Source organism: Cyrtonyx montezumae, unplaced genomic scaffold (genome assembly GCF_038088225.1).
Source record: "Cyrtonyx montezumae isolate F1298 unplaced genomic scaffold, pur_monq_1.0 scaffold_8, whole genome shotgun sequence".
NCBI lineage: Eukaryota > Metazoa > Chordata > Aves > Galliformes > Odontophoridae > Cyrtonyx > Cyrtonyx montezumae.
This window is the reverse complement of record NW_027072089.1, coordinates 25,863,879-26,152,236: the sequence shown is the minus strand read 5'-3', so window position 1 is coordinate 26,152,236 and position 288,358 is coordinate 25,863,879.

Genomic DNA, 288,358 nt, shown 5'->3' with positions numbered 1-288,358 from the left:
ATTTTGGAAACTGCATTGCTGAACCTGGTACGCTCAGTATTTCACTGTTACTTACTTAAAACTTTGACCACCCAAGATGAAAATATCCTCTAACTTAGAGCACTGGAAGAAGCTGCTAGAAAACAAGAAAATTCTAACTTCCACTTGCTCAGAACACTTTCTTTTCTATAGCAGTCAATCTTACTGAGCTTTAGAATACTTGTTTATATTTTATTAGTTAATTATTTTCATCATATTTATTTTTAAAGCGTGATACCTTTAGCATGATATTTCTTAAAAACAAATTGATTTTTTTTTCTCTGTAATAGTTTAATTTATATTTGATTTTTTTTAGTGTGCTACCTTTACAGCTTGTGGCATACAAGTTAACAGCCCCCAGGGTAATACTGAGGTCTGTTTTCCTTATGGCCCTCTTGATCATGCAAGAGACCTGTCCCAAATCCTTTGAAGAGGATGGGGTATTTTTCATCACGGTGAGTAGGTGTCGGAAGGAGTGAGGCTGCATTTCTCTGTCCATTCGGAAATTCCACGGAAGTCAGTGGTATTTCTGGCTGCTGAGGAATGCGGGCTCGGCGCCTTTGCGTCACAGGACTCTGCAGAGTCATCAGCGATGACTGCTGCTTCACTGGGGTGAGAGAAACTATGCACGATCAAGGTGAATTAAAATGAGATCTGTTTCTTTTCTGCTTTTCTCAGCAGTACTTCCCGCGTGCTGTGGCTAGAGCAGCGCAGCGCAGAAAAGCTGTGGCTTTCATTGCAGCTAGACAGCCACCATGTGGCAATACCGCGCATTTCGCTTTAGAGAGAGCTGCTAAACGAGTTACTAAAAGCCTAAGAGCCTGGAAAGTATTTGCTGGACTGCTCTGGAGTTGATTTTTTCCTTCACATATTGGTAGGAAATTCCACCCATACTCTGCCTCCATCCCCTAGGTTGACTGGTTCTCCGGAAGACTGGTTGTAGACCCAATCAAAATCTTTTAGGCCATTTATTCCACTGTGCTGAAGACATGAAGTTGCTAATACTGGGTGCTTAGATAGCTTAATTTAACCTTGTTTAGGGGACATGCAACCTCTGTGAACTTCCCAGCATTTTCTCTGTTGTAGAATGCAGGAACTGCTAAATTGTGTAACATCAGCAATTCTACTTTCTGTTCTCAAAACATATGAATAATGGTAACAACTCTGGGATAATCTGTTATTGAACTACATGGAGCTTCTGTGCAGTGTATTTTCAAAGTCCCACCTGATCTCATAATCCCTTGAAACAATGGGAGTGGACTATCAATGATGTTATGAGATTTTGGCGTATCTCGTTATATTTTAATCATATGCAGGCACTCAAATTCCATTGTATTTTAAACAAGCTCTTGCATTTGGACCCATTGTATTTCATTGGGATTTGGGTCTTGTCTCTCTCAATATAAAACATACAGTTAAGGTATATATATTTTATGATAAAGAAGCCATTTTTTGTTCTCAGCTGTAGAACCTTCAATGCTAGAACTAAAGGAATTTCTCTTAAAGGCATTTTTTTTTCTGTAATTCTTTACAGTTTAAAAAGCTACAAAATCCTAATGAAGTAAACCTGTATGTTCTGAAATGACACTAAAAATCTCATGAAATACGGGCATCCAAATACTGAGTTGTGATGCTGAAATACCATTGCCAACTCATTCTGACGCATCTTCGCCTTATATACAATACATCAGTGCATGTGGATGTGTTGCAGTTTAATACCTTCTGTGTTTCTGAGATGCTACTTCAGCACTTGTTCAGATGGACCTTGACTTTTAGAATGCTGAAGAAATTGACAATTTATGCACAATTTGAGAGCTCTTTGGAGACTGTACACAGTTTCAGATGTCCAGTGGTTAAAAAGGATGAGGGAAAGGTGAGAGATGGGATTTAAACTCAATTGCTGTCTGGCTCTTTGCATGTTTGTTCTGTCTTTCTCTTATTTGGTGCTCTGTCTGGCTGTGTTCAAGCCCACTTTGAAATCAACTTGAAGCATCAATGTCAAATGGAGTTCTGGAAGCCCACACTCCTCAATCAGAGCTTGAATGTGTTCAGGGTTAGGCTCAGTTCTTTGTTATCTCGAGAACTTTTATGTTTTCTAGGACTTTTGTTAGAGCTCAGCTTCTGAATTTCAGACTTGTTTCAGGTATGGGATGCTTATTGCCCCTTTGTCTCATAACTGGTTTCTATAGACCTGGTGAGATCAATATATTATCTTCTAATATCTACTATAGAACTTACGATGCAGTTTTACATCTAAATCCTTACTTGTGTTCTACATCAAAATTGTTTTCGCAGTGGAATCCCAATAATAGACTGTTTACATAATAATAACAGTGACTTAATGGATTTTTTTTTCACAGTATATCAGATTTACAGGTATAGTTCAGCTGGCATGCATTATTCTGGCAATTCACTGAGTTACAAATTAGGTTTACACATTGCTTTCTGTTCAGTTATGCCCATTGTGTTTTTCTCTTAGACTGAAATCCTCAGAGAAGGAAACAGAAGCAGCAGCCTTTAGAGTTAAGAGTAGGCCTGACTCTAGGGTAGGTCTACTTTGACTTGCAGGAAATTTTTCTCTTTTAGGAATTGATTTTGGGCAGAGAAGCTTGTAGACTTTATGGCTAGTATTTTCAGTTGAATCAACTCTGAATGGATTTTTACATAATAAAAGTTATAACATTTGCTTCTTTTCTGTAGAAGGTATTGAGACCTCAAACAAATGATGTCCGTCTTTCTCTTCCTTCCTTTTTATCCTCACAGACAGCTTCATCAGCACCTATTGTAACAGAGTATATCTTGCTTTCACTCTAACATACACAAGTAACAGTTATCACTGGTTACTAATCATGATGTATCATTAGTAAGAAGTAATATGAATAAATGATTATGTTAGTGCTTGGATTAATTATCTTATAAATTGACAACTAAAAATTCATTGACATCTGTCTGCACTTCTATAAAAAGAGCAAATAATGTGTTTGAGCAACTAATGTGTTTTTAACAATAGATAGATGTTATGATATTCCATCAGAGTCCTGCTTTCTCTACCAACTTTTGTCTTTACTGGTAAAATTGATTTTCATGGCAGTCAGTCCCTTGAGATCAATGGAAAAATCTGGAACAATGTCAAGTTACACTTGGTGGAAGGTGATCAATTTAGGGAACATTTAAACAAATATGACATCCAGAAATCCAGCAACCTGTCAGGATGCACAAACACATGCTGAGTGAGCAACTCAATTTCACAGAAAGCAACTCCTGATTGTCTTTGAAAGGTCATAGAGTTTGTGGGTGTTTCCTAAGTAATGGTAGAAAGAAAGTGTCTTTCCTATTGTCAGTAAGGCCAAGAGAGCAGATCTGGGGAGCTACAGACCTAATGTTAATACTTAATAAGGTGATGAAAGGCATCATGCAGAAAAGCATTTCTGAGCATAAGGGACACGAGGGTGAACAAGATTAATCAGCATGGATTTATGAAGGGAAAATTGTCTTATCAACCTGATAGCCTGCTGTAATACAATGACTAGCTTGGTGGGTAAGGAAAGAGCAGTGGAAGTTGTTTAGCTTGACCTAAATAAGGCTTCTGACATTGTGTCACACTGTCATAGATAAACTCATAAAGTATGGGCTAGGCAAGTGAACAAAAAGATGAAGTGAAAACTGGTTGAAAAGCTAGGCCTGAAGGCTTGTGTTCAGTGACACAATGTCAAGTTGGAAGCCAGTTACTAATTGTGAATTCCAGGGCTGATACTCGGTCCAATCCTATTTAAAATCTTTATTTGTGGCCTTGTGATGGTACAGAGTACACCTTCATGTTTGTAGATAATAGAAATCTATGAAAAATGGTTGATATACCAGGTAGTTACGCTGCCATTCAGAAGAACCTCAACAGGTTGAAGAAATGAGCTGACAGGAATTTCATGAAAGGAAATGGAAAGTCCTGATCCTGGGAATGATAGTCTCATGGGGAAAAAATATAGACTGTGAAAAAAACAGCTGGAAAGCAATTTTGTCTCCTGGTTGACAACATGTTGAAAAGGAGCAAGGAATGTGCCCCTGCTGCAAAGAAGCCCAAAAGTTATCTTGGGCTGTACTAGAAAGAGTGTTGTCAGCAGGTTGGGGGATATGATGCTTACCCTCTGCTTAGCACCGGTGAGAGATCTGTGATTGTTGAGCCTAGAGAATCATAGAATGGCCTGTGTTGAAGAGGATTATCAAAGATCATCGAGTTTCAACCCCCATGCAGTGGGCAGAGTTGCCGACCACTAGACCAGGCTGCTCAGAGCCATATCCAGCCTTGACTTGAATGCCTCCATGGATGGGGCATCCAAAAGAAGAGAAGGCTCAGAAGTTATGGCAGGGAGTTGGAACTAGATGATCTATAAGATCCCTTCTAACCCAAACCATTTTATAATCCTATGATTCTATCTAATCCATGTGAATAAATATCTGATAGGAAGATGTAAAAAAGATGGAGCCAGGCTTTTCTCAGTGATGTCCAGTGGAATGACAGGAATTAGTGGTCATAAACTGAAACAAAGAGAATTCCATTTGTCTGTTAGTCAATACACTTTACTGTTAAGGTGATAAAACACTGGAACAGGTATCCCACAGAAGTTGTTGCTTGGACATAGTTAATATCCATCTGGACACAGCCATGAGCACCCTGCTCTAGCTGACTGTGGTATGAGCAGTGGCTGGACTCAACAATCATGAGGTGCCCCCTTACAAAGAATTGTAGAATATCCTGAGTTGGAGGGGACCTGCAAAGAGCATTGAGTCCAACTACTGGCTCCACACAGCATCACCCATCATTCAAGCCCTACGTCTGAGAATGCTGTCCAAATACTCCTTGAACTCCGACACTTGGGGCCATGCCCACTGCCCTGATCACCCTGTTCAATGCCCACCTCCCTGTGGTGCAGCCCCTGTCCCTCACCCCCACTCCCCCCTCCCCTGACACAGCTCCATGCCGTTCCCTCGGGCCCTGTCGCTGTCACACAGAGCAGAGCTCAGCGCTGCCCTCCGCTCCCTGTGAGAGCTGCAGCCGCCATCAGGGCTCCGCTCAGCTCCTCTGCTCTGGGCATCTAGAAGTGTTAGTCTTCAGAGTGTAAGGGAGCACAGGGTTTTTTTTTTCTTTGTATTTGGTGTTGTGTGATAAAATGCAACTTGTTGCAAAGAGACATGTAATCTCCAAACATACTTTCTGATGCTTTTTTTTCTGAATAAGTTTTTTTGTTTGTTTGTTTCTTCACCATAATCAATGTGAAAAGAAAATTGTAAGAAAAACCCACGGAGTATAGAATAAAGAATTGTTAGTTGAATTTTAGACTGCATGGTTTCTTTTCAATCTCAATAAAACTATTATGGCAGAGATTTCAGGCATTTTGACTGAGGAGTCATATTTGTGTGCAATAATGGCTTCATTATATTCATTAGAAACTTCAAGTTTAAAAATGATTACTTTGCTTTTAGCTAGAAGAAGTGATGTTAAATTACATCATTGACGCATTCCCCCACTTTTCTTTTCAGTTCACTATGAAATGCGTATGGAGGAGGTTGTTCTTTTACATTGATAACCTTTTGGACAGATACAATTCAGATATGCTGAACTGTAAACTGGTCTGGCAAAGCTTTGATCCTTTGGTACTGCCTTTGTAGAAGGTCCTGGTTTTCTCTCATAAAGCTCTGCAACTTATTATTATTATTATTATTTTTTCTGAAGAATACCATGTATTTTAGCATTGATATGTGACAGGTCTCAAAAGTATTTCTTTTCTGTGAGGTGAAGAAACATGTTAAAACTTGAGTCTTGTTAAAACTTAAGTGGGGCTTGACTTCTTAATTCCTAACTATTGTTCTATGTTTTTTTTTTTGTGTGTGTGTGTGTGTGATATTGGACAAATTTCTTTAACTTCACTTTACTGTAAATTCCCATTTTTTTCTGTAGGTTTACTAAGCAAGCTAAGAAAGATACAGTGAATATAATTTCCTTCTAAATCTGGTGGTATGCATCACTGTTACTTGTGTTCTGAGTTTGAAGTGATGTGCAGCGCAGCTGTTACAATCTGCTGCTGCACACAATCACTGACACAGCCCTATAAAGGCTGATGAACTGTATCCCATGCTCAAAAGATGTGAGTTTCATTGTTTAAACAATAATGCAGAAACCTTTCCATTTGTTTACAAAGTTCAAATAGCAGCAGTGGTGTGAAACAGCTTTGTCTTGGAGAAACATGTGGCATGTTGATATGGAAATGAGCACAGCCGTCCTTCAGTAAGTGCCAGAATGGTTATGTGCTGTGCTGACATGCTAAACTGAACTTCTGCATTGTGCTAAGCCTTGTGTTCAGCTAGCCAAAATTCTAGCAATGTTTCCTTCCCATATTAGAGGTAGAATCTGGCATCTTTGCAGGCTCATAATTCTATCTTTTTCTTATGAATTACCATGATGTAGCTGGTTGCTTTTAGGTGAATATCATGCAATAATTTCATTAAAAAAAGCCCACAAAACAGCAACCAGAAATAACAAATAAAATGACAAACAAGCACTAGATAATTCTTACACTTGGCTTTGAAGAAGAAAACAAAATCTCTGTCCTTCAGAGGGACCTTGTATTGTAATGCTTTTGGTTTCTTTAACCTTTTAGTCTTTTCCTATTTCAGCTCTACCTTGTGAATTGCAATTCAAGAGTAAACTGCACTTAGGCATGTTAATTTCACATTAACATTTGCAGGCAATTCCAGGGCTGGAGGCTACTGTTTAGTGATTATTATTATTACTACCTTGCAGAGTCAAGAAGTGTGCTAAATATTTGCAGACCTGGACAGAAGAGCATCATAATTTTCAGGATGAATTTGTAATTTTATATAGAAGAGTATGAGAGAAGATATAACATATAAGGTAACAAATAATTCAGGCAGGTATTGATAAGAGGGAGCAGAGTTTATCATATGAAAATCAACCACTTGTTTTAGACCTTTGCCGTATAATATTTTTATTATCAAACAGTATCTATCGTGACGGATGATTACATGGAACAAAGGCTCTTTTACAAGAGAGGAGCTCTGGTGGGAATGTCTCAGAAGATCTCAGCCGTGACAAATTTCGTTGGGTGGTGTGGTATGAAGCTCTCCAGATTCATACTGGAGATGTTATTTATTAAAAAAATCAACAAGCATAGTTAAACATTTGAAGCATATGTTATTAAGTGAAGTTTTGAAATAGAATTTTAAAAAATAAAAGCTGGGACTATAAAATTACTTAACAGAATGAAAAGTATGAAGTTTTTATTTCACCCACGCTCTCTACTTGCTTTTCTCTCTGTATAAACCATTTGAAAAGAAACTTCATCTCCCTGTTAAAGTGTATTATATTCTTAAAAAAATTATTGAATGTCTTTCTGGAAAAACAAACAAGGAAAAAAATAATTCCAAACAAATCCACCTTTTATCTGAGGTGAGTTCATACTATTGTACTTCCTAGCTGTTGTGCTCTGATATAGTTTTGCTGGGAATAAAGCAAGACAAATAGACACAGAAGGGAAGAGAACAACAAAAGTTTTTATTGTTGATGCTGATTTTTAGCTTACAGCTCTGCTAGTTGAAATGACAGGCATACTGTACATCTTAGCAGATAACCCAAGACCCAGTAGACCTGCATTAACCACCTTTCGGGTCATGTGTTGACAACGAAAAGATATACTGTCTTGGTTGGGTAAATCAGACTTCTTTCATACAAAACCAGAAAAGAGATATAGGAAAGAACAAAAATAAACCAGACCAAGAAAGACAGACATAGAAGAACTGTTACATGTAGAATCCAAATAATGTTTTCTGGGTGATATTACAAACTAATCTAAAGAATATTGAATTATTATGTTACAAAGGAGCCTGGACTTCTCTTACTCTGTACAATATAGAATAGAATATAGACCTTTGCACTACAAAACTCAATGTATGAATTCTTCCTGCCTGATATTAAATAGAGTTTTGTTGCTGTGAAGTGAATTGTATACTGTATGCTTTGAGTGGCAGCAGTCTGACTTCTGTGTAAGAAATGCAGTTCAGAGAAAGCATAAAAAACACTTGACCATTTCTTTCTAATGTGTAAGATTGTGCTGTGCCTTAGATGATGAAGATATTTTTGTCCTTTGATATCCAGTGTTCTCACAACAATTTATTATACATCAAATACATGAACTCTGAATCAAAATGATAGTAAAAATGATGAGCTAATAGGTAATGTAAAGAGCCGGTACCTAAGAAATTACTACACATGTCCAAAGAAACAGGGCAAAAGAAATTGCCCACAAAGTTGTTCAAGTGTCTTAAGCTGCTGCCTGGAGTATAAATAATTAGGGGTATGACTATTACAAATGAATTGAGGTTACAAGATGACGTTTTTGATGAACAGCAGACAATGCAAAACAAAATTACTGTGTTAGAAGCCATTTTTTCTTAACCTCTTTTCCTTATTACAGTGTTAGAAAGTTTGTAGCTGAAAAAATTGAGGGCAAAAAGACTACCACTGTCATAAAGACTCTTTCTTAACTGTTTTAAGTCCTTGCTTTTGCCAAAAGGCTTACCTAGCAGTCCATGTAAAATGGCTTGATTGTTTCATTTTCATTCCTTTTAGATGTTTACACTGATTTTTTTTTCCCTAGAACTGATATCCAATGGATACCAGGGAATAAGCAGACTGTGAGGATTCATTGCAGGGACAAAATTGTAGGAATATGATAGATTATCCTTTTTGGAAAGGGTTAAAGGGAGTGATGTGCTCTAGTAGGGAAAATTGTTTTGCTGACTAAATTCTTGTGCAGTCTGGTCTAGTTTCACTTCAATGCAGCATCTTCCAACACCCACTTATGAAAAAGACTTCTTCTTATCTATGTTTAGCTATCCAAATTTATGTTTGAAGTCGTTGCCTCTGATATCTCATACCCCATACATACACAGAGACAAAAGCGATTTGAAATGATATTAATTACTCTGAGATATCCATTTGGGAGAATTTTTGGATCAGTTGGCACAGATTGTCCATGAAGTACCTTTCAGAAATCTTGAATTCTTGTTTATCCCCTAATGGATCTCAGTTTTATTCCTACGTTCAGAGGGGAAGTCCCTGTAAAATCTAAGTAAAATTACATATAGGTTAAACTTTTATGAGATTAAGAGCAGAGTAGATCAGAAGAAAAAAATTATATATTCCTAGAAACTATTCCTATTGCAAAACAAAAACAAAAACAAAGTAGGATAATGTAACATTTTAGTGCATGTTAAATATTCACACAGAGAACATTAGTGATGAAACTTACTTTGATGGACTATAGGAAGAAGTGTTTTCTGTTATTCAGAACACAAATTTTCCACAAGTTCATCTTGTCTTTCATAGCTCTTCCTTCTGGATCCCCAAATTAATTACTTATCTCTATTTCAGTTTCTAAGTATATAATACGGGTTAACTGTACTTTCTAACTCCCTCAAAAAATGTTACTGAAGAACAGAAGGAGATCATTAGGAATTATGTGCTGTTTTGTACACAATGTCCTGGACTTGCACCAGGATCTCTTGCAGCGGATCATAGAATCACAGAATCATTAAGATTGGAAAAAGCCACTAAGATCATCTAGTCCAAGCATCAATGATGATACAGACTTAACTTCAATTTGTGACTATCAGATTTCTACCAGCAAATAGTTATGTTACCCATACGCTTTTCAGCTGTAGCTTTGGAGCCTTGCCTTGCTCTCACTGCTTGTATTGTTAAATATATATATAAATTCTTTTTTTCTTTCTTTCTCAAAGGGAAAACACAGAGCAGAAAGGTTAATATAAGCTGTGTTTTTGGTGATATATTTTGATGTTATGGAAAATTGAAAAACAAATTATTGCCATGTATTATTAAAGATCCATGTGTCTGGGCCAGATGTTTGCTCTACAGCCAGTTCTGCTAATGAGGGAAAGGGTAACTAACCATAACATGATTGATTTCTGGGTAAAGGTCCATCTTTGCCTCTAACCCTAGCAGGTGTATGTATAAAACAATTTATTTCTTGCAGATAATATTACATAGCTTGTCTCCTGTCAGTCATCTACAAAAGAGCATAAGTTAGCAAAGACCAACAGATCAGCAGTTTTCCTTTTGAAAAAAAAAAAAAAAGCACAAACCAAACAACAAATCAATCCAACGTATTATTCATCAGAAATATCCAGACAAGTGGCAAGCGAGTTTTCTTTGATTATACATATTGTACTGCATCTGTTGCCTTGAATTGCAATTGGTTGGATAAATGCACTGAAGATCTAACTCTTGGCCTCCAGAAGTACCTCTTCATGTGGTACCGTTTCGTAATTTACAGCATTAGTTGCATTGTGTGAATCTCTATGGATATCTCAGCAACCTTTTCAAGGACTAGCAGTGTATGATATTCCTTTGCTTCCAACAGTGAAAGGATAATACTCTCACAAAACTGCTAAATTGGAAGGGTAGCTTTTTTTGAGCTAACTCTCTATTGCTATGGTATGATTTTAGTCAGCATAGCTGAAGAAAATGATGAAGCTTCCCAGCTTTTTGGGTAGTCTAAAAGTCCTGTCATTTCCACTCAGTTTGTCATAAATGTGGTTTTGCTTTCCTTTACATCTCATGTCTGAATTTGAGAATCACCATAAAGGAAAGAAAGCTTTAATTAATTTCCAAGCGTAACTTTTAAGAGTTGGAAATAAGACTAGTGAAATGTCAGTTTGGGTCCCTGACAAATAATTTAGTGGCAGGCACTGAATAGAGCATGCTGCATGAATTGCTGATGAATCCTGTGGGATTTCCTTAGATGAAGGATCAACTATGTTGAGAGCAGAACAATAATAATTCAAGCACTTCTCCTTCATGACAAAATTGCTGTCTTTCCATTAGCTGAGTTAGTGCTGAAAGGTGCAACAAGCTAGCTCATATATTTTCAATAGAACTTCTAAAATAAAAGTCAATAAATTTAAAGCACCCATCTGTTCTAGAAAGGTATCATGAAAAGGGGACGTTGTGTAATAAATTACCCTTCATTTATTTTTTTTTTGTTAAAGTGTTTCTAATGAAAACTTAGCACTAATTGGTTCTAATCACATGGGAAATATTTGGCTTATTTCCAAGACATTGAGATTCTGTTTTTAGCTATTCCACTATAACACCTTCCAGATTTCTGTCTTATCTGCCATATGTCCAGTGTTTTTCAAAAGTTTTTTTTTCCCTAGAGACCAGAAACTGTGTCTCCCATTATGAACTACATAGATAAGCAGAATTTGAATCTTAACTAGTCACATTTACAGAGCTAATTTTTTCCTTTCACAACAAAAATACATGTAATCATATTAGCTGCTAGCAATTTACATTTACTCTCAGGTAGTCCTTAATCTCTTCCCCCATATTTTCTTAGCTTAATTGTTACTTCATCTGTCCAACAGAAAATGTTTTGATGTTTTTTTTTTTTTTCTTTCCCCATCAGTCTCATTCTAAATTTATCCCCATTTAACTGCACACACAGTCTGCATGCCTTGGGATTTAGTGTAAATCTCCTCTATACTTGATTGCATTCTTCATCATCATTTGCTATGCTTCCAATTAAGTGTCATCTGAAGATTTGGCCATTTCCCAAGATATTTAATCAATTTATATTTTATTCTTGCCTACTTTCTTTTTCGTTTCTTTAAAAACCCATTAAAACTAAAGCAAAGCAAAATTAACCTTCTCTTTTGATATGTTAACATCCCAAAAAGGGAAGGGGACTTGTTAAATAAATAGAGCCACATTTGCTCTATAAGAAGTCTCTTCTTTACCTGTTTAACTTACTTCATCATGTTTAAGTCTATTCAATGATTTCTATTAAAGAATATGAAAAATGTCTAGTTTAATGGAGAATAAAGATACTGATACCTTTATTTTTGCATTTAATACAATCCTCTGTGCAAAAAGAGGATGATTTAAAAGGGAATGAAAACAGGGAATGAATACATGGAATGTGACTGGTTTCTTCTCTAATGGTTTTGGAAGATTTTTTAGATATTTATCCTCGTGTAGTCTGTAGACTGAAAAAGTAGCTTCTCCCCTCAGAAACTCTCTGTAATGAGTTAAGACATCAGTGCTTCTTAGCGCTCATAAAGCAATGCCCTGACAAATATTTGGGTATGGAGAACTGATTGCTCAGATGACAAGTCACATTCTCAATATCAGGGTAGAAGCAAAACTTGCATTCATCCATTGTTTCCCTCACCTCAGATGAGGGACGTGCTGAAAAGTCAGGTGAGGTGAAGTAGGTCTTTTTAGGAGAAAAGCTTACCTGAAGCTACTTTTACATTTCTACGTTATATTTGGTTCATGTACAGAATTTAATTTGTTTCCCTTCATCAAAGTGAAATAACATTGCATATAATTGGTAGAAAATTACTTCAGTTTACCTCAGAGCTAATTTTACCAGGTGATGCTTCTTTTTTTTATTTCTTTAGTGACACTCCTCTCTTACTGATTTTTGAACCATAGTTCTTTGGACCACCGTCATGTCTCAACAGTTGTGACAGATAACACTTCTTAGGAAATTTATAGTAGAAAACATTATGAAAGCATCTGTGACCTCAGGGGAACTGGTAGTCTGAGGGCTGCAGTTACAACTGCTGCTGGGGCATGGTATTTGTCTTTCTTCCTTTTCTATGTAACAATCTATGGTTGGAACTCTGATGAATAAGCAGACCACTGGCAGTTATATTTAGCTTTATTTGTTCACTTACATCCAGTCAGTCCCTCGTGTTTGTCTTCTGTATGCTGGTATGTTGCCCTCCTCCATTCACACTATGAGTTTTGCACACCTCCTGGCCTTTCAGACCACGCATCTCTTTGCAGCACGCATACACAGAAATGTGTGTGGGTTGGGCCTGATTTTTATCTAACATTCATATTTGTACCCTGCTCAGGGTCCTTTTGTGCCACCAGAGCAGCTTAAACAGGCAGTACTAATGTGTACTGAGAATTAAGGCATTTTTAAACAGAAAGGCCTCAGTTCGGTCATCCTGACTCAATTTCGCATTATACCTTACTGTACAAGTAGTATTACCAGATTGACTGGATCTGTGTTTGCTGCAAAATACCATTTATGTGAGAAAGGGCAGCAAAATTGGGCTGCTGGCACTGAAGCCCAATGGGAAATAGGATATTAACTGCTGTTACTGGAGAAGAGCTGTTGTAAAAGAACTATTTGACACTGAGAAAGAAAGAACAGGTCAGCGGGATAACCTGCACTGAAGAACACAAACAATGATTATATGTCAGTAGTTGTCAGTGTTCTTCCGTAATATAGAGCTGTGTTGGCAGTTAGCTGCTAAGCTCTGGAGTAACTCTAATGGCATACCTGAATGGCTTAAGTAATGTGAACTGATTGTGCTATACCTTTATCAGCAGGAAGCACACAGAAAGTTGTTCAAAATTCCTTCTGTTATGCTTTCAAGGATGTTCTCTGTAAAAGAAAATACTGTTTTGAAATATATTTGTTTTGAAACACTTATATCCGCATTGCTCATAACACCTCTGAGAGCTGAAGAATAAAGTTTTGAGAAGTGATTTTCCTGGACTGCATAAATTTTAAATGCCATATTAAACTATGGCAACTACTAAAGGCATTTGAAGAGTTGAGCATTGGGGGGTGCTTCAGTATTAGTTGTGAGGAACAGCTGCTCAATTTAGAACAGGAACATGAAAGTCACACTGTCTCTTCAGAAGTACAGTTTGGAAGCAGAGTAACAGATCAGTGCCACTGTAGGAAATCGTAGGGCCTGGGGGGCCTGGTGTACAGCAGGTCGGCCATGAGCCAGTAGTGTGCCTTTGTGGCCAAGAAGGCTGATGGTATCCTGGTATACATTAAGAACAGAATGTCCAGCAGGTGGAGGGAGGTGATCCTCCCCCTCTACTCTGCCCTGTCAGTTCACATTTAGGCTTCTGTGGGCAGTTCTGAGCTCCCGTGTTCAAAAGAGACAGGGATCTCCTAGGAGTCATGGAGGGCCACTGAGATGATTAAGGTCCTGGAGCATCTCCTGTATGAGGAAAGGCTGAGTAACCTGGGTCTGTTTAGCCTGGGGAGGAGAAGATACAGAGGGGATCTGATAAAAGTTTATAAATATCTGAAGGGAGGTGGGAGGCAAATGGGTGGGGCCAGGCTCTTCTTGGTGGTGTGTAGCAAAAGGACAAGGAGTAATGTTCTAAAACTTGAACATAAGAAGTTCCGTACTAACATGCAGAAGCATTTTATGATAAGGGTGGGAGAACACTGGAATAAGTTGCCCAGAGGGGGTTGTGGAGTCTCCTATGGAGATATCTGAGACTTGCCTGGACACTTACCTGTGTGCTCTGCTTATAATTAGCAGGACTCATAATCTAGATACTCAGATGTTAGAAACAGTTTCTTTGCACATAAAATTTAAAAGAACAATTTTCATGGTGTAATATATATTTTCCTTGGAAGTAGTGAAGATTTCACAATAAAATCTTTTTAAATGGTAACAGAAAGCAGTACTGACATCCAAAAAGTTATTACTATGCAAGACACAAAATAAATTCTTTATTGTCACCTCATGAATGAAGGAGAACATGATTTTTTTCACATGCCGAATGAGTTCATTTCTCCCCTGTGGTTTATTTGAACTTTTCCAAAGAAGAATGATTTGCCTGGCCACATTTTATTACTTACAGTACAGATTAGAAGGAATCTTGCTTCCTGCCTGAGACATATTGCGGGTCTCTGCCAGTGTCAGAACACCCTTATCAGGAATCTTTTGCAAGTGTCTTTCTGCAAAAATGGCAAAGGTGACTCCATGTAGAATGCAACAAAAAACCTTAAGCATCATTAGCTATGGAGATCACACTGTTTTAGGCAAACTACCAAAGATGGGTGAGCAGTCTGCTGGAATGTTCAATGTACTCTTACCAAATGTAAGTGTGATTTAGGAATGTGCCTATGAGAAAGGGACCATTGCAGGATCAGCATGAATGCATACCATGCATACTAATTCAAAATGCCTTTCTAAATTCATAAAAAAGCACCTTTCTCATTTGTTTATCTGAAAAAAACTGCTCTGTACAGACAATAAGTGATATTGAGAACTTTCCTGGGACCGTACATTCTACATATTATGTAAATGATAGAATTCATAACTTTTCTCCACCTGAAATGTAATTATAACTCTTCTTTGTGATATAGCAACAGACAATTCCCTGCAAGGAAGGAAGCAATCCTAATCAGGCTAACCTGAAATATGACACAGATTTGCATAGGAAAAATATGAGATCCCTGACTACTTTTGCATGAAGCAGCAATTATCTCCCTCTAAAATATTTCACAAAGTCACAGAATTGCAGAGGTTGGAAGAGACTTCAAGACATCACCAGGTCCAAACCCCTGATAAAGCAGGTTCCCTACAACAGGTCTCTCACAAATACGGGAAAATATTGTAAATGTGGGATTTCTTTGGATGATGTAGTGGCTTACTAAGTGTAACAGAGTACATCAGTTTCAAGATTTTCATAAATTGTGTCTAATTAAAAAGAAGTATATTTTGAAGTGAGATTGGTTTAGTAGGATGCATTAATCAAATATAGGAGCATTCAGTACTCTTGGTGAATAAATTTAAAGCCAGTTCACCCTATTTACTTGAGTTACATCATTCTCCCACCACAAACAGTGATTCTCCTATTTCCAGAATATTAACTAGTATCTAATAGCACCAGTGTTAATCCTTAGCTTACAAATCCAAGCATAAATGCAAATTTTTGGTCATTACAAATATGTTTTTCTGTATGTGCCCTTTCAAAGTCATTTCTTTGCTCCTTTGTTCCAACTCTGCTTTCTGTTTGTTACAAACTGATTTTATTTAAGGTATCTAGAGAAAAATAAATGTGCTGCCGTTTGGTTTATTGCTTGCGTTATTTTGGGATCAAAATAGAATTGTTGTGCTGCGGTGTTCTACTGAGTATTTACAGTGATATGCATCCTCCATTATTAGGGTGAGAAGCAAATTTTTTGTCAGGATATAAAAGGAAGGAGAAACAGAAGAATGCCCTAACTTTGAACATATGGATTCCTATTATTATGTCTTGAATATAACCACATTCATTAAACAGTAAGGCTCATGCTAATTGTAAGAAAAGAATAGCTGTATTTTAGAGCTGGTCTAAATTTAATGAGCCTAAAGTTAGATTTGGTTTTGTGCTCTTGGCAGTTCTGACTGCTGTTTCTTCTTATCTCCTGCCTTAGATTTCAAGCAAAGCACAATATGTGTACTTAAAATTCAGAAAAAAAACCCCAAAAAACAACAAAAAAAAAGAATTGCAATATGCAGTTTAACTCCACTATGGGACAGTAGATGTTGCTTACAAAAAAAAACCTACTGTGTTATTCCTGGACTACTTTTTGTATAATTCCTGTATTAAGTCTCATAAGCTTTCTAAGAAGGTTTGTAGGAAAGATTTAAGAGTGGAAATGTTAAGAGAAATGTTTTATTTATAAAACAAACACTCTGACTCTCAATCATCTTTTAGAGATCTTGAGAGATGACTGAAGATTGGAAGATAGCCAGTGTCACTCTGTTCTTTAAAAAGAGCAAGAAGGAGGATCTGGGGAACTAGAGGCCAGTCAGCCTCACCTCCATTCCTGGAAAGGTGATGGAACAGTTTGTTCTGGGTGCTGTCTCCAGGCAGTTGGAAGAGAGTTATCAGGAGTAGTCAGCATGGGTTCAACCATGGGGAGGTCGTGCTTGACCAGCCTGGTAGCCTTCTATGATGTCATTGCTGGCTAGGTAGATAGCAGTGGATGAAAGTCTACATTGATTTGTGCAAAGCATTTGACACTGTCTCCCACAGCATCCTTATAACAAAGTTGAGGAAGAGTGGAATATATGAGGTAGGTTGAAAACTGGCTGACTGGCAGAGCTCAGAGGGTTGTGATCGGTGGTGCTGAGTCCATTTGGAGGCCTGTACATAGCAGTGTTCCTCAGGAGTTGGTGCTTGGTTCAGTCCTGTGCAACATATTCATCAATGATCTTAATGAGGGGATAGAGTCCACCCTCAGCAAGTTTGCTGATGATTCAAAGCTGGGAGGAATGGCTGACACGCCGGAAGGCTGTGCTGCCATTCAGTGAGACCTGGACAGGCTGGAGAGTAGGGCTGAGAGGAACCAGATCAGGTTTAACAAGAGCAAGTGTAAAGTCTTGCACCTAGGGAGGAATAACCGCATGCACCGGTACAGGTTGGGGGATGAGCTGCTGGAGAGGAGCTCTGAGGAGAGGGACATGGGTGTCCTAGTGGACGACAGGCTGGCCATGAGCCAGCAGTGTGCCATGGTGGCCAAGAAGGCCAATGGCATCATGAGGTGCATTAAAAAGGGCATGGCCAGGTGATCCTCCCCTCTACTCTGCCCTGGTGAGGCTGCACCTGAAGTATTGTGTCCAGTTGTGGTCTCCTCTGTACTAAAAAGACAGGGATCTCCTCAAAAAGAGTCCAGCAGAGGGCCACAAAGATGATAAAGGGCATGGAACACCTCTCTTATGAGGAAAGGCTGAGAGACCTGGGTCTGTTCTGATCCATTTCTATAAATATCTAAGGAGCAGGAGGCAAAGGGATGAGGCTGGAATCTTCTCAGCAGTTTGTAGCAAAAGGATGAGGGGAAATGGCCACAAACTGAAGCATAGGAAGTTCTGCACAAATGTGTGTGGGAACTTCTTCACAGTGAGGGTGATGAAGCAGTGGCACAGCTGCACAGAGAGGTGGTGGAGTCTCCTTCTCTGGAGACGTTCCAGACCCGCCTGGACGCCTACCTGTGCAACCTGGGCTAGGGAGCTGCTGTGGCAGGGGGTTGGACTCCATGATCTCTGGAGGTCCCTTCCAACCACTACAATTCTGTGATTCTGTGACTACACTCCAGGGATGTGCTGCTATTATCTCTGTCTTCTTTTTTGATAACTTGAAGAAAGATGAAACTGCTCAAGCATACTGTAAATTATACTTTTAGTTATGCTTATTCTCCTATAGAGAGCTAAGAATATTCCGAAGGGCTGGAATCTAAAATAATTTTTTTTAATTCTTTTTTCCTTCTTAATTGAATGCAATCTAAGTACAGTGAAGATTCCTTTCTGAGAATAGGGTTGTGATTTTTTTTTTCTATCATTCCAAAAACCTGGAAACAATAGGAACCTCTTGAATTTGGTGCAGTTGAATGTACTTGGAAAAAGTCTAATTCTAAATAGGACAGCACTGTATCATTTTAAAGCAATGAAGAGTAAGTAATATAAAATCAACCAAGAGGATAATCTCTGACATTTACAAACATGTATAATGGCATTAGTTCCAAGTAAGTTAGCTGAGGCAATTCTAACCTATAGAGCTGAACAAATAAATAAGCATGGCTTGCCATCAGCTATTTCAGAAATGTACCAGTGTAGATGTGGAGCTTTATGCATCCAAATAAGCAGAGAGATCACCTAGATTTCTCTGGGGCTTCCAGACAAGACATTGTCTACTTTACTAGGAAGTATTTCATAAACAAGTAAAAAATGCTAGATTGCAGACATTTCCAGGATTTCTTAAATTTCTATTGCTGTATTTTAGAGCTGATCTTAAATTAATGAGTTTATGAAGGGCTCAGTGGGCTTAAAGGTAAAATTAGTTTTGATGAAATAACCCTAATATGCAGCTGTGGCAGTAGTTTCCTTTTTAAGCCTCAAATTTTACATAGTTATGCGCACGACTTTGTCGTGTAGCTGTTTGCAGTGGTTAGGCTGTTTTTCCAGTTCAGGTCTTAGCTTGGATTTGATCCCAAACTGACTTGTTCAAATTCTCTGAACCCAAGCCAATGCTGAATCAGCTTTCTGCAAACCCTGAAGAATAGAGGAGAATAATAACTTGGCACATCTTTAGCACTGGCAGAGCATTGGCAGTACCAAACAGAAGAGTGAAGTATGGGTATTCCTGCTCTTGCCTAGGTTCAGACCCCCTGCAGTTACATAATATAGTTGTATGCAAACCAGAAACACTGGTATTACAGTTTAAAAAGTCATTGTTGAATAAGTGATCTAGGTGGTATTACCATACCGGCTTTGGCTCTGGGATTACACTGTACACAATACTCTGACCTGCTCCTTGATTCCTTGAGGCTGTACCTCAAGTACTGTGTTCAGTTTTGGGCCCCCCACTGAATGAAAGACACTGAAGCCCTGGAGTGTGTCCAGAGAGGGGCAACAAAGCTGTGAGGGGTCTGGAGCACAGGCCTTATGAGGAACGCCTTAGGGAGCTGGGATTGTTCAGTCTGGAGAAGAGGAGGCTCAGGGGAGACCTTATTGCTGTCTGTAACTACATGAAGTGGGGTTGTAGTGAGCTGGGGTCGGCCTCTTCTCTCTTCTAACTAGTGACAGGACAAGAGGGAATGGCTTCAAGTTGCATCAGGGGAGATTCAGGCTGGATGTTGGGGAATACTTCTTCTCCAAAAGAGTGGCCAGGCTCAGGAATGGGCTGCCCAGGGAAGTGGTGGAGTCACTGACCCTGGAGGTGTTCAAGGAACATTTTGACATCATGTTGAGGGACATGGTTTAGTGAGAAATATCAGTGATAGGTGGACGGTTGGACTGGATGATCTTTTAGGTCTTTTCCAACCTTGATGATTCTGTGATTTACCATGTGCTTGGCCATGTAAGCGTGGCTGCAGGGCTTCATGGTGCTGCCTCACCACCAAGCATGCATTTCAAGACTGGGAACAGAACCACTGTGTTTGTCTCTTAGGATTGAAAAGATAATTCACGTCCCCATTGGCTCAATTCCTTTTTTCAGAGGAATTTGTATTTATTAAATAAATAAATTAATTAAATCCAAACTAGTCCTCGGGGAATAATATAAGGAGGAAGAGAAAGAGTTGTGTGAGCCAGCAGTTTGAGGGTCAGAGCAGTTTAGAGATTATTAAGAAACATCCCAGCAAGTTCTGGTTAGTGTGCAGAGTGGCGCTGACCGGTGTCAGAGACCAATAGTTAAGACAATATTCATCATCCTGAGTCCTTGCATTGGTGGTGCTCAGATATACCTCTGTGTCTCCAGTCTCAGCTCCAACAACTTTAAGTATTTGCACTGAAAACCATTTAAAACAATTAACCTTGATGTTAATTTTTTAAATTGTAAATTGTTTAACCATTTAAAACAATTAACCATTCAAAACTAAAAGCTTGTTTGAAAGCGGGAAATTTGCAGTACAACTGAGTTTTAAATTTGGCTGGTGAAGTCTTTATTTCTGATACTAAAGTTTAAGATGGAAACAGCTCAGCTTGACTTTCCAACTCCCCAGAGTGAATTTGTAGCCCAAAGATTTAGAAGAAAAAGTCCTTTTGCTGGTACATTGAGATATTTGATCTCCAAATCTATGAGAAAACAAAAACACAATTCTCACAAAGCTTTGAATGCAATCTGTTTAGGGGCAAACCCCATTTAAAAACTGGAATCAATGCTAAATACATTTGTGAGATGCACCCTTTAATAATAAATTCCTATCATCTGTTCTCTAAGGCAGTCAGTCAGTCTCTTAGTTTCTGGGTCAGAAACAAGGCTCTGGCAGTAACTTTGTACTTCTTGGAGGATGTCATGTGCTTTAAACCAATTCACTCCTGTGGTGTTGTGCAGTGGGAGATCATCTGAAAAGTTTAAGATAACCCAGGACAATTTAAATCACAATTCTAGCAAGGACCTGTTAGCTTCAATTACTAGTGCAGTTTGTCCAAGGACTGTGTAGATTCTTCAAAGCTGAGTGCACATCTAAGTAAGACCTGGAGGCTTGCTGCAAATGGTTTTATGTTTATGTTTTTTAAGAGTTCCTTTATAAAGTTTCTAGCTTGGTAGCACTTTCTAGTTTATAGCAAACTTTTGTAGTGGTGAAGACAAGGTGATTGTCTTGCCTGTAACTGCAATTGCAGCTTCACAGAATATGAATCTGCTGTCCTGTTCTCTACATTTATTTTTTATTTTTATTTACTTTTGGCAAAGATTTGACAGAAATTACCCAAACTGGCTATGATCAGTCTTTATTTATATCAGTTCATTTTATAAAGGATCAGTAATTTAATCATCGCTGTTACAGCATATCATAACCAGTGGCTATTTAGTGCCTTAATAACACACTGCACTCTGTCTATAACAAATCATTAGGGTGCTGATTTCTGGGCTCAGGGCCAGCTCAGGGTTGGCACAGCAGAAAGCTGTCCCATCCTTTGACAGCGATGGAAAGTGGTTCGTAGGCAGCCTGGTGGCCTGTCCTGTCCTCATCCTGTCTACATCCCTGCGGGTGCCTGATGTCAGGCCTGGGGATGCCTCGGGCTGCCCTGTCCCTGTCTGAGGACTGGGGGAGAGATAGGCAGCAATGCCTTGCGGAGCCCTTGCTACTCCTTGCTCCTGACACCAATGACAGTGACTGTTTTTCATCCTTATCTTTTTAAATGCCAACTGTAACATCCATTGGGCTGTCCAGATGCAGTAAGAAAGGTGCAGGCCCTGCACGTGCACCTGGGGCATCTGAGAAAGGGGAGGATAAGCAATTTGCAGGAGAGAAAGAACCTGTTCTCCAGAAAAAAAGACTTCTTTTTTCCATGTGGAGAGACTCATTTTAATATATCTGAGGTCATTCGATTGAACCAATGAAGGAATAAAGAGAATTTTAACAGACCTACTAGACAGGATCCCTCTATGCTCTTCTCGTAGTAGATATCATATTTGTACCCATGCCATAGAACAGAAATGTGGCATCACAAAGTACATATATTTTCTTTAAATTGTATTTATTCCTTCTCTTAAGAAAGGAAGTGAAAAAAAAACAAACAAATTTCATATTATCTTCAAGAATGGTGAATCTCTGCAGACAAAAGAGATGTAGGCAAGTATTTGGTGAGGATCTAATCTTCCTAATTTAAATGTCTTCCTCACTCCACTGCAGCATGAGACATGCAGCACTTTCAGAGCATGCTGGAGTTCAGTTCAACTGAGACCATTGGGACTATGGTTCAGCTGGGAATGTAGGAAACCAGAAGGACCTCTGGCCTTCCCTGTGTAGGAAGAACAAGCAGTGAGGAAATCCCACTGTTTAGAACCAGGGCTCTGCCTGCCTGGGGCAGCCATGTCCTGATCCACAGCCCAGACTCTGGGCACCAGGGGTCTCTTCCCTCCCATGCCAATGGTAGAAAGGGGAATTTTTCTTAGTCTGCAGTCTTTCTTTCCTGTCTTGTTTTGCCTTGCTCCGGATCTTCAAGCACCTTCAGGCTTAGTACTTTTCCAATAAATTTAGCAGCCTACAGTATTGGTAGATCACTTAATTATAGTGTTAGAAAGTAACAGCTTGGATTGCAGTCATGGACATTCAGAATGTTTTCTAGCACTTTCCAAACTTTTTCTCATTCTCTTTCTTGCTCTGTTAACCTAGAAATGCTCATAAAAGAAATCCCCTCCTTAGTTAGAGAAATGTGGGCAGTGGTCCAGCGTATCACACACTTATCACAGACACTTGTAAATGTAACTCGTCCTTAACATGAGTTGAGGACAGAATTCAAATGGAGAGATTAGAGTTAATCCTTGGAAATAAGATGAAGCTCACAAATTGTTTATTTGACAACTTAGTTTATTTATCTATCTGGACTGCTGTTGTCAATACAGTCCACCTTACTCTTCTTGATAAGGCAATCATTTATCGTTTAGAATCGTGGGCTCAGTTTTTTCTGTGCTGATGCACACAACTAATGCATGTCATTAATGCAGTCCAGAGGGAACAGTTCAGAAGATGAGAGGATAATTTACTCACCATGGGCATTCAGTTTTCAGCTTCCTTGCTGAGATTCCCCTGCTGTTTTGGATTCTGTTTCCTGCCATAAACCTGCCCTACCTTTAATAACCAGAAATGAAGTAAGCCTACCATTTTAATCCAAGGATAGAAAGGTACAAATTCTCTTTGCAATCCTGTGAATTCAGAAAGCTTGATCCTGTTTTAATTTACAATCTGGCATTGATGCCTCTGTATGAATTGAAAGATGTTAGGAAAGTTTATAAGATAATTACAATTAGTAAAATATTAATAAATTGTTCATATTCATTACAGGGGAAATAGGTCTGGTTTGTCTCTACAGGAGAAAGAAAATTCAGGTCGGAAAGGAATAACTTTGACTTTCAAAATGTGCTGTGCTGCAGGGGCATTGCATGGTGCTGTAAGTACTGAAGTGCCTTGGCCTAATGATGCAGCTCTGCATCTCCCTGAAAACACTGAGTGGGTGGGGTGTTTGCTGTAAGCCTCCGTGGAAATGTTTTTCTGTTATTGTTCTCATGCTGCTGTTCTTATACTGCTTGGACTTGCAGCTGACTGTTTTTTCAGCTGCCTTTCACAGAAGCAGCTAGCACTGACATGAGAATCACCCCAGCACTGCCCAGCTGCACAGTGGCTGCTTGTCCTGGCTGGCTGCTCGGGAGTTTTCACTCCTCTCCCTTGTCCACTTTTCCTCTGCCTGTCCTCTGTCTTCTTTTTCTTGTTCTTTACCCCCAGATTGCATTATATGTTACAGTCAACACATGTCATTAGCAGTGAACCCTGTTAGGTGTTTATGCCTCTTACACTGCCCAAACACCCTTTGTGCAACATGGGGATTGATGATTCATCTGAAGTATAAAGCTATGAGAGAAAGTATGAGAAGACAGGTAAAACTGAAGAGGAAAGGTGTAGAGCAACAGGACCTTAGGCCAGATGGAGTGCTGGTATGGATATGCTGGCATGGCTGTGGTGATCAAAGTGTTCTTGCTGAGGGCACTGGCTGGAACAGGAAAATTATGGGATGTTTTCAGCTCTCTCCAGAGGTGGAGCTTTTCTGGGATAAATATGTGTATGAAAGTACTTCACTATCACTAATAAGGCAGTCACAAAGACTCTTATCATTCAGCTGTGCCAAAAGAAGTCTGTAGGACACCAGAGTGTGTTTGTGCATATTTCTGAGTGTGAAGGTGTATGTATGTGTCTCTGTCTCTGCTTCCTGTCTCCAGCAGAGCTTCAAGCTTATCAGAACCTGTCTGCAGATATCTGGGGCTGGTCTATATCTCTGGGTAGCATGTGAAGTGACCTATTTTCTATTCCTTCTGCTCACAAAAGCAAATTTATCTTGGTCCTTATTTTTGTTTTGATTCTAATGTGGATATACTAATTTTATATTGCATGGAAACTAGCTGTGTTATTCAAAAAGAGAAACAGTATCAAATACAGAGTTATTTTTCTTTCTTTTCATAAGTAATGGATAGAAAACAGCAGGTGTTATGTATTTTTTTTTTCTTGAAGTAGATAACATTCAGGAAAGAACAAAAGAAAACTTCTCATTTTCCCACAGGTAGGGGACCAATAAATTATTCCATGGTAGATAAAGATAGGACTCACACAGGTAACAGAGCTTTTGAAAAACATGCACATAATAGAAATATTGATAGTAATAACAATAATAAAAGAAGAACGTATGCTTACACTGCTAAAAAAAGTGCTTGGAAGCTGAGTTCCAAAGGTTGCCATATTATTGAGTCTAGAAGAAAAGCTTTTTATTGCTTTTACCTTAAAAAAAAAGCAGGTACAAGATACAGTGGATTTGAGGGTTTGACTGACAACAGATAACACTCAACTTTTCTTTAACAAAAAAAAAAAATATTGTTTTTTAACATTTGTATGTTGCACAAAACTGAAATTCCACTGTAAGTAGAATCTGTAACTCTAGCAAAGTTTTCAACTGTCTTTGCACCTGTCAAATAGGAAGAATAAATACATAGAAAGTTTTTGAAACTCAAAGAAATTCTCCTGGGAGGAAGTTATAATAAGGAGAAAGAAGATAAACAGGACTTAGCTTTCCTTTTCTTGGCAATCCTATTGACTTCTTTTTAGTTTCTGCTGGCTTCTTTTTCTTTACCGGGAATATTCTTTCAGCACTTGTTTCTCCCATTGCTCTTGAGTAGCTGTTAATTTTTAATAATATGATTATACTTACTGTATGTTATATATTACATATAATTAGCTATCAAGATTCAATCAAGTTTCTTTGCCTCTTACATGAAATCTGTGTGAGTGCTCTCAGAACACAGAGGTTAGGACCACAATTTCCACTCTGTTCAGTCATACTGATATCTCCTCACTTTGGTGATCTTCAGCATGCTTTCAGTGACCTGCTCAGTAGTTTTGCCTAGGTCTGCTCCATGCAAAACATCCAAAATCAAATTTCCAATAATTTGGATGTTGTCTGGTGTCTGTCCTTTGAATAGGTCTGCCAAGAATAGAGCAAGAACATTTACTTACTATTATGGGCTTAAAACATAGTCTCTGTGTACAGAGTAATCCTTCTGAAAAAGCTTTATCTTTCTTCACACTTATATTATTCATTAATATGGAAAAAAAAAAAGAAGTGATTTAAAGTTACTTCTAATAAAATACAAGAGATTTTACTCTGCAAATGTGTCTACTTCCTTAATTTTCATTCAGTCCCCTACTTATTACATGTTTTATTGATATCTGTCTGGTTAGGTGATGAATCTCTTCTCTATATTTTTTACTCCTCTGGTGTAATTGAGAGGCATAGATAACTAACTGGCAGTGGTGCTGTGTAATTTGCTTTAAATTGATTCTGAATAGTGGAGCAATTATTTGTGGTACAAAGTAGTTTAGAGATGAGGATCAAATCAGTCCTTGTGAAAATGGACACAAAACTGCAAGTCAATGGAGTTGTAAACTCATGCCAGTGCCACCAGATGGGTTTCTTAAGCTGTCTGGTACAAAATAGACACCTGAAAAGAACTTTTCTTTTAGGTCTTGGTCTGATGTAGGGAAAATTTCCAATACTTTCTAATTTTATAGAAAATGAGGAGATCTGATATCTTGGAACACTAATTCAGTTATGTAGGATAATATGTGGATAACTTAATGGCAAATAAAGGCCTGAAGCTCTGCTTTCTCTGGCTAGAAACAAGGACGATAGGATTTTCCATTTGTCTGTGATCAGCCTCCTGTTAAGTCTCTCTTCACCCTTCTTCTGAAATGACAAACAGAATTGAGATGTGTTTCCAACAAAAAAAATATGCAAATGTCTCAATTACATGAAATGAACTTTTGTCAGAAATGAGGTATAACCTGACATCTTTTTTCATGTAGCTCCTTAATAGATCCTTTTACCTAAGGCCTGGCCTGATTTTCAGCCACCTATCTGATCTGTTGACTTCAAATCAACTAAATTTGTGTTAGGCACCTGCTTACTCTTGGGATGTGAAATACAGTTGTTACTTGAGATTTAAAAAGTTGTTAAGTTTTAGTATGGATGACAACATAGATTTCTAGACTTATTGATGAGGCAAGTAGGAGCACATTCTTGCTTCCTCAGCTTTGTTAAAAACTTTTAATTGCATTACACTGAGAAATGTTAGCCTCTCCAGTTATGTCTATAGTTAAATGACATGAATGAGTTTATTTTGAACTTAGCCTATTATATATTAAAAAGACCAAACAGGAACAAATCCTTTTCTTGAGCTGATGATCAGAGCTGAATCAGAGATTTTGTATCCTGTTGCCATTCATTAAGTAAACTGAAGTAAAAGAATGGGTTGAAGGTCTGACTTGCTTGGCATGCAGCAAGAACTCCTGAGCTTGCTGTTCAGTTTAAAACTGTTGAATGCATCTGATGAAATGGAACATCCTTCCTGTCCGTTTTAATTCTTTCCGAAACTTTTGTAGACCGACTTTCCACAACAAGTTGTGAAGATTTTTCTGCTTCTCTGGACATGTCCTAGAAGATGCCTAATGCTCCCAGCTTCCTTTTAACTAATTGATCTGCTCCTCACGTAGCAGGCCTCTCAGTTTTGTCAGTTGTTCTAGTTTGAACTTGTCCAGCAAGTGGGAAGTGAAAGAAAAGTATCAGAGCCAGAACTACATGTTTTGAGGGAAATGTATGAAATAAATGAATGTCCTTTTACTGATTCTAGATGAAGAGAAAGTTATATTATAGCTGGAAAGGACTTTTTGCTGAAACCATTCTTGTCTATTTTTCGTGAAATGAAAGGGTGGAGACAAGTTCTGAAGAGATTTATTTTATAATCAGAAATTTTCTCTCAGGTTACAGGAAATAAAAATGCATGTCTGTGGATTAACTTTGGACTTTGAAAGTTTTGTCAATTATTTCCTATGACATGGATTTCTGTTTATTTGAGATGCTGCATAGAAGTGTGTTTCAGAGTCTTCAAATAACGTTGATAGAAATTGTTAATATCATACTTCAGAATACTTTAACAATATTTTTTGTAATATTTTACAAAGCCTAATGATGATGTCTTACTTTATAGTGATTTTTTTTCCATTTGATGATGTGAAGTGACAACAAAACATTTAGACTACTTTCAGTAGTCTACTTTTTTTTCAGGGATGGGCCATGATTTCTTGTTTTTAGAACATGACACACCTGTGATTTAGCTGATGTCCTTTCTATCCAATTACATACTAAGTAATCTATGTTACTTTTTTGTTAGTCTTCTAATAGAAAAAATATTCTGGGTTTACAATTCCAAATTGGTTAACATCAGTTTAATGTTAGCAACCAGACCTTCCTTGACAGGTTTTCTCTTTCTGAGTTGACCTTTCCTGTCTGTTAAAGGATAGAGAGGCACTGATGGTTCATCCTTTTTCTCTTTCTTCTAGAAGAAAGTGGAAAGTGTTTATACAATTACTTAAATGCCTCTGTATCACTGGAGCTGAGGTACCCTTTTTAAATCTTTGCTTAGCTAAGCGTAGACTAATGCCTTAAATCCTTTCTTGCATTAAGATTATGGACTGAAAGCTGTTCAGGTTAAGAAACACCCTTGAGAGCCTGCCTGTGTTTATACACTATGTATATACAAGACCACTTGCATAATCACTATCAGTGAGAGTACTTTATTTTTGCCTGGGCTCTATTCAGAGAAAGGTCATCTCATCATGTCTACAAACACTTTCACATATGGATGTCAATATGAATATTGCTCCCTTGCATCCTGGACTTGTATCAGCTCTGTTCCCAGAGGAGAGTGGGTTAAGGTTGGTACTTCTCATACCAGAGCGTTTACTTATGGCCTATTTGTTTGATTTCAGCACTATTGTACGAGGACTGCATTGTGAAACTGCTCTGCAATGACTACTAAAATGGGAAAGACTTTGTCTCCTTGTCCAGCAACAGAGGAATTGACAGCTACTGTCAGGCTGTCTGAGAATTAAGGACAGCAAGTTCTTTGCCGTTTCAGCCTTGCTGAGCTAATGCAAAGCAGAACAGCCTGGTTAAAAGTCAGGTCTGGTCTGGTTTCTTTGCCAGTCAGTACTGATCTGAATATTGTGTGAGCTAAAATTCTCAGTGTTAGAAAAATCAGTGCTGAAAGGAGATTTTTGCTATATTCACCAATGAAATGGAAAATATTTTTAATCTGTATTGGGTATGATGTCTTACTTATTGCAACACATGGTGTGAAGATCTGTAAATGCAGCCCTGGCATGCATTATTGGAAACAGTGGTAATTGGTGTGAAAGGAGGACACTTGGTCTTTTGCAGAATTGGACTGTTTATGATGGATGTTGGTGAAAGAGATGCTAGACTGTAATTTTATTGAATTAATCCCATGCTTGGACATTAATTCTAAACTTTTCTTTTTCCTGTGAGGAAGATTATCTATTTGTTTAGCTTAACATTCAGTGACATTTACACTAGATCTGAAAGGCTCACATCATTTCATTTTTAAGCCTGAAACTCATTTGGCATTTCCAATCCCTGTTCTCCCTCCAGTGCACAGAAGGGAGCTGGAGATTGTTTTAGTTGTCTCATCACCTATGAGCAGTTGCAGTATGTCTGGTTTTAATCAAATTGTGTATAAACAAAGTGCTTGCTCCCAGGCATTCCTTCTGAATGCTGAGGAGCTAGCATACATAGAATTTTATTATAAATAAATTGATAAGATTTAAATCTATTCACTATAAATAATTAAATCTATTCATTTAAATCTATTTAGATGGCAATATATTTTTTCCTTAATATATGATTGGTAGGAGCCATATGAGAATAGCAAAGATTAGAATTATCTAAATAGAATGGAATTACAAAAATAATCTGCAAATGTATTAGTTATACAGGGAAGCATCTAAAAAATGATGTGTCCTTTCTGAAAAATGTTATTAGCATTTGCATTTAAAAAAATCTAAGTTATAGATGGTGCAGCTGAGTGGCTGCTTCAGGGCCTGTGTGTGTTGAACAGGAATTGGTTCCACTCTGGTATCCTTCTGCGAGACGGCGCACAAGCCTATTTCATATCCATCTTAATGAGAGCCATCTCTTCCACAGTCCCACCCCAAACTGGCTAGAAAGGTAGTGAAGCTCCCTATCATTTCTTTATAGTTACACCTATTTATTTTTCACCTGTGCTAGCTGCTATTTCTTTTCTGGTTAAATTGTGTATGATTGATTCTTCCATGCTATTAAAATTAAAGCTCAATGTAATTAACTCTAACTGCACTTCTATTTGTACATCAAGCTGTTCTCTCCTTATGCCCCATGAGTCCAAGATGTGGTACCAACTGTGATGCCTGCTTCTACTAGACATTTAAGATAAGGCAAAGAAATTACTGTGTGTAATCGTAAATTAAAAACAAGTGTTTCTCTCACAGCCTGAATTCATATCTTCATACCTTTTTTTTTTTCCCAGACTCATGCAGTATTTCACCATTTAGAAAGTGTTTTGTTCTAGGTGAAAGGGTAAGTGAAAGGATATGCTGTCCCTTTAGACTATTTGATTCAGATTTGAGTGCAAATGAAAGAATGTGTGACACTTATTTCCAGGGCTATTTTAGGAAAGAGGGTAATTCTATTCAGAGACTGGATTTTGTGTCCATGCTGAGAAGTGACAAGATGCTAATAATCAGCAGAATCCTTTCTTATGTGTCCTTAATAAGTGCTATGGATTTCGCCGGGTCCTGTCAGGTTTCAGCAAGGTATATTTAGCTAAAGGCTTGAATGTCAGTGAGCAGACTAAAATATTTGTTGTGATAGTGGATAAGGAAAGTTTTAGTATTTGTTTGTAGAACTGCTTTGTTCAGAAGCTGATGGACCCATTCTGGTTCTTTTTTCTATCTATCATACCAAATCATATTAAGAATACAAAACTCAAATTAATTTTACTGATGTAACTTCAGTGAATCATTAGAAGCCCACATCTACCTGTACTAAATTTTTTTACTGTACCTGGTAGACCAAACATTTCGGGTACATATTCTCTTCTGCTATGGGAAAAGGGGAGAGGCCTGAATTGCTCGAATACCCCTATTAGTGCTGGCACGATACAAAGGTTAGAAAGCTGGATGAGCTTTTTACTGATTTACAGTTGTTTCTGTACCAGCTAGAGACTGCCAGAGAGAGCTGTGCTCCTGTTGGTTCTCATCACTGCTTCAGACATTTTTGGAAAGGTGATGCTGAGGGCCTGTTTCTGATGAGAATGCCCTTTGCCTGGGGAGTTACCAGAAAGGGAATGGAGAGCTCATTTCTGCAGACTATGAACAACCTTTAGGAAGTCTTAGATCAGTCTCAGATCAACTCTTAGAAAGAGCATTTGGTCTTATGTGCTCTGGCTGTATTAAGCTGCTCCTTGCCCTCAGATAACTGCCGAAGTGCATATATCAAAGCTAAGTTTCACATCATTCTAATGTCTGCCCATTATTACCCCCCCAAAAAGTCATTGTACCATTGACTTTCAGTACAAAATGTGAGTCATGAGTCTCCCGAGTGACTCTGCCTTTGCTGCTAATGATTTTATGGTAATAATGTCACTTGGAGACAGTAGACATACAGAAAGACTGACTCTCACTCCCAAACAATGTACGAAAGAAAATGATGAAGATCTGTGCGAAAGGCATGCAGCAGACAGGTTGATGATTGACATGCACTCTTCGTTGTTATTGCTTGGATATAAATTGCTTAAAACTTCCCAGTCTTCAGAGCTGAGGAAACAAAATGGCAGCTAATTTCAATCAGTTTTTCAATGTCTGTGTAATGCATTTCTCCGTTGCTGCTTTGTGCCTGAAAATTCTTTTTTGCCCGACCTCCCGCTGAGGCTTTCAGCTATTTGCAGTTTGTTCTGGATGCAGCTGCTGTCATTTCAAAGTGCTGCTGTGGCAGAGGTGTGAGTCTGGTGTTCGTGTCTTGTTTTAAGACCGATATTCCAAGTTATGTAATGTGAAAAAGCACCTGAAAGGCTTAGTGTGAATTTGCAGCTCTCTCAGGCCTTAATCCTGCAGGGAGGCCATGGCCGAGTGCCCTCCTGTGCATGAATGAGTAGGCCACAGCTTCAAGGAAAACACACAGAAGGAATCAAAGAAGAAACATTATTTTCAGCAGGTTACCTTCTGCTTTAATCTCAGGACCAAAGGATAAAATAAAGGTGCTGAGGTACCTGCAGGCAGATGGTGTTTTTACAGAGTTGAAGTATAATCTTCCAGCCATAAGCAGTCAAGCTCTCACATATGATGGATCAGACTTTGCTTGCCACTGATTTTCAGATGAAACATTAGCTGATTTTATTATTTACACGGCTTTTTAGAAGAAATCATAGTACATAAGTACACCATAGGACAGACAAATTCTGGTAACTCTTTTCCCTTTTAGTATTCACAGTTTTGCAGGAGTAGAAAGGGACACTTGCTTTCCATCTCACCTTCATACATTTCTCCGAGCTTGTTAGCAGGCTGGCATTGTGAAGCTGAGCAGGAGCTGTGTGTGTTCCTGGCTACCTGCATATTTTTATTTGCTGTGGTTTGATAGTCTGCCTCTTGTGGCTCGAGGCTCGTCCTTGTACAAGGTTTCTCCCTTGTCTCAACTAAGCCTTACAATATTTATGTTGCAAAGACAATTTGCAAATTGCAAACCAGTAAAGTCTGCATGAGTTTGCAAGCATTCTGGCTATGCTGAAAATGAGGATATAACCAAGCTGGCTGTGAACCATGTAGCTTGCATATAATAAGGACCATGTGCTGAATTAAAGTAGCTAATTAGCTATGATGAGAATCTGATTCACAGGGCTGGGTCAAGGAAGATATGTTGCTTCTAGACGAGCTTGTTCCAAGGAGCCCCTGGGATTTCCCTGCAGCACCACACCTTGATGAGTGTGCACATCTCCAGCAGTGCAAGTTTGTACAGCTGTAAGCTGCCATTACTAATCTTATCAAGGTGCTGTCTTAGGCTCCATCCCGGCTCTTAATCAGGTTGTGACCCTGGAGTGCACGGTGTTGCTTCCCATTGCATTCTATTGCTCTGATTCTCACAGAAAGGAAAGCCAAGCAAGCCTCAGCAGCATCCCAGCTGGCAGTCAGAATACTGGGGCATACTGTGTGTTTTCTTGGTAATTAGGTGCTACCTTATGTGGGATTCATCTCATTTAACTGGAAGTGTTGGAAAGTTAGCTGTCAGTTCCGAGCTGGTGAAATAGATTGCCTCAAAAGCAGAGAGACAGGTGCCTCTGGATGCTTTATCTTATCCTGGCATAGATGAGATGAATCACATTCTGGAGGTGCCCATCTTTCACATTAACTGCATAGAAGTACTGATGATTACTTTGAACTTGATGCTTATCTCTTAGACAGCTAACGTTTGGTGAGTTACATCTTTCAGCATCCAAGTCACATGTTTGAGCATCTGCTGTTCAGGGAATAGTAGGAGACGTGATCCTAGTCAGAGCATCTGAACTACCTAGTATAAAGCTTTATGAGTAAGGAGATCTTACATGAGTTACTACTTTGACTATTTAAGAAAAAGATAATCTCAAAAATCCTACAAAGCATAGGAGTTCAACCAGATAACTGTATGAACCTACCTGGTGCAATTGCTGAATAGCTAAAACTAGACTTTGACTTGATCAAGCTTGCAGGATGTGTTTTCAGGATGTGTTTTATGGAGAGTGCTCAAGGTTTGCACTGCTTTCCTTGGTATGACTTCTAGACTAACCTACATATGTAACAAATGCTTTCTTGTTTCACTTTATGGTAGGTAGCAGCAGCAGTCCACAAATAATACATATATATAATACGTATATATATTTCTTATATTAGTTTTGGTGAATCAAAAAGAGACAAAAACCATTCATTCAAGAAGTTTGGCATAGTTATAATGCATCCTGCCACAGTATCTAATACTGAAGAATACTACTGAAGGGTTGAATTAGTCTTGAGACTGAGCCAATTATGGACACTTTTATTCCCATCACCAATGATGGAAAATAAAAGTCAAAAACAGAACTTGGTCTTTATTTTATAGATTGAAGTTCATTATTGCAAAGAAGTGTGTTTTTCTTTAGAAGCTTGATTAAAGTCAACTTTAAGGTTGTTTTAGAAGCTAGACATATTTAAGATTTGAAATACAACTACAGACCATGACCAGGAATTTTTAGTTGTTCCCAAGTCTGGTACATGCACTGGCTATGACAGAGTGAGACTTTCAGACTGCAGAACTGAGGTGACACGTAGTCATGTGTCTGCTTGGTTTCTCCTAAAGCAACTCAGTGTGTATGGGGGCCAGGTTGGAGCCATGGTGTACCATTCAGCTACCAAATGGAACATTTTCAAACATTTTTTTAGCAGATTGAGAGTGGACATTTGGTAAATCCTAGGAAAAAATGACAGCATTACCAGAGGAGAGATATCCCAGAGGAGAGATATCCCAGAGGTCAGAAAAAACAGACTGCAGAACAGGAAAGTGAGTATTATCATCCTTATGTCACACTGTATTTTTATTTAATCTACAGTTCTAATTATATTTAACAGATTTTGACATGAATAATTGCTTTAGTCTTGGCTTTGGAACAAGTCATTTTATCTTCTGTAAGTCTGTCAGTATGCTCAGAATTAAAATTGCTACTCACTTAAAAGTGTCTGAGACTCTTGCAGAGCATCTTTTTTCTGTAAGATCAGCCACAGCTCACTTTGGCAGGGATGGCATGCTGTGTGCAAGAAGCCCGCTAACAATAACCAAAGGCAGTTGTGTAGATTTTCTTTCATATCTATAGAACAATTATGTGAATCTTCATCTGAAAGAGCACATGATATTCAGTAGCATAATATAAGATGAAAAGATATTAAATAAAGGTCAATTTCTTAACATTGCAGTTATTTTGATAAGTTCAGCTATTGTTACAATTCTTTTAAGTGAATTGAAAGCTGAGATGTATTTGTGGCTTGACAGTTTATGTTCTTTTTGTCTTCAGACAAAGTAGATGGGTTGTGTTGAGAAAGATTCTGCTGCTTCATATGATGAAGCCCTTTACTTGACAAGCACTGAAATAAAGAGTGACAAAATCTGAGTTGAAATTGAGTTATGCTTGAATTGTGCTAAATGGACAATTGCTGAAATTCAGTACAGGAGTCTGATAATTGACTGAAATCTACATTTCTGCTGCCTGACCTTAAGCTGTCTGAAGGACAAAGGAAAAAAACTGCTTAATTTGTTGCATGCTTAGGATTGAGTCTGGTCTCAAGACTCAAGGTTCAGTATTTGGAGATAAAAGAGACTTCTGAGGGCCATCTAGTCCAACACTCCTGCAAAGAACAGGGACACCACATCTAGATTAGGTTGCCCACAGCCTTATCCAGCCTTGCCTTGGAAGTCTCCAGGGACAGGGCATCAACCACATCTCTGGACAGCCCCTTCCAGCACCTCACCACCCTCCCTATAGAAGATTCTTTTCCTCATATCCAACCTTAATCTACCCTCTTTGAGCTTGAAACCATTTCCCCTTGTCCTACCACCACAGATCCTGATAAAGAGTCTGTCCCCTTCTTTCCTGTAGCTCTCCTTTAGATACTGAAAGGGGAAGTTTGTCAAATATCTGCCTTAAGGAAGAAAACGGAAATTGAGAGCTAAACTGGTATGATATTATCTAGGTGCTGAAGTCACAGTAACTCAGTTCTTGAAATTCAATTGGCCAGCTACCACCACACTGTAAAACCAACCATTACTTGTGCAGGTATCTCAGCCCTTTGGATTGGTGTATATACCTGTGGCTTTTCTTCTGCTCTGATTAAAACTAGCTAGAGAAAAAACGTGAGACAGCTGAAAAGCTCTGAATTGGGTGATGTGTTTCTTGGCTATGTTTATCACAGCTTAAATACAATTTTTTGATCAAAAAGAAGAAAAAATAATCAATTGTACATCTGGTAGCTATAAAACTTCTAGATGGATAACATTTGGTGGTAGTGTAACTTAATGACTGAACTAGTCTTGTCCCTGCTTCTTAAAACACATAACTCCATATATAAACAGCAGATAAGTTACAAGAAACACTTATAGATTATCTCGGAGAACCCTTTTGTACAGTTCTATAGTAGCTGGGCCATATAAAGTGGTTTATTCTTAAGTTGCATTCCAAGGTATTTAAACAAGAAGATCTCAGTATAACATAGAATCATAGAATGGTTTGGGTTGGAAGGGACCTTTCAGGTCATCTTGTTCCAAACCCCCTGCTATAGGAGCAAACACCTCCCAGTAGACATTATTAGAGTATATAGTTTAACTATGGTAGGACTACAGTTTGCTTGATTACTATTTATTTTAAGTAGATTTTGTAATTGGGACACTTCAAAACATGGGTAGCATCAAGTTAGATACATTCAATAGTCTGGTGAAAAGCTTGATCTACTAGTTACATTTTGCTAATGTTGGATAAATAGACTAAATGAAAAAAGAACAGGAAAAGATTGAATTGGGTTAATGTTTAGAACAGCATTCTGCTATCAATTCTGTCAAAATCCAATTCATGTGGAACATGGAGCTTTAAAAATCTAGAAGAGAATAAAGCCCTGATACGGTCATTTCTTCTCATGTTCTCTGCCCATGGAAATTAATAAAGTTTGTCTGTTAAGATAGGAGAGTCTTAAAATCATGAGCATTATATACTTGCATTTGGTATTGACTTTTTATGTTGAGTTTGTACACATCCCTATAAAAAAGGATATTAGTCTCTATTATTAGCAGTGACAGCTTCCATATATTTAAATTTCTTGAATTCCTCACAGATAGACTTTTAATGATTATTTTGGTCAGCAGCAGCACTTAGTGAGATGGCTCAGTGGTATGGGTAATTCAATGCTTACTCACCAAATGAGGAAAAATAGAAGTCCTCAGCATACTGGGTAATGAATGTAACTGACTTCAATGGCTACAAAGGGCAAATGGTGAATTGTCTTCCTGCAAGCCTGAACATTGCTTCTTTTTTCCCCCAATATTTTGTCATTTTTCATACGCAGAATGCGTAATTTTTTATCCAGCTTAGCTTTAACAGAGCAAGTTATTCTGAACAAATCAGTCTTTTACTTCAGGTCCACTGTTAAATAGTTTATTATTCTTTCAGAATAAGATGAAAATTATTATTAATCATCACTAATCATAGCAATTATTATTACCAAATGCACAGTTTTGCCTATATTCACTTATATAATCATATTTCATTGTTTCAAAGGAGTGTTTGATTGTAAAAGACTTACAAAATACTAGAGACTCGATATAATCTCAGAAACTAGAATACCAGCTTCTTTCAGAGTCAGGCATGAGAGAATATTTCTTTTCCCCTGGTAACTTCATATTTTTCAAGAGTAAAGAGTACTAATTTCTTACTTCAGCTACTGTGGGCTGGTTTTGCTTTCTCTGTGTAGATTCCTTTATGACCAGATGACCTGTCCTTCAGCAAAATCAAAGCTATTCACTTACACTGCCCTATTTTGTATTAAAACTGATAGCTTCACATTTGAATTTTGACAAATCTTTTAGCATATGTCATGCAGTAAATACACAGCTAATTATTCTCCTTAGTAAGTCACTTGACTGGAGAAGCCACTCAGAAGTCTGTCATGTTCATGGAATCATAGAATGGTTTGAGTTGGAAGGGACCTATGAGATCATCTAGTTTTGAGCCCTTGCTATAGATAGGGACACCACCTACTAGACCTGGTTGCTCAAAGTCCCATCCAGCCTGGCCTTGAATGCTTCTAGGGAGGGAGCATCCACAACCTCACTGGGCTTCCAGTGTCTTACCACCCTCACAGTGAAGAGTTTCTTCCTAATATCTATTATCTTCCAGTTTAAAGTAATTTCTCCTTGTCCTGCCTCTACATGCGCTTATAAAAAGTCCCTCCCCAGCTTTGCTGTTGATGTCCTTCAGGTACAAGTTGCAAATGATGTAGTCTGTTTTCTTTCATTGTATTCTTTTTTTCTTTCCTCTTTTTTCCCCCCCCCCCCAGTATACTTTCTTTTGTTGTAGGTGTGGAAGCCGGCACTGTAGAACTGAAAGTTACCCTTTTTCTTCACCTAATTTTCAAGGTGTATGCTGCAGAAATGTCTCTTGAGAAAATTTTGGAACAATGCCTGCTTGCAGAACTGCTCCCTCTAATGTCATGGAAGGGTCTTGGTCCATGTTTGTGCTCTCTCCAAACTTAGCCTCTCCATTTCTTGAGAAGATCCTTTTTTTCCTCCCCTCTCACTCTTTATACTTCCATAACACTGCAAGTTGTTCAGTCATACCCCAGCTGTTGTTGACTCAGCTATTGGGCAGCACAACTAACAGATTGAATACTGTAGTACTTGGACTACTGGACTACCAGTACAGGACTGTTATGTGGACTGTCACAAATCAGGTGGCAGCTTTATAAAACATTTTCCTGTATAATAGCATAAAAAAACGTAATTGTATCATTGTTTGTTCCAAGTTGTCCAGATAATTGCATTATTAACTGTATTTCTTGTTATTCTTGCCTATGTGGGATAGTCCTTTTAGTCTGATGAGTTATAAGATCCCAGAGGATGGCAGAAAAAGCAAAGGAAAACATCCTGAACTTCACTATCATTACATTTTCCAGTAGCAAACATTCTTTGTCAACCTGGCAAAAGTAAACATATAAGTACATAATCTCTTGATTATCTCAAGAGACCTGTCAGTCCCAAGCTGCTGAGATGGAATTTGACCTGCTGATACTCTTGTGTAGAAATTGTCTGTGTTAAAAAGAGAACAGATGATGTTTTCATGCATTGTCTTAGTAATGGGATGAGGCAGGAACTAATTGGACACCCATGCCACAGGGCTGAACTGAGGATGCTAATCTTTATGATCATCTGAGGTACCTTCAGTGCCCCTGACTTTGAAAGTGTTCCAAGAGGGCACAGATCTCAACAAAATACAGCTCAACAGGATTTTAAAGATAGGGCTGTCAACTTAATGAGAAATTGCTTGCAGACAGATATATCTATTTTCCCTAATGAATATTGATATTTATTGATCACTTAATTTGCAGAAGGAAAAAAGGCTTCACAAAAGTCCTTTCAACAAGGGACCAAGTGAAATGACTGTGTTCCTTTCTGGAATCTAAACTAAACCCTTTCTTCTCTACCCAAAAGCAAGGTTTCCCCATATGGTTTCACTTTTAGCAGTAGAAATTTGTGGTTGAGATTTAATTTTCTTCTGATTTCTAATTTAGAAATAAATTATTTTATTGTCATTATAGAAACGAGTGGATCAGTTAATGAGCTCTTCAACAGTTACCAAAAACAAATTAAGACAAAGGAGCTTACTAAAGAACAAAAAACCTGACTTGGGGGAAAAATTTTTTATTTATTACCAAATTTTAAGACAAATATCAAGTATTTTGATATTTGATGGCAGAACTGAGCGTCTAAAGAACTTTATTACAGTGCTTTATTTATTTAAACAGTTATAATATGAATTAAAAAACTATTTTTTTAACTTTTAAAGACTATTTTAGCTAACACTTAATGTAATGAAGGATAACATGAAGTAACATTGGATCAGAAGTATGGACTTAAATATTTTTTTAGTTTGGGATTGATCAAAATAGGAGCAGAATATGCTGACCTTCCTTTCTAAACCCCTCTACTGAGGAAATCTGTGTTGCAATACATGAACAGTTACTTAAAACCATATAACACCTTTGAACAATTGGAATTTTAAACTCAAAAGACTGGAAATATATTGAGACTTGAATTTTGTCCTAGGAATATATTGGCTGATAACATAGCCTTTATGAAGTCTTTCTAGCTGCAGTGTGTTGTAGTGGAGCTGAGTCAGCTGCACTCTGCAGAGATCACAGGTATTTTATCACCTGCCAAAAGTTAATCTAGCAGTACTAGGAGTCTTGGTTTTGTCTCATCACCCTAGAAAACAGACCTAGGAATGACAATTTTGGTAGCTCTGTTGCCAAGGTTTAGCTATCTATTTTTAACTATTCTCCCCTGTACTCATATTAGAAATGATGTCATTGGTTATACAACTGGTGGTTTCATTATTTTTCTGTAACCCATCCTGCCAATATAAAATAACCAAATGATGAGTTGGGGGGCTGGAGTGATCCTTCTCTTTTCTCTGTCCTGTTTCTGCCACTCAGGGCATGATAGGTTTATTCTTGATTCCTTCTTGGCACCTGCACAGATTATTCCTCTCTCCTTCATGCTGATAAATACTTTTTGTCTCTTGTTGACCTTCAGGAAAACTCTTTTAAGGTGACTGAGCTTAAGGCGAACTGAATGTGAGAATATTCTCTAAATAAACAGAAGGTGGTGTCTAAGGAAGAAGAAAGGCCAAAGAGAGAAAGGAATCTAGCAGAAAAAAAAAAATCTGTGTGTTTCTACAACATAATATGATTCTTATTTTTTCTTTCACAAACTGTTTTTAGAGATGTTGTAGGGCAAATAACCTAAAAGAACAGTATCCACAGAAAATAACAGAGATGAATGGCTTATTTTTTACAGCTTACCTAGATGGCAAATAGGCAACCTGTAAATAAAGAAAAGCGTACCTGTTACTGATGGCTGAGGCTCACCCAGGACTCCAAAGAAGAGAGATCTCCAACAAAAAATCCTTCCCCAGTGCTGGTCAGCCCTTTAAATGGGGTCTGGGAGAGGTGGAGCCAGACTCCACCCCTTCTGGTCACACAGGTACATTGCCTGCACCTGTGCTCCTGCGGATGACTTAGTGCTGGCCTCAGGTGATCAATCAGTGGTTCAGGCCATGATTCAACAGTTCCCATACAGATGTCCAGAAGAGTATAAAATGCTTTGAACTAGGGACACTACACTATTATTTCCCATTTGGAGAAATTTTTCCTGAGTGACCTCCATGGGCTCTTTTCTTCAATGTGGTTGTGCAACTTTTCTTTGAAATTTTAAAGATGATAATTTCTTTACATAATGAATTAATATCATATAAATTTTGTAGCCACGTATGAGCATATAACCAGACATGCTTGCAGCAAGACAAGATTGGTGCTGGCAGAAAACAGGTAGTTAGAAGGGAGGCTGTAAATATCTACAATCATTGTTTGAAAGATATCAATTTTTGTTCCCAAGTTTGACTGTTGCACTGAATATTTACCCTGCAAACTGAGAAACAGCAGCCAATCTAAGGGAATCATTTGGTTTTCAGTATTAGCTTCACTTCTTGTGCCAGACTCTGTAAATGTTTCCTCATACATCATTGTCACAGTGCCATACATTTGAAATGTCATATTATGCAGTGTCTGGTGTCATAAGAATAACTCTAGCAACAGGGAGGAACAAAAAATACTATGCAGAGAATAAATACTTGTTTTCTCTTGCTTCCTTACTTGGTACTGCAGTTCCACAGACAAGAGAGCTGTTTGGGTGTATAGAATATTGAGTAACCCTTTGAGGGATACCATTTCAGCTGCTGTATTCCTTTCCCTAGGCTTTTGTACCCAAAGCAAACATGCCAGAAAAGGGGATAAATGCCATTCTTTTTAGTCGTCATTTTTCAATAATTGTTAATTCCCAACACTTTGCTATAGCAAAGTAAGAGGCAAACTTTCAGTTGACTATGCATTGTATATATGAAGCAAGGGCTCTATTCTGTTGTTTTGCCCTGAATTTACCTTCAGATTTATACACATAGATTTATAGCACAGCAGCTGAAGCAGGGATTAACCTTTCTGGTTATCTGCAATTTCTCACACTATTTGTAAAAATAATATAATTTACCACTGGGTTATTATTTTCCATATGGAGCGATACTGCTAGAGGTTAGAGAATTCAGGGTTTTGTAATAACCTATTTATGATAATAAGTGAAAGGCAATCGCATTATTATTCTCAAGAGGCTTCACAGAAGGAGGTCCATGTTGCATTGTATTTTGTCATTCAGACCATGTATTTCTACCCAAAGCAAGAGAATCTGTGCTGCTTATCCCTGGAGCCAAGCAATGTTGTTTCCCATTGCTGTCTTTTTTTATGCCTCTTTGTGCTCTATCAGATTTAACAAGGAAATACAATGTTATTTATGTCAGCATCTCCTCTTATGGTTTACACATTTTTAGACTGGTGGATGAGAGGGCTGAAGACCAAGTTTAGTATCCTTGGGCTTGATTCATTTCCTTATGAATGAATACCTAGGCCAATCTCTGGTATCTCTCTTGTAGCCTCCTGAAGGGAATGGGTCTCATAGAGGTCTTGTGAAATATGTACCAGCTCTGTGGGTATTTTTTGGATACTCCAGGATACCTCAAGTGGCACTAAGATGCTGAAGTATGTGTTGTTATATTTGGTCCTAAATAATGAGTTTGTAAATCAGAAATGCACCTTCCATTTTATGAATGCCAAGTCCTGTAGGATAGAGTTGAACAGACTGTGATGCTCCTTAAGGGACAGTGATTGCCCGACTGCCTGTCTAAATGCTCCACACCATTGTTAATTTCTAGGAAGCAAAGACAGAAAATTCTTGGCATTTCAACCAATAGTATGTGTAGGGGCAGGGATGAGCTGAAACTCCTATCATTTTGGGCTAATAAAGAAGATATCTGTGAGTTACTGGACACAATTCATAATTCATCATGGTGAATTGTGGTTTCTAGTTTGGTTCCTTCACTGGCCCAATGTTTCATCTTGTGAGCAGCTATATGAATTTTATACAAAGTAGAAGTCATAGAATGAGCTTCACCTTCGTGAAATGTGAAACAGACTTAAAGCACTCTGCAATAAAGTCATGGCTTTTTAGTTTACTAATGACTAAATAAATATAATAATATGGTAACGAATAATAGATTTGATAAATAAATAAAATATAATAATAAATAAGCAAGATTAATGTATTATATCATTGAATCTCTATAGCTGGCCATTCCAAATGATTAGAGTATAAATAATGCTACATATTTGTTCTTAAGAACCTCTGAAAAAAGGATTTTATAATTTCCAGGACTTCACTCTCCCTATAAACGGACAGATTTTCCCTACATGTCACCTTAGTCTTTTTCACTGATGTTGCCAATTTCTTCTATAACGTGGGTGCGCAGAAAACAATTAATCATTGCCATGTTTATGACAATATTTCAAGTACCCTCATTATGCTTCTTCTCTGTTTGAACCTAAGCCAACCCCATTGCTTGATGCTCTCTCCTCATATATTGTGTTTACCAGTCTTGTTGATTTCTCCTGAACTTAATTTCCTAAATTGCCACCTGTGTCTGATGAACATCACTTAAAGCTGTGCATCTGAGATATGCATTTTCCTTATTTTCATCAGCATTGCACAAGTGGCTCCACTGCAGCTTATGGCTGCCTGGTCCTCTTTTGCTCGATTGTTTACACCGGTTGATGTCGGTGACAGTGGGTGTATGAGCAGATCTGCCTCCAGACAGACCCTGCTGCCTCCCCCAACCTCAAAAGAGAGGCTATTCCTTGCAGTACAGAATTCATGACTTGTTCAGCTTAGCTGACTGTGTCTCATGTCTTCCTCATTTGGATGGATTGTACCAAACTTCAGTCTGTTTCCAGTAGTTCACCATACTTAGTGGAAAGCAGCAGTTCTCTGGAGAATATACGGCAGGAAATTCCTCCTCCTTCTAAGAAGGAGACAGCTGCTATTTTCATTCAGCACGTATGCAGAAAGTCATACTTTCAGCCTGTGTGCTGTGTGAAACTGTTGTCAGTGCTTTGTGCAATATTTGATTTTGCCCTTGACATTTATAAAGACTTATTTAGAAAAAAATCTTACATAGTCTTTGCGTCTAAACTGGAGATGTATCAGGATATGGATCACTGCAATCTTTGCCGTGGTAATCAGTAGGGCCAGGGTTCCACATGTCATGACAACAGCTACAGTTCTGTATGCACTAGTTCTGCATTCCCCTTTCTTTAGCAAGCGTGGAAAAATTTCTGCTATTTCCAGATGACTTGAAGCTGATTGGTGGAGTTAATGAAGACATCCTGGAGGATTAGTCTTTTTGAAAGCCACCTTATGTGGTACTGCCTTTAAATATGTCTCAACCTCTAAACACAAGTACCTCATCTTCTTCTCCACAGAATCACAAGATCACAGAATCACAGAATTGTAGTGGTTGGAAGGGACCTCCAGAGATCATGGAGTCCAACCTCCTGCCACAGCAGCTCCCTAGCCCAGGTTGCACAGGTAGGCGTCCAGGCGGGTCTGGAACGTCTCCAGAGAAGGAGACTCCACCACCTCTCTGTGCAGCTGTGCCACTGCTCTGTCACCCTCACTGTGAAGAAGTTCTTATGCACATTTGAGCAGAACTTCCTATGCTTCAGTTTCTGGCCATTCCCCCTTGTCCTATCACCACACACTGCTGAGAAGAGTCCAGCCTCATTCCTTTGCCTCCTGCTCCTTAGATATTTATAGACTTGGATCAGATATCCTCTGAGACTCTCAGAGAATTAAATGAAAGTGATGATCTTAATTGACAAAAGTGTTTATTTGCCTAACTTTGCCTGAGACTTCATCAACAGCAGCAATTTCACAGGCAGAAGCCGTACTGACCAATGGTTTGCCCTGTGTGGATATTTGGAGTGGGAGATAACTGTGCTGGCTGTTGCCCAGGCTCCTTCCAGAAGCACAGCACACCTATACAGGCAGAGGAACATATGTGCGTTTGACCTCTTGATTTTTAACTGCTTTATGATAGCTGAGAGCCGTGAGGAGGGCAGCTGCTGTGCCTTGCTGAGCTGTTCTCCTGCAGGTGGCAATGCATGGCAAGAAGAGCTCAGCCCAGGCAGTGCAATGCTAACATTAGCTCCACAAATGCGTATCAGAATGCCTCCCTTTTGTGCCTCTGACTGGTATGCCCGGCTTTTTCTGGTGCTAGTAATAAATCTGAGTACTTGTGAAAACAAATGCTGGAATCATTATGGAAGTCACTGTGTTTTTGCAGTTGTCTCTCTGGACTTGCTCTGTAACAGACATTTAGAGATTTACAGTCCTGTTCCCTCCCTTTCTCTGTTTGTCATCTTTTCTCCCTTTGTTTGTGCTACATACAGAAATCATTGCTTTAGAAGAAAGGCTATAAACTACCGGCAAGCAAGTTTATCCCTTCTGGTTTTCTAGACACACCAGAGGGCTTCTTCATGTGTTGTACCTTTCCAGCTAGTTCTGATGGGCACTGCTGCCAAACCATCTCAGCTGCTTCACTACAAACCCCAGTGCTGGCCACATCTTGCAGTCCTGTTAACCCAGTATTTCATCTTCAGATGTTCCCTTCACCTCTGGTATGTTTGGTGCTGTAAGAATATTATGCAATGCTCCTTTGTGAAATGTGAGTGCTTTAAATTGTTACTGTCATTATTTTTCTCCCATATTTTTTTCTAACTGAGTTACTTCTGCGCTTAATGTTGAGATTTAAAACAGAGAACACAGAGAAGCTGTAGCAAACCACTCACTGAAATATGGCAGTTTTGATCACAGACTTCATTACACTTCATGTAATTTTATTCTGCTCATGTTTGACTTGATTAGAAATATTTCCAGTGCAGCATGTTTCAGTAGTTGAAGTGTTTGATCTTTTTCAAGCCTTCTTCAAGGTTTAAAAAAATGCAGAAAAATCTTGGATTTTTTAGTCAATTTTGTTTATTTTCTGCTTGTGTGTGTGTGTGCAACTGGTCAGTGGCCCTTTGAAGCCTTCTTGTGGCAACAGATGGCAGTGAGTATGCATTGCAGTAATGGATATGCATGGCTTTCATAGTGCAAAGTTTCTAAACTGCAGTACCAGTTATATACACAAATAAAAAAGCTACATGTCTAAGACTACTATTTCCAAAGAGAAACTGGTACAGATAAGACTCAGTGATCCTGAAGGTCTTTTCCAACGTGAGCAATTCTATGGTTCTATGATTCTAAGGCAGGTTTGCTTCTAAGGATGCTGCAATTTGCTTGTCTGAGTGGAAAGCTGTGAGTGGGGCTTACATTTTGCAGATGTAAGTAGAAGATTCAAATGGCTTTTGATAAAGTTGGCATCAGTTCTGATTTATTGGTTATTATTTTCCTCCAAATGTGTGTACATTTATTCCTATTGTTACCTTTAAAGCATCCAAAAGATGTTACCCTGCAAATTTTACTGTTCTTTAAATAGGGTTTTATGTTATATTACACTTAGAATAGTGAAACCAGAAGCTGAGGCATCCTCCAAACTACATGTATGCTCTATTTCAAGTTTTTTGAAACCTTTGGTCTCTGTCTTCAGTTCTTAGTACAAAGCTTTGTTTATTGGCTTTTACTTCGTAAAATGTCACCTATTTTAGCTTCTGTCAACTTACTTTTGATCTGATTTGTGCTCTTATTTTCTCTTTCTCTTTTTAAAATATGTATTTACTTTTTTGAGTAGCAGAAAGAAGTTCATATTAATCAATGGTAGCCTATAAATAATTTAACCAAACCAGTTCATCACAGAGTGTATTTCTATTACCTGTTTTGGGTGTCCCTCTCAGACCTGAGTTCTTCTGCTCTTTTACCATAGTTTGTTAATCTGACAAAGGTAATTGATGAGTACCCACAGTAGCACTGAGGAAAGACTTTCAGCAAGGTTCATTCAATTTCAGTTCTCTGAATTTAGAAAAGCAGTTCCACCTGAGAATTATAGCTTTGGTGATTTATTACTTTACAGCACTGACTCTGTGACCCATTACTGCTTTGTGATCTGTCTAGGATTTCCAAACATTTCAGGGCACATCATTTCACCACTGGAAAAAGAGCAATGTAAAGATGAGCAACCCTGAGTTTCATGGGTCCTTGCCCTTGGGCAAGACACTGAATGAGAAGGTTCCTGCATTGCAAGAGAGAAGTATTTCTCTTCTTTGAGGGGCACCCAAGCATTCAGTAGGGACAATATTGGTGTGCAAAGACAAAACAGAGTTGGGAAACCCATGAGATCCTTTTGATTAAGTGCCCTGACCAAAGCCAGGAATAAAATGTGGCACGAGACCAATGGTGTCCAGCAGTAGTGGTATTATGACAAATAGTTTTGCTACAAACCAGACAACTCTTACTTGGAGAAATCCTTCAGAGCAAAACAGCTCAGAAAAGCAATTTTGACAACCTTTTTTTCTAATTCAGTTTCCATTCAGAATCTATTATTACTGTTGTTATTATTATTACTATTGCTACCACTAATTATTAATAATGTTGTAGTTGATGATGATGGTGTACCAGATTTCCTTTGAACTTTCTACTTTTCTCCCTCCCCTTGCAGAATTAAGCTACATTTGGAAGTCTTTTAATGGAATACTTCTACCATCTGCTATCTGCAGCAATTATTCAAATTATTTGCAACCCCCTGTGCCAGCAGAGGTGAAAATAATGCAGTCCTTTAAAGCTACAGATTTCCCAACTGGCATAGTTCTATCCTGGAATATGCCACAGCTGGTACTGACCCATAATTCCCTGGAGTGGAGTGAGGGCAAGAGGTTGTGTTTATATTTCCAATGACTTCACTGTCTGAGTCTAAGGAAACAATTATCTACAGCACAAATCAAGACAGAGATGGTACATTCTTTTGTCCCAGTGTTTGCTGGTTGTGAAGGTTTGCCTTCCCTTACAGTCTCAGCCTATTGCCTATTCTACAGTCCTCCAAATTCTGAATCCTGTAATTTGTTTGCAGTACTGAACACAGTATATGTTTGCATTGTTTATTCTATCTGTGATTCAGAATACACATCCCTCTCTGTTTTGCTCTGGTTGTTGTTGCAGTAGTCTCTCCTGTATTTGTTCTGCCTCTTGTGATATTCACCTGCTATAATAAGAGGAATGATTTTCCTGCTTCATGTCCTGTATTACTGCTTCATAGCAAATCAGGGTTGTTTCCAAAACACAAACCCAAGCTCGAGATAGTAGTGGATCTACCTAAACACTTCATGGCCTTAATTTTTGGTAGAAATTAAAATGAAGACAGGAAAAGTAATGTGCATGTTACTGTGAAAAGAAGAAAACTAAACTGCATTAGAAGCTGTCAGAATATTATAAAGAGATAACTAAACGCCCTCCATGCCAATGTGCATGCATGCCAGCTGAGAGTTATAGTTCTGGTCCATTTGAAGCTTCCTCAGTTAAGAAGGTTTTAACAACAGTATCTAAGTAACTCTGTAGCCAGCAAAAATCTTTTTAGCTTTCAGCGAGTATATAATCATTATATGGACATACATACTTTATAACAGGAGAGGAACATGCAGCCTCCCCCCACCCTGTGTTTCCAAAGCATTGATTATGCTTGAGTTTTGGGCAGCAATTATTGCTGGCATCTAAGACTGACAATTCCTTGTTTTGGGCGCTAAAGTAATACAATATAATACGATCCCTAAGCACCACAGGTAATGATGCATTTTAAAATATGTGTCTCTCAGTCTTTATTTAGAGATATAGTAAGATTTTTGTGATTCTCTAAGTAAGTCACTCATTCCTGTAGCTGCAGAAATATAAAGCACAGCAAAGGAAAGATGTTTGGTGTGGTGTTTTCCTGAGGACATGAGTGATTTCTAGTAAAGTTCCTGCTTTGCAGCTATTAATAGTAGATTCTGTCCATGCTGTCCTTCACTGTCATCAGTCTGCTTTTTGGCCAAAGGCTGCTGTCAGCTTTCACTTAGCTGCCACATCCTTTCTGTTTTGCTTTTTACCAAGTGCTGTGAGAGGGGCTGCAGGTCACTGTCGTTGCTCCTCTTTTTCTTATGGTGATTATTTATAGCCACACTCCTAAGGAAACATTGCTTTCTTATGAGCAACCCACCTCTGTCTATCTTAAAGAATACTGACCTTTTTGTATATTGTGTGATGCTATACATATATGTATAAAATATCTGTCATAACCACTAGCAATGCTCAAACAGTACTGCTGCTGGCTTTGTAATCAGACCAGCCGAAGCCAAGTTTTTTATGCTACTGATTTATGGACAGATAATCTCCTGTTCTGCACATTGGTTCTACTCAGCTGCCTCACTTCAGAGAAATTCAACTGCCTTTTGAACATTCAGACTTCAAGTCTGGTTAGGCAGCACCAATAGAGACAATTGAGGTGGAGGAAAGATCAGGAAAGGTGGAGACTGGCACCATATGAAGGGCTTACTTCCCAGAACAGAAAACCAGTCTGAAAACAAATGGAAGTATGAAGAGCTCTTGCTGTTTGGCATGACGTTCAATTGCATTCTGTAGACTGTTGGAAAAGATGTCAATTCTTCAGATTCGTGGTTTTATCTTGTGAGTCGTCCTTTGCATGTCCTGTGCAATTCCATGGCCGAAGGGTTCAGGCATTCAAGCTTGCTTATGTCTGTGTTCATCGTCAAAGGGAATCTCTGTTGTGGGTGGCATACAAATTTTGTATTTAAACAAAATCTCTCTGTGTTGGAGGATCCTTAGATTACTGAAGGAGTTATTTTTTCCCTTAACTTCAGTATTCACCATCTATGTGTTTATTTTATTGCCTAAACCTTTGTTTTCTTTCACAGGAAATTTTTAATATTTCAGGAAAAGCAATGTTTGGATAATGTCAGATAGAGAGAGCTATTTTTTCCCTTCTTTTTATTGTCTATGAGCTTTGCACAGTGTCCATGGAGAAAACAGCTTCCTTCTCCTGGGATGAGCACCTTCTAGCTAGTGAATGAGCATGATCTCTTACTCCATCTTCAGTCAGTACTTAGCCCATAGGCTGAGATTGTAAACAATGCTTCCAATTACTCATACTGTTGCTCATACTGGTCTCTTTTGTTGTATTAAAACCACTAAGGAATTTAGGAACTGGTCTGCTGGGAGGGTAGGTCTGAAAGCAAGCAATAAAAAATAATTGAAACCAATGAAAAATACAGGAAAGAGATGGTGATAAAGCTCAGCCTAATTGGGACATCTATGGCTTACACAATTTTTTAAGTTATGTGATCTAATGGTAAAATTTCTGAAACCCTGGATAAAACGTCTCCCTGAAGAATTTCATTTCTGTGTAGGATTCTTTGTACAGATATTGGTGAAAATGTTTCTGTCTGAGCATACTGGAGTGTTCGCAGACTTAATCAAAACGTTTTAAATAACATTGCTGCCTCCTGGAATTTTTCTGAGTGGAACAGTAAGCTTCACTGGCTGAGTTCAAATTTGGCTTAAACTTGAGCTCCAAATAGAGCTGGATAGCAACAGTTTTCTTATCCCACCACACTTTTTGAGTTTATCTAACTGTATTTCTACCTCACATCAGAGTGAAACTAAGACTTTTCCAAGTGGTTAAGGGAAAATAAAAAGAAATTCTGCATCTTATTAAGTGATTTGATAATGCTATACAAGAGACCAAATATTAGGTTTCCATTGTGATTTGAAATAACGGCTAACTATATGCTTTAGAGATCACAGTTGAATGTTTGTCACTGGTAATTCAAATGTCCACTGCCTCCTTAGTTTTTGTTTTTAGCAGAAACTCAGTGCTGAAGCAAAGCAGTTTTCATTATTATTAGTATTACTATTTTCTTACATCTGCTTTTATTCTCTCTGAAATCTACATTTTGAAAAAACAGCAAAACAAAACACTACTATTTCTCTACTTCTCTACCCTTTTCTCTTATCATGTACATTTGCAGCATGCATTTTCCCTTTTCATTTGTCTCCTTTTGCTTCTCCTCCCTTGTACTTACTAGGTCTCTCCTCTCATGATCTGAAAACACAGCTGAATACAGATGAGTGAATAGTTAGTCCAATCCCAGACGGTCTTTTGTTCAGGTAATTACTTGGAACCACAGCAGCTCTTAAGTGCCCTGACTTTCCTGACTGAGATTGACTGATTGAAAGATTAGGCAAGGCAGACATTTATAGCCAGCCTGGTAAGAAGAAAGAAAAAATGTAGGCTCATTTCAATAAGTTTTCTTTTTCTTTCTCCCTCTCAGTCCCCATCATACTGAAGTGGGCTGAATGTTATACATATATATGATGTATGTAGGTCATATCCAGGCACATTTTGTTGAAGCAGAGGAGAGCATTCCTCCAGCTACTTCTGGGTGGGGCTGGAGCTATGCTGGTATCACCTCTGCAGCACATAACACATCCTGCAGGAGGGCTGAATTCTTCAAGAAGAAATTCTACCACGTTTCTTGGAGAAAATAATGCAATTCTCCTTAAAATAAAGCAAATTTAGATTTATACCTGATTTATTTGCTTTGACTTCTCACTTGCTAAAGACATTTACCAGTATATACCAGATGACACAACCCATTTATAACAGAAGAAATTGGCTTTGAAACGTTTATGCCCATCTTATTACTATGGCCATGGCAGTTTCTCAGCAAGTGATAGTAGCATTTTGCAAAACATACAACACAGTCTCATTTCTGTATTGAAACAAGTAAACTCATTGTAATTCCTGCTATAGTGTTAGTAACTTTTATAAAAATTTTACCAGTCTATATATAAGACACATATTCATAAGCAAATACATAAAATCAAGTCCATAAACATGAAGAAATATCCCAGTGCTCACCAGTGAATCAAAGTAAATGTGCTTGTAATACTGAAAGTTTTGTTCTTAATGAACCACTAACAAAGGAGAAACAATGCTCTGTTTTGGGTTCTTTTTAAGAAATATTAGAATCTACTAAAGCTTGGCACCTTTATGTAGTCTGAAGTAGCTTCTATTTGTGTATTTAATGTAAGTTGCATTATCTAATCTTTTCTGAATTATCGTCAGTATTACAGCTGCACAGCTCCAAGATCAAACTTCTCACCCCAGAGCAAACCAGTATCAGGAATCTTTTCCTCCATGGAGCACACTTATAGATAAGCTGTGCTGATATTTGTGAGAATTAACCCAAACTCCCCGATTTTCTCATCCTTAGGTCATATTTTTTTGTGAGCAAGAGGGCACAGGATAAAAATGCTTAGATGTTGCTGCTTTCTCTCGTGGCGTCTGTGGTGACCTTGCAACATTCATTCACCATCATTTGGAAATTACAGCTTGGGAGGTTCCAATTGTGCTTTTCCTGGCATTGCAGTTCATTGCCTAGAACAAACGACTTGTGTTGGCCATCCCATATCATTCTGGCTCATGAAATCACAGAGGGAAAAAAAAAAACCACAACAATATATTTTCAGTACAAACTTTTGGTTTCTATGTTGTATAGGGCTAATCATAGTGCTCTGGTGCTATTAAGATCAATTCTAAGATTTTTAAAACTGAAGCATTATCATTTAATCCATGATCCTCAGAAGCTAATGTCTCAGAAGCATATTTCCTTTAAATCGGTAAGCTATTTGCTAATGATCTTGATGCACAAACAAATGGGCCCTTTGAGAGATGGAAAGATACAGAACAGAGAAGGAAAAAACTTTAAAGATTAATATACTCAGATGACTCTATTATGTATTTCCAAATTTACCCCAAATTATTTCTAATTTCTATTAAAAATATAAAAACACTGGGTAGTAAACATCCCAAAATGTTCATTTTATTTCATTCTAAGAAAAATGGTAGAAATTCATTCACTCGCTTCATCTTCCAATTTCAGCTCAAAATGGAACTTTGGGTACAGTAACAAGAAGAAATCAGCCTTTCTTGGATCCTTCATTTTCATGGAATTAAATGCCTCTTGCTCTGAGAAAAATGTTTCAGCTTGCAGGTTGGATAATACCTTTACTTTTCACTCTTTAACTGGTTAAAAAATGCATAGAATTCTAATCTTCATTCCTTTCTACAACTTTATCCTCTAAGCACTATGCAAAGTACAGCTACTGTCCAAGGGCAATTCACAATAAGGATTTTATTTAAGGCAAAAGTGGGATAAAAAGCAGCTCTGTGAAGATTTATATCTGGATAAGATACCTGAAACTACTTTCAAAACTGGACCACTAATAGCTTATTATCTCGATAGGCTGCATGTTGATAATGTATACATTAAAATAAATTCTTTTAATTTCATCAGACATTCTCTAGGAACAAAGAGTAAATTCCAAGGACTACTTCAGCCATCCTTGTTTATTGGAATATTAGCTTTTTAAAATTTCTTTTTTTTCTTCTACTTTTTTTTTTTCCCTGGGAATGTGTTGTGCCATGACCAAACTCAGACCCATTGGAGGGAGTGTAGAATTAGGAGCTGAGAATGATTACTTAGCACCACTCTATCTCCACAGGCTAAGACAAGACCTCAGATTTGAAAGTTCCTGAAATTTTGAGGCCACAGTTTGAGCTGTTGGCAGTGCTGAAATGGGAAACTGAGCTTTTAGAGATTTAGTCTGAGATATTTATTAGGAAAAAAAAAATAATAATAAAATGTCCCAGCTGCCAGGATACATGACAGTTTCTGAATCTCTGCTTTGCCAGCTGAATATTGCAGATTTCAATAATAGTTCTTGCTCTTTCTTTAAACCAGTTCTTTTCCCTTAATCTGAGTAAACCATTAAGGACTATACTGAATAACTGAGTTTGAAAAAAAGATGAAATACATTTCAGGCCAAAAATATTGTTTGAATTCTGTAAGGAAGGGTCAGTAGAGTGTTGCAAACATGCAACCTACCGGTCTGTAGATATGGCTACTCACACACACTTAATCTGTGTGTCCCTGTAGAGGACTGGAGAGAAGCAGGCAGAAAGCCCCATATTTGGTGGAAAACTGTTCTGTTCATAGTATGGTGAACGTATGTACCCTGGTCTTAACATCTACTAGCCTCAAATTGCTTACAATTTGAGAGAAAATTTACAGAGTAAACAAAGCAGAACTAGGGGAGTACGTAGAATTTTTTACTCACACGATGCCTCCCATGAAGAAATGAAGCAGGATTCATATGCTTGTAGTATTATTTAAAGCTGAAAGCCTGTTTTTCCAATTAGATGTGTGTATTTGCATTTGTGGTGTGCCAGTGGCAAGGAAAATGGGATCAACAGTAAAAGTTACTGAGAGCTGCAGCTGGTTGACAGTCGCAGTTTTACAAACTCCTTTTTTTTTCCCCTCAGAGTCTGTATAGATATGAGTTTCAGCAATACTTGCCTCCAGCCTCTTTCAACTTTCTTTTTAATTAAAAAGCTTAATTGAGAGTAATAAAAACTTCCAATTAAGCTTTTTAAATAAAAACCAAAAGCTCAAAGTGGCTGCAGTTGCAGATAACTGCTACTGCAACCCGTGACTAGCAGTTCTCTTCAAAAAGGGCTTTTTTTCACAATAATAAATATTTACTGCACATCTTTCAAAAGTACTGTACCTTTAAGTCTCGCAGAGACAGCGTTTGCATGTGAAATGTGGGCATCTCAGTGCGTTTTTCTAAGTGCAGCACAGGGACTCAAGTCTCTGCAGGTCGCCATGAATATTTGCCTCTCAGCATCACACTGCATGTTATATCTGTAAGCAGAAATAACATCAGTAACAATTTGTGATCAACAAATTCTCTCGTGAATTTGTGTTTTTTTTTTTAGATGAGTGAAAAGAGAAATCACCAGATTCCAATGGGTTTTTCTAGCCAAACATCATTACTTAATCGATTGTTTTTAATTATTTTGGCCTATGTGGTGGCTCTATTTATTGTAACAATTTATGGATTTATATATGTGCGTATGCATTCTGCCTCAGACAGGCCAATGAGGTAAACATTAATTAATGGATTCACAGAATCACAGAATTGTACAGGTTGGAAGGGACCTCTAGAGATTATCTGGTCCAATTCAATCTCATACATCATGATATTTGACTTCAGGGATTGTCCACAGAAGTAATAAAGCATATGTGTAAAAAGTATTAAAGTATCTGATACAATTAATGTTCCCTGGAGGAACCACTGAAATTTGTACTGTTCTGCTTTTGGAGCAGAACTTGATAGAAAGTAGCACTTACTTCCAGTGGCATATCAGCTGCATGACCGTGGTTACAGCAGAATCGTTCTACAGTTTGCTGCATGATAAGTGCCTTTTTTTTTTTTTTTTTGCTGAATTCAACAGAATATGGCAGAAGGTAGCTGCAAAACTACACGTTTCGTTAAATCATGATGAACCTGAAAGAAAATAAAGAAGTATCTGCTTGATAGTGCTGAAGTTTTTAAAAGGGAAAAAATTTACAAAGTGCTGTTGGGGATTTAGTGGTGCTGCACAACTAATTCTAAGGAGAAGGAAATTTAATTTTATGTGGCTATCAGACTCTTTTCAAATAATGCTCTATGAGAGTTTGTGGAATATTTAAAGGAATAGAAAAACCATCCTGCATTGTGAGGTGAGGGAAGATGGTCTTAGACTTTTCGTTTTTCTTTAATTGTATAATTCCATGAAAATATTAGGTCAAATAGACCTTATCTGTTAGGACCATCACTTGTAAGTCTGGTCCCAGATGAACTCCATGGCTTTTTGCTTGACTGGCCATTTTTCTCTTTACCTTTGTATTTAGTTCAGTATTTCATGGTGCTATGTATTAAATTCCCTACAGATTCATAGATTTTCTTTTTCTCATTTACTATTGACTAATTTCTAGATCTTCTTGTTTTGAAAGCATGTTTGTGTTGGATTAAGATACCACTGGCATTAGCTTCACAATCTTTTATCATCAGCTTTATGGACCCAGGTGGCCTTGTCTTTCACCGCTGTTGTTGCTTTCATTTTCTCAGCCATCTGTTTCTGACAAGAATAAATTACAGTCCTAGTTTCCAAGAAGTAAATTGATAGCTATAGATAAAAAAAGCAACAATGACAACAACAACAACAACAACAAAAAAGCCTCCAAAGAGCAACCTAACAAAAACCCCACACAACAAAAACCCAGAATGGCTTGGTAAGCAAAATATTCATGAAGAAAATGTAAAAGCATCTAAGCACTTGATAGATTTCAAGAAGATAAAAATGATAATCTTCTGGTTAGCTAGTATTTAATTTAACAGTGTTGAACTTATCTAGTTAAATGATTGACAGAGTTGTATAGACAGTGGCTCTATTGCAACATGAAACTGGCCTTTACTCCCTGGGATAGGGAATTTCTGAATTATACCAAGATTTTTATAGCTCATGATGAAAATTATGACAACAATAACTATTTTGGCCAAGAACTAAAAAAAAAAATCCTTGTTTGCCCCACCTCTGAAGGCATTCAAGACCAGGCTTAGTGGGTTCACGGGCAGCCTGATCTAGCAGTTTGCAACCCTACCCATGGCAGAGGGATTGGAACTGAGGTCTCTGAGATTCCTCCCAACAAATAACATACTATGATTTTAGGTTGGTATGATTGTCCTTAGAGTGGATCACTTTTTCACTGAAACCTGTTTTACTGGAAATATTTCTTCCGACGCCATGGTCTAATAATGTAATAATGTGACAGTTTAAACTGAGTGATGTTCTGACAGATATACTGCTCTGTGTCATCAAGTTGCAAATACGTTCAGCAAACACACTGCTACCATTGGTCAAAGGAACTGAGAGACCCCCTGTTATAGGATGAGCTTGCTTGGCTAGTCCTTACTTCCTCTGAATTGTGCTTTTATGTCCAGGATCGGGGCTCTGGCTAACAGCTGTATTTGTCAATTGGCAGACTGAATTACAGGAAAGTAGGAAAGATTATGTTTCAAATACAGAGCTTTCTTATTTCTTTTCTTTCATATTTTTTTATTTTTTTTCCCCAAGCTTCCTTTAAAAACTTTTTCTGGAATAAATCACAATATATAATAACCCAGTAAGGCTTTTTAAGTTGAGTTTTAAGAGTGTACCAAGGACTTATTGAATCATGTTATCTACCATTTCAAATCCTCTTGAAGCTAGATATGAAGAATAATAGCCATATTTTCAGTCTGAGGTGTCTGAAGATTTTACTGACTTTGGATTAACAGAAAGATTTCCAACTATCAGAGTTTAAGCTTCACCTCTCTGTCAGTCATTCTTGACAAGGGCAGAATAAGGCACTAATGGCAGTGACTTTAGAAAGGGTGGTTTTTCATTAGTTTAAGCAGAATGTCAATTAAAAAGGAATTGAGATAACGAACCAGCAACTAGATTAAGTTTACACTTCTTCACAGATGATAAGAAAAATCCATTTACAGGTTCTATTTCATTCTGAATATACTTCCTAAGGTAAAGGCGTGTTATATTATGGTTTAAAAGTCTACTGACAATTTCTGAAAAGATTTAATAACTATTGTGACATAAATGTGGGAGATTTTTTTACCACTGGAAATAATTAATTCTTAACTAAGATGAATATACTAAAACTAATTTAAATTTAATTTCATACATTTTATTAGGGAATGTTATCATCTGCCATCATTTCTGCTCCTCCTGACTATTATTTGCATTCTCTGTGAACTGACAAAACCCATTTAAATAAGAAGAGAAATCTATCTTTCTGGGATCTCTGGATGGGGGAGGAGAATCTGGGGCTAATTTCGAGCTAAGGAGTGCTAGACATCATGGAAGACTATATGTTCAACTTTTTTATATTTCTGTGGACCATTTGTAAGATTTTGAGCAACTTAGGAGGAGTTACGCATTCAGGTTTTAGCAAACTCTGCAGGGGTGTGACAGCATTGGTCTTTCTTCAGGTTTAAGGCAAAAGAAGTGCCTACAGCAATGCCTCCTTCTTTACATCTTTGTTACTGCTTTGGACACTACTATTGTTCAGAGTTCAGATGCAAATTATTGTTTCAGATGAACTCACACAAGTATTTCTTATTCTGGGATCATATATTCAATAGTTTATTTTTGCCTTTATGCAGGCTAGAAATTTCTTCTCTGGAAAGATGGAAATAGAGGCTGTGATTTAATGTTAGTGTGTTCAGAACGGGGATGGTCATGGACTTCCTACTTTGCCATCAAGTGCAGGCTAATACTTTGAGTGATGCTTCCTGGTGAAAAGTGCTGGCCACAGCATATGACAGGGGGTGGAAGGGCAGCTCAGATTGTTTGGGATGACTGAGCATGAGCTACTGGTTTTGTAAACAACACCTGCAGGTCTACAGAGACTTTGCCTTAATCCAGTTCTGCTCACTTCCAAAAAGGCAGTTACTCTACATTTCAAATGTGGTCTGATTAAAATGCAGTTTCAGAGCAAATGATATGTAAAAAATTGCACCTATGCCTGAAATTGGGTAAATCATTCATTCTGAATATTATTGGAGGAATTCAGTCCTCTTTACTGTTCTTGTGACTAAATCTTGATCAGATTAGTCTGTTTTTTTTCTCTAATAATATTTTTATTTTAATTAGAGTTTTTGAGTTTGGTCCCTCTGTTAAGAAATAGCAAAATGCTGTCTAAAAGAAGGAAAAATTCCTATCACTAGCAAAAGACAGGTATTTTCCTGTATAAGTAACTAAGGAACAGGGAGCAAGATATCCTCCTAGCCTACAGGGGAAGAGCTACCATTCAGCTATATCTGAAATCATGAGATGCCAACAAGCTCTCTGATTCTCCTACGTTATTTATACTGGCTGACAGAATGAGTCACATTATGCTACTTTTTAATAGCTTTCTCACCTTCCTGAAATGAATTACATGCTTGCAGGGCAGTGATGGTAAATGAGGATTCATAGCTATCATTATTAGCTTTGCAACATCCTTAACATCAGCAGAGCTATTTGTATTCAGTATCCATGAATCAGCTGTAATATATTGTGATAAATAATCTGTCCAGAGGGACATCAGCATTGCATCTAAAGAATAGCACTGACTAATCCTCTGAAATCTGCTTTGATGCAGTCTGTGAAGTTATGTCTCGTTACATCTCCCTGAATCAGGGAGGTGGCTATTATTGGTCGATTTGTTCTGATAAAGGAATTATTGAACAGCTCTTTCAGAAGTACTTAAATGTCTCGGTATGCATGATTTAAAGCTGACATTTCCAGCAACAGTGTGTGACCCCACTCTCTACTCACTACATATGCCTTATTGCATTAAAAAACCTCTCCTAAACAAAAATAACATATCTGGATGTGACACAGAATGTACGTTTTGTTTGTTGGTTTTGGTTTTTTTTTGGACTTTACACTCCAAGATATCCCTTATGCTTTGAATTTTTAATCTAAATCAATTTTCCTGTCACCAGGTTATGCAGTAGATTCTGTCTCCATTTCCAAAAAGCTGTGATGTTGAAAGAAGCATGTGAAGATGCGAAGGCTTGTGGCAGTACTGAGCTGAATCTGTAAGGCAAGAGCCTGAAACACTCACAGGCTGCAGAAAATGGGCCCAGAAGGGGCTCAGATGGGCCACCTACATGGTCTGCACTCTGACGGCTGATCAATCCTTCCTGAATCATTTTGAGAAATGTTTGTTTATTCTTCTCCTACAAACTTCCCACAGCAGTGAGAAGACTGTGCCAATGAAGGCTAGAAATGGTAAAGGTGAGATTCTGGCTTCATTGGTAGTGGCCAGAGAGCATTCTTTTGTGCAGTCTCTCAAAGTGCTAGACTATGGGATAGGGAAAGGAAGCACCATTTCCTCTTTCTTTCGGTGCCAAAACCATGCTGCAAGCTGAGAACTTGTCAGGTCACACCAGCAAGACAGGAAATCAGACACAGGAAATTAATGAACCTCAGTACAAAGCAGCCATGGTACAATCATAAAATTGCCAGCACCGTTAGGATTTCAGCTGCCAAGGAACAGTGCTGGTAGAAATGCAAAGTCCCCAGATCAGGCAATGACTGAAAAAAGCTTTTGAAGAACTAGCTTTGAGACTATAACAATCAGTGTAGCACTTAACCAATAAATGTATCACTATTTTAATGTATAAGTGCCAGAGATGGTGGGCCAAAGAGAACATTTATGATTTGATGTATTGGAGTTCCTACAGAACTGTAAAGCTGGCCAATTAGATGAGAGTATTTGAAAATCGTTTTCCACATTTTCAAATAAATGCAGCACAGATGCACAGCTTTTTTTCTTCCTGCAGTCATTTGTTTGAGGATGGCTAACCAATCTACAACAAAGTCTGAAAATCAGGAACCGTATCAGAGCGCTGTACAAGGGACTCAATTGATCTAAGCTAACCCTGGGGGTAAACTGATTTTTCTCTAATTTACATCAGCAACCTCAAAGGAGAGTTAGATTTCCAGAATATATGTGTTAACCTCATATGCACATTAGCCATAAGAAGTAGAACACTGTAATAAGTAATTTTGAAGGAAAAAAGAACATTTCTCCAGGCAGTATGCTGATAGACTGTGGAATTCATTTCTGCAGGGATTTCAGTGTCTTATGCTGGAGTTTGAAAGCAAGTGATCATCTTCAGAAAAAAATTTAAATTTCATTTCTGATGGGACAATTGTGGGTAATGTAGCTTCATACTTTTGGGCAGAAGCCTATGCTATAGGATTAAAAATCAAATTTTGTCTTACGGAAACCTTCATACTTTTGGCAAGCTGTCTTATGTCTATCCTCTCCCTTCCACTGAAGCATTAGGAAAAGCAACTGTTTGTAGAAGAATAACAGACCTTAAGAATCTAAAACCCAATCTGGTGGAGCAGATTGTGTTTTTGTATTCTGTCTATTTAACAAACCAAACTGTGAACCGAGTCTGTAAAATCTGTACCTTGACAACCTTCAAACGGGATTTTATATCGGCCAGATGTATCACAGCATAGTCAATACTGAGGTCTCATTCTGTTGGGTAATAAGTAAACAAGAGAAAGAAAGGTTGGGAGGGAAAACAAAGGCACTTAGAGTGTGCTATTAAACACAGTGCCGAAGCACCTGAATGAGCAGAGAAGGAATCATCCCTACAACTTGAACCAGAACAACTACCTATGCAAACCAATGAGAACTTGCTGCTTCCATAGTAGCATTGTTTCTACAGATCTTTCAGCATCTCTTGTGCTTTTAGTTCACTGTCAAAATATGTAAGAATGCCAACAAATGCAACAGATTAGCAGAGATCATGTATTTGCTTAGCTAGCTCCTGAGCACTAACTACAGACAGTTTTAGCACTACTTTCACATCCCTTGCTTCATCAGGCATTTAATGTTCTTCCAAAGCCTTTCCTGAGCAGTCTTCCTGGCATACCCAGCCAAATGCTCTGTTAGCCCTGGCCAACAACTTACAGGTCCATGTGTAATATGACTGCTTTTTCTTTGTTCTTTTGGATGGAGATATTGCTAAAATTCCTGCCTTGTTGCTTGCTGCAGCCAACACATTCTAACAAAAGCTATTGAGTAGAATATTAAAAGGATTCGTCAATGTAATCGTAAAAACCAGCATAATAAAATATGAATAGCATTTTGAATCAGAGTAAAGAAAGAAACTTTGGCAATAAAAATTAACAGTATATCGGTTTACTGCCTTATGGTCCATTGCTTATTGAGTTAGTTCAGCTTCCTTTTCAATGGAATCATAAAATCTTTCAGTAGGAAATTAACTTGAGAGACGTATTTGTTTATGATCTTTCACTAGCAAGAGAGAGATCAAGCCCATGTTTTTGAAACCACCTTTCAGAAAAAAGTGCATTGTGGAGAAAAAGCTGCCTTCACTCAGCAGGCTGTGCTGAGTGTATAGGAGTGTTGTGAATAAGCTCTTCTGAATATGAAATATTTCAAGGTGAAAGAAAATCCTTGTCAAATTGTAGCAGTCAAAGAAAATGAGAAAATATGATTAATAGCAGCTTTGAAAGTAACAAAATAAACCATGAAAGCCAAACATTCTACAGGATGCCTATGAAGATGAAGAATCTATATAATTTATGTACATTTTAGTGGTTTGCTACGTTTCTAAATTCTAAAGACATGCAAATGCATTTCCATATTGACTGCACAGTTTCCAAAACTGGAATACACAGACATCTCCTATCTCCCTTTACATTCCTACTTGTGTAAATAGAATGTTCCACAACTGTTTCAGAGTTGTCTGTGTTGCTCAGAGATTTGGGTGTTGTGGGGTTTCAACTCCAGTTTGTGAATATGAACAATGCTGATTTCAGTCTCCTGGAAGAAATATACATTAGTTTAGAGAAAAGAAATCCAAAATATAAACTTGCTTTCTTTTATTTAACTCAAACTAGCTGTTTCTTCTATCATTTTCTTTTAGAAATGGTAGCATACAGGTTTACATAGACAATCTAATGACAGAACCCTTAAATAATGGTTTTATACCCTGATACAAATAAATAATAGAATGAGACCTTTTTTTCTTTTTCCTGAAACTGTGAACAGATATGTTCAATATTTTCCGTATTAAATATTTATTTCATTTTGACTGCTTGAATTGCTACTGATGAAATCGGGACAAAGAAAACTCAGCAGAACCTATGTATTACACTGATTTGCAAATTTGGAAAAAGACACATAAAGGATACTCAAAGTGATATATCTGGGTAAACAACTCCAAGAGCATTATGGAGAGCTACATAACTGCTTGATCAATGAATCTTCATTCTCCAGCAACAACCAGTATTTCTGAGCTTCTAGTTGAAATATTATATACCTATAACCAAACTCCTACAAATACATGCTCCTCTTGCTCTGCCTCAGATTCATTTTCCCACCATAAAATTCTTATTTGAAATTTATTTGAACTTATAAAACATGAAAGTAGATTCAAGTGTAAGAAACTTTCTGGTTCCAAAAGAAATAGGTCCAGACAACCTATTAACAACCCAACTGCATGTTTGTTCCACAGGAGAATAGTGTGAATATGTCCTGAGGGCAGTGTTCAACGTGTTCAAAAATATTTGCAAGAAAATTATAGTTAAATCCTCAAGGAAGGCTGAAAAACAAATTGGTGATAATACATATTTGTCTTTCATCATCAGGTAACTTCTAATTTAAACTTCTTCTATGCCCACCTGGCTGATATAGCAGTAGTATCCCTAGGTCACCAAAATCAGTAACGTGAATAAACCTCTCACAGGCAGCTCTGATCCCTTTGATGCTGGCACTTTTTGTCTCTGCTACCTCTAGCAGAAAGAGCATCCGTCAAATGAAGATCCTGTTCTAACCTTAGAATTCATTTCCCAACAGAAATTCTTGTTAGTTGTTACCCTCAGCTACTTCTGTGGATAGAATGCTTGACAACATATTGGCTGCACTACAAGATGGATCTTCTAATGCAGAGAAGGCCAGACATCCCACAGACATCCTTCATTTAAATTTCACACCTTTTTCATTTCCTGTTACTGATAATATCACAGAATTTCCCTTCCTACTAACTCATAAGTCACTAGTTTCTGTCATTATGCTGTTGTGACTAATCTCACTTTCCTCTACCTAATAACCACAGTCAATCTTTCTCTCTCCACCTCCAATTCTTTTTCATCTTTTTTTCCTGCTTTGTTTTTTACTAATTCCTGGGAAATTATTGCTTTCTTAAAGCATCTATTCTTACCTTTGACTGGCATTATCAGAATTCATAAATGTCTATTTTATAATTCATGATGAAAGAGGAAAAAAAAATCTAAAAACATAAATTCCAGACTTTAATAACTCAGTTTAGCAACCATATTGTTTCAGAATGGAAAAGCGACTCTGAGCATGTTTTTTTTTTTTTCACATCTGCATGTCTAACTTCTATGCTATTGCTTTTATCTCAGAGGCAGATTGACTCTCTACCATCTACATGGTGGTTGTATAAGATGATCAGATTCTGTTCCCCACTAGGTCAACAGATTGAATAGTTGGAGGAATCCAAATACACTTGACTAGAACAACGAAGAGAGCATGTTATCAACACAACTGTGTGCTCTTTAATACTTTGAAGTACTACTATGATGAAATTTCTTTTATCAGTTAGGTCTTAACTTGATGTAAATTAGCAATGATTAACTGATATGACTTAGAGCATTTCAAGTGTAAATGAACAGATCTTGTCCAAGCTGGAGGCTTACTTGACTGTCAGAACTAAGGAGCTAATCATAACTGGCACAATTTCCTTGGGGTTTTATTGTTGCTTTTAACATTTTGCAATAAGAACTTGGAGGAAATTGGACCTTCTAACTATAAACTTGTGCTGCATATCAAAAGTGTTGTATTTGAAAGGCTGTTTTTCAGTCTATGAACTAGACTCAAATCCCTGCAGTTAACCAGCTGCAGAGTCTCTCATGTAGCGTATTCTGAGTTTATCTCTATGAAATGACATAATTTTACAGATAAGTATCACATCTGAAACATACCTTGGAAAAGGTGATAGTAAAGTACTGATAAGGAGGTTGGTTCATATACCTTACATTCCTGTAAAGGTCAGTTTTGTATTAGTTTGAAAATATGAAGGTTGCTAGAGGGTACAGTATATAAACCAAATGCTCATCAGTCTCAGAGCATTGTATTCTGACACTAAGGATGCCTATCTTTTTTCCCTTAATAAAAGCTTCAACAGTAATTTTAATACTCTGAAGCTGAAAATTAATGGCTCATGTTTGTCCTTATGATATCTACCCTGTGAGACTAGAGAGTATAATTAAGATGTACAAGATTATTACACACACGAAAAGAAAAAAGAAACTGCATCGAGGCTGGCAGGATTAAAAATAATCATACCTGCTTGGCTGTTGTGAGTGATGATGTTTCCTTACCCTACCACTCTGCCTAGGAGCAATACTCTAGGAATCAGCAAGGCACAGAAATGTGAATCGTACATTAGACTCTGTCTTAAAAATTTATAAAAGGCAGGCAAAATTACAAATCCTTACAATCCTATTAAGATTAGGATAATATTTCAGTAATAACTCCTGATAAATCACTTCTGATATACTTATGATATGTAAAATGAAAATCAGCTTTTTCATTTAAATGTTATGAAGTCCTTCATGACAGGTTGAGTACACAGTCTGTCTTTCATGATTTTCCATAACTTACCTCCAGGACACCTCAGCTTGACTTCTACTAAATTTTATGGGAATTTGATTGTGAAATTCCCATGAGAGTGACATTAGCTGGCTGCCCATGAATACTATAAATAATCCTACCTTTAGCTTCTATAAGTAAAAAGGGTATTAACTGTGCTCCTAAACCTATGGTTAATGCCTTACAGTAGATATTTAGATAGTTTCAGACTTTGCTGGCAGGATAGTGTACTTTGCTGGTGTCACATCCTGACAATGGAAGGTACTGCATAGGGCGAAAGCCTCATCAACTATCCCAGAGCAAAGGAACTCACTATTCCTGCACCTAAACCTGCAAACAGGGTTTCACACAGTGTCTTCTGTGTTGATTTCACTGAGAAAGTGCCACATCTGTATTCAACTAGCTTATCCCCCATCTTAAACTACTCCCCTTTAGTTCCACTATATAAAGCTTTTATTTTTGCATATTGACCCTTTTCCCAATTAATGGCCCATTTGTGGAAGGTGTACACTGTTATATCTGCATGATATGGCTCATTAGAGAGGTACTGGAAGTTCCTTTGGTCTAAAATGCTTTAACTCATTAAACACACTATGAAATTGACCATCAAGGTCATTTCCTAACATCTAGAGAATAATAGAAACCAATCTATAAATATTTATTTTATTATAAAATAAATGGGTACTTTTTTTCATAACAAGAACTCTGAACTGCTTTTTTATAGTAGAAATTTGAATTTAAGAATTGTACCAAGCACTTGAATCTGTGTTTGACACAAATTGCTAAATGTAATTTTCAATGTGTGAGATTCCTGTACTGACAAATTGTATTGACATGTTAAGTGCTGGTAAAACAAAATATACATTTTAAGCTGTTAAAATATGGAATCTATACCAGTAATGCATAAAATCTGAAAATCATAATTAGGCAATAGATAAAAACTCAGGTAATGGAAGAAAACATCCCACTGCATTCAGCATCACTGATGACATCCAAATGAAAGTTTTAAATGCATGTCATTTTTAAGGCTCAGAGCATTGTTTTGCTAAGTTAGATCACATCGACGTCTACTTCAGCAATAAATATAAATGTACCTTAAATATAACAGCTCTTTTGTAGAGTTTGTATTTGATGGCTACAAGCTTTCCTTATTTAGGTCTTTCTTCATTGATAGGTCAACCCTAGAATTTTTTTTAAAAAGGGTACATTAATAATGTGTTCTTATTTCTAAAAAAATTGGCAGCACATAGTATTCAGGCAAGATACAAGCCCTTAGCATGAAATAATAGGAATGCTTACACAGGGAACAATTGTGCATGGCACCTGGATAAAGGTGAACTTACCATTTGGAGAAAAGAGAATTCTTGCTCCCTGCATAGAATGAGCAAAGCACAGCAACTCTATCAGCCCAGCAAATGGGTTCCTCAGACCCTTGAGCTGGTGTCCACCTAAGCAGGAACATTTGCACTCAGTATTGAAGAAAATACAAAGATTTATGCAAGTTACAGCCCCTACGACCTCTACAGTGCCTTGGTTGGCTTAGAGTAAATTAGTTTTACTGAAAGGAGTGAAAACTTGGCTCCAGTGTGGACTGTGCTTATGCAACCAATCTGCTCAACAGTACAGCTTCCAGCCTTCCAGCCACATGGGTCACCAGGGTCATTCAGAACCCTCTGCATCACTTCATTCTGTTGTTTTAATGCCTGCACAGAATATACTCTTAGTATCCACCTAGACAATGGAAGGGCAAAAGAACCAGCAACATTTAGGGATGAAGGGGCTGAAGATTACTAGCAGAGTCAGCAACAGACCCCTAAGCCATGGAGAGAGTCAGGACAATTACTCACTTGTGCACATGACCTTAACTGCTAAACCAGCTATCATCAGAACATTTATTTTTCTTTATAGGGTTATTTACGTCATGTCATCATACCTGGGCTCCTTTAATGTGATCTGATCCAACATGTTTTTGGATTATTTTTATCCATTCTATTAAGGCTGGAAAAGATTTTTAAGATCATCATGTCTAACTGGCAATCCATCACCATCACACCCACTAAACCATATCGCTCAGTGCCATGTCTATGTAGTTCTTGAACCCCTCCAGAGATGGTGACTCCAAAGCTTCCCTGGGCAACCTGTTCCCATAACTCACCACTCTTTCAGAGAAAAAAATTTTTCCTGCTATCCATCTGAACCCTGACATAACTTAAGGCCATTGCATCTCATCCTATCACTAGTTATCTGGGTGAAGAGGCCAATCCCTCTCTCATTATAACCTCATTTCTAATTCTGATTAATTGTGGGACACAGGCACTTCTTTCCTTTTCTTGGCCTTCAACATTGAATAGGCTGCTTGGATGCTTTACATGGGACTGTATGTGCCAAGATGCCTTAGCTGGGTATATTACAAAACTGAGTTTGTGGCATTTGCGTACTTGTGGGCATCTCATCATAAAAAAGAAACATTTAATATGTTCACAGGAATTATACTGAGTGGCTCTCTTATGACTTTTAAATGGTCTACTCAGGTCATAAGATAGCAATGTGATAGTACTGGTCTCAAGACAGCACTTACCTTTGCTTAGAAGTAAAACTGAGACTGGGAGGTAATTCATTTTAAGTTCTGTGGGACTCAGTAGCTTGTTAGCTTTCATTTGGTCCCTGCTTTAACAAGACCTTCAGCAGTAAATATGTGATCAGTGACAGACTTTACATAATGTTAACCTCTTTTCCCAGATGTTTGTAGGGAAAATGACAATCCTATTATTGACTGAATCTCAGCATACTGCTTTGCCAAATTCATGATGGAACGTTTCCAAGGCTTTTTTGATATTATCTTACAGTCAGTGCTGAGATTATAATGTTACTGCTGCATCTTCCACATTGTATAGACTTAGAAACACCCAACAGGCTCAAAAATGATAAATGCTACCTGACTCAAATAACAAAATTACATAAATGTTTCTACAATGTCTACAAATTCATTTTTATTTCCTTATTGTGTACATGCAGTGAAACTTTTTGTCAGTCCATTAAAACCTTATTGCTAAAAGTTTTAAGTTTGCAATATATTTCTCATAATTTATGAGCTCATATAGCCCTAAAAACTCTTAGAATATTTGAAGTTGTACTGAACCAGAATAATAAATACCTAATGGATGGATGTTTTCAGTTAAAATAGCTATTTTAAAAAAAGGCATACTTGTGCTTTTCGAGTTAGTTTATCAGTAGGAGTGCAAAGGACAAGTACTTCATAATGTGAGCTTATTAAATGATCCTGATGGTGAGAATCGAAATATCTTCGATCTACCTTGATAATGTAGCTTGGAATGTATTAAAAATATTATACAATGAGTTATCAAATCAAGAACTTGAAACAATATCAGGAAAGCTGGAATTTGGGTGAGAGACTAGGAATACTAAGGAAATGTTTTTATTCACACCTGGTATTCAGAGAAGGGAGCTCAGCTGTAAAAGGTGGAGGCTGTCAGATTAATTTGTTTAACTGTGAGGAGTAAAGAATAACCTATGCAAATTTTGATTTGTTGACCTTCAAGAAAGGTAGCTCAGTGTTCCATTACCATTTCCATAAACCACCTATAAACACTTAAAATTTTTATAACTTAATTTGATGAGAAATATGAATGAAGTCAGTACAATACCAAGAGTAAGTAATATTGGGATCTATTCTGTATCTGACAGGCTTTGCTGAGCAGCTTCTACTATACTTAAAACTTAACTAACTAGGCCTGCTTTTTGGCTTTCATGCAGCAGAAGACAGCAGTCAAAATCCAAAATCTCTAGTTTCAAGTTTTATTGACATTCAGTGTCAGTAGTGAAAGATTCACATAACAATGCCAGTAAATCCACACATCCATTTTAAACCTTGCCACCTATCATATTACATGGAATTTCAGCTCCTGAAAGAAGAAATGAAATGGGAAGAAGTGAAATGGGAGCTGTCTGTTGTACATTTGGGAGGCATCCACTGATTGAGGGAGCTGATCACCTTTCTCTTAAGGAACTGATGGAATAGCACTCAAGCAGATGAGACCTGGAATCAGTAGCTTGAATTTGTATTCCTGTCTCTATTCCTATCCCCTTTCAAGAAAGATAAGAGACTGTGCCCTTCAAAAATGAAGCTGGAAGTTGTTTTTAGTCAGTGTGTATGATGTTTAACTAGCAAACAAAGCAAGAGGTTTTCTTGAATCTTCAAAAGGTCCAAGCTCGCAAATTCATTTGCCCTTTAACATAAAACTACTTAATTTCAGGTTACTCCCAACACTCAGATGACAATAGAAGAACACATACAAACAAAATGAGCTTGGTAATGATAGCTGGTGTAAAATGAGCTATACCATGTCTCCAGATTTATAAACAATAATGGCTTAATATATATTCTTTCTGCAGATGGCTAAATTAATCCTCTCAGCACAAGCAAAACAAATTTAGACCATGTTTTCCAGATGATTTTGGTACCCTTCTAGTACATAATGTTCTTTAAGAAAATTAATGTTTGCAAGTGTATATGTTTATATGAGTCAGCAAAGCTGGCATAAAGTTGATGACACCTTGTATGCCTAAAGGAGCTGACATTCACTGCTTAATGGAAAAAAAAATAATAATCTGATCTTCAGGCTGCTATACTGCTATAGATAAATGCACCAATGAGTCTATTTGAAAACATTATCTTGTGCTTACATAGCAATTTATGTAACTCAGATTGCACGAAAGAACAAACGTGAACACAACCCATTACAGGCATAAGTCAAGGATAATACAACTGAATTCAAAATACTGCAGTTTCAGCTAGTATTAGCTGATCTGCTTTAATCTTTGCTACCTCTCTTAGACAGCAGTTTCCTCATGCTGAACTTGGTCTTCATGTGAATAAGATGTTTCTACAGTGAATCTGTGAGGTGCTCTCATTGTCCTCATTATTTTATTTCTTCATCTTGAAAATTTTCCATTACAAAGCAAGCACACTCTATGATTTCATACTATGCTGAAGCATTGCAGTTCTCTGTTAGTTTGTTTTTTTTTCACCTGGGAAACTGCAGATCCCAAAACAGAAATTAAGGAATAGTAATGAACAAAGAAAAAAAAAATTCCTCCTCTTAGAGAGCATCTTTAGATGCATTTCTTCCGTGGTTGTCAGTGGGAGTCCTTCGTTTTACCCTTGGTGCAGATGTTGAAACATGAAAGATTCAAATTAAAGGTATTTATCAAATTAAAGCATTATTTTTGGAATGAGTGTAATTAAGGAATAACTCTGGAAACTGCTGTGCTCTGAGTAACTGACTCGACCTTACAAAGAAAAAAATGGAATCTTTTAAATATTTCTAAGGTAGAAACAGCAGAAATCAGCCTGACTGTAAGCATGATAAAGGAAAGGAAAATGAACCAGAGATTCAGGGGTGGAGAGACAGATAATATCTAAACAGCACTGCGGACTGCTGCATATGGGGGTGCCCATTTTTTCATACAATTTTTGCAGCCTTAAGTTGAGCATTTTTGACTCAGATGATTTTTTCAGGGAAAAAGGAGTCATGCTTAATAACACAAAGAAATCCCATCAAGTCAAAAAAAAAAAAAAAAAAAAAGATTTGCTTTCAGCAAATGTATTCCACATAAAAAAGCCTAGATAAAATTGTTTTCAGATTTCAAAAAATGAAGAGAAATAATTTCCTTGCTGTTTGTCTTGGTATTTAACTGGGCCTCTAATGGTTCTATTAAACTCTCACATAGCCTTTACTCAACCACCTCTTGAGGAGAAACTGGCTCTTTATATCAGATGTGATGCTGTAAGAAGACAGTGAATGTCAGGGCTACAGTCCTGTAAGGATGATGTCTTACTGGACAGCTTAGATGACAGAGCATTTTGGGGAATTCAGCTTACCTAGAGACATCATAGTAAAAGAAGTGGAACTACAAGCTGTCTCATAATGGAAAGCTTAGATTCTGATAAGTGGTATAAGGAAGTTCAGTTTGTCTTGGCTGAGAACTTCTGTATTCAACTTTTCAAATGATAAAAAAGAGATTGATTTTGGAGGAAAACTTCAGCTTCAGATCATGACATTTTTGTTGTTCATTTTGTTTTGTTTTATTTAATTTTGCTTCAGAGGTTATAGTCTTTTACTGTGATCTGCTTAGAATGAGGTATTAATTACAAATCCATGGGTGTTCTTGAGCAAAAGCTTAATTTAAGCTGGACTTGATATTTTCCCCTAGTCATAATAGTCTATGCACAAAATCCAGGATGTAGATGGAGATAATTACTAGTGAGTATATCTGAGGGAAAAAAAAAAAAGCTTTGGGCACACAACTGTTTTCTTGGATCTTAAAAGGAAAGTGAGCAGAGGATGAGTGAGTTTGTAATGTTTATGTCATAGAAGAGCATGCTGGTGACAGTGAAGTTGGTGATGAAGTTCTTTAACAGAAAGAAGAAATCAAATCTCAAGCCTTGTCGACATGTGGATAGCAGCAGTCTGCTTGCCCCCTTTGTGGCTGCTGCACATGAGCAGCAGTAGAAGCTTTCAGGCTTGCTTTATCTGCAGAGGTCAGGGAGCTTTTGTATTTTCAGCCTGTTTTTAAACTCTTAAACAAAAGAGAAGTGGGAGTTATTTCAAATGCAAACACTGATCTATTGACCATTTAAACTGTTCCACTGGACACGCACTGAATGTTCCAAACACGCTTTGTCCAATGTTGCAGTTTCAAAGGTGTTTTTCTGTGTATTGCTTGGAGGGACAATGGAGAAACTATGGCCAAGGGCAGTAGTGTAAGTTAAATTGTGCTGGCTTTGGCCATGACTGTTTCTTAGCAGTTTTTGCCTTTCCAAATTGCTCACATGTCTCCATGACACACTGCTAGGCATGCCTCTTAAGTTTCATGCTAGGAAGCACACCTTTGATTGACTACAACACATGCATTATTTCAGACACTGTGGAATGAGAAAGCTTCTCTGCCCCTATATCAGGTGCACCTCAGGGCCAAGAGGATACTAAATAGGACTGCAGCCCTGTTTTATTTTGCACTACACTGTGTCTTTAATGTCAGCTCAAATGTACACACAGAGGAGCAGCAGGAGTAGCAAATGTGCTGCAGATTTTGGCTCTTTCTGCTGCACTCTTGAATCTCTTGATAGGGAAACCTTTTCCATGGCAGCATTTAAGTTGTGGCTACAAAAGAGTCCTGAAATTTTCCAACAAACTTGTCTTTGGAAACAAATACAATGTTTGAGTGAATAATTTTTGTTCTGTGAGCTGTGCAGAAATTGCTTGCTGCTCTATTTATTCAGTGTTTTATGCTCCCTATTGAAGTCACCTACAGATGCCTTCCCCTTGCTTGAATGACATAAAAATCTGAAACAGTTTAGTAGTTACTTCTGTGGTCAAATTTTGAAGAATAATCTAGGAAATAATTAAATTATTTTCAGTATTTTCTGTGAAAATGAGAACGTAAACTACATTCTTTAAAACTTTATCTTGCAAATGTCTACTGTGAAAATATTTAAAGTCAGATCTTTACTGCTCAACAAGCTTTAATAAGAAGGGCTGTACTGGTCAGGGAACTTTCACTTCATGCACTAGATATGCTATCAAATACAAGATACATGCTTTCAGGTCTGAAAGATTGCAATAAACATGTTGCTCTGATCAACAAAAAACAATTTACATAACTTAATTTAATCCTAGTCAGAAATACAAATGTTATTATTTTTTTTCCAAGCACCAGAGAAACTGGCTTATTCTAAGGAGATGCATTGCTTTGGGATACCAACAATATATGTCTAGTCTGTCAGAGGCCCAGAAAATTTTAAACAATTTGACATTAACACAACTGTATTAAGCTATGTTTGGTTTTATCATGTCATGTTCTTTGACATTCTACTTTTCCTGTGTGTGTTACCTGTCAGTCGGAGAGTCAGAACGTCACAAGGGGATTTTACTACAGAAACAGTGCTACTCAGAGAATTCAAATGAGCCTAAAGGAAAGGAGCAAGAAACATTTGACAGCTAGAAGGGAACTTTCTGAGGTGAATCATACACTGAGTGTGTGGTTAAAATCATGAATGGGAATGGGATGACAGAAGAAAAGGATTTGACATTCTTCTAAGATTCCCTATACTGGAAAGGATTTATTTTATTTTTTTTTTAACATCTCTTCAGTGAGAAACTTAGTGAAACTGGTGAGCTGGTAAGCATAATAATTTCTTTTCAATGCCGAAAAGACTGTTCCTGAATTATTTAAAGGATGGTGGTATATCAGTATAATTTACACTGAATTTTGGAAAAAAAACCCAATACAAGACAAATTAATCTGTTTCCTATTGTGGATTATTTACGATGAATTTATCCAGTTATCAATTGGACATTGGAAATTATTCAAGTCCATAACTTGGCTGTGGACCAGTACTAGAGTAATTGCTCCATAGAATCATAGACTCCTTACAGTCAGAAGAGGCCTTTAAGGGTCATCTAGTCCAACTCCCCTGCAGGGACATGAACAGGGACATCCACGGGTAGATCAGGTTGCTCAGAGTCTCGTTCAACCTGGCCTTGAATGCCTCCAGGGGTGAGGCTTCCACCACCTCTCTGGGTAACCATTTTCTGTGCCTTGTCACTCTTACTGTAAAAGACTTTTTCCATATCCAGTCTATATCTACCCTCTTTGAAACCATTTCCCACTTTTTTTATCACCACAGACCCTGTGAAAGAGTCTGTTCTCTTCTTGCCTGTAGGTCCACTGTACGTATTGACAGGCCACTATCAGGTCACCTCGCAGCCTTTTCTTCTCCAGGTTGAACAGTCCCATCTTTCTCAGCTTGTCCTCACAGGAGACGTGTTCCTTCCATCAGATCACTTTCGTGGCCCTCCTCTGGACATGCTCCAACATATCTATGTCTCTCCTCTGCTGCAGACTCCATGTCTGGATGCATTATTCCAGGTGAGGTCTCACCAGTGCAGAGTAGATGGGCAGGATCACCTCCCTTGACCTGCTGGCTACGCTTCTTGTGATACAGCCCAGAATACAGCTGGCTTTCTGGACTGTGAGGGCACACTGCTGGCTCATGTCCAGCTTCCCATCCACTATTACTCCCAAGAGCTTTTAGTCAGGGCTGTTCTCAATCCTTTCATCCCTCAGCTAGTACTGGAAGTGGGAATAACCTTGACCAAGGTGAAAGATCTTGCATGCTGATATGCTGAATCTCATGTGGTTCTCCTAAGCCCACTGTTCAAACCTGTTTAGGTCTTTCTGGATGGCATCCTGTCTCTTGGATTTGTCAAGTACACCACACAGCTAGGTATCATCCACAAACTTACTGAAGGTGTACTTGATCCTCATCCTGGCAGCAAAATAGTTACTTCAGATAACTGAAAGCAGAATGGAGCTGAAGAGCTATTCATTTTAATCAGACTAGTGTTGCTTTAACAATGCATACTGAATCTTTGCTGGTTTGTGATGTTTGATTACATTTGGGAGGTTAGATAGAAAAAGTATGTTTTCCAATTAACCTTTACCTCATTTAAATTTTATTCTAAGTTGTAAGCATTTCTTTAGGGTATATGCTGTTAAGAGCTCCTTGGTCATTTTATTTCCTGTTGTACATGCTACTTATCTGAACCTAAACCAGTAAACTGTTAAACTCTCAGTCTGAAAACATGTATTGGTATGCACAGATCTCCACTGATTTTCCTAAGATAATATATTCAGTGCATTCAGAATTGGATTGAAAGTGATTTTAAAAGAATGCTTTTGAAGAACACAACTGCAAAGCCAAAACACTAGCTCTGCTTCTGCCTGGTAGAAATCCCTGTGAGGAGAGACTAAGGACACTTGGGCTATCCACACTGGAGTTGTGGAGGCTGCTTTGACTTCACTGTTCTCTGTAGCTCCCTGAGGAGGGGAAGTAGAGGGAGGTGCCAGAATCTGCTCCTGGAACTGATGACAGACTGGGAATAGCACAAAGCTGTGCTGGGGAACCTGAGACCACACATTAGGAAAAATTTTTTTACTGTGAGAGTTGTCAAACACTGGAACAGGCTTCTTTCTAGTGAGACGTTTGATGCCCCATGCATGTCACTGTTCAAGAGACATTTCATTAATGCCCTTATTAATATGCTTGAAATTGTGGTTAGCACTGAAATGTTTGGGAGTTGTTAGGTTTCTTCCAACTCAACTATTCTATTCTAATTAGATAAATATGCAGTATCTAACAAAGAGATAAAAATGTAGACCAAGACGCTGTAAAGTTGTTACTGAAGGTATTAATGTTTGGTGAATGTTCATTTTTGTGTGCTCTATATGTAAGCCAATAAACTCTTTTAAAAGAGTGTAAGATCAACAGTTTCTGAAAAACAAAACTTTGCTAAAACTGGGGGAATCAATGATCAGGTAGCCATTCTGGTCAAAATATCTTTTTAAAAAAATATTACGCTTCTTCTAAATGTCATCATGATATAATATCCAATTCCTTTCCTATTTTTCCTCTTCCCATGCTGTATTGATTCTTCTTTTCTGTGTTTTCTTTGAAAGCCTATACTCTTGAGCATGGGCTCAACACCGAAGACAAAAGTCAAAATGATAGCTATTTGATGAAAGTTCTCATATTGCTGGGGGACATCAGATGAAGAACAGAGACCTATTTAATATAGTCCAAAAACATGGAATGAAAGATGCTGCTTCAGACCAGTCTTGTGAGATCAGTGGGGCTTCTCTAAAATAGTTTTGTTCATTCAAAGCTTATTTTGTTTCAGACATAAATCCTTTGCAGATACAATTGCAGATACTCATTTAAACTCAAGTCTTAGTGCTTGTTCACTGTGCTTACTTTAAGCTGAATTTGTTTTCAGGTAATTACCAGAACTGCACTGTTCTCTGTGAGAGCACGTGCAAACCTGAATGAAAACTAACATGACAAAATTTATTAAGTATCTCATTTGCCACAAAGCAGAAAGGTTTCTTTTGGAAAATGTCATATGTTTCCAAAAAAATCAGAAAGAAATCAAGCTTGTTCTTGTAAACAAATACTGGAACAACAATATACTATAATATTGCATTATACTATACTATAGTTCTCAGTACTATGCTAGTACAAGGAGTAGCCATCACAAATATTTGACTTGGCAGAAAGGTAATAAAGGAAAGGCAATTAATAGGTTATGTACAAGGGCAAGGTAGCCATCATTATTCTAAGATGGATATCTTAGCCATCTTCATCCTTCATTTCCTAAAATCATCTTCCTGTATTGAGAAGAAAAAAATTGTTTAAATTTACTCATACTGCAAGCAGTTATAATTATTATTAATACTGATGAGAAATGTACTGAACTTGCAAGGGATAAAGTTACTTAATTCTCCAAAGCAGCTTATATTTCTTTTTCATGGGTGTGATCACTCTTTTCCTCTACTATAATAGTATTCCATGCTATATACATTTTATTTTGGAGTTACCCCCCAGAAACATTTCTTCAAAGATTTCTTTGATCCGATCCAAAAATTTCAATTAATTTGGAACATGGGAAAGAAAGAAAAAATCTTTTAAATGAAAAATCTCAGCAACTCTATATTTTCTCTGTTAGTATCATCTATCTGTTTTAAATCTTGAAAAATACTATTTCGTATTCCTTACTGGCTCTATTATGCTCTCAGTTGACTATCATACGTAATTTTAATATTTTGGAGAGCAGTTCTCTAACAGGAATTTCACAATAAAATGTTTCAGCCAAAACAGTACTATAAACACCAGCAATTGCAAAACAGCATAGTTTTGTTGACTTGAGTCCAAAGTACTTATAGTCAACCTACTACTGAGTTTCCTATAATATAATAAAAATTTTAGTGTTACAAATGCCTGATTTTCTTTTTAACTGTTTTTACATCAAAGTACCTTTACAATTTTAATGTGCTTAAAGTTATTCAAAAGCCTATAACAGCATTTCTTTTATGCTCCTCTTGAAGCTCAGGCAATATTTAGGCATTTGTACAGGGCTGCAGAAAGTGTAGAGCACAGTACTATGCCCAGTCCTTGTGAGAGGCCTGAGCTGGCAGCTCTGGCTATGGAAGGCCTGGACACAACCCTGGCAGTCATTGAGACCTTTCTGCTTTCTTCAGCTGCCAGAAGAGATTTTGTGGGTGGGGAGTACTGCCATCTTCTCCAACCTTGCAGTGATAGGACAAGAGGTTATGGCCTCAAGTTGTGCCAGGGGAGGTTCAGGTTGAATATTTGGAAAAAATTTTTCACAGGAGTGGTAAGGTATTATGGGCTGTCCAGGGAGGTGGTGAAGTCACTATTCCTAGAGGTGTTCAAGAAAAGGGCAGATATGGCACATGGTTAATGAGCACGGTGGTGATGGGTTAATGGTTGGACTTGATGATCCTAGTGGTCTTTCCAACTTTAACAATTCTGTGATTCTGTGATTCTAAAAAGCCCTGTCATGCTGACATTGGCCCAGACCTTCCTTTGTTATGCCAGTCTCCATTTTGGGATCTCGGATGGTCACAGCCTCACGGCTGAGTGTCAGAACACCCTTCCTACTGCTCCAATGGCTCCCCTGTGTGGTGAAGGATAGGGGTTGTGCTGTCCCCGTAGCTGAACCAGCAGAAAATCTATCTGTATGGAAAACATGACAGAATGAAGGGCAAGCACTTAGCCACGCTGCTCTTTTTCCTTGCCATTCAGACTGCAACATCTATAACCTTCAAGACTGTTATAGCATCTGACATTTTTAGGCAGAAATGGATCTCAAGGAATCCTGTGGCATGGAAGAAATCAAGCTTCCACCAAAAACTAAACAGAAAGCAGAAAAAAAAGATATCAAAACTTTGTATATACATATATATTCCTACAAAATAGAATGTAAAGATAACAGTTCCATAGGTTTGAAATCCATTGGGCAAATAAACTTAGGCTCAGTATGTTATTTTAAGACTCAGTGGTTTTTAAACCACAGTTTTTTTAGGATTGACTCATCACCTTCGAAAGATAAGTGTTAGCAGATAGTCAGATAACAGGACCATTACAGCAGCAGGCAAAATTAGGGTGTACTAGTCTATTCTAATAACTGAGTACATTTTCTTTGACTTCCTCAGCCTGACCCAGCATCCTGAAGGATCCAACTAGAAGTGAAAAGTCTATAATTAGCCCAGGTTCTTATTAAGCTTTTGTAAAATAAAACTGGGTAAAATAAGAGTAACAAAGTGATTGATCAGGCCCATAGTTAGATTCTGGAGGCAAAACAGTACTCCAGGCATCATCATATGAATATCTACAGAAGATCTCAGAATATGTGATGTGGAACTGATGGTAGGTGGCCTGCCTAAAACACCCCAGATGGAAAGGCTGTTCACCTGTCAGATGAATAAACGTGCTGCTGCTGATGCACAGAATGTTTTACAGCCAAGAGAAGACCAGCTGATTTAGAGAAGATTGCTCTTCTGAAGATGAGTTTACTGGGCTATACACACATAATGTTGCTACTTTCACTACCTAGTCATCAGGTCAGGTCAAGAAGCAAAACGGTGTTGAGACCTCTCATGACTTCAGATTTTGTTGTTGTTGCTTGTTTCTGTTTCCTTCCTACATAAATCCAGCAAGGAATTTTTTTTTGTTTGTTTTGCTTTTCTTTAAATGCTGGTACATTTCATCTGTATGGAGACCTAATCCTGCCTCAGGTCACTGAAAGTTGCAGTAATGTACATATTGGTGTATCTGCAAACTTGCATAACATTGTTTTAAAGCAAAATTATTCTAGAGGTCTCCAGTGTTGACTAAGGGTTCTAGAAAGCATAAAATTATATATTCTTTTCTATTTAGTAGTCTGAAGAGATTTCTTGAAAATTTAAAGTTAAATGTGTCGGAGATGATTTCTTCAGTAAACACTGATTTTACTTTGGAATTGAAATTAGTTTCTTGGAAACTATAATATTAACATGATAGTATTGACACTGAAAATTAAGATAAGTGACAGAAATTAAATGAAAAGAATTGCTATGATGTTCTTCAAAATTATTACATAATCATTTCTTTTCATTCTTTATATCCATTACATTGCATATTTTTCCAGAGGTGCTACCTAATTATGTTGTAATTAAATGTGATTCATCAAATAGAACTAGAGACAAAACTAGTAATCAGCGATTTGTTTCCATTCAAAAAACTGTAAAAAAGGTGTATCTTGTAATTGGTTTAAAGATGTTTACTTTAGAAGAAGTAAATCAAAATTACAATAATTTTTCTTCTCATCATCTGGTAGACTATTTTAGTGTACATTTACGGTGCATAACATTGGCTTGTATGAGTTGGGCAGAGGAACCTAATGAGATTTAACAAGAGCAAGTGTAGAGTCTTGAACCTAGGGAGGAATAACTGCATACAACAGTACAGGTTAGGGATGATCAGCTGGAGACAAGCTCCATGGAGAAGGATCTGGGGGTCCTGGTGGACAACAGGTTGGCCATGAACCAGCAATGTGCCCTGGCAGCCAAGAAGACCAATGGTATCCTGGGGTGCATTAAAAAGGGCATGGCCAGCAGGTCAAGGGAGGTGATCCTCCCCCCCTACTCTGCCCTGGTCAGTTCACATTTAGACTTCTGTGTCCAGTTCTGGGTTCTTCTGTTCAAAAGAGACAGGGATCTCCTAGAAGGACTCTAGTGGAGGGCCGCAAAGATGATCAAGGGCCTGGAGACTTCTGTATGAGGAAAGGCTGAGTAACCTAGGTCTGTTCAGCCTAGGAAAAAGAAGACAGAGGGGATCTGATAAATGTTTATAAATATTTATACCGATGTGGGAAGCAAATGGATGAGGCCAGACTCTTCTCAGTGATGTATAGCAATATGACAAGGAGTAATGGCCTAAATCTTGAACATAGATTCATAAATTCATAGATTCATTAGGTTGGAAATGACCTACAAGATCATCTAGTCCAACCATCCTCCTATCACCATCCCTACCCACTAAACTAGTAAATCAAATCCCTTAGCACCTCATCTAAACACTTCTTGAACAGCGCTAGGGATGGTGCCTCAACCACCTCCCAGACTTTTCTCCAGATTAAACAATCCCAGCTCCCTCAGCTGCTTCTCATAAGACTTGTGCTCCAGACCCCTCACCAGTTTTGTTGCCCTTCTCTGAACACGCTCCAGGGCCTCAATGTCCTTCTTGTAGTGAGGGACCCAAAACTGAACACAGTACTCGAGGTGTGGCCGCACCAGAGCTGAGTACAGGGGGATGATCACCTCCCTGCTCCTGCTGGCTACACTATTTCTAATACAGGCCAGGATGCCATTGGCCTTTTTGGCCACCTGAGCACAATGCTGGCTCATGTTTAAGCCGAGCATCTACCAACACACCCAGGTCCTTTTCCTCTCTACATATGTCTCTGGCGGGACGCCAGCTGAACTTAACTCCATTAACCACTACCCGCTGGGCACAGCCCTCAAGCCAGTTCTCCACCCAGAGAAGAGTGAACCTGTCCACACCACAGGCTGCCAGTTTCCCCAGGAGAATACTGTGGGAGACCGTGTCAAAGGCCTTGCTGAAGTCCAGGTAGACTACGTCAACAGCCTTTCCCTCATCTACCAGCCCAGTCACCTTGTGATTCTGTGAGTACAGGGCATTACCAGAAATTATCAGAATAGCCATAGAAATAATAACTATTCAGACAGTAAAAAGGAAACCTCTTACTAAATATAATGAATATTGTATTTCAGTATAAGTTGTAACTTCACTGAGTAGACTCTTAGCAGAAAGATGTAGTTTATTTCTCCTCTGATATTGCAAAAATCTGGATAGATTTATTGTTTGTGTGTTGCAAACACTGAGCTCTAGTTTTGGCCTGTTGCTCTGCTCATGCAGTACGTAACAAAGAGTGACTGTTGCTGCTGTTTTGTTTAGCACTAGATACTTGGTAGGTTATGGGCTGAACCCATAGGAGGCTGAACCCTAGCTATCTGGCATGTCCTGCTGTCAGAATAACCGTGGGATTTACAGCACCCATGGAAATTGCTGCTACATTTATCTCCCAATCACCCTGGACCAGAGGCAGTTCTGGGATCTGGCCACTCTCTTCTTCACACCTAGTTCAAATTGAGTGCAGCAGAGCCTTGTCAGAGGAAAAGAAAACTTAATTCAATTTTTTTTCTTCTTTTTTTTTTGATTGCTGGAAGCATATATAGCCTAATCACGCTTAAAGCAGGTAATGATGAGCCATCCTGTTTATTTATGGAAATTGCCTTCTGCTGGAAAATAAATCTGTTTTCCTTCTGAGTACAGACCTAAGCCCATCCTGTTTCTATCACTCAGTACACTCCCCTGTGCTTATCCACCCACACAGTTACAATAGAAGTTACAATAATTTCTAGCACTCTTCTTATTCTACCAGACATTGCAAAGACTCTTTGGAGAAACAAAACAACTTAAGTGAACTGTGCTTATGATTTCCTCTGTTCCTATTAATTTATTTAAAGAATATTTGGCTGAAATCTAACTTTTACTCTATTACAGATGCTTTTGCTCTTTCAGTAGCAATGAATCTTACATTTTGTGACAGCTATTTCCAGGACAACCAGTTTTACAGCCTCTTTTTTTCCTCTTTTATAGAGGAAAGAGAATAAGCAGATGATATCTCATATCCCTGCAAACAAATCCTGTTGTCATGATAAGTTTTCCTGTTAATAGACAAAAAAGATGAAGAAAACATGTTTGATTTACAATTTTAAAAGGGCAGTTGCTAATCTGAAGATTTCCCAAAGGACTTTGGGCTGCTTTTTGATTATGATAAACCACTATCAGTTCTGAAACATGCAGAGCAATAGCACTACACATAGAGATACAGCATAGGCAGACAGGGAACGCTCTTGAAGCTTAATAACATGTAAATCTGAGATTTATAAATTACGACAGAATTCAGAGAATGTGAGGAATATAAGTCTCCATATGTCTGTTTTATACATGTATTCTCCATATTTCTGTTAGCCAAACATCTATTTCCAGAGCTAGAATATATTTGTTCATAAAACACTCTTCATCACTGGTAAATGTATTAATGGATTTTTCTTTTCCATCAAGAAAGTCCATTTATTTTTAAGTTTTCAAAAATAACTTTGGGCTAGTTCCAGAAATCCAGAATTTCTGGATTTGTCAAAAGGATATATACTTATTTATAAGTGATTATCACTAAATTGTTTTTCACATTGTCTGTATGGAGCTATGTCTTCTATGTGAGGAAATTGTGATTGTTCTGTATTTTTTATACAATATGAATGCAACAGGTAGAATATATGCACATTCCTGAATAGAAAGTATAACTAAAATAGCCATCCACAGGAGTCTGTCAGCTGGATACAGAATACAGCATTCATTTTTGTAAACAGTTTGATAATTTGTCAACTTCTAGTCTAACATGGAAAGAACTAAAAAGCATTTCCCCCCTAAAAAACCTTATCCCCTTGAATGAAATATTGGACAAAACGTTATGTGAGTGTTGTGTCAATAGGAAAGGAAGATAACCCCCTTTAGGAGGTTACTCCCAGTCGTTATTTACTACCAGAAGCTGCTGCAGGAGAAAATATCTATTGAAAGCTAAAATGGCACTGTGGCACAATATGCACTTCCTTCAGTATATAAAAAGATAGCTTAAGATGCGTATTTTAAAATACGCTTCCTTGACAAAGAAATAAGTGTGTGGAATTAAATAGACCTGCATTTTTTCCTCAGATATTACAAACAGAAATAGTAAATATATGCAATTATCTTTTTATTGCAAGCAGAGATTTGGGATATGTGAGGAGCAAAAGAGTTGAGAACTGATACAGCACTTAGATTCTTTAAGGAATGACCAGAACACTAGAAAAGAGATTGATAGGACCAAGTCCTACACTGATGCAAACTGACAGAGCTCTACTGAAATAAATGGAGCCATTATGATTCATGCCAGCAGAGAAGCTGGTCAATAAATGTGTTGCTTTGAGACTTGAGCTTTTCTAAGATTATGGTAATTATGCTACGGATATTTTATTTTTCTTCAGAACTATGTATAAATCTATATCTTCTGAAACCCAATTGGCAACTTATAAAATAATTAGAACTAATCATAATGCTTTCTAATCTGTCAGTCCTTGAGCACTTTTTAGGCAAAGCTGTCAGCAGTCAGTGGGCATTCAGCCTCATTACAAACACAGACTCTGTGTGGAAATTACATTTGCTGTGTGTGCAAATGTACACTGAAGCTGATCACTCCTTCCAGTGGGCTGCACCAGGTCTACAGTTTGCGTGAACTACCATGGCTGAGCACCAGCATCTTTTCCTTGAAGTGAACCTATATTTAGATCCAGGGCTGCAGAGGCATGCTGAGGTCACAGACTTGAATTTAAGTGGAATTTAGATAGCTAAGTCAAACCCTCTCAAAAAACATTAAATGCCCATATATGTGCTTATACATGGCAGTAGCAAGCTGGTCTCACCTCTCTGCAAACTCACTTTCATGTAAAGTAATTTGCCTAATGACCCCTGCTGACCTGGGGTTATTGTTTTACAAACCTACTGTACTTCAACAGTGCCGATTCTCCAAGAAAATGTATAACAGAATCCAATATTTAAGAATTCTTGTACCTTAGTTGTAAGCGCTTGAATTTCTTCTCTGGATCTTGTCTCTTTTCAACAAAAAGACTGCAAAATTGTATCTGGAGCCAAAACATTTCCCAGAGAGCCTTTTCTATTACAGCTGTCAGTGACAGGACATAACAGTTTCAAAATAGCCTCCATGATATTCCAATGAATGTTAATCAGTGTAAGGGCATGTGGTGACAGGTTTAAAAAAAGTTTAGATGCATTCCTTGCATACCTATAAATACTTCTAAAATTCACAGAGGTGCAAATAATGAAAGCTATCAAAATCCCGACTGTATGGAACTGTCGAATCGTGGCCTGAACCACTGACTGATCACCTGAGGCCAGAACTGAGTCAGCCACAAAGTGAAGGCAATTCATCTGTGTGACCAGAAGGGGTGGAGTCTGGCTCCACCTCACCCAAACCTTATTTAAGGACTGACCACCACTAGAGGAGGGTCTCTTGTTGGAGATCCCTCCTGTGCAGAGTTCCAGGTAAGCCTTGACCTTTGGTGACAGGTGAGCCTTTCCTAATTTATTGTGTGTCTTTGTATCGTCTGGATAATCCATCCAAAAATATGCTGTCCATCTGCATTATATTGTGTGGATACTCTTCTTTCCGGGTATTCACCCTACACCTGAGCATCTTGGATTTTGAACATATAGTCATGTATAATGAATGCTCCTGATTAGGCTTTTGTGCCTCTGGATGTCACTGTTGTTTTGCAATAATATAATCAATGTTACGTTATGGAGGAATAAATGAAACAGGTATAGTCCTCACCATCTTGTATTTCATAAAAAAGTACATGAACTAACACACTGACAACCTAAGAGATCCCTTTAGGTGTAGGGGAAGGATCAGCTGGATATATAAAATAACATTTACTTGTGTTTAATATTAGGTGAAAAGGAAAATAGTGTATATCTTGTTAGATAAAAATCAACTTTTCAGGTTTCTCAGAGTGTGTTCCTTTGAAAGGGCTTTAAAGGGATTATGATTACTTCTTCATCCTAACATGAGCATGCTGGATGGTGTTAAGGATGAATATTGGTTTATCTCAGTCAGGTGCAATGGTGCAATGTGTGAGGAGGAGGTGGGTCAGTGACAAGTGCTGGGACTGCTGCAGTCATTGTGCATGACTGCTTGGGAGAGATGTGGAGCTTGCATTTTCTCTGTAAATCTGTTTTACATTTGTTACATAGTTAAAAGAAAAAAAGAAGGAAGAATCATGCTTTTCTTCTTTTACAGTTTTTCATAACAGAAAGCAGTTTTATGCTTTGAAAATACATATAAAAGTTATGCAGATTTATTGGTTAGGAAGGGTAGTTTCAGAATCAGAATTTACTGCACTTGCCTCAGTTAATTTACAGTAAAGTGGAAAATCTGCGTGGTGCCTCTTGGAAATGCTTCTTGGAAAAAGGAAGATTTGTTAGAAAGTAGTAGGGCTAGCAAAGTGAAAAACAAAAGTAATCAAGAAGGTTAATGATTTTCTAAATGTCTCTGTTCTTTAGCTTTTTATTGACATTTCAGTGGATTAGAGGGTCAGCCATTGGTTGGAGATACCAAATGTTAAATGAATATGGAAATAGAGCATTTCCATGAAAAATTAAAATGCATTTTAATTAATAGAATCCTTAAGTTTTGTTTGATCTTGGTCTGAGTAGAAATTTTTCTGAAGAAATTCTAGTACTTAGTGAGTAGGAAACACACTGGCATCTTGTCTTTTTTATCTTTAGTTTATCTGGCATTGGATAGTTTTCTTATGTTCTGATCTCACTTTCTAAGTCCCATTGACTTCTAGGAGCAATGAATTAAGCCAGTCAATCTCCTTTAGAAGTAGATTAATGTGTCTGGGTATGTCTGAAGCACTCTTTGCTATGATTTCTAAGCTAGATCTGAGCAAATGTATTAAATCTTTCATATACTGTAAAGAAGATGCTGTTCTTAGACTCTATCTTCCTTTTCCCAGCAGCAGGGTGTTACTATCACATCATGCTGTGTGGGTGGCTTTTCATTCTTTTTTTCTATTTTAAGCCTGCAGACAAATATCTTACCCATTTCTTTTGTGGTTTCAAACTGCTACCATTACAAGCCTGATTAATAAGGCTTTATGAACTAATTAACATGCCTTTATCTATATGAGCTTTTATCTTTATGTGCCTGATTGCTACAGTAATTCTATAACATTACAGGAAGCTATTTATTTTCAAATTAGCAATAGATGTCTTCATGACCTTTTACCACATGGGTAAGTCAAGGATTTGGCCTGTCGGGTACAGAGAGTAGCTCAGACTGTTCAGTGCTGGCTGTAAATTAGAGGTTGATGAGAGGGTGTGATGATCTCTGTCTCTTGATGTGTATGCAGCAGCCTATTCTCCCAAACATAAATGATGATGGAGTTCTCAGTCATCACAAAGAAGAGTGAAACAAGCAATTTCTAAAGAAGTAATGTCAGTAGGAACATTACTAGGTGTGTTTACTGGGGAGTGAGTGTCCATGGGTCAGCACCTTATGATGCCTGTGGCTGGGATATTTATAATACTGTAGAATGAGGTAGCAGTAGTATATATATATTTTTTTGCCACTTGGTAGTTCTTATAATAGAAACTTCTACTTTCAAAATACTTTAAGCTTTTTTTTAGTACTGAGATTTTGAGTACAAAATGATTCTGTTTTGCCATAACTGTGACTTCATCATTTTCTGTCATTCAAATGTGTATTTAAGAACACTTATGAAGGTAATTATTTAGAAGTATTTATTTTCTGGTAGTGAAATCATCTGTCTCCTGTGATCCCTCTTTTCTTTGAAAAGGCTGGATGTAATAATAGCAAGATAGTAATGAAAATATTTGGTCTTTAAGAAAACACCTTCCTATGTTGAAAGAATAACATCTCTAGTAAATACATGTAAAAGAATTGAAATATTTGGAAAGCTATTGGAAAACCAGAATTAGTCTTCCAAGGTTTAGTCCAAAAACTAATTTTCCGATTAAGATGTTTTCCATTCAAAATTTTCACTTCTCAATTCAACAGTTCACACATACATGACTGATTTTATTTTGTAACTTCTTGCTTCACCCATACGAAATTGAAAGACTGCTGCTTTCCTGACCACATTTGAGATAGTTTCTCTGAAAAAAAAGTCAAATTCAAAAAATTTAAACTTTTATTGATAACCCAGACAATACAACATACAAATAGTATTAGTTTGAAATAGTAAGTATTAACATATATAAGAAAAACATTTTTATTGTATTTTCACATTATAGTTAAATAACTTTAAAGAAAATAATTACAATTGTTTCACAGCAATTTTGCTTTAGATTCTTCAAAAGCATGTGGAGACTGATTCCTTTTAGAATTGATCAGTCTTCTACTACTGTTAAAATGTCAGGTTCTGGACTGTTACACAAAGGGATTAAAAACTGTAGTGTGTCTGGGGGAAAACATTCACAAAAGGATAAAAATGAATTTATATGGTATTTGTGTGACTATCATGCATACTTTCAAAGGATTTCTATTGTAATTCAAGATTAGCTGAGCATAAGTTAATGGACTCTTAAAGTATTACCCAAAGCTTATTATGATAGACTATGGGAGACTCCTTTTAAAATGTTTTTTAATAATATCAACTACAAGGTCCCTGGAGACATGATATTTCTAGGCTTAGTACTTCTTCATCAAATATTAAAATAGGTCAAGCAATTATATTTCAGTTTCCTTTCTGCTCATTCTATTGCTGTAGTGTGCATACTAAGTATTTCATGTAGATAATACCAACAGTTCAGTTCCCTGTTTTGTTTCATTATGTTTATTTTTTAATCCATATAGAGAGTGGAAGAGCTACAATTACATGCTGAAGAAATCAGATATTTACTAATTCTGTCTAGTTAAGGTCATGTTCTGTAGCAAAGGGAGAATAAATTCAGTGATCTAAAACACAATCTTGGAGACATAGGTAAGCAGTAATTGAAAGACTGACATGAGGATAGATGACTCAACACAGTTCACAGTTGCATGATTAAACTATTAATAACTTATATTATGAATAACAGTATAACTGAGGATCAGCTTGTGTGTTTACCAGGGAATATTTGGCCTCGTCAAATTCTGGTTCAATTATAGGCCTCAAAAATTTCTTTGAATTTAGTAGTCAAAGAAAACCTCAACAATGCTAATTCTCCTGCCATACTTTTCATGCTCCTTGAGTAGTCTGCTTAAAGTTTAATCCCACTAGCAAGAAAAACTTTCTGCAGAAAGTATCACAAACGTTATTAGGGATTAAACAAAATAGGTCCACATAAAAAGAGTAGATTATCAATTATAAAATAAGTGTTAGTGAATTATAAAGGAGTGTAACTCTCCAGAGCTCTTTCATTTTAAAACTGACAGTAGTGATTTATATTAAATTGACAAATTTGAGGTGGAAACTTAGACTAGATCTGAAATCTGTTGATGTTTCACACAGGAAGATGCACATTAATTTCGTAATAGCTTGCATGAAGAAGAGATTCCTGCAGCATAAATTGCACGGAAGACTTGAAAATGAATTTATTTTGAAGTTTATAGTTAATCAGTAAAATCAATAAATGAGTTTTCTTAACTTTTGTTCTGCTGTAGCAAGAGTGCAGTCACTGCACCAAAAGCAAGGTCGGGCAGCAGTATGGTTGAGCATTTGGCAAGTTGACTTCAGATTTTAGGCAAGCTAGTCTTCAACAATTCTGCAGCTTAAGAAGCTGACTTTTTTTTTACTTGAAAAACGTTGTAGGGCTTAAGCAGAGTAGGAACCATGAAAGAGAATGTCAAGCATAGTTAAAAGTACACAGACTAAAATTATCCATGTGTCTGATTTATTTTTGATACCAAATAAAATCTTTAATCTTATGTCTAAGCCAGAGTTTGTCAAGTAGAAGGAAAGTCATGTGATTGAGCATGACCCTTTTGGAAGAGCTGGTGTATGATTATCTTGGTTTACCTGTCATCTTTGTATATGACTGCTTCTAGCGACTTAAAATACTTCTTATGATTTTAAAGGCATCTTAATGTTAATAATGCATTTCAAGATTAGATGCTGGCTATTCTGATTGAATTTCTCAGGGTACTGCTTTAACTAAACTTAGGTTTATTGTTAGAAACTTGCTGAGGAATAAATTTCAAGATAATCCTCTTGTCATTTAAATCACTCTGAGTTATTTCCACTTAAAGCCTCATGAAAAATGAGACAAAATAATGCTCATTTTTCTGAACAATGATTGTGAGCAGCAGAAAACATAGTCCTTACTTAGGAAAGGACTAGATCCAACTTTCCTGGAAGTGTATCTTTGATTTAGGGAATTTTGCATTGTGATGTGACTGTACAGACTCAAGGACCTAACAATTTCATAAAATCATAGAATCATTAAGATTAAAAAGGACCTCTAGGATCATCTGGTTCGACCACCAACCCACTCCTACCATGGCCACTGAACCATGTATTTCAATGCCATGAAGCTGGTGGAGGGTTTGGAGCACAGGCCGTATGAGGAATGGCTGGAGATTATGAGGGAGCTGGATTATTCAGTCTGGAGAAGAGGAGGCTCAGGGGAGACCTTATTGCTCTCTGTAACCACCTGAGGGCAGGTTGTACTGAGCTAGGGGTCAGCCTCTTCTTTCTTGTAACTCATGAGAGGACTAGAGGGAATGGCTTCAAGTTGCATCAGGGGAGATTCAGGCTGGATGTTAGGAAATACTTCTCTGAAAGAGTGGTCAGGCACTGGAATGGGCTGCCCAGGGAAGTGGTAGAGTCACTGACCCTGGTGGTGTTCAAGGAATGTTTCAACCCTGTGTTGAGGGACATGGTTTAGTGAGAACTATTGGTGACTGGTGGACAGTTGGACTGAATGATCTTGTAGGTCTTTTCTGACCTTGGTTATTCAGCGATTCTATATTTGTCCCTTGAACACCTCCAGGGATAGTGACTCCACCACCTCCTTGGGAAACCTGTTCCAATGGGCTGTCCAGATCTAGTAGTACTACATTTCAGAGGCTGGGATATAGAAAGCACAAGCGTTTGAGGTCAGGATAAACAATTCACGGGGGCTGTGTGTGTATGTATGCCATTCTCTTCTCCCTATTTTCTTCTTCCTGTATTGTCTAATGCCCCATGGTCCTTTCCACTTCCAATTTCTATAATTTCCTGTCTTTCTACTACCTGCCCCTTTTCCTCTTTTTTGCAAATTGTGGTAAAGACTAGGAAATCAAGAGGTTTTGTTTTTGTTTTTTTTTTTAAAGGATCATAGTTTCTGTTATATGTGAAGCAATTTGCAAATTTCTGGTTGCTTTAAAATAATTAATGATTGTTAGATAGAGAAGTGAATAACCTGAATGTCAGTAATTGAAATATTGTCCTTTGATCAGATTTTAAATATTAGAAACTTGCAAAACTACTTGAGTGGAATTGCCCCATGTCACTTGCTATAATAATCCTGCTCAATTCTGCTGCTGCTGAAACGTCCATATTTATCAAATTTAAATTCTTCCAAGGCAATGTGTAATTGCTTGCTGATTTGCCATCAGCTGTACTTGTCTTTGTGATAGTATCTCTACTTTGTACATTTTCATGTACTAATTCTATGGTAATTGTTTGTGATTTTTATCTGTGAGATTTTTTTATGCAATGATTTTGAACAGCAATTGTCTGATTGTATCTTTACTAGAAATTTTAGTACTACTTTTTCCCAGAATGTACTTGCTAGCAAACAATTTACATAGAGCAATATACACTGGACTGAAAATTCTCTAAATAATATAGAGGGCATTTGCACAAAGATAATAACATTGTGAATTGTAAAAGTGAGTACTTCAGTTTTTTTAATGATCAGCAAAACCTTGTACATATATAGGGAGCTTCACTATGGAGGTTACATTGAGTTTATTTGCGAAGAATATATGTTGTGAATATGCTTGCATTTTATATCACATTTATTCTCCATTAATTGTTTTTGTGTCATCATATTATGTTTTATTATATTAGTAGCCTCATAACCAATAGATATAAAACTCTCCTCTTGCCAAGACTGTGAACAGGCAATTGCAATAGGAGAGGGATGTCTTTCAAGAGTTGCCAGAGCATTCATTACTTTTGCTTTATTTGTCAGCTTCTATGTATACCAGCAGTTTCCCTGGAGCTGTAAAGATAGACTGTTTTTCTCTTTAATATCTTTTTGTCAAAAAAGTGAGGGGGTACTCATCTTCCAGAGGCTGAGTGATGAATTTGTGAGTAATGAACTGCAAACTTGTGGTACACAGTGTTTGTTCCTGTAGCATTGGGGTTTTTCCTGGAAACCATCAGGATTGTCTGGCTCCATAGGACAAAACAGCATTTCATGTCTCACCCACTTTTTAGATTACCAAATGTTGGGTGTATTTGTATCATATTTAAAATAGTTTTGGTCTTCCCGAAGCTTTGTTTTATCAAGAACTGATTGAACTGGAAAAAAAAATTGCTCAGATCTATTCAGATTTTTTTTTGTTTGCTGGATATCTGTAATTTATTATATTCAATCAACATCGTAATTTTTCTTGTAAGGTAGTAAGACCATGTAGAGCTCAGTGATAACAGCCATAAATCATAGAGACAATTCACAAATGAAGAGTGCTTACCTTAATCATCCAGTACTGACCAGAGTAAATGTCACTGGTAGAAAAGGTGTATTTTATTTCTGTGGTCATTAGAATGTGTAAGAGAATTGACGTTTTCTCACTGTGAGATTGCTGGACTATTCTCTTGAATTGGTGGATAACTTTTCACAGTTGTTCATTGTGAGTTATTTATAAAATAAATTATTTCTGTACGTCCACAGATCCAAAGAAGGAAAAAATCACTGCAGTAACACAGATTATGCCTCCACAGAACAGCCTGTTTTCTCTGCTATGACTAGGGTAAAAATTCTCAATTTATATTTAATGATGTCAATTAAGAAGGAATCTACCACAGCTGTCTGTAATTTATTTCGTTTCACAGAGGTTATTTACCCACAGTTAAATCGTATACCCTATTTCTTCCTTGAATTTGCCCAGCTTAAGTCTCCATTTGGTTACGATATTCCTTCATCTGTTGGATAAAAGGGCTCAGTGCTATATTACTTTTTTTTCTTTCCATGTGAGATTTTAACTCATTTATTAAATGCTATTTGTTTTAAAAACAAAAATATAATAACAACTGGAAACTATTGCTTGCTATCTGCAGCTCTTGGGAAGATAATCTGACAAAACAGTAGATGCAAATTTTATTTTTCATAAAGTTTTTAATACTAATTCTTAATGAAAATTTATCATTCCTCCATTGTCTTATAAATGCAGTAGCTTTCTAATAAATTATCTGAGTATTACAAATTCTAATCAAGTTTCTTCCCCCATCTAAGCATCACTTAGTGGCTTAAATCCCTCAGAACAAGGCATATCTTTTTTCTCATGGTGTTAGCGACATTTTTCAAATGTAGACACTCTGAATACTTTAGCCATTACATTAAAAGAAATAACTTTATTTTTTCAGATCCAACAAATGTTACTCCTGGAGACTGAAGCTGGTCTGATGAGGACCAGTAGGAGAATGACTTGTCTTGATGTTATTAAATTCTTTAATAATTAGTATGATGCACATGCTTGTGTCCAATGTTCTTAAGTAAATTTTGGAAATTCTCTTTGTTGGTGACAAATAACAGTTTTTGTCAGCTGGTACACACATTGTCCCATGTGTACTTTGCATGGCTATGCATGCAAAACTGCCTGGACAGGATTGTATATGTGCCACAAAGCACATTTCAGAAAATCATGTTAAGATGATCTTTCAATTTCTACAAATCAGTATCTTTGGGTTTTTTTTTACATTCTCTGATTATTCCTCTGTGCAGTTTATCATGAGCATTCTAAGGAACAATATAATCTTTTACAAAGTCATCGGATACTGCTGATATTTGTTTTCAAGGCAGAAATGTAGGTTACAAGCAGAGTTGGAGACAGCTGTGGTGAGCAGGTTCCAATTAGCAGCAGGGGCTTTGTTCTTTTGGGAACATCAACCCCCTTCTGATTCTGTTAATTGTAGCCAGGAGAGACTTGTGTCATGGTTATATGAATTTTGTTATCAGTATTCCACATCAAAACATTATGTAGTGCCCTGGGAGTTAAAGAGTTAATGCTGCAATTCTGTGGATAGTCGATAGTTCCAGGTATACCTGCCTCAGAAAAGAACTATGTACCCCAGAGGACTGAGTATTACTTTGCATTTTTCCATTTCCCATTCAGAGGGAAAGATAAAACTGTTGGCAGGTCATGAGAGCCCTCTCTTTTCTGTTTTCTGCTTAACCCAGCAGTGGGTGCTCACTAGCCATCTTGCCTTCAGCATTAGAGTAAGGCCCCTGGGTTTTGGACACTCTCTCATTTTATTTGATTTGTTAGATTTTATTTGATTTATTCCAATTATATTGTATTGTGTTATTTTGCATTTTGATATCTTTAGTAAATTAGCTTTCCTCCTCAAATTGTTGCCACTGTTTTGACTTAGGTCCACCTCCCTGCCCTTTCTCTTTTTCCTTTTCCCTTTCTTGGGCCGTGGTTCCATGGGTCCCCTCACCCCATTCATCATGGAACCAGGCTGAACCAGCCTGTAAACCGCTGACACCCTGCTATGAGCCTGTTCCACATTGATAATCTTTGTAGAAAGCATTCTAAATTGCGGATATTAGGGTCTGAGTCAATTGGGCAGGGAAGCACGACAGGACTCAATATATGAGTGATCAGGCTTCAGTTTATTGCCTGGACAGCCTTATTCTTATAGTGTTTAAGATAGGGGCTTATAAAAAATATCACACAACCATTGGTTGAGAGCCTTGAGAAAAACAACTTTAAAACAACTCCCAACAATTAACAGCAGTGAGAAACACATTCTGGAGGAGGCAACTTTTGATATCATCCTAATCCTAAGAAACCAGGCAGGAATGCATCAGCAGCAGATGTGAAAGGGAGCGCTGGCAGGGCGTCCCCTGCTTCAAAGTGCACTTTTCCTCTCCCACTCACCACAGACCATCTCCTGCTTTTATTTTTCTCAAGGTTCACACAGTGTAGTTTCCTTTGAGCACTGTATTCGTATACACCAAACCTGCCCGTAAACCGTTGACATCCCCAAAGTTTCTCAAAATGGATGACAAAGATGGGTGCAAGCAAATTTTGAAAGCTGTCGCCATGAAAACTTAGATCTACTCAATGTCAGAAATTCAGCAATAAAACAACAAAGAGGGATTTCACTGCAGGACATTAATGTTGACAAATGCAGTACAGGAGAACCACCAATATCCTGTCAGATAGGACCAGATGCACTATTTAAATGCATTAGGCGGGCCAGTTAACTGCTATTAGAAGCCATTGCAATTCATAAGTTCATAAGTTCATAAGGTTGGAAAGGACCTATAAGATCATCTAGTCCAACCATCCTCCTATCACTATCTCTACCCAACTACTAAATTAAGTCCTTAAGCACCTCATCTAAACGCTTCTTGAACAGCGCTAGGGATGGTGCCTCAACCACCTCCCTAGGCAGGCCATTCCAGTGCCTGACCACTCTTTCAGAAAAAAAATGCTTCCTGAGGTCTAATCTAAATCTTCCCTGGCGCAACTTGTGGCCATTCCCTCTCGTCGAAATGACGAGAATTAAATGAAATAATTCATTTAATTGAATCTGTTCTTTTTGGCAGTGATCCCAATAAACAGCCATTTAATTGCCCAGAATGCCTGTGCTAGACAAACCATTTCAGAATAAATATAATCTACTGCTTACATGTTCTACGGTTCCTTTTAGCAGCATAAACATAAAAAAATATGGTATGAATAACTTGAAAGCACTAGTATTGCTGCTTTTGTCAAACCTTTAAAGTGCAGCAGGCTTGCCTGAGTATGAGGAGTAAGGCAGCACATAAGAAAAGGTGTGTAACCTTTTCAGGGCAAACTTCAGTATTGGATTAAAATAATAAACTCTTCTGTAGTGAGTCGTGCCTGAATGGAAATGTCTCAAAATATCTAATCCGCAATACCAGGTTTTATATCTCTTCACAAGACTCAACAGTCTGAAGAAATTCTAAACTGATGTTTACTATCACTACCAATTGGAAAGGCATGGACTTCCTGTGCTTTATGGATGGAAGAAATTAAAGGAAAGAATTAAACATTTGTGGTTAAAACACTTGAACGAGAGAAAGGGGTGCGCAGTTTAAAACTGTGTGCTTTCTGAAATATTAATACATTTTGCTTTTAAGAAGTTAAAAAATGCTAACAGCATGAAGCACCTCAAAAGTTGAAGTCTTTCTGGAGTTCCCTGCAGGCTTCATGAGATCATTAGCCAGGGTTTGTATGGGGGCCACGTTTCTTCCCTGCTGCTTGTAGCCATCCCATTGTGGTGTGGGAGATTTAGAGGCTCAAATAAGAATCAACAGAATAAGCACAAGCAAGGAAGCATCACTGGAGTGTGGAGGTTAGTGTGCCAATGTGCTGCCTTCTAGGAGAAAAAGGATTTTGAGTTTTGGTGTGTGCTTTCAGGTCTGGGTCTATATTTCACACTCAGCTGGCATTACCTGCAGACTAGAATGCCTTCTACAGAAGTAATCTGCATCTGTCCTCTCTGAGCTGGATGAAATAATTGCTTTCTACTTCTTAGCCTTCAGAATCTGCTATTCTTTTACACAGCTTCAGAACCAGAGATAGCCTACCCTGTTTTCTAGCAAAATATTCTTTGTTATAGTTTCTGGGCCTTGAGTATTTGAGGAATATAAGATAAATAAGAAAATAAGATTTCTATATAGAAGATGAGTGAGAGTTGTTATATGGCCATGAGCATTAAAAGGAATCTGAGAAAATACTGATGTGCTGGAAGTTTTGAATATCTACTTCATTTCCACTTTTGGACTTCCTTTCAGATCACCAAACCTCCAAGAATTTTTTTCCTTGATTGTGCAGATAAGGGGTTAGTATTTTCCATCTAAACTGATTTTGAAGCTTTTAGTGTTCCTTCACCTAAGACCTGAAAATGATCAGGCACAGCATTCCTGACACAAAAGTAGCTCATGTTCACTGGTTTGAAAGCCTGAAACTCCACAGAAATTGATTCTGTGTGAGGTAAAATTCGCTCTTTTTTCAACAAAAGGGACTTCTCAAGGTCTGTTGTGTGCAGCTGCCCAAGACTCCCACCGTGTCTGCATTCATGGGTTTCAAGAGAAGCAGACAATTTCCAAGCCAAAAGTAACTTTGCTTCTACTTTAAACTTCACAGCTGGCTGTGCTAACAAGCCCATGTTCAAAGCATAAGTAAGCACCTGCTTGAAGAGTGCGTATGTGGTTCATAACAGAAATAGAGGAAAGCAAAATGTAGGTTAAGAGCTAAGCCAATCTGAAACTCAATTTGAACATTTGTTTCTCTGAATCTAGACAGAGTTAGTGCAGATGGAAGTCAGTCAAAGTAATAAACCTTTCCAAGGAAACTATGCTAACTCTCATAGTTTGCTAGCAATCGCTTGTACATATTTACTGAGAATAATAAAGAATTGGGCCATTTTAAGTGGCAACAGTAAATTATATATGTTCACTGACACTTGATTACTTTTTACTAATTGGTCTAGTAAGTACCAATTATAGTTCTTAATGGTTTTCTGAATGTCAATGGATCAGCTACATTCCTCATTTTCCTATGTATTTTGTAGTTATAAAATGAAGCATTTAAGATTCCTCTTTCATATCTATTAGTCATCATTATGTTCTATAATGAAATGGTATTTGAGATGTAATGATATTTGCAAATATGTTTAGACTGAAGTTCTCAACATTCATAGCAAATATTAACCTGTTACATTTCTCGAAGTAGAAGCACGAAGAGAAAAACTATGAAGAAAATCGGTGAGAATATATGAAGGTAAGAAGAGAAGAAATTGTATTAATTTTTCTGACATCCATAAAAACATTGGCTGACTAATTAGCCAAATTGTAAAGTCTCTGTAATGACCCTGGCTAATCAACTACAGAGCTGTTTATTAATGTGTTACCGTGGTGGTTCATTAGATCAGTAGCAGTTCACTGATGTCACTGTAGATATTTGGTTGGTCTTTTGTGCTGAAGATTTTTCTATTGAAGTATATCTTGCTGAAATGAAAAGTTTTGCAGGAGTGGGTTGGACTTGATGAACTCTAGATGTCCCTTCCAACCCTTATAACTCTGTAATTGTGTGAATGTAAAATCCAATGAAAACATAGATTGTCTCAACATGAAATAACAAAACAAATCATTTGGTTTTGAATTGGCATTTGGAAATGAAATGGCAATCTTCATTTCATTTTGACATGGAACACTGCCTCATTTTAGATAAAAATGCAGCAAAACATAAATGATACTTTGTGTAAAAATGTTGTATGAAATGCCAATGATGAAGTCTAGATCACCCCGTGCCTATATTCTGTTTAAATTAAAGGACTAAAATGTTCGTTTTGGAAAATACCATACATTTTCATTGTACATTTCATCATACCCAAACAACTGAAAAGGAACTGTTTTGCTTGTGCAATTAAGTGTGGAAAAATATGTATTTCAATAAATAATGTCCGTATTCTGTGTGATGGAGGCTGTAAGTGAACTTGCAATCCCACAGCAGACTAAGCACAGTAGAACTGAGCATCATGATGTTTCAGGCTGCTTGGCTGCTTTTGGCACTCGCACACTGATATTTATGGCTGGCCTGAGGACATACACCCTGCATGGCGGAATGCAGCAAAGGAATATCCTTATTTAATGTCTGAGCATGGGAGTAGTTGTTACTCTGAGATGTCATCTGGTTATTTCTTATTGAAGCTGTCATGGGGATTGCGTGCTGTGGAATTTATATTACTACCTTAAAAAGCTATATAGTTTCTTTAGATTAAAGAACAATGTCAGTTAAATCAAATGCACATTTTATACTTGTCAACTTCCCTCTGTTCTTAATGTGTTTTTGAATCTAATAATTTGAATTTGCTTTCAATTTGCATTATTCTCTCTGCTACAACATTTTGCTTTTTGTGCAAATCTCTGGTCCTTTGCCTGTAAAAATGCGATTTATTTTTGCTTTAAAATAAATACGTTTTAAATTTCTGAGTAAACAGTTGACATAATAACACAAGCTAAAAGTGTTTGATAGGTAGAATGTCATCTCATGTCAAAAATCTCAAGAAAGTATCATTACATTTTTTTTTCCAATCAAAATCTGATGTTGCAACTCAGTGTAATCATAAAGTCTTGCTGCCTATTGTTATTGTTCATTACTTGTATGATTAAAGAACCTGAACTACCAGTCTGAACTGAGACCTCCATCATGCTTGGTGCAAAGCCTCCACTGACTTATTTCCAGCCTGTGAAGAATGCAGAAAATGATTAAATGCTGAACAGCAGGTATAAGTACTAACGGGAGAGTTTGATTATTAAGACAGACTACATATGGCTGTGATATAAAATTGTGAAAAGAGAAGAAGTAATTTCCTTATGTATGTGCATATGATATGATGCTAAAAGCAAACTTATTTGTGTAACTGCCAGATCCAAGAATCTCACGGAGCACATATATACAAAACAACATCATGCAAATGCACATTAAATACTTTCTTAGGTACCATAATATCTCCTTGTAGGCACGTTATCACTGCACGATGGCCAGGTTGAAGAACTATGCTAGTATAAATCTGTTAAGAGTTAGATTGGATAGATGCACATGGAGCAGCATTGCAGAGTGGACCTGATCTAGCTTGCTGCTGTATTTGGTGAAGAAGTTGAGGAAAGATCAATGAGGAAAATGTCATAGCATATTTACAGCAGAATGGAAAGTGTTTAAACTGATTTGTGCCCCTTCCTTGTTGAACAACTCCAACATTTGGAACTGTAGCTAAGTCAAAATCCAATATCAATTAAGTACATATGCCTCTCACTTTCCTTAAAAAAAAATAGTCTTTTATGAGACTTTGATGATTCTGATAGATCACTACTGCTGTAATAGTCCCTGCACTACTTAAAAGTCCTCCTGTGAATTTTCTTTGGCTTTGGTCTTCGAAGCTGCTAAAAAATGCATCAGTGCAGTAATAATCTCTTTTCCACTGTTTCAAAAACGTTGGTGTAACTGAAATTACTGGAACTGAAAGGGAGAGAAATTGATATCTTCAAAGAAAAAATAAAAGTGCAACAAAGTCTAAAATTAAAATGTACTGAAGCAGATTTGATATAGCACATAGCAGGCATGAGCTAAATGAACTGTTGCCAAAGCTGAAGTACTTTTTTTAGAAGAATCTATTTGGAATTTTGTGATCAAACTGGCAAAAGCAGAACTTATCATAATGTTGAAAGAAAAAATAACAAGCTTAGTGCAAGCAGCTGCTGATGCTTACTAATATGTTCTCATCAGAGATGGTCTGTTTAGTAAACTGTGTATTGAGTGTTTGCAAAACCTAGACTCTGCGATGAACTCAGTTATTCACTGTATTGATGATCTTCAGCCCAATGGTCCTTGACTGCTCTTCCTGCCTATTTTTATCTTAATTGTATAGACTGGAAGACTTTGGAGCAGTACTGTTTCTTATTTCACCGCATGCTTTGTGAAACCCTTGGTTTGTCCTCAGCCTTTATATATTCACTTTTCCAAAACCTATACTGACATTTCCCCCTGCTTCCCAAACCTGTTTGCGACTTCCAAGCTCCTTAGGGTTTTTTCTTTCCCATCTGTTCTCTCTTGCTTCAACAGCTGCAGTGGTCTCTTAGACCCAGTAGTATCAGGACCATGTTTCTGATCTGGAAAAGTTTGTGCTGCACCAGTCAGGCTTGTGTCATTGCCTTGGTGTGCCACATACTTTGATGTTTCACTCACACACTGTGATGATTCTCTTGAATACATATTTTTTTTTCAGAACTGAATTAGTTAGAGTTTCTCTCAGTCACACCAATCAAGAAATTAATGAAAGTCTGTGAACAGATTGCTCAGGTCTGGCCATGCAGTCTCCAGTTTTCTCAGAGTGAATATTTTATATCTGAACTGTAAAGCTGAGCAACTGATTCAAAATGTGACAGTTTCCAAGGAAGTCATTAGTTAAGCAGTATTTAATGAAGTAAGAGGCTCTCAGACATATTAAAGTTCTGGAAAATTCTAATTCAGTCTCATTGCAGTGTTACAGGAAGGCTAACCATTTCTATTACTTTTCTCTTACATTCTACACTTTTTATTTCAAGTATATCTTAGTAAACATCACTCGATAAAAATGGTTTGTAAGAAATTCATGGTTTCCTAATTGAAAAACTCAAATATACTTCTTCCACTTTATTAGCTAAGCTTTTGTTTTCCAATTATAGTCAATAGAACATTTTAAAAAATGTTCTTTTCCAGCAGACATTGGGGTTAAGTAACTTTTTATTACAATGACCGTCATATGCCTACCATATTGCATATCTACCACCAACATTCTGTTTAAGCGGAATGTAGAGCGTTTTGTTTGTTAATTTAGGGAAAAAGGGGATTAATGATAAATTAATAGTAGATGTCAAAGAAGGGAAAAATGAATTATTTATAAGAGACCTTTTGCTGAGTGCTGATACTACAGACCTTATTTTAAAGGATTTGTATTAAAAGGATTTCATATGCAGTGAGGAATAAGCCACATGCTTAATATAGTTAAAAGCATAGAAATAAAATATAGGAAGGACTAGATGAAGCTTGCAATTACTTTATTTCTGGGCAACTACGTTTTTTAAAGTGCTTGAGGAAAATAAAAATGGATCATAAGGATTTAGAGTAGCTACAGTTAAATGCAATTGAGACTTTTCAGTTTCAGCAATTTTTAAAAGTGTATTTGTGTTTGTCTTACGCATAGAGAGACATACGTGTGGACTCTTTAATGATTCAAAACTGAAAATACATACAGAACAAAAAATAGGCCACTTTAAAAATATATTATTTACATTCACTATACTTGCTATTTACAGAATTATAACACAGTGTAACAACACAATAACATCACATTATAGATTTTAGGAAATAACAAACTGGAACTAAAATAAATTTATAATTTACTCAGAACTGTATATTAATTCATGTGTTTTGTTGGCAGATCTCCAAATATTTCTCTGCCTGTATGACACACACAGTGTAATGAACCAAAATGAAGACCTTCTAAAATGACACAGTAAGAAAATGAATGTTTTTAAAGAAAGAGCTTAGACAACCTTTCACTCCATAATAAGCATAACAATATTTAGAAAGGTCAAACTTTCATACTAATGAAGACAAATTCATCCAAGTATTTTTTTCCATTATCTGTCATATCGGTACACTGACACGAATTTAGATTGAAAGTGTAAAAAAATTCCTATATTTAGTGAAAGACCACACATATCCAATATACACATATTTATATAGTTGGAAAAGATTTTAGTTTGGCTTTGGTCAAAACTGTACACTCAAAATCATTTATCAAATTGAAATTATCCTGCATTCAAACTCTTGTGAAAATTGTAAATTTTTCATCTGCTTTTAATTCTGCTCTTGATATCGTGCTAGTTAATTCCTCAATGTTACCCTAGAATTAAAAGTGTCAAGGAACAACTGCTAACATTGTATAGTGCAATGGACTTTAAAAATATGCAATTTTACTCCTCTGTTTATGTAAGGAAAATTGTAACTGTGGCTTGATTAATTACATTTGCCCTAACTTTATTTCCCTTGGAGTTTACTACATTATTCATTCCTTTAATCCAATATATAATGTGAAACACTCTAAAAAGAACTGAAACATGCACCTATAGATGTAATGTATTTTAAATACTTTCCTGCAATTTTGCATTTTATTTTGTGGCTGCACAAATAAGAGGTGCACACTGCACCTCTTATTGTATGGGCTAGTGTATTAGGTATAATATAATAATCAGTATATACAGTATCTGTGCCTTCTCTTCAAGTTTTAGTCCGGTCTGTAGGTTTCAGAGATATTCAGGACAGAGACCTTTTTTTTTATTGTGCTATTACTTCTTTTGTCCTTTGATCCTTTCCACTTTTCCAGTTGTCCTTTCTGTTTACAATAAGTTGACTTGGCTTGTAAATTCAATATAAAGTACACTATAAAAACATCATACCATCTTATGTTTGCAATTTCATGTCAAAGAGCATTAGATTTGCTCTTGCTTACAGAGGAGGTTTTACAGATCTTGTTATGGGTTTCCTGAAATGTGGATTCCCAGCTATGTCCTCAGATGCACAGTTTTGCTACTTTGGAAATCTGAAAGTGTAAAGCTGAGCTGTTTTCATCATGTTGGAACACTTTGGAAGGAAGGTTTCATAAAGCCTGTGGCGCACGGGAATATTTTATTTTTCATTCTCTGTATGTTGTGTAAATTTATTCACTATCACCAGATAAAACTGTAATCCTTTGAGGGCATTTTGGAGATGCAAATCGCTATCCAGTATTTCTGCTTCTTTCCAAAGATGTAAAAGAGTAGGTACATTCAATGTGCACTTATACAAAAATTCCTTGGAATTATTTTAAGTATTTAGGAAAGCTGACAAACTTAAATAGGAAACCTTTTTCAGGCTTCTTATAAAGCACTGAAATCTTGTACTTTGTAGGACGAGTGTGTGAATATACTCAAGAGTTTTGACAGCACTAGAAAGTTGACTGCTGCTTAGGTATGTTCTACATGCAGTAGAACGGTGTCTCAGTGGTGTAGATACCAATACCACATTCCTTTCAGTGAAGATGAGCTTGAATGTTACAGACTTTGTAGACATAATCAAAGAAGCTCCTGTTGCCCCTGACTCTACCTGTACGTCAACAGGTGTTACCTGTCAGGTGGGAATTAGATGTAAGACTTCAAGACAAAATAGACAAATACAAGATAACTCTTTTTTACAGCTCCAAGAATGAGTGAAATCACTTGAAGGCAGCATCTGCTTGCTATATCAGTGACTCAAATGACCCCTCCATTTTCTAATAATTAATATCATTTCTGCAGGCTGCAGTAGAAATTCATCATAAGAACAACTTCATCCTAAGCAGATGATTGTCATCCTTTTTAACTGGGGAATTTTCAGTGATATGAGATTTTCAAAAGCTTGAAAGATGTTCAAGATGTTAAAATATCCAATCCAAAAAAAAAAAAAAATCATCACAGTATAGCTTGCTGGGATAATCCCTCTGCAGAAAACTTACATCAACTCTATGTGCTCATCTGATTTTCACTTGTATGTGAAAGAGTAATGGTAGTTTGGTGCCAAGGGTAATGTAGTCTAAATTATAGAGGGTGTCTTTGAGTCGTAATCTTTGTTTTCCTAATAGAGAACGTTCCCTATTTCCCTACATTTCCTTATTCTGCTTGTTGGGGTGTAAAAGGGCATAACAACACAAATGATATTCAGATTATTATCTTCTTTTCTTCCTTTTGGAAAAAAACTGTAATGAAAATAAAATATAAGACCTTCTGGACTGACTCAAGTAATGGACATTTTCCTAACTGGTGATTTCATTTCAAAGTCAGCATATATATTTCATTAACAAAAAGAATACGTATTGTAAGATGTCATAGTGGAATGTCACAAAATTGCATTTTCAGCAAGGAATAAGTAGAAATAAGTAATAAGTAGGCTTCTTCTGCATGACTAAATTTTTCCAAGCAATAATGAAACCCCATTTTCACAAATGACATCATTATTAGTGTTATGTAGAACCTATGTGAATTAAACTTTGCTCTTGAGTACTTAGAATTCCTTACAGAATTTTGGAGATCATACAAAAGTGTTTGTTTTAAAATGGGCTGAAACCGTTCATTCTTATAGACTAAGGATCTATATTTTTCAGTAGGTAGGCTTTGTGTTGGTGTTTGTTGGGATTGGGTATGATAAAGTGTAAAATAGCAATGGGATCAAAACTCCTACCTGCTTTTCTAATACATTATAGCATATAAATATTTTGACACAAGGAGCTGAGATTTTAAAATGCTAAGCACTACAGCAAAATGGATTAGCCTTTAGTAAGGGGAGCTTCAAATTGCCAGTGCCAGGGGGTTAATGGAAAGCAGTGTGTCGTATTTCCTGATTTACCCTTTCACTATCTTGTCCAAAACACCTGGGTAATATGTTACTCAGAAATTGTAATTCAATAAGCATACTTTGAGTTTCAGCCCTTACTCTTTTCACAAGTTTCAAGTAAACTGCATTGAGATGCTGGCTATGTGAAAAAGTATTCCACTTTGGTTTGTGTCATGAAAATATCCTATGGGCAGAGTAAACATAAGGTAGAATAGATCAGCTTTTTAGATCTAGTACTCGGACCCTGAGACACTGAAGATCTAGATATATCTTAATGTTCTCACAAATCTACAGATACTTTAACTGTGTGCTCATGGGGACACAGTTAATTTTAAATGAGTTCTTCATCAATATCTGTTACAGTTTGCCGGGAACACAGAAACATTTTGTCTGTGATTGTAAATTTGAAAAATACAGTAAAGGTTGTTATTTTCATCAACACTTTTGAGTTTACAATAACATATGTGGCATATTCCTAGGTGATGTATGTCTAACTGCAGTTGCACCCTTTCTTCCTAGCACTCTAACATTGACACTGACAGCACACGAGCCAAGACAGATGCTTAGCTTGCAGTAGCTTTACCTAACCTACAGTCTGCTTTGCAGCTAGCAGTAAATTCCATGCTGTCCCGGCTGAGCCACTACCTGGATGTTATCTTGACCAGGCCATTACAAAGAAGCTGAAGCAGGTAATATGACCATGCTGCCCCAAACTCTGTGCCACTTCTGAGTATGTTGCCCACTCTGGCTAATGGCACAAAGCTATCATTTATTATCTTGCAACAATTGAGATTTTGCAAGAAGATTTAAGATTCTTCAATGTTTCCATCTTCAGAGAAGTATACAAAAGAGCAGTTCAAAGTATCAGTTACTGCTTGCAAAAAATGCCTAAATCCAAAGGTTTGTTATACCGTGAATATTTTGCTTCAAAATATAGTTTATTTTTGTATTTTATTTTCCTACAGACAATGATGTTGATTTTTTCTATTTTTCATTACTGTCATATCATGCAATGTATCAATCAACATCATGTTATTAATGCATTCTAACAGCAGACACACTACAATATTAGTTCTCAAACAGTACTATTTTACATTCTGGCTACTCTCCTGCTGTAATTCTTCCTCTTGTACATCAGTTTGAAAGCTCTGCAGCTCACTTATGCATGAAGTTTGCTGAGCTAATGGAAAAGGATGAAATATGGGAACATGGGTTGAAAGGAAAGCTGGAATGCCCTAAGTACCTGTGACTCTAACCTGCCCAACCTTTAATATTTAGCAATACAATAGTTGCATAGTATGATGGCTCTAGTTAGCTTGTTAAATTTAAATGTGTTTTATCATGATGAGACATTAACCTTTTCTCTATGTCCTAAAACAAATCTTTTACTTTGTGCCACAGATACATAAAGATATTAAGCAGAATGTTAATGGATTATGCATTTTATTTTTACCACTGATCTAGTTGCTCTGTTATTTTGCTAATAGGAAACAAATTATATCTTAGCTTTTACTCTTTCTATCAAATGTACAGTAATGATACTGAAATCTCAATCAGATACTGTGCAAAATCCTTTTGTAGTTCTTCATATTAAAATAGGGCACATGTTTTCTCAGTTATCTTTCTTTGTAGAGCAAAGAAATCAAGTAGCTTTGTTTTGTATTCTTTTAATTTTTTTTTTTAATTTTCGTTCATCTTTTTCTGCCTCTGGAACATTTCATTATGTAAAATTTAAAGTGAACACTGTGTTTACTCTAGAGTGTACATCAGCTTTAATTGAGTTTCTTATGCCTACGATATTTTCATTGATGCTATGGTAGAAATTCTTGTTTATTTTTAAAACACTTTTACAAATTTTCTATTTCATGCCCTATCAGATTTTTAAGTACATTTTAAATAAAAATAATATGTCTCATACTTCTTTAACTTTTCCCCTCACTTCTGACAAGCCTGAGGATATTAAAAAAAATAGTGAATAGATTGAGGGTATGAGTGGGAAATCTTCACCCTCCTCTTGTGGAGATACAACAAACTCCACCAGGTCACTGATCTTTTTTCTACAACATTGGTGAAAAAAGTTTCTGACTCTGGAGGGAAATATGTAATTCAGTACAAAGAGGTACAAGTTGGTGACTGCTGTTTTGTTTAGAAATTCTCAGAACTAAGATATATATCAAGATATTTCTTTGAGCTTCAGACTTAAAAAGAAAGCATGGTCACTTATTATTCTTAAAATTATTCATTTCCTTTCTTTTTGACAAACTGTGCTTCCACAATCACCAACAATATATATAGGCTGCTGACTAATGGAAACCCTGCTTCCCTTAAGTCTCAGCATATGTATTGAGAAGCACCACACTACCATTCCTCCGCTGTTCTCTGATTCATCTTCCTTTTGCACTTGGTAGTATTCATGGAGAATGTTAATACTGAAATAATTCACATCCCATGTAGATGTTTCTAATGGCCTAGGCCTAGGATTAGTATAGGCTACCTCTTATCCAGTAACATTAGGGACTAACAAAAATGCTACCTTCAAGACCTGCAGAAAGACTCTTCCTTGGTAAACCAATATCTGAAGCCTGATTCAGTGTTCAGCAACACTGAATCCTAAGGGTGATAGAAGTGACAAGACAGACTAGCTAGCCCAGGATAATATGAATATTATTTTAAGAAGAAGCTGTTATTTCCCTGAAATCACATGTGACCTGTGCCAGTGCTTAAAGGAAAGCAGATATTGTAGAAATTGAGTTAATAGAATGTTTTTCAGAGTGCTCATCAAAGAGGTCGTGATGATTTATGTAAAACACAAAGTTTCATTATGATCTGTCATCATGATGCAAATGATTGTGCTGACCACATTATTCAGACTTCCATTGTGCAGGCAGATATTCAGGAAATATGTTATGTTATAACCATGTAGAAATCAAACTTATCATGAAAAATAATCACAGATTAGAACATTATTTATTGGTAGTCTGCATGTGGTTTTAAATAAAAAAAACACATTATAGACGTAAAATGCTGGGCCCAACGGCCTTGGTGTTAAGTATAGCAGAAACAACAATCTCAGACTCAGGTACCTGTGTGTGAATAAATAGAAGAATGCAACTGTTCATTCTGAAGAACATGACAAGAAGGAATGATAAATATTTTCAAAATGTAGCTGGGGAACAAATGAAAGTGAAAAAAATTGTTTTCCATATACTAGAGTTTTGGACATGTAGTAGTTTCAATTTGATGCAAACAAACTATAGGTTATGCCCTAAGAAATGGTAAATACTAATGTATTTAATTTAAATAAATTTAAGTGATTTAAATACATAAATACTAATATACTAAATACTAAACAAATGCATATACTGAAATAAATTCTTTGAAAAGGTTGTGGTATCTTGGTATCTTCTGCCATTTAATCTTTTTAAAAGAGAAGCTGGATAGATGTTTCTCAAGAGTGTGCTATATACAATTTTAGAAAAGAATTTATAGAATTCTCCTTCCTCAAATGACGTATAGGTACAGCTGAAAAGCTGTGTGAATTTGTGCCAGACCTGGCTTTGGCAGATTTAGCTCTTTCTGGCTAGGTTAAATGATGCTGGAGTAATACTTGAAGGAGAGGGAATGCAGAGACAATGGAGAATGCAAGGGATAGGCAGAGAGCCTGGTGGTGTGACACCGCAGTTGATGTAAGCTTTGTATAAGAAGCAAAATAAGCAGCAGTGACTTCTGGCAAGAAACAATGAGGAGCTGTTGGATGAAGTCATCACCTGTGGTCAAATCTACTCCTCTGGTGCCTGCACATATTCCATGAAAAAAGAAAAACGTTGAGAAATTCAATTTACTGTGCCAGTGAAACGTTAATACCATGTTTCCTTTGATTTGAAACTGTCAAGAAATGCAGCTTTTATAGAATACTGCTATTTCTGATGGGTTTGTTTCAAATTAATATACTAAAAGTGAAAAACCAGGATGCTAAGTCTGAAAAATTGCACAGGAAACTTATTAAAATTCCCAGATATTTTCTTTTCCCCACATTCTCAGAAAAGTAAGTTCTACTGAGAAATAGGCTAGGTAAATAAATTCTTCCAAGAAATAATACTGGTGAAAATTTATGCTGGCTTCATTTTTAAATTGAAGTTGTTGATTCCCTACAGATATGTCCAGAAGTACTGATAAAAAGGGCAAGACACATTAAGTAGGTTGTTGGAGTAGTTTGCCAAAGTAATTTTGAATTAGTCTGGCCCAAAGCCAAACTGAAATTTATTAAAGAGATTAAATGTTAAAGCTAACAGCAGTATTTCAGACCTCAGTCCTAAATGGGAAATAAAAGTTCCACAGAAAATTGGAAAAGTCGTCTATAAATGGTGACTGTTCAACTATGCAGTATGCCTGTAGGCAACCTTTAATATAGTTATAATTAAAATATGTGTAAAAAAACCGTATGCTCACTCTTTCAGTGGCAATTGGATTAATATTCAGTTGACATTTTCAATAAATAACATTGGTCAGTGTCAATGAGTAAGCAGCAGATAGATCTCATTAAAAGTAATAAAAGATGGTCTTCCAAAGGATTGTGAGATCAGCTACTCAAATTTTGATTTTCTTCCCCCCGAAATCTTCAAACTGTGTGTCTGATCTTAACAGGAAAAACTGAAGTGATGGAAGGAAAATCTGAGAGATTGAAGCAATCTCAGTACAAAGTTATTAGAAAATACTGAGAATTAGTGAAAAATATTGAGATGGCATACTGAAAATATGACCGAGTGATGACAAAGTTTGCCAGAAATTTGTTTGGGACTCAGCTACTACTGAAATTGATTTTTCTCTGGTGGAAACTGGGATAGACCATTTTTAACTCTACCACAGAAAAATAATGAGAGATTTGGTAGAAAACCACATATGTTGTAATTCTTTCAGCAATGCTAATAATGGGTTTAGTCCCATCTCCATTAACAAAACCATTTTCAGATTCATCTGGGTTCACTCAAAATGATTATCAACCAAGTTTTAGAAATTTTCATCTTTGTTAAGACATTCTACTGTAATCTATCACTTTTCTTTAGACAAATATAAAGGAATAGAATATTGTCTCTGAATGATTCCAAAAGTGGCTTGTTAAAGAAGGGTTTACACCTAGTTCAATATTTAGGTTTCAGATATATTTTAAGCAAACATCCACATAGCTATTTGGGTCCCTTCCAGCTCAGGATATTCTTTGATTCTATGATTTAATTCCATTCCACAAATAATATTTTATGTTCTGCTACATCCTTTTATCCTTGCACTAAGTTACTTTGACTTTCTAGATGATGCTTTGCTGTTGTAGTCCTTTGCAGTTATTTAGCAGAGGCAGCAAAGGAATTTGTCTAAAGCAATGTCACTGTTATTATCATGGCTGCTGTCAATGCTTGCATTTGGAAAAGCTTTATCTTGTGTCTCATTTACATATCTACAATGATATATCATGAAGTGTCAGTGATATATTAATACACACCTGCATTGTCTGCTGAAAAATGCCCTGCACTTAAGATATTTCTTCTTTATCATAAAGAGGCTGATTTCAGAAACAATAAAAAGCCCATAAACATTCTCACAGAAGTATCTCTGAGAGGCTGCTTTATTTTCATGTTCTGATTCATATGAAGCAGAAACTTAGGTTTCCTTTTCTCTTTTCTGCTTGCATTGTGATCTGTCATTGATATTATGCTATGAATTAGGATGTATGTTATATAACACCAGTCAGAATGTAGTATGTTAATAAAAGAAGTGAAATGCAAGTTTGCAGTTCGGGGAGCAGTTTCTTTGAAATAGAGGCTTGCAGTTAATTGACAAAGGCAGTGAATTCTGAAAGCAAGTTTTGTGCTGAAGTATATGGAAAAAAGGAGAAGGCTAGTGATGTTACAAATGCAGACCATTTGTGGCATGTATATTATATAAATACAGTAGGAGAATAATTACAAATTATTTAAATGATGGGAGAGAATTTGATCAGTACAGAAAAAGAAAAATGAAGACTCAAGCCCTCAGCTGCTGTGAAATGTCTTGTCTTTACTGACATTTGAAAGAATGCCCTTTGGATAGCATTGAACGACTATTTCAGAGAGATTTTAATTTCATTCTTTAGACTCATTCTGCCATCGCATGTGTGTTATTGGACTGATACTGGAACTGTAAACATTCAGGAAGTGAATCTCATACATAATACATAACAAGAATTCTTGCACCACAGGCAAGTGGAGTTTGAGGGGGAGTCACCATAATAATTCTGTAAATTTCATTGTAGTCCTCCTTGTCTTTTCTTTTTGCAGTAAAAATGGTGAGGTTTTATCCAGACCTACAATCTGGTCTAGTAAGAGAGCTGGGATGAATAATTGTTTGACAAAAGTTTTGCATTCAGGGGCTTTTGTCTTAGCTGATATCTCTACAATGCTTTGCCACAGGTCAGAAGAAAATGTGGAATGATTGTGCCATCAGTGAAAAAAAATATTCTTGGTTGGCTGGCAGTTAATATGGCTTAGAAAATAGCAGTAATTTAGATGGAGCTCAGTGGAAGAAAAGTTCAGCGAGATTTAAGTCCTTAAATTCCTGGTCTAGGAGAAAGAGACATCACTTAGAGGGTGTATTCATGCCCTTGCATAATGAATAGTGTACCTACAGTACTCATGGACAAATGTTAAGAGATACATGAGGAATTTCTGGTTATATCTAAGTATGTCAACTTAATTTGTCAAGGAATTAAATAAATATAGATGTTAAACAGCAATGGCTTTTGGAAACTGGCAGATTTTGATTCCATAATTATAACATTGCTGTTGCAGCAATGCAGAGGAATTTGTAACATGAGTCATTGGATCAGCTGGATAGCCTGAGTTATTTTAGCTACACTTTTTCCTGTGGAATTTGTTGAAGACCTAATGTCAATATTTTTTTTTTAATGCAGAAGGAAGTCCAATTACTCCTCTAAAAGTGGGTGTGCAGAGAATGCACAGTCAGACCTATATAATATACAGTGTTGAATCTTGAGACTGATTTCAGTGGTATGAATTGACTGTTGATTTAATTTAACCTGGAAACATCATTCTGTGGCTGAATTGATTAGCTCTGCATTTTTCTAGACTTCTTCATCAATATGTTCTCTCTCTTTCGGTCAGTTCAAATAACACAATGCAGTTTTTTCAAGGTTTCCATAGGATCAAGTTAATAAATGCTGGTAGGAACAAGAAGTGAATACTTGAATAACCATAAAATTGTGTGTCATGACCATAATTTATGTGAATATTTTAAATTTTCCTGTATCAGTCAAATATTTTATAAGGAATCATTTCCTAAAGTTATATTTTTGATTTCTTGTTTACATGACTGCTTTTCTATAAACCTTCCTCCTCAGAGAAGATTTTTTTTCACAATTTTATCTCACACAGAGAAATTCTGTGCAGTTTATAAGAACAAAGCAGATATTTTCAGATAAAGAACATAATAAAGATTGAATTAGTGAACTGCTATGCTAAGCATCACTACCCTGTGTAAAGGGCCTGGTGTCTGTTCACTGGCCAAGTCATCAGTAATGTAAGGAAGAGCTGATGCTGAATTACCTTTTTTTTTCACATACTGAATGATCTCTGTGCCAACTGCACTTTTTCTGTTCTATTTTTGTTTTTTTTCTTTTCCCCCCACTGTTTTATATCTTGAGACCTTGGGCTTGTTATAAGACCTGGAGTGGCATGGCCATGCAGGGTGGCCGAGCAGGGCACTGACAACCTCCCTACATGGGGGACAAGATGAACTGAAGCTGTGCCCAGAGCCAAGCACTATGGATGCTGCTGAATTTGGCTCCCCTGAGAAGAAGGGCCACCACCCCCAAAGACTTCGACATTGCTTTCCTGGCCTACCCTGGAGGAAATGTCTGAGTATGTCCTAAACCCCTTCCAGCCTCCCTTGCTTTGGAAGCAGGAACTTGGCAAGAGAATTTCTGCATACAGCATCCTGTCCTGATCTGGAGAGAGATATCTGAAGCTGAATATTTGGGGGCATGTTTGACACCCTCACAATAGCTGTCACTCTCTGCTAGCCTGTCCAAACACACACATCAGTCCAACATGTAGGCTTGCTGGTAACCACACTGTAGAGCTGTGGGGACAGATTTTTTTTCTTCTGTTCACCTAGCATTGTAAAATGGATTGCCATAATAATGTACAGCAATAACTGATTTCAATCTCTCCTCTCCTCTGTATTTGTATGCCAAGTGTTTTAGAATCTGCAATTTATCTTTTACCATTTTCCCCATTGTTGGTGTTATTCTAGGTAAAGAAAGTAGCATTTTCTTCTACTGAGGTTGGCAGATATTCTCCTTGCTTCATGCCTTTTTTCAGTTACTTTTAGCTCAGGCAGACTCTAGACATTTGTGATGAGGTTTTTTTTCTGTGCCCATTCCTGCCTCCAGCTGAATCTTTGCAATTTTTCAAGCATTTCTGAGAATGATGCTATGGGAAAAATAGTTTTTTGTCCATATGATTCAGAAGCTGTCATTTGAAATATTCAGATACATTTTCTTTGGTGGAGGAGGAAGAGTTAGGGAAGAATCAAAAATAAAGATTACAAATAGTGATCTAGTCGTTGATCTTCCATATCAAGAAATGAGGACAAGGACTTGGATTTTGGTATTTAAAGTCTCAGGAAGGTGCATTGGGCTGGCAGGAAGATGGCTAAAAAATGTATGTATGAAAATGGATCAAAGAAAGACGATGGTGAAAATGTGACAGGTTGAGCAAACTGGAACAAATAGAATTACCTGAGTGAGTACCCTGGAACAGGTAACTGGGAAAATCAGGGTGTCTAGGCAAGGACACTGAAATGAGAACAATATGATGAGTTCAAGGAGAAATGGGGCTGGGATCATGGCAGCTGGGATTCATCACTGTCCTATGGGGTTTCTCTGTGGCCATGCAGTACTTTTTTCACACCAGCCAGTGTAATTCTTTGTGCAGAAAGAACTTTCCATGAAATTCCTCAATTCTGTTTAGTGGAAGGAAGCATTGTTTGCAGGATGCTAATGTTTCACTTTATTTATTTATTTACTTTGAATAGTAATTTTGGAAATAGTCCCAAACAGGACAAATTGTGTAGAATATTACAATCCAAGAGCTCTGAAGTACAGAGTAGCAAACAGTGAAAAAAAAACAACACTATTCCTCTTGATGTCATGCAGAGCCAGAGGTAACATTACAACTGGGTGGGGCTTGAAATCAATCTATTATAATTATAAGATTGTAATTAGACTTAATTATGAATGATAACAACACAAAGGGGATTTTTTTTCTTTTTGAGATCCTCCCATGATTCCTTTTCCTTCTCTTGCTGTTTTCCGCTATTTTATTCTTTTGCCTACTGTTTAAAAACAGAGGCTAATTTAGCCAAAGATTTTATCATTTCTAACAGTGCAGTGCCCTATGACCAGAAGGGCATCTAACAGCACTGACTGGAAGAACCCTACTCTGGCATTAGCCAGGTCTTGAAGAGGCTGATGAGACTGTGTGATGTGTTTGCTCTCTCCAGCAGTGAGCTTGCAAGTAGGAGTTTGCAGTTCCTACTGAAAACGTTTCTTTTCCATCTAGGATTAATAGAATTTGATTTCTTTTTTCTCCCAGTCATTAAGAATCTTTCTGTGAATTAATCAAAAGGAACTTTAAAAATAAAAACTCTACAGTAAAAATAAGGGAATAAGAGATGCTATGAAATTAAAACCCTTAAAAATGTTTTAGATGTCAAATAAATTCAATGCCAAATTCACATAATGACATCTATGTTGATAAATAAGTGGGCTGAAGTCTCTGTAGTCTTCATTAGAACATTATTCAATTTTCTAATTCAGTGCAGTCATATGGTCATTTTGCATCTTTGACTTTTTAGGCCCAATTAGTTCTTCAAGATTAGAAAACACACAGCAGGAAGAGATGCAATAGTAATTTCTGTTTTGTACACAGATTTTTCAACTGACGCTTTCAATTAACTGTGTGATTTAGAATCAAACTTCTACTGCATAACCTTTGGTTTCTAGGTACTTGATTCAGTATCCCAAGGGCTGATCTGCATGAGTATGGATTGTCTCCTGGGTAATTAAATGTACAGTGAATCACAATTTGAACATTTAAACATCCTATATAGTATTAAATTGCTTTGAAAAATTATGTCCTAATTCACTATTCAGATTCTATTCTATGTTACAATGTCTCATTGGTAAGAATGAAACTAATATTATTTCCCCTATCTCAGATTCATTTTTATTGATAATGACTGATAACAATGACAATGATTGTTCTGACCCAGTAGTCATATTTTTTTCCTGAAAATGAGATGGAAGAGTGTGTTCAGTCTTTTCCTCGGAGGAACAATGCATACCTTTATGGTAGACACCAGCATCACTGTTCTTGATCTTACCAGCAGCCAGGTGACTTACTATATTGTCCTATAGCAAATCTTGTTTTTTTTTATTTTCTAGATTTTCAGACCCCTAAGATTTTTGAATGAAAGCCTTTTGACAAGATCACTTTTTCTCTTCTTTGCTTACCCTTCATGAACCCATTAAAATTGTTCAGTTTGGTATAGGTCTATGGGCCACAGGCGAAAAACAACTTCATAGACACTTAACTTTATGCCTCTTCTCTCTGCAGACAAGAATTTTTCACTTATCTGATCTACACTGTACAATCTGGAGATAAAAAGGAGATTTCTATGTACAGTCCTTCCTTCTGGACATTAAATTTACTTAAATATCTCCATCTTTCAACTGCATTTTCAATAAGATGGGTGACTTTTATGTTCATTTAGTGCATCTAGTTGTCCCATTAAAAAGAGAAGCATATAAAATGAGTGGTGGGAATTCTACACAGGATAGAAAATCAACGTGCATAAATATAATTTGATTTATATAGTGGGGCAGCACTCATTCAGATAGAGTCTCTGATGACCATCCTGCTGACTACACACATCAAAAGATGGACTGCTAGGAAGAAATGCTAATACTGCATTAGCTGAAATTGCAGTCTCATTTGGCCACCACCTGCAAACCTACCTGGACAACCACAAATGTGCTTTAAATAATGCTAGAAGGGAAATAAAAAGAAATGAAAAAGCTATCAATGGTACTAATTTAAGAAAGGATTTAAAGGCTGGTTAAACAGCTCTATTTTGAAGCCTCATTTTAAGTTATTCATTGTGCTGGACATCTCTCTACCACTTCCTGAAGGGGGGTTGTGGTGAGGAGGGGGTAGGCCTCTTCTCCCTGATAAGTAATGACAGGACGAGAGGGAATGGCCACAAGTTGCGCCAGGGAAGATTTAGATTAGACCTCAGGAAGCATTTCTTTTCTGAAAGAGTGGTCAGGCACTGGAATGGCCTGCCTAGGGAGGTGGTTGAGGCACCATCCCTAGCGCTGTTCAAGAAGCGTTTAGATGAGGTGCTAAAGGACTTAATTTAGTAGTTGGGTAGAGATAGTGATAGGAGGATGGTTGGACTAGATGATCTTATAGGTCCTTTCCAACCTTATGAACTTATGAACTTATAAGAAAAAAATGACAAAGCACTAGGGATATGGTTTAATTAGCCTAAAACTTTATTAACTTAATTCATCTGGGAGCTATCTGGCAAATAACTCATGCAGTATAGGTTATCATGTCCCTTTCATCCTTTACCACCTGTTTAAGGAAGGTTTTCTTCAGACTTATCCCCTTTATCACTAACTGCTACTGGCCCATTGCAATTGTATACAAGTTCAGTTGTCTTAGTCCGCATGTGTTATTTCTACCAATATTCCTCACCCCACTGCCCGCTGCAATTTTCACAGTTCAGTGCAGACTCTTCCTTCTGCCCTGGAAAACAACACTGATACTCTAAAATGTGACATTTTCTTCAGATTTATGCTAACCCCACACAAGCTCTCAGTCTCTTAAGATGCATAGTAAGCAGTACATTGGACTGTCCTCAGTTGCCAGATGGTAGCAATGGCATAGAAAGTATTTTAGCTGTGTCTAGTACCTTGGTCACACTTACACAGTAATTCCCAGGCATCTGCACAGGGTACAAGTGATACTGATAATTTACTTTACTCAGTTTTCTTCTCTAATGCTGTGGAAAGTAAACTGGTAAACTGCCCTATCCACATTTGTTTCTCAATTGTATAACATACAGCTTTGCTTCTGTTCTGAACAAAAATGCACAAGCAGTAGTGTGAGACTGCCCAGAATTACAATTAATGGTGAGGAATCAGCCTCTTCCAGCTAAATTCCCAAATACCCCTGCTAGTATAAAGCCTTTAGCAGAAACCTCTCGTAATACTTTGTTTACCTTCCATATCTCAAGGTCAAAAGCCCATCCTGTTCCTCTAAGTCTCTGAATTTTCATGTGCCTTGACAAGGTAGTTACCTACTGACTTCCATGAACTGATCAAAAAAGGCCACCCGGATTGTGGCAGAGTGCAAAGAAAACACATTATTACTTTAGCATCTCTAAAATAACCAGAGACAGCAGATGTTCCGTAAAGAATACTAGGAAAATTATACTACCTGGCTCTACTACCTATCAATTTTAAAGTGGCTCTGTTTTGTCATTCCCATTTTAACTCTGTTCATACTGATTTCTAATTGAGCCTTGGCTTCACTTGAGCTTTTCTTTATGTTCAAGTAATTGGAACGATCTGCCCAAACTGAAAACTTTTTACACGTTTTCCCCTGAAGTTCTGATACTGAATTGTGAAGATTTTCTACAGTATACAACAAAGCTCCTCTGTATAGTCAGTGCTGACCTGAAAGAGGGGTGAGAAAATTTGTATTCACTGGAGAGATGGAAATCACTCAAAGTGCAGACAACCCAAAAGCATCAGGCAGCCTGAATATCATTTGAGTTTTGTCCCTCTTATATAATAAGTCTCATTTCCCTTTGACTCGTTGAACTGAAACTCATGTACAAACTGGCTACAGATGAGGGAACATAAACGTTCAGTTTGCTTTTCCCTGTCTGTTGGGAAGCTTTTCATAAGTTCTTCACATTTTCTCAATTGTACTCACATATTGTCAAATATTTTCCATGTATGGTGGAATGCAAACACTGGAAGTTTTTTTTTATTTCATTTTTGAACTGCATGTTTTTTTTACTTGACTATGATGAATTTACCATGAATAGTAGAAGGTTTTTCTTAGCCTACTAACAACAACAACAACAAAATCGAAACAATAAATGGCTTCTAGCACTATATCTTATGAATTATTAGATTTTCGGTAGTTACATGAAGGCAAAAAAAAAGAAAAAAAATCTGAAAATTTCTCTGACAGGTAAAATTTGGGGAAAAAAGCCTTGACAGTGCCTGTAAGGGGACACAAAACATAGCTTTAATGCTGGTAAACTCTCTAAATGGACTCTTAAATGCCAGGAATCTAATGATGTCTTATTTGAAGCAGTTAACTCATCTAACAGGTGAGTGCTCTGATTGTAAGAGAATTCAGGTGATTTTAGACATGGATTTTTAATAAAAATTTTGAGTATTTGTGAGCAAGCATCAATGACACATGGATCACTGTTGCATTTCTACTGGGAGTCAAGAACCTCAAAGAATGCCTGCAGCTGTCCTAAATCATGTATACAATTTCATGAAATGTGAATTAGTGACTGGCTACCCCATTCTGAAATACTTAGCACATCTGAGATGAAGAAACTGCAAAGCTTTTGAATACAAATAGGGAGAAATATTTTACTGACTAGCAAGCCTTATGCATTTGCCTTCAGGGCATTTCAGTAGAACAAAACTGTGTTCATGTAACCTTCCTTTTTCAGCACTAGCTTTGACTTAGAGCTCACATGGACAACAAATCTGTCAAATCTGGTTTCAAAATGTATTTGTTATGGGTTTTAAATAAACCAGGCTGTTGAAAATCCCAAAACATCACTTGTCTGTAAATTCAAATGAGACTATATGGTTCGTGGCAGTCACTGTGTCTAGAGAAGTAGTGCTGCTGCGTATGAAATCAGTGTGCAGCAGCAAGGAAAGTGCAAAATACTTGAATATATCAGGCAGAATTATTTTGATATAGAAAGACAAACAAACAGACACACCCAGACTTACTGCAAGGATTAGAAGTAAAGAAACAGAAAGGAAGATTTGCAACTTAGTATTCATGAATGTAGTTGTGCAAATAACAGACCTTTGGTTCAGTGGCCTTTCAGACGTGTATACACACAAAAAGTCACGGGGACTACTGAACATGCTCAATCCTTATTTCCACTTTAAAATGCACTTACATATTTCTTTTTGTCAAAACTGAAGTGGTGTATTTTGTTTATTTCACTGCATTTTCTGATTGAGACTATTAATAGTATCAACACTGATGTTGCTTAAAAATTGTTTTCAACTTTTTTTTTTTTTGTGTCTATCTCTGGAGATAGTTGAAACCTGCCTGGATGCATATCTGTGCATCCTGCTGTAGGGAACTTTGTAGGGGAGTTAGACTTGATCTCTGGAGGTCCCCTCCAACCCCTACAGTTCTGTGATTCTGTGACACACCTTGAATGGTTCTGCTTATTGTGTGCTAGGCAAAGAAGGGATAGCTAAAATAATGCATTTATAAGAAAATAAAGAAGAATATGAAATTCTGTGAGTCTTGAAATGGTACACTATATACATTCAAACCATATTCATGTTAAGTCTTGATCCAGATTTAATATACTCTTTAACAGATGTCAAAGTTTATAAACTAGGACACATTCAACAGCAATTTTCTATTGAGTTTATGGTTCTTGGCCTTAGAAAGTATCATGTACAGACTAACTAGAGGTTACAGGAAAAGAAATTATATTAAATAGTTGTTGTTATGTGAAGTGTGGGGAAATTAATCTCACACATAAGAAATGGATTCCATAAGTTGCAAGATTAATTTGCCTAGCATGGGATTCCCAACAGATTCAGCAAAAGTAAAAGATGTAATTTATATCAGCTATTGTAAATGTGTAAATTTGCATCACTGACAGAATTTTAACATATCTCTGCCTTACTTTCATAAAAAATCAACACTACTCATCACATCCATTAGGAAAGTATTAAACAAACGTCTATCAAGGTAGCAATTTGTTAGACAGAAATGTCATCACTGAGAAAAGGGAAATTGGTATAGCTACTGATGACATAGATAATGTAGTCTGTTGTCAGCACCAAGTACATGTTTGTTAATGTGTTAACAGAGAACTTAATCAGTGATGGAAGCAATTATGGCAAAAATAAGTAGTTATAACTGACAATTGGGCATTCAGATCCCTTTCTGGCTAATTTAATTATATCCCTCACAGAGTGGTAAGGTTTCTGTATTTTTAGTATTTAGAAAAACTGTATTTATGAAATATGTTTCATATGTGTATACAAGATTTGGTAAATCATTAGGTCTACAAATGGGAATGACTTTTAATTCTTTGCCAATCTGCCTAAATAACTGACCCTTTTGACATCCTGGAACCAAACCCCTAGACACACTTTGTGGCTTATTTATGTATCCTATCCCTCGCAATTATGGAATCAAGAAAAATTTAAGTATGCAGAACAGAAACAGGAATATGCAAACTGCTGAATGGCAAAAACTCTAACACTGCAATGGAATAGTCATGTGGCACCTAAATATAGGTACAATTCTGAGGAAAAAGGTAGAATCCTAAAATTCCTTTACAAATGGTGGATGGAGAAGATGCATTATAGATGTTGTTTCACAGCTCCTAGTTAGGGGCTGAAAAATTAGGAGTTAGTTGTAACTCAGTGTTAAAATGTCTTTCAAAAGGAGGTAGTGGAAGTACTTTTCCTGAGACTCACGATGTATTATCAGTATACACCGTCAGTCCCCTTGTTAGTATTTGCACCTATGCATTTAACTGTACTAATATTTATTTAGTATCTTTTGTTTCCACACTTCTCATCAGATTCTGTGCTCAAAATCATCATCAGTGATATCAGTGGAGCCCAAGGAGTAAGTGTGCTCCTGACTTTATCATTACTAATTATTTTTGTATGTGATTGTCTTTGCTCTTTATTGGCAAACTGAATCTTGTGTATATTCACTTTCTGATTAGTACAGAATAAATGAGAAGGGTAAGTGACAGCATTTGACTTTGCCTATTCAAACAGTGACACAAGGTTGGACATGGGAATGGAAAAACAGCTGTTTGAAATTAAACAATATACGTGTGAAAATGAAGTTGTGTCAGCTAGGGAATAGAGAGGGCTCAGGTCTCAGACCTTTGCTATATTTAATAGGACCAACTTGCTTGTGAGAGGGAACTGGAAGAATATTAAGTGGAATGTGGAGCAAATAAAAGCTTCTGAAGAACTGCTTTGAAAGCTGAATGCTCTCTGGCAAATGAAAGTATGTCTCAGTTGCATAATACTGCTACATCCAGCAGGCTCAAAGCAACACAATTACAGCAAAAATACTATTGTACCATGGACAGAAGATAAATGAAGTATTGATTTCAGAACCAGCAGAATGCCACAAAAGGTACATACAATATTTCCATGGGGCCAGATCCTTTCTTGCTGTAATTTGGTATTGCTTCATTGAAGTCAAGCTGATTTATGTGAGTTGCAGCTCTGGCCAGGTATATTTATAACAGGGAGGAAGAAATAAAAATCATGCTCAGATTGCTTGGTTGGGGTTGTTTTCCAAAAGTGGAATGATGAATGAGCAAGCATTACAGTTTATCTGTTCTTAAAACTTACTGCTAAGCTCACCTTCAGATAATTTTCGATGGACTTTTGCCTTTCTGAATAACTTATTTCCTTTGCTTCCCAAAATTCTGTCTTAGTCTCATGTTCTCCAGCTTTGAAACTGATTTTCCTGCAGAGGTGTAAAGACAATTGCTAACCTGTCCACTGCAAGCTCTCCTGCATTGTTATTATTTTCCTTTAGACTCATGAAAATGTTTGCTGTGATGCTCTTTTCATTTGCGTTTCCTCCTTACGTTTCAGAACAGGCTGCCATGAAGGAGAGTGATCAATGTTGAAACATCAGATGAATATCTTACATTTAGAAATAAATAAATAAAAAGCAATACAGACTGGACTGCTGCTGTCCTCATGCACAGAAAGAGGTGAATCTTGGAAATAAATCACTTATTTCTAGCAGTTACAAGGCTCTGTTATGAATGCAAGCTGAGTGCTCACAGGATATGTCATAACACATCGATGCCCCACCAGGACACTGCACCATGGGATACTACTCAGGAAGCTTCATGCCTGTACCTGCAAAAAAGTCCATGCTGTGTGTGCGTGATTTGTTCAGGTAAAGAAAGGATCAGCTAATAATTCATAGTGGAATTTCTAAGAATACCAATAGTTCTGCTGATGTCTCTATTGGTTTGCAATTTGTTTTACTTTCATGCGCACTTCACACAAGTCTGCATGCAGTGTTTCATGTTTGTAATATATAAATTAGGTAAGACAATCTAGACGATCAGAGACAAAATTCTCAGCATTCTTTTCTAAGAGGAAAAGAGTTTTCAAGTGCTTTTAGTATAAATTTAAAAATGTCCAAATATGGGGGAGTTTAAAAGTGCAGAGAAATACCTCCTTTCAAAATATTTATATCAAATTTCCCTCTCAGAGAATCATGGACAATATTTTTTTTGCAGGCACTTAGAAGACCACCTTGAAACATAATTACAAGTCAAAGAATAGATTGAGTTGGAATGGCCCATGAAAGTTCATCTACTCCAACTCCTTTGCAATGAACAGGGATACCTACAGCTCATTCAGGTTGCTCAGAGCCCTGTCCAGCCTGGTCTTGAATGTCACCAAGGGCAGACCATCCACCACCTATTTTCAGTAAATGTTGCCTTAAAATGAATTACTAAAAGTTCAGATTTTTTAATTTGATATAATAATTTGGGTTTAATTACCTATCAAATTAATACCTACCTCTTGAGTATTGTTAATTCCTGACACAATTTAGTTAGTCTACTGTTTAAATACTATCAATAATTTTCAAAAGAGATTAAATCAAAGGCAGCAAAACTCTTTCTTCTAGCTTATCATGAAAATTTGTCGTTCTGTATTTGAAGAAAACTGTCCCTTAATCAACTTTAATGTACATTATATTGTGCCATCAGACACATCCTCTCAATCCAAATATTAAAATTCTGTTACTGAAGAAAATGGAAACATGAATCTAAAAGACTGTATTGATTGGTTAGCAAATCTTTCCCCATACAAACTGTAAGTCTTTTGATTTTTTTCCCATCAGCATATGCATGTGTTATATATAAAGTCCACTAAGGCATTCTAAAAAAAAAAAAAAAAGAGAAGAAAGGAAAAAAAAAAAAGGGGAAAAAAAAAAGAAAAAGAGAAAAAAATAGAAAAAAGAAAATAGATCAGTCCCTTATAGGAAACAAGCCCTTGGAAAAAAGATATTTTTCTTTCTCCTCCTTCCACTCCTCAACCCCATTTTGTTCATCCAGTGGAAATTTTGTCAATTGGATTTCCTGGTTTTTCTCTGATTAGACAGCAGAGAATAAACAGTTGTAGGGTCTTCATTATCTATGAGTGCAAAAACCAGGCATCCTCTTGGAACTGCATTCTGCTTTGAGTAAATCCTTAAAAACCTTCTGTGGTGTGTGATCACTGAAGATATAAAAGGCAACGTTGTCCAGAGTTTCTCTGATTAATGGAAATGTAGAAGAGGAAACTCTTGAAACTCTTTTGGTCTTTTCTGGAGGAAATAGAAAATTGGATAAGTATACAAAGGGCAAGGTGAATAGAGCAGGAAAAATGTTTTTCCTCTTGTTATAGCCTTCTACCCCAAATTATCCTGGTTCATTTAAGGATGTAAGTCTTTTTTCAGAATGCACTAGCTTAACCGTATAAATTGTGAAGGTCCAGAGCATGGAGCTGCCCATGAGGAGGCAATAAATTGGCTCAGCTCCTTCCTACGAAAATCCATATCTGGCACTTGGCCATAGTCTACCATTTATCAGAGCCAAAATCTATCTGCTATAGTGAATTGTGAACTTTCTTGAAAGGTCAAGGGCAATAAATGCCCCTGATGCAGAAATATAAAATATTCACATAAATAATAAAAAAATAGAAATCATAGTATAGATGTCATTTAGAAACCTAGAGTGTTCAGATGGGTAATTTGCAAAAAGAAAAAAACAAAAAGCAAACAAACAAAAAATAAAAATTGTGGAATAATCATTGAAGATAATAAAAACTAATTTCTTATTCTGAACAAAGAGTTCTCCAGCTCATTACTTTTTGTTATAAAGGCAAACACATGCTAAAGAAAGAGTCATTTTTTTGTGTGTGCGTGATCTGGCTTTTTTATATAGATAGTTTAGTTTTAAGAAAAAGATCTTAGGGCCATAAAAACTAAAGATCTCAGTTTTCTCTTTTTAATGATGTTGATAGCTTCCTCAACTAAAAGTAATTCCAGGTGATATTTTTCTTTACTGATTCCATATATGATCAGGATTAAGCTTTCTGGAATAGAGATACTCACAATATAACCTGAAGGAAGCATTTACAGTGATAAAAAGCTTAAAAAGCCTGATATTTTATTACTATTTATAATTTATATGATATAAAAGGTGTCCATACAGCTTTGCAAGCATGTGGAAGGATATGTAGGAGCTAACAATCTAATTTAAACTAGCAAAACACTAAATAATCAAGAATACAGGCAGAGAAGAAGAAAGATGCATTGGATGTGACATGAATCCTCAAATCTGAAAACATTTGCCATATCCAATATAGATGGTACTGAGAGGTCAGCTTCTCCCATTCAGTGGGCTAGGATATCAATTACTGTCATTGACCACTTATATTTTTAGACAAGCATTTTTCTGCTCTCTCCTATTTTACTTATCATTTGAAAGAGCTCCTAGTAAATATCAGAAAAGAAGTACTCCTTTAAATGTTTCTTTAAATGTTACCTGGCAGTGATGCCCTGGAAAACAAAATTAACGTGTTTCTGCTTCTATGGTGACACTTTTGTTTGCAGTGTGGACAATAGATGGGTTTTTTTTTTTTTTTTTTGGTATCTAACAATTTTTCTTTTCTTTCAAACAGATGAAAGTTGAAAACATGATAAGTTCTGAAGACAGCCACTATAATTTTGGTATATTTTTGTCCATAAATGTTTTGCTCCATTCCTGGAATTTGGTGAAAAGAAAATCTGAAAAATAAACAGACCTTATAATAGTTGCCAGTGAGTTTTAAGGATGGAATAGAAGGAAAAAGAGAGAAAAGAAGTCAAGACAAGAAAAAACTCTGAGAAGAGGTCCAGTAATGTGGTTTAAAAAATCCAGCAGTTAGAGTTTCTTCTTAGATTTCTTCTGAAATTTCACCTACTTATTTATTGCAGGCAATCCCTCTACAGTGTTCCTAGGCTCCCCTCCCCATCTCTCTTCCCATTTAGGATGAGCATTTAGTACAGGTGCTGACCTGAAAAAAAAGGTATAATATTGTTCACGTGACCTGTAATCTGTCCCTGACACAGCAATAAACTGGATGTAGATTTTAGGGCTAGTACTCTACTGTTTTTACAAACAATCTAGATGCAGGACTAGAGTGCATACTAATTTTGCAAATGATACTAAATTAGGAGGAGCTGTTGACTCCCTTGAGGATAAAGAGAGAGATCTTGCAGTGAGAGCTTGGAAACTTACAGGGCTGAGCAACCATGAGCACTATGAAATTTAATATGAGGAAGTACTAGACTCTGAGCCTGATATGGGGCAGTCCTGTAAATATGTATGGGCTAGGGGACAAAGGGTTGGAGAGTAGATTTGTGAAAAGTAATCTGCTGGTTCTTATTGGCAAGTGGAACTAATTTTGGTAAATCTGGTCTTCTAGAGGAGGACAGGGTTCATCTATTAGACAAGGGGAAGGCCATCTTTGGCAGCAAGCTTTCCAGTTTAATCAGGAAGGCTTTAAACTAGAGTTGCCAGGGGAGACAATCTTCAAACCATCCCACTTTCAGGCAGGCAATGGTAATGGATGCCCTGGGCCTGGAGTATGATCACAGGCCAGGAAGACAGCACCTGAGGTTCAGGATAAGGGAACTCTAATTGGTAAATCAGCCTCAATAGGAGCCCAATTCAAGTTACCAGTGTGAGAAGCATGGGGAATAAACAGGAGGAGCTGCAGGCATGATGGAGTGACTCTCATTACTGGAGTGTAGGAATAGATGGGAAAAGATTAGGAAAGACAGGCAGGGAAGAAGGGAGAGGGTGTTGACATCTTCATCAATGACCACCTGGAATCCATGGAGCTCCACATGGAGATGGGAGCTGGTAGAGAACTTAGGGGTGAGGGCAAAATGGAAGGCAAGGGAAGGAGACATTGTAGAAGGAGTCTGCTACAGGCTGACTGATCAAGAGGACCAAGTGGATGAGGCCCTCTATAATCAGATAGGAACAGCTTCACATTCACAAAACATGGTCCTCATGGGGGACTTCCATGTCATGTCTCATGGGGGACAACATAGCAATGCACCAGAAGTCAAAGAGGCCCCTAGAATGCGTTGATGATAACTTCCTCTTCTCAAGTAGTACAGGAACCTATGAGGAAATGTGCAATGCTGGACCTTGTCCTCACCAATGAGAAGGGATGGCGAGTAATGTGAAGTTCCAGGGCAGCCTTGACTGTAGTTACCATGAAATGATGGGAGTTCAAAATTCTGCAAGTGTCAAAGAGGGTGCACAGTAAGCTTGCTACTCTGCACTTCAAGACAGCAGACACTGAACACTTCAGGGAACTGCTTGGCAGAGTGACATGGGAGAGTGCCCTGGAGGGAAGAAGGGTCCATGAAAGTTGATCGATATTCAAATATCATCTTTTCCAAGCCCAGAAACAGTGCATCCTGAGAAAAAGGAAGGAAGACAAGAATGCCAGGAGGCTTCAATGAATCAACAAGATGATCCTGGACTTATCGAAAAGAAAATCTATAGGGAGTGGAAGCAGAAACTGGAGACCTGGTCACAAGGGATAAGGAGAAAGCTGAGGTGCTCGATGACTTCTTTGCCTCAGTTTTCATGGGCGAGGGCTCCAGCCACACCACCCAAGTTGCAGATAGTAATGGTATCTGGAAAAGGTAGATCCACCCTTCAATAAGTGAATATGAGGTTCGAGACCAACCTGAAGGTGCACAAGTCCGTGGGACCTGATGAGATCCATCCATGGGTCTGAGGGAAGTTGCCAAGCCCCTGTCTGGCATATTTGAAAGGTCATGACAGTCTGGTGAAGTTCCCACTGACTGGAGAAGAGGAAATATAACCCCCATTTTCAAGAAGAAAATAAAAGAAGATCTAGATAACTAAAGTCCAGTCAGTCTCACCTCTGTGCTTGGCAAGGTCATGGAGCAGATCCTCCTGAAGTCCCTACTTCCCTGAAGGCACATGGAAAATAAAGATAACATGATTGGTGCTAACTTAAATGGCTTCACCAAGGGCAAGTCATGCCTGAAAACATGGTGGCCTTTTCTGATGGAGTTACAGTGTCAGTGAATAAAGGAAGAGCAATTTATGTCATCTACCTGGACTTGTGCCAAGCATTTAACACTGTCCCACATGACATCCTGGTTGCTAAGTTGGAGAAAAATTCATTTAGTAGATGGATCACTTGCTGGATAAGGAATTGGCTGGATGGTCCAAGTTGCTCAAAGCCTTGTCCAGCCTGGCCTTGAATGCCTCCAGGGTGGGGGCATCCACAACCTCTCTGCGCAACCTGTTCCAGCACGACCCTCACACTAAAGTATTTCTTTCTAATATCTAGTATAAATCTACCCTCTTCCAGTTCAAAACCATCTCCCCAGTTGGGGTTAGAGTAGGCTAGGCTAGGATGCAATTCCATATTTTTAGATCCACTCTGAAGGATCATCAGTCTGTTGTTCCATCTGTCAAAAAGTCAAGAAGCATGAGAATGTAAAAACTCTCTCTCTTTCTCTCTTTCTCTCTTTCTCTCTTTCTCTCTTTCTCTCTTTCTCTCTTTCTCTCTTTCTCTCTTTCTCTCTTTCTCTCTTTCTCTCTTTCTCTCTTTCTCTCTCTCTTTCTCTCTCTTTCTCCCTCTTTTCCTCTCTTTCCATCTCTCTTTTACTCTTTCTATTTGTAATTTACTTTTCATGGTTCTATTTAAAATTCTGAAGGTATATGAAATTCTCTCCTTAAGCACTACTCAGAATAACATGGCAATTTATTTCGTTTATCTTGTGCATTTTATTCTAATTATTTCCTTTTGAACTGACAGCACTCTAGGGTTCCTGGTGCTGTGGAGTCTATAGTGTTCTGTCATCCTATGTACACACAACTGTAGTGGCTCACAAGAATTTATCTCAGTGAGTTTTAAGAGTCTGTCAAGCATTTACATGTGTCTTTGTGGCTTTACTCTCTGCTGCTAGTGCTTTGTTTGTCATATTGATTTTGTATTTGCAGTCACCAGTTGGCCTTGAGTAGGATGAATGGTTATATATTGTTTACACTGCAGTAATGCCTCAAAGCAATGACAGTTTTTTTAGAGACTGACCCTGTAAAAATGTCCACTGGATGGATAAATTCTGAAAGAACTGTGACAGAAAAACTGTTAAAACAGGTAAATAGAATTAACTATCCTAACAAACAAATGACAGGACTGATTCCCATTGGTTTTATTATAATAAAGATAAAGTCAATGCTGACATTGGTAAGTGATGAGAGTTTAAGAAGATAATGATTTCAATAAATGTTATATGGAAAAATAAATGTTATATGGGAATTTTTACATTGCCTCATTAAAAGATCACTGAAATCACTGAACTGCAAGGAAATGGCCACGTCTTATTCCTAGCCACTCCACTCTGCCAAAGTGTCCACTCTGCCCCACTGAAGATTTTGTCACTTAAATCTCTTTTGGCTGATCAAGTGGGGTCCATAAGCAATAAGATGCCTACCTTTTAGTAGCTAATCATAAAACCACTTGAGATAACATCTGATTTTTTTACTCTGAAGGAAGAAAAACATCCCCATAACATTTCTGCCTGCGTGGCTTTGGGCTTTATAGGTTTGATCACTGCATGATATGACCATGAAGATCACTCCAGTGTAGAGTGCTGCACACAGCTGCCCACATCATGGAGGGTTTGAAGAAGAAGTTATATTTTACTATTTCTCTGTGGCTTCTCTGCCTTCCTTTTCTCTGCAGGGCTATCTATAAAGAGAAAGGGTCTGTTTGGCATTACTTTTAGTTATCTGAAAAGTCACCTTTTCTTCCCTGCAGCCATTGAGATGATCCTGCCAAGGGAGTAGTCCCTGGATTGAAATGCCTTGAGGCTAACATCTGATCTTCACCTACACAACTGGCTTCCTCTGCTGATCAAACAGATTTCATATCACATCAGTGTGCCTCAAAGCAAAGGACTTTACTAATTATCTGGTGCTACATATGGTATTGCTGAGTGGGTATGGTCATGTGCTTGCCAAAATTAGAAATGCATGTATACATATATATAATAATGTTGTGCCTTACTGCAGATGATATCATCTGGGCACAGCAGAAGAACACACTCTGAAGTCTGGACAGATCAGACCAGTTTGTAAAACCTGTTCATGACAATTTTGTTGTTGCTCCCTACAGCTTCCAGCGATCACAAGCAGTAGCTAATGGGGGGAAGCAGGCTGCCCAGCTTGGACCTGCTTGTGTGAGGGCTTCTGCACGTGGTACTTAGTAGTGGCCTGCATTTGTATAGTTTATTGAGGAGTATTTGCCAACAACCAGGACTGCAAGAAGGACATTCTATCACAGTGGATCAGCAACCTTTTTGCAGGCTACTTTGTGGAAGTGTGGCCTGAATGTGAACTCTGAACAAATACTTCCTTTATGTAATCTTTATCAAGTTAATCATTTGAGATGTGATTATGAGTCAGAGACCTTGAATGCTACTTCTGCGCTGCATTTTACAATTGATTTTGTTAGATTCCAAACATAAAGTCTGCCAGCTGCCATTTATTTCAGATGTGCCCTTTGTAGTTAGTTTAGTTGATAAAACATTCAGTATTGCCCTGCAGAACATACCTGAAAGGAAAACAACAGCTTAAAGCCTGCTACAGGTAACAAACTCACTGTTTCTCCATTAGCTGCTAGTATCATTATATTGACACAAGTCTATGTTTTGGATGATAGGACATAATAGGTGAAATTCTGACACTTTGCAAACATGATTACATTCATACTTGACATTGTTATTTTCTTGCCTAATTGGACAAATTTTCTCTCTCATTAAATCATAGTGTATTTTGCCAATGTGATGATTTCTGCATCTGACTTTCAGACATTTACCTGAGCACCACATCTTGCTGAGGAAAATCAGTCATCACTTCCAGATCACTTTTCTGCAACTGTCATTCCAAGGACATGTTCATTTCCCTGGTTAGATCAAGTTAAAAAAATTGAAAAGTATTGGATGTAGAATAACATGTACTCTGTTGCTCTATGTTCTGAAACCTAAATTGCCTAGAGCTGCCCTGGTTTCAAGCTTATGAGTCATCTAAACTCAAGCTGTAGAAATTCCAGAGGGCATGATGTTAAATAATGCATGAGTGATGTAATTTCACTGTGTATCTCATTAGCAAAATGCTGCAGGAATGAATTAGGGAGAAGAATCTAAACCTATTCTGCCCATATCTCCTTATTCTTCCTTTCTTCTTTTTTCTTTTCTTCCTTTCTTCCTTTCTTAATTCCATTTAAAGGGTTTATTTATAAGAATAACAAACACATTAAATAAAATTACTATTACAGCTGTTCTCTTGTTAGAGAAAAATTCTGAGAATATTTTCTACTTCAAGTCCTAACCCTGAATGTCTTACACTTTCTGAGAGTGTGGGTGTGTAAGTGTGAAGGTATGTATATGTACTGCACTATATGTAAATCTATGCATGTATAGAGAGACCAGGAGTCTACATCGTATCTTCCACAAAACCAAAACAACAACAATGAAGAAGATTTATCTCTTGGCTTCAAAGTTATTAAAGCCTCTTTTTATTATTAATTTTTAATTTTTTGTTAGCCCAAGCAATGTATAATATTCTAGTAACCAAACAGGTTATGCAAATAATAATCTTCTTTTATCTAGAAGTATGCATCTGTAATTAAGAGTGTCAGTCACCTTATCTTGTAAACAGTCTGTTCTTGGTACGCAAATATAGGAACTGGTGCAGATGTGCCTGTGAGAGCCAATATATCATTTTTGCTGCATCTAAAGCCTGCAATTTCATGCTTAGAACTTGGCATTGTAACCATGGTTATCTTTCAGTTTGATGCAGAATACAGAGGCTTCAGCAGATTTTTTTTTTAATTAGACCTATGGCAATCAAAACACATAAAAGCGATTTCCAAATATAGAATCTGATAGATACAATGGTATTATTTATTACATGATACATAGATTTTTATTTTATTTTTTTTGTGTGTGTATTTTTCCTGAAATTTATTCATAAACAAGGAGACTGATAGGTCATGCATAAGAGTGCTGGACCTCTCTTATCATGAAGATTTTCTCCGTACAGAGAGTGTAAACTAGAAGACTGCTATTTCTAAAAGCATAAGGTTGAAGTAAAAACACTGTCTGGAAGCATGGATACTTTCAAATGATTATTTACTTTATTTTAAAATTTATTTCCAAAAAAGCCTATTGTGGTATTTCTAATTTTTTTTCAAAGTAATGGAAGTTCAAAGCTTTGATATTAGCTGAGAATTTTCTACATATTTTATGGGCCTCCATATGGCTGTGTTTGTTGAACAAAAGGAGTTTACAGTAGGATAAATGAAGCAGATGACCAGTGCATCCTTACAGTCTGAAAAAAAAAATGATTACAGAGTTTCTGAGGAGTGTATATGATTGTAACACTTCTTTAATAAACACTGAGTAGTTATATGTATGTTAGACTGTTCAAGAGCAAACAGTTTTCTGTAAACTTGATGTTTCCTATGAAGAAGTGTAATATTGTTGGTACTTATCCTAGAAGAATTGCCCTATAAATTGCAAAAAGTTTTTACAGGCTTGAGTAAGCAGAGCATTTTCATTAGAAGTCAGTAGGTACTGCACTGCAGGGAGTGCACATGTGGTGTGCAGCAGCTAGAGAACGCTTGTTTCTCAGAAACAGCACAGAGTCAAACTCAGTTGAACCCTCAAAGCCTCCAAGGCAGCTCTATTGCAGATGATTCTTTGTTCTGAGCATCCTACCAAAAGAAAATTGGATTATCCTCTTAAATGACAGTACCTACTGTAAGGAAGAAAGCTGGGTTGAGAATTAGCTCAACCATTCAAACAAAAACATTTACTTCATATCTGTTATTTTTATTCATTCACTGGGGCAGTGACCTGGCAAATGGAGGTTGCTCTGAAGACTGTATTTCCTAACTGCTGCTGTTATTCACCATACCCTATATTAAATGAATGCCCTAATGGGGCTGTCTACTTGGACTTGCTCATCCCTAGAGTCTGCCTTTGAAATCATGTCCCTAGAGCCAAGGGTGAATTTCAGGAGCATTTGGGACACCTGGCATTGCTCTACCTCTGAACTGGGGCAGAGAAACAGAGCGTGTGTGCTACCTACAAGCAGACTGTGCTTGTCAGCATTCAAAACAACTGCCATTGCAGCCCACACTTAATCACCACGGGACTGAGGAGGCAGAGTATTGTGTGGAGAAGGGCTAAGGCACTGGCGTAGAGATGAAAAGGCATTAGTCTAGCTGGGACTGACCCACTTGCAAGCATGCATGAAAGTAATCAATAAGTACTTCACCTGAGGCCAAAACCAAAGAGTAGATGTGCTGTCTGAAAGGCAAATGTGGCACTCAGTTAAAAGCACTGCATAAAGAAACTGGGCAGAGTAATTTTGCTGCTTCAGGAATTTTCTTGGAGCTGAATGCTAAGGGTCAGAGTTCAAATTTAGTGCAGTATCAAGAGAAACAAGTAGATATGCCTGGGGGGAACAGAAAGGTTTTGCTACATCTTGGTCTACTACAAAAGCTGTAAGAAAATGGGGAATACTTTTGAAGTTTGGATACTTTTCTTTTAAATACGGTCAATACAGGTCCAGCCTCATAACATTTTTTTTGGAGATATGCCTGTTATTTATATTATGACACAGAAGCTAAAGTCTGCTTTCAGACCAAACTCCTAATACTAAAGTGTGCATTGATACTGATCTCTAGAAAGCTGATCCACTCCAGAAAGAATCTGCAGACCTGATACAAAATTAACAGGAAGACTGATGAAAAGAGAAGGGTCTGAGCAGAACTAAGAAAAAGAAGGCTGAAGAAAGAAAAAGGGAAAATTTCCATGAAGAGCATGAAGGAAGTCTTCAGGATTCTACAAGGATAACATTTTCATCCTTCATTTTTTTTAAACTACGTGGAGTGCAGTGTTAAGTATCTGTTTGCCTATTATCTGATTTTAAACTTTACACCACATAGAATTTTATTATAAAATCTAAAATTATGCAAGACTCATTAGATTTTAAATAAATGAAAAAATTTACACATTGTATCTTTAGTCCAGTGGTCACATAAACTAGTCAAACCCTAATATTTTGGGTTAGATCAAGGTAATACTTGGTGAAATTATATAGTGAACTTTTGTTTTCAAATACTGAAATTAGCTAAAATTACTTTCATGCAGCCTGTCTGCAGCAGAAGGACAGGATTGGTACTTTCAAATGAATTTTACCTTGAATTTGGATTTATCTGAACATAAAATTCAAAGCATAACTCTGAGCATTTGAGATCAAATAAATAAAAAGCCAAAAGACTGTGTGAGTCCCTGCATCATGAAATAACTCAGTTTTGCCTAGATCTGCTTATTAACTAAAAATAGATTTGTATCATCTCTATTCAGAACCTCCGGTGTTAGCATGAGGAGTGATAAAAACCCAACAGACACCCGAGAAGCTAAATCAGCGACTTAAAAAGAAAGCAAGGAAAAGGAGAAACTAACTGTGATGCAAACTTCATCTCTCTTTCAAATGGTGTTTACATGTAAGTGACTGGTATTTTTTGTAAGTGGATTATCTTGCAGAACCCTGAAGCTGTATACATGCCCTTTGTGTTTCAGTTTGTATGTGCTATTCCGGAGAAGTCTAGACTATCCTTCTGTTAAAAAGAAACAATAAAATCTTTATGAAAATATGGTAGAACAAAAAAGTGGGAAGGAGAAATATTTATGGTATTTAATGATAGCTCCCTCCCATAGACAGGTCAGTATTGAAGTTTTTGTTACTTGAAGAAGTTTAATTTCCCTGTGAATCTGAAGCACTCACCACCAAATTATTATTCTTTTTCTCTGCAAGGTAATCCTTCTGCAATTTTATTTACAGAGGAACTGGAATCACACTTACAAACAGATGAGAACTCAGGTCACCTTCCTGAAGGTACAGCCTGGGTCGAACAAATGGAGAGGAGAGAGGTAAGTGGGGTATGAAAGAAAAAAATGATGGATTTGATAGCCAAGTTCTGATCTCTGAATGGAAGATATGCTTCTCTTCCTTCAAACCAATCTCTTTCATTTGTTTTATTAGTTATCCAAATACATTTTAATCGTGTAAGTTGTCCAGTTTCCTTTCTGTTTGCATGATAATTTTGGTCTATTTAAGCCAAACATTTGTGGAACTTTAAGCCAGCTGACTATAGTCATGCTTAAGTCTAGACCATGTTTATATATTGTTTGAACTTAAACAAGACCATGTGATGAGTCCTGCACTTCGGTCAAAAAAATTTATGCACTGTTGCAGGCTTGGGCCAGAGTGGCTGAAAGGCTTCATGGAGGAAAAGGATCTGGGGTTGTTAACTGACAGTCATTGGAACATGAGCCCAGCAGTGTGTCCAGGTGGTCAAGAAGGCCAATGATATCCTGGCTTGTATCTATCAGAAATAGCATAGCTTGAGGAGCAGGAAGATCATCCCTCTGAACTCTGCACTGGCGAGGCTGCACCGTGAGTACTGTGTTCTTGTACTGCCCCTCACTACAAGAAATACATTGAGGCTCCAAAATGTGTCCAAAGAAAAGCAACAAAGTGTGAGTATTATGAGAAGGGGCTGAAGGAACTGGGATTGTTCAGTCTGGAGAAGAGGGGACTGAGGGAAGATCTTATTGCTCTCTACAACAGCCTGAAAGGCAGTTGTGGTGAGGTGGGGATCAGCCTCTTCTCCCATTTAACAGTGATAGCGCAAGAAGTAATTGCTTTAAGCTGTGGCAGGGGAGGTTCAGCTGGATATTAGGAAGAATTTATTCCCAGAAAGAGTGGTGAGGCATTGGAAAAGGCTGTCCAGGACAGTGATGTACTCACTCTCCCTGGAGGTGTTCAAGAGTTGTGTAGATGTGGCACTGAGACATGGTTACTATGCATGGTGGGGACAAACTTATGGCTGGACTTGCTGATCTTTCTAACCTTAATGATTCTATAATTCTATCATTCTGTATCTGCAGAGTCAGAAACTTTTTATCAGATATTCATCTTTTTCATTCTTCTATCAAAGCCAATTGTACTGATTTCACAGTAATTACTGTTAAAAAAATCTATTATTTTCTTTTCTGCAGGATTAAGCAATTCCCAATTCTATTTAGATTAACTAGTAATCTGTCAATTTATCATCTGAACAGACTTTCTGGTGGTTTTGGTTTGTTATTACTCTTTCTGTTTTTTTTTTGTTTTTTTTTTTTGGCGGGGGGGTCGTGGGGGGTGGTGGTGATGGGAAATACAAATAAAAAGCTCCAAAGCATATTCTATGTGAGGCATAAACAGATTTTAATTAATTTTGTGTTTTCAATCTCTTAGATTTAGCACCAGGGAATTTTTAGTGCTCTGCTAGACTTTCAAGTAATCAATGGCTTTATTAACTAGTCTTTAGTGATAAGAAAATGTCTGCCAGTCAACAAGCAGAATGTATTTTTAGCTCTTTCATACAAAATTATTTACACTACAACTGGACCTTACATGCATAATTACTAATAACTGCAAAATGAGCAATTTTTCATCCCTTATCTGCCAATCCGTACATTAAGATGTAAAACACCCCAGTACTTAGATCATTACTTGCATTGCAACTAATGAGATCAAAGAGATTTTTAATTACTTTGAATAGCCATTAATAGTTTCCAAAATATTTATTGGAGAGTATATACAGATGTATAATTCACTGGGAAACGTAGAAAACGGATTTTCATCCTTTGTTCCATTGTCATCTGAAATTTTCATGTGAACTGAGGCAGTTTAATGTCTACTTTATGTTGCAAATCACAAGAGTTACAGACACAAAGTAATATGATACATGGACAAAGTTATCAGACAATTTTTTTTTTCCTATTTATATTGAAAATTGACCAAAGACATTTCCTGTGAAAAGTAGCAATAATTACATAGCATTTTTTGTTTTGTTTTAGGACTAGCTGGAAAATGTGGTTAATTGCCCAGCAGATATCTTAGGCTTTGATCCTTGTTGATATAGTAGTCCTTCTACTATAACATTAAATCAATTAATTTTTTTTTTCATTCAATTGTATTCCATTAGTTCACAAAAGTTTTTCAATGTACTGTTTAGATAACTGCAGTTAAAAGTATTTTTATAGAAAGGAAACTAATACAGTGGAAAATGAGCATCACATCTTCCAGGCGGAATACTTAAATCCTGTTTCAGGGCCTGAGGACTATGAGATTGTTGAGGCACTGGAACAGGTTGCCCAGGGAAGCTGTGGATGCTCCATCTGTGGAATTGTTCAAGGCCGGGTTAGATGGGACTTCTGGCAACCTGATCTAATGAAAGATGTCAGCACCATGGCTGGGGGTTGGAACTAGATGATCTTTAAAGTTCCCTTCCATCCCAAGCTATTATTTGATTCTATGGCTTTCTCCACAGTGATCAGTTTGAATCCCAGATGCATGCTATAGATGTATGAACCATGTAACTGATAGAAAAAATAGTACTAAGGTTTATCTTGAAGCATGTAACCCACTAAGCTACAAATTTGGTGAAATTATTTTCTCAAGGTCACATCGAACAAATGTGGAAAACCCAGAAAATGGTTGTCCTGACTCTTAGGATGGCCAACATATGACAGTTCTTTTCCCTTTCCAAGAAATTTTGATAAATGAAAAATCTAGTATTTTTTTTTCCTTTTCTACTCTGTATTTACCAAATTTAACTGTGAATTATTAGTCAAAGGCACTTATGTGAAGAAAGTATATATCCTTTTCAAAATAATGTGTTTTAAATGGAAATGAGGGGTGGTAATACCAGAGAACCTTGAGCAAAACAAGAGGTTTAAACTATGGTGCATAGTAATTTACTAATTTATTTCTGAGGGGAAAAATCTAGATATACCTATTAGTAAATGAATTATTTTGCTTGGTTGGGTGAACAAATTGGCTTAAAGATGAATATATACTTTAGATATTTAGATATTTAGATATTTAAATATTTAGATATTAGATATTTAAATTAAATGTAATATGCACATACTAGTTACTTAAGTCCTCAGGGTACTTTCTAAATGATACAACAAATGCCATTTGGTGCCATTTTATCACATTTTCTAATATCTTATACGTTAGTGTGCAATTACGTAATTTTCTGGTTGAAGTACATTACTGCTTATGAACCTGTTTTGGATAGAATCAATACCTTTCTAGTTCTTCAGTAGTTAAAAAAATAAGATGCTGATGTACAATTACTCACAGGAAGATTGCACTGCTTAATTACATTCTTGTGGGGATGTAGATACATTAGGATAAAGGTGATATCTTAGTGTATCTATTTCTCTGCAGGAAAAGGCAGCAAGGAAGAGGCAGAGAGACACCTTCCAAAGTGTTTTTTTCTCTTTCATATATTTTCAAGTTATACCTTATGGTTTTTTTTTACAAAGTAGTAATTCCAATCTTTTCAATCCCTCATCAGAGAAGTTGCTTTTATATTTGTTTGTCCTTAATTGTTATCATTATTATTCTTTGAGTCTGCTTTTATTCTAGCGTGTTCTATCTTGGAAAGTAGTGAACAAAGTTTTTCCTCTGTGACTTGAACTCAGATACATCTATTGACACTGTGACTTGGCTTGCAGAGTTTTCTGTTCTACTCTATTTATGTAAAGACTCACCTTTCTGAAATACGATTTCCTATTAAATGGGCATCTCTAGTGAGCTAGCAACTGAGTCAACCATTTCCTGAACTGATCCTATTAATTTAAAACCAAAAGTGCAGAAGTAGTTCAATTTCCACCAGTTATGAAAAGTGTTTGTATCTCTGAAAATCTCTATGCTGAGAAGACTCCTTGATGTTGAAGAGATATCAAACAAGCTGGTTACGGCCATTGCCTCCTGTCTTATGCAATACATTTCCCATAGGCTGTACTTATAGCAGAATCACAGAACTGTAGGGGTTGGAAGGGACCTCTAGAGATCATCAAGTCCAAACCCCTGCCAAAGCAGCTCCCTAAACCAGGTTGCACAGGTAGGTGTCCAGGAGGGTCTTGAACATCTCCAGAGGAAATTCCACAACCTCTCTAGCCAACCTGTTCCAGTGCGTCACCCTTTACTGTGAAGAAGCTCTTATGCACATTTGTGCAGAATTTCCTATGCTTCTGTTTGCGGCCATTTCCCCTCGTCGTATCCCACACACTGCTGAGGTGATTCTGGTCTTGTCCCTTTGCCTCCTGCACCTTAGATATTTATAGACGTGGATTAGATCCCCTCTGAGTCTTCTTTTTTCAAGGCTGAACAGACCCAGGTCTCTTAGCCTATCCCTGTAAGAGAGGTGCTCCAGGCCCTTTATCATCTTTGTGGCCCTCCGCTGAACTCTTTCTAGGAGATCCCTGTCTTTTTTGTACTGGGGAGCCCAGAACTGGACACAGTAGTCCAGGTGAGGCCTCACCAGGGCAGAATAGAGGGGAGGATATCCTCCCTTGACCTGCTGGCCATGCTATTTTTAATGCGCCCCAGTATGTCGTTGGCCTTTTTGGCCACTGGGGCACACTGATGGCTCAGTAGAATAGAATAGTGGCAATAGAATGTAAGAAACCCAAGACTCAGTTCAGATAATTACACTTGCTGGAGATGAAATGGTCATCAGAAGTCAAAAAAGATTCTGCTGTTACATACTGATCCCCTCATGAATATGTCTGGGACTGAATATTTCCATATATTCTGAAGGATCCTCAGTTTTCCTTGGGAGACTGAAAATGCCTCACATATTCTGTTGCTTGAATCTTTTGTATTTTGTTCAGTGAATAAGAACATCAAAGACTAAATAAATGCAGAAATCTAATTCCATATTTCCATTATTATCTGCAAGATGACTTTTGGATGATTGCATTTAGAAATGCCATGAGAATCTTCTAACTATTCTACACAAGGCTCAGAAATTTTCCCAAGTTTCCTGTGGGGCATCCAACTCCTCTCTGGGCAACCTGTTCCAGTGCTTCACTACCCTTATCATAAAAAAAACATTTTTCTTGTATACAGTCTCCCCTGTTTTAATTTGAAACAATTTCTCCTTGTCCTACCACAATAGACCCTGCTAAAGAGTCTGTCCCTTCTTTCTTATAGACCCCCTTTAGATACTGAAAGGCTCAGTATGTTCATTTGCAATTTCTTAAGCCATGCAGGTGGTTTTGAGAAGAAATACTATGAAAACATGACAAATTCCAACCCCCTCCTCCCCATATTATCTATTTTATAACGATGTTACCAGAGCTGGTTCTGCCAATTAGCTGAAACTGAAAGCATATTGATATGTATCTGGAAACACTGTAGCTCCAATGTGCTAAGACAGATCATCCTTACTACATATTGAATATTATATGGACATCTGTTAAAAATCCTCTTCCCGTTCCAGTTATACTATGTGTATAAAATGGATCAGAATTTACAGAAATAATTCTAAACCAAATTTATGAGACAGTTCATGCTGAAAGTTGTCAGTTTTTTAAGTCTCTAAGAATAAGTGATAGGCATATTGATAATATGACCTTTTCCTGGCTGTAGCTTAGACAGAACAGCACATGTCACTACTGATAAGGTATGAAACACCCTATGTGGCCTCAGCTGAAAGTAGAAACTACTCTTAGGCTTTTGTTCTACACTGAATGTATATTGAAAGGGAGAGGTCTGTATTTCATAAAGGAACAAATTAAAGGAGAAATTATATTGAAAAATCTACATGGGAAGTTGGAGTTTAACTGTCAAACAGATTTCAATGGAGTTAAGAAATACTGAATATCTGGGAATGTGGGCCTTATTAGTGGTGAGAAGATAGCTAAGATAACGACCCCCTTTCAGTGTCAACTGCTAAATATACGAGGACTGCTCCAACTGTAATGCCTTATATATTACTCTATTGACCCACAATGTCAGAGGCAGATGGCAATAGAGGCTGAACCTTCCCAGCAATATTCTGTTACTTGTTGCTGCTGTGTGACAGATGGCAGCAGAGGGGCAGCCTGACAAAATGGAATTTGATATGAAAATGTGTATGAAGCAAAGATATATATTGAATGTGGGCTCCTGTTCATAACTGGCAAAAATGCACAGCTCATGCTGGTGACCATGTTGAAATATAGTGTTTTGTAGTTGAGAATGTGCTCTATGAAACACTGTTATTGAGCTCTTTGTGTATGTTGTAATTTCTGTGTAAATAAGCAGGAGACATTACTTTTGGAGTGATCTCGATACATGCTCTTTTCATGGGAGGACGATTGCCAAGAATGCAAAAAGGGAGTAAGGGAGTTTTTGAAGAAGTTAGGAATAAGACTGGTAGTCCTAAATTTAGTACAGTGAAGCAACAGCCCAAATTCCTCAGGGTGTTAGGGCAATGGGAAAATTGCATCATAGAAAACCCTGGGAGAAGGTGGGGAGTGGCAGCAGATTAAGGGCAGCCCTCATGTGGAAGCAATTATGAAAGGGCTTGGGAGAAGCTTTTTCCTTTCCAAATAAGTTATGGTCCCTGTGATCTAAATTATCAAAATCTGATCAAACTGCAATTGTGTCACTGATATTTCTTGAGGATGATTTGTTACTTTTATCTCGTATAGTCTTCTGTGTGGTTACAAGTGCAGACAAAGCTAAGGAAAATTGGAGAATATTAATTCATTTATGTGTTTAGTCCTGTAAAAACATCTGCTTATGGCTGCTAGCTTTTCAGTTCATATGTCTGTATATTTTCCCTCAAAACACTCTCTGTCTTCCTTTATCATTATTTCTCCCAGATGAGTTGTCTGATTGTGGTGTGATTTTTTTTTCTCTTTTTCAGTTTCTTGCTATTTTCTTGTGATCTCAGTGATTGTAAAACTGAATGCTCATTTATTTATTTATTTTATTTATTTTTCTATGTTGCTGTTCTGGCAATAACATATATATTTTTTATTTTTATTGTTTTCCTGATGTGAGATTTGCATCATTGTTTCTCTCTTTTTATTCTTTTTTTCTTTTTTTTTTTCCACCTACCATTACTCCTTTACTAAATGGGTTGTAAAAAACTATCATTTTCATTTCAGTTGTCTGGAGTGAGTTGACAAAAAAGACTTTCTGAATATCCTGCTGCTCTGCCTAGGAGGTGAAGAGGAATAATCTTCTTGAAAACCACAGGAAGCAGGTGATCATCTTTTGCTACCAGAAAGATCTGAAAACTTTGTGAAAATAGTACTGTTTAATACTTTTCTGTGACAAAGGTTAGCTCCTACATGTGTGTGTTGGTTGAATAAAACATTTTCCTATTAAAGTGATATGCTTCAGAAGGATTTTGTAAGTATGAGAATGTAAGAAATGTACATTTTGCCACTGAATTTATTAGCAACACGAGTCACAGTTCTAGCTGGGTGCTGCATATCACAAAATACAGAGAGGCACACATAGACTGTTAGAAGGCTGTTTATTTCTGAGATGCAGACATTTACAAGAGATGTAAAGGGCATATTATTATGCAGACTTTCAAGCATATTAAAGCTATTTGGAGAAGTACGATACATATATATTGCTGCCAATGTATGTAGAGGCTACAGGCATGCCTTGTACTAGACAATGTGGAGTTTACAATATGGGAATAACAATTGATTTCATTAATGCTTAGCGACAATATATGCAGCCTTGCAGGAAGGCTTTCTAAATTGAATTAAAAAAATGCAGAATTTATTGCAACCATTCTGGACTTTTGGAGTCAGCATTACCGTGTCATTACTATACTTTCTTGGTATGATATGAAAGTGGAATTTCCCTTTCAGCTCAGGAGTATGGCTGTATTTACCTCCTGACAAATGAAACTGAAATGGTAGAAGTAACCTTTTACCTGTGGGCACCTCATTATTATCAATTCCTGCTACTTTTGTCAGCGTCAGAAAATATATTGTCAAAACTGTCACCAAAACCAAATTTAAGTGGGAGGTATTTAATTTCCCCTTCCATACTGCTGAATTCACGTTTGTTCTCTGTCAATAATAATGGGAGTCAAAATTATTTATAGAAAGGCAAGAAACTTGTCTGTATTCTGATGTTCAAAATATGTATTTTCTTCCTAAGAGTTTTTACATTGAGGCTACAGTTGAGAATGACAGATATGGATACATTAAATTGATTAGATAAATATTTTTTTCAACAACTAAAACTTTAGAAATATTGTCAAAGATTGTCAAAACTACGTTGTTTCACATTGAATACATTTATGTACTGATATGCACTTAAGTTTTATTTTCTCACTGACTTGGCCAATTTTACTGAACTAAAGCCCACACACAGATAATACTTCTCTGCTGAAACAATTTGCTATGTGAGGTGAATGAAGGTGAAAGCTGCTCCTGAATCACAGAGAAGAAATGACTTTCAGAGCTGGATATGTAATGGAGACACAGGCAGGAAAGCAAGAACTAAAATGAGCTAGGAAATCAAAAGACGGGGTGAGCATCACAAGATTTTTCTGATTTGGCCAGCGATTCGGAAGCTGGAAAACTCATAACACATATTTAGGGGAATATGAGAAAAAAAAAGCACCCTCACCTTATTTTGCTGCATAAACTACTTGAATTGCATATTTTTTTAAAGAAGCTAAAAGAAAGCCAATTTTTTATTTACAGAAATATGCCTCATGAAACCAGATACTACCTGTTTAGGAACAAATGGAAGAAAACAGAGGAAATGTTGAACTGAATATAAGAGTCATCATGTCAGCCACTGCTTTCTGAGATGTAGTATGGAATATGCCTGGTTTCTGGAAGAGGATCCATTATAGGTTTGTCATTGAATTGCCAACCCAGCTCCAGGATGATTTCTGACACTTTGGAATAGCAACCACAGCATTTCATTAGCAAAATTTTATTGCTCTCAAAATCTACACTGGAAAAATAGATGCTTCATAGCATCTGCTGTTCCATAAAGAGAAGCATCTGAGTAGGAACATAATTAAACGTGTGGCATCTCAAGCACTATGTGTTAATCTAAGTAGGTAAATCATCTCAGTGTGGATAACTGTGTAGAGGGCATAGAGTACAAGATTCTAAACATGAAAAATAAAAACAAGAAAGCACATCCTTTCACAGGCAGTGAATAATAATAGCCAAAATGGACTCTACAGGGAGAGATTGCTGATGTAAAAGAAAGCAACCATAAAGCACCTACATACCTCAGAATATCAAAAGAATGCTGGTTAGGGAGATTGCCCCTGCTTTCCTATTCCCAAATTTCCTAGGTATTAGTGCTTCATAAAACAGTTCTTCAGCTATTTCCACATGATTAAATTTTGGTTATCTCAGTGCAGCAGGATAATTGTATGCAAATCTGCATGAATTTCACATTGCTATCTCCTTTTAAATCTGTAATATATATAACCCTTTGCTTTCCTTTAAAAACAACAGGAAATAGAATAAAAAGTTTTATATTCAGATTTTTATTGTTATATTGCTCACTTTTGGCAAGAGAAATTAAATTTTACTGAAAATTTGACAGTTAACCCTCATGGATTTTAACATTTCTGGACAGTTGAAAATTCAACTATAACTTCGACTTAGCCATTTACAAAATTTGCATGACAATATCAAAGCTTTTGAACTGATCTTTCCTGAAATAAACTTTAAACCTACAAAATTTTTATTATATTTTTCTTACAAATCTATCTGCTCCATTGACTAAGTTTTTTTTTTTTTTTTTTTTTTTATCAAAGGAGGGAATAAGAAGTCAGAAGGACAGGAACTCCATATCTCACAGTATCAAACAAGGGCTAATATTGCTTCTGTGTCGAAGCCAGAGGAGGCTCTCCACAGCCCAAGACTGTTCCAGGACCATATAGAGCATGGCTTACCCAGGCCACAGTGAATGAAGAGGAATTGACTTGGGATGCATAGGTTGCACTAAAAGTAATGCTTCCTATTTTCATGAAAACTACAATACAAGAACCACAGTAGCACTATTACATAGAGCAAAGTCTCAGCTATAAAACACTATTTTTAAACATAGTTACCACCACTAACTTGTGATGAACCTTTGTGCCACACTTGCAAAAGTCTGCACTGACTACAGGTGACCACTCTTGCTGTCAGCACTGCTGGAACAGACCACCCACCACCTCACTATGCTCACATCCACTGTTTGGTCTCCATAAACATTCATGAAGCATTGAAGAATGTCAGTGGGTACCATTTCACATAGAGTAATTCAATTACACACCTTTGTTTCATATGCACTTCCATTTCAGATGATATTGTGTCAGACTGCCCCTCTTCTGCCATCTGTCACATGGCAACAGCATGTAATGAAATACTGGTAGGAAGGTTCAACTTCTACTGCCATACCACCAACACCCACCACCGATGTCATAGGCAAACATAATAAAATGAGAAGCATTGCTTTCAGAGCTGTCCTCATGCAGCTAATTTATACAAGTAATAAAACTTATTTTAATCTTTAATATTTTTATTAAAACATAAAAAAGAGAGCAGAAAAAACATGAAATGATGAATAAGGCATGACTATGAAGGCTGGGGTATTTCTTTCTGGTAAAATATGGCTTTAAATGTCTGATAAAGAGATATGACCAGATTTTTGAGTTGAATGTCTGACTGCAACTGTGCATTCCATTTGAAAATTCATGTATTAATTTTGACTGGAAATAGAGTTGCAAATGCACCCTAAAATTGATGATATTTTGTAAATCATGAAACCCATTCTCAAATTCTTTTTCAAAACAGAAAGCACAACTGAGTATTTTTGATTGTTCTCAGGACTGTGTTCAGCCAGTCTATTGGAACGGATATGGTTATTTGCCACAACTCAATTCAGCACTGCATGTGCCTTCTCCATGCCCTGGTTTCAGCTCAGACAGTGCCAGTTGAACACTGATGTGTAGTTGTTGCTGAGTAGTGGGTGTGTGCCTGGGGCTGGGCTTAGCCACTTGGTGAGAAGAGCCACTGCCATGATGGTGTGCATCAGAGGCAGCTTTAGAATGGACTGAGTCAGGCTGCAAGTAGTCATATCTGGATTAGACATGTCTTATTTTTTTTCTGGAGAAGTATGGTCCAACTTGTCAGGTATCTCTTCTATATGTGAGGAAAATATACCATATTAGAAATCTGTCAGATACAGTAAACACTATAAGCACTGGCATGTTTCCTATTATGATGCATTTTCCCACTATAGGAAAATGATATATGATGTTATTGAAAGTCTGTATTAATGACAAGAGCATAGCCTGCCAGAATAAGAGTCAGTTGCAGATATACAATTGTACAAATGTAATCTCTTGGTCTATGCTTAGGTGCTTTACTAAGTGAAACCAACTCACAGAAGGTGCAAAACCAATTTTTTTTTAGATTCTGCAAATTCATTTTGCCTCACAGCTGAAAATTAGATGCTGCAGGTCCCTCATAGAATCATAGAATGGCATAGGCTGGAATGGACCTTAAAGATCATTGAGCTCCAGCCCCCCTGCCATGGGCAATGAGTAAAGAATTTCTTCCTAATATCTAACCTAAATTTCCCTTCTTTTAGTTTAAAATCATTCCCTCTTGTCCTATCACTATTAGACTGTGTAAGTAGCTGGTTTCCCTCCTACTTATAATCTCCTTCTCAGATGATGTAAAATCCACTAAATTAAATGATGAAATAAACAATAATATTTACAATTATGGGCTGTGAATAGCTCTGTTTTAATATGCACCTATCGTTTTTCAGATAGGATTCAGTTTGTTAGAATGGTGCAAATTTTCAATAATATTTTATGCTCTGCAGTCATTAACATTCAAAATAACTAGCTTGTGGTCTGTGTGTAATCTAGCAAATTAATCTTCATGCTATTGCAAGCAGTATGTACACATCTTGCAATATGACACTCTTGTACTGCACCATAACCAGAGGGAGATATTTTTCTTGCCTATATATTCCTGGAAATGAGGAAAGTAGGACACTAAAGTAAATAATTTTCTGGCTGGTTTCACTCAAAAGCTCCTGTGGAATAGCTTGAAAATAACTTAATAAAAAGTTGGAAAAGGAGAGATTGAAAAGGATAAGTAATATGAACCAAGGTAAAGACCAGTCCTGGAAGATAAATCTTGTGAAGTATACGGAGCTTTGACAGAATCTCTTGAATTAGACTGCTCTTAAATCACTTCAGCTGAATGTGGACCCTGGAGTGCAATTTGTGGTGATACCAAATTGATGGAAATTAGTTTTCTATAAAGCATCTTGGAGTGTTAGCTCTGATTAATCAGAAGCAATTATTGCAGCTAACAAAGCATAGCAAACACAGCAAAGTTCACAGCCTTCTTCCACCTAGACCAATGAAGTTCCCCAGTAATGTGGTCTCGTATGAAGGACAATTTGCTGTTTACTAGTGCTGTGTGTTTTTCAAGCACCATGGTCAACAGGTGCCTGCTTCAAAACTAGATGAGTTTAGCTGCCCTTGGGAAATGATTTACTTTCCCTAAACATCCAAGCAACAAGATGTAAATGTCTCCTGGTGCATCTGGATTTGTGCTGTCCCAGGGACAACTTACAGATATGGGGTAAGTCAGTGGCAATTTGAAATAAAAGTAATTTTTTCTTAGTTTTTTTAGTTTTCTTAATTTTTTCTCCTAGCAAGGAGACTAAGATCTAGTTAACTATCTTGTTAGTTTTCTCATTTTGCTGCTTTAAAATATTTCTAACTAAATATGACCTGGTATAGAGGAGTTTTTTAGATTTGTAGGCTCTTTTGAGCAGATTTCAGAGGTTGTGCTCCCTGTCTAGAGGGGGAAGTAAACCCTTCAACCACATCAGCTAACTCCGTCGTGGAACTGTGAATCTAGATCCTGCCCCATCCACTTAAATTTAGAGGTGCTTGCAAAAAACTTGTTGACAGACTGTATAAATACAGCAAGTTATGGGCTATGGTGAGTCAAGGTTGAACGGGAAGCTTATTCAGCCAACTCTGCAATGGCTGATGGTCAGATGGAGCTAGAAAATCCTCATAGCTACTTGGATCAGATTACAAGTCACACTCTACATAAGTTGTTTCAGGGCTACAAAAGTGATCTGGATTCATATTGCCTCTGTTCAAGAGAGTAGTCACATCATTTGAAATGCAAGGCTGGCCAAGTTCCTCCAGGCTGTGCTTGTGACCACTCTCTGCAGACTCAAGACCAATCGCTGAAATTCAGGATGTTATATATTCACTGCTTTTTATTCCCTACATTTAATCTTTTCCCAGGTAACATCATAAACATTTATATTCACTGGTATAAGAGGTGGAGTTTTTCATGGAGTTTTTCATAGATTTTTGCCATAAATCACAACTAGGCCCTCCAGAACAAATTAAATAATACTTGATCCTTATGAACACTATCAGAACAGCTCTCCTTGAATACCTATTTCTTTCGTTTCCTAAGAGCTGTTGTAAATAAATATGTTGGAAGTTATGCTTTCTATTTTTCTGTGAGTAAATGGAGGCAAGGGGTTACTAAGAACAGAGCCCATAAAATACTTCTGGAGCTGCAGAACTGACCTCTGGTATGCCTGTATGTTATGCAACCATCCAGAGCCCTAGGCAAGGAAAATTGCATGCCCTGTGCTCATCTTTATTCTGTGGAGGAACCTCGAACTGTAACGCTGCACATTGAGTAGTTGCTGCTGCAAAGTGAAAAAGTCCTGCTTCATGCTCAGTATCTGTTTAGGAACAACCTGCATATTGTGTTAATGCTACTACCTGTTTTTTTTTCATAGCAGAAATGCTCTGAAATGTAGCTTCACCCTGTTCTCAGCCTGAGGGTGTCTTTGGCCTATTCTGAGAGCCTCCCCATCCAACAAGACACAAATAAGTGCCTTGAGGGAGGGCTTATTCCTCCTGCTCTACTACAGCCATCGCACTGGCAAGACAAGGATGGATGAAAGAACATAGTGGCAAAACCATATAGCAGGGGAAGAGACCAGTCTTACATACTCACAGGCAGCAGCAGGCATGAGAATCCAACAGTCCTCTTTGACAAATGCAGCATTCATCATTCTAATCTTCTTTTCTCCATTACCTTCTCACTACTGTGAAGCAACAGAGTGGTCTAAGACCGATTTCTACCTACTTGTAATACAACTTTCATATCTCATTTTATAATCCTAAATCTTCTATACTGTTTTGTTTTTCCTTCTTTTCCTCTGCACCTTGCTTCACTTCCAAAATAAAGAGTTGGATGTAGATTAGGGACGACAGTCTACTTATCTGTGGTCATCATCATCATCATCACTGTCAGCAATCATTCAGCCGTCAGCTCTTACACACTGTCCTGCATCCTGCACTGTTTCAAGAAAAGAAGGAAAGCCTCACATCTCCCAGCTCCGCTGAGGAAAATCTGATGAGGCAAAATGTGTACAATGTTCTTGTTTTGAAATTTTTATTTCATTTGTGTGCATATGGAAGTAATGCTCAGAGGTGAATCTCTGTTGTATTAGGAACTGTATGCACCCCTAGCAGTGATGTCCAAGGAAATATTGTCTGTTGCATTAAACTCTGTGCAAAATGAAATAGAACGAAGCAAGCACTGAGCAGAACAAGCAGAGGTTTCATTTCTTATTGAAAAGTATTGCTATTCCTGGAGAAAATTGATTCCTTCAACAGTTGAATCTACAAAAATGCATTAGGAACACAGAAAAAAAAACAGTCTTCAAAAGCAAAAGCAGCAAAATTGTAGTTATTTGGGCAGGTTTGCAAGTTTCATTTCTCTTAAAAATGCTGTTGCAAATGAGTGTAATTTCAAAATTGCAGAGAAAGCAAAGTGAAATAAAATTTGGAACACAAAATAGAGGGATCTCTATCTCATCCTGACCTGCTAGTTATAGTTTAGCACTATACATTATGTAAATATAAAAATGTGCCTTTTAAAACCTGAGGAAAGGATTGACCTGCAGATTAAGTAGAGCCATCTCAATATTGCATATAAAAAGAACATCCTGTGTTACAGCCTGAGGTAGAGAAGAATAGGAGGAAATACTCTGGGTTTAATTTTTCAATGCTTATTTCAAAAATAAATAGGTTTTTGGGAAGAAATGAAAAAAAAAAATGAAATTCAGAACTGATGACCTGTAGTCTTTGCTCTGAGTATAATTGTCCCTTATCTGCAGTTCTCTAAGGAGCAGATAAAAATATTATGCAAAATATTAAGGACACATGACAGACTTTTAAACATTTTTTACTTTCTTCCTCTTTTATATCCAAATTATAGCTTTAAGGAAGCTTTAGTATTTCTTTTGAGTAGAGAAACAAAGCATTTTCTGATTTTTTATATATTAACCTTCATTCCATTTATCTTCTACAAGAGAAAGAATGAAATACACTAATAAAATGATGAGATAAGAAAATACAGACAACCTGAAAGGATATTTTCTATATGAGAAGAATATTTTCTCAGTAACTTATTCCAATTTAGAAAAAAACCAAAAACTTACTGCTGTTGTATTACTCCATTTGTGATGAAGGATGTGAGTTGGTTGGGATGTGATACTGCTTACTGTTTAGGCAGCTGAGATACATACTCTCATTTAATTTGATTTTATAAACTTTCAGCTCTGAAACTGGAGGCTGCTGGCATAAACAATTGATCAAACTAAAATACCTTCTTGGACAATAAGAAAACAAAGGAAATAGCTTTATATTATTATTTTTTAAACATCCATATGCTAAACAGAAAAACAAGGAAACAGAATAATAGGAAAGATAGTAAAAATATACACACTTTTGGAAAGGGAGTTTTCTTATAAATTTTTTGTCAGCTTTACTCAGAGAGTTTGTGGATGCCCCATCCCCAGAGTTGTTTAAGGCCAATTTGTATGGGGCTCTAGACAATCTGATCTAGTGGCTGGGCTGGCGGCTCTGCCTGTGGCAGGGGGCTTGGAACTTAATGATCCTTGAGATTGCTTCCAACCCAACATTCTATGATTCTATAGACAGAACGTTTGAACCAGATCTTTAAAAATCTGTGTGACACCAATTATGGTATGAAAGTGAATGAGCACTTTACAAATATAATTTACTCTTCTCACATTAGTTTTACATTGGGAAATATCCATGATTTTACTACAAATACTGCAGTTAGAGTTAGTGCATTTTGGGGTAGATCTTTCATGGACTAATGGCATACAACTCCTGCTGCAGTGTATGCGTTTCCTAGTTTTGAAAGAAGGTTGCCAGTGCTGGGTTCAGAGCTTTTATATATCCTGACTAGTTTTAATTCAGAAAAAAAAAAAGGGGAGGAGGAGCTAGAAAAGAAAAGGGTATTAATTCCCAGGGTTAAATCTTTTTAGGAATGGTACTACTCACAGAGGATTAAGGATTTATATAACTTTTCATTTTCTGAGCCCCTTAAGTTTGTCTTCTGGGATGCCATTAGCCAAGCTGTAACCCTAAGAAGACTTCAGTTTGATTCACTCCTAGAATTTAAGACAAGGATCTCTTGTATATATTGTATTCAAACCATGTGCAATTCATGCCGTGAAAGTCAAAGCTCCACCCCCATTCTAGTTTTTATTTTGGTAGGAAATTTTAGAGAAACTTAGCCCCCCAGAAAGACTGCAGTTGTAATTTCTTCCATTTATCTATAATGATATTTGAGTATCAGGGCTGTAGTTTTGAATTTCAGAAGGATAAACTTCGATAAATTTTCACTTCTCTTTAAAATTTCTAGATCATTTTACTCTCTCTTTGCAAATGATCAAGGAGCATTTTTCTTTGCGCTGTCTCTGTTTTGTGCTTACCTTTTCTGATCACTGCAGCTATAGTGTTGGCTCCTCTCCAGAGGCCGGGTTTCACCCCAAAATGTTAAGTTACTGATTCCTCTGAGGAGCGAGGCCGCTCAGTCAGCAGGTAGAATTCTACTACATCTCTTCTTCAGCTCCAGTTATCATCAGTCTGGGAAAGAATCACTGAAAGAAGCTTTAATTCTGCCTAATTTTAGACATCTAACTCTGTGTTCAGCCTGTTTTTCTAAATGCCTTTTTTACTTTCTTTCTAACATGTTTTCTAGTTTCTAGCCACAGAAGTTCTGAAATCATCTTATGTTAGACAGTTAAATGAGTTAAATGAGGATAGTATGAACTTTTCTTAGGCTTATTATAGTCATCCTAGAATTTGCCTCTGCTGCTGAAGTAAGATCTTTAATATTTGTGCCCATGTATGACTCTGACTAAACAAATCTTATATTTTGTCATTTGAATTCTGTCATATATACTAAAAAATCAGTTGCTTGTAAAATGATTTGAACAATTGGGATTCATAACAGAAATGAAGGGAAAAAAAAATTGGAAATGATTTGTGCATTAACTCAGCTTATGGAAATATCCTGTATTTTGAGATCCAAACAAACAGACTCCTGTAGGAGTGACTGCACTTTTGGATACAATCTAATATGCAACATTAAATTTACAGTAAATATCCTGAAATATTCAGTGGGATACAAAAATAGCAGAGATATAACTAAGACTGTTTCTGAAATATGATAATCAAACTGTATGAGACATCATTTTTCCATGCTGGAAGTTTCAGGATGAGTTGTTCCACCAGTTGCGGGTTTATTTCATTGTGTATGTCATAAATAGGATTTTATGGCAATAGAAAGATTTCAGTAGTTTCAGCTTTAGAATCTGGCATTTTTAACTGCTCAGTTAACTGATCCAAAATGGTTTCTCTACTTTTAACTCCGTGTTCTTCTTCATGCCTGCTTCTGTGCTGTATTTCAAAGGTATAGAAGGCAAAATCTAAAATGAATTTCCAATAACATGAAATTAGAAAGTGGCTGAGGTGAATCTGAATAATGATAATATGATATTCCCCTTATTATCCACTGTCAGGCATGGACGATATAGGGTGAGTACTGCCAGATCCATCAGACTGTCTCCATAATGTCATTGCTCATAACTCTATATGCTCTCATTCTGGTCTGAGAGAGGAATTATGTCTTTGTCCTTTGGAAAGCAAATATTTCCTGAGCTTTTTATATTCAGTATAATGGAAGAAACTAGTCAAAATAAGGATGGTCCAAGGGAAAGCTGAAATAGATTGTCTAGCATCTTATTCTGCTAAGCCTCAAGATAAATAATAACTTTCCTATCCATGTGTGGTCACCCTCTTGTTATTGCTGCTAACAATCATACTTGTGACGCTAAACAATTTATATAGCCAGTAATACATCAGCCCAGCAAGCCATACAAATGAACAAACCTGTTGAAAATTGTCTAAAATGCCCTTCCTCCACAAAATCAGCAGAGCATAGCACACCAAAATAAAGGTCAGCACATCTCCAATATAAACATTACCAGTTTTCTTTGACTGGTATTGACTCTGAGACCCATTTTTCAGCATTAGCCACTGAAATGATCTCTGTATCTCTCAACACTTTCTAATTTGTTCCACTGCAGTCATTAAAGCAGCAATCATTTCTCCCTTTGTTCATCACCTCTTACCTTCTGCAAAAGCTGCGTCTAAATTTATACTTCAGGATTCCAGAAAGAGACAGAAATCACTGCCTCTACTACTCATTATTATTTCTGAATTTTTAAGTTACTCTCAGGTACACAGTAACAGAGTGGATCAAAAGGCACAAACATGTTTTCTGTTGTCCAATTAGCTTGATTAAATATTCATAGCAGGGTTAAAAGTAGATTTCCTTCCACTTTAATCAATGCAAACATCCCCATTGTCTGCCGTGGGCATGTTAAGGGTCCTGGTTGCCCAAAGGAATATGATGTATGTTCTTCAGGCACCAAGCACCTTTGCAAAACTTTTTTCCATCTCTTCAGTGATTCAATTGCCTAGATGTTATTTAGTGACATTTAAAATGCTGCATGACATCTGAGACAGCCAACCAGGGTTGATGCAGAGAACTTAAGAAGGCCTGTGCCTCCTGGACTGACAACAGACAGCCAGGTGGTTTCCCCAGGTCATCTAAAATGCTGCCAGGTGACTGTATTAGGCAAATGTTTCAACTCAGATTTGCTGATTACAGAGCACAAACTTACAGCCTCTGCCCTCTGCAAAGGTTGCTTGCCATTTGATTTAAGTCACAAAGATTAATGAAGAATTAACGTTCATGAAGAAGTGTACAAGGTTTCGCACTACTCCAAGTAGTACGTAATGTTGGATCTCTCTCATTTTATCACCATTATTAACTTTACCAAGCTGAAAAAGTTGTGTCATCAGTCTCTTCCAGTGTTAATCAGCAAGGCATTTCTACAATCTTTTTCGCAAAGTGCAAAACCAGACGGGGAGCACTTACTCCCTTGACATTTTCTCTCTAACCTAAATTAGGTTTTCTTTCTCTTACAGGGCCCTCATATTGCATATTCAGTGATATGTGTATTTCAGCAATAGTGTAAGAGCTCTTCCTTTAATGTCTGTCAAGGGTCTATATTAGCAGCATTAAGGACAAATACTTTGCTGGTGTAATTTGACATATGCCCAGTGAAATCACATAGTACATTAGCTCATTGCTTTTATTTCTGAATTAAAAGAAGCAGAAGAGGAATTAAACTTTGGTTTCAATGGGTATCTGAAGAAAAGGAAAGACAGAACTGTTTTTTTTTGCTTCCTGGATTTCTGCATTTGCCTTAGCAACTCGGCTTAAAGGCAAGAGCAAATTGGTAAACACCACTTGCATAGCTTGGTAAGGTCAAAAGCAAGACTGAATATCACTTGAAGTGTACAGTTCAAACGTGAAATCATTGATTACAACAGACTCATTGTGAATCTTTCTTCCCTGAATTATAATGAGGCTTGACAGTTAAAGATGGATTTGTTGTTGTCTGAAATGCATGACTGACTTAATCTTGAATATAAAGATGGAACGTGATTTCAAGCATGTATAAAAGCAAACCTCTGAATCCTTGTTCTCTGCTCTCAGATGCCTAATAAAGGTCAGGAGCTGGAAATAATATGCAGAGGTAGAGATTTATGAGAGGTTGTTCAAGGATCTGAATGTTTATAACTAGGCCAGATGACTAAGCAGGAAAAGGTAACATCCTCCAATACTTGAACAGACAAGGGATTATTTAGGCTAATGAAGGGATATCGAAATTGCCATGCTGGACAATATTAGTAGCACTATTTTTAGTGTATTTTCTACTCAAAGGTTACAAACACGTTCATAGAGAATTAAACTTTGTGACATCAAATTGAAAAGTATAAAAGTATGCCACTCTTTGTAGCCGATGAAGGCTTTAGTGGGAACAGTTCCAGTTATTCCAGACATATTAAAAATCATTCAACTTATCATCAGACAATCAAAACACAACTTAGTTTTCTTTTTTCTTTTTTTTTCTTTCATTTGTTTTTGTTTTTAAAAATAGAATCAACACTGAAGCAATGGAAAGAAGCTATCCAAAACAATATTCTCCATACATAAAGCCTATTACTCAGCAGTAATCTTTACAAGGAAGTAGAGACATTGACATAGGAGTCAATATTGGAGCTGTATTGGATATGTTGCAGAAGGCAACCTTGTGTAGGCATTGTGACTGCATGATTTAGCAGGTTTGTATTTCATTTTCCTATCTTAAATATCTATTATTTTAAATTAAACAACAACTATCTCACATGATTTGTGCAACTTACTTCACGAAAAGGGAATTTCTGAACGAGACTATAAATCCATCTCTGAGTTTTTATGACAAGCAGCCGTGACTTACTGCAGTGTCTCTGCAGCCCTATGCAGTACTGCATGTAATTTGAAGATGCTCATTGTAAAACATAACACACATTTTACTTTTCCATTTTCAAATAGTTAACTAATATGAATCCAAGATGAAGTCTGATATTTAAATAAGTATGCTGTAAATTTAATGTTAAATTTGGGTTAACTATTGTAGGATACAATCTTAAGGGTATTTGGAGAACTCATATGTCTGCACTGCTTTGTTTTCATGAGTACTAAAGCTTAGTGCTCATGTTTAAATGCTGATACCTGGTGATATATATCACACTATTTGATATAATGAGATTTGATTTTATATTATTATAATATATAATATATTATAATATTTTTATATTTGATATTATATTTGATATAATATCACACTATTTGATATTTCAATATTTTAGGGCATTTTTAAATAATCTTATCTAGTTCTGCTGTCAAATATATCTGATGATCTCCATATGGTAACCTCAGTAGGACAATGCTTATTTTGATTTAAATCATTCTATAATTTTTATCTACGTTACAGTTGTACAAGTGAACTTATTTCAATGAAACTTTGCTGGTATAACTGAAGTAAAAATGGCAATGTTCCCATATGCACATTTGAGTACTCTCTGCCCCAGTGCTTACCATTTGTATGGAGGTTCTGAATGTTTTGACATTTGCTTTTGCGTTGCTAAGAATACAAGTCATTTCAATATGTCAGTTTTAAGAATGATTCTAATCTGCTCTTATTTGGAAAAACCATTTCATGATATACTTTTAGGTCTACCATTTTTATGCTAGAAAAATTCTAATTTCTAAACTGATTTACGATGTGGTTTATTAAAACACCTGCTATAATATAATTATAATGAATTCTCCTTGAGCTGAGACATCAGTCAATCTATAAGAATGGGAAGTTTAGTCCAAGTCTAATAAAAGACAAAGATTTCACATATCAATGTCTATGTTTAGTATTTTACATAAACTTTTGTTGTCTGGGAAATTCCATCCTATCCTATCTAGCTGCAGATATACTTTATTCCTACCTCTTGGTTAATCTGTAATAAATGTACATGCTTACATATCAAATGTTTAATCCTTGGATGTAATCAAATATGAGGGCTGCTCTGGAAGTATTTTATTATGTTTGCCTATGACATCAGTGGTGGATGTTGGTGATATGGCAGTAGAAGTTGAACCTTCCCACCAATATTCCATTACGTGTTGTTGCCATGTGACAGATGGCAGAAGAGGGGCAGTCTGACACAATGGTGGCTGACATGGAAGTGCAGATGAAACAAAGGTGTGTAATGGAATTCCTCCATGCAGAAAAATGGTACCCCCTGACATTCACTGAGACTTGCTGAACATATATGAAGACCAAACAATGGATGTGAGCACAGTGAGGTGGTGCTTTTCAGCAGTAGCAACAACAGTGTGAAAGATAAGCTGCATTTCAGATGTCTGTGCAAAGCTGTCACACCACTAAATGAAGAAGGTCTTGCTAAGCTGATCCATGGGAATTGGCAGATAACAAGGGGACTGTGTATAGAGCTGAATATTGTTTTCAGAGCATAGGTAATGACGCACAAGCAACAGTGGAATATCACAAAATTTATGCCAGATGGGTCTCACAAATGCTCATATAGGAACAGGAAAAACGAAGTATTCAAGTTTCTTAGGACCTATTGAACCAAAACAAGGTTGAAGGTTCCAGTCTCCTGGATTGCATCAGTACTGATGATGAGACATGGTGTCGCCACTGTGAGTCAATGTCAAAAACAGCAATTTGTAGCCCTCACCAGCTAAAATGACGTGAGCTGTGTTTTAAAGTAGGAAAGGAGTGACCCTCCTGGATTTCATGGAACCTGGACAGACCATCAACTCTGACTGCTAAATTGTGATGCTGGCTGAGCTGAAGGCTTGAATTTCCAGTCAGGCCAGAGAAGGAGGCAACCTTGCTCTTGCAACACAGTAACACCAGACCCCATACCACTTTGAAGACTGAGGAGCATATTGCCAGTCTTGGCTGAACTATTCTACCACACACACTATATAGTACAGATGTGCTGGTTTCTGACTTCCATCTGTTCAGGCTAATCAAAGATGGTCTGCATAGGAAACATTTTCCTTGCAATGACACCATCATAGCATCTGTGAAACAGTGAGACATCTCCACTGGTGTAGATTTTTATGAGCAAGGCAAACAGGCTCTTGGTCACTGCAAGCAAAAATGCATAGCTATTGGTAATGACTATGTTGAAAAATGATGTTTGCAGCTGAGAATTTGTTGTAGTTCCCATTGAAATAAATACAAGATATTACTTTCAGAGAGGCCTAATATATTTCAGACTTGTGAAATGAAGCAAACTGGACTGATGATGAGACACTGTGTCTAAATGATATAAAAACTTCCATATGTAGCTAATTATTTTTAGGACTGCAGTGTGCACTACTGTTTCGGATATCCAAGTTGGACTGCCTAGGAAAACAGGTGACATTGCTAGACATTGCTATCAAGCACAGAGCTTGACCAGACAAGTATAATGACCAACCTGTATTTACATGTATCTAGCCCTTGTTATTCCTTTACCTTTTACCTCTTACATGTGCTCCTCCCCTAAATATCCCAGTAGAAGTCCTGTGTAATCTCAAGATGCACTTTACCTGTATTTGAACTCCAGGCAGCAATGTTGTGTAGTCAGGTGGTGTGGACAGAGCTCTCAATAACTCATAGGGGTGGCTTTTTTTTTTTTTTGACTAGACACTGGAACTGAGAGTCTCCTGGGGAAGCCTTTGTGAGTGTACAAATGTGAACTTTTGTCACTTAACACTGTTCCCTTCATGAGCAGAAACGTAATTAAAAGAAAGAATGAGTCTAAGGACAGTGTCTAGGAAAGAAGCCTAAGGTCCAGTTCTGTCTTCCTCTGTGACCTTTGATAATTGAATCTGTCTTCCAGGGTGATTCTGAAGATAGCCAAACAAAAATTTGCATGAAACTCAAATATCAGAAAAAAAAAGAGTCCAATAAAGTGTCAAAGGGTAAAGATCAATAATAAAATAATCTGATGATTGTTATTGATATTGTGGTAGCTGCAGCATTTCATATATATATGAATATATATATGTAGTTCTAAGTTTTTCTGTAGCAGTTTAAGCTAAACAGGAGTTGCAGGTATATCTCAGAAATACTATGTAGACTATCCCTGTCTAAGGAGTAGAAAAGAAACATGAAATGTTTACAAAAATATGAACTTTTCTCATAGAATACTGTACAATTGTAACTGTTTTCTCTTTCTTATGAAGTTCTGCAAACTAAAAGCAGGTAACACAAAGAGCCAGGGGACCTCTCAGATACTATTAATTGAGGAGTATAACCTTACTCTTCCCTTGTCCATTTATTTCCTTAAATAACAGGCTTCTCTTAGTGGGAAATGAAAAAAGGTGCTGTGGCGAGCCCTAGCAACATATCTTGTCCTGTAGCTAAATTACTTAACATCAATCATTTAACAGCCTACTCTGGAATTCAAACTAAGTACAATTGTGGTTTCTTGCTTACTTTCTGCTAAAAAGGATTCCATTCTTCAGTTAATGCTTTTGAGAAAAACATAGCATACACTCTAAGTAAAATGAAAACTCCAATATTCAAATTAGTTGTGGATCAGCATAGCCATTGGATGTAGAATAGCTATCCATGTAGATGAGTTCCTCAGTACATACACTAATGATATTCAAATGCAGTTTACATAGAAAATTTACAGAACTATTAATGTCAAATGATATTCTTCAAGTAATATTTTTGTTTTTGCTCATATTTGCTCAGAGAAATAAAGGAATGATCACATAATCACAGAATTGCAGGGGTTGGAATGGTAGCTTTAGCTAGAAAAGGTAGTTTTAGCTCCTGCTAAAACAGGTACCCTACAGCAGGTCACACAGGTAGGTGTCCAGATGGGTCTTGAATATCTCCATGGAACAGAATCCACAACTCTCTGGGCAACCTGTTCCAGTGCTCTGTCACCCTTACTGTAAAGAAGTTCTGCGTGTTTGTATGGAACTTTCTATGTTCAAGTTTTAGGACATTACTTCTTGTTTCATTGCTACATACCACCAGGAAGAGCCTGGCTGCATCCATTTGCCTCTTACCCACCTTTAGATATTTATAAAAATTTATCAGATTTCCCTCTCAGTCTTCTCCCCAGGCTATTCAGCCTTAATCATCTTTGTGGCCCTCTGCTGGACTCTTTCTAGGAGAGATCTCTAGTGATATTAGTTTCAAACATATTTTGCTCTCATGGAAACCATGAAACATTTTTATAATACATTATTATATATATATGTATATATATAACTTTATTTTTATTTTGAATGGTAGTATTGGATTTACAGTTTTGGGCACTAAAAGTATTTTCTTTATTATCACTGAAGGCAATTTCCAGTCAAAGTTCCTGTACCACTTTTTCAGCAGTAGCCCACTGAAAATGCTTTGCCAGAAAAAAAAAAAAAGAATAAAAAGAGAAAAATATTTCTTCTCTGTAGCTCACTGGATTTATGTCTTTCTCCTCAGACTGTTGTGAAGGACAGTGTTATATCCCCTGGAAGACATATTTGCAGTCCATATGTACATTTATTCTTTAATGATGTAAATGAGGCAACCAGCTCAGTCCTTATGAGCCTCAAAATAGTACAAGATGACAAGAACTTAACCTGAATGTGCAGTTGGGAAAGCACGTCAAGAAAAGACTCCTTATGTGCTTTCTGAACTGTTCAAGTCTCCATCCTATTTCATTCACTAATACACAGGATAAGTAGTAATTATAACAGGAATGCTAATATCCCACAGTGAAGAGAAACTTCTTTCCAAATTGTCAGTAAAATTTACTGAGCTTTAATCATAAATGGGAGATTTTTTTTACCTTTGAGTATAAAAGTAACAGTTAGCTATGGAAACAGGAAAAAGCTATGTGCCCCCATTATTGTCTTTGTCTTAAAATACCACTTCCTGAGCTAAAGTAAAAAATGGAAAAATAATTTTCTTGTCTTTGAAGCAGACACAACCTCTTTAGAGGACACTTTGAGGTGCTACTTGAAGAGTATCATTTACAATTTTTTCTTTCTGTGGGAGAGAGAAGGGAACACAGGAAATCAGAAATAGGTATAGCTATAATCCTATGCCTTGGTATCAGTTCGCATTAATTACAGGGTTACATTTATAAGCTATTCTATTGAGATGTTTTATCACTTTGAAGCCAAATGAAACTTTCCAGACATTTTTTTTCAGTCGCTAAGATAAAAGGAATATATTCTAACTCTGTCAGTATCCATCTCAGGACACTTCCATCTCAGCTAAACTTTGAATGTTATCACTGGAAAGCTTATTTTTCTTTGGGTTACATCTTTTTAATTGATTTTACTGTATTTCACATCTATGTGTTTTTCATTTCTTTTCAAGTTTCCTCGTTTTCTCTTTCTATTATCCCAGCTTTCATCAAGTCTTTGTATTCTCACATGTAGTTCAGAGTTTTTAAGACATTTTTCTCCAGTTCTATGCACTTATATTAGCGTATAGTCAAATTATTCTGAGAGATCTTATTACTGTTTCATACTCCTCAATGCCATGGGACTAATGTCTGTTCTCATGGAACTTCAAACAGTACATCAAGAGTTCTGCCTCTATATATTTAAATCAGATGCTGAAAAATTATTATAAGCAAGAATTAATATCTCAAAACATTCATTATGAAGTTTGTTTTGTGAAAATGGTACTTGAACTTTAATACGATATCTAACCTCAAATAGCACAGAAGACCACATTCACAGCTGAGGTACTGGCAGTAACTCTGATAAACAAAATTAAGCTGAATCTTCTTATATTAGAACTCAGTCTAGTATGAAACTGAAATGTGAACATGAAAATGCATCAAATAAAGCACTAGTGTCCCATTAATGAAGCTTGATGGCAACTGTTCATTTATTGTTCTAAATACACACCACACACATTGCCAAAAGCAAATCTAATTAGATGTGAAAAATTCCTATAGATCTGTTCTCACTTACTGAAACATAATAAATGAGAGTATGTATGTCAATTTTCTATATTAGTTTTTAATGTGGCTTCCAAATGCTCCATACTAAATGGGAAAATAAAACAACACAAAAAGCTGTGGACGCCTATGGAATATCAAATATCTCATTCTCTGTACCAGGTAATTACTGAGATCTTTATCAGTGGCTTCATATTTCAAATGAGCCCTCTTCTGTGTATTGTATGTACATTTAAATCTGAAGAACTATACATATATATATTTAAAAGCTTTATAGACACCACACAGCAGTCATTCTGTCATATCTGATTGCCCCACACAATTAATTGGAACTAAACACTGGCTTATATTCATCAATTATCAGAACTTCATTTGAATAACAAAACTGCATCATAAAACAGAATGGGCATTCAGTCTGGAAAATAAAACTGCTTACTAGGGTTAGGTCATGTTAGGTCATAGCTGTGGGAATGGAATTTAAAATGCAGAAGAAATTGAAGAAAAACAAGTATTTTGGGGATCAGATTTCACAAATTAAAATAATTGTTTTTCTAAATAAAAGAAACTGGAAGTACTACAGAACGTAGTATATATTTGAAGCTTCAGTCCAGATGAATTTACTCCTGGAGATAGCATGCTTACTTTTCAAATAGGTTTTAAAAAATAGGTGCACAACAAGTGGCTGACTTCCAACAAGTTATGAAATGTGTGTATAGGATTGGACTTAAAAATGAATGACTTACAACACTGCATATCTTGGGCAGATTCAGCTCTTGAGAAGGTCTAAAACTGAAACAATCTGGACAAAATCAATCAGTTGTGTAGAACAGCCTGGGAACTTGAAAGGATGTTCACAAAAAATCCCCAAATTTATGCTTTTGATAGAGTTACTGGTTTCTTCTGGCCTTCTATGCTTCTGTGACCAAAATAGTGGTGCTCTTATGGTTGTAAATGCTGGTAAATTTGTGGATGCAGAGAAGTGACAACGTAGCAACCAATTCTTCACTCCCTGTATTACAGTAGAGCTTTGATGATGATGATAGCTACCTTCTCCCCTCTGTCTGCTACAGAGAGGAGTAAGAGGAATATAGTTTCCTTCTGCTCAACTGGAATAATTAAACATCTTTTGAGATACTTTAATATATTTCTTCTTGCCTTGAAATGCCTAGCACTGTAGGTCTACTGCTTCTCTAGCACCTTTGCTTTATCTCAGTGGAATGCTTCATGTCTCAGAAAGACATGCATGAAAATACACATTTTCTTATCATTTCTAACGATTTATTTTTACTACAGTTATCTGAATTGTATACACTTAAAAGTTATTTTGAATTGTATACATTAAAAAAAATAGATTTTATCTTCACCTTATTAGACATACAGCATTCATCCTTCTTTGAATATTCAAACAGCACAACACTGGAATTGAGAAGAGGCTGTATGACTTGACTGACATCAGCCAGAGAGGAAAAAGTAGTTTTACCTAAGAATGTAGAACACTGTTGCAGTTATTTGATTTATTAGGTCCTTTATCTTAAACTTTTTTTCCATAGCAATGGAAGTAAATGAATTTTTGTTTACTTGAATGTATAAATCTACTGTAATTACTTCAAATAAAATAACAGTGGTAATTTGCAGCAAGCAAATAATACTGCAAGCATTGGTTGCCAATTTGATTTTGGTTAATAAGTTAATGCTGTGTATAAACTATGGGGAAAAACAGTGTCTGAGGATTTTATTTTCCTCAGTCTGCTTATTTCATGAACACATGAGGCCACTAAGGCATCAGTAATTTTAAATTAAATGCCTTTGTTATTGGTTCCCTGCTGAATTTAGATTCTACTATCTCCAAATGAAATGTTAAAACATATCCAAGTCACTGTAGATCAATCTAGTGCCAAATATTTAATGTAGAAATTTTATTCTAAAAATATGGTTTCAAATGTTTCCATTCAAAGACATTTAACAAAGTATTGAAAAGATGCAGTGAAAGGGATTATAATTAACTAGGGTTTCTTTATAAAATGTCATTAGATAACCGTTTTTAGTTACACAGAAAGAATCTCACTTGTAAAGTAAAACCATGTTATAGGTCTGAAATGATCTATCTAATATTATTTTTATAATGAGATTATAAATCATATATTATGGAGAACTAACAAAAACTGTATATTGAATTAAGTGAGCAACTTTATAGAGGAAATTATGAACAGAATATTATTCTGGGGACACATTCTATTCCAATATTGGAATAGGCTTGCTAGAAGTTTTAAATTATGAACATTTTTTGATAAAACATAAATGGGTCATGGTCTGTATGCTAAAAATGTTAATTATGTGCAAAAGAATATAAAACACTAAATAAACCTAGTAATAGTACAATGTATTATATTGTGTTATTTTGCTTTCTGATAACTTATTTAGTAAATTAGCTTTCCTCCTCAGATCATTGCCGCTGTTTTGTTCCTAGGCCCATTTCCACTCTCCTTTTTTCCCTTTCCCCCTTCCCCTTCCTCAGGGTGTGGGCCCGTGGGTCCCCTGCCTCAATTGTCATGGTACCGGGTCAAACTGTCCCATAGGTTCATAGGTTCATAAGGTTGGAAAGGACCTACAAGATCATCTAGTCCAACCATCCTCCTATCACTATCCCTACCCAACTACTAAATCAATCCCACAATCCACTGACAGGTAGAAAGAGAAATAAATTTCCTTAGGTATATTTCATATTTTTAGAAAATTCTCTAGTCATATGGTCTTTGAACTAACAAGTAATTGTACGGAGAAGCAATAACTGGGAAATAAGTTACATACACCTTTAAACTATCTAAAGAACTCATGAAGTTCCACCTTCAATATGCTTCATACATCTTAGTTATTAGCAAACTGAGGGATAGCACATCTCCCACTGTTTTTTTTTTAAGTGTCAAAATAATACTTTAAAAAGAAAAGGAGAATACTCTCAGGGGGAGAATACCCCTGGTTTTCTCTAAGGTACTCAGGTTTCTCCAAATATTTTGCCCTAAGGAAGATATCCACAGATTTGCTACTTGTCAATCCAATCCACATTATGAAAAGAAGAAACAGAAAGCATTCAGACATTTGCCAGGTGTCCCATAGCACCTTGAAACTTTACACACAACTCCATTTGTGTTATTTGTTTATCACTTAAACTGAGGAGTAAGGAAGAAAGGCTAATAAAAGTAACATCATGGAACAAAACTAAAACACGTAAAAAGAAATATCCTGTAAACTACTTCTTGTGCCTACAGTGGGATCGAGTGGTAGGATGTAACTAAAACTAACATTTCAATATTATCATGTCATCTGCAAAACTTTTGATTATCAAATTTGAAGTGAAACTTCTCCTCATTAAGATTTTTTTTAAATAAATTCTCTGGTAATCTTCATATAAACTAAATTGATGTTAGAAAGTGTATAATAGAGTTCTCATTCAAAAGCAACTAAGTTAGACAAATATTTCTCATACAATTGTGTAGTAGCAAGCATGGCTTAGCCTATTCTGTTTGAGAAAAATACATCATCAAGCAGTTAAGTTGACAATGGTTAATAACAAATCTGTTATAATGTTTGAAATAAAACAGTATCTATGCTGTTTAACAGGACCAGACGTGGGCCTGAGCATTAGGCTGACAGCTTCTCATTTGTTCAGACATCAGTGGAATTCCTTGTACAACACACTGAAGCCTTTGGTAGTGAAAGCATTTCATTCTTACACTGTAGTTACTTACTACGTTGTTGGCATTATCATTTTCATTTGTTGACCTAACCTTTCAGTAAAATTGCATTTACCTGGCTCAGTGAGTTTTCTAAGCCTCTGCCTGTTACAAATTAAGCTTTAAATAGGCTTAATACGCATTTTATATCTTGATATCTGTAAGATGCAATGCACTTTTGTCCTTCTCAGAAGGAGGGGAAGCTTAAAGAATCAAAATTTCAAAAAGCTGTATTCAAATAGAAGGCAAAGATTATCAAGTTACACCATATTCAATGAGTTGAATTGTACTCTTGAATGATGTGTTATTTCAAGTGCCAAGTTAACTAAAAGTGTGATTATATTTCACACACTTCTTTTAGTTATTGTACTAACAAGAAATAGTGAGGGTGGTTAAAATCCTAAATTTTCCTGGGGTGCATTAAAAAGCAGGTTGACAGAACTGATCTTCTCCCTCTACATTGCCCTGTTGAGGCCTTACCTGAAATAATGTGCCCAGTTCTGAGCTCCCCAGTACAAAAAAAGACTCGGATTTCCTCGAAAGAGTCCAGCAGAGGGCCACAAATATAATAAAGGGCCTGGAGCACCTCCCCTATGAGGAAAGGCTGAATGACCTGGGTCTGTTCAGCCTTGAGAAAAGAAGACTCAGAAGGGATCTGATCCATGTCTATAAATATCTAAGGAGTGGGAGGCAAAGGGATGAGGCCAGACTCTTCTCAGCAGTGTGTGATGATAGGACAAGGGGAAATGGCCACAAGCTGAAGCATAGGAAGTTCCACACAAATGTGCATGGGAACTTCTTCACAGTGAGGGTGATGGAGCACTGGAATGCACTGGTTGTGGAGTCTCCCATGAGACATTCAAGACCCACCTGAACGCCTACCGTGCAGCCTGGTCTAGGAAGCTTGCTTTGGTCAGGGGGTTGGCCTAGATGATCTCTAGTGATCCCTTCCAGCCCCTATAATTCTGTGATTCCACTACACCTCATGGAGAGGAAATAGATTTAGTATCACTCTAGTCCTTCCCCTTTCACATAAAAGCACTGAGAATCTGCAGATCAGTTGCAAAGTCCCTTGGTTATTCTAGAGCACACTATTAGTTTCAAACAGACTATTTTAGGAGATGAAATGCCACAATCTCTTGTTTTTCTTACTTTTTTATCTATATAAGCAAAGGAACCTAGTAGATAATTCAGCGACATCTGCTGCTTAATTTAGAAATAAGGGTCAGTACTTGTACCTATCCCCATGCAAAAATATTTTTAAAAAGTAGAGCCATACTTTGAATCCTTTTTTTTGAGCAGATGTGACATTTTTCAGGAATAAATCTGATGTTACTTTTTTGAAATTATAAATATGCCATACTTTCCTGTTTATGAAACTGTTTTGAAGCAGGCTTCATGCACCATTCTGACAAGCCTTACATTTGCTGTCTCATTAATTTGGACTTAATACAGTAGAAAAGTATCTTCTGTGATCATAATATTTCAAAATACTTGAACTGCAGGCAGCACATCACTTTTGCTGTCCCTTAGCAAATACACTGACAACTGGTTACAGACTCAGCCTATTTGATTTTCTCCCACACCTACTAATTTTTTGGATGCATATTTGGAAGTCTTTAGGAGGAATGATTAGACTCTTCTGTACCTCATGTCTAGTGTGTCTTATTTAGATGATATTAAAAGAAAAACTATTGTCTAAAAGATGGATTGTATCAATTGTGATTTTGGAACAAAAATGCCCATGCTATCATTTTTATGCTGAGCAGGATTATACTGAGAGCACAACAGTGGATCCAGCTTGAGCTTTTGGCAGAGTAGTGGCTTCTCTCTTTTCTATATATGAATTACAACAGATTGTATGTAGAGATTAGGCATAATTCTCTCCTGAATATCATTCCTTTCAAACTGAGCCTAGTGAGATTTAGAGCCTCTACTGTTTCTTGTCACCAGGGTACAAGGGCCCTAGGTAACTGAGGAGGATGCTCCTTATGCTTGGATATCAACATTACACAGTATCCTCTTTTTAGGCATTAAAATAGAGTTCACATATCTTGTCCCAAGGCTGTGACTAATCTGTGGCAAAGAAAAGCTCATCTCAAATTGGCCAATTCCACCTGCTTAGGTCTTTCATCTTCATGTTTCTGGTGTTAGTCAAGCAGTAATTGCCTGAGGAATATTTACACTGTTGAAAATATCTTAAAGATGTTATTTTCTCTCTTTTTTATTTTTTTTTAATCCAAAAGAGTGAGAATGACTGAATCACTTAATCACTTTCTATTGGCATTCATGCCAATAGAAGGAGCTCTATCCTCTAATAGAAGGAGCTCTAATCCTCTATCTTCCCGGGAAGATTTAGATTAGACCTGAGGAAATATTTTTTCTCTGAAAGAGTGGTCAGGCACTGGAATGGCCTGCCTAAGGAGGTGGTTGAGGCACCATCCCTAGCGCTGTTCAAGAAACGTTTAGATGAGGTGCTGAGGGATTTGATTTAGTGGTTCAGTGGGTAGGGATGGTGATAGGAGGATGGTTGGACTAGATGATCTTGTAGGTCCTTTCCAACCTAATGAACCTATGAACCTATGAACCCAATAGCTCGGTATTAAATAGAAGCAGCTTCAGCAAGCAGTGCACTTGTTCCTGACAGGTTTTCATAGATAAACCTTGAAGTCTTCTCTTTAGCTTTTCCTCTTCTCCCTCTTATTTCCCCCCTTTTTTTACCTCCCCTTATGGAAACAAACATGCACATTCCTAAGACTGCAGCATTATAAAGAGAATTCTTTGTATTCATCTGGCCTCTAACAGAGTCAATACTTTAAAGAGAGGCAAATGGGGAAAATGAGTGCATTAAGAAACATGCCACTGAATTGAGTAGTGCTTAAACAGATGGGAAAACGTGCAGAAAAAAAGAAGTACAAAGTATAATGTCATCAATGAAAGGAAAAATCCTGGCTTTATACTCAGTTCCTTGGGTTACTCAGCAGAAGAGAAAGATGTCTAAAATAAAATGCAGTAATAGGGCTGAAGGAAATATGTAAGAAAGAATGTCTTGACCAAGCTTGATCTAGTAAAATAAATAAATAAATAAGGCCATTAAAGAAGATGGGGGCAGTCAACAGAAAACCTCTGACATTAATTTTTATGAAGCATTTAAAATTCTCACTGCAGCTCCAGATTTGCATGTGAACTCTGAGCAATCATTCACTCTGAAAACAATATGAGATAAATTTACAATTTAGTTTGTGTTCTGTAGAGCTCAATACAAATGAATCAAACAACATGCAATAAATTTCATGGATTGTTAAGTTTTAGTTCTGGTAATGTAAATCACAGGTGGGATCATATTACAGAGAGATATAGAATTGGATTGATAAAACAATATAATAGAAAGTCAGATCTTGTTCTGAATATCCAGGCTTCAGTAGAGTGAAAAACAGAGTAGAACAATGAGGAGTGGTGGAACACTTACTGCCTTAAAGAAACACCTGTAACAGTGTAAACATCAGTTTAGCCCATCTGTAGAGAAGCTGTAAACTTAATCAGTGACCTCCACTCAGAGATTGAAATTCTGAAAAAATGTTCCTGGAATCACAGTGCACAAGTATGGCCATTAAAATTTATTTCAAACTCAACTAATTTTGTCAAAGTAAAACAAAACTGTTTTATCTATAGTCTTGCAACACAGGTATTTTAACTTCATGGCAAGATTTTTTTCTATATTATGAGGTGATCAGACATGTCATGAAGGAGACTGGACTTACTTTTCTACCATACGCAACCAAGCTCTTGCAATGATCCTCCTTTTTCTTATTTTTACAAGATTCTTAAATACCACAGATGGCACAGTAAATGTAGAGATTCAATCAGATACTGATTCCATGGAATCATAGAATGGATTGGGCTGGAAGGAACCTTAACATTACTTTCAGGAGGATCTGTTCCATTATCTTTCCAGGCAGAGGTGAAGCTCAGTGGTCTGTGTGGAGTTCATTGTGAGTTCTCTTCTAAGGCTTCAAAAGTAAGACCTTTGCAGCCACTCAGGCCTTGCAAAGAAATGGCTTTTTGAAATTTTTTTTTGAAATATCTCGACATAATGGTTAAATTTTGGTCTTTTCCTTGTTATATCTGAGGAAGGGATCTTCACTTCAACTTGAGGAGTAATCTCCCTGTTGGCACAGTAAAAACAAAGTACAGCACTAGAAAGCTGAAGGAAGAACTGACTCTCTCATACAAAGAATCATTGCCCCAGTGACTCAAAATGATAGCTAAGTTTCAAAAGGTTACCTAGATCAGTTCTGATTATACCAGCCTACTAGTTGTTAAAAAGTAAGGTCCAACATTTCTGAAAGTAAGGGAATAAAATAAATTTTAGGGAACAGAAACCAAGAAAAATTCATAGGAGCAATGAAAGAAAGAAGGAGGGAAAAGAGCATAAAAAAAGAAAATAAAATGAAAGGAGATGAAGCATATATTTAAAATTTTATCTGGAAGATCCTACCAAATCTGTTTCTTTCATCCTCAGCAATGAATCTACTAACCACTATTTTTGTATAAAAACAAATCAGCAGCTGTGCCTCTACGCCTATCATTAGAGAACTCTCTCTGATGTTCTCAGAAGCAAGTCATTTAGCCTGCCTTGAGCAAATGTCTCATTAATAATCTTACTTCTTTGTTTTTGTTGGCTGGTTCATTAAGTTCATGCATGCATAAAGTTGCTGCTGCTGCAGATAATGTGCAAAGCCTTTAGAAACTGAGGCCTTTCAAACTGTTCTAAAATTATTAATTCAGGAAAATGCTATACATTTCTAAAATCTTACTTCAACTAAGGCAATTGTTTAATTATTTTTTCTCCACGACATGCTAATTTACTTTTCAAATTTTCTGTTTGAAATAAATTCTCTGCTGACAATATATATACATATTTAGCAAAAGCTCCTCTCTGCTCTGTCTCCACTTATTTTTATTTGCACCATGAGTCCCCAGGAATGGGAGCTGGGATTAGCAGAGTGCTGGGCATGGATATGCAAGTCTCTGCTTTCCTCGTTTGAACTGCACTCGGAAAATAGAACAACTGTAATGTTGCGGCCAGCATTTTAAAATGCTTCCTTATGCACTGCATTGAATAATTGAATAAAAATATTTAATTTGCTCTGGAAATGCTTCATCTGATACAAGATAAAATACCTCATTGAAGACACAAGTAAGAAAAACAAAAAAGGGAGAGGGTAAAAACTAATGTCCTCAGTGAGTAATCTGGGGGAGTGCTTTTAGTCCCTCTTACACACTGTCACAATTTGGATAAATCGTTAGATATTTGCTAGCACAGAGTCTAGAATCCATCACTGAGGCAAATGGCCTAACAGCCAGGCTGGAATCATTTATGTAGCTTGGTGTAATGACTGCTAAAGTATTTTTTCACAAAGAAGAAACATATAAGCAGGGACTGTGAAAACTCTGCCTTAGAATATCTAGTCAGCCATTAAGATATACATGGAAAAAGTAAAGCATATGAGTTCAAATTCCAGTCCTGTTATCAGGCAGAGGCTTTGGACTTGAATATATCTTTTCCTTTTTTCTTTTTCCTACTGTTGATTTTCTGCTTCATAGCTTGTCAGTTATCTTGGACTGGAACTTTTGCTATTCTTTTCATTTCTACTGTTCTGTTCTCTGGAGTTGAACCCAGGTCTGTGTAACCAGCTCACTACTAACACCTTTTTCAGCTTCTGGCACCTTCTTTTTCTGTGCTTTGTTTTTAAATTTAGCCCTCAAAATATTTCTCACAGTAACGTTATTGATCGAGTAAGTGCATTCCAAAAGCATTCATTGGTATGGAAAAGTCACTTTTGTCCCCTTTCAGTGTCCAGAAACAGAAAACAAATGTCAGATGTAGTGCTATGCAGTCCTCAGACAAAGGTAAGAGACATATTATGAGGCAAAATAGAAAAGACAAAAGATGAGCAGATAACCCAGAGAGGTGGTGGAGTCTCCTTTGCTGGTGATGTGCAAGACACACCTGGACACCTTACCTGTGCAACCTGGGCTAGGAAGCTGCTTTGGCAGAGGGGTTGGACTCCATGATCTCTGGAGGTCCCTTCCAACCCCTACAATTCTGTGATTATGTGAGCTGAATGTGAGCAAACTAAATGAAATTTAATGGTACAACTACTTTTAGTTCATGACATGTATGAATTTTACCTGCATATTTAGGCAGGTATATGAACATAAAACAACATTCTTAAATAGATATCCTCTGATCATTCATTGTTAGCTGATAGTTCTACTTTTATTTCTACCAGAACAAAATTATTACTTCATTTTGTTTCTGACAGATTGTGGTTTGATTCTTCCTCAGCAGCATGTGGACATGTAAACAACCCATGCCTTCTAACACAGTCCACAAAAAATGCCACTATGGTAGCCTATTTTATTCAATATTTAATTTACTCAGTGATAATTACACTGTTTTATTTAATTCATAATATTCAATTATTTTTTCTTTAATAATTCAAAATATTTGGATTGTAAGTCTAAAAGGAGAAGACCACAAGGGAACTCCTTGTGTTGCACTCCCCATGTAACATTTAACAGAGGTTATGTTTAACCTTCAGATTTTTTTCTGCCTTGGCACTTCCTCTTCTCCTCTTCTTCAAATGAGAATTTTGCATAGTAGCTTCAAAAAATTCTGAGCTATGTGAAGATTTAAGTCTCAGTTCTATAGATCTAAATACAATCTCAGTTAAGACATTTTTGAAAAGCTACCTTTCTTCCTCCATGCACTTGTACATTATATTGTGCTATCAAAAGAAAAAGAAAAATAACGAGGCTTGTAGTTTAAAATTATTAAAAAAAAAAGAATCCCTGAAATCACACCTGAGAATTTGAATGGCAGAAATGTATCTCATTTTATCAGCCATTCTTGCTATTTTCGCTTTTCAATTCTCATGTTCACTAAATGCAGTTGGAGTACGAGACAAAAAAGTTGTGTTCTGATTTTCTAATTTACCAGTTCACCAGTGCAGACTTACTTCATAGACTCACTGCCTTCAAAGTAATGGAGTGGAATTCAGTATATATTTTATCTTAAAAGAAATATAAATATCATGAAAACTGTATTTGCTTGTATCTGACGCTTGGATTTCAAAACTCGGAATGCCAAGACAGAGGGCATCAGTCCACACAAAGTAAAGAATTCCCTTATATACTATGTCAGAAGAAATGTACAATGTGACAAGAATACTTCTGAATTTAAAACAAGATAAAGTGTTTTGAAAAAAGGGTCTGAAAAAATGTGAGACTATTGACATATGTCTGCAGAGAAGCACCCTGTAGGAATGTACTCTGAAGCACTGCATTTGACACGTGTATTGATTTTGTGCATGTTACATGACCAGCAGCTGCTATAGAAAGCTGTGGTTGCAGATTCTTTCACCACAAACCTGTTCAGGGCACAGTGAGTGTATCTGTGAGCATGGCTACAGGCTAAGTGCTCCTGGTTCTGCAGTTCAAAATGTACTTCATTATATTAGTAATAGTGTATAAACAGGTAGCACCCTTGCTGTGAATGTTTCTGAGTTTTTCTAGTGTCTGTTACTAGTTTTATCAGCTAAAAAGGTTAGCTAAGCAGGAGACTGGGGAGAGAAGAAATCAAGCAGAAGAGCAGAAAAACCTAGAAAAATGTAGATTTGTGATAAGACAGAGACAAGGGAAACAGCAAAAGGAAATTGAAAAACACTGGAGGGCACAAACATTTGGATATCCAGACATATCAAAACTTTAAAAAAACTGACATCTTCACTTCTACAGAGTTGGTTTCTATTTCATCTATACTCCCTGCCTAAAAAACAAACCAAGACCTGAAATGAACCATGCCTGTTTGATGTCATTAGATTTAAACTCAGAAAACCTGGGAAAGATAGGTTATAGAAAAGCTTATACAGGGAGGCTCTGGTTGACCTATCTCAGGTGAACAGAACCACAGAATCATTGAAGGGTTTTAACTGGAAGAGACCTTACAGACCATCCAGTTCCAATCCCTCCACCATGGGTGGGGTTGCCACTCACCAGCTCAGGATGCCCAGAGCCTTGACCTTGAGTACCGTCAGGGTTGGAGCATCCACAGTGTCTCTGAGCAGACACTGTGCCTAGCCACAATCTGAATAAAAATTTTCTTTGTTATAGCTCATTTAAATGTTCTCTTTTACATTAAAACTGTTCTCTCTTGTTCTATTGCTACAATTCATGACAAATTCTCTCCCCGTCTTTCCTGTAGGCGCCCTTTAGGTACTGGAAGTCCACTATCAGGTTTCCCCAGGATGAATAAAAACAACTGTTTCATCCTGCCTTCACAGGAGAGGTGTTCCAGCCTTCTGTGGCCTCCTCTGGACATCCGAGTTTCTTCATCATCTGCAGGGCAGGAGGTTTCCCATGATCTTGACAATAATCATAATTCATTAAGAAATTGTATTTTGTTTCAAAAATAAACATTTTTGGGGTAAAGCATTAGTTAAAAGACAGATGTCATTAGAATAAATATTTTCAGGGTGATTGTGAGGTGAGAATAAAAATATTTCCAAGTGAACAGTACCACATAAAACAAACTCGTCTTCGTTTATGGAGAAAAGTGAGTTCTAATACATTGTGACGTAATTTACTAAATGGAATCTCCATTGTTTGAAGTGATTTCAAACCGTATTTACCACAAAATAAAATCTTATGGTCTAGTGCAAAGCTAACAAGGGACAGACAGTAATATGTAGATTTTTATATTTCTATATGCATTTCTAAGGAATATGCCGTGAGTAAGACATAGTGCCTCCATTTTCAAAACACCACTGGAAAAAGAGAAAAGGTCCATATTCTTCTTTTCTTACTCCTATGAGAGTCCCTGTGGCATTAGCAGAAAAAAGTAAATCAAGCAGTGCTTAATTCATCTGTTTATAAACATACTGTGAGTTTGGGGAATTATTCTATGTATTCAATTGCCTACTAATTGCAGACATAGTAGCGTATTTCAGCAAATCAAAATAATTTATCAATTCATATTAAAAATTTCACTGTGACCACTCCATCCTAAAAATAAAAAATAAAAAAAATTTAAAAAAGCCAATTGTTATAAAAATCTTCAGGAACATATTTTTCCTGCTTAATAAGATCCATTTCAGTGATGGCTCCAAAAGCAGAGGACTAATAATACTAATAATAGTATTGTAGTACTCTGCAGTTCACTGCTTTGGCCTTTTATCTCCCGGTTTATCTACCCTAAGACCAAATTATTATCCTGTAATAAAATGAAAAGCTGCTATTATTGCTTAATGTAAGTACACTTAAAATTATTATTAGTAGTGTGCTTGGTAAGGTTAAATCATGAGGCCTTTGATGCTAACTTCAAAAATTACATCTCTGATTTAACTAGAATAAATGAGATGGTTGCTTCTCTTTAATTAGAGCCAAAAATATATCTATAGTACTTGGCAATTTTCTGTCACTTAGCAGTATATTACAGCAACATTTATTACATTCATTATATTATAATTATAATTCTCTTACATTTACTTAGGATCCAGACCTCAGAAAACTAAGAAGAAAAGAATAAATTATTTGAAAGAGAAAGGAAGCCCTCGTATCAAATTGAAAGTAAAGTTCAGGGGTCTGCAAGACATTTCACTGCCACAGCCCACTATTCCTTGTTCTTTGTATGGAATAATGGTGATACCACCAGTAGCTGCACCCATATTCACTGACTGTGTTCAAGGGCACAGTTTGCAAGCACAAAACTGCAGGCTTCTTACAATTTTTATTTAATTATTTATTTTTTAAGCAATTGTTTCTAGTTCATCTATGAATTTTGAACTTTTACTGTACAGTGTCTTTCTTTTATCTTCTTCAGGCAGGCACTGATAAGCAGTAACTGGAGGCCAGCAAACAGAAAGGGAAATCCAGCTGGTTTTATTCACAGAATCACAGAATCACAGATTCAAAGAATCATAGACCCGTATGGGTTGGAAGGGACCTCTAGAGGTCATGGAGTCCAACCCCCTGCCAAAGCAGCTCCCTAGCCCAGGTTGCACAGGTAGGCGTCCAGGCGGGTCTGGAACGTCTCCAGAGAAGGAGACTCCACCACCTCTCTGTGCAGCTGTGCCACTGCTCCGTCACTGCACTGGGAACAAGTTCCCACGCACATTGGTGTGGAATTTCCTATGCTTCAGTTTTTGCCTGTTTCCCCTCATCCTATCACCACACACTGCTGAGCAGAGTCCAGCCTCATTTCTCTGCCTCCTGCTCCTTAGATATTTAGATATTCTTGCAGAAAGCCAAGGAAACATGTCAAGGATGGGTGACCTGCCAAGATGAATGTTTAAAAGAAAGAAGTTGAACAGTGAATTCAGAGACCCAACAGGACATTATTTAGGAAGGGTCTTCCCTTTTGTATGTGTATGTGACAAACACAATTTCTTCTTTTTTACTTCCTGGCCCTCTCAACTATACTCTTGATTTTTCCATTTTAGTTCTAAATATTAGAAAAATCATGCTTTGCTAGCACAAATATTCCCTCAAAAACATTTTAAATGTAAAAGCCTGAATAATTTAAGATTTATTTTTTTAATGGTTCACCTGTTTGCAAAACAAGTTGTTTATGCTGTGTTAGTTTCTTAACTCAGTGGAGAGAAGGAATGCAGTCTATCTATCACTGTGCAAACTGTGAATATTCACAATCTATGAAACAAAGAATTTCAGTTCATTAATTCAAGAAACCCGTGAAAAGTTCAAAATGTTTATACAGAAAGTAGATAACTACAATGAATTATTCAGTTTTTGTTTGCAATTGGAAGGAAATGCTTATAAAAGGTGAAGTGGCTACTTCTGTTTGTAGACAAAATACAGACAAATACAGTGAATACCAACTGCTAAATGAGTAAGCAATACAATTATTCATAGAGAAAATAATTCACAAAAGAATTACAATACAATTATTCATAGAGGAAATAATTCACATAAGAATTATTCTACTGTTTGAACAAAACAGTGGATCAGTTCATCTATGTAAGGTCATTACATTTTGCTAGTAATATACTTTGCAAACATCCAGAGCACAGCATAGAAGACATTTGTAGTCTCACAAATGTATCTCCACTTGTTATTGTTGTAATTTACCAGGCAGATCCTACTGTTTTGCTAAGATCTCTGCCTATGCCATTGAAATCAAAGGAAGCTTTGATTTTAATGGGAATAAGATCAAGGTTTAGCCACTCAACATGTCCTTGAGCCAAAACAAAACTTCCAAGGAGGTTAATGTTGAGTGTGCTGTTTTGGTTGCATTATGACGCCAACAGACAAGATAGGAAAAATCATTGGGCTGCACTGAAAGTGAAAGCGTACGTGTCTATTTCAAACTGCTAATACTTCATCTAACCCACTGTGCTGAGCAGTTACAAAACAAACCTATGCTATGGCTGAATTGCTGTTCATAAAGCAAATGCAAGCAATAGAATGTTATTCTGTTTATATAATGCAGTTATTTCTATGTTATTGCAACAATAGTGAAAAAATAGCAGTACCCCAGCACTGGGATACTACATTTTTGGAATCATTTACAGATGCAGTATTTTAAAATAGCATTTTCTGTGAGACAGTGAGATATAATCTTTACAAAATGAAATTATTCAGCAGGGTGGTCAAAAATTTACTCACTGGGAAGCCTTATACACCATAGTAGAGATAAATATTGAGTAAAGACACAGTTTTTTGCAAGATTAAAATATTTGAGGTTAACCATTAAATTCCATTCCTGTATGTATTTCTTGCATGCTCAGTAGCGACTCTGGCTTGAGATAGCTTAAGATTCCTTAGGATTTGAGTTTTGAAGGTAGATTCTCCTACGGGGTCCTCCAAGTAGAAAACATACAGGAACATATCCTGTTAAATTTCAGGAAAAACATTAATTTAATTATGGGGATCTTCTAAAGAGTTTGAATATGTATACAAATGTTGTGTTTTCCAGCATGAGGAAGTCATTATAAAGTATGATTCCCATTCTTAAATATGTTTGGCCTGAACATTTCCAGTTATATTTGGATTTTCAGCACTGATGCTGGACTCAGTTGCTTTTTTTAACCTTATGCCATATCAGAGGATCAGGAGAGGATGTCTTCACAGAGGAACAAACGTGATCCTCTGCCCTTCCATATTTCTCAGAAATCAAGGGAAAATCTGAATCTGGTTTCAGGTTCAAGATGGAATTTTATGACCTAGTTTATCACTACAAAGAGCCAAACAGTCCTGTTCATTACAGTGAGTCTTACCTATTTATAGGTCAGTTATAAGTTACGCTAAATAAATGTACTAATTTGCAAGAATATGTATTCCATATTCCATATTTAATCGCTTTCTTTATGGCATTTGTCTACATATGCTATATGGCAGCCTTACTGGAAATAGTTTACTATATTCTGTTAGCTCTTATTATTTATATATTTTAATTTTATTCTACAGTTTCAAAGTTCATTCTGTAGTCTTACTGAAATAGTTCATCCATTAATAGTCAGTTTTGCTTACTGAGAAAGATAATAAAAATAGATAGGAAGATATCAAAATTTAATAGTCTTTTCAAGACTTAATGATGCAAATCAGTCGATGCATCTGTGCATATTAATTCAAAGCAATCTTACAGTAATGAAAAGAAAAAAATGCTTTTCTAAAACAATGGTAAACATAATTAACTGAAACTTCTAGAGGAAATTATATTTTTAAATATTTTATTAAATATATCATAAAAGAATGCTAAGGTATTCAGTGGGTATAAACATCTGGTGTTTATGTTTCTTCTGCAGTACTACAGATGACTAATTATTTTCCAGGTGTCATGAAAAAAAAAAAGTTAATCACCCAGTCAATTTAGCCTAATGCTCTGCAACTAAGAGCTGCTGTTTCCAGGTGCATATGTGTGTGTGTGCATACATGAGCGTTTCTGTATACATGCATGTAAGACTATTTTGGACTTCATTCCTTTCCTCCATACAAGACAGAGAGGTTTGGCAAATGAATTTGCACAGATACAGATTCAGAATAAACATTTCATCACACAGAAATATACTTGAGGATGCATGGGATGAAGTAACAGACTAAAGAACATACTTCAGTTCTTTACTAACACGGAGCTAAGAGAAAAGACAGCAGAACCTTGTTGAATTTCTTGTGTAATTCATAACTGCCTAAAACATGCTGAAATGAGGACCTAGAATGACGGGAAGATTCTGGAGAACTGGATGACCTGACCTAAAGCTCATAATGACAAGCAGGATTACTGCTGTAACTTTCCCTCTTAGTTAATATAGTCCTCCCTTGTGTTTGTGGTGAGGGCCGTTGTACACCAAAAGCCATGTTTAGTTGTTCTAGTCAGTATTTGTTTTTTTCACATAGATCAGTTACTCCTTTGAATCTCCTGGGGTTATATATGATTCTGTTGTTTAATTTAGCAGAATAAGTGGATTCACAGAGCTACTGAATGGAGTGGTGAGGAACTGGATTTTCTCAGGCCGCCCTCTGAAGGACAACTATTCTTTCAAGGAGATTATTTCTTTTCTTCACCTGATGTTGCCCCTCAGAGATCTCATGTTGCCATTTACATGGACAGATATTATGAATGCTTATTTTCAGATGCGTTCTCGGAACTCTATTTGAGTTTTGGTCCTAAAAAAAATCAACAAAGTAACCATCAGAAAGTTGTAAAAAAAAAAAGTAATGATCTAAAGCTCTGGGTTAATAAGGGATATGGAAAAAGTAATATGTAGAAAAACGGTAACTAGTTAGAGAGAAGTAAATGGGGTGGAGTCAAGGGATAGCTGTCAACAGCTATCAGCAGATATGTGTTTCAGCTGTCAACAGATCAACAGCAATGAATAAGAGTCATAACACTGCACCAGCAAAGATGAAGGTGAACTGCTGTTGTTTGTACCCCTGCTGAAACATATCACCCACCACCTCACCATGCTCACATCCACTGTTTGGTCATCATAAACATTCAGAAAGCGGCAATGAATGTCAGTGGGTGCCATTTTTTCTGCATGGAAGAATTCAATGACACACTTTTGCTTTATACACACTTCCCTGTCCGATGCCATTGTTTCAGACTTCCCCTTTGCTGCCATCTGTCACACGGCAACAAAATATTGTTACATTTGTGGGAAGATTAAACTTTTTCTGCCATACCACCAACATCTGCCTCTGACACTGTGGACCAACATAATAAAACAAGAGTCATTACTTTCAGAGAAGCAGCTATAAAATCTCCTGGAATATACCAGAAAGATCATGCAAGGATTAAAACACTAAAAGATACCTCCAGATAATTTTAATTCAAATGTTCTCCTGTGGACTTAGTTTTCATGATTTCTCTTTTCATCTTCTGTGTAATTCTCTGTCATTACATTAAGCTTTTCTGTTTCTTCATTATAGGATAAAGCACTTCAAGCCATTGTTTTCACATCTTCTTTGTTTTTACATTGATTTTTTTTTTTCTTATACACATTTCTACCAAAAATATTTCTGGGCAGCAACTTTCCTTGCACAGGAAATACACACTCAAGATTCCTTGAAGATAATTAGCAGATTACATTGCAGTGACAGGTGGGGGAGGAGGCTGGTAGCCACAGGAGAGGAAGAGAGAGGTAACATACCATCTTGGGACAGATTGTCACAGCTCTAACAGAGCAGGAATTCTGAACAGCTCATTATCGAGCATGCCCCATGGGTGACATTTCTGCAGGACCTCAAGAAGGTCATATCTGTAACTGTTCCTTGATACTGCATTAACTGCAATGCTCTAAATGTTGTTTTTTAGTCACAGTTGGACAGTTATTGCTGTAGGCTGATTATTTAAAATACTTATTCAGAGGATATTTAACTACAGCATAGGTAGTTACACATGAATGTGCGCAAGAACTTCCCTATGGAGAGGGTGACGGAGCACTGGCACAGGCTGCCCAGGGGGGTTGTGGAGTCTCCTTCTCTGGAGATATTCAAGACCTGCCTGGACACCTACCTGTGTGACCTGGTGTAGGGAACTTGCTTTGGCAGGGGGGTTGGACTTGATGACCTCTAGAGGTCTCTTCCAACCCCTATGATTCTGTTATTCTGTGATTCTGTGATTTTGGTTCAACCATTTTTAGGAAACATTTTGTAGCTATATCATTGTCCAATTGTGTGAACTTAAATAAACTGACACACTTGCTCAACTTGATATCTCTTAGAGGGAGAAGATAGTAGAAAATTCTGTTATGTAGAATACAAAAGTAGTTACTGAGGCCCTTCCTTAGGTTATTTCTGCATATCCCCTGAGAAGAGCTGAAGACCTACAGTAGCCTTGGGCTTGGATCTGCGCTTAGAGACAGGTTCTGCCCATGGCTGCAGCTACTGCTAATAGAGACCACTCTGTTAACGATGCAGAGAATCATAATCATGGAGATGGAAATTGTAAGAGTGGCTATGCTGATTAAACAAGGTGCAAAGAGCAGGCAGTCTCAGCATGACCTGTAGCAGATGTTTCTTTAATGCTATTCTGATGTGACCACCACAGCATGCTACATTGACAGCTCTGTGAGGTCCAGCCAGAGGGAAGAGAAAATCTGATCCCTGAATAATCCAACTTCACTTGCATTCCCAGTACAGTGACATGCTGCTTTAAAAACAACTATAGAGTGTGAATGTTGGACCATTCTGGAAAGCACCCTGCAGCTGATCTGTACAATTGACTTTATTCTTACAACTGCACAAGAGCATTTGAAAAATCCAGATAGCTTTTATCAACTGGTTTTCATCAATTAGGGTACATCAAAATCCTGCCTGTAATCTGGTAAGAAAGCATAAACAGAAGACTTTTGTAGAACTTGTTCTTCTGAAACTTCTGTTGGTTGGGTTAATTTACATTTTTAGATTCTAATCTGCTTGTAGGTGCAGGACTGAATATATTGCCTCATTATTATACCTACTGTCCACAGAAAGTTAGTGTGTCTGTAATATCTCAAGTAATTTTGATCATTTTAGAATCATAGAATGTCTCAGATTGGAAGGGGCCATAAAAAATCACCCAGTACCAAGCCACTAGATCAGGCTGCCCAGTGCATTATCCAACCTTGATTTGAAACTCCTGGAAATTCTGAATACAATCCCTTGTTTAAATAAGACAAGGCAGAAATAAAGCTTTCAAAGGCTTTCAGTGAAATCATAAAGTCTATTAGCAAACCTAGACCAATGGTTCTTTTTCACAATCTGACATTAATAGCATTAGTATGTTGAAATTCAAGACATATTGTGATAGCGCCCTTCTTTTTTTTTTCTCTCTCAAAAATGCTTTAATGGCCTTTAAAACCAGCATAATCGAGCCATGATTCTATTGTCAACAGTCTGGAATAAATCTTGCTCTCTGGCATTTGCTTATTAGGTAACATAGTCACGTTTCTTTCAACTGTGCTGTGAACACAGAATAAATGGCTTGTGATGTTTAGCGCTCTTGGTTAAAATCCCATTTTTATGGTTCAAGAAAAGTGCTATGACCCATTCACTGCAACTACTGATTTATCTTCACAGCAGCTTGGGTACCAAAACAGTTTTAAAATACTTCTGAAAACATCAAATGTGTTATGACTTAAAAAAAAAAAAAACAACCAAGAAAAACACTGTTAAGTTTCTGGCAAATGCAAAAAAAAAAAAAAAAAAGAAAAAAAAGAAAGAAAGAAATACCTCAGCAAAAATTGAATATATGTAAAACCCTGTCTGGCATCTCTGTCATTGGAAGGACAGACATCCATCTGCTGACCTGACCTACTGACTAAAGAGAATTGCTTTTTGCTGAAGGCCCAGATACAGGATAATGAGGGACTGCCAAAGCATGTTTGACTCTCTGATTACTACCCCTTGCTATTATTTCATGAAGGCACAAACAGTAATACCAGGGGAAAACCATACAGTCAGTAATATCAGAGGAAAAGCATACAGTGTCAAAAGCAACTACAGAGCTCTGGGGGCAGTAGTCAAGGCCTTGGAGACCCAGGTGGTGTTCTTAATTCTGTCAGTGAGAGGAAAGTGTGAGAAGAACTCTAATAGGACAGGTCAATAACTGCCTTCAGAAAAGTGTTGGTGACAAAGTTTTGGGTTCTATGACTATGAGAACCTTGCTTCAGAATGATTATATCTTGTGAAATAAGAGATAAGAGGAGTGTGTCTGCTACAACAATGGGTTGTGTTGCCATCCAGAGGGAGCTGGACATGCTAGAAAAATGGTCTGACAGGAACCTCATGAAGTTTAAGAGGGAGAAGTACTAAATCCTGAACACAGGAAGGAACAGCCACAAGCACCACAACATGCTGGGGGCCACTCAGCTGGAAAGCAGCTGTTCTGGAAATGACCGGGGAATTATGGAAGACACAGAGTTGAACACCACCAGTCAGCAGAGCACACTGGCTGCAAAAAGGGTTACTGTACTCTAGGCTGTGTTAGGCAAAGTATTGACAAGTTGAAGACAGAACTTGTTCTTTGTTCAACACTAATGAAGCTGCATGTGGAGTAGGGAGTTCAGTTTTGAGATCCCCAGAACCAGAGAGACATACTAGAGAGATAAAGGATCACAGAGATGATGGAGGGACTGAAGCGCCTCTCCTATGAGGGGAGGCTGAGAGAGCTGGGACATCTCAGTCTGGAGAAGAGAAAGCTCAAGGAGTTATCAGTGTATGTTAATAACTGAAGGAAGGCTTGAGGAGGACAGAGCCAGGTTTGGTTCAGTGGTGTTCAGGGACAGGACAAGAGGGAATGGGAAAAAACTGAAACTCAGTAAGTTTCTTCTGACCATTGAGAAGCATTTCTTGAATGTGCAAATGACTGAGCACTGGCACAGATTGCCCAGAGAAGTTGTAGTCTCCTCCTTGGATACCTTCAAAAGCCACCTGGAGTTGGGCAACCTGCTATGGGTGTCCCTGATTGAGCCAACCTCAATCAACCTCAACTCCAGTTGGTCCAACCTCAATCATTCTGTGACTCTTTGAGTCTGACTGTAGCTTGAGAGACAGCTTGTAAGAAGTAGGAACTAACTGTCATATAGTAATATCAGAGAACAAGTTTAGACTCAAAGATCTGAGAATATCATACATAAATATGTGTTTAAATGTTTTTTCCCCTAAAAAAGTCTAACCTAGAGAGCTAGGAACAGATTTATACTCTTGGTTACATCACTATAATTGTCATAATATACATTTGTCTATCAGCAATGCATATATGTGGCATGAAGTCATAGAAATATAGAATCATAGAATGGCTTGGGTTGGAAGGAGCCTCAAGGATCATTAGGTTCCAACCTTACTGCCACAGGCAGAATTGCCAGCTGCTGGATAAAGCATTAGATTAGATTGCCCAGGGCCTCAGCCAACCTCACCTCAAACACCTCCAGGAATGGGACATTCACAGTCTGTCTAGGCAACACTTTCCAGCCCTTCATCATTCTCTCTGTGAAAAATTTCCTCCTGATATCTAACCTACATCTTCCCTCCTTTAATTTAAAACCATTCACTCTTGTCCTATCACTACCTACCCAAGTAAATAATTGATTTCCCTCATGTTTAAAACTCCCTTTAAATACCAAAATGCTGGATTAAGATTTCCCTGTAGCTTTCCATTTTTCAGACTAAACAAGCCCAGATCATAGCAGAAGTGCTTCAGCCCTTGGATCATCTTCATGGCCTACCTCTGGACTCTCTCCAAAAGCTCCACATCTTTCCTGTACTGGGGGCTGAAGACTTGGACACAGTACTACAGATGGGATCTCACAAGGGATATAATCACCTCCCTCGCCTTGTTGGCTACCCATCTTCTATTGAAACACAAGATACTACTGGCACAAGACACCAGTTCACACTGATGACTCGTGTTACATTTTTTATCCCTGAGTCCTTCTCAGCAGGACTACGGATTTTGAGGACCAGCCTGGCATTGAGTGCCAAATAAGAATTTTTCATTATTTTCCAAATTACAGAGCATGTAAAACTGAGCTCTCGCTTGGCAAACGTTGTTCTGAATATTTCTTATGTGTGATTCAAAGCACATCTAGTTCAGATTTTCTTAGACCTCTTCAGTTTTCTGCTATCTAGACTTTTCTTAGACGTTTCAACAACTATTCTTGTATAAGACTTGGAAGTTGAACAGATGTTAAGCATTCCCCAGAAATCTTAGTACAAGACTGTACTTTTCTACTATATAACCAGCCTCAGAGATATTTGTCTGCTTCATCAAACCCTGAATCCTCCATTATGCAGAGGAAATGTGTTGCTTTGTAATATATTTTATAACAGGAAGGTAGTTGGGAAGCAAAATCTGTCTAGTGCAGATATGTGTAAAAGTTAACTTAGAGCTGCCTTGGGTATATTCAACAAGACAAAGTTTTATAGAACTTGTAGCAACATGACTAAAATCAGGTTTCTAGACTCCAAAGAGCAATCTCCAATGCTAAAGAGAACTCTATAAAGTCATGCCTTTCTTCCAAGACTGAAAAACTTTCTAAAACTACAGCTAAGGTAGTAATTATTTTCTCATCTCCATGTCTCCCTTGGTGAGCTGGACAGTTCACCAACCTCTATGGTATTTCATTCCTAAAGGAGAAAGGGGGGGGCACGTTTTGGGAGTGGCAATGAGGACAAAGCAGCCCATCCTCTTGCTTCAGCCTATGCCTGACTATGTTAGAAATGTATTAATGACCTGCTCTGTCTCTGCTCTCCTACTCAAAGAGACTTTAAAGGAGATAGAGCCTTGGTCTTATCCATATGATGGCCATCAGATCCAGCTGGATGAATTGGCATTTTTCCAGGAAAAGAGAGATTCTGTGCTGACCAAATTCAAGATAATGCCCACTAAGTTAAAATTACCCTTCTGTGATGTAGCAACAAAAACTCTCTCACAATGTGTTCCAAAAAGTTTCTATTAAAGTAATGTAGAGTTGCTGAAGTTGAGACAAATACTAATTTTTTTATGTTTTGGAGGGGAATTTTGTTAGTCAAAATACTATGGGACCAAGTGAAAAACGTGAAAAATACTGTAGAAAGAGTTTAGATTACAGTAGAAAACTCTTGTTTAAATATTTTTTTCTTGCTTTGTTAAAATATTAACAAAAAAGTGTTAAAAGACTTTATATACTATATTTTACTGAATCCTAGAACCAATGAATCATGCGTGTTGGAAGGGACTTTCTGAAATCATGTAGTCCAACTCCCTGCTCAGGGAAATTCTAGTTAGAAATAATTGCTTAGGCCCTACCCAGTGGAGTTCTATAGGTCTTCTGAAACTTATTGAGAATGAAGATGAGATTTCTAATAAGCTCTTTAAAACAAACTTTTCAAAGATTCCATTCTGTAATAATTAAAGTACCATGTGTTGCTTCCAGAGACCTGAAGCAGAAGGAAAATTTCCTCCATCACATTCAAGCACTGATGTTTATTTGTTTGATTTACATACCTATTGTCATCACAGTTTGAAAATAAATATGACAAAATATTTGATTATTAGTTCTTTAGGAATAGGACAAAAATATGCAACTAACAGAAGTAGATCCTTTCAGACTAAGAATCTGTTGATTCTGATATCTTCTGAAGTTCTGAACTGAAGAGACATTCATTATGAGTGAATCAAGGTGGGATTCATCTTGTTTCACTTTGTCCATCAAAGCATGAAATGTGAAGCCTGAAATAGTTTTGTAGTCTAAGAATAACCAATAATTTCTGTTAATCATTTTACTGTATATATTACTATATATTTTTTACTATATATATATATACACTGTATATATTACTCTAAATATCTAAATCTATTGGTCTGATAATGCTTGAAGTGTATCCTACCCATAGATGTCTGGTAAAATTTATCATCTGATGCTGATCACTTACCAATAACTTTGGGTAAATTAAAGAATTCTGTAGTGCTTACTATCCAGATTTGCTGGGTTTATTTCTTTCATTCTTTATTTTTCTATGACAGTTCCTGCCCATAACAATGGATATCACTGATGCTGAACTGTTGCTTGTTAGAAAGAGTGTTTTTCAGTGTATGCCACAGTGGAAGTTGTCCCCAAAGAGGAAAAAATAACATGAGCTAGAAACAAAACAGCTTTACGTTGTCTATACAATAGTAGTAATAAAATCTGAAGTCTTAACTTCTAAGTGCTTACACTAATTAGCTACAACTTACTTTCTGGTCAGCAACAGTGGAGAGACAATTGACTTACAGAAACTGTGATGTAAAATGAATCAGATCCAAAAGGACATATGTGCATATTGCCAGTCTCTATCTACATCTTCCTTACTCTTCAAGGAACTTGATGAACCCTAGTTCTTTATCATTAAATTGCTTGCATGCTCTGAGCAGAGAATGCTTTCATAGCCAGCTGATCTATAGGCTTCTTAGCATAATGTCTGAGCAGTCTTTTTGACAGAGATTCACCTGGATTTATGAGGGGATGAACTTGTTACTGAGATTTCCATGCTGCTGAGAAGTTTTGATGACCCTCTTCTCCCTTTCAGGAACACAGTAATTCTTGAAGTAATGAAAGCCCTTTTTTCTAGGTGTATCAGTTTACCCCCCTTGGGTGAGCAGTAGACTTTGTCAACCCGTTATTCTTCTATTCCTTTCCTAATTACTTCATTAAACCTTGACACATTTGGCAGAGATGTGGAAGGTGCAAGGCTGTCTGGTTTAGACAATCGAAGTCTTTTAACTGTGACCTGAAGTAGAGTTGAGATATCCCCTTACATCGTTTTCATGCTTGTTTCTCTTCAGAGCATAGAAAGATGTTTTGTAAGTTAAGTTCTTCTGTCAACGGTTTACGGGCAGGTTTGTCCCGGTTCCGTGACGATTGGTGCAGGGGACCCACGGACCCACGCCCCAGGAAAGGGGAAGGGGGAAAGGGAAAAGGGAGATGGGCCTAGAAACAAAACAGTGGCAACGATCTGAGGAGGAAAGCTAATTTACTAAATAGATATCGGAAAGCAAAATAATACAATATAATACAATATAATTGGAATTAAAGCTAATAAATCAAGTAAAATGAGCAAGAGAGAGTGTCCGATAAACCGAAGGCCTTATGTTAAATTCTGAAGGCGAGACGGCAGCGAGCACCCACTGCTGAGTCGATCCCAAAGGAAAGGGAGTGTCCCGTGACCGCAGACAGTTTTTATCTTTCCCTCTGAGCGTAAACACGTAAGAACGCAAAGCATCGCAAAGTCCTCTGGGGAATGGAGTTCTTCTTCTCTTCTGAGACAGGTATATCTGGAACTATTGATGATCCACGGAGCTGGAGCATTAACTCTTTAACTCTAAATGCACTACATGATGTTATGATGTGGAATACCAGTACCAAAAATCATAAAACCATGACATCTTCATAAATTAAAAATAAGTTTAGAAACTCTCCCACAAGTTTAAGTTCCTTTCTCATTTACACTGAGATAGAAACCAAAAAACATTTTTTTATATGTTCATTTCACAGAAAAGAAATCACCAAAACCTGGTGGAATATTAGCAAATAAGCCTATAAAACTAAACTCTAAATAATATTTTTATAATCACACATATTCTTTTAATATCTAGCTCAAAAGGAGGAAGATTATCTAAAGAAAAATTTAGAGACTTTGAGTTAGTTAATCTCAGATGTCATTAGATTATCTGTTTTAGTAATTTGATTTTTTTTCTAGCAACACATTCAAGAACATGCACTCACACTGAACTGGACAAGTTCCTGAAGACTTGTTCCCAAAAATACTCAATGATTTTCATACATCTACTTGTTTTCAGATAAACAAAAAATCTTACTAGCTGGTCTTAGAGTCTTTCTCTCTCTCTCTTTTGTTTTTTTTTTTTAATAAAACATTCATCTCACAAAAGTAAAAAAAATATTCTGAGAAAGAATGATACTGAAGCCTTTCGTTGTTCAAGTGTCCCTTATTTATCCAGGTAACTAAGATGTTCTTTGGATTTTAAATGTCAACATGTGAATCCTTTGTGAAGCTTGCCGTAAGTCTGTCTGGTGAAGATCTTCTAACTATCAAGGCAGTATTCCTCTGTTTTTTAAAAGGAATTCAGCACCTTTCATCTCTAGGGATTTGAATCTCAGTCTTTTGTAAAATGCGGTGAAGGTAGTGCTTTTTCACAGAAGGATTTATAAAGGTAGTGACACATATTTTTCAGACACTTCTAGTAGTAGAAATGGGAGCTATATATATGGACTAAATAGCAGATGGGATTTACTGAGAAAAAGCAACATATGGTACCTCGACCTCAATACATCCTTATAAAGTAATAAATAAATAAAGATCTGGTCTAATTTATTCTATGAAATAAATCATTGCCACTGAGAGACTGGTAATGAGAATTTGGGGTTTCATCATGATTGCCACTACCTCTTTCTCTCTTGTTCAAGTTGGTGAAAGCTAGCTGTTCTTTTTTGGTCTCAGACACAAGATTCACAAGGTAGTCTGCACAATTTTAGTTGGTGTTTCCCTTATCTTCATTATTTTAAAGTCAATAAAGCCAATACTTAGTGCCTCCTCTTTCCAAGCAACACTTTTCACTAGTGGTTAGGCTTATTTTTTTTATTTCTCTTCACCCAAGTAGGGCATAAAGATAATAGGGCAGTAATATATAGTCCAGATGAGTCTTGTCATTAGTTGCTATAGTTTCAAGCTGCTTAGAGTATATTTATCCTGATCTTAAATATGTTGGTTACGCATCTCCGTTGCTCCTGCTAATGAAATCAAGGGGATATACAAATATGAGTGATTCACATCCATAGCAAAAGGGTCTGGAATAGCATAGTTTTAGTTTTAGAAGCAAATTTCTTCACAACATATTTTCTGAAGGGTCATATTACTTCCATACAGTGGTTCACATGTTATCTTCCAGACAGGTACCTGGAATCAAAGGTATGCTCTCAGCATGCAGACTTTGATATTACAATTAGTTTGTTTAAAATTAATTAAATGTCCAAATACTCAGGAATAGGCCACAACAGTAAAACTTCTTTCTCACTCATTGTTTAAAAGTTGCTAGGATCCACTCCATCTTCAAATTTATCAGCTACCAGGAGTCATTGATGAGCTTTTTATATCCAAGCTGTTGCAAGGTGTTTGCTATTTTTTGTTCTGCACTGCTGTGTACTTACCGTGTGGCAAAACAGGCACTTATCTGAAAGGCAGGCACCAATTTATACCTTATGTTTTTCTGCCATTTTATAGCAAAACAATACTCACAGCCTTTGTGTATAAAGTCGTTATTATATTCATTGTTTGTTTTACTGATAATCAGTTTATGATAGAAATCAAGCAGATGTAGAAACTCCAAATGTCAAATCCATGGCAACCGCTTTAGAAAATACATGGGACAGAAGGCTTATAAACCTAAATAGGCATTTCTCAGGGATAGAGATGTTTTCACCAAGCCACAACTTGTTGTGGAAACAAAACTAAAGCACTTTGCTAATATCAGCATACAAGATCACTCATTAAGTTTTTAATCTGAATATGGGAGAAACCTGCCTTAGATCAATGTGAAAATTGCTGTCTTCTGATATTTTTAAACTAGGAATTTGCTTGCTATTTTCTCTTTATTTAAACTACTACATCAACTTTGATTTTTTTGAAGGAGTTATTAAAATCTTTGTTGGAAGTTCACACTTGCATTTTTGCAGAGAACAAATCATCTTATCTATCAGGAGATTACTGCCCTGAAAGTAACTGGGCCTGTACATAAAGACCTAGGTCTGGGTCTAGTTTGAGGAGCAATTCAAGAATCCAAACTGAAAAATAGAAAAGGCATGCTGATTATGAGGTCACAATATCAGCACTGTGAATGTTTCCATCTGTTTATGTACAATTCATTGTACTAATCATTGTTTGAATTTCTATTTCATGTGGCTGGTAACAACAACAACAAATCTTAATTCCTTTCATTCAGTTTTTACGAGAAATCATATTTTTTTATCAGAAAACTAGTAAAATAGAAAGAAAGCCTTCTTCCTGTTTTTCCTTTTCATTTTTTCCCCCGCTTTGCTTTTATTTCCTTTCCCTTTTTAAAACAAGTATGAAATTAACATTGGTTCTTTAAAAGAGAATTGATTCACCTTGAATTTTTTTGTCCTTGTTGCTTAGCAGCAGCAATGCAAACACATGGGTGTGTCTGGCTCAGGGAACTTTCACTGTTATTTTATATCCCTAGGGGCATTTTTTACATTAACAAGATGTTGCATCTGAAAAAAAAAAATAGCTACGACTTAGTCACTGTCTACTGACTTAGTTTAACGGCGAAGAGGTTAAAAGGAAGGACAGAAAAATGCCTGTGAGATAATGCCTGTCTTGCAAGGGAAATAGATATCTAAAAGGGGCAATGAATTTTCAATTTATTAATAGCTCATCATTGTGTTCTATATTTCATTTTATGATTCAAAAAGAACAAGAAGAAATCTATAAACTGATTTCATATTTGAGCATTTGAGAGGATTAGGAAACGAATACAAATCACAGTATTTTTTTCCCCTGAATATCTCCTATTAAGTGGAATTTACAGCTGCACAACAGTTCTATTTGCTATTAGTGTCTGCAACCCTAAAACACTGAAGAATTCAGACTTGTTATCAGGTCTTTGCATGTTTGCTGAAAGCGTATGTCTGCAAAAAAGGCATTAAATCAATATTTTTCTCTATAACTTTGAACCATATTACTATCCAGAGTCTAGCTACTGCAGATCACAGGCCTGCTACATCCCCTTGATCCACAGAGATCAGCTACTCTAGCAGACTTAGTAGAGGAAAAAACTTCAGATTTCCTCACGTATTTGAAAATGATGAAAGATTACCATGACTAGGGAAAAGTCTGTATATTAAGACTATTATGTTGAGACTGACAATCAGAAGAGAAACAAAAAACAGCCTTAATATATAGGAGCTGTGCCTAAGCATGTAAGAAAAGTATCCCAGAGAAAAAAATAATCTCATGTAGTTTTAGAGGTATTAAGTGATCTCTGAAAAATAGACACCCAATTGCATATGCAATTGTATTATAGGAAGATAGAAATATGCAGCAAAAGTCATTAACTAAATGAGTTTCTTGCAGGAGTGATAGTGAAATGCAATCTTGTAAATAGCAATGTTTTATGTCTCATGTTATGTGAAACTACTTTAGGTCCTGCATGGGCTTAAATGTTACTTGTCATAATTTTTATTTTCTGCTAAACTTGTTTTTTTAAAAAAATATTTTAATAATTATTATTTTTTTTAATTCATAATAGTGGTCATAAAATAGGCTAAGATGTTATTCCAGTTATTTCAATCACAATCTCTCAGGAGAAAAAATCTAATTTCTTTTAGAAGAAAGGAAAGAGTTGCCAGAATGATTTACTCACTTTTGCAATTTTTAAAATGTTTATGTTTCACAGGCCATCTAAATGATGGCCTTTATTTCCATGATTTAAACATGAGTTTAAGTTCCACTGATTGAGTTAGTTTGCAGATTTTTATGGACAGAAGGCCTCTCACAGCCAGCCCTATCTACCTAAAGTTTTTAATTAACAAAGATCTAACAAAATATATTCATTTTGGTTGTATTAACACTTTAAGTCACTAGGAGAAGTATTTTAGACTCTTGTAAATAAAAAAAATAAAAAAAAGGTAGTGCAATTGAGAGCAATATTATTTTGTGGTTATTCCATTGTCTGGAAACATCAATACAAATGGCATCAATTTGTAGCAACAAATACATTTAAGGATTATGTTTATTTACCTGTCAGTCCTGTACATCTCTATTGATTCTCTGGTCTGTTTTTTTGTGTATTATATGGACTAGTCCCAAATGGTATGGTATGTAGCAGATGTAACAAACAGAAGTACTGTACTTTTAATTAGTGCATGTATAAATATTTTAGAAGGCTTCTTTCTTTTAGAATAAATTTTGTGGATTTGCTTAAACTTTATTTTAACTTATGCAAAATAACTTCCTTAACTACTTCTTATAAAAACAAAACAAAACAGATGAACTGTTTCAGTAACCAAACATTTGTCAATGTGGCTTTTACAAAGATGTGCAAGTATAAGTCAGCTCTATACCAAGACTAAAAGCACTGATTCATACCAGACTTTTTACTCGTCAATTCACTGTTTTTTTGATCATCAGACCAATATATTGCATTTTTTTTCTGCAGTTCTGTTTCTAAGATGAATTAGAACCAGGGTTCCTGTGAACCATCTGCCAAAACTGTGAACTTTCCCAGCTGGGCTTCGTATAATGCATGTAACTATTCAGTGCTAATTGACCTTCAGCAAAAAGCGACCTTATTTTCCATATCAAAAGATGAAATGCCCATCACTGCAGTATTTGGTCAGATCAAGGAAAAGGCCTCAGAATTACTTTTATTCAGCTTGTTTAACGAATACTTCCTTCAGCCTGAGTTAAAGCATAAACTGACTCCCATCCAGGGTCAAGGCTCTTGCATTACAAAAGACAATCCTAGATATGAGTTAAGGAGGCTGAGAAACTCACGAGTTAGTTATTTATTTGCTCATTCTTTTATTTACTTTACATACAGCAGCAATATATTCATACTGACAAGAGTAGTAGCAGCTTAATTTGGAAAACACAATTTAATAGTATTGTTACCTAATAAAAAAATGGTTGAAGTTGGAAAAGTTTTCCAGATGTCATATAGTTCTATCTCCCTGTTCAACAAGGACACATAGTGCTTGTTGCCAATGATCATATCTGTTGAAGATTTCTAAGGGAAAGACTCATTTTTATTTTCTGGCCACACAAAAAGTCTCAGATACTTGCCTTGAAAACTGCTGACTTCCAGGCAGATCCGAGAAGAGTACTTTATTTTTAACTGAACATTTAGTGGTGTCCTACTGTCTATAATTAGGAAATTAGAGTTCTGATTACAATTTCAGGACATATGCCTGCTGCACTTCAAAATGAATATTGCTTTTCTATGATAGTTTCATAAAATGTGTTAGAGACTACCACAAGCTTTTATGGGCAGCAGTTGCTAAATCATTCAGTATCTTCAGTTGCAGACTGTCTCATCTCTGTTGACAACTCTTCACTGTGATAAAATACATGGGAATAAACATATGCAGTGATTGTTATTTTCACTAATTTATCAGGCTTAAATGAATACTATTCATTATCAATTTCTTGTAATTAAAGTTTGCACATTGTTATCGGCAGTAATGGGTTAGTTGATAATTTTTATTGATTACCTACATATATTAGAAAGATATAAATGACCAATCTAATTGTTTGTGGATTACAGTTTCCTGGACACTTATTATACTAGGTCAGACAGAAATAAAGGATACATTTCTCAAACAAATAGTGCTTTTTATTAGCTGAGCCAAATACTTCTGAGTACCAAAATAAAAATATGAGGTTGCAGGTCTTCATAAATATGCACAAAGAAAGCTTCAAGGGCAGGAGCAGAGTTGTATTCCCATGAATCTGATATATAGGGAGGACATACTCCTCAGCTAAAGGAGTAATAGTTTAAAACCATTCCCCTTTTGTCCTATCACCATCAGACTACGTTAAAAGTCAGTCCCCCTTCTGTTTGTAATCTTCCTTCAAGTACTGGAAGGCCACAATGAAGTCTCTACAGATCTCCACAGATCTTGTGCTGGTGGCCCCAGGCCTGGATGCAGTACTCCATATGAGGCCTCATGAAGGCAGAGTAGAGGGGGACAGCCCTCTCCCTCTGCCTGCTGGCCACCCCTGCGTTGATGCAGGACAGGACACAATTGGCTTTCTGGGCTGCAAGAGCACATTGCTGGCTCATGTCCAGCTTTTCATCCACCAGAACTGCCAAGACCTTTTCAGTAGGGCTGCTCTCAATGAGCTCTTCTCCCATTTATACTCATGTCTGGGATTGCCCAGCCCAAACAGAACACTTTGCACTTGGCCTTGTTTAATCTCATTAGGTTCATGTGGACCTTCTTATATTGGTTGTCCAGGTTTCTTTTTCTGGAAAGAAGCATTAAAACTGAGACATTCTGATCCACACGTTTATTTATATATTTATTCATTTCTTCCTAGAGCACTCCAGCAAAAATGTGTGAAATATTTATGTTCATTTAGTACATAATGTTTTTTATCTTCTCTGTTATTCAGTTAAGAAAGATTAAGAAAAAAAAAAAAGGATTGGTGCAGAGCAGAATAGTATTTTTTTAAGAAGTAAGTTTACATACTAGCAGGAATGTTGGAATGAACATATGCAAGTCACATAGCCCTGGCTCCCAAATAAAGTATCTCTGTTGCTCATTCTACATCAGATCATCTGTGGCCTTTGCCAAATCAAATCCCCAGCTCCTCTGGAGAGTGATGTGAAAGATCTGGAGCATCTCTCAGAAACCTCTTCCAACAATGCACCATGCTTCTAGAGATAGCTATTTCTAGATATAGAGATAATTTTCCTTCTATGTATTTTGAATCTCCCAACTGGAATTTGTGACTGTTGCTCTTGTTATTGAACAATACCTCCCAATACTATGAAGAGTTTGGCTCCATCATTGAAACTCCTCCTCCAGTAGATGTAAACTAAAAAAGTCCAACCCTCAATTCCTCCTCACAAATTATGTGGTAAAAGCTTCTGCCCATCTTGGTATCTGTTCATTTGTTCTTCTGTTTCTCCTTTTGAACTGAAGATTGAACAAAGCCTTCAAGATCCAGCCTCACATGTCAAATAGAGTAAGTTAAACATTACTTCAGTTTTCCACCCTCAGTCTGTTCACACCATAATCCTGTATCTGACATGCATCTGAGAATGAGAGAGAAATTCTCTCTGAAACTGTAATCCCTGAGTCCATTTCTGAACAGCTAGTACCCTGTCTTAGGTTTCTTAAGGTCCTCTGAAATGAAACTGTCAACTGGCACATCAATCCCAATTTACTATCACACACAGATTTTCTGAGTATTGCACTCTGTCCCAATTCTTGCTTAACAGTGAAGATATAGAAAAAGAGTGCACATGCAGCGTGGCTCAGAGCACTGCCACTGTTTCTCATCTCTTTCAATGAATCATTAGCATGTTTGCTTCTAGTCCATGGGATAATGAACAGGTCAGACCCACAGTAATCAACAAACTCTCTTCTGGTTCCCAAGAGGCTCTTTCTTCCCATGTGTTTTGTATCTAAATCTATTCGATGTCTAAAAGTCTATGAAAGTTTTCACAGATACTTATTACAACAATTTTGGTGTTGGATTAAGTAGATTTCTCTATCACAGTAACTCAGGATATTGTCACACTGAAACAACAATAAAAATATTTTTATCTGAACAGTAGTGTGAAAAGCAGTGAGGTTTCCCAAACCAATGTCAAAGTTCTATGGTATTAAATGCTGGAAAGAATTAAATATTGTTTTCTTTTCCCTTGTTTATTTGCTTATTTATTTCCAGTCATAGTAAAAATGTTTTTTAGAGAATTGTGCATTCTGATATCATAACCAGCAATTCAGAAAGTTGACTTTTCACTTTGGTGTATTGCTAAACACAAGTTCTTTCCTGGAGGAAACTTCTACAAAAGTGCCACTGAGATTAGTCAAAGCACATGTCTAAAAACAGCCATACAATTGGAACAAAACACGTGATCTTATCATTTGGTAATTAGCCCTTAGCCCTTTTCTAAAGCATACATAAAACATAAATTTGTCAGGTGAAAAAATATATGTTCTTGAACTGAGTGTTTATGCCCAGGCAAATGTCAAGAAAACAGTTCTCCTAGAATGTTTTTTAAGGACAAAAAGTTCTCTTAAAAACAGGGTATTCTCCTGAGGAAACAGGCAGCCCGTGGTGTGGACAGGTTCACTCTTCTCTGGGTGGAGAACTGGCTGGAGGGCCGTGCCCAGAGGGTAGTAGTTAATGGAGTTAAGTCCAGCTGGCGTCCTGTTACGAGTGGTGTCCCCCAAGGGTCAGTTTTGGGGCCCATCTTGTTTAATATCTTTATTGATGACCTAGATGAGGGAATTGAGTGTACCCTCAGTAAGTTTGCAGATGACACCAAGTTGGGAGGATGTGTCAAACTGCCTGAGGGTAGGGAGGCCCTTCAGAGGGATCTGGATAGGCTGAACAGCTGGGCTGAGCTCAATGGGATGAGGTTCAATAAGACCAAGTGCCGGGTCCTGCACTTTGGCCACAATAACCCCATGCGATGCTATAGGCTTGGGGCAGAATGGCTTGAAGAATGTAGAGAGGTAAAGGACCTGGGGGTGTTGGTTGATGCTCGGCTCAACATGAGCCGGCAGTGTGCCCAGGTGGCCATGAAGGCCAACAGCATCCTGGCCTGTATTAGAAATAGTGTAGCCAGCAGGAGCAGGGAGGTGATCATCCCCCTGTACTCAGCTCTGGTACGGCCGCACCTCGAGTACTGTGTTCAGTTTTGGGCCCCTCACTACAAGAAGGACATTGAGGCCCTGGAGCGTGTTCAGAGAAGGGCAACAAAACTGGTGAGGGGTCTGGAGCACAAGTCTTATGAGGAGCGGCTGAGGGAGCTGGGATTGTTTAGTCTGGAGAAGAGGAGGCTCAGAGGAGACCTTATTGCACTCTACCACTTCCTGAAGGGGGGTTGTGGTGAGGAGGGGGTGGGCCTCTTCTCCCTGATAAATAATGACAGGACGAGAGGGAATGGCCACAAGTTGCGCCGGGGAAGATTTAGATTAGACCTGAGGAAACACTTTTTCTCTGCAAGAGTGGTCAGGCACTGGAATGGCCTGCCTAGGGAGGTGGTTGAGGCACCATCCCTAGCGCTGTTCAAGAAGCGTTTAGATGAGGTGCTAAGGGATTTGATTTAGTAGTTGGGTAGGGATAGTGATAGGAGGATGGTTGGACTAGATGATCTTGTAGGTCCTTTCCAACCTAATGAACCTATGAACCTATGAACCTAGGGTAGTAGCGAATACCAACTCTATGCTATGGTACAACAATTTGTGCTGATCAGTAGTGCTCAGGATATAATTACATATGTTCTTTTATCATGTATAATATCCTTCTAGATTCTTACTTTCTGTCTTTTTTATTTATTTATTTTTTAGTTGAGACTCAAAATCAAAGGCATAAATCAAATTGCTTCTATTCCCTCTTGACATTTTATTCCTATTATTCCAAATCAACTGTGTAATGTAATTATTTCACAGATTTGTCTGCATTATTCTTATATGATTGTGATCACATGTTTTTATGTTTTTTATTAACGAGCATTTCACAGGGTTTTTTTTTAGTTTAGTTTAGTTTTTTTTTTAACTTAATCCTTTAGCCTAATTTGAATCCTAAATAAAATTCTCCAGTAGACTTCTTCTACGATGGAGGCTGTTAAACTATTTGGGAATATCATGTTTCATAATCTAGATATGGTATCAATTTAATAAGGCATACTTGATCTAGCAATGAAAACTACTACTTTCTGCTATATTGAGTGTATGGTGTGACAGTTTGATTCTCTATGGAACCACAGAGGAATTGAGTTGGGACAGCATATCTGGGTGTCATCTAAACCAACAAATGCTAACAGAAGGATCAGATGGAGAAGGCTGACCAGGACAGTGTCCAGACGGTTTTTGAGTATAAATAAATATGGAAACTTTTGCAATATTTGACCACTCCTATTGTGAAAAGTTTGTTATGATTTAAAGAGGAATTTTTCATATTACAGTGTGTCCTTTTTGCCTCTCGCCGTCACTAGGTAGACATTAGAACAGACTGTTTCCATCTTCTTTACTCTTTTGCATCAGGACTCTATAGACAGTAAAATGATCCTCCTGTCTCCTCTTTATTTTTTTTTTCCCTGTGAAAATCCAGGATGTATGCCACTGAATGAACAGAAACACAAGACAAATGCTGTACTATACAACAAATGCAGTATTTCCTTTATTTTGTTAACAACATACATTCACTTATACAAACATAACCTTGGAAGTTTGGACAGTGACAGCAGAGAATATTCCTATTCTGAAGTAAAGGAGGTCCCTGCAATTGCTCACACAGGCCTCATGGCTCTACCCTTTACATTTTGTCATCCCCTACCATTTAGCTTCTATCTTACATGACCTTTCATATCATGAGCCCTCTGGCCTTTCCTTCACTTCCACATGTAAATAGCACTGCTGGTTTCAGGAAATGGACAAAATTTGATGTCTGGAGCACCTCTGTCTTTCTCTATTCAGTTTTCTTATACCACAGTACTGAGATACAGTGGTGCTATTGTCTTTCTGCACATTGTGTTTAACAGATGACAGCAATGCAGGCCTAGTACAGAAGCTGCTAAGTCCCTATCTGTACTGGTCAGTACCATCCCATAAAAGATACTTTTGCTTGTTAAGCTGTGCAATTACAATGATAATAATAAAATGGTTCAGAAATTTTGATACCTGAAAAGTTAAGGTTTTTTCAGAGAGGGGTTGCTCCTGGGCTAATTACCTCCTTTTTTCAATAGCAGTTAATTATCTTTGACAGATTGCTGTGTTTAGAATACTCCAGAAATTCTAGTTTTGTAGCTAGCTAAAGAATCTATGCATAAGAAATCATAGAATCACTAAGGTTGGAAAAGACCTCCAAGATCATCTGTTCCAATTGTCCACTTATCACCAGTATTTCTCACTAAACCATGTCCTTCAGTACAACATCTAAAGATTTCTTGAACACCTCCAGGGTTAATGACTCCACCACCTGCATGGGCAGTCTCTTGGAAACATAATATGTATGCATATATTATATCAATATCTTCCCAGCAGTCTCTTGAAAAAAAAATTGTTTTCAAATTGTATTATAGAGCTATGCTACATACTCGGTGTGTAGGGATAATGGAAGTAGCCCTGAAATGGGAATAATGACCTATCTCTCTCTACCCTCAATGCAAAGTGTTGATATTTCAGCTTTCTCTCAGCCAAATCAAGTGGAGCCCAATACATGTACACACATCTGTGTAAACTATTCTTTGTTTTGTTTTCTGGGATTATTAAGTCAATGCCTAATAGATCAGCTCAATTACTCGAAATTAATCACTTTCAGTTTGGTTAAATCATGGCAGATTACTGGCATGAATCTATTGCTACACTGTATTTCTTTTTATCAGTAGAAATACCATGTCCCATCTTTGTACAACATCGATTTTTTTCTAAGAATTTTTGAAATATTTGTTCATTGTAACAAATTGTGCTTTTCATTAAAATGGGTTATTTTTAATCTATGGTTTGTATGAATTATATTTTGCTGCTGTTATCCCAAGCACATTATTAATCAGCTTTATTATTTTGACAATAGTGAGCTTCTTTCTGAAGGTTTAGGAAATAGAGTTTTTGCCAGACAAAACAGTCTGGCATTAATGCTGAACCCACTTCATGGCAAAATATAGGACTCAATTTCTTGAAACTGCTAATAAATTTTAATATGTTGTAAAATTTCAAATCTTTGGAACTAGATTTACATAAATTATTTGAATTGTCAAGAAAGCAGTTTACATATATTTCTCCTAACATATTAAAGATCGTGTATTTCTTTGTTTTAATCCTTTCACAGCCTATTTCATGTGTTTCATTTGTTTGCTGTTACTCAAGGAAATCTTAATTCTCCTCAGTTTTAACCATCAAATTGTTAAACTTATAAATGTTCCTGGTTATCTCCTGCAATCACAGTAAAGCAAAATAACAAAAGTATCTCCACAAAATGATTGATTTCACACAAAAATAATTGTATGATCACGTGATAAATTATTTTTAGCATGGTCAAATTGTGGCTAGTACCAAATAGAGCAACAGGAAAAAAATATCCTGGATATTCATCTTAGAATGGGAAGTACTGTCTCTGGAGTCTCCCTAGTGGCTCTGAACAGATACTGAATCTCCTAGTTTTGTTGTCTTGCCTTGCTAGAGTAATTTATATTAAATGAATGCCATTTTTAGGGTCTAGGAATGCAGTTGGCTATTCAGCTGCTGTTTTACTCCTGAGTTCAAGGCGATTCTTCACTTATAGAAAATTAACTGCTGGAACACAAAGCTCAGACCATGTTTTTCTGAAATGGCTTTACAATTTTTGAATACAATTACATTTTAGCATCAAGAATTCCCACATCTGTCTAGTATATGGAATACTAGCACCTTTGGAAAAACTAATTCAAATGAATGCCAGCAGATAAGCCTCAGTTCATTGTTATCCTGGCAAAAATGAAAAATTACTGCAGTGTTGAAAATGGATTTGTTAAAATAAAAAAATCAGTGTAGAATTTTATGTTGTACTTCAGACAGAAGTCACCAGAAATAATCTTAGCTCCCGTGTGAGATGATGAGTAGGAAAAGCAAAATGCCAAGAAATAAGAAAATGATATGATAGTTCATCAGGTGAACATCAAAGATCTGCAGTGGAAGATATCAGAATGCTGACCCAGAACAGACTGAGATTAATGACGAGTGGATCGTCTGTTGTATTGATCAGTGCTTGTGGCTATTTAGTGGATGATAAAACACAAAACATTGATCAAGGCTACTAGCAAAACATTTTAGATGTCAAAGCTGTGGACCTTTTCATAACGCTCTAAAGAGTCTTTAATTAGATATGTGTAAAGGAATGTATGTATATACACAGCTGTTCACAAGCTTACTGTATTTAAGCATTACTGGCAAAGATGCTGATTCTGTAACAGAAAGCAATTCAGGTTTCTTACTATTTTGGTAAGCTACCATGTTACCAGTAGATTATACAGCACCTTTTGCAATAAAATTAGCAAAATATTATATATTTAGAGCAGCAAGTGTTTTAGCTCTCATATCGAGATCTGGGGAGAGAAGGGATATTGAAGTGGTTGTTTGTTACCTGAGAGATCCGCTTCATAATTAGAATCCTCCTGTGGGAAAAATATAGTTCTGAACTCATTAGTGACACAATAGAAATTGCTGAAAAGTTGAAGAGATTTAAGAGAAGAGGAGTAGAACAAGAAAGAGGAATGACAAAACAAATATCTTTAGCACATAAAAAGCTATCTGTAGTGCACACAGTTTGGCAAAATATTGTCAAGAGTATAAGACATAATTGCAGCTTCCAGAAGTCACAGCAATTACCTCTGAAATGAATTTTAGCCTTGCAGAATTTAATGGTAAGGAAATACAATGCTGGTGCAAGAATATAAATGTGTTGTGAATTTCCTAGGGATCTGTTTTATCATTTTTTTTAGGGTTATTGAAATGTTTGTTCTATTTCTTCTACAGAGCAAATACACTTTTGTTCTGGTGTTGGTCAGAGCAACAATCTGAACCAGAACTACTGTACAGTGAGTTCATTCCAGCTGCAGCAAACTGTACCAATAAATGAAATTGTTGATAGGTGTATATTCTGAATGCAGAAGTTGTTTCCTGGAGTAAAATGAATAATTATAACATTAACTGGGTCACTTTGTGCAGGCATTCACAGGGATCTTGCAAGCAAGGATATACAACTTAAATCTTCAAAGCAATTATTTATTGTCTCATGTACACAGCTGATAGCAAAGTCTAACATGCTAATAGGTTTAGCATTCATTTGCTCAATGGCCCTAATGAGACACACAATGAGTCTCTGCTGGCCAGGCAATCATTAGTCAGCTGCAAAACTCCCTTGCTTCTTGCAAAGGGCTGATCTTCAGTCTTGTTTAATGCCTAACTTCTGATTCTTTGCATTTTTTTATTTTCTTAGAAGAAGACTTGCCTTTTTTTCCCCTTCCATTCTTGAATCACTGAACACACAGCTGTTACTGTCTCAACATTTTTCCTTCTGCCGAGTTTTTCCTTTTTTGTATCTTGCTTGGTTGTAGCTTTTGTATGTTGTCAAATCTCAGCAACTATTTTATCTGACTGAAAAGTCACTCAGCTGAGATTCACAACACTAGGCATTTGATCACAGACAGGTTAACCTTTGGCCGTGGGTTACAGGGTCTTGTAAATGTATACATCCTTATCTGGTAACTGGATTGAGGTCATGTACAGAACTCCATCTGAGTTGTGGATATGTATATATTCCTGAAATGATCTCAGGGACTCCAGCTTTCTGGTCTTTACATTCAGCCTTGAAAAAAAAACAGACAAGCATTTACTATCCCGCATTGTGATCAACAGCATCCTAATAATAGGTGGATAGAATAAAAATGTTTCTTTTCTTTTTTTCTTTTTCCCCATACAGGACATAGAGATGATAGATCTGAAGATGAAAATGTCAGCATCTTGTCTTATTATATCATTATATTTCTTCTGTGTATACCCACTGAATAAATCTTTCTACAAAGCCATTAGGAATATTTTTAGGTTTGTCAACTCTGTCCACTTCAAGTAAATGATTTTGTTTCTGCTGTAGAAGGATCGCTGGACTGTTTGGCCAGTTCCCAAATTTTAAATGTTATTAGAAGGGAAGAAATCATGGAAAAGTCAAACTTGATACTTCATGTCATAAAATATAGTGGCAGAAACTGTGGTAGTAAAGAACAGGCAATGAACATTTTGGTGTTGTAGTATGTCTACAACAGAGCTGTCACCCTAAAGTTCCTATATATTCTGTGTAAGAAAATAGTTCATACAGGAGAGTGCTGGTGCAATAATTATTATAATAGCTTAGATTATAATAAAAATGATTATTATGGCTTGCCATAATGGCTTGGGTTGTGAGACCATCTAGTTCCAATCCCCTGCTCATCCAACCTGGCCTTGAACATCTCCAGGGATGGGGATGTTCACAGGCTACACAACTTCTTTGGGCAACCTGTTCCAGCACCTCACCACCCTCTGTTTAAAGTTCTTTCTAACACCTAACCTAAATATCTCCTATATTAGTTTAAAGCCATTCCCTTTTGTCCTATCTCAGACAGTGTAAAATATCAGTCCCTCTCCTGCTTCTGAGCTTTCTTTAAGTACTGGGAGGCCACAGTGAAGTCTCTCCAGGGCCTTCTTTTTGGCAGGCTGACCAATAACAGTTCCCTCTACCTTCATCGGAAGCTTCTCTAATCCTTTCACTATCTTTGTGGCCCTTATCTAGATCTGCTCCAAAATCTTCACATTTTTCTTGTGCTGGTGACTGCAGGCCTGGATGCAGTACTCCCGATAAGGCCTCATGAAGGCAGAGTCGAGGGGGACAATCCTCTCCCTTTCCCTTCTGGCCACCCCTGATTTGATGCAGGACAGGATACAATTAGCCTTCTGGGCTGCAAGAGCACACTGCTGGCTCATGTCCAGCTTTTCATCCCTCAGGACCCCCAAGTCTTTCTCTGAAGGGCTGAGTTCTCCCATCTATAGTCATGTCTGGGATTGCCCAACCCAGACACAACACTTTGCACTTGGCCTTGTTGAATTTCATTAGGTTCACATGAGCCCACTTTTTGAGCCTGACCAGGTCCCTCTGGATGGCAACTCTTTCTTGTGCTGCATCAGCTTCATCACTCAACATCGTGTAATCACCAAATTGACAAGGGTAAACTCAATCCCGCTGTTTGTGTCATTGATAAAGATATTAAGGAACACCGGTCTCAAGACAGACCTCTAGGGGTCAGCGTTTGTCACTAGCCACCACTTGGACATTAAGCCATTGATCACAACGCTCGGCTGTGACCAGCCAACCAATTCTTTATCCACTGAGTAGTCCAACCGTCAAATTCATATTGCTCAAATTTAGAGATAAAGACCATGTCAGAGGCCTTGCAAAGTCCGAGTACATGGCATCAAGTGGTCCACTGGAACCATCACTCCATCAGGAATCTATGTTGATTTCTCTTTTCTTAATGTAACTGAACTGAGAATAAGTACTTATTGAAAGTTAGATGAAATGAATCATATCTGTGTTATTTTTAATGACTAAATGAATAGGTTTAATGTTGAAAATAAGAGATATTAACAAGGGAATGAAAGTAAAAATTAACTATGTGTAAGAGACTAATATTTTATACCATTGTCTCAAAGTTTGCTGATGAACATGTCTGAACATGTCCAAGCTAGTCCTGGGCAAAAGTTGCAAAATCCTTTGTCTAAGGGACAAGCAGATGGGCATGTCCTGGGGCAACGAAAGAGAGATAAGCTGCAGCTTAATGGCCGCTGAACACTCTTTTATGTGGTACTCATCTCTGTGGGGAGATAGCCATATCAGGAGATGCTTGGCTAGCGTGGGATTTGCCACATAGGCAAGAGAAATGATGGATAAAAGAGGGATCGACCACCATGAGGCTGTTGGTTGTTGTTGGTGTTCTTCCATCGGAAACCTCATGAGCTGATCCCTGCTGCTGAACTCCCTCCTGGGCCTGCTGCTTTCTCCCGGACCTTGCCGCTCCTTCGAGGTGTTCTACCATCTGAACCCTCACGAGCTGATCACTGTTGGCTGCTTCTCCGGTGCTGACTGATGTTGTTCCTGGACTTTCCCCATGCTGCTTCTCCTGTGCTGACCCGGTGCCGCTTCTCCAGGACAGCTGCTTGCTGCTCAGGGCTGCCCGTCGCTGCTGCTGTTCTCCCCGCTTCTGCCGCCCCTGCTCTTCTGCCTCGGACCGTTGGAGCCGCTTGCAACCGGACCGCCCCTGGGATCCTGGCTGGTGACTTTCCTGCATTGTACAAACCCTTCCTTCTTTCCTATCTTTTCTATCACTCGCCTTCCCTTCCCCATCACCCTTATTGGTAACAGTGTCCGCCTTCCCCATCTCCCTGGCTTATAGTGGTAATAAACTGGTCGGACCAACATTTGAACTGTTGCTTCTTAATCTCATGCTGGGTATACACATAATCTAAGAACCTCGTCTCCCTCCTTTATATTGGAGCGTGACACTATGGGATTGAAATTAGTTGAAATTAGTAGGAAAATGGGGACTCATCATACACACTTGTTTTATTATTTCAACTTTTTTTTTTCCCAAGAAAAACTAGGTGGATAGCATTGTTTTAATAAACAAATTTGCTGAAGCAATATACTTAAACTGCAATATTATTATTAAAGAAAAGAAAAATTTGGAAAACTGAGTGGCATTTTGTTTATATTTTAGAAAGCGACTTACAGAGAAGCATGAAACAGATATTTGCAGATCTTATTTCTCTGTGTCAAAATCCTACATAACACATTAAAATGGAATAACATAAATAGTATTTTCTCCTCCTTGAAGAACGTAGATTTTTTCATTAAATAAATAAACTTTCACAGAAAAAAAATCTTATGGTGACAACAAAACTAAATGTGAACTCTCTAAATTGCTCTCAACAATTGAAGTCTGAAGTTACAGACATATGTATTACTCCCATGCATCAGACTGATGTATGTGTATTTGAGATTATGTGGTTTATAGATCACTTTAGTATATGCAGCCAAATCATATGTCCATAACTCTAAGCTATATGTTCATTTTAAAATTTGTTTTAAAATAATGATATTAGATGGAAGTGGGGAAAAGATTTACTTTAAATAGGTAAAAATCTAACAATGGAAATGAACTCGTGGAAATAATAGCAATTATTAATGCCAGTGTACGGATATCAGCAAGTATTATATTGAAGCAAATATATCCTTCAAAGTAATCTACTGCATTTTTTATTATTATGAAAAAATATTGTTTGCTGCTGCTTTGACTTGCCTGTTATATGAGATTCTGTATAAGAATGCATAATCCAATCTTTTAGCTTTTAGTGAAAAGGCTCGCATTAATACTGGCCTTCAGTATCTTCAGATATTTGAAGATCTTGCTTTCCTGAATGACAGTTTCACTGATACTCTGCATTTCAGTGTATAATTTGAGAGATCTTTCAGAGCTTAACCAGTTGAGTTTGCTGCTGCTGCTACTGGTAGCCAGCTCCTGCTCAAGTCTACTTCTGATGAGTACTGTTCTCAGGTGTTTTGTAATTGTAGTACTGTAATTGTAATACTGCACTGTAGTTTCCTTCAGTAAAGAGATAACGTCTCATATGAATAGATTCCTCAAAACACCCATAGATGAAACAGATTTCTTCATGCTATACTCCTCTCCTTATGTTCAGACTGACATGTAAATGCACTGCTCTTATATAGAGGCCAAGGCAGGAAGGGAAATGTGAGGGGTATGCTAACTTGAGCAGCAGTGTTTACAGAATCCTGAACCAGATGTCAGTTTAGACTGTCTATACTGTCCACACCAGGGTCACTGTGTGTAATGAAGTTCCTTTCTTTCCTGCTTTATAGATTAGGTCCATTCTCATTAATCCCAAATTGAGAAACTGTGATTTAAATGTCAGTTTCAGCCTCAAAGTTATTTTACAATATTTATAAATTAAGCAAGAGTAAATTAAAATTGGATAGCATTCTGGGAATCTTAGTGTATCCTAAATTCATTAGCAGTGCTGCAAGTTAGAAAACAGTATGTGGTACGTTACCAAAGTACATCCATGCTCAGTTATTTCTTTGATATTTAGTTTCACAGATCCTTTACTGATCAGTTAGTATAGTTCACAAAATAATTACCAAAACCTGCAATAGAATACTAGGGAATAAAATATATATAATCTTTCTGAAATCAAAAAGCAACATAGATTTATGAGCAGCACCTGAAGGCTATGAATCTTTCCTTCACCATTAAAATGAAGCTATGTATTTTACCCACAGGCTACACATTAAACTGTGGTTAAATTATACTATAATGATATGTATATAATTTGATAAGTTAATATGGTTTTGACTTTATACCTGTCTGTTAAATATACATAAATACACATACACTAATGTCTGCAGGAAATTTAATTGTCTGAAGAAACAATAGATTATAAGAGAAACACAGACTGTCAGTTTTTACATGAAAATTCTGGAACATGAATCCTTGAAAAGTACAAAATGTAATCTTCAACATCTGCTTCTACTAAAGAGAATAATAGACAATTTGATTTTTAATTATTGTAACATACTATTCATTCTTTCACAAGCAACAAAAAAGATTGTGTTATAGTAAATTTCTAGTGCTTCCATATATTTTGATCAAATCCATTTTTATTTGAGAGTGCTTTGGAGAGATTTTTCATGAATTCTTTCCCTTTTGGTTTCATGGTACGTGTGTACTCTTCAAGTCCTTTAAGGCACAATTGGGCATTTTCAGATTATTGATGTATAACATAGGTACTAATTTCTTGAATTAGAATACATCTAAATACAATTTCTGATGGTATTACTCATGTCACTTTGGACAGTGAATAAGTAATCTTTGAAATTTTTGGGGAGAGGGGGTAGGGGAAGGGCGTGGAACAGAACAAAAACCTACAAGTAAAATTCTTACCATTGTGGAACAAGGAAAAGAATACTAACAAACTTGCTCAAAACAAGTTCCACATGTGAGTCATTCATGAAAATATTCAAGAGAACTGGTTCTAAAATGGAGATCTGGGGAACCCCACCAGTGACTTCCTGCCAGTGTGATGTAACCCTATTTACTATCACCATGTGGGTGAGACTGACCCATCAAACACTTTTTCACCCATCACATTATGTTGTTTGTCTAGATGCATGCTGGACATATTGTGCAGAAGGATACAGTGAGAAACAGTATTGAAAGCTTTACTGAAATCCAAAAAGAACGTCAGCCAGCTTCCCTTGGTCAACTAGGTAAGTGATTTTGACATAAAAGGAAATAAAATTAGTAAAACAGGACCTTTCCCTCATGATCCTGTGTTGGCTATGAGCAATGACTGCAATGTCTTTTAGGCATTTTTCATTAACTCCCAGCATAATTTTCTCCATATTTTTACCAGGCACTGAAGAGAGATTAACAGGTCTTTAATTAACACAGTCTTCTTTCTTGCCCATCTTGAAAACTGAAACATTTGCCAGCTTATTGTCAACTGGAACCACTTCAGATTCCCAAGATTGCTGAAAAATAACTGAAAGAGATCTTGCAATGACATTGTCCAGTTCTTTGAGTAGCCTGGGTGAAATACTATCAGGCCCAATGGACATGCATCCAGATGGAGTAGCAAATCCTGCATAAGTCTGGGGTTGGCTGGGAGTTGATCATTATAGCAGATATGGTTCTCCAACTCAGAGTATCTGAGTCCTAAAGCCCATCATCGTTGTTGAAGACAGAGAAAATTAAGGCATAAATGTCTCTGTTTTGTGTTTTTGTTGTCTTCCCATGTTGCTGACCTTGCTCCCAGCAGCCATACACTTTCTTTTTCTTCTTAAGCTCTAAAAGAAAACCACTTTTCAGCCAAGCCAGCCTTCTACTCCACCTGCTTGACTTCTGTCATTTAAATTGCATGTTCCTGTGCTCTCAGGAGGTGGTGCTTAAAAAGTAACTAGCACCGATGTACCCCAGTGCCTTCAAAAGCAGTTTCCTTGGGGGACTTTACTAATTAGATCCCCAGTGAGCTTGAAATCTTATCTTCTTGTATCCAAGATTTAGATTTTGGTGGCAGTTTTCATCCTATCACCACAGATTTTAAATTCAAACACTTTATGTTTACTTTGTCTGATGGTGACCAGTAGAGTAAACTTGTGATCTATTTAGAACATTTGCATGGATCTAAATGCCTCACTGACATTCTCTGATCCTTGTTTGCTTTTCTTGAGAGTACTTCCCAGCATGAGAGAAATGTACCAAAATTAAACAAATATGTGGCCTCTGAATGACTCTGAAAAAGTAGTTTTTCTTTAATTCACTCTTCTTTTTATATGAAATTTGTGAGGCAGCTCAAAATCTTCAGCTATGGAAGTACATGCTGAGAATCCTACGTCTGTTTAAAATAAAAAGAATGAACAGCACAAAAGATGATCAAAAACCAACAAATTGAATACGTTCCCTTCAAGAACTTATAATTTAATTCTCAGGTAACTATTGCAATCAATATGTTTCTTTGAATTGTTACTCTTGCAAATTAAGTTTCTTTACCAACCATTGAAAATGAAGAATTAGTAACATTATGTGAGAAAAAAGCTGTGTTCATTGTGTGTTGAATCATTTCCTAACTGTCTCACTACTGTGGCTACAATTGCTTCAGTGACTTAATGGACAGAGTGGTTTTGGTGACTGAGAGAAGCAAAGCTTTTCTGTCCTACCTGTGCCACTTCATTCTCAAATATGATGCATTAAGTAGAAGACAACCAAGGGTAATGAAAGCATGTGTAAGCAATTCTCCAGGTTTGCCAAGGTGTTATAAAACACTACATGTTTAGTAACGTCATTCCAAAATTACTGTAAACTGTGTGTTGGTAAGAAGAAACAAAGAGTCTGGTGCTCTCTAAACACCTAACACATGATGTATGGCAACTTTTATTAATAATTAATGTAATGATAGAATTTAATAAGATTAAATGTAAATATTACATGGCTATTATTCAGATAGTTGAGTTTGTAAACCTATTTTAGTAATATGAGGTTGAATATGCATTTTACATATTTAGTTACATAGTTTGTCTTAACAGTTGTTGGGGAGCCTAGAACTTTTCATAACATCTGATTTTGTTCCAGTATAAATGTCAGTAACATAATACACCAAAATCACTGTAGTTTTGATGTGATGGTAAGTATCTACAGGGATGTTGCATTTTCTAAAAAAAAAATGGAACTAATCTTTTTCTATAGTAAATTACTGCAATGTCAGTGCTTTATGCCTCATTATTCTTCACATTCTGTACTTTGAACAAAACATGTACTTTGGAAAGATCTTACAGGATGCAAGCAGACTGCTGTGTATAAACAAAACGAATCAAACTGACTAAGTATCTATTGCTACTATGGAAAATTTAGGTAGGATAGATGCGATACAGCATTCTTGTGCATTGTGATTTAAAAAAAAAACAAAAAAAAAAAAAACAAAAAAAAACTTTACAGTTATTTTAATGTAATTTTATGTGTACCAAAACCCATGCAACCCAGTTGTAGCAGCAACTATAACTGTCTCACTATATTAGAATGATTTATATTACAATTAGAAGGCCAAATAAAATCTAACCTTATTTAAATTTAAAATAAAAAAAGAAATACTTTATGGTTTCAAGTTGGAACTTCATTCTGCCCTAACTCTTATTATCACACTTTAAATAGAATCATAAATCTTGATGGAGTTAGAGTGTTTGAGATTGACTTCAATTTTGTTGAATCTTTGATACCTCTGATTTGTTGAAACATTTGCACAGAGTTGCAATGGAATATGTAATCAAATATCTATGCATTGACTATCCACAGTTTCCTTTGTATGCTAACAAATTGATCAGAAGGAAGAACAAGGACCTGAAAGACACAATGTTATGGCTGAAAAGGTTCATAGGGGGATCAAGGGCAGTGCTATGCTTTCATTTTGTGTAATTGTAGTTTATTCTTAGATCTGTCAAAAGATGAAGAAGCTCATAGGGACAAAGATTAATGAAAAATTATTTTTAAGTTTAAGGATGTACTTTGCTTACTTCTATGCCATCTGGCCCTGCCACTTGAAATAACAGTTCTTGGCAAGGACTTCATTAGAGTTCATTCTTTGTACCATGCATATCAGCAGGCTTCAACAGAACATACTAAGTTTCTGACCTGATTTGCAAAACTCCTACATGTAAGGCCAAATGCCACTTTGCTGAAGCCTGTTGTTCACAAGACTGATAGTACACCTGAAGTTTACTCAGGTAATCTATTTCTTCTTCTATAGCACATCAATTTTTGTTTGGATTGTTGTACTGAGACTGACTTCTGTCTCTGTTACTGGAAATGAAGCTCATAAAAACTCAAATAAGTTTCTCCCTTCCTTGATATTTCATGACCTTCAGCCTGTTTTGTATATAGACAGTAAAATGTTCTTTGTGTGAGACATATTTCAAGTTAGACAAGCTATTTTTTATTTTTTGTAAAAAATCAAATGTGGGATTAAAAAAAAAATATATATATATTTTAATTTATATGAATTGGACATAATTCTTGCTTTGATTTTATCTATCCAGTGCTAAAAATATGCACTTTTGAAATTAGCATGTAACATTTTGATGCTTTTATACAGGCATTGATTTTTTTTAATTTCTATTTTAATTCTTATGTTTTCAATCTCTACAAATAAAGAACTATCATTCAAATGTTATATATCAAATTATAGAATTTTTCTTGAATATGTAAACAACTGTTTTTGAAAAACAAAAATAATATTGAAAATAATTATTGAAATTGTAGAAAGAGATAAACAATTAGAAATATGGGATTTTTTTTGTTTGTTTGTTTTTCACTGTTCCAAAGGATTTATGATTTACCCATTTTGGATGTTTTGTCAAAGTCAAGAAAAGTAGTAATAAAGAAAAATCTTTACATGTAGATGATTGCATTTATTGAAAGTTTGTCTTATTCTCTAAACGTACTTCTGGAGGTTAGGACCACAACCATCTGGTCTCACCTGTTTCTGCCCTTTTGGCTAAAAGTCAATAGTTTCTGATATTTCTCTTTGATAAATTGAGTTCAGGCACATTAATATTTCTCAATAATAGCTTGGCTAAATTGTTTTATGTGACATCTTCCTACATGCAGCTGAAAGTTATGGTTCAACTGAAATAGTTTCCTGGTCGAATCCTTGTCTTGAATTAAGTCCCCAAAATAGAATTTATGAATTCACTGATTTAGCAGCTGGTGTAGTTCTGTAATCTATTCTGAAAAGAAAAATGACATCTTTTAGATCTGATATTACGCTGAAGATTTCGAATCTTAGGAATCAGTGGCTTAGAAATTTATTTCCATGTTGGTTTTAATAAAAATCCTATTAAATAAAAATCAAAATCCCATTAAATAAGACGTGTATATATATATATGAAAATGTGCATTTAGAATATAAGACTATCATGCATTATCCTGTGTGATTTCAGTTTCTGGTATTTTTAATTTTATCAAATTCTATATTTGCTCAACAATTTTTCAAGAGTTGTGCATTTGAAAGGGTAGCAGACTGTCATATCAAATTCTGTCACAGTCATGTTTTATAACAGTACTGAAATAGCAGAATATTTTCCATTCCAACTGGAAGAATTCCTGGGGCAATCACTGTTAATATCTTATCACTTAGAGCAATATAGGGTTCTGTTTATAAATAAATTGAGCATATAATTCCAGAACAAATCATACCCATGCTAGCTTCACAATGAGACAGTTGGGAGCTTGGTGTTTGAAACATGAAAATGAGATGAGCAATAATTAGAAAAGAAAATTAGTTTTGGTATTCTAATGTTCTCATGAAAATCTTTTACTAAAATATCAAAATCATGCTGCCCATGTTGTATTTTTTTTCTCGTGACGTAGATATATATATGTAAGAAAAGGAATATAAGGAAGCTTGAAGTAAAAAATTATTTGCAAGATATTCTAAAGAAAAGCTTGACACTGAAAATATCAGAGATCAAAAAGAAATAAGGACCCGAACATTTTTGTATCTGGCTTAGAAATCACAAAGTTAAAAAAATCAGTTTATTGTCTTGATGCATGATCTTTGTCACTACAGACTATGCAAGAAACATGAATATGAGAAGGCTCATTCAAGATTGTAACAAAGCCTCTAGGACAGTGCAGAAAGGGCCTTCTCAGGCCTTTGCATTTACTACTTTGATACTAATTTAACTGTTCCAGGGTGAAGCAATCTTTACTCAGCTGATACGCCTATAACAAACTGTTTCAATCTTTAGTAGATTAGCATGTAGGGCATACATAGATTTTCCCTTTGTTTGTTCAGTTAAACTTCTCTGTCATATTGTCCCCTATCCATCTCATCTATGATTTTTAAAAGTTTAGATAAATTAGTATTTTCAGGACACATTAATTTCAAACAGTTATCAACTGCTACCATGGATTACTTTTCTCCTGGTTTAACAGCCTAGACAGCACAAGAAAATGATATAGACAACAAGCACTGAGAAAATGGTCTTTTAGTGTTGACCAACACTAGAAAATGGAATTTAGTAAAAATCCTGTAAGCAAAGAACTACTCCCAAATGTGAACTGAATCTCCTTAGAAGTAAGTACCAAATATTTGTATATCCAGAAAAAAAGGCAGGACTGACAAATCATTTTGGCATTATATTTATTAAAAAAGGTTTAAGCCTATCAAAAAATGTTATTTCCTGCATGTAGCTGAGTTCTCAGTTCAGCCTACACCTACACTGACGCAATGGCAAGGCTGCAGGGCAAAAGAGGGCAAAAAGTGTGACACTGTGCAAGCTGGGTTTGCAGTGTGACTGCTGAGCACTTTGTAATTGATACAAAAGTCATGCACATATGGGAATTTTTCAAGTCACTAGATGTCACTAGAATGGCAGTGGGACATTTTTAACTCTTTACCTCAGGCATCTTCTAACTATCATTTCTTCCTCCTGCACAACCCTTCTTAGCGTGCAACAGCTATCTACTTGGATCAGGTAAATTTGTTTCCATCTGATGTTTCTGTTGCCCTGCCTTTGTGGTAGATCATAGAAGAAGATAGATAGACTCACCAGTGGATACAGTCTCTGTGCTTGCCCTGAGCAAGTGTGATCCCCTGGTCATTATACATCTTGAGTTTGGTGTAGACTATTCAATATCCATTGATGTTTGTGTAATTCTGTGGTTTAAGAAGCTGAGTGTTTGCAGCCTTGATCAATTAGCTGCAAAAGGTAACAGCTAAAATTGCAGCAAGAAGAAACCACCTGAATTCCAGACAATGAGCACAGTTTCCATGGAATTAGTAGGGGAAGGCTGAATGTGGAGGAGTAATATATTTCATCATGTTTAAATAAAGGCTATTTTTTTTTCTGATCACGTCCTTAGCTTTATTTTGTCCCCTAGGCGACACAGAATACAAAGTCTATTTTTTCAAGTCACAAGGAATTACAAGCTCCAATTAGTTCATTGATATCAATTCAGGAATTTATTGTCAGTATAACATGAAATAAATTCCTTCATTTCTTGGTGGCATGAGTATATTTCTCGAATGGGGATGTACTTTATTGGAATTCATCACTTTTTTTTGTTCAGTCTACAAAACACTTTCCAGACCTTTATTTGATGAGATTGATTGAAATGATCTACAACTTTATGATTTCTCTTTCTGATTTTACTCTCCTTACAAACACTGATATAGAGAACGGAATACCTGAGAGCAATTCCAACAAACGATATTCAAACTTCTACATTGGAGTGACGGTGAGACCGAGAATTTCTGAAACTTTTTAGACTTTCTTTATGTGTTCCCCTTAAGAATGGTATGGTAGTTTGATACCAATAGGTAGCTCAAGCACCAGCACGTCTCTCTCCAGCATGGGTCCCCATGGGCTGCAGCTCTCCTGCCCCACCTTGGGCTTTTTTCCACAGGCCGCAGTTCTGGCCTGGGGCTTGCTCCACCATGGGCCTCTCCTGGGCTGTGGGGAGCTCCTGCTTTGGGCCTGGAGCACCTCCTGCCCTCCTGCACTGACCTTGATGCCTGCAGGTCTGTGTCTCTTACATTTTTAATTCCTCCCAGCAGTTTTTCCCTTTCCTCAAGCTGCTGTCCCAGAGCACACCCTGTGTCAATCATGGCTCTGCTCTGCCCCAGCAGCAAGGTCTTTTTTGGAGGAGCTGGAGCTCATTCTGCTCTGACATGGTGCAGTGCTGGACTACTCACAGAGGCTACCCCTATAGCCTCTCTATTGCCAAAATCTAGCCATAGAAACCCTATAAACATGGGTATTTTCACAACAGTGAAGTAGGAAGCTAGATTATCCTGGCTTTGCACATTCGATATCCAGTACTTTATGATGGATGAGATTATTGGAGAAAGCTGCAGTATGTCAACACACAGAGAAATTGCTCTGAACTAAAGGGTAAATGGGCACAAATCAAGCATCTCCTTTTACCATTGTAATATTTGTTATTTATATTTGTGCCAAGTAAAATGTAAATACTAACACAGTTGTGTTTTTTTTAAATGTCATTTAGTAGTATTTCATCCTCTATTCTCCTGCTGCAACCTACTAGTAGTGAGATTTTATATATTCTCAGACAGAAAAAGAAGAATAACTAGATAACCCATTAATCTTATCATAGCACACTGTCATCATGCTTTTTTGTTATCAATAAATATAAAATTAAAATTCAAATGGGAAAAACTTTTCAACTTTCTAAGGAGAAATAAGGAAGCCATATTTATGTGTTAGACCACACTTTTTTTTTGTGTGGTGAAGCAAGAATCTCAGACAACCCCCCTCTCATTTTGTTGGCTACTCACTGTGTAATATTGTATATGAATATTCAACATGTTTGACTTAGGAAACACTGGCCAAGTACAATTGTGTTGCAATATTTCCCTTTTGTCCAAATAGAATTATCAGCAAGCCACAAGACTGTCAAAACTTTCTATATTGAAAAGACCAACAAAATGCTAGATCTTGAATTCAAGGCCTAAACAAAGTAACAAAAGTTATAAAAAATATGTATAAATACAACATAATTAGGAAATAGTACCTAAGAAATTTATAGGCTCTTCAACTATGATTGTTGCTCTGCAGACAATGATTTTACAATGTCTCATAGAATTACTAAATTCGTGTCAATCAGTAGAATCAAAGAATTAATTTGCATTCCTTTTATATCATCCTAGTAGAAGTAAGAACTATATCCCTGTTTGCTCCTCTAAGGCCAAGAGAAGTATCCAGACAGCTTGAATGAGAATTTATCATACAGCTACATGAATTCTTCATTCTTAGATCCCTGACTATACTGAAAAAAGCAAAAAAATAAACAAAACAAATCAAAACAAAGAAACCCATAACAAAAAACCTACTGGCAAACACATTTTTTTTCCTGCTAGAGAAAACAATGAAGCATAGCTTAGGGCTTGATCTGGGTGGTTTATTCCACCCAAGACAATTCTTTTTCCTATTTTAAAGTTTCTTGAAACCTTTGCTAATACTATAAAACAAATAAACTTTAAATGAGATGTCTTAGAGTAGAAACTGACATATCTTGACATTCAAAACAACTCAGGACAACAATGTCAGGAAGGTGCGTAATGCAAAAGAAATGTTTAATGGAAATACAGATTTAAAATAAAAGAAGGCTATTTGAAAAATAAATAAAACGAATCCCCACAGTACAACATAACAAAACACTGTAGTGCAAAGTGATGAATGAGTGTTACTCTGAAAGTAATGCCTCCCATTTTATTTTCTTGACCTGCTATGTCAGAGGCAGATGGTGGTGGTATAGCAGTAGAGGCTGAACTTTCCACCAGCATTAGCTTTTGTTGCTGTGCAACAGATGACAGCAGAGGGGCAGTCTGACAAAATGACATCTGATACAGAAGTGTGTATGAAGCAAAGGTGTGGCACTGAATTCCTCCATGTGGAAAAAATTGCACCCACTGACATTCATTGATGCTTGCTGAATGTTTATGGAAACCAAACAGTGGATATGAGCACAATGAGGTGGTGGGTGGGGGTCTTAATTTCATCCGGGGTGGAATTGATGGAGTTTGTTTGAGATTGTTTGATACGATGCTATGCTTGCTTCTAGGAGAAAAACAGTGTTGATAACTGATCTTTATCATTATCACTAAACAGCATTGTATAGAGCTAAGGCGGTTCCATTTTCTCAGTTCGTACTAACGAAGGACTGGGAGGGAACAGAATAAGAACAGATGACTTAAACAGGCCATGTATGTATTCTTATGGTGGATGACAGGTGGACCATGAGCCAACAGTGTGCTCAGGTAGCCAAAAAGGCCAATTGGATCCTGGGGTATGTTAAAAGGAGTGCAGCAGGTCAAGGTACTCCTCTAATCTTCCCTGGTCAGGCCTCACCTGAGAACTGAATCCAGTTCTGGGCTCCTTGGTACAAAAAAGACAGGGATCTCCTGGAAAGAGTCCAGTGGAGAGTAACAAGTATGATAAAGAACCTGGAGCATCTCCCCTATGAGGAAAGGCTGGGTGACCTGGGTCTGTTCAGCCTTGAGAAAAGAAGACTCAGAGGGCATCTTCTTAAAGTTTATAAATATCTTAAGTGTAGAAGACAAAGGGACATGGCCAATTTCTTTTCAGTAGCCTGTGGTGACAGGACAAGGGGAAACAACTGTGAAGTTGAGCATAGCAAGTTCCTCACCAATATGTGAAATAACTTCCTTGTGGTGAGGGTGACAGCTCACCGGAATGCACTGTGCAGAGAAGTTGTGGAGTCCTCTTCTCTGGAGATGCTCCTGGATGCGTCTATATATATTTAGTTATATATAGTTATATATATATATATAACTATTATCTCTGTTTTAGTAAATAGTAAATCTTAGTAAATTATTTTAACTCAACCCATGAGTTCTATTACATTGTTATTACTATTATTATTATTATTAATTCTCTCCCCTATCTCACTGAGAAGGGGAAAAATGTGGTGCATGGCTACCTGCCAGGTTAAACCACAACAGTGGGACATTTCAGCAGTGGCAATAGCAACGTGGAAAACAAGCCATGTACAGCAGCCACATCAAAAAATGAAAAGCGTCTTGATGAGTGTATTTGTGCAAACTGGCTAAAGGTGTTGACTGTATTGAAAAACAGTGACTGGTAACTGAGAATTTACTCTATGAAACTGTGTGATTGTGCTCTTTGTTTCTACTACAATTTCGATGGAAAGAAATAGGAGGCATTACTTTTGGAGTAACTGTCAACGGTTTACGGGCAGGTTCGGCCCGGTTCCGCAACAATTGATGCAGGGACCCATGGACCCACGCCAGGGAAATGGGAAAGGGGAAAGGGAAAAAGGGAAAAGGGAGATGGGCCTAAAAACAAAACAGCGGCAACGCTGAGGAGGAAAGCTAATTTACTAAATAAGATATCAGAAAGCAAAATAACACAATATAATACAATATAATTGGAATTGAGGCTAATGAATCGAATAAAATGAGCAAGAGAGTGACCAATAAACTGAAGGCCTTATGCTAACGCTGAAGGTGGACGGCAGCGAGCACCCACTGCTGAGTCGATCTTAAAGGAAAGGGAGTGTCCCGTGACCGCAGACAGTTTTTATCTTTCCCTCTGAATGTAAACACACATAAAAATGCAAAGCATTGCAAAGTCCTCTGTGGAATGCAGTTCTTCTCTTCCGAGACAGTTACACCCAGAACTATCGATGATCCACGGAGCTGGAGCATTAACTCTTTAACTCCAAATGCACAACATGATGCTATGATGTGGAATACCAATACCAAAAATCATAAAACCATGACAGTAACCTATGTGTTAAGTGGGGAACACAGCATTTAACAAAAGCATATAGATCAATTACATTTTTCTTCTGGTTATTTCCCATGTTGCTTTCTGAATTTATCAAGATCTGTAACTTAGCTGTACATGTCAATTTTTAACAAACACATCTTTTTTCTCTCTCCATTTGAATTTTCACATCATTTGTTTAAAGTTTATTTTATCTTTTAACTCCTTCCTATTAAAAAAATTGCTTAAAATGTGAGTAAAATGCATACAACACCCATAAGAAACTTTTCCTTGTAGGCTATTGCATATGACATTTCCCATTATACTTTGTAAAGCTGACATAAAGCTCCCCAGTGCCTTTTCAGATGATGTAATTGAATTAATTACTTATAGTGAGCTGCTCATGAGAGGGGAGTAAAGTAACAAATGTCACATCTCTGCCAGGAGACAATAAGACATCATTGAGAAAAAGTGAGTATGCATTATGCCAATGGCAAATTTGGGAATAGTCTACATATTTCATGTCAAGTTTCCCTTTCTATTCCATAAAATTGTACATGTACTCCGGTGGGTTAACTGAGACAAAATTTCAAAGATTTTATCTGTAATGTTAATACTAACTATGCAGTTAGTATTAATATTACACTGTAATGCTAACTATAAAAACATGAGTGAATAGATAATTTCCAAAGATGCATATGTATCTCTCTTTTGCTTGATTATTCTATTTTTCCCCTCATATTTCTCCTCATAGGTAGATAGTTATTGGAATATATCCACACAGATGACCACATGACTCTCTTATGATAACGCTGAGTACCCAAAACAGCAGCATTCAAGGGTCAAAATAAAAACTACTTTGCAGTCCAATATTGTCAAAGTAGCTGAGGCTTGCTAGCTGACAATTGTGAATAAAAGAAATAACAAAAGAAGGGAGATTCTTCTGTTATGCAAACTAGTTTTAATTAGTTTTGATCTCATGTTTTCTGGGTAGATGTTTAGAAGAAATAAAAGAAAAAAAGCAAAGAGGCTTTTGTGTATGCATGTCATATTCTTCCTTGATGCCTTCAGCTTATTTTTCTGTTCCTTTGGAGCTTGGGATTTCCAGCTGCTTTACTAAAACCCAGTCATAGTCCATGAGAAATGTTTCTGCAGGTTATGTATGTAAATACATAGTTTATCTCCTATGTATTTGTTTTTAATCAGTAGAATTTATGTTATTCAATAATGGTAGTTAAACATTACCATTAAAACAATTACCTAATTAATTCTAATTTAACAATTTCCCTCCTAGAGCAAGACTGTAAATACTTTAGGTACATATCAGAGCATTTATTCATTTTGAGTAATCCCATTGGAAAGTGTTACATGTTTAAATAACTGCTTGCAAATTTGGAGTTTCTGAACAACATATATTTCAAGTAATCTTAATAATGAAGGGACTATGTCCAAGTAATGTTGGTTATACATGAACCTTTCTGAAATTTTGGCATAATAGGTTAGTAGAATGTATAAGAAAAAAGATAGATTTAGCCTTTTTGTACATGCTTTGTGATATCTTTCATTTTAAATAAATAAAGGTAGGAATACGAATAAAAATAAATAAATAAATAAATAGGTAAAGGGATAAATAAATAAAATTGATTTTGGAAAAAGCTGAAAAGATAATTCAAAGAAAAACATGCGGTTTCAAAAGAAATTAGAAGGTAAACAAATGAAGAAAAGTAACATGTATTTCTTAATGGTAAAGAACTAGTTTCTTAAAATCTTTAAAAAATGATACACAAAATGTAGCTTAAAATTTAAAATCTTTTTGTTATTAAGTTATTGGGATCTGTTGATTATTTTATTTGAAATATATTATTTCAGCAGCTATTCTATGTTCATCACAAAGATCTGAGTGTTGCAAAAAGACCAGGAAAAACTCTCCCTCAAAACTGTTAATTATGTCAGCAATTTTAATTACTTTGTCAAGAAAGCTTCATAACTTTTGGCTACAGAGGAAAGAACTGGTTAAATTATCTTACAAGATTATTTGCATTAGGTCCCTGAATTTTAAGCTTTTTATGAATATAGCCAATTTTATAGAAGAATCCCCTCAGGAAGATCCTTATGGCACTTAACTTGTCCTTCTTTGATGTGAAATACACTATGAAAAGCTTCTTCATAATGGAAGAAATATTTAATGTGCTGTGAATTATTAAATATTTACACCACCCCATGAATTTTGCCATCTTTCAAAGACAAATTCAGCATTTCTTTTTTCTTAATTCCTCTACGACTGTAGAGAGTATTTCTGAGTAAAGACTTTACTCATACTTTACTACTCAGTATTTACTTTGTAAACAGAGGAAATGAAAGTAATGGACTGTATACAGCATAAATTTTAAACAAATTTCTTATAAGTTGCACTAGTGAGAATTTATTTCATGTTATAAATTCTTTTATATGAAAGGTAATACATGTGCAAAAATATTAAAAACCACTAAAGTTTTTTAAAATATCCCATGTTATTGAAGTTTTCCAGATGCTATTGAAAACAATGTATTTATTTCCTAATTTTCTAAATTTCCTAAATTTATTTCCTAAATCAGTAACCACTGTGTACCTCCCTCTCTCTTGCCTACCTGTGTATCTCTCTCTCTAATTTTTCTCTCAATAAAATAAATTCAAAGAGATTTTTCTTTTCTCCCTATTTTGTCTATTATACTGTAGGTAAATAAATGTTTTCACATAGCATCTTTGAAGACTGTTTATTGTACAAAAATCTATTTGTTTTGAGTAACAAAGCAATGTAAATCTCTCTTACTAGTAATATAGACAAAAAATCATTAATTTTAAACTATCTAAGTGGAATTTTGATTGAACATGATGGAACAACATAGATTTGATTTTCTACATCATAGAAATACTATGATGTAGATACCAATACCAATACTATTCTATGATTTTATGATTAGAAGCCACAAGAACTGACTAGAGAGGGCAGAGAGTCAAGTGAAATACCCTAAATCAATCTCCTCATCATCTCTTCTTTGGAATTTGAATTCCTAAAGGTTACTCTTCCTCCTCTGCTTAAACATTCTCAGGAAGCATACATCAAACCCTTGCAGCCATACCATGTAAATTACATTAATTTTTCTTTCTCAGGCAGCTACTCTGTAAGAACAGAATGACTGATTCTGCTTTTCTGAAATAACACAGATAATCCTTTAGCATTCCAATCCTTTGACAACTCCAGTCAAAATCATCTGTTCCTCCCACTAAAGTAAACTACTGCCTTCTCTGGCAGTGGGAAGTCATGTTCCTGCATTTTCACAGTGAATACTATGTTCCTTGCTTTCTAAAATGCATATTTTGAACAGTGGTTTTCAGAGAGCAGATATTAAGTCTTTCACTCAACTATTTCACTACCTCAAAATCACCAGTCACTTTTGAAAATGTAAACTGAAGAGCCGATGAGATTACAATTATGTCGTCTCACCAGAAAGGGTACACTGCAAAAGAAGTGTATTTCACTACTCTGTAGTAATAAGCTTACAGAAATTTGGAATTCAGGCTGTGACAGGCACACAGTGCTAGGAATCCTCTATCAAGATGTTATACTTGTTCAAATAAGTCTTCTACTTTTCTATGTCAGTTCAAGGAGTTTCACATTGTAATTTTCTGCTGAGTTTAATCTACAATGTGTAATTGCACTATACAGTATAGAAGAACAAAAGCAGAAAACAGCAGGGCTACTCATGGACCAAAGCTGTCACCTCATTTAAACTTACTCTCTTCTGTCCAGATGTCAGAGTCATTACAGAAATACATTCATGGAGCAACCTGACTATTTCTGAAGTGTAGGACCGTAGTGTTTGAGGTGAAAAAAACAAAATTGTTAAAAACATAGGAAATTAAAAAAGAATCATCCCTGGTGACTGGAATTCCCTTTCCTCTTACTTGACAGCAAACAAATCTTTACTTGCATTGTGAAATCCGAGAAGTAATAGTCAAATCATGAAAGCAATATATAGATATATATACATATATATATTATGTACATATGTGTGTGTGTGTATATATATATATATATATATATATATATGAAGATGCCTATAATTACATTATCTTCAAAGGATTTCAATGACAAATGATCTGGCAAAATGTCAGAAACTTAAAGTATAAAGAGACATACTCTTGACTTATTTTCATCAGTCTTCTGGTGGACTGGAGAAGAAATACATGTTTTTCAATGCTGAAAATAATTATCTAGGAAAAGAAAGTGATAACCTTTATTGTGTCAAACTGCTTAAACCTAAAATATACAGTTTCTGAGATGCTGTCAAGTGCAGTTAACTAATAAGAGCTCTGTTGGTATGCAGTGGCAGTGTGCTGACAAGCTCCAAGTCTGTGTAAGATCAATGTGACATAAAATCTTGTACCAATTATCTGTCAGATATATAAGTCTTCTACAGCTGTCATGTTTGCAGAAAGAGAAGTGAGAATGAGGAAGGATACCGTAATGAGACACAGAGTACCACGGTATCTGCTGCTCCAAGCTAGGCATGTGTCATGGATACTGCTGAGGATAGAGAATCACTTTTACCTTCATCCTGCACTAGGTGCTATATGTTTGACTGGTGGTAAGGATTGTCTCAAGATATGCTAGCTCAGCCTGGATTTATAGCTGACAGAAAACAGTGATGTTACTAGTTTCAGAAGAATTTATCAGACTATAAATTCAGATTGGCATGATGTGAATCACTGAATACACATCAAATAAATAACAAGAGCAAAAAAATGAACCCCATGTACTTTCTAGCAGTACTTTTTTACTTATTTTAGTTTTCACAAAATAGAATTGAAATTCTTTAGAGAAGAAAGAAGGAAATACCTCTCAAAAGAAATATTTAACTTAAGAACTTATTTAAATATCAAAACAGTGTTTGGGAAATAGTTTGACTGATGCTACAACTAATCATCTGTATTGTAAAGCTCTCCTGGATTAAACAAACCCGCATAAATCCCCAAAGCTATTTGTGTAGAGAAGTTGATAGATCAAGCTTTTGAAAGCATATATAACACAGTGGAATTAGAATAAAGAGGGGGTGAACAAGTTCAGGATATTAATCCTGTTCCTGAACTCCCAAAACCAAACTAACCAGAAAATGAATCATTTTCAAAAAAATTACCTCCTCAATTAAAGGAGGTAAATGGTTTCCTCTTCTTTATCTATTATTTTATTAAGAAAACAAACAAACAAACAAAAAAGGAAAAAAAAAACCCACAAGACACACACAGAACACCAAAACCAAACAAAACCGAGCCTTCTAACTGTTTAAAACGTTTAAAAGTACTGTGAGACAATCTTGGTTTGATAAAACTCTGATTAAAAAATATCGCCATTATCAGACCAAAATTCTTTAAGAAATTTGCAGACCTAGAGCATTTGTGATATTCTGTTTTCTATCAGATTAATTTTTGCTACATTCTTTTCAAGTAAAGGTTCATACCTAGGATTGAAAGTGTTGATAGGATGAAATATAAGAATGGGCATAGAAATACTCTGAGAAATGCATTCTCACTGAGTTCACCCATCCACAAAATATTATACTGTTCTTTGTTAATTTACATATTGCGGTTTCCATTGTAATTTGATAATAGCAACAGAAACATGGATTTAATATTCCATTTTCTTGAATTTCTTACATTGTATTCCCTATTGTTTAATTCTAAGAGTACACACACTTTTATGTATTTATTATTTGTAAAAAAAACCCAAACAAATCAAACCAAACAACCAAACAAAAAAACAAATATCCACATAAACCACAGTCAGGACTATAAATTTTTGGGGCGTAAATTATTCATCATTATTCTATTTTTATAACTTCATTAAAAGATTCTAAAATTTATTCTAAAATACTGAAAACGTGCAATCAGAATTCTTGGAAACATTAAGTATTCTGTATGCCCACAACATGGCAGAGAATAGTTACTTACTGGTGGCTTAGGAGATTAATTAACCCATCTCTGTTTTAAACTCAGTACAAATCTCTCCTTTCTTTCACTATTTTACTGAATCTATTTTTGTTGTTGTTGTTTCCTTGAGTAAATATCTCACAAGATTACAATCGTAAGCTCGAATATGGACGAAAGACTTTCCCCTGAAGAATAATAAAAAGGAAGCTGAAGTCATTGTTATATTGTGTTCCAGGCTGGTAAAAAAATGTACAATATATTTCTTCATGGCAATAATACAGAGGAGTTAAACCAACTTGCTTGGGAAAACATCTGTACATTTCCTTCTTACATATTTGGAATACTAAGGACAAGGAGAAGAAAGCAGAATGCTAAAATTGTGTCATAAGTGTCATAACTCTCCTGGAAAATTTGATGCCTGGACTAGTGAATGTAGAGTATGGAAGCTTCAAAGGTATTTTGATTGTTGCACTTATTGCAATAGCTGAAAAATAACAGGGCAAAGACATTAACTACACAAAAATCAAATAAAATCTGATGTTTTAAATAAGAAGAGTAGATATCAGATTCTTAACTTCTATAGTTTTATACTCCATTATAAAGTTGTCAAAATCTTTGACATTTTTAACCATTCACACTTATGCTTAGAACCAGGCTGAACATCTCAGACCAATCAGTTGGGATACTAAGCATCAAACATTTCTGCTCACAGGTAAAAAGTGTTCTGGCAAAGAAGATGTTCCCAAGTATTTTTTCTTCATATGCTCTTGTTACTTTCTTTTAGATGGTCCATTTTTTTTTGTTGTTCTTTAAGTAGTTCAACCCCTGTTCGCATTTCAAGTCATAGACTGGATTTGTGAATGAAGTTGAAGACATGACACCTGGATCTGTCTTATGATCTATAGAGCATTCATGACATCCTGATTTTTGTTGCATAGCAGCAGAGACGAGAAAATACATGCAGCATAAGTCAATTGGAAAAGTGTTTGTTGAATCTGGTATAAATGAATTTTCAGGTTTAAAATAATAACTTTGGAGATAACTGTTAATTGATTTCACAATGAAAAGTCACAAGACTTTCTCTGGTGAAACCAAAAGATGTTTGCTTTGCTTTTGGGGACTAGTTTATCCTTGAAGATTGTTAATTTATTTTTAGTGACCTAAATGTACTTTATCAATGGCAAAATGCAGAACTATTACAAAAGTACCTATACTGGAACATTTTGCAGAAAGAATTTTTCATTCTAGTAATTTCATTCTTTCATTTTTATGTGCCCACATTAATGACTCTAAATGTTCATTTTGGCCATGTCCTCTTAACTAATATTAGTATATCTTCAGCAACCAGCCTGTGAAATCAGGGTCCAGAGTGATCATGACAGTTATTGCAGTATCATGCCAGAAATATCTCAGGGCTTTTAACAGGCTTCAAATTTACATTTGTATAAACTTTTAAAACTTGCTTCACATTTGAATAAAAGGACCTAGGATTCTTTTGAACAGACAGATTATTGGAAAGAAATGTGGTTTTGAGAGCTAAGTAAATTTTACAAGGGAATGGAATGTACTAATGCTATCATTACTCTAGTAAACATTTCTGACATTTACCACATTTTGCCTAACAGATCAATAATTTTCAGCTACTTAATTATCTGGGTGATTGCATTTGCCAATTCCAACATAAATAAATATCTTACCTGATCAAGTACCTTATAGAGATTGAGAGAATTGTTTCAGAAGAATAAAATGTTTTAGTCTCAAGGAGTCACAGTTTTTCCTACCGCAGAATAAGAGAATCACTCAAAATTGTGCTAAGTATAGACTTATTTCCAAATGCCTTCAAAGAATTTAAATACGTGGCAAAGATATAGAAGCTGGATAAATATAAAACTCTGGGATGTCTCTGCTGGTTCTGCTATATCACTGCAAGTAAATGAATATGATTAGCTAAGTCAACTAAATAAGAAAAGAATAGGAAATTAAAATACTGTCAAATGTATTCTTCTTAGTAGTGCAAAGAAATTTTGGCCAAGCTTTTGCTGTGCTTCTTTTTCAGCTAATTAAAGCAAATTATGTACACTTCTCTTTACACTGTGACTTATAAAAGTAAACTGAGACTTGACTATCAAGCTTGTGTCTGATATTATTTTCATAATTTCCACTTTTATTGGCAATGTTCAACAATAGTCATTTTAACCTTCCTATGCACTTGTAAAAATCCTAGTTACATTCTCTTTTCTAAAAAGTTTATGAATAATCAATAATTATTTTAGAGTATTTTATCTAGAAATTTGTTTATGATGTGTTTGTGAATGGCAAGACAAAATTATTTTTTAAGTTGAACAGTAAATATTAAAGGAACTTTAGGTTTTCCAAATTCTTACATAATTTAAAGGTCAAATGTTGCCTATAAGCAGCATGATAAAATGAAAATGAAATAGAATAAAACTGGAAATATTTCCAGTTTTTCTATTCAACTTGGTAGGTTAGCAACCTAAAAAGTGCATACTTGTAGAAGTTGACAATAATCAGAAGTAGTAATTTTAGAGTATGATCACCCAGCTGGCAATGTTGTCTCATGAACCTTGAATCAAAATGCTTTTTAGCACTGATATGACATTTCTATTATTATTAGGGTGAGTTGCCCAGAAGGAACATGTGGAAATTGTTATTTTAATCAAAATGTTAAACTATGTTGTTTTGCCTGCCATTAATGTAGTAAGATCACTGTCTGAAGAATATGACTCGTGACTTCTTAAGTAAATAGATATTTCAGTGAAGGCAGGAGCCATGAACTATTTACTATTTATTCATTGTGTTTTGTCTTCTGTTTAATGTATGTGTATAGGGTAAAAATAATGAAATAATCCTATGAAAAATCTCATAAAGTATTACAGCAAGAAAGACATTTTCATATATAAAAAATTAATTACATAAACATAAAACTCAAACTAAAAGACAAAGCAGTACCTATCTAAAATGAAGGGAAAGACATATAGAAGTCAGCAAGCTGTTATTACAGTCTTAGGAAAGACAAACATTTTAAGTGAAATTGCAGAAGTTTCTATATATTATTCATGTCTGACTTATAAGGGTCCACATAGGCTATATTTTCCCTGCTGTCTCAGATATGAAGGTGGAGCTAGCAATTTTTCTTCTCAGATCCAACCATAGACGTTTCAGGAAGTACACACACTCGGGTTTCAGCACCACAGATAGCTCCACATATTCCTTCTGGGCAACTCACCACTTGCTTATCTTACTGAACAGGAAACATATGTTGCAGTCACACATCACAGACTGTGAAACAGGATACCTTTTTGTTGTTAGCATATCTACCTCTTAGCTTCCAGCAGGTGGAGTGGCTTCTAATGTCAAAGAACACAACAGGATTTTTTCATGCTTGCTGAGGAAATGTGTCTACCTTTTCTCTAGGCAAGGTGTGAAACCAGAAAATAATTTTTCATTAATGAATTATCATTGAGTAGTAATGTCTTCTGGATTGGTCAGTTTCTGGAGTATAATAATCAGGCAGATTAAGACCATAAAGCATTTCCTGAATCTTTGCATTCAGCCTTGACTCTTCATTTGAAACTGTAGAAGTATCTGGTTGCAAATCTTTAAATCAGTGTCCTGGTTCAGTGTTGAATCTAATAATTTATTTTTATACACTCTTATACTAGTAATTAACAGGAAGACAGATTTTATGCATTGTTTATTACTCATAAAGTTGATCACTGACAGATTTTTTTTAAATGTCTTACATGTATTACTAGAAGTTCAGTTTAACATTGTTGTTAAATAGTTATCAAAATATAATATTCAGTGGGTCAGTGATATGGAATTAGATAATATGAAAGAAATTTTTATTTGTTAGAAGTATCTCCTTGAATTTAACCTGAAATTAGAGTATATGGAAATAGAACAAAGAGTATATGGGAGCATGCATAAAAGACGAGTCTCTTTTAAATTCTATAGATCAAGATAATTATATGAATCCCTATTCAGTACTGTTAATTTCTACATACTCTTCACTTAAGGATACTCCAGAAGACTTTTTCTGGTCTGAATACTGAGTTGAACCATGCATTTTGACATATGAACCTCTGTATATCCTGGGTATAGCAGTAGAAACAAGCTCTAGTGTCAAAGCAACATGCAGATAGTAGCATCTGTTTTAACACAAAAAACATAAGCATCCCAGATGAAGACTATCACACTGTGCTTAGTAAGGTGCTTTTCTGTATTGACATGGCAATTTATCCTTTAGGTCTAAGCCTTATCAAACACAGCTAGCCCTAATGATGAAGCAGCTGAAGCCTGTCAGTCCATGAGATATGCTATCTAGATTTCAGCAAGACCTTTGACATGGTACTCTATGACATCCTTCTCTCCAAATTGGAGAGATACGGATCTGATGAGTGGAGTCTTCAGTAGATGAGAAGCTGGTTGGGAGATCCTACCCAAAGAGTGGTGGTAAATAGTTCAATGGAGATTGGTGATGAGCGGTGTCCCTCAGGGGTCACTGTTGGGATTAACATTCTTTAATATCTTCATTAATGACACTGACAGTGGGACTGAGTGTGCTCACAGCAAGTTTGTGAATGACAACAAGCTGTGGGGTGAGGTCAACACACACAATAGACATGGTGCTATCCAGAGCATCCTAGGCAAGTTCAAGCAGTGGGCCCAGGTGAAGTTCAACAAATCCAAATGCATGGTCATGTACTTGGATCTTGGCAACTCCCACTACCAATGAGAGAACAGAGCACAAGCTCTGCCAAAAAGGACTTGGGGGGTACTGGTGAATAAGAAGCTTGATATAGGCCACTAGTGTGCTCTTGTGGCCCAGAGAGCCAACTGGACTTCATCAAATGAATAGTGGCCAATGGGCAATGGATTTGATACTGCCCCTCTGCTCTGCACTAGTGTTGTGCATCCAGATGTGGAGTCCTCAGTACAGGAGAGACACAAACCTGTTGGAGCACATCCAGATGAAAGTCACAAAAGTTATCTGAGGGATGGAATACCTCTCCTATGAGGACAGGCTGAGACAGATGGGGCTGTTCAACTTGGAGAAGAGAAAGCTCCAGAGAGACCTCAGAGTGGCATTTTAGTATCTAAAGGGGAGCTACAGAGAAGACGGGAACAGACTCTTTTGCATATTCTGTGGTGACAGAGCAAGGGGAAAACGGTTCAAACATTAAAGAGGGCAAATTTTGATTGGATAGAAGGAAAAGGTCTTCTACAGTGTGGGTTGTAAGGCACTGGAGCTGGTTGCTCACCCAGAGCAAGATGTGGTGGGAAAACCATCCCTGAAGACATTCAAGTCCAGTCAGGACAAGGCTCTGAGCAACCTGATCTAGCTGTGCATGTCCCTTTTCATTGCAGAGGAGTTACAGTAGATGACCTCTGAAAGTTCCTTTCAACTCTAAGGATTCTATGAATTTATGATTTTGTATCACTGTCTATATTTGAGCCTAATTAATTATACACTTGAATAGTCAAATGCACAGAATCTCATTTGACACAGTGGCAGAAAAAACCTACATATTTTATAAAATTAAACAAATTAATCAATAGATGGTAAAATGAATGAATAGGTAAAGCTCAAATTATACACTGTGCCTGAGGAAAATATTTATTTAATGAGCACAACAGTGTATCAAATTTGAAGTACAAGTTGTACTTAGTTGAAAGTTCTTTCATCCAATGACTTTGAACTTTATCTGGGAGACTGTTTTACTTGAGATGATGATTTTGCCAGCAGTACAAAGCTGCTGTGGTGCTTCTGGTACTTCCTCAGTCACATCGATGCTGGCTGTAGTAATCGATAACAGAGTCTCTGATTAATAATAGGAGTTGCAGATGCTAAAGAAAAATTCTAAAGTCTAACAGGTGTTTTCTCTCATTCCACCTTCCTGGAAAAGGTGGTCAAGCATTGTAAAGTGCTGGCCAGAGAGGTGGTGGAGTCCTGGCAATATTTGAGAGACATGGCACGGAGAGACATGGAACTGAGAGACATGGATTAGTGTAGATCAGGTTAACAGTTGGACATGATGATCCTGAAGTCTTTTCTAACCTAAATGATTATAAGATTTTATCATTCTATGATAATTGTTTTTAACTCACTATCTCTATGTTAGTTTTGTTAAATACTAATGCTAAAATGTACTACTCAGAAAATAATATGGACATGGAAATTATACTGGAGAGGACCTTGATATTCACCAGCCTATTCAGAAACAAAGTCTGAATCACCTATTTGAAGATGGATATCACAGGAAAAAAATGCAGTGTGAAAAATATCAACATTTTAAAATTAAAAAAAAACAAATGTTGTGGTATAATTAAAGGTAGAAGATATTGAGAATTCTAAGTCTGAAACCACGTAAATAAAAATAACATGAGAAGATACTTTTTATTGTGCACGAGGCATCTGTGTGCTACAGTTGCTTTGTTGATTTGTAAATGTCATGACACACACACAAAAAATCTTTATTGCTTTCTACAAGTGGTTTTAATTATTTAAAGTTTATGAAGTAGTTTGGAATGTAACTCATTTGTAAATACATCAGATAAATGTTAAGTAGTGTTACTATAAACTTAAAATGACAAAAGAAATCTAAAAATATTATTTCACTGACATGATAAAATGACAGAAACAGACTGGATTTATTCTACTCTATAAATGCTTCTAAGTTACATTTCGGCACAAGTTGTTTCTTAAATCATCATGTCCAGTTCAGGAATAATTACCTATGAAAAGATGTGGAGATCTGTGGGCATGCATCAAAAATAGTCTTTTATTACACACAAGGAAATACAGATATAGCTGAGGAATTCTGTGGAATATTAATTCCTTTGGTAACAGGTGAAACTAAATTGCTTTGGAACTACCCCTGTACAAACTGGTTATTTATTTATTTCTTTACTGACAGGGGGACCTGTAGTCCAATATGAAGAGAACACTGAAACATAAATGAAGGGTGATGGTTTCTTCTCAAATCCAAATAAATTAGGGCAACACCTCTACTGTATTTGAATGCATTTGTATGGACATAATTAAAATAAAATAATTCAAAATTTAGTCTGGATTTTGATTTTTCAGATACTGCACTGTGGCTAATATGCCATGTTATTCAGTATATATAGACAATGTTATCTTCGCCTTTTGTAGGCTAAAAATGTCTGTAAAATTCTATTTAAATTATTTTTTAATTGTCAACCAGGAAGTGAAAACCTTTTAAACACTATGCTGTTTTTCTTCTGGAGTAGTTGATATATTTCAGGAATTTCTGTAAAGACATGTTCAATATGAATCTCTGTTTATTTTGAGCACTAAATCATCTGTTGATTTAGAGAATAGCAAGATATTATTAACCAGAGGAGAAAGCATCTTTAAAACTATCTTGGCAATGGGACAATTTTCTTAAACTCAAAATAAAATATTTATTTTATGAATAAATTTAAATAAATTTTGTAACAGTGTAAGGGGTTTCATCGCTTCAGAATGTACTGGGTCACTCTTTTTACAAGTGATTTGTCATTCAAGATAAAGTGTGTTTAGGCACTAAAAAAGTAACAAGTTCAATTTTGGGTAAGATACATGCATAACTCAAGAAGTGGAATGAAATGTATCGTACATACAAGCTATGTCAATTATAGTACATGGCAAAATCTGTTTATTCATCATTGGAACAGGATACATTCTTTTGTTTACAGATTTACTAATAATTAAAAATATTCAGTTGTACATTTTCGTAATTGGCAGTGAAATTCATCCTGTTGACTTAGAAGAATGGCAAATTATTAGAAAAAAGTGTATTTCATTTTCCTGTAATTCTTTTTCTATTTGAAACCGTATTGCTCTTCTACTGGCTTTTCATGTTAAAACTCTGCTTTTAAGTATCCCATTCAGCAGAAACCAAATTCTCTCACCAAGTGAGTGTGTTTTATGAAATCCATACAGCATAGAATCACAGAATATCCTGAACTAGAGGAGATCACAAGGATAATTGATTCCTGTCTCTTTACAACACCACTCAAAAATAAAACTGTAGTTTTGAAAGTGCTGTCCAAATGTTTCTTGAACTCTGGCATCTTGGTGCTGTGATCACTTTCCAGGGGAGCCTATTGGAATCTTCTGGAAAATAATCTTTTCCTAATACCCAATCTGATCCTCCCCTGATGCAGCCTCAAGCTGTTCCCTTGGGTCCTATTTTAGCTCATAATCTCTTTTCTGTGGCTTCTCTTGTTCTTTCCTTTAAATAAATGAGAAAATAGATGTTTCATCTTGTTTTCATTAGTTCACTTTGCACATAAGTTCTTCCTTCCTTCCTTCCTTCCTTCCTTTCCTTCCTTTCCTTCCTTTCCTTTCCTCCCTTCCTCCCTACCTCCCTTCCTCCCTCTCTCCCTCCCTTCCTTCCTTCCTTCCTTGGTTAAAATACTGAAAAATCTTAAGGGTAACTTTTCTTCCAATAATTTATGCAAATGTTAACTTCTATAGTGCACAGTTTTGGGTTGGTGTACAAAATTTAATTTGCTCATAGAAGAGTAACTACTTTTGCATGGCTGATGAAATTATTTCTTTAGACACATCAGGGTGTTAAAGATTAAAGTTAAAATCAGGAAAAATAGTTGACATTGAAAGCTTTTTCATGTTGTTCTGGGTCTGAAAAGTTATAAAACAAGTTAGAATGCATATTTTAAAAATATGTAAAATAATAAGAACATAGTTTCCTGGATGAATATTGTATGCAGTGAAGCGAACTGTTACGTAATCTGGAATGAAATGATCTTCACTTTCTGTTAGACATTTGGTGTATATTTTAATAGCAGGTCTTAGTCTTTTCGACTTGTAACAACTCGCATTAATAGTGTACTTCCTTTTTCCCTCCCATTAGAGCTGTTAGTGAACATCTCAATTATTCCTGGAGAACCAAGTCTTTAGACAATGTTGAAATTCTGCAAATGATAGAATGACAAAATGAGGGACAGCATTTACAGAGATTTAATATCTGAAGGAATCAGAGGAGAAAGAGAAAAAAGTAATATGCAGGCCTTGTTATTCCCTTTCCAACCTTTGAGAAAATACATTATTAATACAGATGTAAATGTGTGGTGGTAGCTTATAGTTCAATATTATTGCCTGTTTTTACATGGAACACATAAGTATTTGGATCTATAAAAAAAAAGTGTTATTATTATAATAAAATGAAAGTGATAAATCTTTAAGTTTACCATATGATTATTTTTTATCTTGCGGGCTTCACCTCAACCACATGGTGTTAGAAATCAGGAGATGACATGAAGTTAAAGAGATTACTTTTGTTACTGTGGTATGTAAACAAATATAAAGGTCTAAGAATGTGCAAAATGGTAGGAATTCACAAAGTCGAGGATTATCATGGTGATATGTATAACTTCTATATCTCCCCTCTATATCTGTATCAGCCCGAACACAGGTAGTCTCCATGACCTGCACCAGCTGGAAAAAAGCCAACAGTAGATTATTATATCCAAGTTCAGAAAGAATTATTAGGCTTCACTGTGTGGACACCCCTTGTCCCTGTATGACTGGGGTGTGTCTCTCCCCCAGAAAGAACTCCGTTGGGCCAGCAAGTCACACCAAGTTAGATAGACAGGACATTTACATAGTACTGCAGAGTGCTGGGAGTGATTCACATCTACATTCCATTTAATGTTATTTTCTTATTTTTTGGAGGTTTGGGTTGACACTACAGAACTGATGATGTTTGCAGTTGTTTCATCATAAATAAATAAGACAGTTTTTATAAGAATAATAGCTTTTTTTTTTTTTTTTGAGTTTCTGATACATACCTGTTGTCTTAGAAATGGGAGTGATAATTGCATGATCATAATACATATGCCTTAATTATATTCTGTCATTTTCCCATAAATAACTATTTCATTTTTAGGTTATATGGTAGTTATAAAGGTAATATAAAAATAAAATCCTCCCCCCCCCTTTTTCTGCCTGGAGAATTAAACTTCATTCTGTTGTCTTTTTTTCTGTCCTTCATTTCTGATAACTACTTTAATTTAATTGCTGCTAGTAATGGCTTAAAGACACTGAAAAGAAAAGGGATATGTGTTCAGGATAAATTGTTTTCATTGTGGAGTACTCAGCAAAATTAGCAGTTTGTTGTCAGAAAAGAAAACTTACAAAATCTTTCCAGTAATTGTTTCTAGTTTTGAGGAGGGAAGTTTCTTTAATCCCTGACAGAATCCTGTAAAGTCTATTCCTCCTAAAAACTCAGTATGGAGTATCTTTTTAACAGAAGAATGAAGTTTAATGTTGAGTTATGGATTGTATCTTGTTAAAGCAGCTCAGAGCAATCTAGCAGTGTAGTATAGGAAGACGAAAGTAAAAATTCAGGCTTCCTTTCATGGCTGGACTGTCATACGGTGCTTTTGTCCTCTCAAAATGTAGAAAATCTTTTGCCAAAACCAAACATTAACAATGTTTTACTTATACTTCAAAAGTGTTGAATAAGAAAGGAAACTATTTTACTTGAAACTGATTTCTGTATGACATAAAAGATAACTAGGTCAGGCTGAGCACGTTTAGATGCAGGTTTCATAATGGCTCCTATTTCCTGTGAAAAATATGGGATACACTGAGGAGTGCTAAAGGTAGAAAGGAAAGAAGCATGAGTAAAACATTTCACTTCTGTAGAGATATATCCTTGAATACAGATACACTGAGTTTGCAAATTCCACTAGATTTTTTAACATATGTGGAATCTGAAATTCTAAATTTCTGGATTGACTAAGGTGGCAGTGAAGCTCTGCAGTGTGACAGATAATACTGGGCTTTCATACCAGATATAAAGGTACTTCTCTGAAACAGGGGGAGTGGAAAGGGAAGTGAAATAGACTAAAATATCTCCTCAGAATGAATGGAGAATGGGAATACATATTGTTTATATTGTATTATTATTTCACTGATTTAAGCTGTTAAATGTTGTGAATGATATTATTAAAAACATTGAAAAAATGAAGTGCAGAGTACTGGGAGTGATTCACAAAAATTTTAAAATAGGAATTTAGTTTGACAAAGGAATTTCATAGTTTCAATTCGGAACTTATATTCTGGAATCGTTGGATGTAGGCAATTCCTGGGTCTATCATGAATTTGCCAAAAGCAACTGTATAAGAGAATACTGTCCACTTCTGTTGTGAATATTATCAAGCATATATTACTGCTCTTGTGCATGCAAATAACTTCTAAGTTACTTCTAACTACTTTGAAGTTAGAAGACAGGAAAGCTATACACCTGACCTGCATTTTGTAAAGCTCAAGATATTTGAGAATTTTGTTCCTAAGCATCACTTCATGCTACCCCAAAACGGCACCTGTCTTTGCAAAAGAACACAATAAGTTCCTCTGGAAGTTCTTACTATAATGATGAAATATTTTAGATGGCAATATTTTAGTAACAAATAGAAATCTGAGCCAGGTGCCAATTGGTGAAATACCTCTGAACAACTGGACAGTTTGCTGAAATGTCCATTGAAGTGCAAATGCTTACAGGAGAATATGTAGAGTTAGAGAGATTGCTGCTGACCTTGCCACACAAGCAATAAGGCTCACAGATGAACTAGATGCATAACAAATCTTTTTTCAAGATTTGTCTCAAGACTGATCAGAACTGTTACTTAGATGAGACCAGTTGGACTCGGAATTACAGCTACACAAATCAACTCTAGGAATCTTGTGTTACAAATATATTCTGACTGTAGTTTACAATCAAAGATTATTTCCCCATAACAAGCTCTTAGCAATAACATGGATACTGAGAACAGAATACTTCTGTGGAGGTTAATACAAATGAGATTAGATTGTATTCTGTTAAGTATGCATTTTACACAGTGGAAATCATGACGTTTGATTTGAAAGCTAAAGTTCATTTGACTAGAGTGACCATTCCTTAGAATTTTAACTGATATAAACTAGTCTTTTTAATATGGAGTGTCAGCAGATGGTGATACAAACATCTTTCCAGTAATCTAGCTTGTATTCTTGGATCTGTTATTGATTACCACTCACAAAGTTATGGAAGATAGACCACAATTATTGCACTGTGTCTCATTTACAAAATGAAAGCAATATTATTGCTCTAGATTTTCTCATAATGTTACATTGGAATGAAACTTAAAAAAAAAACACCAAAAAACAACAAACTCAATACAACTCAATACCCTCATTTATACCAGCTGAGTATCTAACCTTGACTGAATACAAATACTCCAGCAATGATTAAAAGGAATTAAAGTGAATGCAATTTTCAAATTAATTCTCATCCTCTCCCAGATAACTACCAGTAGGATATAATAGAAAAAAATTATAGTTTTCCATCCCAGCTTGGATTAATATGATGCTATTCAATTTTTTAAAATACAAATAGTTTGAGAAGACCTATCATTTTGAGTAATCTTCTGGTGTAAGTGAAAGAAAAGGGTCACGGTTCATAGATACATATTAATTTTATTAACAGAAAGCAATTTACTTTTCCTTAATTAAACTTAACCATGACAGTCTTCGTTTTAAATTGATAAAAGGATTACAAAATCATCTTTTCAGATTTGTATAGCAGTTAGTGTTTGAATAAAAATGACTCTTGCCTGAACTCGAGTTACATTACAGAATTATAAAAAGCTCTTCAAAAATATCGTCATCTTTACGTTTCTTCATTAAATTGTAGAGTTCCCTTTTCAGCCCTAAATTACAAGGTTTGTGCAATTACAGAAAAATCAACTTGAGATATGAAGGTAGAGCCTGTCAGTCAAAATGGAAAGACCAGTAATTAAATGCACAGATATTCTTTGTGGCTATGTATTCACCAGTATACAAAAAAAAAAAAAAAAAAAAAAAAAAAAAACTTCTATTTTCAGAGTCAACCATTCTCTAACTTCATTGTGAGATTAAATCATACCAGCATCAGTGGAAAAAATGTTAATCAGAGTGGAATTGTCCAGCAGGATTTACCCTTCTCTAATCCATTGATTACTGAATAACATGAGTAAGCTATAATGAGCTAAAATGTTCTGATCCTGTGTGAGGGATATGGTCTTGAGTAGAGTATTGGTATTCATTGTCTCTGGAAAGATAACTCTGTTGTATATCTCAAACAAAACACTAAACACAATACAATGTGTAAATGGAAAGCTGAAGCTTACTATATCCGACTTTTGCTATGTTTTGTCTTTTTGGATCAACACAGCTGAGAGAATTACATGATAATGAGCAAGAGTGGCTAGTTGAAAAGCACGAGTCAAATTAGCAGGAAATGGCTTGAAATTGGGATGGATGGATAAATACCTAAAATAGAAGTGTGACAAAAAAAGAAAAAGAAAAAAGATAAAAGAGGTTTTATTTTACAGACAGGAAATTGAAGAGAGGGTTAAAGTGAGATCAGACAAAAGCTGTGCTCAAACAAACAAATTTTGTCTAAAACAAATATGACACGTCTTCTAGCTATAAAATGATATAACTGTAAGGACAGAACTTAGACGTGGATGAGTGAGGCCTCATTTCAATGAGGATCAAATTTTAAGTGTAATATATATAACGTTCCCAGAAAGGATTATTTTGTTTTACATTTTCCGGAAAGACACTTATGCTGAGGAAGCATCTAAGGAAGTCTTGAGGATACTACCAGCAAAACATAGAGAACGAAAGAATAATAATAAAAAAAAAAAGGTCCAGGTAATTACAGGTAATTATTTCCTTGGACACAGGGATGAAGAGGTACAAGAAATTGCCTTTCTGACATCCAGAATTTTTATAATGACATCTCAAAAATATATAGTAAGAATAAATAAAACATTTCTTACTCTTGGGAAAAGAAGAATGATTCATAGGGTTATGTTGCTTACTCATTAATCTGAATAAGATATAAGGAAAAAAAAAAGAGCAGAATAAAAAGGAGAAAAACATGGAAGATAAAGAAAATGAAAGAAATTTCATCACTTGACTTCCTTGATAGCAAAACAATTTAAGTAGAACAACAGCAGTAGCTTCAATTTTTCTCTTCTTTCTTAAAAGATTATCAACTGTTGCAAATGAAATTTCTACCTCTCAGACTAAGAAAGGAAATTAATAAAAGTTATGTGAAATGGATATGGAACCAAATAAATGCTAAAACCAGAATGAATTATACTGCAGTTGTGTCAAGTAACCATGGGGGCCATTGGGTCCCTGGGTTACAGCGGCAGAGGAGCACCAGGATAGCTGGGCAGGACCTAGCAATTTGTCACATTGTCACTACATCAAAGAGCTGACGGATTCACAAGGGCAGCCCTACCTGCAGGCATCAGAAACATCTCTCTAGGGATAGGGATGGGCTGAAGCTAGGCTGGGACATGGGTCTATGAGTGGTCCTATGGCCTCAGTGTGTTAACAATGTTATTTTCCTCCTAAATCCCGAACACACCAGCATACCAGATACTACTATAAAGAAAATTAACTCTAGACCAGCCAAAACCAGGACACTTTCAAAATTATGACTATTATAAACACATGTAAACAGAAAAGAGATGTTACTTGTTTTTGGTACAAAATTTCAATATTTAGAAATACATGTAGTTGGAAAACAGAAAAATCAAGACATTGTGCAACAGCTCCAGTAGAAATACAAGAAGAAATCCAGCTAGTGTTAACAGGCAGTAAATTAATGATAAAGGAAATTATAAAACATATTTTCAGCTGACACAAATATCTGTGATGCTCTGAATATATTAATATCTAAATTTAGAAAATGATAGTAAATGAAAAGGTTTAAGTGGTATAGCTGTATAACCTAAACGTAGGAGAGAATGAAGTAGTTTCATAAGTGTAATTCTTAAGTCTGACATTTGATGTTTTAATCATGTTTTGGAATAAATAGAGATGGTTTTGTTTGTGTTGCTTTTGAGCAGCACCCTTCTAATTCAGGATCATTATGATAAAGAAATATGCCCCACAAAACTTGCTGGAAGAAATCCCCTCTCCTCCACCTATCCTGCCACACCACAAGAAGAAATGATAATTATTTATACCTCTGAACAATTGCTAAACAAAAAATTGAATATAAAGTCTTTTAAGCTAAAATTTTGCTTCAGACAATAATGATAAGAAACACGATTTAGGGGACAACATGGGTATGGATCATATTTTTTTCCCTTCTTTTCCAGCTACTCATGATCTACAACAGTTATATTAAAGATGATAGAAAGTATCTCCCTTCCCAGCACTTTATTATCTCTTTATGTTCCATTTGTCTTTAGTTTCTCTACATCCTCTGCTGCTGAGACTCTTTAGATTGCCAGAGTTCACTGTTTTGTGGCAACAGGGTGGAGAAATCTAATATTCTCTGTTAATCCCCCATCCACAACCTATTTTATTTGTCCTGTCTTAAAATGATGTTCTATTTTCCCCGAGTGTCACTTGTTTTAATATTGATAAAGGACATTATGAGTGTAAAAGACAGAAACTGTTTTTCCTTTCGTTTGTCTCAAAGCTTGCTTTGTTAGGCCTCTTCTGGTGATAAGACTCTGACTGATTAACTGCCGGTTATCTGGAGGGGTGTCATGGTGTCTCATTGTCTCTGCTTACGGTTGTAAAGATAAGCAGGAATGGGTGCAAATAGTTTTCTTCGTGGGGGTATGGCTTGGAGAAGCTGACCACCACAAATCAATGCTCCTGGATGGCAATGAAGGCCACATCTGCTGCTGGCTTATCTGTTGGGCCTGACATGTTACAAAAAAAAACTCCTGAGAAATGGGGGATAAAAGGCCTTCACTGAACTACGGATTTTTTGGGAGAAGAACTTTCAGAAAAGAACTTGGGAGAAGAACTCCCAAAGAAGAAATCTTTGAGGAGAACTCCCGAAGAGACTTAGGACGGACCCTGAGGCCTGCTTGCTGCCATCTCCCATCCCCCGCGGTGACCGGACAGGTTCCTGAGATCAACGGACCTACTACGAACCTCGCTGGATCCACGGTGGTGATTATATCTCTCTTGCTTTCTGCCAAATCTCCATGCTTTTCATCTCTTTTCTATCGCACACCTTCCCTTCCCCATATCCCTAAGCAACTAGTATTTGTAATAAACTGGTTGGGCTAACATTTGACCCGTTGTGTCTTAATCTCGCCCTCGGGTATACATATACATATAAAGAACCTCGTCTCCCTCCTTTATATTGGAGCGTGACAATGAGTTGTGGCCACTTCCAGCAACTCATGGCTGCTGAAGCCCACTCCGGTGTCCCAGTTCCCAGGACCTGAAGAGTTAATGCAGATGCAGATTTGCAGGTTCAATCATTAGCAAAGCTGAGCACAGACTCCGCAGGCACACTGACACACACAGGACACTGAAGCACAAACCCTGCATATAACAGATTGGGGAAAAAGAGACACTTGAGCACTCCAGCAGCTAGAACCAGGTACATGGGTTGTGACCTGCAGTCCTGCTCCAGCCACCAGAACAGAACATTTTTATTTGTATTTTTATTTGTATTTGTATTTATACTTTTATTTTCATTTTTATTATTTTATTTTAGTTTTAGTTTTGCAGTTTCCACAGTAGTAACTGGAGCCAAGACCTCTACCTGATCCAGCAGCTGGCAGCACAATCCAAATGCACCCACGCACCCAAGTCTGACTCCAGTGGCTGGCACGCAGTTCAACCACACAAGTCTCAGCAATAGGTTGAGCTTATATACACAGAGGCACTTGAGAAAAGATTTAAGAATACAGGACAGACTGTTGACCAGGTACAGGACTCAGTTGAACAACTGCACTGTTTCATGTGATTGTTGTTTTTTTTTGCTCTTTTCTGAGTATTCCCCATTGTTTTTCTGTTTTCTTCCCCTGCTCCCTCATCAGTTTGCTTAGTTCTACTCTCTTCATTCCAGCAGCACTCAAGTTTACATTTTCAACAGCTGCAGAGCACCAGTTTGTCTGCAGTTTCTTGATAATCCATCAGTTATGTAGGTTGCCTTTAAAATAATGCCTCCTATTTATTTCAATTGAAACTAGAACATATTCAAAGAGCACAGGAAGACTATTGGATAGAGAAAATTATCATGATAGCATTCTTTAAAACAACAACACTATGAAATACTACGTGACTGATCACTCCGGTCAATAATCTAACCTTAGCCAACCATTGATAACAAAATATTTTACCCCACAAATTTGTAAATACTGGAAGAAATTTTATTTATCAGGAAAAACAAATACAAAAAAAAAGTTAATTTGATCCACATTTTGTCAAGATTAAAGATGGAAAAGCATTACTATCTTCTATTATTGTAAGTGGATGATTTATGTAGCATATTTTTGCAAGAATATGTACATATAAAATGGAAAGGCTGCCAGTAGCACAAGCAGGTCCTTAAGCAGCAGTGTTTGTCATCCACGCCTCTCAAAAGAAACAGGCAAATGAGCTAAAATGTGCAACATCACAGTTCACCAGAGGAATTTAAACAAATGGAGTGGCTTCTCACTTCTGTAAACAAATCTGTTCATCTGATGCTTGATATTATGAAAAGGTATATGTTACAAATGTCTGGGATTTAGTCACAGAAACAGGATGGGAATAAAATAACACAAAGAAAATAGTTGAGTGAGGTCTAGGAATGAGGCAAAAACAGAGTATGTAAATTCAGAATAGTCTTCAGGGAAACAAGAATGGTCTGTTGAGGAAAATATCTGCGTAGAAGTAAATTACTCACATCTTTTAGCAGTATGAGTTCATTAAGTCCTGAAATTGAAATTGAAATAGGATAAAGAGAAATATATGGTTCGGAATTTAACTGTGCACATCAGATTGTTGCTATGAATATTTTGGAATTATTTTAAGAATATTTTAATTTTAATATTTTAAGAATGCATATTTCAAGGTGTAAATATTTTCTTAAGCGAAATTATGATTGTAAAGCTAACATTGACAATAAGCAGTGCCTCCCCAAGAGCAGTGTTTCTGAGTACTAAAAATTATTTATCAGACCTCTTCTGTCACTGAGAAATTGCTTCAGAGTTTTTCAGAAAAGATGGCATTATGTTACTAAGACATATAAAACATGAGTTAGAAGATTTCCTTCCCAAATATTGGAAAATAGGTAATATGATGAGTAGGTAGGTTATATTGAATATGATATATTTCAAAACGCAGTATGAAACTAGAAGACAAAACAGAAGACTTGAGAAGAATGGTTCTTTAAGTTAATATGGAGAAAGCACCACTCAACCAGATCAGTAAGAATGTGCTGAATATTCTGCCAAGGCATAAAACAGAATAAACATCACTGTGCATATAACATGTTCACAACAGTTCTTCTGATTGATCTTGTTAGGAAAATTCCTGCTCAATAATCTTTATCCCAAAAATAGACAGAGGAAAGTCTTAATCTTTCTTTATTTGAATAAAGAGAATGTCCACTGGGGCATAACCCTGTATATTTTCAAAGTATTGGGGGAAACAACCCCCCCATATACTTACAAGATTAGTTTGTTTAAGCAGATTCTCATGACCAAAACTCTTCTCAGCTTTTTCTTAATTTTGTTTTGCAGGTACCCTCTTCATTCCTAAGTTCTTCCCAAATTTCATCTTAAGGACACCTTAAAAAAAGAAAGAGAAAGAGAAATCAAAATACCCTCTAAATTCATCCCCTAGAAAGGAGGCTGTACATCTGAATAAGTTGTCTATGACTGCCCAATAACATCAGCCTGGAAAAAACCTACATTTTTTCAAGAATATGATTTTTACTGTCTAGTTATTATTTCCTTCCATTTCACCTCAACTTGTAACTTAACTCAAAACTGTGTAATATATGCATTGCATGTAATATTCAGAGATATTTTGTAAAATAATTTCATTTTCATTCATTTTTAAGGGCTTAACAGGATACACAAAATTAATGCAAATAGAAAGACAGAAATATCAACACTGAACTAATTTTCTGAGTTGCACATCGGTAAACGATCAAATGAGAAAAGGATGCAATAAGAAAATTTCCACAGCCTCCTAAATAGATCACTTTATCCACAATTTAGCACTTATATAATTAAAAGAAGAGAAAATTATCGCAATCAAGATGATGAATATTTTTTCTCTGATCACTAATTATATGTAGCTGAACAAGAGCAAGAGATGATGTAGTATAAGTCAGATTAAATTGTGTCTCATTGTAAGTTATTTATTTCTTGGATACATTTCAATGCTGAAGTTCAAAAATCACTTTTTCTCTGTTAATGTTTTCTCTAGTGTAAACATAATGCTAGTCTAGCCTCTCAGATGTGAAGTCATAGAATGAAAAGAAGCAGAAAAAATACTAAACTAGCAAAAATCAGATTAGATATAGGTTTTTTTTTTCTTTTTCTTTTTTTTAAGCATAAGATATCTTCCTGTTTTTATTTGAACATATGATGTTTTTACTGTCCACTCCACTGAGTAAAGCTGGGTGGGTGTTTGGTCCTTAGCCATAAACATAGCTGCTGACTCTCTGGAAGCACTGCTTTAGAAAAATGATAAATAGTAAATGAATAAATAAAATTTCTTTTTTTCTTAATTTTTATCTCTAGGTAATACTTCCAGGAATAATCTGATTAAAGTGGTTTTAACATCAATGACAAGATTCCAACTAGGTGAATGTAAGTTATTGCTCTTTGATGCATACAACAGTGACAAACAATCATGTCCATATTTTCTTTTCTTTTTAAGCACCTGTGTCCCAGGCCAAAGGAAAATGCATTAAAGATTTCAATGGCAGTCACAGAAATCCATTTTAACAAAATTAGTTTCAATCTGCAATACCCATTAAGTGTCCTTTGTTCTATTAGTTTCCAGTTGCAATTCCCAGCCAAGCTGTAAGTGTGTAAACTGAGCTATTTGTTCACAGCATAAAAGCTGTCTTCATCTTGAGTAGGAGCTGCCAGTCCTAGAGAACAAACAACAAATCATCCTTCCTGTCTACTGAAGTTTTCCAATAGCTGTTGTGTTTTTGTTATCAGATAACCCAGACAAATAAGGTCTGTTGTCCCTAGGCTTAGAACACTTTCATCATGGCTTAAGACTAGCTAGCACAATGAATACAGCCTTTTTTAAGCAGAACAACAACAACAAAATTTAATACTGCAGATTCCAGTACATCAAGATGTTGACAGAAGATTGAGAATGCTGCTGTTAGTTTATTTCAAAGATTGTTTAGATATTTTATCTACCTGTGGCTCATGTATAATGATAATTTCACATTTAAAGAGAATTTTCTGAGTAAAGTTAGTGCTGAAATTTGGATTTAAGTTCTGATTTGTCACCCATCTTGAGATATATTCTTTTTATGCATTTTGGTGGAGGATATGAGTATTCATCAATTTTTCTCTTCATCATTTAAAAAGAGACAGTATTAAACATTGGATCAGAAAAAGTCATAGATTCAAGAAATAAATAATACAGTGTTGGTTTCTTCTCATGGATGAATCAGTTTTCAGTTATCAGTTTGGTATATATGTGTCATAAATTATTTTAGTTAAATTGTGAGATTTCTAATTAAAAATAGTAACATTAAATCTACATTATCTAATAAATACCTATGGAATGGACCAATGAATAAAATGGCAGACCTAAAATTTCAAGAATAATCCAAGGATAATAGTACACAAATTATAATATCAAGCAGGAAGTGATTCTTTCAGAAACACAAAAGGGACAAACAACGAATGGCTTCAAACACATGACTTCATCTGATTCTAAGTAAAACAAGGAGACTAGGAAAAGTTATTAAAAAAAGTGCTAGCTTTTATTAAATGGAAGAACTAGTACTGTGGGAAATAACATCTTCATCCCTTGACACAATCACTGTGCAGCAGAATACATCAGGTGTGTTTATTGTCTTCTGAGAAGACTTTATTTACGGCATTAACAAGAGAAGTATTCCCTACAGAAAAAGTATAAAGTATACAAATGGAAAATATTCAAATGAAAAGAATACACATTAAAATATTTACGAAAACAGTTTCTGCCTGTTCCTTATACAGGAGAATTCCATAAATTATAATAAAGGAAATGAGATAGCGACATGACTGCTAAGAAATGACAGAAGGATTCTACCAGGAAATAAAAAGAGTTAAATAAGTTCTCATGAGATCCTGTACATCTGGTAACTGTAACACCTTTTACTCAGGCAAAGAAGAGATTCTGAGATATCCTTGGAATAAAAGTTGAATATGGACAATAATGATGGAGAAATCTTTGAACCTAACAGAGGACTTTAAGAGAAAGTCATATTGTATTCAAGCACCGCAGTGACAGTATCAAGGGAAGAAATCAATTATACAAAAATATCTAATAAACAAAGTTGACAGTTCACAGTCAGGAATAACACTCAGAAAAAAATAAACTTAAAAAAAAGAATATGTCCTATTCCTGTGAAGGAATAAAAGCCATGGGCTGCCAGCTTCTGCAGGAGAATACTTTGGGAGACAGTGTCGAACGCTTTGCTGAAGTCAAGGTAGACCACATCAGCATCCTTTCCCTCATCCACTACATGGGTCACTAGATAGCAGAACATAGAAATAGTGTTTTCTATCTGAGTTTTCTCTGTCAAATTGTGTTATTGTGCTTTTTGTATCTATTGTGGTTTCCTTGGAAATAAACAGGAGGCATTACTTTTGGAGAAATCTATGTATATTTGTAAGGATTCATTGAATTTATTTTTTCCAATTCAATAAAATTAAATTTCCTTGTCATATTAGGTTAATCTTGTGTTAGGAATGAGTATTATGCAGTCTTTGTGATACTGTAGTTGATAAATCTCATAACGGATGCAAAAGTTTTATTTTTTTCCATATGAATTCAATTAATTGCCTTCTCTAGGCTTGTCTTGTTAGTATAGTATGTGTGGCAAAAGATGTGAGTTCAGAGATTTCAGACTACTTTCAAATTTTATTCCTTTGTAGTCTCTTATGAAGTCCGGTCAGGTAAGTATAAGCTCTTTCCACTTCTAATCTGACCTGGAACCATGAGAGCAGAATTGTGTTTATATTTTGACAATGTTATATAGTTAACAATAATGTCAACATTTCTAAACCTAAACCTAGCCCTTTCCATCTCATACTGTGACATAAGCAACAGCAAATTTAGGTTAATGTGATCTGAGTTTCAAAAGACATTTGATAAAGACTAGCAAATTGGCAATGAGCAATCCCGTCACTTTCTAAATAACATCAGCTTGAATCAAAGCAGAAATGTGAGGGAAAATTAAATACTACAATTTATATTCCAATTTTGAAGAATATAAATGCCATATTAAAAATGAAACAAGTCTGCTACACTCAAAAATGATGCAATCTGAGCCATGCTGACAGTCTTGGATCACCTCCTACTGTTGCATGTGCTTTAACATGTTTTCCAGTAAGATCTGTTCCATGATCTTCCAGGCACAGATGTGACTCTTGCTGGTCTGTAGCCAGTTTTCCCTTCTCGTATTATTAGAGGGGGTAAACTCTCTAGGACTATATCTTCTGACCAAAGTACTCATAGAATCTCCTCTTGTTAATTTTCACATCCCTTGCCAAGGGCAGTTCCACCTGTGCCTTGGCTTTCCCAAATCAATCTCTGCATGTCCAGACAGCATCTCTGTATTATTCCCAGGCCACATGTTCATCCCTGCTGGGTCAACCTGAAAGGGAGTCTGGGTTTCATGACACATGAACACAAAACAATGCAAAATCCTCGGGGATATGTAGTTCTTCCTCTCCTCTGTGACAGGTATACCTGAAACTACTGATAATCCATGGAGCTGGAGCATTATCTCTTTAACTCCCAGTGCACTACCTGATGTTAGGATGTGGAATACCAATTGAAAAAAAAAATCATAAAGCCATGAAAAGTTTCTTTCAGACCTGTTCTCTAGCACTGCAAAGAAGTGTTAATTTTTTTTTCCATTGAAGAAGAATCTAAATAAGCTCTTTCCATTAAAGTACAGAAGTGTACATTAATTTTGTTGATATTCATAGTGAAACAGAAAACTCTTTTTACTTTTCTGTGTGTGGGGGGGGGGGTGAGAAGTGAAAACTCTTTTTACTTTTTTTTGGGGGGGGGGGGTGAGAAGTGTGGGTGGGAAGGAAATAATGATATCTTTGCTTTTTTTTTTATTATTATTTTGGACCCTCAGGTTAGGTTTTAACCTCAGCTTGTGGAGGCTGATGAGAATGTTTGCATCAATGGAAATCTAGTACTGGCTGTTTCCAGAAGAAAAGAGATTCGGCTGCCCTGTGTCCTGCCCTGTGTCCCTTCCCTTCCCATCCCTTCCCATCCCTTTCCCATCCCTTTCCCATCCCTTTCCCATCCCTTCCTTTCCCTTTCCCATCCCTTTCCCATCTCTTCCCTTTCCCATCCCTTCCCTTCCCTTTCCCATCCCTTTCCCATCCCTTCCCTTTCCCATCCCTTTCCCATCCCTTTCCCATCCCTTTCCCATCCCTTTCCCATCCCTTCCCTTCCCTTCCCTTCCCTTCCCTTCCCTTCCCTTCCCTTCCCTTCCCTTCCCTTCCCTTCCCTTCCCTTCCCTTCCCTTCCCTTCCCTTCCCTTCCCTTCCCTTCCCTTCCCTTCCCTTCCCTTCCCTTCCCTTCCCTTCCCTTCCCTTCCCTTCCCATCCCTTCCCATCCCTTTCCCATCCCTTTCCCATCCCTTTCCCATCCCTTCCCTTTCCCATCCCTTCCCTTCCCTTTCCCATCCCTTTCCCATCCCTTTCCCATCCCTTTCCCATCCCTTCCCTTCCCTTTCCCATCCCTTTCCCATCCCTTTCCCATCCCTTCCCTTTCCCATCGCTCCCCTCCCAATGGAATTAATTTTGTAGTATAAAAATCACTCTGAGGAATTTATTCTTTGTGTTTTGGGAAGTCACATTTTAGTAAATTCATTGTCTTATAGTATGGAACTCATTACTACCATAAAGATCTATAGTTATAGGATGTTGTCTTTATGTACTTAGGAAGTAATTACAATACTGTAGAAAAGTAATTATCAAGACAACTTTTAATGAAAAAAGTCAATGAAATGTGTTTATATTTTTGACTAATTCAGAAAGAAACAGGAACATGTCTTAAAAAATGATGTAGGTAGACAGAATCTTTTTTCTATAGTTAAGGAAAAGAGTAAATGAGAGTATTTAAAATTTGAAAGGACTGTCAATTGCAGTGTGCTAACTTATGGGGTTTGGCAGTGGGATTTACAGACTATCATCTGCAAATCAACACTTCACATTCAATTAAAGGGTAAAGCTGTGCACTTATAAAAATATAGAGATTATTAATTATGAATTATTGATTAGAACATTCTGATGTTATTTTAATAGTTGTATTACTAACATATAATTTATATTTTACAGTAGAGGATTATAATAGATGTATGCTAAGAATGATAGTAAGGAATGAATTTATTGAAATTCCATTAATAGTGTCCTAACTAAGAGTGACGTGAGATTTTAGAGTACGAACCTTGTATTTGATAATGTGCTAAATAAAATGAATTTTCCAATCAAATCTCAAATTTGTAATGAGTACTTTCTCAACTTGTCCAGCCGTATTACCTGCAGCATGTCTTCTGTTTATGTGGTGGTGATCATAACTCGTCTTTGATATGCTGCATCTGCAACAAATGGCAATTACTAACACTGCTGTGAACTGGAGATGGGTCTTCACAAGCATTGTAAATTGTCTTTCCATTGACTACTGTAGTTTGTTGTTGTCATTTTGTTCTATGTCCATCACTTAAACTCTATGAGCAATATAATATTCTCAAGAAAAATAGTTGTCAAAAATAACCATTTTCTTTTCAACTTTTCACTTCCAAATGTATTATTAACTTTTGTGTTTTTAAGGAGATTATAATATGGAGAAAAATAGTAATAAAATCTGGGTTTACTTATACATAACTTGATTCAGACAAAGGATAAGAATTAGCTGTGAAATCATGCAGATATGTGGGAGCAAATTTTCTATCATTTTGGGACTTTGGACTTGTCATCTGACCTATCTTTCCTAGAGAAAATAACCTCATGTTGAACCACAAAGAAAATAATTTTCTGTCATCAATAGGAAGATTATACAGGAATAAAAATACCTGTTTTTTCATATTGCCTTTGTTTTTTTATTAAAAAAATAAACATCTATATATAGTATATATATATATATTTATATATACACACATGTAAAGAGAGCATTCTTTTAACAGTCTGGCTTTGATCTTCGTTTCTGTCTCCTTTCCCATTTATAATGATAGACTATACCCAATTCAGTGTAAGATAACCAGATTACTGTGGAACTGTAATCAATTAATCTCCTTAGCCTTACTACCCACCTTCCTGTTGGTTAATTTGCAAGCATACTGTAGGTCAAAAAGAACTGACCATAAGCTTTTTCACTACTTTTGCTATTTAAGGCCATTTGAAAAAAATCAGCCTCATGAAAATAGTAAAAGAGTCTACACACAATACTTCTACTAAGAATAGAAGTTTGACTATGTAATAATGTTTGATTCCAGCTAGGAGAGAGCTTAAGTAGTGTTATAGTATAAGTACAGAAAGAGTGTGCTGGCTGGCAATAAATATTTGCCTGATATTCCCATCATAATTATTTGATCAGGGATGTGAGACCAACTTTTTTCAGTTATACACTGCTTTCACTCTTTAACTAATTTAAATACAGAGCCATTGGTTGATGAGCTGTAGACTGTCCATGAACTCAGAAGGTTTGACTTAAAAATGCACTGGTAAGAAATAAAAACTAATTCATATCATAATCTGGGGCAAGATTATCTAAATATTCCAATATGCATGAGATAGATTTGTATAATGTAATTTACTGTTTCATACCTGCTTTCCTGATCTGTAGAGCAGAGAAAAATTCATTTTTCCATAGAACTAGAAGAGAATCTGAAAAGGTTCATTTTACTGAAGTATAAAAAAAAAAAAGCACTGCTTTCGGCTCTGTTCATAGTAAAATGTAAAATTCTTTTATTTTTTAAATAAAAAATAGAAAGGGAAAGAAATTATGATATCTTTACTTGTTTATTTGTTAGTCACTGTTCTATTCTCAAAGATAAAATTTAGTGGTCAATATGACTCTGGCACTGTCCTCTCAAATACATAACATATATATCCTAATGTATCCTCCTCATATTCAGAGATGTGATGATAACATCAATGAGCAGATAAGCTCACACAGCACCCTTCTCACTCCCCCTCCACAAAATAACAAGAGCAAATATGATGAATAAACGTTATGGGCTCAGATAAGGATAAGGAGATCACTCCCTAGTTTTCATCATAGGCAAAACAAACTACTACAATTAAAATTTTGAAGAAGAGGGATTGCAATGAAAGACAAAATTCTAGAAAGAGCTTGGACCTATTTTATAACAGCTCTCAGTCATATGTAAAATATTGTCATTCTATTATGTTCAATATTACTGAATTCTCAGGTTTCTTCAATCAGATAAAGCAGCATGGCTCACTAGAACACTGACTAATGCTTTAAAGCACTGAATTTTTCAGGTTTCCATTTACGTATAATCCCTTTCTGTTTTTTGCTTGTCTGCTTAAAATGCTTTTTACAGCTTGTAGATCTAAATTGTCTAAATCTAAATCTAGTCTAAATCTAAATCTAGTCTAAATACATCTAAATCTAAATCTAGTCTAAATTGTGTATATAACTTGGGAAAAAAATAGTGTTTATGTTTCATCAACTGTCAACTGTCTAAGATTAAATTTGTAGTCTTGAAAAAACTTGCTCTTGGTGCTCTTCATCTTTAAAATACAACCTCATGCTCCTGATTAACACATGCAGACTGGTATAGAGTGTGGACTATGACTTAGTTGACCGGTAATATTGAGGCAGTGAAAGTTGATTTGTGTTAAAGTACATATGTCAGCAGGTATTCAAAGTGAGTTCCTTTCCTCCTGAACTGTTTTCTCACAAATGGTTCACAAGGAAATAAGACAAGCAGTGACCTTGACCAAATTTGTAGTGCTCTTAAGAGATCTACTGCTCTGTTATCAATGTACCTATTAACTATTCTCCTTTCATGATTGCTAGTGTTACAGCATTTTGTTTTCCTTTTAAAGGCAGCTGACCAGTGAAAAATGCACTGAAAAATGTGGAGTTTCATTCTAGATTAAGTGACAGTCACACTAAATACCTCAGAGAACCACAAAAGGCAGACTGATATTAAAGACTATGGATAAGAGGATCTTAGGACTGTGAGAGACCTTTTATAAAATCCCATGTGGTCAGCAGAATGTCTCAGAGAAATCATGTAATACTAAGACAAAAATCAGCCTTGTTTCTTAGCCCTACTGCTATAGAATTTGTCATAAGTTATATGTAGTTAAAAAGCTGCTAGCTATGAACTTTAAATAACTTTTTGCTGCAACAGAAGTAGACAAAAAACGATCCAAACCTGCTCCAAATGAGCGATTAGTTTCAGTGTGTACAAGATATAGTTAAACAGAACAGAATTCAAACCCTATGTCTGAGAGCATTGACCAAACACTTGAACTCTGACAGCTCCAGGCCATACACACTGCCCTGGGCATCCTGTTCAATGCCCACCGCCCTGTGGTGCAGACCCAATCCCTCACCCCCAACCCCATCCCCTGACACAGCTCCATGCCGTTCCCTTGGGCCCTGTCGCTGTCACACAGAGCAGAGCTCAGAGCTGCCCCTCTGCTCCCTGTGATAGTTGCAGCTGCCATCAGGGCTCCCCTCAGTTGCTCTGCTCAGGGATGAAATCAAATGACCTTAAACATTCCTCATACACCTTGCCCTCTAGACCTTTCCCGGTTTTCTTTGCCTTCCTCTGTATGCTTACACTTCTGTGCCCTTCTTATATGGTGGCACCCAGACCTCCACCCAACACTGTAGGTGAGGCTGCACAGCACAGAGCACAGTGGGACAGCCCCTTCCCTCACTTGGCTCAAAGTGCTGGACCTGATGGGTATGGTTGTCCCTTCTGGCTGCCAGGGCACGCTGCTGACACAGATTCAACTTGCCAGCAAGAATTCCCAGATCCCTTTCCATGGCACAGCTCTCCAGCCTCTAGACCCACAGCTTGTACATGAATTGGACATCTCATCACTATGAAAGTTAGGCAGAGCAGGAGGGCCAAAGAATAAACCATTTTCTAGGACCATGCTAACTGTGTTTACAAGTAAACACCTCTTTGTTCTTTTGCTAGCTTTGTCTTCTAAATCAGATGCTTCTTGTCCCTTAGATAATCTCATTCTTTCTGAATCTCAATGAGAAAGTCATATTCTCTGCAAACACTTACTGGAGCCAATTATTTTTCTATCTTTGTAAAACACAAACACTTCTTCTTGCTCCCTTTTCTTCCAATTCGTCAATAGTTAACGGCCTGGTTTGGCTTGGTTCCATGACGATTGAGGTTGGGGACCCATGGACCCACGCCTCAGGGAAGGGGTAAGGGGAAAGGGAAAAGGGAAAAGGAGAAAGGGAAAAGGAGAAAGGGTAAAGGGAGATAGACCTAAAAATAAAACAGTGGCTCTGATCTGAGGAGGAAAGCTAATTTACTAAATAAGATATCAGAATACAAAATGACACAGTATAATACAATATAACTGGAATTGAAGCTAATAAATCAGATAAATTGAGCAAGAGTGTCCGATAAACCAGAGGCCTTACGCTAATGCTGAAGGTGAGACGGCAGCGAGCACCCACTGCTTCAATCTCAAAGGAAAGAGCGAATGTCCTGTGACACACACTGTTTTTATCTTTCCCTCTGAGCGGAAAAACGTAAAAATACAAAGCAAAACAAAGTCCCCTGAGGTATGTAGTTCTTCTTTTGAGATAGATATACCCAGAATTATTGATGGTCCATGGAGCTGAAGCATTAACTCTTTTACTTCCAAGGCACTACATGATGTTATGATGTGGAATACCAATAGCAAAGAATCATAAAACCATGACACAATTTGAATCAATCTGTCTTGAACATTAAGAACAAAGTCATAGTCCTGTATCCTAGTTTGCTTCATAATAGTATTAACTTTTTTTTTTCCTATTTTAAATTCTTGTCCTCATAAAGCCATGTTGTTTCTCTCTCTCTCTCTCTTTTTAAGATTATATTACATAGATCTTATACTCAGTGCTGATATCCAGGTTTAAAGCATACACTCTTATCGACCTTTACTGAGATATAGCTTTTATTTTGTGCAACTAAATGTCATCTCATTCCCAGTTCTTAATGTCACCTAGTGCTTACTAGTATTCTGACCCTTATACGTTTAGACAGTACTTTTGAACTCTGAGCCATTAACAAATTTTGTTAGATGGCAGTTTTTGTGTCAAGGTCACTGATGAAAAGGATCTGGAAGACAAACACTGAGATGTGAAAATGATCTCACTCCAATTATGTTTCCTTTAGACTATGTCTCACAGTCTCAGCTGAAGCTTGGAATACAAAAATAACAGAAATGTGGTTGTCATGGAAAATCATGAAAACTGGAACTGTGATGTTTTGGTAGAGTTCAGTGTATACTTATGTCTAAATAGCTGGATACTCTCTTATGTGATAAATAGGGAAATAAATGCTTGAATTTTTGAGTTTTCCTTACCTGTTTGTTGATATTCAGTCAAATAGTTAATCAAACAATGACACAGAAGTCCATATATTTTTTCAAGTTTATGGATATATACCAAAAGCTCTTAGAATAGGTAAATGAATCTTCTGATCAGTCAGACTTTGAAATCATTTTGTCCTATTTTATATGAAGAATTTTTGTCTCATAGTTAACTGTTTTTATCTCTATGTTTTTCTTTTATTTGAAACTAAATCAATTTCAATATGTTAAGCCATTTTAGATAAACAAAGGTGAAAATGAGCATTCATTTTCTTGTTTTTTGTTTTTTTGTTTTGTTTTGGGTTTTTTTGTTTAATAGTAATAAGCTTTAGGGAAAAATGATAAAAAAAAATGCAGAGCTACCTAAAACTGAAAGCTATTTAAGTAAATTTTTGCATTGTGAAAATAATCTTTTGTGCGTGCCATAATTTTTTCCTGCACAAAATGGTAACATTAATTCTCCATTTGTTTCAAGTGTCTATGCATCTATGGAGGCAATATCATGTCCAATTGTTAGAAAATTATTTCAATGTAACTATGTTATGAGACATTACTGTGTCAAAACTGTGGTCAAGTGATGACAGTGAAAGTCTGTGGAAATTCAATAATATGTTAACCTAATGGTTTTTAGTAAAGGGATTTGGAGATGATCTTACATTGCCAAGGTAATAGTGTGCTAGTAGTGCAAATTGTACTACTATTTAAAAGCAGAAAATTAAAACCAATATCATATTAAGAAATATCATGTAAAAGCTCAATATCATTAACATCACATTTACAACCCCTTAAAAAACCTTCTGTCTGTTGGCAAGGTGCATGGTTGATTTCAGCTGGCACCAGTCCACTATCTTCCTCTAGAAGAAGATCAATTCGTATGTTATCCTCTATTAGACATCCTTGGAATACTGGGAGGTGAAATAGGATTTATTTGTATGATCTAAGTAGATAATTAAGCACAAGTATTTTATTAGATGTATACCAGACAAATTATTAGTATCCTGCTGAGGATTAAGCTAGCATTTGTGTTTCTTGTCAAACCTAGTTTTTGTAGAAATATCACTCACAAGCTGTTCTGACAGGATACTGGGTTTTTCTAAATAGAATCTGGAAAGAAGCCAATTCTTTTGAATCCAAACCAGAAGGAAGTTATTATTACAGTATTAAAAACTAGTCCCATAAATAACGTACAAATCAGCTTTTTGCCCATTTCTTTTTAACACAAATCTAAAGTTATACATCTGATCTCTAGAAAATCAATCAAACAAACAAACAGCAAAAATATCAAACTTTTTTGAGGGGATAAAATCAGATTCCTCTCCTTGCTCTGCAGGGTGGTCCCCACACCATAAACTCTATATCAGTGCACAGATGTTTATGTTTGATTCCAAATAATATGTGCTTCAGCATGAATTCTGCTTCACAGTCTATCTTAGAGATTTTATGATTTCAACTTGATAGAATACAGTTTGGTAGGAGAGTTTATTTATTTTTCATCCCTGATTGTGGTTCTGCTCCCTCTCCCTCCTTTTTGATGCTTTCTATGGAAGTTCAGTTTTTAGATCAAATTTTATTTGAGTGTGGTGCCATGAATTCCAATTTAACCTTGCTCACCTTCACATCTAAATAAATAAATGAATAATACATCTAAATATATGAATATATATGAAGAATATCTCCCTATAATTCAAGATAAATGTTGCTTTCATTAATTTATTACAGGGATAGGAATAAACTGCAGCAATTCTGAAATTACAGCTAAAAGAATGAAATCTTTTTGTATTAATGAGCATTAGAAAGAAAGTAAATCCTTGTATTGAAAAAAATCACCCTGTACACTCTTCAAACTGGGGACAGAACCAAGTTTTGTGAACTTTACTGCAGATTCAGGAAGGATGTGGATGACTGAGTTGTAGAGCATACTGAACCTTGAAAACAGATGTTCTGCTATTTGAATTAATTCTAATTCATGAGAATGAACTGAAAACAAAAGCCAGACAATGTTTCTATCTTATATCCTAAAAATTGAAGCATATATTTACACTTCTTCCTTAAAAGTAATAGATTTAGTATAACATATAAAAGCTGAAAATTAAAACTTTTTTCAGCCTTCTTGGAAATGGATCAATAATTTTAAAAGCTAACATTCAGGGTTTTTTTTTGCATAGCAACAACCCCCAACACACTGGTGAAGTTTCAAGATCAATTCACGTATTAGAAAATAGCTGAAACAGTTACAAGACACACAATTGAGGAAATCACGCAGAACCAATTAGTCCTACCAGGTTAAACTGTACAACTTCAGATAAATATAGCTACAGATGTTCAGAGACTTCTTGCAAGAAGTATGTTTACACTTTTTTTTGTTTAAAATTTTTTTTGTTACTTAATAATTCTGACAAAATTAATCAACATAGAAAAAAGAAACGTATCATGGAAATCTAATCTTTTCAATAATGGATGTCTAAAGTTTCTCTAGAGCTTGTATGTAATTACATATTTTATTTTGCTGCTATTATTTTGGATATAAGGACTAAAACCATCCGCAGCATCACAGTGTTTGTAAGCAGTATACAAAGAGTGGGAATTTTAAAATAATTATTCTGAGACAGTTTTTGTTTTGAAGTTTCAACATAACTTGAAGTCTATTTTTTTCTAATTTAATGGGAAGGCCAAAAAGAAATCCAAAAAGTTTTTCCTAATGTCTTTTCTGTCAGATGTGGGAAATAAATGTGCTATGTATTTCAAGTCAGGAACTCATTCCACAGGTATATGATTCCAGCTTTGTCTTGTGAGATACTAAAGCTGGGCAAGGACATCTGAAAGCGGTATGCTGCATTAGCACTTGTTTTAATGGGAATGGGTTGTGGTTCCATCGTCTAGTTTCTGGCACCATTCCCCTTAGATTTTCATTTCCTTATATTTATTACATCAGTGTATTGCTTTCACATTCAATAATTAACCCTGCTAGCTAATATCTGTTATAAAGTTTTCAGCATACGTTTGAAATAATTAATGTTAATTGCTGCATGAACTTTGGGTGATCCACTAGGAGACTGTTCATTCCAAAAAGAACATTTTCCATTTGAGTCACACTCATTAAAATAAATGAATCTATTAATCCTTGCACTTTTATGCTGTTTCCCTTTTCTTCTGCCAAGAAAACTAGAAAAAAAAAGCATTATCCCAGAGCAACCATTGATTTTGATTTCATAGGGAAGAATTCAAGAGAAAACATTTTAAAACTTGGGAGTTGGAAATTCTCCTAAAACTAATTAGTGAACAATGCTCATAATCTCAGTGTTGTGTTTTTTTTTTCTAATGAATTACTATATTAAAAATTAAATGATCATTCTCCTCATACTTCATTTATCACAGTTTTAATTCTCTGCATTTCAGGATATGTCCCCAAAGTTAACTTCCCTGTGCAAATAACAGTAAAGGGGTGAGAAGCCTTGAAATCATGGTTAACTAATATAATTGGAAGTGGCAATTGCTGAACTACTGTATTGTGGTTGGTAGAGTTTCCAAATTCGTAACACTAAGTACAGTGTCAAGTGACTTCAGGCTAAAAGAAACCTCTGGGTCTTGCCTATAACCACGCTTGCTCAGGGTTTTATGTCCCAGTTCCATCCATTGAGCAGTGCTCTTCAGAAGTGAGGATTGCCCTGAAGTTGAGTCCAGCTTCATCTCCTGAGAATCTCTCACTCAGTTTCTCTTCTGTGTTGTGCTGTAAGAACTGGCAGGGAGAGACAAGCCATTAATGATGCTCAGAGGACAGTACAGTGCATGTTCTCTCAAAGTGATAGAGGAGCACCTGGGGTTCTCAAAGTGTTTTGTTATCTGGGGAGCAGTAATCATCCAGAGCATAACACCATAATGAGTGTAACTAGGGAAGAGGACAAAGAAGTAATAGTAAAATTATATCTTCTTGGTCATCCACCTACCTAAAAATGTATCAGAATTCTTTATGAACTGTTTTGAATGATTTTTATTTTTTATTTCCATTTAAATGTTGCCTATAATAAGGTTTTAGTAATCAGAATTCTAGAACTAGAATTCAAAGTTCTAAACAAAACCCAAAACAAAATGAAATGGCTAGACTAACTTGTAAGGTTTTGGTTTTCGAAGTCCCTAACTGAAATCCCTACATGAACTCTGCAGTCAAACACAGTGCAGCCACAATGAAATCAGTTAGCAATAAGGGACGGCAGTCTATTCTCATGGTTGTTTTCAGACTTGCAGCTTTTCGCAGACTTAACAAAAGAAGTAACTTTTTCGCAAATCCGCAATAGGCAATTAGCATTACACTGCGTTGTCCTAATGTCACCTTTATAAGCCTAAGGGTTCAAGGAAGAGGATGAAATTTGCACAGAAGATTACTGAACGATTTCTAAATATGCCTGCTACATTTGACTGCAACAGCTTGCAATGATCAGTACCTCAATCTGGAGATTAAACTGATTGTTTAAATCCAAACTTTATTATCTCATTCTTATTTATTTATTTATTTTTTCTTTAGATTGTTAATCTTTATTCAAATGACCAAAAATACTTCTTCATATTTCTGATGGTTTGGTGAAATTCTAATTTAACTTACAGCACATTCATAAATGATTTATGAAGCATTAAGAAGTATTTTTATGGCCTTGGTTCACAGATTAATTATAGCCAGATTATATTACATGTACTCTAAACTGGATATGCTTAAGGACACATTTTTTATATATAAAATTAGCAAAAATCATAAGGAGTAAGAATATGATTTTATGATCCTGGGCAGAGGATGTGGGTAAGGGTCCCAGGTCAGGTTGGACAATGTAATTAATTCATTAGTGCTCTGAGGAAAGACCTGAACAGTCTGTTAACTGTCTTAAACATTTCTGAAGAGTAGTTCAAGTATGAGTTTCAAGTAGTTCAGATTTTAGTCCCACACTGAGGTGAAAATATATGTGTTTGTACAGGTTTATATGGAATGTTTGCATGAAAGAGCGAATGAACAAATTGAATCTGATTAAGCATGGTGAATGCCACATGGAGGTTACATTTACTACTAATTGAGGAAGTAAACTGCTCTTTTTTCTTTTCAAGGGAAAGTAAAATTGCATTTGTTTAAAAAGTTGCTGTATTTCAATGAAATATTGCTAGATCAAATTAGAACATGGTTAAAAATAAAAAGAAAAAAAAAGAAAAGGGAAGAATCTGGTGTAAAACAAACTGAAAACATATATTCCTTACCTTTGACCATAGTTCTTGACCTATGAAGTTAGAACTAACTGGTTATTTTAGTGCTATTCTGACTCCTGTACCCATTATGATGACTCCATCTTGGGATGGGGATAGGGATTTGATTTAGTAGTTGGGTAGGGATAGTGATAGGAGGATGGTTGGACTAGATGATCTTGTAGGTCCTTTCCAACCTTATGAACCTATGAACCTATGACTCAAATAATAAAAAAAATAATTTCTTCAAGAAGCTTTTTCTGTCTGTATGAAGCAACAGTAACAAGTTTATATCAGTCACTATAGTTGAAATAGAAGCATTAATCTACATGCTTCCTTGGTTTGATGGAGTATATAATAGTGTAATTCTCAGGTTGGTAGGAATTAAACAGTATTCGCTATGCTTACTAAAGGTTGCTAAATCTTGTAGTGATGTTAATGGTGTTTCTGCCAACCTCCGTTTCTTTCATATTTTTCTTTCTTGACACACCTTTCTGCCCACCCACAACATACACATCTAAATGGCCTAATATTTCAGGAATATAAGGTATTTTTCCACAGTAATAAAATTAATAAATAAATAGCTGGAGTTCTATAATAATTGATTCACTCGGGACACTTCTGATGAAGTTTTAAAGAATTTCCTTACTGGATGTTCTAAAATTTGAACCACCCTCATGATACACAATTTTGTTTTAATTTACTTGTGATAAATACTAATAAATATTGCTTAAAGCCTTTTACAACTTCTTTTCCAAATCAGATGGAAATAGTTTTCATTATTTAACCATTTAGTCATTCTTCACAAAGAACAGAAAAGTGTTTATCTGTGGCCTTTTTTCCTTTATGTAAACAAGTTTTATTTAATTAAAATCACATTAGAAACTATTTAATATTGAAAATATCTAAAAATATTCAGGTTAAATGTATTTTAATATTTTAACTTTCTGGTGTGTTTATTTCTATTGTTTGTTTTGATAAATCTCTTTTTCAGTAGTTAAAGCATAGATATTTCCAGACATATATACTTTATTGTAAACTGAATTCTGTATGAATTGTAATGTAACCGATTTTACTTTTCTGTTTGTCCCTTTTTTCCTCCTTTTGAACTGTTAAACAGTTGAAAGGGAACCTATGGATATAATTTGTTTTGTTCTCAACAATGTACACTGAACCTGAAGTCATTCTTTTGTCGTATAAATTCTACACAGTACAATAGAATGGCAGCAGGTCACTATACTGAAAGAAACTCCAAAGGAAATTAAATGATAGTAACTTCAAGTGTGTATTCAGTAAATCTTACTGTGATGCTACTAATATTCAAGCTAAAATGTTTCAGTGAGAACTTTTCTACCCTAGAGGAGACGAAGAGGTTGTAATCACCAGATAAAGTGCTTTGAAATACTGGTAAATTATTTTGTGATCACATACAGATCAGCTTGGTCTGTTGAGCTGTTTTGTTGTTTATTCGTGTGGTATTTTTTTTTTCCTAGAACTGAATGTATTACCTCTCTCTGAAAACCTATTGTCTGAAATTTCATTTCTTCCTTGGAATACAGTAGTAAAAGCTGCTGTAACTACTGTCTTTGAAAGTTTTCCACCTAAAAACCCTCAATTAAGTAAACTTTATTTTATCTATTTATGTTTGTTAGGTGTCATATCTTGATTACTTAAAAAAATAAGAAAATTACAGACTGTCATATTTTCAAATTAAAAAAAATATTTTGATTCAAATCTGAAATATTTATTGAGTTTTTAAAGCTGAGAATAAATGGATACCTTTTTATTTTATTTTATTTTATTTTATTTTATTTTATTTTATTTTATTTTATTTTATTTTATTTTATTTTATTTTATTTTATTTTATTTTATTTTATTTTATTTTATTTTATTTTATTTTATTTTATTTTATTTTATTTTATTTTATTTTATCCCACAGGTGTTAATAGTGTTACTATTCTGAGACTTTACATTTATCAAGGATGTTCACTCACTGGAGCACTGGCAGCAAGGCAGATGAGGAATTGAACAGAAGTTTTCAGAAAAGGATCCCATATTTCCAAGCAGGGCCAATGATACCATGACTCAAACACACTGGAATGAAATCTCTCCCAAGAATGAAGGTTGGAAACATGTAGACTGTTTTATTGCTCTGAGAAATGTAGAGCGATTAGAGGAACCGTCACTATCAATATACTCTGCTGTTGTATAATTTAATCAAAAAACACTATAAATTATGGATAAAATACTGAATGAATATGTGAGAATGTTTAATGCTACCTACAGAGAGAAAACCCATCAGGAATATGACTGATAATTTATATTATATTTTTCTATGTCTTTGCTCTTTTAACATATTTCTGGCAGGGTTTCTAAGGAAGAGAGCTCATTACTTCACTTCTTCAGCTCCCTTTTATTTGGATGCACTCTTTCTGCTTACTGTTCTTATTAGCACCTGATAGGTCTGATATGAAAAAGAAACAACAAAACAACTACAACAACAGCAACAAAACCTTTTTATTTTGTTTGTAGCATAGTAGTCCTTTACAGCTATGCTTGTTCTATGCAGCTAATGACTTAGTGAATAGTTGTGATAAAATAGGCATGTTTATGGAGGTCACTTAGATAGGAAAAGGCTTTCCAAAGTCAGTTGACAAAGACGGTCAGAGTATCATCATATAATAGGACTTAAAACTTTTATTAGTCAATGTTAGTGTGATTCACTCTATCTTGAATAATTCATGAACAAACGATTTGTTGTTACAAAACATATTTCTAATATCTTCTTACAAAAGCACCTGGAAACAACGCACTTACTCTTCACTATCCTTGTTATCAGCTCACAGAAACCACATGTCAAAAGTCATTCAATTAAAAAGAGAAGTAGGAAATAACGATATTCATGATATAAACCAAAAATGCATGTATAAAACAATTATTATTAATAAAATTGGAAGTGTATGATTTGAAGAAGGAAGGAAAATATGCAAACATAATATCTTTTCAGTTGTCACAGTACCGTTAAATGTCTTAAGAAACTTTTCTATCCAATAAGACCATCAATTTTATACTTTACATCATTTAATGTATGAAATATTTTCATTTTTATTTTAATAATTTCAGGATTTAATATAAATGGTCTCTTTCTTGTAATGTATTTACTTGTCTGTTTCCTTTTTAATATGATTTGATCACACTATGTAGATTATATAGACAATATGTCAAGGCATTAATGTCGTGGGTAGAATAATGTGTTTTTATTAAAATGTTATTAATACACATTTATTTTTATGTATTTATACACAGAACTCTAGAATAGTAATAGCTCTAATTTGTCTTTACATTACATGCTAACTATAGTGGAGTGTTACAAATATGAACCAGAGAAGTCATTCATCTTGATTTTAAAATTATTTTGTGACAAAAAAAAATTAGTTTTAACTTGAAAATTTTTCCAAATGAATTGGTTTTAATAGTTTAGGGATATGGAAGCGATACTTCAAATGAGGTCGGTATCCACAAAATGGTGTAGAAAGAGTTAATTTTCAATTTCTTGTGTGGAAGTTTTCTAATTCTTTGTACAGAAAAGTTGTTTTCTGAGATATTCATCATGCTTTATGCCCATAAGTTCATCTCAGATATGGAAAGACTACAAGGCTACTCCTAATTGACAAAATAGTGTAGGTATATATGATAACATGTAGTGGCTGAAAGACTGATAAAGAATAATTTATTTCAAAGAATTAAAATGTTCCTGAGGTGGTTTTTTTTGTTTGTTTGTTTTTCCCTCTGTTCTTTTGACAGTCTTTTCAGTGAATGATGTTGATTTTGCAAAGGGTGGACTTAAAAACTGTTTGCATCACAAGCTGAGGTGTAATGCCAAAGTGGTTGCAGGTTAGGGGCCAGGATCTGAGATTTCTATCACTTCCTTATCCAAACTAGGGAAAAGGAAGGAGTTCTGTTCTAGCCTGGAGTAGTTTAGGGAAGGAGAAAGAGACAGCTTCAGCTAATCATGTGTGGTGCAACTCTAGTGGGAAGACTAGCAGTGGTAAAGAAAAAATTTTCTAATGGACACCGATGAGCTTGCTCTGTCAATGTGCCTGGTGCTTCCTTTGAGAATAATCCATTTATAAATGATTGCCTGTTATATTTCTATATATAGAAAAAAAAAATGCATAATTTAACTTGAAAGTTTGGATTTGTCATTTTTATATTCTCAGGAATACCCCATTTCTGGTCAGTGATACTTGATTTTTAATTAATTAAAAAAATATTTATTGAAATGTACACTAGGTCATTGCAGGTCACATAATGCATATGCTTTATGTTCTGATATATTTCAAGGGTAAATCCTTCCTAAAGGAAACTCCTGTTGGATCATTAGTAACCTATGCACATTTATTAGACTTTAAAAAAATACAGACTCTCAGTCTTTTTATTTGCACTTCTTAGAAATAAAGGGCAGAAAGAGAGAATCAAAGAACTCGTGTAAACAATTATGTCCAAAAATGTCTGGTGTGAATACAACCTAAGACAGTGCATCAAAGGAGCATGCCCATTTTAGTGCTTAGGTGAAGTCCATCTTATTCTTCAGCTACTTCTTACAGCTTTTTTCAGAGCAAAGTCAAGTGGTCAAATGGATCAAAAGCAGGTAAAAATCTTATTTATCACAAAGTAATGAAAAAATAAAGTCCTTGTCTGTAAAGAATTTTGAATACTTTACAATTGTAAGCTTCAATCTTGCATTGAGTGAAGTAAATTTGAACTCCCACTGTGCTAAATAGCAAGAAATTCACATGATGTTACAACACATTGTATAACTTTCTGCAGCCAGCAGAAGCATGCATTGCCATTCTCTACCTGGACAATTTGCTCTTCCCCAGACAGATCTGACCTTCAGTGTCCAAATACTTTCTTTGGACCTTGTGAGGTTGACAGAAAGGAACAAGAAATCAGACAGAATTCGGGCAATACAAGTGTCATAGCAGTGCTGCTGAATATTTACACAGTTTAGGATTTCATAGGACCTCACCTTGTTGATGTGACTGCTTCCAGCTGGTGAGCTATGATGAATCTCACTAACTGGGAAGGATTGAAGAAATATGAATTTTTAGGTGCTAGCTTTAATGCAGATTTTTTAGTATATTTGATTGACACCTGGCATGAGAATCCATCTCTATGTGCCATGTTGACAAGATTTGTGTGGGGACAGAATTCCAAACTGAAGGAGATAATGCTAAATTCTGTATAATCATTTCCTTTAGTTTAATTATAATAAAACCAATAAACATTTCCTTTTAGTTTAATTCAATTTTCTTTGAGTCCTCTCAGTGTTTCCCAATTATTCCCTCTCCGTTTTCTATTTTTTCTGTGTAACAATTTCTTCAGTGCTATCAGCAAGAAGTTATTTACTGTGATATGCTGCACTCAAGGAAGTCTCTCCCTTAGTAGTTTGTAAATCAGCTGATTACTCTCTATTTTATTACCAAAAATATACATTTGAATGTGGTTTCTACTGAGATCTGGTCTGTTTGTCCAGTCTGTTCATGCACACAAAGAAAACGAAACTATTTAAAGGTTTTAAAGTACTTTAAACTTAAGTATTTTAAATAATTTAAATTTAAAGTAATTTAAAGTAAATTTAAGTAAATTTAAAGTAAATTTAAGTATTTAAAGATTTTCAAGTATAAAATACAGTTCACATTTTTCTCTTAAAAAAATGGATTTATTGTGAATATATAATGCTGCTTTTCCTGCAACATGTGGCAAGATTGATGCTTTTACTTTCACTTTTCTGCACCAACATTAAATATGTTTTGAAATGCCATCTGAGTATTTTCCAATTCCACAAAATGTTATTACTATACTGTCTGAAGTGTTGTTTGTTTGTTTTTTTCATCAAACTCACAAACTGGGAGTAGCATTTAAGCAATCTGCAGGTTGGTACCATTAACAGAACCCAAATTTTGTCTGGTAATTTCTATTTGTCTTGCTTTTTCTTTCACCTCTTATGCAGAAAACATTTTATTTAGCCAAGTCCCAGTCAGCAGTAGGACATGAGATTTGATAAGTTTGTATAATTCTCAATTTTCTTTTAAAGTCAGTCCAAAAAGTATTAGTCAACATAAAGTGTTGACAAAAGACATCCATATTATGAAAGTATAAAATATTCTGATTATGGAAGATGCTTTCTGAAATATGAATGTTCTGTCCTCTTACTGAGCTCATTACAATGGCAGCTCTTGGAGTTCAAGAGAAGCAGCCTGAAACCCGAGAAACAGTTTACAGTAACCCAAATGATCAAGCCTCTTCCATCTGAAAAAGAGGATCTATTTACATTGTGTTGATCAAAACAGCACGCACATTTGAGTAGGCAGAAACCAAGGAGTATAATCCAAAATGGCATCTTTGGGGGATAAAAATGGCAATTATTACAGAAGTCTGCACGCATTTGAGTATGTAGATAAAGTAATAAAACCAGCACAAGTAAATTCCCATTGGGCAAAATAAAAAAGATAATTAATAATATTTTTTCCCAGAAACTCTTACTCTAATTTTTATGCCTATTTTTCTTTCTGTTTTATATTTTTAGCCTGTATCTCACTCAAATTCCTATTCTATCTTGGTCTTTTTAGACTGACAAGTGAGAGACTGTCTCATTGGCAGTGAGATGAGAAAAAAAGAGCTTTATTAAAAAAGAAAGGTAGTTCAAGAGACATAAATCTAAGCAGCAAAGTCTCTGGAATAACTTTCAGCAGTTCTAATGTCTGGATAAGAACCAGTTACCAGCACTTAGACCTTTTATGGTTGTCCTAAATTGTGGTGGATACAAATATTTGTCTTTTACTAAGGAACAGAGGAACTATAACAGGCCTTGTTGTCTAAAATATATTTCTTCTGTTGCAATATTTTTTTCTGAAAGTTACATTACAGCAGAGCTTACTCTTTTCTCTGTTTTCTCTATGGTTCCCTCTGATTCAATGTCTGCAGTTATTTCTGCTTGACAGGCTAGGATGAAATCATTCCGATATATTATTTGTTTTCTCCTGAGTGAACTCCAGTGAATACTTGGCTCAAGAAATGTGATGACAGTAAGGCCTCAGTTAATTCTCACTTTATGCCTTGTTGGCACCCACCATAAGCTACTGTAAGTTCAGTTTAATGAAAATTCATTTCTGACTCAAGTTCCATTCCTGTACAAACTCAACTAAAAATCCTTTGGTTCAACAGAATGGAATAAGAAATGCTACTAATATAAATATAATGCCATTTTGGGATGGCATAGTTGCTGTATATTTTTTTGTTCAGGATGTTAAAATGATTATTTTGGGATTGCTCTACTTTAGCATAACCTCTATTTTTCATTTTCAAGAAATTGAAATTACTCATTTCCTGAGCTGCAGGGAATGGTTCACTAGAGATTTAGGCATGTTCAAACAAGGCACTGCTTTTTTCAGGATCACCCTTGTGAGCCTGTAAAATTTCAGTCACTCCTGTGAGCCTGTTAAAGGTGCCACAAGACAATTCCGTTTATTTGCTGCTACAACTGTTGTATAAGTATATGGTACACTGAACAGCAGAAATGCATTTTTCCATTCTCAGTACTTTGTTTTTCAACTTTTCAAGCCTGAAACTTTTTAAAAATGATTTTTATTTTATTTTATATTATTTTATTTTATTTCACCATCCAGAGGAAATCAAATGCATGAGCCCCACCCAGTCCATAAAAGTTTAAGGACTAATTGCTGTATAATAAATTGACCATAAAACTAGAATGAAGCCTCAAGGCTTAAGTTAAAATTCTGATAGTAGCACTCTCTTAGTTAATGCATTTGTTTCTGTTATGTATTTAATGCTAGTAAAGATTATTATGTAAGATTCTGAGGAATAAAAAATTTGATAATACCTCTTTTGAATGTGTTACCATACCTTAAAAGTTTAGATTCACACAGCCATTGAGAAACAATATAAAAATTTCAGGTTTTTTCTGGACATAGCTATTGGTCCTTTAAAAGTCAACTAACAAACATAATCAGAACCCCGAAGTTATCATTTTCCAACAAAATACAAATGCCCCTAAGTGCATTTTAATACAATCCAATATCAAAATTCAAAAGGATAGAATACTTCATAAAAAAAGAACTGAAGCAGTTATAAGATTGTAGAGTACCTTCTTATTGTGGTGTTCAAGAAAATAGATATAAGCAGATAGTGAGAATGTTAAAAAAGCAGTTTGCTAACCTAATAGGGGATAGCAATTCATTCAAATGTATGATCCATTTTTCCCCATATTTTTGAATTTCTTTGCTATAGCATATGGCTATGGCATATCCTTTGGCAAGCAGATTTTAAACAAATAGAGAGTTACTGTGTGTTTATGACCTTTGTGGGTCACTGATCATTAGCAGGATATGCTATTATGGCTCTCAGATGTTCCTGCTATTGGAACTACTGGTCTCTTAAGAGATTATATCAGTGCTGAATTTCCACAGTGAAATAACCTGCTAAGTAATCCCAAGGGAAAAAAAAAGTAGGATAAATAGATAAAATTTTTCCAGCTGTATGGAGAGTGTCTGCATTAGCAATTTCATAGAGTCATCATAGAATCATGGAATCACTTGAGTTGGAAGAGACCCTTAAAGGACATCTAGTCAAACTCCCCTGCAAAGAACAGGGACATCTGCAGCTAGATTAGGTTGCTCAGAGCCTGGTCCAGCCAATTTGACTTGGATCAACAGAAACCTTTGTAAAACAAAAGAATCTCCTGTTTCTTTTCATTTACTGTACTTCATTCGTGCTACATACATAGTACTCTTGAGATATTGTTTCCTTTTGGATGAAGTTTCATTGAGGGAGATGAATTAATATGAGCTTTGCCTGTTACTGGAAGTCTGTTGTGAGGGTCTAGAGCTACTGCAGCATGACCTCTACTATGCCAGCACAGTCATAGAATCGTTTGAGTTGGAAGGAACCTTTAAAGGTCACCTAGTCCAGCTCCTCTGAAATGAACAGGGATGTCTACAGACAGATAAGGTTGCTCAGAGCCTTGTCCAGCCTGACCTTGAATGTCTCCAGCAACAGGACATCCATCATCTGGGCCATCTGTTCCAGTGCTTCATTACCCTTGTTGTAAAAAAATGAATTCTCTATTTCCAATCCAAATATCTCCTCTTTTTGTTTGAAACAATTTATCTTCGTTCTATGATCACAGACCCTGTTAAAGAGACTGTTCCCTTCTTTTCTGTAGCTCCCTTATAGATACTGAAAGACTGCTATCTGTCCTTCCTGGAGCCTTCTTTTCTTCAGGATGAACAGCCCCAGTTGTCTCAGCCTGTGCTTGTAGAGAGGGCGTTCCATCCCTCAGATCACTTCTGTGGCCCTTCTCTGGATGTGCTCCAACAGATCTGTTTCTCTCTTGTACTGAGGACACCACATCTGGATGCTGTACTCCAGGTGAGGTCTTGCCAGCACAGAGTAGAGGGACAGGATCAACTCCTACCTGCTGTCCATGCTTCTTTTGATACAGCCCAGGATATGGCTGGCTTTCCGGACTATAAGGGCACATTGCTGGCTCATGCCCAGTTTCCTATCCACCAGTACCCCCAAGTCCCTTTTGGCAGGGCTGTGCTCAATCCTTTCATCTCCCAGCTTGAATTGGTAGTACAACCCAGGCAGAAGATCACACGCTTGGGATTGTTGAACCTCATGAAGTTCTCTTGAGTCCACTGCTTGAACCTGTCTAGGACCCTCTAGATGGCATCATGTCTTTCAGGTGTGTTGACTGCACCCCACAGCTTGTTGTTATGTACAAATTTGCTGTGGATGCACTCGATCCCACTGTCGATGTCATCGATGAAGATATTAAAGACTATCAGTCCCTACAGTGACCCCTGAGGGACACCAATCATCTGCTCTCTATCTGGACATAGAACCACTGACCACCACACTTTGGGTACTGTCTCACAAAAGACTCCTCATCGGTTGAGTTGAAAAGTCCACCCATCAAATCCATATCTTTTCAATTTGAATAGAAACATGTTAAGGGGGACTGTGTTAATGGCTTTACTGAAGTCCAGATAGATGCTATTAGTGACTCTTCCCTTATCAATAGTGCAGTTAATCCTGTCTCTGTTGATCAGGTAGGATTTGCATAGAGGATTCTGAAATGTTGTGTTGCTGTCAGGTCCTCTGCACCAAAGTCTTCTGCTCCACTAAGATGCTTCTTTTGCATCACAATTGTTGCTGGTATAGATGTAGACTGACGATTTCATTGCTAACTCTTAGCCAGTTGAGAAGTGCTATATACTATCAAATGTTTCCCTGACAAATCACACTAGATTGGATTAGCAAGAAACTTGTAATATCAGTCTATTCATATTTGAACCTTAAAAAAATCAGCTAAATATCGATCATTTTGCTTACAAGCATATATTGCTCAAACTCATCAAATTCTATTTGGCCAGAAATAGCCTGAGGTCAAAGCTAACAAGAATACTGTAGTTTGTATTGTTTCTAAATTAGAACTGGAATAAGAAGACTGACAATTCATATGGGAAAAGAAAAACATGAGGAAAATGCAAACAACACTTCTTTATTAAGTATTTTCTATTCTTTTTTCCACTTCAGCATAAAGTCTATTTTTTCATTAAAACAAATGTGTTCTAAAAAATGGAATCAGTATTTCTACAATAATTGCTGTATACAAGCAAAGAGAAATAAATATTTAAATACAATTATCAGAAGACAAAGCATTTGCACAATGATTCTTTTACATATCTGCTCATATAGTTAGAACCTGCAGTTGCTATTCACAACAATTTAATAATATTAAATAAAAAAAGACTAAGTCAGCCAAAACTTTGGTGTCAGCAGGTGTTGTAACATTGAGTTACAACATCATTAGTCTGACAAGTGTCCTGATGGATTAACATAATATAGGATCACACTGAACCAGACTCACATATTAATCAAAACACATCTCCAACTAGAATAAAATAGTTCAACAGGTGGAACACAATGAAATATATTTTAAATGTCATGAAATGAAAGAATAAGAATTCATTGAAGCAGTGTATGTGTGTGTATATGTGACAGAAAAACCAAGAAAGTTTCATGAAAAACAAATACCTGGATGCTTTGTGACTGGTTCCTTCATTTTTCATATAGAAAAAAAATGCTAATCTGTCATTATTTCTGACATTAGGTAGCAGAATTAACTATTAAAATAAAATTCTTTGGAAGTGTGACATTAAACAATCAAACTGATGTTTTCTGGTTAAATTTGTAGCTGACACTTAGTAGGCAGCTATCTCATTTCTCCACTATTTCAAAATGTGTGATACACAGCCAGAAATGGATGCAGCCAAAATATAACGTTCACGCTACTCGGAGCTGTATCTGAAACAGAAGATTGTCTGCACTTTCACAGATGCTTTAGATTGTGTTGGGTTCATTAATTTCTGTACTACCATTTCTAAACTACAGAAAGGAACATACCTTGTGTTTATGTGAGCTTGTTTTAAATGTAATGAGAAAGTGCCTCCTTTTTTTGAGAGAGTAAAAGTATTTAACCACAAATGAAGTGTTTTTAGATGCAAGGTGAAGCATTTTAAGTGCAAATTTTACCTGTTTAATGGATGAAGTATTAAATACAGAATTTAGAACAAATAAAAATAATTTCTTCTCTCTATTCTCTACCATTCTTTTATTCACTGTCCCTGAATGTACTCACTGTACTCCCAGGCTAAGAATATGTATGTTGCTGAAAGTGTCCTTAGACTGTTATATTGCAGCCACACAAATTCATGTATGTCCTAACTTCTGTTCTTTTGCCTCTGAAACACCTACACTACAATAAAATTAGGTACTTATATACAACTGTAATGCAATATTTTTGGAACAGAGGTATTCCACACCATTTTGTTGTCGGTTAAAAATATGTCAGTTGACAAAAAATTGAACATGTACCATTGGATACTCTATTAAGAAACGTTGAACGCGTCACTCAGACATTCTTCCATCTGCCAGACAGAGTTTAGAATTTTCTTTGAACTGCAAAGGTGCTGCTTTAGAGTACACATGCAGGCATACCTTTGAAGATCGTTTCTTATTCAGGGAGTTCTGAGGTAGAGAAATACTCTCAGTGTCAAGTTCAAAAACTGCTGGAGAGAAGGAGACATTGTTTCAAGAGCTGGGAATAGAATTCAAAGCCATCTTTTGAGAGTTTTAGATTTGTAAAATAATGAAAGACAAAAACAACAACAACAACAACAAACAGCAGCTGCTTTGTGGGGCAGAGCAACAGTCTTGTGCTTTGAAAGAGAATTGCCAGTGTCAGTGCTAGCTGTGGAATGATGTCTGCTGTCATGTAAAGACACACACAAATATTGTACTAAGGACACTCTGTAAATAAATGCAACAACTAAGCATAACTTTATACACTATATGTGTAAATTTTAAGAAAAGAAAAACTTGCCTTACATTGCCTAAGTTTCCATTATAAAGTAATAGCTTTACATACAAACATTTCAGAATTTAACAGTACATGATAGTTTTAGTTTCTAAAACTGTTGATCAGCAAATGATACTTAATATGTAAAATAAATAAAATAGGACTAATTATGTTATTGTTTTCTTGCACAGCTTTCATTAAAATCAGGATCTTGTAGCCAAAGAGGCTTAATATAAGAAAGGCAAAAAATAAAATTAATATATTCAGTGCACCTCATCAGAACATGAAACAGTTTTAATCGAGATTGTTTTGGAAATTCAGAATTATATAAATCACATGCAAAATATAAATAGTGATTACCTTCATTTTATAAGCACATAAATAAAACAGTTAAATATATTAGAGTGTATACTCCTAGGAGAAGACTGTTTAAACAGAAGCTAGGAATAAGATAAGATGTAGAGGGAATTAAGTAAAGAAGCAAAATGATGCAGCTGTCTTACTCAATCTGACAATTTTGCAATACTGTATTCCCTTTTATGATTTATCTGTACAAGGATCTCTTCACTTTTAGGATGCCAGTTTAAAAAACAAACAACCAAACAACAACAACAACAACAAAAACAATTGGAAACATTTTTGCCTGCTTACTTATCTCTGTTTTTGATGAGCCAGATGAAGACTTCAGGACCTAGATCTCCTCCTTGTTCAAATGTGGTCTCTGCTTGCTTCCTGATAATTTAGAAGACCTGATTAAATGCTATTTCCCTAATTCTGCAACACTGTGTGTGGGGCAGAGTCTTGGAAGGCTGTCACTGACCATCTCTAACATAGTTATGGATGTACTGAGACATCAGGACAAATGTTTGTTACCTCTAAACCCACTGTCTGAATGTATCCTGAGTCTCGCAATGGACAGTGCAAGGCTAACTGATAAGATTCCCTCAGATTAAGATATAAATACAATTTGATCCCACTGACATTCTCAATGTTGACCCAAAGTGGGATCACAATTTTTTTGACAAAATTATATGTGAAAAATGGAAAAACAAAAAGAATCTATAATCTTTTACAGATAGCATTAGATATATAATTAATTTTGCATCATAGAAAATTCAGCTGGAAAATATCTTTGAAGATCACTTACTTGATCTCTTTGGCTCAAATCATTGTGAATTATACAGTTGATTGCTGATCAACTGTCAAATATAACTAAACATTTCCTGACAAATAAGACACTTAAGAATATTCAGCAATGGAGATACTTCTGCTTTCTTATGTTTTGTATTTCATTTTGAATATCATTATTTGTATATCATTAAATAATTGTTTGCAATATCAAAGATAAATATGCCCTGCTGCAATTTATCCCATTACTCTTTACACAATCCCCCAGAAAGCATGGAAGCAGTGTACTAATTTCCTCTTTGCAACTTTTTACATGTTTGAAGGTTGCTAACAAATGCCCTTTCAGTATTCTCTGGAGTATAAGAGTACAACTGCTTTACCATCTTCAACAGCTCCTATTTTATAGAACTTCCAATGAGATATATTTTAAGAAATAATATATTGAGGACATGCTAAGTCTATTTTTTAATTGAAAACTCAGAATACAGTGGGACTAGTTCAGTCATCCACTCAAAGGCAATTACCTGATATTAGATGTACATTTTCTAGTGTTTGAAGATATAAGCAAGAGCAATCCCCAACAGACTCCATCTAAGAAATTTTCTCATTTTCATACTAAGCAACCTGTTACACCACAATAATCATGATTCTGTAACTTATTCTTAGCTGGCACTTGTTTTGTCCCAAATATATCCTCATCATAACAGCTGAAAAAAATAGTTCCTGGAAGGTTACATATATTATGAGAACTTATACCAAAATACGATAAAAAATTATAGGAAATATTGATGTTGAAACAGAAAAATGTTTATTTATAAATGTTGGTTGCATATAACATGGCCCAGTAAGTAATTATATGAGTCAAAACCATCACTTAAGATGTCTGAACATTATGAAACAACCATATTTGATTTATATAACATTTTAATTCTTTTTTCTTATTTTTTCCCAAAGAGGAAGAGAATTAGATAATAATTTATTTTAGAAGACGTGAATGCTATATATTTTGGTTTTAACTCAGCTCATGGCACTAAACTATGAAACTTGATTTTTGTTGGCTCTGCTCTATATTAAAGGAAGATTTATTCTGACATATGGCAGCTCTCCCCACAATAGAGAGGTCTCATCTTGGAAGCTGTGTAGGCTAGTAGCAGGTGAAGCCTTGGAGCAGTTTCATTGTGTCCAAGGAGAGAAGCAGCTGAAGAGGCTGTCATGATGCTCATTAATGTTCTCCAAGCCCAGGAGCTGAACCTGCAGGATATTCCGCATATTCTACTACTGAACCTACTACTCCCTGATGCGTGTGACAGCAGAAATAAGGACAGTGGTATCATTATTTTATGTCTGCCTCACATAGCAAAATGGTAGTAGGGGGAACATCACAGAGTGTCTGTCTGTTTTCACCACTTACAGTCAAGTACTAGAGTTGAATCCTTCAGGTCTGATGATTTCTTTTTCTCCCCCTTCTTTCTCTATTCATTTATTGCAGGGACCTGAATGTGGGATATGCTATCTGAAATTCTACCTCTGATCTTTTTCTTCCTGGGATGGAAAGAGAAAAGAATTGATCTCATTAATCCCACCCCTAGCGAGGGTTAGCAGTTGCGGCCATGCAGCTACTTGTGGCTACCCAAAGGCTGAGGTAAAATGGGTGAGGTCCTCCAATTGTTTCCTTTTATTTTCTTTCTTTCCTTTCTGAGATGAAGGACAATGACTGACAGCACTCGCCAACATTTTTTTTTCTATTTTTCTTCCTTTTCTACGCGATTGTTTTCAGCATCCAAAGTCTCTGAGCAGAGGGATGGCAATATATTTATGTTTGAGTATCCAAGATGTAGTAAAGAACAAAGCTCTACCTTAAGAACACGAGTACAACAAACCAAGAATATCTAAAATAAATCCTTTATAGAGCTCATTAACAATTTTCCAAAGCTTATTATTTTAACTTCAACAGCTTGAAAAAGTAAGGGATAATTGTTTTGCTTGACTAAACTGTCATATTTCCATGTTGACTTCAGTGATCTTGCTGCAGGCTGACAGGAAGCATAAAACAAATGAAGTTTGTATAATAAGTTAATCATCACTGAAATCAGTACTATGAAGTATGTGCACAGCACTTCAATTTTGTGGCCTATAATTTAAAAAACTTTAGGTAATTTTCTATCTTCAGTTTAAATCTGGACAGAGTACTTTACAGGAGTAATTGGTTGTTTGCAGACAAGGCAGGGGTCAAAACATGAGTCAATAACATAGAAAGAATGAAGCCTACATATTAAAAAACTTCGTATTTTAGCAGACACCAGGTATCCTTGGACAGTTAGATGTTTGAGTCTTTTAAGTACAGCTATTCTGGATTATCTGAAAAGGATTAGGATATCTTTCAGAGTGTTTGAGACTAGATTGACTTTGGTCATATTTTTCTCCATTATATAGCTCTTCTTTGGGTTTCAAGTGTAGGATATACTTCATATAATTAGTTTGTACTGTAGATTTCATCTTCCCTTTTGTTTTCTGAATCCTCACATCATAAACATATTCTGCTTTGAATATAACATCTTACTCTCTAAAATGGCCTTGCAATCGGAAGACTTCATAGACTTTATCAGGAAAGGTCATAATTTTTTTAAAAATATTTTTATTTTTGTACATATTCTAAAATCTTTTATCCATGGTCTCTGTTACCTTTTAAAGAACATTAGTTTCTTTGCAAAAACAAAATGTATCATGTTTAAAAGTTCTATAGGATAGAGAAATTTGATCATAGAAACTTCATCTCTATTTTTAAAGGTATTTTGTTTCTATCCAAAAAGTAGAAAAATGTATCATATCATCAGCTTCAGAAAAAGCAGTAATGAATGAAAAGCCTTGCAGGCACCTGCAGTTTGCGGCGAACAGATAAGGGGAAATGGCCACAAGCTAATGCATAGGAAGTTGCTCACACTCTTCCTGGAGCGTGTTCAGAGAAGGGCAACAAAACTGGTGAGGGGTCTGGAGCACAAGTCTTATGAGGAGCGGCTGAGGGAGCTGGGATTGTTTAGTCTGGAGAAGAGGAGGCTCAGAGGAGACCTTATTGCACTCTACCACTTCCTGAAGGGGGGTTGTGGTGAGGAGGGGGTGGGCCTCTTCTCCCTGATAAATAATGACAGGACGAGAGGGAATGGCCACAAGTTGCGCCGGGGAAGATTTAGATTGGACCTGAGGAAACATTTTTTTTCTGAAAGAGTGGTCAGGCACTGGAATGGCCTGCCTAGGGAGGTGGTTGAGGCATCATCCCTAGCGCTGTTCAAGAAACGTTTAGATGAGGTGCTAAGAGATTTGATTTAGTAGTGGGGTAGGGATAGTGACAGGAGGATGGTTGGACTAGATGATCTTGTAGGTCCTTTCCAACCTTATGAACCTATGAAGCTATGAACCTATAAATGAGCATGGAAACTTCTTCACAGTGCAGTGACGGAGCACTGGCACAGGCTGCACTGAGAGGTGGTGGAGTCTTCTTCTCTGGAGATGTTCAAGACCCACCTGGACGCCTACCTGTGCAACCTGGGCTAGGGAGCTGCTTTGGCAGGGGGTTGGACTCCATGATCTCTGGAGGTCCCTTCCAATTTTCTGAGAGTACATCATGGCCACAGTTATCACCTAAACCTGGGTTTTTAGTCCTTTCCAACCCTACAATTCTGTCATTCTGTGATTTTTGTTTTCCTTCTTTCCATTTTATGTTTAGATAACTTTAAATAGCTACTTTTCAGAGTAGACATTTATATTTCATTCACATGTCTTAGAGTACAAATGGTGAGAGATTGGAGAAATACATAAAAAAATGACATCAAATAAAACATCAAATTGAAACCAGTACCTGACATTCTGATTTATGTAATCATTTCTTTCTCTATAGCAATTCCAGGAGTATGGCGAAGGAAAAGAACTAACAGTTAACAACAATTAAGCTGTAGATTCAACAGGAAAACACTAACTTCTATGCTTTTCTTGCATAATCCCTTCACAAAATCTTCTACACTTTCCTGATGGAACGCAAGACAAATTATAAAGGTCGGTATTGATTCCAGAGCTGTTGCTTGCATTTCCCTACTCATTACTAGTGCAAAAATATATTGGAAATATAAATTATAATGTTTCTTATGTATTTTAATATTATTATATCCATGTATTGTTACAAGGATTTCCAGATTCTTTACACAGAAAAAGCTAGCAAAATTACACACTTTCTCTATTCACACAAAGAGACATAGGAAAAAGGCAGATTCTCATAAGATAGAGAAAAAGAGGCTTCTTAACTGCTGAAAGAAAAGAAATGCAGATAAATGATCTTCACTTAGGAGAAGACATATTTGCATCTTGAGCCAGTTAGGAAAGTTAAATGACTAGCTGCTGCTGAGAAATCTTTAACTCCACCCTTGGATACCAAAAGACAAGGGATATCCTATCAGTAACAAAGAGAGAACCTTCAGGAATTTACTTGATATTGAAAATCTAAATGTTTTCCAAGTGAAAGAATGAATGTAATTTTATGTTTTTAAACAGCTCTATATAGAAAGTGTTACATTTCAGCATATTTATATGGATGCTGTGTCCAGTGTCAATAAAACATAATCATGCAAACTGCTGTTCACAAACAGGAAGTCTTTCAACCCATTACTTTTCATGCTAGATAAAGGATATCTATGGATTAAAAGTGCATAATGGGATTACATCATAATCCACAGGTAAGAGAAGGATTCATGTCAAAGGATTCCAATTTATACTTTTCTTAAGCTTTCCTCTTACTTTTAGAGATTAACTAGGAGGACAATATCTGACATACCTGATACAGCAACAGAAAGGATTTCTGTGGTTTTCAGTCTATATTTCTGACAGTAACACTAATAGAAGAGATGTTTGCTGAGTAGTTTTGAAAGGTTTACTTTCTATGGTTTATGAGTTTGTTTAGAATGTGCTTTTAGAGGAAACTGCATCTTTAAACTTTCTGATTTAATTGCATTCAGGACTAATGATCAATTCAGGAAACTTAAAGGTTTTGATGTAAAAAGGCATTAGATAGAGTTGATATGAAAAGTAGTATTATAGTTATGTCTGATATTTAATAAAAACTTGAAACTTTTGCCTTGTTAGCCTGAGAGGATAAGGGAAAATTCTGCATTTTCCTCTGCCATTAAAGCAATCAGAACAGTGTACATGAATTGAATGGATGTACATGTCATACTGAAGCAACCAAAATGGTAACTTTCATCAGAAAGGAATGTTTCACTTGTAGCTAGATAATACATAAACCATAAAAAGCTCATTTGAGTCAGTAATGAATCATGATGTGATCTTTAGCACGAGATCTTCATATCACATAAATGACACAAGAACAAAATGTCTTCCTAATACAAGAAGTCTTGTCTCATGTCCTTTCTGATTCTCTTTTTGGTTTTTTTTGGGGGGGGAGGGAGGGTAGAGAAGGGAAGGGATGGGAGTGGAGAGGAAGAAGGAAATTTTCAAAGTCTGATATGTGGTTCTGCTCTTACACAAATGAGCTGCAGCATGCTAATTCCATTACTCACTGCATGCATGCATGTCACTTCCAAAATAACTTGTAGTTTTCATACGATTTCTTGTGTTGTCTTCTATTGCTAAATAGATGATATAGAAACAAATATTCCATTCAAATAGTATTTTCAATGACTGTTTCTTAGTAATTCTTCCTCCTGAAAAGAGAGGTACTGAAACACTAAAAAGGGTATTGCTAGAGTAAGCCTGTTTCAAAGATCTATACTGTCAACACAATGTTATTCAGGAATTCATTTAATATTGAGTTAGACATTGATAATCTGGGGATTCTCAGTGAATACATGCAAAATAAACTATTGCAACTCCATTATTAGATGGGTAAGGAACCTGAGCAGTTGCCATAAGGCTAAGCTCAAGAAAATTACCTTTTCTGCTCCAGGACACACCCAATAAAAAATCGTAAAGTATAATAATGGGAAATCATTTGTTAGATGCTTAAAATTATTTTTTAGATAACATTTTTAAATTCCATTTGTTAGGTGATTAATTTTTTAGGTAACACTTTTTAAGATACTTCAAACCTGCTTCCAGCTGTTTAAAGAATTAGTTCAAGAGATCCCCAGGGAAACTTTCATTAAGGACATAGGAACTGAGCAGTGCTGGCAGCTCTTTCAGGAAACTTTTTGAAAGCTCTCCATTCTCATGCATTATAAATAAGCCAGGGGAGGCTGAAAGTCATCTTTGCTGACCAAGGACCTAACAGTCAAGCTGACAGGTGAGAAGGAAAAACACAGGTAGTGGAAGCAGAAATATGTGTCCTGGGAGGAGTAGATGGAACTGAACATTTTGAGGGATATTAAAAATATCAATAAGGGATTCTACAGTTACATTAGTAAGAAAAGAAAGGCTGAAAATGAGAAGAGAGAACTGGAAACAACAGACATGGACACTGCTGAGGTTCTCAACTAGTTCTTTGCCTCAGTTTTCACAAGCAGTCAGGCTTACCACCTCTCTCACATCCCTGAATCTCCATGCAGGAGTTAGGGGAGCAAAATTCGTCCCTCTGTGAGTAAAGAGCAAGTTCAGTATCTGATGAAACTGAACATATAAAAGTCTATGGGGCCTGTTATGCATGCATCTCAGGGGCCTGAAGTAGGCTGATGTAGTTGCCAAATCACTCACTGTCATGTTTGAAGATTTGTGGCTGTCAGGTGAAGTTCCCAGTGTCTGGAAAAAGGGAAACATCACTCTCATTTTTAAGGAAAGGAGAAAGGATCCTGGGGAAGTAGAAACCCATGAACTTCATATCTGTGCCTGGAAGACAATTTAAGGGCATATCAACAGGTGATCCAAGACAGCCAGCACCGTTTCACCAATGGTCAATCAAGCCTGAACAATTTGGCGCCACCAGAAATGCTTAATGCTAATGAAGTATTTATTTAAACAAAATTGCTGCCCTTAATTTTTACTCTTTGGTTGTTGCAATACATTCTAACAGGGATTTAAACTCTTTAATACACTTAGTATTTCATAGTCTGAAGCCTTTCAGTACTAGCAGGTATAAGAGACTCAAAGGTAGCAACTAAATTTGTTTTTATTTTTCAAGAAGACTTCATAATTTTTAAGAATCAGGCACATAGAAATCACCATAGACAATTTGACTGACCTCTCACTCTAGAATTTCAAACTAGTAATTGCTACAGGAAACCCATAACTTATTTTCTAAGCTGTAACACATATTTAAAGAAGCTATTTGAATTACAGATTTTACCTAATATAAAGTTAACATCATTCACATTTCATTCATACTAGAGTGATTGTACTCTGGTAAGGTATATACATCCTTCATCAATTCTTACTTTAAGTTCCAACAGTTGTACTTAAGTTTTTCTCTGCAAAAATATTTCAGTGCTTCACTGTAGTATTTCTTCTCTAATATATATTAATGCACACTGTATTTTTTCTTCTTCCCTCATCACAGACATTCCAAAAAGAATGAACATTCCAAAAAGAGTTTCTAATGCAAATTGAGCAAGGATATAAAGCTCAGTGCTGAAGGTGCAGACTACAAGAAGCCAATCAAATGTACATAAATTAAAAGATTAAAAGATTAACCTTCTCTTCAGTCTCTACCACAGCAAGTACTGGTCCTGAAGTATTTCATTCAGCTGCAATGAGAATAACTGTAGAGGCTGTGGCTTAATGCAACACCACAGAACAAATTACTTCATTTGTTAAAACATTTGTTTAGAACTTTTGAACAAGACTATGGCATGATTGTAATTTAAAAGTGGACAAGAATTATGCAGGTACTGTAAGAACCAAGGTAGAAAAGAAGTTAAATGGAATAAATATATATAAAAAGGAATAAATATATATTATGTAATTTCAGATAAACTATCCATACAACACATTACAGTTATTTTAATTCTTTGCCTGAAGAACCATTTGTTTCTGAAGTGTTTGGAGACTGTTTTAAGTAACAATGAACCATTTAGGTACCAAAAAAGCATTTGTCTGTAGAAGAAAATAATGTGAATTTACATTCCTAAGTATAGGGAAAAAAATAATCTTATCTAAGACATTTAAACTATGGTACTGGCAGTCTTTGAATTGCTTTATATTAGGTTGGTATTTGAGAAACACCCCATTTTCTTTGTTATGTTAAAACATACAAATTGATTTATGTTCATGCCCTGTTCATTAAACGTTTGTGTAGTCTCATTGACATCAGGAGATTAAAGCTAAGCATGTGCAACAGATCTTCACAACTCCAGCTTTTACTATGAGATTATAATTTGTAATTACTTTTAACATCTATAACTCTCTCAGTTTCTGTTTTCTATTAATAAATTAGCATTCCAAAGGTTCGAGCTTGATTTATACTATGGAAGATCAACACGCAGATGTTTAAGTGCTTCACACAGCCCTTGTTACATGCTTCATGGGGTGTTTGCTCAGTAACTCTTGATTTAAAGTGCTTACTCATACAAAATTCTGGGAACATCTATAATTAAACTTGAATTGAACAGAAAAACATTGCTTTCTGAATGCTAAAATTTTCTTAGTCATTATAGGTCTATTGTCTATTCTGTCCAAGTATCTAACACAATAATCTTCTCTCTGTAGTTAACTTCTGCAATCTTCTCACATCTTCCACATCTTCCCTTTTCACAAATAAACACAAGTTTGCTACATGTTTCTACTGCAGAGAAAGGGAGCTATTTGATAGCTTTCCTAATTTTTGTTCAAGATAAAACAAGTGCTGTAGCAGTTGTCATTGCTCTCTTTGTCATAGTTCTGTTCTCAAAGAATCACCACGAGGGGCAAGAAAGTAATTGGCTTTCCAAGTTCTTTCAGCTATTGCCAGTGATACTGGGACTGAATAAAAGGGAAGTCCAGCTGTATTTCTTTACTAAAATTGTAGGGGTTTACTAGAACTGTAGGGGTTGTAAGGGAGCTCTAGATATCATCAAGTCCAACTCCCCTTCCAAAACTGTTCCCTAGACCAGGTTGTACAACTAGGTATCCAAGAGGGTCTTGAACGTCTCCAGATAAAAAGTCTCCACTGAGACCTCCTGAGCAGCCTGTTCCAGTGCTCTGTCACACTCACTGTGACAAAGTTCCCAAGGTATATTATAAAGCATTATTTGAACATATATCAGTAAAAGGTTGATTTGGACCTGTATCCTGTCATAAAATAGTATTGATGTTTTTCTAAGACACAAATTTCAGAATCTTCTTAAATGAAGAACACCACAAGAAATGTTATTTAACTACCCTACAGTTATTGCGTACCTTACATAGTAGTTGAAATAAAAAGTAGTAAGCCAATCATTAAAGTTTGCTTTGTGTGTGTTCCTTCACATGTCCATCTCATCAAAGTTTGCATGGTGATCTGTGAGGCGAGCAATTCTACTTGTCAGCTTTGCTTACACATCCAGGAAAATGAGCACTACAGAAACTGACTTCAAGCAGTATTCACTTCTGATTTGTTGTTTTTCATCCCAGTCTTCAGCTATGCCCCATTACTTCCTACACACTGTTTCAATGCTTGAATCTGTCAGAAAAAAAATGTGAGAAGAAGAAAAATGTTAGTAGAACACTATGGACAGGGAACACATCATGTTTATTTTAATTTATTGCCTAAAGAATTATTAGTTTCCAAAGTGTTTGGAGAAGATTATAAGTACAAATGAGGATAAAAAGCAATTGCCTATGTTGTGAAATTCGTAGATACCTAAGCCTGAGAAAGCTCAGGAATTTACAAGGAGTTTTAACACCAGATGTGTTAAAAAGTTTCAGATTGAAACTCTAATACAAAGAAGTAGAATTACAGAGTATTATCTCTGTTTCATGTTCATGATGATACATAATAATAAGATACACTGTATAGACTTCATAGATGATGAAGTGATGTATGCTAATTCAGTATCTCATTGGGATAGTTAACCTTCCTCAGAATATTCTTGACTGCAGTATAATTTCTAGTGGGTGTTAGGTCCTCTTTATGGAAAGCTTATGGAGATTGAGTTCAAGGTGGAAGTCTTAACTTGTGCTGAAAATCTAGTGGTTAAAAAATCAACATTTATGTTTGAAGTGCAAAGATCACTCAGAAAGTAATGCCTCCTATTTATTCCCTTGGAAACGATCACAAAGAGCACAGTAACAGTATTTGATATAGCAAATTCTCAGCTACAAAACACCATTTTTCAACATAGTTGCCACTCTTAGCTATTCACCAGCAATGAAGAAAAACATTCGTGTCATGCTTACAAAAATCTACACCAGTGAAGGTGGCCCAGTGTCACTTACCACTGATGAAACACACCAGTCACCACCTCACTGCGCTCACATTTGCTGTTTGGTCTTCCTAACAGCAACCATGTAAAATGACACAAAAGTTCCAAAGCTAGGGGACTCTCATTAAAATGACCCATATTGTAAATAATGTGAGTTGAAGAGAAAAAAAAACAAACACCAAAAAGAGCAATGCCTAAGACTACTGCTTTTCATAAAAGCTCTCTATGATTTTGATTCACCACCAAAACCAGATCATAAAGCCCTTCTAATAACCAGCATTTCTGACAATACTGAGTTTCAACTCACTCTTTCTTAAGAGGGGCCTTCCGTTCACAAAATCTCTTTAGGTATATTTATTCTTTAAGTAAAGTTCCAAAGAATTCAGTGGACTTCTATTTGAAATTTAAGGCAAACTAGTAAACTGTTAAAAATCAAGTCATAATACATCAATTACACAGCACTACCAGGAGATTTTAAATGGTATAATTGAGACATTTCAGGATGAAGTTCATAACCTTGTTATAGTCCTAATTCCATCACATTCTGACTACAAGAAGGGAACTGAAATTTTAGAATGCTGTCTTTTGCCATGGCACATGTACTCTGAATCAGTCCTAAGGTACGGACCTGAGGTGTTCATGCATCTACAATACCAACATTAAGTACTCGGGGAAACTAGATATATTGTAGCTCAGTATTCAGAAGGCCGATTCTCTACCAAGATGTTAAATGAAAGCAGTATATTTGAACTTCTGCCCTCTTCTGAAGTTTTGGCATCTAGTTCAAGGAGAAAGCTTTAAAGAAGAACATGGCTTTAGTGTACCTACATAAGATATTCTCTTTATACAAGATAAGATTCTTAGCTGTTAGATTTTTTTTGTCTGTTTCCCATTTTAGAACTTCTCACGGTCACAGTCTCTCTTCAGGAAGTATGCAGTCTTTGACTAATCAGTTTTCATTTCTGAAGTGTTCTGAATAGTTCCACTGGAAGATGTATTCTGATTTACAGTTTACTGACTGTTTCTTTGCACCAGAATTAGTAATAACAGCAACAACTTGGGCCTGAAAGCCAACTGTCTAAATAGTTTTCTAGTAAATTGTTCAGCTTTCTTAGATTTTGGTAATTTTCAGCAGCTGAAGATGAGGCCCAGAGTTACATATGTCTTCTGCCTTCAGCTCTGACTTTTTCTTCATTATTCACAGACAGTAGTTAGTGTTGATTGCAATAAATAATTTTACCTGATTCAGTTATGCAAGCAGGGAAATCTATATCCAGTGCTGCCTTCCATATTTACAGATAGCATGAGGAAGCAGGAAAGCTTCCTGATGATCAATAAAGCTCATTTAAACTCACTGATTATATTTATTCACTTTTCCATCAAAGAGGTTTAAATTAAATATCTTAACTCAAGTTCCTAAATTCATTCAAACTACATCTATCAGCTCAAGATGTTTTCACTAGAAGTCCTACTATTTTAATAGTTGGATACATTACTAGATTCATGGCTGGTGAATAAATAATCACTACTGATGTACTGAAGAGGGCATAGATTCAAATAGTAATGTCACTTAATATAAATTGGAGAAGGCTGTGCTCACATTTTCTTCAGAGATGGCTGTCAATGTGCAAATGTAGATTTATAGAGTAAAATATTTATGTATACCCACCAGCTATATAATATTTCCTATATTTACATCCTTAAGAGAATTACAGAATCACAAAATGACTAACGTTGGCAGAGACCTCTAGGTCCATCTGCTCCAACCCCAATTCCATCAGGGACACCCAGAGCAGGGTGCCCAGGACCATGTGCAGGTGGAATATGGGGAGCTCCAAGAAGTAAACTCCTCAACTTTTCTGGACAACCTATGCCAGTGCTCCATCATCTGCACAGCCCAGAACTGCTTCCTGTTGTATAAACAGAGCCTTTTGTGTTCCACTGGTGCCTACTGAAATAATCCTTAGTAATCTTGCATAGAGCCAAACATAGTGATGACATTTTCACTCTTACAGATAAATTATATCAAAATATCTTCAAAACTGTCCAGTATCTCAACGTCAAGTACACTGATGCATTTCCATCATATTTCACCCCATCTTGTTCAACCCAAATGGTTGAACAATAAAACATAAATGGCCAACCACAGACATAATTTATATAGGTTGAGAATATTACTGCATTTTTTTTCTCTTTTTATCCATGAGTTCCTGCATAATGAACTCACACTTTGTTTTTGTTCAAGAAGGGCATTTTTTTTTTCAAAAGTGTTTCAGTTCATATGGAAATAAAATGAAATTTGTTAAGATATCTCAAAGATATCTTAATAGATATCATTTAGCTCTTTCTGCAGCATCTATGCTGGAGAAATATTTCTATAGGAGGAGATGAATTTTTCAGAGGTGAAAAAGACTAGAAATAAAGATATGACCATTTAAGCATGAAGGTTGAGGTAAAGTCTACATGAGCCCTTGTAAATTTTTAACTACCTCTCAAAGGTAGATAATAATGTGTATTGTCTTGAGTGAGAATGCGTTCTCTTTTTTCACATATACACTGTCAAAAAGGAGCTGAACAAGATTTTTAATTCTGGAGGAATGCATTTGATCTAATTCTAGAGAGCAAGAAAAATATTCATTACATTACAAAATTGAGTCTCTGTTACAATATTTAATCCTAGAAATAAAGAAAATGTTTTATTTTAACTGTGAAACTGTCAAGGGAAAATGCAAATGTTGTTCTTGTTGCTAAACTGATACATATGATGACCAGTATCTTCTGGTTATCCAAGCAGCTCTTTGTCACAGATGGCAATGTGTCAGCAGGCTAGCAACTAAATATAGCTAAAATGTCATAAAAACTGTGCAAGCTATTTTGTCTCTTTATTGTGCTTTCATGGCTTTCTGTTCCAGTTCTCTATAAAAGAGAACGTGACTGCATTCCTTCTAGGATCTTTACTATCTAGAAATCAATGGACACTTTGCATCGTTTTCCTTTTCTTAGCATCAGGAATAATACCTATTTGGCAAACACAGAGTCCCTCAAAATAAGACTAAGTTGTTTCTGCCACAGTGCTGTGACATTAAGCTGTAGGTCCATCATCCTACATTGCTGTAACCTCATCTGTTACATGCTTGTCTGTAGTCATGTTTTTTACAAGGAACTAATAAAAGCATGAAACCAGGCAATCTCAAACTATAATATTTGTCACTGTTTTAGTTCTGTTTATTATATCAAACAATCCTAAAATTAGCAACTTCATAATTAACAGTTATTTTCTTCACAATTCTAAAGTGAAATTGAAATCTTTCATCTTAACGTTTTTCATGTCTTAGACACCCAAAACAATGCTGGTCAGCATTGAATTCAGGGAACTAGAGGCCTCTTGGCTTCTTCTCTTTACAGTTACCCCTGCTCTCTTCTCATGATTGAATAGATAGAGATGAAACAAAGACAGAGAGAAAGTGAACTAACTTTGTAGGTACGCATAACAAAAGAATAATTTATTAAAGATGCTAGATTCATTCACCACATATGATTTTCTTCAGAAATAAATCATTTCTAACAGTAAGAAGAGTGCCTAAATTACCAGTACACCAATAGAAGGGAAGGAAAGGCTAAGCATTAAGAGAGGAACTTGAGTTCCTGGAGATGGCACTCCAGATTTCCTTCTTGCCATTCACCAACAGGTAATTTATTGAGTTTTATGTAACTTTTGGCTATGAAAACCCTCTAAGACAAAAACGAGAAAGCTGATTTAAGATTTTCCATGTAGTTATAGATAAATGTTAAGCTCTCATAAAGAGCAACCTGAATTATGTGTGGTTTTTTTTACTTTATCTTTTTTTATTCCATGTGTATTCAAGTGGTATAGCTTCTAAGAGGCTGCACAGCACCATGTGTTACTATCAAACAGTTGCCACTTTCTAACAGAAAAAGTGACTGCACTTCAGTAATAAGAAAACTATTTCACTGACTCTTTGTGAGCATCCAGGGAACATCTCAAGGCAGTACACTGGAAATCAATTATACGAAAATTGAATGGAGTGAAAATCCTTGGGGTCAAGCACAAATGTAGATGAGTTTCTAATTGCACAAATGTTTTAGAATTCTGTTACTTTTGACTTTTCAAACCCATTGCAACTAAAGAAATAAGATTACCTAGAACTTGGTAGGCAATTCAGGGACATAGTTCTAAATTATTAGTGAAAAATATCTGTGAGAAAACAGGAGATGTTTTATCGCTTGCCATATAGGCTATCCAGTAATGTGAAACATTTGTTGTGCTTTCCCCTATAGATTTTTGAGTTTTTTAAAAAATACTGAATGTAAATTGTCATCTCAGTTTAGATGCAGAGGAGATGAAGTGTAAAAATGTAGTGGATTTGATCCAATGCCTGTTGAAATCAGTGATACTCCCTGTCGTGACTTAACTTTGCACTGAATTTGACCAAAAATGTTTACTCAAGGTCATTTAACTGCATTCAGTAATAGATTAAGTTACTTGCTTTTTTTTAATTACTAATCTCACAGACAGAATTATCTATGGGATAATGCTGTCTGCTCTCCATGAAGAACCGAGATAGAAGCAGAGATTGGAGGAATATTTAAAAAATAGAAGGCTTAACTTTATTTGTGCAAAATTCTTTTAATAGTGGAACATATTCTGTCTTCTGTATTTAATTTGGCACCTGAAGTATTAGGGTCACTGTTAGGAATTTTAAATAACTAGTGACTAAGGAGGCGAAGAAATATCTGCTGTTCAACTTTATCACTATCTTATCTGAACTACTTTTCTGCCACTGTTTTTTGTTGTTGTTGTTGTTGTTGTTGTTTTCCACAAATCATCATTCTGGGTTTGCCAACTATCATTTTTTATATCTGTCAGATGTCCCCACCAAGTTTCTCAAACGAAATTCTTATTCCGTGGCAAATCATTAAAGTGAAACCAATGAAAGTTGCAGATAAAAGGGTTGCACTTAAAAATCTATGCAGCGTTTTGTACAGAAATGTACACCTTTATTTTAAGAACACTTCAGCTAGAGAAGCCTATTTCACTTTCTTTACTTTTTCTATTTGAGTTGGAAACAAGCATGAAAAACATTTTAGAGAAGCTTAGGTTATTGAACCAGGACTTGTTTTTTTTCTTTTTTCTTAGTGCAGCAATATATCTCCCTCCTGCTCAAAATAAAATAAAATAAAATAAAATAACATTGCAAAGCTTCTAAATTAGATTGACCTTTCAAGTCATCTTTGTAAATAAGGTAATTTATTGAAATTAAATTCTGAAAACAGTATGCTACTTTACCTATTTTTGTATGTGACCTGTCAACTCTAATTTTCAAATTCACTTGTCATAACTCAGTGAAACACCACCGAATTTGAAATCTTTTACCAGACACTCAATAGTCTGCTACCCTGGACAAGTAGTGTGATCTGGCTTGTGACAAGCAAAGCGAGTGCATAGAATTGGAGTGAAAATGCATTTCCTGGCTTGAAAGAACATTCTTTAAACAAATACCAAGACCTATTGTGAAACTTGTATTATTTTTCCCTCTGTGTTTTTGAAACTCTTGCAGGCAGTGTTCACCATCAGCTGTGAAAAGATGCACATCGTTAGCTGAGACTGTAATTGATACTGAATAATCTAAAAACTTTTCTGTAGGATTTTCTGTTCTCTGAAAAGTTCAGACTAGATATTCTTACGACGTCTAAGATATTCACATTTGTTAGCGTGGCAGTATAACACTTCCTCATGTATTGGATTAACAGAATATGCATGATATAATTGATCAGTATGTCAGATGGGAGTACACACATGATATGATGGCATGTTGATGTGGATTGCACTGTGTGGCAGATACAGAGGAATGAAGGGAGAGGATGGCAAAGAATATTTGATGAGAACAAAGAAACAATGGATTTGAGTAGCTCTGGGACGGTAAGCTGTTAAATCTGAACAACAATTCACAACAATTCAGATGTGTCAATGTACTCTAGCAAAGAAGGTGTCCATCCATGACATAGTAAAGGTTTTCAGAAATGCTTTTGTTTTATGTGTAAAATCTACACTGTACTGTATTCAATATTACCATTAAAACACTTCAAATTATCGGTATTGTGTCAAGATAGATGAAAATGTGGAACCTTTCAGATTATCTATTTTTAATGTTAGAAATTTACTTTATTTTTCTACAGTATTTGCCACTGGAGACTACCTGAAATACTTCAGTAACTGATGTCTTTGACCTTGTTTTCAATGTTGATTCAAATGTTGATTGACTACCTGCAATTATGGAGGAAGTATAGAATGAGAAGTGATTTGGCTTCTGAGGTAGTGCTGAGTTTTGTCCTCTGAAATGAATTCTAAATTAATCTCTTGTCACACACCAAGAAATAATTTCAAACAACAGGCCTTTCAGATATAGCTATTGAATTGCTGTCAAAACCTATTAAGCCATCTACTCGAAGATCTTACTGCAGAAATTTTAGGGAATTTATGTCTCGAGCAAGAGAAGCAATTGAAAATTGCACTGAGGAAGTGTCCACTCTTGCTATAGATTTTCTGTCAGGGTAAATCATTTCAATATATAATTAAAATATATGGAGAAATTTTAGCATGTTTTTCTCTTCTTCACTGATGTAAACGTGAGTATGCCTAACATGATTTTCATATGGGAAATTGATGCAAATTTATGTCTTAATTTTCTCTTTAATACTGACATAAACTATTTCTTAAAAATATGCCAGTATTATGTAGGTAGAATCCGAGTTTGAAAACAATAGGTCCTACTTTCAAAACAGTAATGCTAGTGAGTTAAAAAAATAAGTGTGTGAGTTGTAGTTAGTAATATTTTGTTTAACTTTAGAACCTTGCCTGTCTCCTAAATTTTTAATGTTTTTAATAATTATGTAAAATATTTTTTTTCAATTAAAAATAATCTTTAAATTTTCTACATTTTCAACACAGCAAGAGTAACCATGACTATTTTTATTTTAAGAACTGCAAAAGAACAAAATGTAGACATAATTATTAATAAAATTGTGTGAGAATGGAAATTGAAAATTAATAGATATTACATTTTCTGGAAGATATTGAGACTCTTCGCAGAGAATTACAAACATCTTAGTAAAGGAGGTGAAGGCATCTTGAGCATGAACATGTTGATTAATATTGTTGAATGCTTCCTTCATAATTCTATCGCTCTGTCTCTACCTCCTCCCTCTTTCTTTTTTTTCCCATACTGACTCACAGTTGACTAATTTTGTGAAATAGTGACATCCATGATAATTTATCAACATTTCCTTTTGTACATATATATATATATATATATATATATATTTATGTTGAGCAAATCACAGTTTTTCTGTCAGCAGAAATAGGCTTATACGTTTACCTAACAGTATCAAGTTATCTGTTATATAGCACATTTAGCTTGGTCTTTTATCATTCACCTGATTAAATCCAGCTTTGATTTGTGTGGATAGAGCAAACAGTTCCTGTAGAGGAATACTGAAATCAATGAATACAAGGAGAACTCTACTTAAGACATTTTCTACATTTGGAATACAAGGTGGTTGATCTTCTGATAGTAAAAGTGCTTTAAAATTTCATCCTTCCCTGTATGAAACACTTATTGATCCTTGTTTTCCCTTATCCATAATTCACTGTTAATTGTGTATTATTCTATTGAAGCAAGATAGAATTTAAAAAGTGGAACAGTGACAGTGAATTAAATTTCATCGTAAGAAGAAATTGTACTG